At 38.4% G+C, this 288,358-nt stretch overlaps 1 protein-coding gene and 2 long non-coding RNA genes across 11 annotated transcripts; 2 read left to right on the top strand and 1 right to left on the bottom strand.

Annotated features, from left to right (window-relative positions):
- The first annotated feature begins 58,642 nt into the window (after positions 1 to 58,642).
- GRIA4 (glutamate ionotropic receptor AMPA type subunit 4) lies at positions 58,643 to 282,677 on the top strand. Of its 9 annotated transcripts, none has more exons than XM_013178129.3 (17): positions 58,643 to 58,878; positions 60,026 to 60,184; positions 133,878 to 134,117; positions 191,238 to 191,422; positions 207,087 to 207,140; positions 209,119 to 209,277; positions 210,662 to 210,829; positions 212,410 to 212,514; positions 218,082 to 218,192; positions 226,748 to 226,954; positions 233,504 to 233,874; positions 235,220 to 235,418; positions 239,518 to 239,765; positions 272,133 to 272,247; positions 274,435 to 274,569; positions 275,839 to 276,021; positions 280,877 to 281,013. In XM_013178129.3, exons 1-16 carry the CDS (start codon positions 58,791 to 58,793, stop codon positions 275,971 to 275,973), a joined length of 2,679 nt encoding a protein of 892 aa, XP_013033583.1. In that variant the 5' UTR covers positions 58,643 to 58,790; the 3' UTR covers positions 275,974 to 276,021; positions 280,877 to 281,013. The 9 variants fall into 9 exon arrangements, 8 of the variants coding, with proteins under 8 accessions (XP_013033583.1, XP_066845942.1, XP_013033579.1 ...); XM_066989841.1 differs by lacking the exon at positions 272,133 to 272,247 and adding an exon at positions 265,289 to 265,403; XR_007168812.2 differs by lacking the exons at positions 275,839 to 276,021; positions 280,877 to 281,013 and adding an exon at positions 265,289 to 265,403.
- Positions 109,235 to 117,141, top strand: LOC136789612 (uncharacterized). The gene is made up of 3 exons (XR_010828398.1): positions 109,235 to 110,095; positions 110,934 to 111,149; positions 117,031 to 117,141. It is a non-coding gene; the product is annotated as an uncharacterized lncRNA (long non-coding RNA).
- LOC136789613 (uncharacterized) lies at positions 281,326 to 283,012 on the bottom strand. Its single transcript, XR_010828400.1, has 2 exons — positions 282,708 to 283,012; positions 281,326 to 281,839 (listed from the first exon to the last, which is right to left on the bottom strand). It is a non-coding gene; the product is annotated as an uncharacterized lncRNA (long non-coding RNA).
- Between the last annotated feature and the right edge of the window lie 5,346 nt (positions 283,013 to 288,358).

The raw sequence follows: 288,358 nt of genomic DNA, 5'->3' as shown, positions 1-288,358 counted from the left end.
ATTCCCCCTAGTCCTATCACTAGTTAACTGTGAGAAGAGGCCGACCCCCAGCTCCCCACACCTAGTCCTTTCAGGTAGTTGCAGAGAGCAATAAGGTCTCCCATGAGCCTCCTTTTCTCCAGACTAAGCAACCCCAGTTCCCTCAGCCGCTCCTCATAAGACTTGTGTTCCAGGCCCTTCACCAGCTTCATAGCACTTCTCTGGACATGTTCCAGGGCCTTGATGTCCTTCTTGTACTGGTGAATCCTTCTTTTTCATGTACTCCTTGTTGTAACTACCATTACTCACTCCAGATATATTCTACTTGTGCCCAGATGTTCTGCTGGCTGGGCATCATTTCAGTAGTCTTGACTGGTAGATCTAACTGGATGTTGCTAAAATCAGTTAAGTACCTGATGACACCTGATGTAGTGGGTTTATGGGCAAGGTTTTGGTATCAGGGGGCCATAGGGGTGACTTCTGTAAGAAGGATCTAGAAGCTGCCCCATATTTGGTAAGGGCCCCACTGCTGACCAGAGCTGAGCCAATAAGTGATGTTGTTTTGCACCTCTGTGAGAGCATATCTAAGACAGGGAAAAAAAAATGCTGCACCACACAGCAGCGGGGAGAGTGAGGGGAGTGAGGAACAGCCTTGTAGACACCAATGTCAGTGAAGAAGGAGGGGGAGAGGTGCTCCAGGTGCCGGAGCAGAAGTCCCGTGCGGCCTGTGGTGAGGACCATGGTGAAGCAGGCTGTCCCCCTGCAGCCCATGGAGTACCACGGTGGAGCAGGGTTCTACGCTGCAGCCCGTGGAGGAGACCATGGTGGAGCAGGTGGACCTGCACTGACAGAGGCTGCGGCCTGTGGAAGACCCCTGCCAGAGCAGATTCCGGGCCGGACCTGTAGCCTGTGGAGAGGAGACCACGCAGGAGCAGGTGACCTGGCAGGAGCTGCTGCCTGTGGGGGACCCAGGTTGGAGCAGTTTACTCCTGAGGGATGGACCCCGTGGTACGGACCCATATCTGGAGCAGTTCTTGAAGAGCTGCTGCCTGTGGGCAGCCCACGCCAGATCAGTTCAGCAAGGACTGCATCCCGTGGGAGGGACCCCACAGCACAGGGGACGAGAGTGACCAAGAAGGAGCGGCAGGGAAGAAGCACTATAGACTGACCATAACCCCCATTCCCCTGCGCCGCTCGGGGGGAGGAGGTGGAAGAGGGTGGATGGGGGAAGGTGCTTTTGGTTTCTTTCCTTTGTTTCTCACTTCTCTAGCTTGTTAGTAATAGGTAATAAACCTTATTATCTCCCTATGCTGAGTCTGTTTTGCCCGTCACGATAATTACTGTGCGAATTCCTCATCCTTACCTCAACCCTTGAGCCCTTTTCATCGTATTTTCTCCCCGTTTCTCTTTGAGGAGGGGGAGTGAGAGAGCGATTGTGGTGGAGCTCGGCTGCCCACCTGAGTAAAACCACCACACCTGTCTGTCAAATACATAGTTTACACACCTGATACACATTCATAGAATCATAGAATGGCTTGGGTTGGAACGGACATTAAAGATCATCTAATTCCAATTCCCCTTCTACTAGACCAGGTTGCTCAAAACCCATCCAACTTGGCCATGAATACTTCCAGGGATGGGGCATCCACAATTTCCTTGGGCAATTAATATTCCTGATTATTTGTGTGTAAACACCCAACACTAATACTATCCTCTCCCCCAACTCTTGCCTTTTTTTTTTTTCCTCCTAAAAATTATTCTAAATAGTCAGTTGCAGAGCAAACACTTAGGCCTGAGGAATTGCCTAAAGTAAATTGAGTCTGTTTAGGGAATAGTTCTCCAATCATCCAATGAAATGTACATTCTGATTCATCCCAGCCAAAAGTAAACAAAATACTAGATCTCTAAATTAGGTCACATGAACTGTACTTAAAGTGCTTATTTCTCTTCAGCACCATACGGAAGCAAAGGTTGTGTATTGGTTACATTCCAAACATCCAATGTGTAGAAATCAAGAACTAGCTGAAATAAATCCTACCTTGGGCAGTAGGGAGTTTGATTTAAGTGCTATAGTAAAAATTGGATGTGTAAAATTTTATTTGGTTTTCTCTACTGACAAAACCAACAAAATGGTCAGGTTTGCCATTCAGAGGGGAATGCAGTTCCCTATTTCTCTACACAAAGCAGGTTTTCTAATAAATCAGGGCGAAAAAGACTCTTTCAGCAAGCATTGTCCTATAACTTGTTTGGGCAGCTTTGTGACAAAGCCTAGGAACAAACTTAAAGCAAACAGCAATGGGGCCTCTGAATCATAAACAAGAAGGGAAAATAAAACTTCTTGAATCAGCATGATGTTTCATGTGATTTTTTTTGTTTGTTTGTTTGTTTTTCTGAGTGCTTTACAACTTTCAGTGACATTAACAATATATTAGTTTTCCCATGTGGAATTCTACTTTCAGGTCAACTTAAAACTGATGAATTTTGTCAAGGTAATGGGTTCCTAATGTATTATACAAATGTATATTAACTACTCTTTGTAAGAATTAAATAAGAAAAGAACAGAAAATCAAGGAGAGTATCTGTGGTTAAATTAGTTAAGTACAAACTTATCCAGATTCATAATTATTCTATTTTTTTCTATATTATAATCGTTAGAACATTGCAGAGAATAAATAAAAGCCTCTGTGAGAAGAGCCAAGTATCTGGTCTATAAATACATTGCTTCAGCACAATCTCTCAAGTTATTTTCATATTGCATTCAGCTACTGCCATGACAATTTCCCCTGCTCTGTTAATGCCTTTGCATTTAAAACTGAAATAAGGCTAAGAAAAAGCTTGGATGAGAGAACACTGGATGAGAGAAAATTCAACAACTTGATTTGAAGAATCTGGTGAGGCAATGAGAAATGGGGATTTTTTCTTACTTCCGTTGGACATTAGCTGCCACAGAGAGGAGTAGATCACCTAGACAGATTTCATGTATAACACAGGTTATAACCTCTCCATTCAGAGATTCAATTTAAACCAATGTCAGAGAACCATCACAATCTCTCTGCCACACACGCCTGAATAATCTCTTTGTTTATGAGCAAAGAAAGTAGAGGAAGACTTGCAATTCCATAAATAAGCTACCTTTAGTTTCAAAATCATCTGAAAACTGGTACGCACTTGGTCCTTACATTACTTACAGTAGATACTTATAGTCAGTCCTTAAAGTAGATCAGCCTTGTAGTTCAGCAGCAGGGAAATATTTAGTTAATTCAGTAACGAAAGGGCACTCCTTAGAAATTTCTCAATTGCCATCTCATTGAAGGTCACAGCTTTCCTACTGCTAATATAAATTATTGGCAGACCTATACAAGAAAACTACCACACTGGTTCAAGTTCAAGTTGTAGTTTGAGGTTTATTTTCATTTCCAATCATGAGTTTTCTGAGGAAGAAAAGCATACAGGACCAATAGTTTTGATAAGGCAACCTGCTAGATACATTAAAAGCAAACAAGATACAGATAAACCAAATATATATATATATATATATTAGTATGTGATTCTTAAACAAACTTGCAAAATATGACTTGGGTCATAATGGCAGAATTATATTTTGGACCCTCAATAAAACTACAAGTACAAAATGATGATGTTAATATAAACCATGAGCAGGCTGGCACATGGTGAAAATTCTGGCTGAATGCATACTGAAGTGGCTAGCCACTTCCCATCGCCTCTTCTCACTGATACAGATTTTCAAATCTAGTGAACATAAAGTGTAAAACCAAGGCTTGGTTGTGGAGCTCTTTGAGATGTTTATGTCTGATTGTCATAACAGGTATAGAGAAAGTGTCTATTCATATCTGTACAATAATTTTTTAGCAAATGGTAAGTAGACCTGAATTTCACTTGGAAAGAATAAAACACCATGATCTGTCCTAACTCTTTTCTTCTAAGAACCATAATTGTGGCTTTTCTAACCACTACTGATAGTAATTCTAGCAGTCAGAGAGCAATCATAAACAACGTTGAAACAAGATACCGAGAAAAATTTCACTATCTCAGAGAAGGTAAATTTCAGTTGTATTTTATGGACACAAAGACTTACGCATTTCACTGTAAATGGTAAAAGCTAATGACATTGAAAACTAATAGTGAAGTAAACTGTTCTTGTTGAAAATGCACTGTAAGCTGAGATATGATCATTTTGAAAGAACCAATTAATACAATGCTTCTCAAAGATGACTAGAACAAAACAGTGAGGAAAGCAGACGAACAAATAGCAGGAGACTAGAAGGTAATTCAAGGGCAGAGGAAGAAGAATGCAAACACTGATCTGTGTTTCTGCTGTGTCTGAGTGGCATCAGTCAGGAAAAACAGGTCAGCTCGCCAGGTGGTAGACTGTGCAACTGTTTGATGCTAAACCCTCCAGGGGATGCTCTATGTAACATGCATGTTCAGAGCACAGTACAATCTGTAAAGAGCTATAGCATCACAGAAGATTCCTATCTTAAAAGGGGACGGCAAATTCAGCCATCCTTTCTGGAACATTTTCTCAAAATTCTAATTCCTGTGATGTAGCAGAACACCACTAGCTGACCCCATCCCTGGACACCTCTTCCTGTGAACTTCTCCACTCCATTTTCACTGGAAGCATGAATGACTTCCCTCAACACTTCACGCCCACCTCAGTCCTTTCCATATAGCACATACAACACCATCTTCTGATCCTCTGAAGGCTCTCCACATGTTTTTCCTCCATCAGTTAGTTTTATGCTATAACTGCTAAGTTTTCCCTCTTGTCATTTAAATTCCTATAACTCACTAACTCCCTGTTTCAATGCCATACTACGGTTCCATACCATTGCACAATTCTTTTGGCCATTTCTCCCCCAAAATGACCACCTGCACTCCCACATTACCTTCTATGCAGGCTGCATCATTCCTAGGCTGGAATAAAAGACTTCTATGCCCTCTTCCCCTTAAATCCATTTCCTCATGAAAAGTTTCTCCTATGGAGAAGGAAAAATACAAAAAAAAAAAAAAAAAAAAAAACAGCAAATCAGAGGCTGAGTTTTTTTCTTTCCTTTGTAGAACAAAATCAGATTATGGTACTAACCTTGCTTTTTATCAGTGTATTGCATCATTTCCATCAATTTTAATCTCTTTTTATGTGTTTTGGCCAAGCCAGCAAAATTGGTTTGAGCATGGGAAAAGAGTGTGAACAGCTCCACCCACAATTTTATCTAAATATTAAAAGTATGATGTACTGAAATATTTTTCCTAAAGTACAATTTATTTTTTTCAGGGAGGTAGGTATATTTATTCTTCAAAACCCTGGACTTCAACTAATTGTATAAATACATAGAGGTGGCCTTTTGCATCTGTGTTTAAATAATCCCAAGTGAGCTACAGTTTTACTGCAAATTAAATATTTATACATGCAGGCATTCACGCATTCATAGAAAGTAACAGATGAACAGGGAACTGGAACAGACAGAATTCCTATGACATCCTTAGAGCAGGTAACCATATCATACAATAAGCTAGAATATAAGATAATGTTATACAGTATAATACATTTCCTAAAATTGCTTTTCTGAAAAAAAAAAAAAAACAGGAAAAAAAAAAAAACAGTATTTTACTCTCATTTCCTTTCCAGCCTAAATTTATTCCTGGACAGTTTGTTCCCACTTGTTCCTGAGCCAACACTATTCTTACACTTAAATAGTTCCTTCCTGTCTCTGGCTTTACCATCCTGATGCATTTAAAGACAGCATCTTATCCCTTCTCTGCTTTTGTTCTGCTAAAAGTCTAAGCTCTTTCAGTGTCCTTTCATGAAATAGACTCTTCCTTCCCCTAAGAATCATAAGAGCCTGTCTTTTGCACTTTTTCAAATTCATCTCTCCTGACTATGAATGAGGAATTGAACACAATATTCCAGATGAGGTCTCATCCAAGCCTGCTACAGTGGCATTAATATTCTCCCCCCCTCCACTGGAAACGTCTCCCCTGACACATCCCAGTCTTTCATTAGCTTTTTTCACTGCCACATTACAATGGTAGCACACAAATTATGCTGTGATTGATGAATGCACTCAGATACACTTCCTTCCCATTGGCACACCATTGATAAGCCCTAAGATTATTACAAGGGCTTTATTTGTTTGATTTCATTTCATTTATTAGTCCCTAATAATTAAAGTCATTTGTACTTTATAATACTGCATGCTATTCAATTTACATTATATAAATCTTAACATCAAATAACTGTCTCTGAATAACATCCTTTTACTAGTCCATATTAGCAATACCTGCCATTTCCAAATCATCAACACAATTCATTAGGACACTCCTATTTTTTGAGTGAATTTCATTAATTATAATATCAAATGAACTGAATTTTGAAAATGATTATTTAATGCTTTCACTCCTAATGTCTAGCTTAAGACTTCCCGTTTGCATTATCAATTTCTTTTTTTCGTTAGCTGATTTTTCACTCACTTAAAGCTTTTTATGCTTAGCTCATTTTTTACTAGCAATTCTCCATGTAGAAATATTGTTTGCTTTATTAAAATGGGAGTTGTAATGATCCAGATTGATTAGATCTTCTAAGATCCCCCTGGTTCAAAACCTAATTATCTTATGAAAGAAAAACGTCATTTTAGTCTAGCATAATCTGTTTTCTCTAGACCTGTTCATTATCACATTTCACTTTTTTTTTTTTGTCTTTTTCTTCAGAGCTTCCAGTTCTAAGAATCAGCCCAAGTTACCTTTCTGCAATCCTAACAGGTATTCACTTATCACCAGTAAAATATTTCTCTCCTGCCCTCTACAACTCTACTCCTCCACCTTTGTCTTTATAGTTTCCAATAAAAGAAATCCGAAATCCTTACCACCAGATCCATGACTTGAAGTGCCTTTTTTTTTCCAGACATCCCCAAGACAACTTTATCTCTTTTTTTTGAATTCAGTGGCAACCTCAGTTACAATGATTTCCATTTCTACTACTTTACCTCATTTCCCACAACATGTATTCAGCATTAGCATTGCAACTAAAAATTGTGACTAGCCATTAACTTAGTCTTGAGACCTATTGAATTTGTGATATCTCTTCCCCATCCTTATCACCACAACACTGCTTTTTCAACCTTCATTCTTTTCCACTTTTTTTTTTCTTCTGCAGAGGTTCATTAAAGCCTTTATGTTCCAACTTAAAAAAAAAAAAAAATAATAATAATAATAATGAAAAGAGTAACTGCCACAGCACATGGTGGAATAAATAGCACCTCCTCAGATGTGCAGCCAAAATAAACTTGCCTATCTACATGTATTTTCCACTTCTTGTTGCTGATCAAATTACCAGGGATAAATCCAACACTCAGAGTTTACATCAGAGGTATTGCCCAGAAATTAAATTCATGTCCTCTTTCAGATGTTGAGAATGCTAGTGTCATAAACATTTGTATTTGCTGAACAGTGTAATCCATATGGTATTTTCAAGGTAATTTTCACATGAGTTGTTCAGACCAAGTTGTATCCCACTCACTACCCAAAGTAGTATGGGGATCAGCTCACGAATACATTCAAGGGGACTTTGAATCCCTAAAGCACTGAAGAAGAAAAAAAATCTTGTTGGCTAGAAGCTCTATTAGTATTTGGATAGTCAGTTTAAATTCACTCAGTCTTGGTTGGCTTCTTAAACTTCCTAACTCAAGGTAAGGGAGGATGAGGAGAAGGCCGAAAGGGGATATTGCCTTGATGTGATTTTTTCATTTCTGAGTTAACACTGTCTCCAGGGATCATCAGCAGATAGATGGTTGATGCTAGTCTGGCTGCTTGGTTTCTTATAAAAGGTGTGAGCATGTACTGAATGAGCCTAAGCACAACAAATTAATAGAAAAGTCTCCTGTGCCATTCAAATGGAGAATACTGTTCAAATACTGCAGTCCTCTGACACAAACTTTATTTACAGAAGAAGTCTGCATAACTGCTGAGAGTGTCACTATTTAAAAATTTATACCTTCCAACACTCACACCTCAGCAAATCCACATTTTAGAAATGAACTAAAAAAAAAAAAATAACGTGGGCTCAAGTTTTCCTAGGTTAGCCTTGAGGGCCTATTGTATATAGATAGCTGCTATACTTTTTTTTTTTTTTTCAGTGAGATGTTGAATTATTTGGACATCCCATAAAGCTATCTTGCACTGTGTGACCTAATAGAAAAGCAAGCCTCCTTAGGAATTTATTATCAAACAGTAACCTGGAGAGATAAATACTCTGCAGAGAGGGAAGGAAGTGTAACTGTAGAAAATTAATAACAATCATTTCTCCATGAAAGAAGAGTGACCTACTCCTAGCTAATATTTATTTCTTTCTTGTCTAACATTTCATGGTCTCTCTTACCTCCTCCTGGCATAGGGCCAAACTTAATTTTCCCAGCTTGCACTTACGGGCCTTTAGCCCTTTAAATATGCAGACCTAAACAGACCAGAAAGGGTTGTTTTGGAAAAGTTGACATCTTTCTTAGACAGTAGATCAAAGTGTGTCTTGCTTTTTCACCTGTTCCATTACTCTACTGATCTTAAAGTTGACATATATCTGTATATCTGTTTGAGTGTATCTGTAGGTAGGATGGGTGAAAAAAAATTCATTGGGGTATATGCATATATGTAGGATAAGATATTGATAGACGTGGAATACAACAAAAGAAGTAGAGGAAAAATGAAGAATAAGAAAATACTTGACTGCATTTAGTGCTTTTTCTGTATCAACAATTGGGTTTGGGACATCACTTACAACTTTTGTGTCCTGGATAAGTCAGTCAATGTGTAAAACTGTCGTTTATGTTATGAGCACTTTTTTTTCTTTTTTCTTTCTTTTTTCTTTCCAACAGAAATGCTTAATTCTTTATCTGCATTCACAGAGAGGTTGCTAGACAGTCACAACCATCATGTGCTCAATGTGCAGCAGGATAACTGAAAGTAAGATATTTTCAGAATATCTCAGGGAAGGAGGGAGGGAGGAAGGGAAGGAAGGGGAAACGAAGGAAGGAAGGAAGGAAGGAAGGAAGGAAGGAAGGAAGGAAGGAAGGAAGGAAGGAAGGAAGGAAGGAAGGCAGGCAGGCAGGCAGGCGTATCAATCAATCTTTCTTTCTCATGTTCTTATTTCTCCAGTTGATATTTTCCTTTCAATATCCCATCTCTCAGTCTTGGATCCCTTGCAGTACTGTTTTCATACAAGTGCTAAGCAAAGCTGGTAGTGATACCACAAGGGAAAGGCAGTGAAGGACACAACAACGATAGAAGTCCATTTTGGGGGTATCTGCTTTTGCCTTTTCACAACAATGTCAGCCTAACACAAAGCCTGAAGTAAGGAGACAAGCAGTGTCTCTAGTCCCAGCTAGTTTCCTTCCTTCCCTTTATTTGTGTCTCACTGGCTGAGGACTGGTGTCTGTGGAAACACTGGAGATGGCTTCTGATCTCTGAAAGCACAATGTGTTGAATGCAATGCAATATGATTAGCATGCAATAATGTAGACACAGATATCAAAGAGATGTGGAACTGCCTGTTAAACAGAACCCAGATGGTAAAGTCATCTTGTGAGTGAACCCATTTAGACAGTCTCTAGGAACAATAAGCTTCATACGTGGTTCACTTGCATCTTCAGGAGCAGTCCTGTGATCTTGGTGATAAGCTTGGATTACTGAGAACTGACTTCTTGCTCTTGCTTGGCTATAGTTCTTTAATATCATCTAGGGCAACTTGCTTAGATTGTGTATTTCTTATTCCCTTTTCCAGCAAAGTGAGTACAGTTCTTCAGTTTAGGACTGCAGCATAGGGAAACTAAGAGCTCTGAAGATCTGAAGTTTGGGGGTACTACTACTATGATATCTACCTTATGAAGGAACTTAGGATACAATTCTAGAAAGATGGATGTAGCAGTTAACATGCAAATATGATAGAATCATAGAATATCCTGAGCTGGAAGGGACCCACAAGGATCATCGAGTCCAGCTCTTGGGTTTGCACAGGACCACCCAAAAATCAAACCCCATGTCCAAGAGTGCTGTCCAAGCACTTCTTGAATTCTGGCAGGCTCAGTGCTGTGACAAATTCCCTGGGGAGCCTGTCCTAGTGCCTGCCCACCCTCTTGGTGAAGAACCTTTTCCTAACATCTAGCCTGAAAAAAATATTGAAAGGTTTGCAAGCGTATCAGTAGAATAGCACATGAAAAATGGAGCTGTGTTCGCATTCAGAAAGAATACTATGTTAGAGTGTGAGGCAATGACAGCCTATCTTCAACCACTCTTTTTGGAAGGTGTGGGAAAAGGATATGTACATATGGACATTTCACTAAGAAGATAATTCTTAAAAATTTTAGAAAAGCTTTTTTTTTTTTTAACTTCTATACAAGGTCAAATGTCATCATTGCAGACAATAAGGAAAGCTTTATTTATAATGAAAAACAACAGGAACAAAACCTTCTGGATTACAGTTATAATGTGAATATCTATTATTTCCACTAACATACACACATGCAATTCTGTTGCTTCAGGTTTAAAATTGATGTTTAAAAGTTATATGTATGATTAACCTACTTCAAATATAAGTAAGAAGTATTTCTTCTTTAAGAAACATAAAGAATGCTTTGGAAGATCATGTGAAAGGAGTCACACAAATAATGGACAAGCCAGAGAGTTAAAACAAATATCATAATGCCCAGATGTATTTTCTTTCTTGTGCTAATTGAGATCCTGAAATAATTATACTGGGTTCCAGAGAAAATAGAAATATTGTCATTTGGGTCAGTAGCTATATTTCTACCTTTCATTCTGAATGTCACAGAATTTATAAATCAGCATCTGTGAGTTCTTCCTCACATGGAAATGTGAGATAATGCAGTTATTAAAAAATGGATAAGAAATTGTGGAGGATTAGACTCTTTGCATGGGACAGTCTTATAATTTCTACTTTCATGTTAGCAAGTAGAGACTTCTGGCACTTAAAGAGAAGAAATTACTACATCTGAATTGCACTAGTGAGAATTTACTAATATGTGGAATTGTCATTCACCCTAGATATTTTGGCAGCCTTCATGAAAGCTAAGACCCATGGAGATCTGAGTACATATTTGTTCATTGAATGGCAGGTGTGCTCACAACACAAACATGCTTACAAAGGTACTTCTTAGAAAGAAAAGTTGCTTCAGACAAATGTTTTTACAATCTTACATAAAGCAAGAAGAACAGGAGTATAGCTGTGAATGGATCCTCAGTGGATGATTTGGTTTTGAATTAACTCTGCTTTTCTCTCAATATTCAGCCAGTCACAGCAGCTGGAGGCTGATTTCCTTTGTTTAGTTCATAACTGAAAACCTAGATTTCTTTTTTTTTTTTTTTTCCTCTAGGATATTTTGCTGCAGAGAAGCTTGCATTGGTTAGTAATAAAACTTCAAGAGGGAGGGTGGAATACCACTGTGTAAGATCTATAAAGGCATGCTGGGTTTTTATATATATATCATAAATGAAATTAGAATAGGAAGTGCCGTGCTACTGTTATCTTCATGAAACAAGCATTTTTGAAAATTTCTGTGATGTATACACTATCAGATGCCGTAGCACTATTTTCTCAATGTATGAAACTGGCTTTAACAGGTGTTACAATCCCTCTTTACTTTTCTGAGAAAAGTCCTTATGTACAACTCCAGTTTGCAGTGGTTCCTGTTGAAAATGAAATGAATCCTTCCAGGGAGGACAGATGAGCTGTTCTTGATGTGAAAAGCTGTGGAAAAAAAAAAAAAAATCTCTTTTGAACAACTTCTATAACATAACCTACTCCAGATTTAAAAGAATACAGATAGTATTTTATTCCCGATGTTCCTTACAGTTCTTCTGTGTCTGTACACCTCTGGTTTCTGTTTTATTCTTTGGATAATGATTCAAATAATGAATAATGATGGAACAGAGTGCACTCTCAGCAAGTTTGCTGATGACACGAAGCTGGGAGGAGTGGCTGATAGCACAGAGGGCTGTGCTGCCTAACAGAGAGAACTCAACAGGCTGGAGGGTTGCGCTGAGAGGAACCTCATGAAGTTCAATAAAGGCAAGTGCAGTGTCCTGCACCTAGGGAGGAATAACCCCAAGCACCAGTACAGGTGCTGCAGAGAGGGACATTGGGGTCCTGGTGGACAGCAGGCTATGAGCCAGCAATGGGCCCTTGTGGCCAAGAAGGCCAACTGTATCCTGGGGTGCATTCGGAAGAGTGCTGCCAGCAGGTCGAGGGATGTGATCCTCCCCCTCTACTCAGCCCTGGTGAGGCCACGTCTGGAGTCTTGTGTCCAGTTCTGGGCTCTCCAGTACAAGAGGGACATGGAGCTACTGGAGCGAGTTCAGAGGAGGGCTACAGAGATGATTAGAGGACTGGAGCACCTGTTTTAGGAGGACAGGCTGAGAGAACTGGGCCTGTTTAGCCTGGAAAAGAGAAGACTGAGGGAAGACCTCATCAATGTGTATAAATATCTGAGGGGAGGGTGTCAAGAGGATGGAGCCAGTCTTTTCAGTTGTGCCGAGTGACAGGACGAGAGGCAATGGGCACAAACTGAAGCACAGGAAGTTCCGGCTGAATATGAGAGGGCATTTCTTTACTGTGAGGGTGACAGAGCACTGGGATTGCCCAGAGAGGTTGTGGGAGTCTCCTTCTCTGGAGATATTCAAAACTAACCTGGATGCCATCCTGTGCAACGTGCTCTAGGTGATCCTGCTTGTAAGGGGGGTTGGACTAGATGATCTTCAGAGGTATCTTCCAACCTCAGCCATTCTGTGACTCTGTGATTCTGTGAATAATCAGTTTTTGATAACTCGCTTTTGAAACACAGCCATCATGTTACACAATGTCATATATAAGATATAAACTTTTGATCTACTTTTAGCAGGTTGATCTGCAAGAATCCATCCCAGCCACCTCTGTGCATGACTTGCCGAATTGTAATCATAAGTCTGAAAACAAACATCCTTCACTGCATTAAATAATCCCTAAGAATATATTGAAAATAACATATAAAAGTGTTTAAATTGCATATGGAATATACCAAGACCTCAGTGTTCCAAATTAATTGAACTGAATTGAATTATTGTAAAAGGAGAATAAAATCTTAGTTTCCCAAGGCTAAAATAGAAGTGCCAGGATCAAACTGTTACAGCAATAGTTGGAAATAGTATACAAATATGGGATCAAAGATAGACTGCCCAAACCGTCCATGGAGTTCTGCATCTAAAGACATAGAGCACAGAATGGCTTTATTTTATTCCAATACAGAGAATCAAAAAGACAAAGAAAAATAAAGCAAAATATAATATCTACCAAAAATAGGCTGTTAAAGACAAGGGACAACTTCTCTGAGGGCAAAAATATTTCCCTTGCAATTCAACTTCTGAAAACCTGTACTTATTGATCTGGGTAGGAATCAGTTATGGCGTCCATAACCCCTATAACCTGGGATTTTACAAGAATTTGAAGCTGCTCCTAACTCTGATTCTTTTGAATTGAGTAGTAAAATTAACTCTGATGTTACCAAAAGTAGAATTAAGACAGTATTATGCAGAATTTATCTTTTAACTTTTTTTTTTTGCTTTAGTTTGCATACTTTTTGTTTCAGAATCTACCATTTTTAGCTTATAAATTCTTTGACTAATAGACAAACAGATTGATTAAGAGACATATGGGTATAGAAAAGAAAAATAACACAGTTATTTAGGAAAATATAGAACATAAAATTTCCACATAATGAGTAGTTTCTCTTATTCAAGGCTGCTTTCTGTGTAGCCAAATATCCAGTAGTGAGACACGTCATAGATAAAATCTTTTTGTGACAATTTTGGTGCATTGCTTTCTGCTCCTAAATGAGGTCTCACCACAGAACATGTATAGCTAAAATTCTTTTCTTCAGTGGCTGTCACAGTCCTTAGAAATATTGTTTTTCATGCTGGCCGTAGACTAAATACTCCACTTTCAGGTGGACAATATCAGCTACTTGAGGGCAACATTTATTCCTTTTTGGCTTAAAAGAAAAAATATGTAAAATTCACAGTTATTTAAATCTCCCTCTTTGGGGACAGGGTAAGCAGCAAAACTGGTCCAAATCCCAAATGCGTAGTAACTGAAGGAATCTCTGTTACAATGAATATCTGTACAGCTTGTAGAAAGCCTGAGAACATCAGCCCAGAGTTGAAAATAATCCCATGATGAGGGTTTTTGATTAAAGAGGTAAAAGAATGGCAAGATCTACTTGGATTTCTGACACTAAAGGCAAATAATCTCTCCTCTTGCATTGTGTCTGGCTGGGATGGAGTTAACTTTCATCACTGCAACCCCTACAGTGCTGTGCTTTGCACTTGTAGCTAGAACAGCACTGGTATCACACCAGTGTTGTGGTTGTTGCTGAGCAGTGCTGGCACAGCATCAAGGCCATCTCCTCGACTTGCCCCACCTCAATCCCCCCAAAAGCTGGGGGGCGGAGTAGGGGGGATGAAAAAGGGGACTCTCTTTATGAAAGTGTTTGTCTTCCTGAGCAACCACTACAATTATGTGCATAATAATGTCTTCTCCACTTGAAATATTATAAGCACCTCTTCAAGAACTGTAGTTTTATTAATGAGATAAGAGTTTTACAATATATTGTCTGTTGTCCAAGGGACTCCTTAAAGCTAAGTCAACATTCCAGGCTTGATCTCAGTGACCAATGAAGCTGTATTGTGAGCAAGACTCCATAAGCACATTAGTGAACTTTGGCACGATGAGCCTCACCATGAATGGGATCTGTGCAGCGTGCCATGCCTTAAACAGAGATCCATCTGATGCTGTATCATCTCAGATACCCACCATGAGAAAGGAATGTGAGATTTTATAACTTATAACTTTATAACATTTTGTGGTCATTTAATAAATTTATCTCACCTGCAAGCATCTGTACCTTTCTTCCTTTCTTAATGGGATCTAGATGAACCAGCACCTCCCTGGTGCAAAATAGTCGTTTTTACTGTGAAAGTAGGCTGCATGAAGTTCTGCTTTTAGGTATTAGTGTCTAAGGCACATATAACAATACATATGTATATATATATATATGTTTAAAGCATGGAACAAGTATTTGCTCTGTGCTCTTTCAGACTGATTGGTCTAAGATATGGCAGGTACCACTACCTGGAAAACATACAGGGACAATTCCCCAAGGAACAGCTCTCTGAGCCCTTTTTCTCATTACATAAGCTTTCATTTAATATCTAGCATACGCCCATAGTAAGAAATTCCTTCTCATACAATTCTTTGGAAAAAAGAATCTGTAATTTCTTCATTCAGTCTGTCACAGTCACAACTATTCTGTATGTACAAGAGGTATCTTAAGGTACCACCTCTCCTATGAAGACAAGCTGAGGGCGTTGGTGTTGTTCAGCCTGGAGAAGAGAAAGCTCAAAGTGACCTTCCGATACCTAAAGGGGGCCTACAGGAAAGCTTGTGAGGACCTTTTTGTCAGGGAGTGGAGTGACAAGACAAGAGGGGATGGTTTTAAACTAAAAGAGGGGAGATTTAGACTAGATATTGGGAAGAAATTCTTTGCTGTGAGGGTGGTGAGGCACTGGAACAGGTTGCCCAGAGAAGCTGTGTATGCCCCATCCCTGGAAGTGTTCAAGGCCAGGCTGGGTTGGGCCTTTGAGCAACCTGGTCTGGTGGAAGGTGTCCCTGCCCATGGCAGAGGGGTTGGAATTAGATGATCGTTAAGGTCCCTTCCATCCCAAACCACTCTATGATTCTATAATTTTAATCATAGCACTATTGTAATACCAAAACCAAAAACAAACAAACAAACAAACAAACATAGGTCTCTATAATTATACTTAAAATATCTTTTTCACCACTGCATGCAAGACTCCCTATTTTAAAGTTTTTTTAGAAGAAGTTTTGGTTCAAGAGCTTGGAAGGTAATTGCTGCTTGAAAATACTTTTCTAACTTAAAGTGTCCTTTATGATTAAAACTGAAGGATATAAAAGAAAGTATCAATAAATATTAGATGGGAGCAAGCAAAAACCCTGTACATGAAAACAAACCAGTAGTTTTTATTACCAAAAATATATTTTGGATTTTCGTGTTTCAGAATGAACATTTAAAGAACATTTCTTTCACCTAAAACTGCTTTATTGGAGAAGACAATGAGCAGTTTGAATGAATGTGGCCCAAGGAGCAACAGATATGAACAGACAGCAATACACAAGGGTAATGAAGAAAGAGATTTAATTCAAACATAAAGCTACTGAAATTTTGTCTGATATAGCAATACATATTTTAAAACACAAAATATTCTGTGTATTTGACCTCATCAACATTTCAGCACCTTGGCCAGTAACACAATCTATTCCAAACTGAGGTTTCCTGCTGGGCTCTTGGGAGCAGGTTAACAAATCTACTTACCATAGGCCAGCAGTGTTGTGTACATGCACACCTGGGTGAGGATTAGAACAAGAAGAACTGCTTCAGCAGCACTTGGTGCATTTAGCGCTCCAGAAATCAGCTGTAATTTGAGGACCCAAATATTTGAAGAAAAAAAAGAAAATCAATGGTTACTTTAAAAATTTAGTACTTTAAAAAAAATAAGTATGCTGATATTATTGCTTGTCAAACAGGTAGTATTGATAAGTGCTTCAAAGAACAATATGAATTTTAAAATTATTTACTAATCTTTCACTGTATTTTCATACTCTTGCTTCTACTATGTCTCACAGGCTCAAATTCCTAAATCATTGTTTTTAAAAACAAACAAACAACAACAACAAACACACACACACACACAAAAAAAAAAAAAAGACAACAAAAAATGGGTATTCAGCAAGTTTTAAACCTTTATGGGGACTTAAATTCATAGAGGTCTATCAAGGTCAATCAAGGCATAAAGACTTAACTGTTAGCTCAGCATACTGAAAAAATACCAACCAAAAGCAAGTTTTGCATGTCTTCTTACTGTGCATCAAAAGAAAGCAAAAATGCACCTGCTTAATGTGCTAGAACTAAAACTCTTCTCCAGCAACAATCCAAAACACCAAAGAGGCAGGAAATTTTATAGTCATAAGAGAGGTGTCCTACAAAATTTGATCTGGAATATTTTTGCCTTGCAAGAATATTTACTATCCTGTCAGAGTCATAGTACTGAAAAAAATCTCTGCAACTCGGATTTTTATATTGTTCATATGATTTATGGTTTCCCTGATGTATATTTTCTGTTGAAATGACTTCTGCTTCTCAAACCCTTGCTTTGCTTGTCCTTCTATTCTGTTTTGGATATTGAATGTATGTATACATGGAGTCATGCTAATTCTCACATGAAAACACTATTAAAAACTCAGTTTTATCACCAAATGACACAAGTTTCCTAACTATTTACTATCATAAAATATGAACTAGGAATACTTTTATGGAGGCAAACAGCTGGACCTATATGTTTAGCTGCTTCTTTCCATGTGTTTTGCATAGTTTCATACTGCTGCTATAAAATGGAGGATGCATTCATCCCTGCTGGGCATTCACCACCCTGCTGTAATGCACCCAGGTTTACAATCTTACATTCTCTTGCTCACTGGGGCTAACACAACTATGCACTGCATCCTTCACTCTGGACATCCATGAAAGTGTCCAGCAGTTCAGTCTACGGCTAATGACGCCAAATGTTCTTTGGCATAGAACAGAACAGACTAAACTAGCCTAGACTAGACTAGACTAAACTAGAATAGACTAGACTACGATAGAATAGTTCAATTGGAAGGTGCCTACAAAGATTATTATGTTCAACTGCCTGACCACTTCAGGGCTAACCAAAAGTTAAGTCGTGATAATGAGGGCAGTATCTAAATGCCTCTTGAACACTGACAGTTGTGGGTCAACCACTTCTCTAGAAAGCTTGTTCCAGGGTTTGACCATCCTCAAGGTAAAGAAATGCTTCCTAATATCTAGTCTGAACCTCACCTAGCACAGATTTGTGCTGTTCCCTGTTATTGGCATTTTTAACATTGTTTCTGAAATTTAGCAAGCAGACTTGGTATGCATTTATACACCTGCAAGTACGGCTCCCTTGATAAGAAAGCCATAAAGTGATCTATCTAAAGGCTTTTATCAGACAAAAAGTGTGAATGTATTCACCACTGAAAACTCTAGATCTCTTCGTTATTGCTAACAATGCATTATAATTTTTGTTGTTTATCTTAGAGGGAGATTTTTTTCCAGCATTTTTAGTAACATTTCAACCATCATACAAGACAGACTACTTCATGGTTCTGAGATATTTTCCCTAATATCATAATACCACAAGCCCAACCTCCTAGAGGTTATAGGAAACATTTGACAGTGCTTTGCTGCACTCCTGTTTCTGTAAACTTTGAAAATCCACAATGTCTGAATAAAATGTTAAAGCAGTCTTTGTGATGATGCATCCACACACCCCATCACCCTTTCATAAATGTGAGAGACAAATTATTCCATAAACTGTAAAAAAATCTCACACTTGCTTATAAATTTTCACCAAACATTTTTCATTCTTAAGAAAATGGATAGAGCTACTATGGCAAACAACCAAAAAAGAAATTCCAGGTGTTGTGGAAAGGTGTAGAAAGATAAGACGATTTCTTCCTCCTAACATGTCTCTTCCTTAACCCATGGTTATTTTCAAATGTTTACTTTGTACTACCGTATGTATTCATTTTTAGCTTGCCTGTTTTCAGGAGACAGAATATTTGTATATATACATTTTCTGAAGTTTTCCAACTCCACTATAGGCCCACATTTCTGATATAAATAGATATAATACTCTGCAGATGTTTCAACATTTATGACATTTCAAGTGAAAATATTTTGTTTCTGCAATCAATACCATCTTTTTTAAAAGTTAAATTAGGCAAAATCATCCCTTTATTTCAGAGAAAAAGGCTCGTAGTTCTCTAAGCTGGATCCAAATTTCTACTTGAAGTCTTATAAATCTAAAATAACTCAAATGGATTCTGTTTTTACCAGCTTTACATCCTAAAATAGAATTAGGTTTTATTAGTTTACCATAGCAGCATAGTCCCTGAACCCTCTCTTATTCTTCCTGATACCTTGTGTATCGCTTCTCATTCTTCATTGTTTCTTGCAATCTGGTGACCAGCACTGTGTACAGCATCCTTTCTTTGTTTTTATTTTGAAACATGCTGATATATATCACAAGTACTCACATGAATTACATTACAGGAACATGAAGTTGTGAAGTTAAACAACACTGCAGAATGAGGAAATAGCAAACATATGATCCAAAGATGAAATGCTACCTGTTGAAGGACTAAGTAAGAAGAGGTTCTGCTTTTCTATTGTAGCTTTTTCTATCCTGCTTCAATTTCTGTGCCCATTGTCAGAGAGATTGTTAGGTTTTTGTGTCATGTTCTAACCCTTGGGAAATTACACTGAAGCAGTAACTTCACTGGATCTATTCAGTGATATAAAGTCTAAGATCTAGGTTGGATCTATCTCTTCATATGAAGGATTTTGTGAATCCCTTCTGGAAGAGAGAAGAAATGGGTCATTTGGTCAATCCTTGTGCTCCTGGAGCAAGCTTACACTCTTTTCCTATATTGTGTCATCTTTCACTTCTGCTGTTCTTGTACGGCAGCAATGTATGTGTGGTGTGAGTTTCTCCTCACAATCTCCATTAATTTGGATAGACTACCAAAATTATACTATCTAAATCAGAACAGAAAGTCACAAGGCAAATGAAAGGTGTTCCTGAAATTCAGTGCAGGGAGTTCTCCTGCGAAATAACAAAGGCCTGTGACAAATAATGAGTGGCTGAAAGCTTAAGAAAAAAAAAATTAAAGGAGCAATTTAAAATAAAAAAATGCATTGTACCTCAGAACTGTTCAATACAGCTCTTCTTCTTTTCAGTCTGTATTCACTTACTGCTATAACCTTGGTAGCTAAGTTAAATTTTATGAAAAAAAAAAAAAAAAAAAAAATCACTGTTGGTAATGTATTTACTAACCTCATATACTATCCTTTCACACACAACAGTATGAAAAGACTCCTTCGTGTCCACATAGATTATATCTCTTCCTTGATTTTTGTCATCTCTCGTTGTGATCTACTCAAAGAAGTTAATCAGGTTTCTTGAAACAGCCCTCCTTTTCATAAACTCATCCTAACAATTTGCCTGGCATCTGCCTCTTTTTATTAAATGGATCCATGGCTCAAATATATACATATTATATATAAAAGAGAGGGAGAACATCCACATGCCCACATCAGAAAACAAACAAATAAAACAAAACAAACAGACAATTACAGGAGAAATAGGAAGGGTTAGGAACATGTATTTAATCAGTACAGCTAACTCTGTTGAAGGCGCTAGAGCCCCTTAACTACTAGACTGTGCATGCTGGAAAATTCATCTTTAGCTAGTAAGAAGGCTACAGCAATGTCCTTGAGCACCATCCAACTTCAAAATTTTAGGCTGCAGCCATTGCCAGCATATTAATAAGGATGTGTTTTTCTCAACATCTGTTACCTAATATTTTGAGAAATCTTAAAGGAAATGTCTGTATACAAATTATATTCAGGCTGTATTTAAATCTTACCTATTTTTTCACACCATATTTGGGGTCTGGATTCTCTTTTTCTATTTTCATGAAAATCTCCAGTTCTGGTATTTGTTACCATTTAAGCATTTGACTTCACAAATAATATCTTTCCAAACAAACCCCACATGTATATTTATTTGTAGTATATATTCTACAGAATGAAGATGCATCTATAACTTTCTATACTATATACGTAGTCTTAATTTACCTCCTTCTTGTGTATACTCTAGCTATAGTCCTGATATAGGTTTCTTCGTTTTTTTCACAGAACCCTTCTTCATAAATAAGTACCTTCTCAATAACTAATTTGATCACCCAATCCAATGTGTTCATATGCCTGCTTAAACAAGTACTTCTCAAAATTTGTATTAAAAACAATGATTTTCTTCCTGTTCATTCCAGTATGTAAGCATTTTAAAGGCATTAACACAGAACACCTGTGAACTTAGATTGTAGGGTTTTATAGCTGGAAACAAAACTGCCAACAGTGTATGCTAAAATGATCATGTTTTCACACATTTTGAATGTTTTGCTTGTGAAAGCAGTTCTCAAGGTCTTGCTTTTTCAGCTACTTGATCGATTCACTCAGTTCAATAGAAGTGCGAGTGTATTGCACCCATGGAATTCAGACTAGGATGTCTCTGAGTAGCTTCTAAAGAGATCATTCAATGAGTAAACTTTTCTAAACTCCATATGCTAGTGACACAAGCCTCTAAACTCAGCTCTACAGACCATTGCTCAGTATATTGCAGTCAACGTTTTCTTTACCAGGCTCTGAGCTCTACAAGCACATCTTTGAAATAGTGTTATGTCCAGAACTGCTGTCCAGAGCTGTCAACTGCTGTTTCCTTGCTGCACTTGATCTCAAGTTCTCTGGTTTAGTTCTCATCAATCATTTCCTATGACATTAGGCTATGAAGCACAATAAAATGTTGGTGTATTTATGAAGGCTTTAGACAAAGATTCAAACAGGAATGTTTATTAGTTTTGAAAATAAAGAAGTTACAGGTAAAATTGAAATGTAATTCCAATAAATCTTTTGACATCTTATGCCAGATGCTCTTCTTAGGTTATGTTCAGTCTGAAAGCTTCTGAATACATATTCAAGTGGCATTCTCACAATGAACACTGTATCAGTACTGGAATTCTTTGTTTCCATTGCTCCCAGCTCAAGCATAGCTGTAGTTCTTGCTTTTATTCAGTGTAAAGGCAACTCAGATGACTCTTCTGTGAAATTAACATCTAATATTCAGAGGCCTTTCCAAATTGCACCTAGTGTCGCTCTTCAGAAAGCAAATATTGCTACTTCATTTTCAGTTTCTTCTTCCCTGTTGTAATTAACACACAATTTTAAAATCTTTTAAGGTACATACATAATGAACAGTATTGCTTTTGCATCAGCTCATTTAAATCTGAAGCCACCAACATATCCTTTGATTCTTAGCAAAACCAGCTTCAGATACAGAAATAATGTGGGTTATTACCTGTGGGTTTATTAAGTTGTACTTAAAGGTGCTTATTTCATCCTATTGACTGGAGGCACCCCGGTCATTATTATGGGTCCAGCTCAAGGAAGGAAGGAAATCTCAAAATGAGCATTCACAATGGGTGAGCAGGTGGAAATTTTAGCCTAAATCCTTATGTAACTGTGTTCTAAAGTTGTCCATTGAAGTTAGCCCTGCAGTCTAAGCACCCAGATATGAAGCCTGTGAATCTAACCTTGTGTAACCAAAACTTCTCATTTAGCATGTCCAAAAATGTGTGGCTGAAGAAGTGAGAGGAAGGCACCAGGAAAGAGGAGGTCTTCAGAAGCATGTCTGTATACATTTTTTATTTCTGTATCTGAGGCTGGATTAACCTTCAGGTTAATAACTGAATTAGTTATTAACTAATTCAGGTTAATAACTGAAATAATTTTAGTTTATAATTGATAGTTTAAAGTGTGTTGGTTCTTTTTGTTTTTTGTTTGTTTGTTTGTTTGTTTGTTTGTTTTTGATCTCATTGTTGTCCATTTGGAAATCTAATGAATCACAGATTCTATGGTGACTGATAACCTACACTTGGCTCAGCCTTAATCCTACAGAAGAAAGCAATCAGTAGATGATTCTTTCACTGCCAGACAGCCTGCCAATAATTATTTACTAAGTTGATTTCTGAGAGTTTATCAGTTTCTATGCATAATAATTAATTTAGATGCCAGTATTGTGATCTCATTTTATGACATTTCTTTCATTCTTTGGTGACATATATACCAGTTAAATTGTTATTCCTTCTATCCAATTTTTTATTCAAAAAGCCAACTAACATCATGTTGAAGATAAAAACTGTCTTTTACATAGTGCTTGTTTAGATAAACTTCATGTATGTGCAAGTTGTATCAAAGTCAGAATACAATATAATAAAATATTTAGTATTTTTGCAGAACTTATGACAAGTATTAGAGAAAAAATTACGTGGATTTTTTCAGCCAGATAATTTTCTACCATTTCAATAGCACCAAAGTTCCGGTGTCAATGTCATGAAGAACTGAAGAGAGTTATGTTTTCAAGACTATATCTCTGGCTACATAGTTTAAAGTCTCTCTGGCCATTAATTCATATATATAAACACAATGCAAATGTTATCAATCAGCCTTAACCTTCTTTACTAGTTAAATTTTCCCTTAACCAATCACATGAATTGCATTAATAAAACATACCTCATCCCGTTTTGAACCTTCAGAGTTTTGAAAGCTGAATGCATAGATATTACACATTCAACTTTCTCTTACATTTCATCTTTGCAGCACATTCATATTGTATAGGACTTTTTACAAAGCTTGCCTCATACAAAGATTTGTGTTTGCTACCTCTGAATATTTTTGCCAGATATGTTATCTAACCCCTGTTTCTGTCCAGTCAGTTATTATTTGTCTGGCTGAGCTGAATTCTATTATATGCAGTTCTCATGGACTGTGGGGAAAAAAAAAAAAAGGGGGGGGGGGGTGTCTTTTCTGCAATTAGCACGTTTTACATATATTGCTCACTTGACTTGAAAAGTTAAATATTTCTCCTCCTGTCAGAAATATTTTCTCCCTTTTTAATATTTCCAGTCAAAATCCTTTTTACAAAATATTACATCAGTTAGTAGTGTCTGTCTACTGTCAAGGCTTCCTTGGCAGCAGGTCTTGTAATTGTTATAGTCTGAATCATTGCCTGATTTAATGTGTATTCAGAGATACCAGTACTCTGGAAATGACTTCAGGAATGAACATTATGGTGGTCAGCTTCCGAAGCCATTTGAGGCAGTTCACATGTTGAAATTGCATGTGGAATAGCTACTAGCATTCAGAAGCCTTAAAAACATTTCACTTGTAAAACAACTTGTTGAGATGGTTATGAATTTGCTGCCATCATAAATCAGACTTGTCAATAGAAAAATTTAGCAACTTGGGAAAATGTTACCCCCATTTTCTACAAATGAACTGAAGTGCAGTGATGAAGAATCAGCTTGCAGAAAAAAATCACTGTAGTGTCAGAAACTAGTATTTTATCTCATGTCACACCTGTTTGTTTCTGTTATAATATGGCATGTAAAAATTGAATTTGTATTTTACACCTAAATGTATATTCAATATTATAGACAGACCTAGAATAATGTCCTGGTTTCAGCTAGGATAGAGTTAATTTTCCTCCTAGTAGCTGGTAGAGTGCTGTGTTTTGGATTTAGGATGACAATAATGTTGATAGCACACTGATGTTTTAATTGTTGCAGAGCAGTGCTTACACTAGGCCAAGGGCTTTTCAGCTTCTCACACCACCCTGTCGGTGAGGAGGCTAGGGGTGCATCAGGAGCTGGGAGGGGAAAGACCCAGGACAGCTGACCCCAACTGGACAAAGGGATGTCCCATACCATATGGCATCATGCTGCAAAATTAAAATTGGGTGGCTGACCGGGATGGGGGGGGACTGCTGCTCGGGGATGGACTGGGCATTGGTCAGCAGGTGGTGAGCAATTGCATTGTGTATCATTTGCTTTGTACTTTATTATTATTAATAATTATTTCTTTTCTGTCCTAATAAACTGTCTTTATCTCAACCTACAGACATTTACTTTCTGTTTTTAATTCTCTCCCCCATCCCACTGGGGTGGAGGGTGAGAAAATGGTTACTTGTTGCTGAGCTTCCTTCAGGGCTAAACCATAACAAATAAGAAAAGTGCCTGAGCTCGTGCAAGGCCATATGCATCCTAATGAGTTTGAGTTTGAGAAGTTGAAGCTTCCTTCCCATGTGATGTGTTGATTGTGTTGCTGTTCCATACAAAACCCAATTACATCACATTCCAGTCACAGAATCACAGAATCACAGAATCGTCTAGGTTGGAAGAGACCTCCAAGATCACCCAGTCCAACCTCTGACCTAACACTAACAAGTCCTACACTAAACCATATCACTAAGTTCAACATCTAAACATCTCTTAAAGACCTCCAGGGATGGTGACTCAACCACTTCCCTGGGCAGCCCGTTCCAATGCCTAACAACCCTTTCAGTAAAGAAGTTCTTCCTAATATCCAACCTAAACCTCCCCTGGCACAACTTTAGCCCGTTCCCCCTCATCCTGTCACCAGGCACGTGGGAGAATAGACCAACCCCTACCTTGCTACAGCCTCCTTTAAGGTACCTGTAGAGAGCGATAAGTTGCCCCTGAGCCTCCTCTTCTCCAGGCTGAACAATCCCAGCTCCCTCAGCCGCTCCTCGTAAGACTTGTTCTCCAGACCCCTCACCAGCTTCGTTGCCCTTCTCTGGACTCTCTCAAGCACCTCCATGTCCTTCTTGTAGCGAGGGGCCCAAAACTGAACACAGTACTCGAGGTGCAATTGATCTAACAGCAAACCCAATTCACATATGCTCTAGCGTTATCAAGTCCAGGAGCTGCTGCACAAATACAGCAGAACCAGGCATGAACCCAGGCAAGTGGACTCAAGCGGAATTTCCCTGAACTGGAATTGTCTGTAGAAATCTCTTTATTCTGATAACTCAATAAAATCAGACCAAATGTGAATCCAGATTTTTCAAATCAGACTCTACACTGGATATACAGCAGCCAAAGCCATTATTTCCCCAAATAGCAGGATGCAATCAAGCAATATATTGCAGAAGATTTTGATTTGGTTTGTGGTTAGATAATTCTTGTTCAGCTAATCTATGGAATTATTTAGTTGTATATATATTTTTTTTCCAGGTCACTCAGACATTCACTGGAATATTATTTAATCACAGCTCTAAATTTTGAATGTGGACACCTGAATAAAATATTAAGATGATGACCCCAGATCACTGTAGCAATGAATGAAACTATCAGATGTATGCCAAAGTAATTGGCGTTTAAATATATTTTTGTTGAACATGTATCTCCTTTTTCAGCTATTCAATAATTAAATTGTTACTTTTTTCTCCTTCCTTCCTCTCAATCAATTCCTTAAAAACATAAGACTTTCTTTAAAGACATATGGTTTAAAAGGCAATCATATGCTTGTTGAAAAACGGCAAAAGATGAGTAGAAAATAGTATTTTCTGTGAATTTACCTCTAGTCCATGCTATAATCTAGGCTATTTATGTACTTCTTTAGGGAACCTTCTCTGCTATGCATTATACAAAACCAAACAAAAAGGTAGTTTGCCCAAGACTGCTTTTTAATCTACTTCTAAGATGAAAAAGTGATACATGAATAATAAATGAATCAGAAGTTTCATTCAACATTGTTACTGTAGTAATCATTTATCTGTGGCCATAAGATTTCTTTTTTCATTCTTATGTGTTTTAAGAATGTCAATAAACAGTCACATTTTTACCAAGAAGGAACTTGAATATGGAAAATCTAACGACTGATATTTGCATCATTCCAATTGCAAGTCTCACCAGACACATTTTTTAAAAGTTGACAGCTTTAAATTACTTTCCATGGAGTACAGGGTCACTGCATAAAGACTTCATTAACAGAAGACATCAAAAATCATGTGCAGTGATTACTGAGGAACACTAAACAGCCCATAACCATTGCTCAGTTCTACTGCCTTAAAATGGCAAGGAGTGCATTAACATGAGTTGCACCATCCAGTTCTGATCTTCAATGTACCCAGTTCCCTTAAAATGACACCCCTGGTTTACTAGGGTTAGCACAGTGTAGAACTGTAGAAACAGTGATGATGTTTCTAGATCAAATGCTAAATTTATTATTAGATTTTCAGAGTGATTCCTTTTCAAGTTACATAAATGTAATCTTTGTACACAGTACACATTAAGTATACTTAGAAATGCAGTATACAACTTACAAACATTAAATTAAACTGCCACTGCTGTATAAAATGAAATTTTTGTAGTTACATGTCTCAATCTTGCAATAGTTTGAATATAAAGTCCTAAGAACACAATTTAGTAGTAAAGTGCAGTAAAGTCTATTTTATTGTATCAGTATGTCTAGGTAGGTTTTGACTTACTTCCCTGTATATTGCTGTTTTCCTCTTTGTATAGTGTTGTAGTCTATATAGTCTGTAACAACATATATACACACACATTTTTCATTTTGAGTCACAGAGTAAATGAAATTACACTGGGTCTAATAAATACATTGTCATCTAAATAGCAGCTTCATTAGAGTTCATTATAAACATTACTTTTATTATTTAGAATTTACTGTAATGCTGACTACTGTTTATTTAGTACCAGTAAAAAATCTGCACACATTATTATGTGCAGACTGAACCTTACAATTATATTACACCAAGATCTGAATATGCAAGACTAAGATTTGTAAACTGTTTTGCATTTCCTAAAGGGTAGCCGCAGTACTGAAGTAAAATTGCTAGAATATATACATGCAAACTCCTTGTCAATGAAAAATAAATGAACTGAAAATACAGTGATAAATAAGGTAACCAGGGATTAATAAAACATATCTCCAACATCCTGCAATAATCAGAGATGCATTTCACCAACGCTTCTATTAAAACTTATTACAATAAGGCCTGAGCTCCAATCCAGGACTAGCACCCACTGAACTGGGCATAACACAGAATTACAGTGTGGTGTTACAATCTCTTTCACCCAAGGCATATACAATTAAATATAAAAAATAAAAAATAAAAAATAAAAAATAAAAAATAAAAAATAAAAAATAAAAAATAAAAAATAAAAAATAATAAAAAATAAAAAATAAAAAAATAAAAAATAAAAAATAAAAAATAAATAAAAAATAAAATTGTACAGCAGTTGAGTGTATCAAAAAAAAAAAAGTATTTGCAGAGACTCCGGAAATATTAATGCCATTGTATAATGTACTCATGAAGCTTCATTTGGACTATCCATAAAGTTCTAGATATCCTTAGTCAAAAAAGATAAGTTAAAATCGTAAAAGAAGCAAGTGAAGTCTCTTAGCTTGAACAGGGAAATAAGAAAGGTTGTCTTTATGGACAATACTTTAAAAACATGAATGCTTATTTTGTCAAAATGAAGGCTGAGATGTGGAGAGGAATTATGACTTATTTTTTTACATAATGAAGAGATGGTGTAGGCAGATGAGGTAGGATGGTGTCAGAAAGAAAGAGAATCAGCAGGGAGGTTAAAAAAAATACATAAACTGAAAGATACACTGAAACAAGAAAAAAATGATCTAAACTAGATAGAAATAAATGCAGGTTGAAAATCAGATGAAGGACTCTGACATGAGAGTAGTGAGGTTCTGGAACAAGTTTCTGGCTGGTGTGGTGAAGACAGGGGGACCATATCTAATTTTCAAATGGTCTTGACCAGGATGTCACCCTGACAGCAGGGAGCATGAGTTAAACTCCGGAGCTTTATCGCAGTTGTCACACTTCACATTGGTTCAGGGAGTTCATTGATTTTCAGAGCAATGAGTCCTGATGAAAGAACAGATCAGACACATGGGGAAAAGTAACCTTTAATCCCCATCACTACACTATAAACCCTTCAGAAATTAGCATGGCCTTGTTGAAGGCTCTGTTCAGCTCAGGATCTCTACATTCAAATTCCAGTGATAATGAAAACAGCTTATATGATGGAGTGAATTCTGTCTCACAAAGTTGCAGCAGTCATGTGTTGTAGTATTTTTTTTTAATTTTTTTTTGTTAATTGATCTTCCTCATAAAATGCATTGCAGAGTGTGTTTGCTGCTTATCTCTGAAATTTGGCAGGATATAAATTTTTATAGACAATCACCATGGTATCCCAACTCTTTCTATATTGGGAAATTTCAACACTTGGCTTGATTGGAACCACTCTTATAATGGGTTTCCAGAACAGCAGCAATATTCTTACTATAAGAATATTCTTACTTACATTTTACTGTGCAAAAATGAATATACAAATTCTCAGACAAACAAAAAAAAATCATATTATAATAATATACTTGGTAATGTTCACGTGTCACATATCTTCCACACTCTCTCTGTTGCTGGAATTAAAAGATTTGACCCAGAGAAGACCCTCAACTCTATATTACAGAACATCTACAATAATGTTAAATACAAACTCAAAGGAAAATACAGTCTGTGGTTTCCACTTGCTTTTTTTCCTTTTTGCTAAGACTGAATAAAAATAGTCTAAGGTCAAAAATTGTTCCCAATACAAAGCAAAAGCTGTTGAAGATAAATCTAAACTGGAGAAAATAATCTCATCAACTACGCTAAATATGTTAGTTGTGCTCCTTAATCTTAAAGAAAAGGTCATCAGCTAGATTTTGTTCTGTTAATAGAATAGCTGCAGGATGACTCAGAATAAACTGGAAAAAGCTAAAGCACCACACGTAGTAGATCCGAGAGCTATGTATATAGAACACCACACAGGAAGATATTTGCAGTTCACAACACAAATATGTATGGTTCAACTTTTTCTTGAATACTGCAGCATCTAATTAATGGTGCTGCAGGTATGGACATACATCAGGTAACAGTGGAGCAATATGGCTGCATGTAAGACCAGTACTTACGTCTGTGTGCACTGCCTTACAAGCTGGGAAAATTGGTTGAATCTTGTGAAATGATTGTGAAATGATTTATTTCCTTCCCTTGGAGGTCTCTATGATGCCAAGGTTTTACCGACAGTGACGAATGGTCAGGAATATTTTGAAATATATACCATGAACACAAAAGGCCATATCATATTATCTGGATGTACAGACTTTCTTAATGGGACAATCTTTCTTTACAAGACATAGGCCAGGTGTTAATTTCTTGGAAGTTTCTAAGGAGTCCCCAAGAGTTCAGATCAGGAAAAAAAATAAAATTGAATTAAATTAAATAAATAAAAATCCTGCCAATCTCTTAATTATTTTTACACATTTCCCCAGGAAAGAGATTAATTAGCATCTTTACTGCAAACAGAGCTATTCATGCAAGTCTTTGTCTCGGTAAATGTCTGGTCTAATTCAAAAATATTTTACTGAAAGGTCAGCTACAGGCGTGTTACGTAAACCTCTATTTCACACAACATGATGCTTCTATGGAAAAGTAGGCCATATTCTTAAACCATTTTCTTTCATCCTTGTTGCAGCAGAGTAGTACTTTACTGCATAAATAGCCCATGTTTGCATGCCATTTGCATTTATTTATTTATTTATTGTGAAAGCAAACTATGTTTCGTCTCCAAGTCATACTTTCTATTGAATATTGTTTTCCAGAGTCTACTGTATGGTTTGCATAGGAGTTGCAAAGTCTGACCTAGTGCGATGGCTAAAATTGGAAAAAGTGTTAACTAGTACCTGTATTACTCATGCACCGAGTTCCCTTCTTCGACACCTAAAGTAACAGCAACCTAGTACTACAGAAGTTAAAGAAGTTCTTGATATTATGTAAATGGATAACCAAACTATTGTGAAGATGACTGCTGCACCGATGGTGGACAAAATGTTAGATAGTTTAAAATGAATAAAATGTTTACAAAAGGAAATATAGGAATTGAGAGAAAAATAAAGATCTGTAATTGCTATGAGAACAGAAGAATCTGTTCAAACCTTCTACTTCACTATGTGAAATCAATGTCTTTAGAAAAAAAGGAAACAACACAATTGGGTATTTACAGATAAGAGAATTTTCAGAGATGCAATTTATAATGTAACCTTGTAATTCATCATGAAATAAATCTCAGCAGTGTGCTTCAAAGCATCAGTCACAGATGAAAAAGGAGACAAAATTAAGAGCAGGGTATGAAAAGCCCCCCCACTCCAACAGAACATTGTATGTTTCTTTATCTTTTTTCAAAGCTTTTCAGTATGCAAAGACTAGATGAGTGTAATCAGGGAAGGCAGTATACTAGTTACAGAACTGCTACAAGCAAAACGAAGCATGGGCACTCTGCCGATTTGAAGGGAAGACATATTCTTCATGAAATGTTCAAAAACTAAAAAATAAAAACACAATTTAAGCCATCCTGTGGCCAGCATACTAAATATACACAAAAATGGATGAAGTATCTCTGTAACCTCATGCATAAGGTTCTGACCAGTAAATAGCAGGAGACTTTTTTTCCAGCCAGCAAGAATGAATGTGAGCAAAGATCGTCCTCTTACCGTGCAAACAACCTGTTCAGAGAGATGTAAAATTAATCTTTTTTTTTTTTTTTTCCCCTCAAAGAACAGATAAGCTTCCTATTCAACTACTTGCATTGACGGCAGAGACAGGGCAAATGAAAAAACTTGTCTTTAAATGTATTAGAGGGTCACCCTGATCATATGGTATAAATATCATTGGTTTCTGACTCACCAGAGCCAGAGATCTCCAGGAAAAGTACCAATTATTTCATTCATACTTCCTACCCACTTTTCTAGATTTCTTAGGAGCAAGTTCTTGACATTAAGTTATGGGGCAAAAGAGAAAATAACTTCTTGTCTTGTCAAATGCAGATATTATTCAAAAATATTCCTATTTTATTATGAGAAATTCCATTCTGATTTTTAAAATTTAAAAAATGTAATTTAGTTTTTTGTTTTTTTCTCCCCTGCTGAACAAGCTAAAAATGTCAACCATTTATAACCTCTTGCTACAGACCTACTTCTTTAAACTGAAGAGCTTGTTCAGTTGTACCTGATCCTGAAAGCTTAAAATGCACAGGAAAATATAAATGGAAACAGTTTTCAGTACAGAAGGTAATTCTATCAAGGTTAATCCTTTATGAAAACATTTTTCCTTTTTTTTTTTTTTTTTTTTGAGGGGTCAAAAATGAGTGGAAGAAAATCTGACCGAGCAAGAACATGAATTAAATCTTCTCCTTTATTCCTTCATTGTTTCAGGCAGTTAATCTTTTTGTAAACAATTGCGGTGGTCAAATTCAAATACAAGCTCTTTTTTCCTGCTATTTAAAGGAAACAATCACACTTTGTAATGGCCCTTTACAGCACTGAGAAGTCAGGGCTCCATAGATTTGTGAAAACAAACAAGATTACATGGGAATTTAAGGATCTCCAGTGTAAACTGCTGTGAAAAACTCTTAGTCTCTTCTTTTCTAAGTTAGTCTCTTCTTTTCCAAGCCAGGGATTTTGTGGAAGTTTGTGGATATTCTTGCCCCAGTGTAATTATTCCTGAAAAGGACACCTCAAAACAATTATTTTCCAAAACTGCACTGCCCTGTGACAGCTGCTGACCTAGTCACAGTTACTGACAATGGATTCAGCATGAAAGTATCACTGCAAAGTAGTAATCGTTTGAAAAGTCATCATATGTCATTTATTTTTTTCCAGCTACGAGTATTTTTTTGTTGTTATCTTCTGGTTAGCAGAACCCAGTGACCAAGTGATAAAATGGCAGTTGAAAGTCAATAGCAAACTGAGAAGTAGTGCAAGTAGGAAAAAATAACATTATTGATAGATGCTGAGGACTCCAATTCAACCATCAAGAAAAACCTCTGAGAACTATTGTGGATGGTACTCTCAAAATGTCAAGAAAATATTCAACCAGTAGTTCAGCCAGTAGCTGGATGTTGGGGGTCTAGCCCAAAAGAATTGAGGACAATCTGCAAGAAATCATTATGTCACCATTTAAACCCACACAGTTTCTGTACAGGAATATTTCAAAAAGGTCTAGTCGACCACTGGATAAAAAAGGTATACTAGGAGATGAGCAGAACTACAGAGTATTTTACACATGACAGGAAACTAAATAGACTTCAGCTGGGAAAAGAAATATGATGTTTTTACAGGCAAACACGTCTAAAATCACTATCGACACAGAAAAGGAAGAAAGATTATCCTTTATGTTTCATAACAGAATAATGAGGGAACATACTAGGAAATTATCAGGCAGTATACAAACATGAAATGAAACTGAAATGAAATTAAATGAAATGCAACTATGAAATTCATGACTGCAGGATGTCATGAAATCTTAAAATACATGGAAGGTTCCAGTTAGGTGAGGCATATTCATAAGATGTATCTCTGTTGCTAGGTACTACGTATGGCTGGTTATCAATGTCAGCTGGAGACCTTATGCTATACAAAACATATTCAGTAGTTCTTCCAACAGACAGTCATGCATTTCAGCAGCATGAACCACATGGTCTTGCAATCTTAATCTTACATCTCAGCTCAGAGAACTGTAAAAGTAATTGCTAGTCCACAGTTAATAAAACTAGCCACTTAAGGCAAACTTGAACTTGGTAGACAAGGAGACAGCTCTAGGTGTTATCTATCTTGACCTCAGTAAGGCCTTTAAAACTGTCTCCCATAACATCTTCACAGAGAAGGTAGTGAGATAGTGAGGTGGGTTCAAAACAGGCTGATTGGCCAGGCAGAGCAGGTGGTGATCAGTGACACAATGTCTAATTGGAGGCCAGTATCTAGTGGTGTGCCCCTGGGGTCAATAACGGGTCCGATCCTGTTTTGCATCTTCAGTAATGATGTGGATGATAAGGCAAAGCATACCCTCAGGAATTTAGCAGATGACATAAAATTAGAAGGAGTAGCTGATACACAGGAGGGTCATGCTGCTGTCCATAGGGACCTCACCAAGAACTTCATGAAGTTCAACAAGGATAAGTTGTGAAGTCCTGAATCTGAGGAGGAACAACCCCAGGCACCAGGACATTCTGGATGCCAACCATCTGGAAAGCAGCTTTGTGGAAACAGACATGAGGATCCTGTGGATAAGAAGTTGACCAGGAGCCACCAATGTTCCCTTGCAGCAAAGAAGACTAACAGAGAGGTTAATTTCAAATGTACTTTTACAACTTCAGTTCCTTGGACATACAGACAAAACATTCAGATGTGATTATGATTATCAGATAAACAGCAAGTCTACTGCTGCTTTGGCTGACTTCTTCCTTCTTACAGTCCAGCAGAATTTCTCAGTCTTCTTGGTACTGTTTTACAAGATATTTAGAGTCCTTGGCCACAGTGCCGATCACCATGTACTTTCTAACACATCAGAAGTAAATGCACAGGATTTGCCCATAGAATATATCATTTTTAAGCCACTGTGGTACACTGGCCAAAACGTGTATCAAGGTAACTCTATAAACATACCTTGACACATATATGTCATTCATTTCCTTCCGCTGGAGGCTACATAACTATATGAGAGAGAGTTGTTCAAATGCTTTACTGTCTTAAAAGAAATTATACTGATCTCTTAAAATTAGAAGTTAATCAAAGAATCACAGAATAGCTAAGGTTGAAAGCGATTGTGCAGAACAGGTTGTTTACAATGTCATTATTTTTATGACGTAATCTTACATATACATACTGTGAGAAAAAGTACTACTCTATGGTTTGTTTTTCTCTTTGATGGATATTTTGCAAACCATATACTTAATTCATGTCTTCAGACAAACTTTACTGCAGAACACCAATTATGACACAGATATTACTAGGCTAACAGCTGTATTAGTTGCCATCCCCCAGGGGAAGGTAGAAATGACCACCTGACTCTCCCGCTCTTACAGGCTGCTTGGGAAACACCAAAGTGAATAGCATTCCTAAGAACAGAATAATTTAATCTTGAGGCTAGTACTAATTTCAGATTTCAGAAAAAACTGCCAAGTAACTTTACAATTCTACATTAGCTTCTAAAATCCAAGGAAGCACAGAGAGAGAGAGAGAGAAGGAAGTGGGCTGTCCTTGTATTTCCAAAGCAGGGTTCTCTTAAAGATTTCAATTGCCTTTTTACCTCAGAAATGTCAGTATCTTGCATTTTGACTTAAGAATTCCAGAGATATTAGAACTTTTCTGGATATCTGATTATTTAACTAAAGTGATATGACACAGATGTAGAGATCTTGATAGATATGTTTATCAAAGCAGCAGCAACCTAGCCCTCTTTAAAAGGCCTGGTAATTAGGAAATACTGAACATACAGCAGTAACCTTATCTACTGAAGGTGTAACAGCAAGATCAGTTCACAAATGCAAAAGTTTTAAAGACCAAGTGTTTGTAACTGTATCTGCTTGAAAGAAAAATGCATGTTTATCATTCTTCAGAGTGCTGCTCACGCAACTTGGCCAATCTAGAAGGAAAATGAAGTTGTTTAGGTAAAACGTAAGGGAAGGGAAGGGAAGGGAAGGGAAGGGAAGGGAAGGGAAGGGAAGGGAAGGGAAGGGAAGGGAAGGGAAGGGAAGGGAAGGGAAGGGAAGGGAAGGGAAGGGAAGGGAAGGGAAGGGAAGGGAAGGGAAGGGAAGGGAAGGGAAGGGAAGGGAAGGGAAGGGAAGGGAAGGGAAGGGAAGGGAAGGGAAGGGAAGGGAAGGGAAGGGAAGGGAAGGGAAGGGAAGGGAAGGGAAGGGAAGGGAAGGGAAGGGAAGGGAAGGGAAGGGAAGGGAAGGGAAGGGAAGGGAAGGGAAGGGAAGGGAAGGGAAGGGAAGGGAAGGGAAGGGAAGGGAAGGGAAAAGTAGCCCATCCATTCATGCAGCACTGCCTGACAAGAGAAGTATTTGGGCCGTAGGAACAAACCCAATTCTTTGTTTTAGAGCAACTTTCATGATAGTTTAATGTAAATGTGCTGGATTTGGAACAGCCTGAAAATGGACTGGAAGTCTATCTCACAAGGAACAATAGGGCATATCTGAGCCACTGCAAGAACTGGTACCTGGTCATGTCTTATTTTCACTAGGGTACAGGAAGAAAAGTGAATATTCTTTCACTTTCTAGAGCTTTAATGTGGCTCTAAGCTGGTCAAGTTGTCCTCGAGCTGGCTTGAGCCTGGAGCTGTCTGTCCAAAGAGGTTGTGCAGTGTCCCTCTTTGAAGATCTTCAAAAGTTTTCTGGACATGGTCTTGTCCTAGGCAACATGTTCTAGGTTGCCTCTGCTTGAGCAGAAGGGTTGGACCAGATGACCTCCAGAGGTCCCTTCCAACCTCAATGACTCTGTGATGTTGTGACTGACAACACCAGAAAATTCCTAAACAGTAACACAGTCATAAGCAGAAGCATGGAACAAAAACAAAAGAATAGGTAAAAATAGGTTAAGATGCTTGTTAATGAATTTGAAAAGCCATAATCTAAAGTATTTACTGAAATACAGAAAGGAGAAAGATACTCCTTGGTTCATAAGAAATGAGATTTAAGTTTGAAATCAAATAAGAACAAATAAAAAACTTGTCCAATCTAAGGCTGCTCTGAAATATGAAGACACCGTCTGCAATATGAGGGATAAGACTTACTGGAGGGGTCTTACACGGACTGCCTTGATTCACATGCGTCATATAAGGAATATGCTGGAATGTAGCTGGCCTTCCATTGAGACTACAGAAAATAACAAGGACCATTTCCTTAGGACATGAAAATAAAAAGGATGTAGCAAGTTCACCTTCTCCATTAGGTCCTTTCTCCTCTGGATGAACATAAACAGAATTAGGAACAGGATGGAAATGTGGAGAACAAGAAAACGACAGTAGTTTATTTTTTGTTTTTCCCCCAAATAAATATTGAGTAGCATGATTCCATCTTCCAGACGATTATTTTAATTGCCATACTAGGAATAACTCAACTGGATCCCTGTCTTTGACCTACTAAATAAATAATCAAATATTTATACAAAGGAGTGCTGCCATCAGGAGACATTAGTACCCCATACCAATGAATCGAGCATGTATTAGAACATTTTCCTATGTTGTGAAAAATACAGAAACAAATCCCATCAGCTTGCAGAAGGCAATTCTGTCCATCTCCCACACTATGAAGGAAGGGGTAGGATTTTGTAATCACCACGACAGGATTTAAACATCTCAGTCACTCCACTCCTTTCTGCCAAGATGAAATTATTCAGCATGTTCACCAATGCTTCTGAAGCTTTATATCCTTTCCTATGCTCCCAAATCTCTCTATGATTTAGCAACATGACTACTGCAGATTACCTGGTGTCCATTAAACAGAGGCTGACAACCACAAATGCCTGGCTAGCAATACATTTTCTGTGCTAGCATAAACAGCAGAATTTGAAAACATGTAAAAATCCATGTGCATGTAGGGAATTTTATGCAGGAAGCTCTCTGGACAGGTTTTCAAAATACTGCACCGAGTGAGAACTTCTTGGCTGCTTGTCATAAGCCACACTTTGCTATTGCCAACTGTAAAGGGTTCAAGCAATAGGGGTGTCTATTTAAAGCAGGGAGATTGGAGCTGGATTGATCCTCCCAGTCACCAGAAAGATCTGCATAGTCTTTATGTTCAGGAACAGAGATGCTCCAAAAGGTAAGAGTCAGTGATACTCTGGTATCACCATGTATTTAATGGGATGGTGTGAAGGGTACTTGGTGTGAGGGCTGCTCCTAGGGTGAGGCAAGCTGGGGGCCATGCTGGGCACTGCCTGCACCCAGAGGCTGTGATGCTTCTGACCCAGAGGCAGGTGAGCAGGACAGGAAGTTAACAACACCAGGTCCCATCAACGGGCCACCGATCCTCAGGTGGAACATCAGGGCAAAGGTCCATCCAGTAAATCCAAGCAGTAACCCAGGAACAGGACTAGGGGGGAGACACCCCTACAGCAGGACTCAGGCAGGCACCAGTAGCCCAGGACTGGGCTTAAATGGAGCCCTCAGTCAGAGGGTGTGAGGAGGTCCCAGGTGAGGTTGGCCAGTGAAATCAAGGACTATGTGTGCCCTCAGGGCCCCTACATCTGTCTGTATGCTGAACCCTTCTGCACTTACACAATCATGTGCAAAAATATTTGTCATTCACACTGAAGTGCGAGTCTCAGGAATTGAAAATGGAAAGTACTGGGCTGTAAAATAATAGCATGCTGCCCTTTGCAAGCTTAGCTCACTGTAAAAGTGTTGTTTTCACATTTCCCAATGAAACTGTGACATAGCTAAATTGATTTACAAAAGCTTTTAAAACAGAAATGCGTTGGATTTAAAAAACTGCTCATTTTGTAGTACCCTTGCAAAACAGAGGTTGTATGCACCCTTATTAGGACAATAAGCAATTGATCAAAACAGTGGTGCTTCTATAATGTGAGCTGTTGGCAGCAGAACATAAAAAGCATAGGGCAGGAACAGGTGCCTGAGCCTTAAGGAAAATTCAACAATAATACTGTTCTGTTTTTGAATTTCCAGAACATATGAAATTACCTCATTAACTACTGCTAGCTGCAGTGGTAGCACAGGTGAGACAGTGATGCTGTCTCTGACTTATAACTCACCCACCCAGCCTGTACTGGGAACTTGTGTCAGCGCCCACCTCCTTTCCTGCTTCTCTCACTGTTTTTGTCTGTTTTCAGCACCCAGTTATCTCATTTCCTACAGCATTGCTAAATAATCCATTTCCTAAAAGGACTAGGAAGTCCTGGTATTTTACTCACATCTGGAGGCATCATCACACTGTGATATTAAAACAGTGCTATGGAGGATACATACATGACCCAGCTCCAGAAGCAGCCTGATACTTGCCACCAAGACCTGCCTGGGTTACTTACAGCTTCTGATGTCTAGTGCTAGTTGTTTTGTTTGTGAATCAGGACACATACAAAACCAAGAAAAAAAAAAAAGGAAAAAGAAAAAGTGGAAAACCTTACATTCTTTGCCAGTCAGTGCAAAGGTTTTTCTTTCCTTTTTTCAAATGATGGGGACAATCTTGCATGAGTCGATTTTGGTCTCCTGAAATAATCAAAACCTCTTTAAAAAACAATAAGCTTGCTTGAAATTTATCTGTTTACTAATAGAATTTGCTGATAGTGACTGCCTGTTCATAGCTTTTATTACTTTCTTCCTATATTTTCTAATAAAATTTACATCTGCAATATATCAATAGGTACATGATCAAGTTTGTTTATAAAAAGAATATGTACTAGACTGAAAAAAATCAATACACTAACTTTGCATCCTAACAGCTAATTTATAGTAGCATTTGACATTAACTTCCTACAGTTGCTCCATCATTTCTGGGCAGTGTTCATACAAGCAAATAAAGCTTCTCAGGTATAAAAACAACAACTATACAGAAAAAACTTCTGAAACCAGAATGTGTTGTTAAAAAAATCTACTAACCTGAATTTCTACCAAGAATTACCCCGAGAATTACTATGTTCTTGAATCAACCTGTAAGTCTTAGCATAGATGAATAAACAATCAAACATTATTTTCAAGCCTAAAGACAGACTAACATATGGGCAACATTACACTTTTTAAGAACTATCATTCAGCAGACATTTTCCAATATCATTCTAGAAAATAGTTGTGTGGTTTTTTTTCCTCACTGTAAAAGGTTTTTTCCATTAATTTCATACACCTCACTTCCTCAGATATTTTCCAAACAACAGCAGCCCTGTTCTACATTATTCATGTACCGCAACAACAAAATATGTTTTAATGATTTAAAAAAACCCTAACCCACAATATTTCTGAATTTTTAATAACCCTACTACTTAGTATCATGGTTGCTTTCTAAAATCCTTTGACTTTGAAACTGTTTCAATGAGTAGATTAGTTTGCCTTTATACTAAAAGGTCCACTAATACAGTGAAAAAGAAGAGCAGTGAAAAAGACACGCCAGATTATGTGACACTTATTTCAGTTGGAGACCCAAGAATTAGTTGCCTTCTGCTCCAATTTCTTTTTTTTTTTTTTTGTGTTGTTAAGCATAGCACTAGCAGTGTAGAAACAGTACAATCAACACTTAATCTACCACAAAAGACAAGCTTACATTTATAAACTATTGTAATGTATCCAGATTTTCCTGGGAATACCTATATGTAAATCATAAATCTGATTGTTGAATTTTGTATCTGTATCTCCTTTGTATAGCATCTCTTTTTCTATATATCTGACAAGTTTCACAGAAACTTCAACAAGTCATTTATAGGTAAAATAGATATTTGTAGCAGAAAATAATAATAATAATAATTTTCCAAATATGTCTTTTTCTCTTAAAAAATCTGTTTGCTTTTTAAGGATCTTCCCTTTGGTTTGAACACTGAAGCTTCTGAAAAACTGGTAACATGGCAGCAAATGTTCAGTGGAGAATTCCATTCCATTTTAAACTCATTCATTTCTTATAAACATCACATTTTGAGTAAGAGGCTGGAATTCCATTGCTAGAAGTATAAGTTATGACCCAAAATCTACAGGACAGCCCAGTCCACAAGGCAAAAATTAGATATGAAATATATTGTTGGGCTTCATGAAATGAGGCCTTTAAATAATATAAAATAAATACAAATGTAATCCTCTTCTAGAGCCTAGTTTTACAGACTTGCTCAAAAAGCATGAACTACGAATCACATGACGAATGTGTGTAAATGTTCCCTGAACTTAGAGTAAAGGTCAAAGTATATAATATCAGTCAGTCAATCAGCTGCTTCCATTGATTTTCAGAGACTTCTTTTTGGATGCACAGATGTAGTATTCAAATTATTTGCTGCTGTAAGTTATAGTTCATTCCAAAGGTCCTTCCCCATACTTAAGATTTGTAATTCACATGTGTTCTTAGTACTTCATTCTGGAAATACTTAGGAATCATTCTTCACTATAATGGAATATATATGGAGTATAATATACTGGAGTATAATATATAATGGATATATAATGGAGTAGTTCTTCAGAGCTAGTAGGATTACTTTTATTCAGAGTTATATATGTGAATATTTTAGGACCAAGATAGTGTAAGTATTTGGGACAGGCATTATGTCTAAGGTATATTTCATAGAATCATAGAATCATAGAATATCCCGAGTTGGAAGAGACCCATAAGGATCATCAAGTCCAACTCCTGGCACCACACAGGTCTGCCCAAAAGTTTAGACCATGTGACTAAGTGCACAGTCCAATCGCTTCTTAAATTCAGACAGGCTTGGTGCAGTGACTACTTCACTGGGGAGCCTGTTCCAGTGTGCAACCACCCTCTTGGTGAAGAACCTCTTCCTGATGTCCAGCATAAACTTCCCCTGCCTCAGCTTAACACCGTTCCCGTGGGTCCTATCACTGGTGTTTAGAGAGAATAGGTCCCCTGCCCCTCCACTCCCCCTCGCAAGGAAGTTGTAGACTGCGATGAGGTCCCCCCCAGCCTCCTCTTCTCCAGGCTGAACAGGCCCAGTGACCTGAGCCGCTCCTCATATGTCTAAATTTAAATATTTATTTATTTATTTATTTATTTAAATATTTATAATCGTATGGTTGAAATTGGTCCTCATTTTAGAGCATAATGCACAAAGAGTCAAACTTTTCAAATTTAAATATTATCAGTTGTTTCTTAAACTCCTATTAATGCTGACTGGTTACTTTGATGTGCTGACACTTTGAGATTCATCTTGTGTTGAGAAGGAAATCCTAAAGCAATTGCAGTAAGCACTGACCATCTGGAAAGCATTCAAGCACATCTAAATCTATCTCAACTATCACTGCTTTTACTATTACCTGTCTCAGCCAGCTCCCACTTCTCTATTTTTCTGGTTTTTTTTTCCTATCATAAACTTTTTTTCTGTGGACCATCCAAGGCAGAAAAACTTGTTTCCTTTGTGTGTACAGTACCTAAAGAAATTTCAGATCTCTTTAATGCTAATACCTTCTAATATCCTGGAATTCAGACCATGGAATCTCTACAAGATTTCCTTCTTCCTCTGCCTGAGGTCTAACCTCTTCAAGAACAGCCTTTTGCTAAGAAGTTCAACCAGCTATGTAGCAGTTGAAGAGCAAATGAAGAACTCTGAAAACTAACCCTGTTTAAGAAAAACTCCCACCACCAATTTCCTTGAAATTTTAACTGAATTGAATTCCGCTTTTCAGTTTGCTATAGTTTTTGGTACTTCAGCATGTGAAGATGTGTAGATGCCAACATTTCTTTCTTCTCTGTCATTACTAAACATTTCTAGAGCTAACAAGGGAAAAATACAGAAATTTAGTTTTCATGCAAAAAAGATGAAGAATGAAATTTGTACCTATCTGGGACATATATTTTGTTTTTATGGTAAGTTTGACACACAGCAAGACTTCTTATTTCACAACTTGACTGTATCTTTAGGTTCAGAATTAGCTCAATATATTTGTTCCCTCATTCTAGCCACAATAGGTGTCAGTATTTTTACTTGCATGGATCGAGTTCTCTCAAACTGTGAGGTTATCTTTCCTGATGAGACTTTGATCTTTTTCAGAGCAAGACCACCCATGCCTAGAGAAAACAACAAAAACAGCATTCATTTTTTCTTATTTTTCTCCATTTGGAAGACAACAAGCCCGGGATTTTCTCATTTATGATGAACAGAAAAAAATGGTTCTGTTTTTGCTAACAGTAAGCTGGCAAAGCAAGAAACTGTTGCAGACTCTTTAAGGATGTTTTCTTTGGAGCACAAGGACTCTCCATCCCCCTCTGTAAGAAAGCAGGCAGGGAAGGCAGAAAACTGGTATGGCTGAGCAAGGACCTGCTGGTCGGACTGAGGCACAGGAAGGAAATGCACAGGCAGTGGAAGCAGGGACATGTGGCCTGGGAGGAGCACAGAGATGCAGTCCAGATGTGCAGGGACAGGATCAGGAGAGCCAAGGCACAGATGGAACTGAGCTTGGCAAGGTATGCAAAGAATAACAGGAAGGGATTCTATAGGTACCTTGGCTAGAAAAGAAAGGCCAATGAGAGTGTACTCTCTCTGATAAATGAGAAGGGTGAACCAGTAACAGACATGGAGAAAGCTGAGGTACTCAACAACTTCTTTGCTTCAGTCTTCACTGACAGTCAGGCTTATCATGTCTCTCATTTCACTGAACCATAGTTGGGGGAGTTGGGGTTGGGGGAGCAAAGTGCCTCCCACTGTAAACAAAGAGCAGGTTCAAGACCACCTGATGAAACTGAACAGGTACGAGTCTATGAGGCCTGATGACATGCATGCCAGGGTCCTGAGGGAAATGGCTGACAGAGTTGCCAAGCCTCTCTCCATCATATTTGAAAAGTCACAGCAGTCAAGCGAAGTCACTGGTGACTGGAAAAAAGGAAACATCACTCCCATTTTTAAAGATGGTAGAAAGAAGAACCCGGGGAATGATAAACTGGTGAGCCTTTTCTCTGTGCCTAGCCAGATCATGGAAAAGATCCTACTGGAAGGAATGTCAAGGCACATGCAAGAAAAGGAGGGGATCCAAGACAGCCAGAATGGCTCCTCCAATGGAAAATTGTGCCTGACCAATCTGGTGGCCTTCTACAATGGAGTGACTGCATCAGTCGTCAAGGGAAGACTGACAGATGTCATCTACCTGGACTTCTGTAAGGTCTTGGCCGTGGTCTCACATGACATCCTGGTCTTTCCACAAATCCATTCTGGATTTCATAGATCGACCATTCAGTGGATAAGAAGTTGTCTTGAAGGTCACACCCAGAGAGTGGTGGGCAATGGCTCTATGTCCAAGTAGAGGCCAGTGACAAGTGGTGTCCCTCAGGGGTCTGTCCTGGGACCAGTACTGTTTAATATCTTTATCAATGACATAGACACTGGGATCGAGTACAACCTCAGCAAATTTACAGATGACACCAAGCTGAGTGGTGCAGTTGATACAATAGAAGGATGCTATCCAAAGGGACGTGGACAAGCTTGAGAAGTGGGCCCACGTGAACCTAATGAGGTTCACCAAGTCCAAGTGCAAGGTGCTGCACCTGGGTCGGGGCAATCCCGGACATGAATACAGACTGGGAGAAGAACTCATTGAGAGCAGCCCTGTGGAGAAGGACTTGGGGGTTCTGAAGGATAAAAAGCTTGACATGAACCAGCAATGCATGCTTGCAGCCCAGAAGGTCAACTGCATCCTGGGCTGCATCAACAGAGGAGTGACCAGCAGGTCAAGGGAGGTGATTGTCCCCCTCTGCTCTGCCTTTGTGAGGCCCCACTTGGAGTGCTGCAGCCAGGTCTAGAGCCCCCAGCACAAGAAGGATATGGAGCTGTTAGAGCAGGTGCAGAGGAGGGCCACAAAGATGATCAAGGGGCTGGAGCACCTCTCCTGTGAAGAAAGGCTGAGAGAGCTGGGGCTGTTCAGCCTACAGAAGAAAAGGCTCTGGGGTGACCTCATTGCAACCTTTCAGTAGTTGACGGGGACTTATAAAAAAGATGGAGAGCAACTCTTTGCTCAATCAGATAATGACCAGATGAAGGGGAATGATTTTAAACTAAAAGAAGGGAGATTTAGATTAAAGGTTAGGAGGAATTTTTTCACGGTAAGGGTGGTGAGGCACTGGAACAGGTTGCCCAGAGAGTTTGTGGAAGTCCCATCCCTGGAGGTGTTCAAGACCAGGTTGGATGAGGCCCTGGGCAACCTGATCTAGTGGGTGACATCCCTGCCTATGGCAGGGGGGTTGGAACTAGATGACCTTTGAGGTCCCTTCCAACCCAAGCCATTCTACGATTCTATGATTTTATGAGAAGAAGCATACATTGCCAATGTGTTATTTCCCATTCTTAAATATAAACCTGATTTAAATTTCAATTCCGAAGTTTGAAGTTCCCTGGCTCCTTCAGAGCTCAAGAAATATTTTGTTCTCTCTCTCTCTTTTTTTTTTTTTTTATCTAAGCTTTAATCATATTAATGGTTTTAGATAACAGTAAAAGATTGGTATTTCTATATAAATGGATATAAATGTGTTCAAAAGGCACTGATCATTATGACATAAATATAAGGCAAGTACAATTTATAATAAAATTCTGAAGTAAGCAATAATGAAGCTTGAGAAACAACTTTTTCTCAGTTTGATAGTAAACAGTTACCCTGTTGGGAGCAACTCTACTTTTTTTCTAAGTATTCGGTTACACAAGAATGGAAGCCCTATGTTATATGCTGTTAAGACTAAAATCAAGCACTTACAAGTGTGAAAATCATGGAATTGGAGCTGCATTTGTGATTTTAAATCTGCTCCTTTTTTCACATACATTATTTATCATAAACTGTCATTACACAATTACTTTGAATAATTTTCACATAATTTTGACTCCATGTGTAGTCATTACACAAGGGAGTCAATATTTAGTGGCAAATTTCAACCGATCTTTACCTACACAAACCTTTATGGAAATGAAAAAATGTGATGAATATAGTACAAAGATACATTTGCTAACAACATTAGGAAACACTGAATTTTAAACATTCTCCCACATTAAGTGCTCTTGAATATATATAAAATTTATTTATATGACCAATCAAGCATCTTTTCCCTGAGGTTGCTGTCTCTGTCTGGGAGTATATTATAACATTAATTCCAAAATTGTTTGAAAATGCTGAAATTGGAAATTTGCACTGCGTGGTGCTCTCTGTAGCCCTCACTACCATGAGACATTCTGTAACGAATGAAAATGAATGAGGAATTTCAATTTGTGTAGACGGAATAGCAGTAACCTTTCATAATAAATGCAAAGACATTTTCCTTTAGGATCAGTTTCCTTCAAAAACAATTTGTTATATATAATCTCATAAAATCTACAAGAGAATTAAAAAGGGGTAGAAAGACTACTGAATTTTATCATGAAGATATGAAGAGGGATTCGGACATTTTACTGGCTGGAGAGTCACCATAATGGACATATGTACATACAGAATCCCCCAAATTCACAAGTATACACACAGACGCAGGAATTTCCTACATCTGACTGTATTTGGCACTGTGGTACCATCACTGACCAGGCTTGGTCTCCCTGTACCTGTCGGGTATTGTTGAAAAGGCCCTGGCAGTGAGGCTGCAGGGGCCTCCGTGAGGAGAGGCTGGCACTGCCTCATGCCAGTCTCATCTGGTCCCAGCCAGATTCATTAGCCCTAATGTAGAGCATGGCTGGGCCCAGCAGCCATGCTGTTGGCGCCTTGGGGAAAACACATTTAAGAATCATATGATCATTAAGGTTGGAAAAGACCTCCAAGATCATCTGGTCCAACCATTGCCCTACTACCAAAGTAACCCACTAAACCGTGTCCCTAAGCACCAGGTCCAGCCTTTCCTTAAACACACCCAGGAAGAGTGACTCCACCACTACTGTCACAAGTCCATAGGGCCAGATGGGATCCACCCAAAGGTACAGAGGGAGCTGGTAGATGTGACTGCTGGGCCACTTACCATCATCTATCAGCAGTCACGGACATCCAGAGAGGTCCAAGATAACTGGAGACTTGCTAATGTGACGCCCATGTATAAGAATAAGGAGGACCCAGGGAACAACAGGCATGTCAGCCTGACCTCGGTGCCAGGAAATGTTATGGAACAGGTTATCTTGAATGTAATCACACAGCATATGCGGGACAGCTGGGGGATCAGGTCCAGTCAGCATGGGTTCATGACAGGCAAGTCCAGCCTGACCAACCTCATCTCCTTCTATGACCGGGTGACCCACCTGGTAGATGAGGGAAAGGCTGTTGATGTAGTCTACCTAGACTTCAGCAAGGCCTTTAACACAGTAAGATGCCACACAACAGGGTGAGGAACAACTGTATGAACAGCAGGGACAGAGAAGGGAGGGAAGGGGGTGCTCCAGGCACCTGAGCTGAGGTTGAGAGCCCACACCAGAGCAGGACAAAGGCACGAGGAGGGAGTGGCAGAGAGGAGTTGCCATGGACAGAACACAACACCTAAACCACTTGCTCCACAGTAGTAACATTTTAAGAAGCCTCTATGAACAGGTTTCATTCATTCTCAAGCTAATTAGACCATTACTTTTTAAATTACATTTGATAAAAATACATATATAAGTATATACTTCAAACCAACCTTTCCAAGAAAATTTAATTTTTTATCAGGTGTACCAAATAAAAGTCTAAAGTCTAATTTTTCATCTGTGAGGCCTGCTAGACATCTCATGGGAAGAAGATTCTCAGATATTTAATACAGTATATATTTGTCATGCATTAGCAGAAGGTTTTTGGTTTTGCTGTTGTATTTTTTAAAAAATTAATAGATTTTTATTATACCTTTCCAGAAACATCTGGTTATAGATCAAATCGTAATTTCAGAAAGTTAAAAATTTGAGAAAGTTCCAAATTTTCAGCTGTCTGAAAGCAAATACTTGACAGAGAAATCAAAGGAAATCATTTACACTTGCAACTTCTTGGCACTTTTCAGTGTTTCTTGAGTGTCTCTTAAGACACTATTACAAAGAAAGCCACATATGACTAGATTTGTCTACACGGCTACCCTAGGGGCTTCTGGCCCAGGGTGCTGTCATGAACTGCTTTTGGTAGTTGTGATTCAGCAAACCCTGGTTTCCTTAACCTGTAAGATGGATATCAGAGCCTTCTGTGAGCTTCATTCCCCCACAAGGATCCTGTGACTTACATTTCAAGTGGGTATTTTAACCTGGAATCTCCAACCTTCACAAGCATTGCAGAAATAACCACCCCCTAAACCGACTCACAGGCAATTGTATTGGATATGACATGACAGCTGCTGTTGATTCTATATTAACTTCATTAACCTATGAAAATACATTCAACATAACCATAGCCTGCCACGCTGAACTTCATAAAGTAGTTCAAATCATTGTTTGCTGCAGGTCATTAAGAAACTAGTAAACAGACTATTTAACAATGATGCTAATGTAAATTTTCTATGACAGCAGTCACTGGTATCCTGCTGACAAATGATAATGTCATTGCAATGTGTCCTTAGAGCTCAGTAATTACTTCTGTATTCATGAGTGTGTATGGCTGGAAGTTTACCTGATCTGAGTGTAAAAATTCTCAGCAAACTTCATACATGGTTACTCATCAGGCGCATGTATGGCATAAAAAACGTTCAAAATACCCCTAAAGAAATAAGTTGTTCACCTGGGGCATTACACTCTGTGCTCTTCCCACTACAAAAGATTCTTCCTGAAACATTGCATTCAATTATTGCTTTAGCTCCTTACCTTACAAGACTTCTCGTCAGTGTTCAACAGGCATTTAAATAATGCCCTTAACAATATACTTTAACTTTTGGTTAGCCTTGAAGTAGTCAGGTGGGTGGACTCAATGATCTTTGTTGGTTCCTTCCAACTGAATTATTCTAAATGTAATTCTAGGTTTCAAGGAACAAAATGTGAAATACTTTCAAACAAAGGCAATAAACTAGCTTTGAAAGTGTCCTGCCTACCTGCGTGAAATAGGCTTTTGTTATTTCAGACACCACTAGACCTGAGTATTGTTGATGTTGTGGGGAAATTTACTGGGAGTTGAAGCATAGTTTTAGGATAGTGATTCTTTCAAGATGCTTTTAAACCTTCTAAAGTATTGGGAAGGACAACATCTGAGTTTTAGTAGTTCAGAAACAATACCTTATATTTCTAAATGATATTTATATACTAAAATGTCCAGGGCCAGATCAAATTTACCTCCAAGTGCATAAAGAAATAAACAACATTGGACTCGATGCACTAGTGGTTGCATGTGAGAAGTCATATTAGATGGAGATAGTCTCAGAAAAACAAGAAAATATATATCTTTAAAAGAGAGGTAATAGGGGATTCAAGGAAAGCAGAATAGTTCACTTAACTATGGACTACAGGGAAAAAAATGGAATAAATGTCTAAATGGTGAACTTACAAGCACCTGCAGAATAATGAAAATAGCCAATATGCATTTTTCAAGAACACACTGTGTCAAACTTAGTTAATTTCCTTTTTGGACAGGATAACTGGAACACTGGATAAAGAAGAAGAACAAATTTGTTGTATCTTGAGCTCTGTAAGTCTTTTGATATTCTTCCATATTAAATTCTCACAGGAAAATGAAGGAAATGTCATCTGGATGAGAAAACAAACAAACAAACAAACAAAATCATAAAGACAGTGTGTGGCTTAAAAAGCCTTTCTCAAAGAATAGTTCCCAATACCAAACGGGGATTTTCTTTCAGGCTGGTTCCTTCAGAGATTCCAGGCCCAACTCTCTTCAACATTTTCATTAAATATATGCATTAGAAAGTAAATTGATAAAATTTTTAGATTTGTAGAAACCAGGATGTGCTGAGGTTACGGAAGTCTGGATAATAACTTCAGAATGAAATATATATATATATATATACAGAGCATAGTAACTAGTAAGGAGAAATGACAATTTAGTGCGAAATGAGGAAAAAGGACCTGCAAGTTGTAATGTATTAGAAAGGACCTGTGAGTCAACATGCAATATTACTGAAAAGGAAGGAAAGAGAAAATCTCATGTTGTCAAGATTTTTGCAGGTAAGATGTGGCTGAGGATCATTCTGTCCTCCTTGTTTCCAGAAAAAGTGCAGCTGAAGCAGCATGAACAGTCTTCAGCGCCATACTCCAAAACACAGGTAGTCACTCTGGAAAGCATACAACAGAAAACAGCAAGAAAGTAGAGGACTCAGTATGTATTATCCATGAAGGAAGACTGCAGAAATAGGGTTTCTTTAAGTCTAGGCAGGTAAGACTTGATAAATCTGCCAGTATATAGAAGGCTGTTAATAAGAAAGACAATGATAAATTGGTAGCAATTGTTCACTAGAAAGAAAGACAAAAAGAACCAAGTTTAACTTGCTGTAAAGGCTATATAGGTCAAATATTAAAGTAAAATTGAGAGGAAAAATCTCGAACAGGACACCCTCAAAAAGTCTTTCAGCAGAAATTCCAAAAAAAAAAAAAAAAAAAAAAACCTGTTCCAGATAAAATCTCTGTGGGAAGCTTTAGTGTGTTTGATCCTTCCCCAGCACCAGGGGACTGGACAATGTAACCTTTGGAAATCTATTCCATCCCTGCATTTTTAATTCAATGACCACATGATGTGCTTTAGCAAGGACCGCTTATGGATTTTTTAAAAGGGTGCTCTGACATAAGGTTAGATAATTTCACCCTTTTGCATAGTATCATTTTCCTCCCCAAAAGGCACCCCTCCTTCTTTTGCACTTACATATTACAGTACTATTCAGCACAGCTAAAGACAGAGGAAGTTGTCCTAAAATATATTTTGGAAAATTTTTATAAATATGTCTACAAACAAAATCTGACCTGTTGTAAATGATGCTCCACTAATATACATTCCATGAATAATCCCTATCCTAAAAAAGTATGAATCACTGTTTATTAAATAATAAATAAATCAACAGCTTCAAAATTAATTGTTTTTAAAGAATTTTAGTGCTAGATGAGACCATTCCAGCACTGATTTTCTTCATGTAACTTCACCTAATAATGTAAGAGACATACCTACCTTGATACTGGTTAGAATAACTCATCTTCATTATACATTTATTAAAGAAAACTTAACTGCATAAAAACAGACATGTATTGACTATCAGAATACTTGTATGAACATACACTTTTGAATAAATACCAGATATGCTTGCAGCATTTATGGCCATGAAAACTGATCAGATTTTCTAGGAAAACAGATTCTAGTTGTATAAATACATAGCACATGGCTACAGCTGAATGGCAGCAATTATCTAAGCTGCAGCTTTTGCTGTGTGGGGGAAGGTTGCTGGAAGCTGGCTACAGTTAAGGCAAACAGATTTATTTGAGATAAACTTCAACCCTACCATAGAATAAGACAAGTATGAATGCAGAAGAGCCCAAACTGTGGGCTGAAAATGCATTTTCTAATGCAGGCAATATTGTATGAGCCCTAATTAACAAGAAAATTAAGTAAAAAATAGAATCTGTATGTGTTAAGAAAAGCATTAGATGTCTTGATCTTTTTTTTTTCCCCTGAAGCTGGGAAATAGTTTCACATAAATAACTAATACGATATAGAAGTATAGACAGAATGATTGTAGTGTATTTTTCTCTCAGACTTGCAGATATGGGTCAGTTAGGAACTGAAAAAGATAAGACTAAATAACAGGACATAATCAGGTGAAAAGTATCATCGTTATTGGCAATAAACGTAGTGAAAGCTACTTTTTTATGAGCAATTTAGTGTATCATATTGCAGTTACATTCTAGAAGTATGATTTTGTAGAAACAACATTGAAGTTTTCCTGGTTATTATGCTTGAAAGATTTTTCTATCAAATCAACTTAATTTCATGAGTCAAAAAGATAGGGTGGAGGCTTCTTCACTGCTAGCTTGGCAATTTCCCCATCCCCTTTCTTTCCCCAGATCTGGAATTCAGACTTCATCCTCTTTGCTCATCCAGCATCACCGATATGATATTGAGGCTTCTGCAACTGGAGCTGATGTCGTGAGACTGTGATAATGGTGCATGAGCCATGGAGGATCCAGTTCACCCTTTCACGTGAGTGGCAGCACTGGGGAGAACAAGAGAAATGAGCTAAAAAGCTACCGCCCTCAGATAAAGATGAAGGTGTGTCATTTAATTTTTACAGGAAATGCTAATTTAGTCAATAGATTGAGGGAGCTGCTCTGTGTAATCTGAGCAGATGCCATTCTTTGTAGTGTTCTGACTTCTTCCTCACTCAGCTGCTTAGATTCAGTCACGGAAGTTAAGGCAAGATATTTTAATGAGAACTGGTAAGAATGTGAAAAGTATTTTCAATCACCATTTTTCATGGAAACAGTGTGATGTTATTTTTTTTTTCCTTACCAGAACCCAAATAAAGTGTCTTTTTCATTTGAGAAATAAATATGTATGGAAAAATATTTTTTATTCATAATAATTCACATTCCAAATATTTGTGATTATCTAACTTCAATTTCTGTCTCTGATGATTTTCTCCTGGTTTCTTCCCATCTTATTCCACGCTGAATTCATTTTCATTGGAAAGTTTTCAACTGCAGGGGTCTTTCATTGCTGTTGCATTTGTTTCCTTAGACAATGTAGAATCAACATCATACTCACAGTTAAAAACAAAAACAACAACAAAAAAAGGCAATATTTAAATACTGCATGATTCAGGAGGGCCATATACATACCTCTGATCTGCAGTAAAGGAACAGCCTTTTTTACCTACACCCTTCCTCTCAGGTAATGAGCACATTGGCCATACCCTGCAGTGTGGGTGACCACCAGCCGGACACCTCAAGCAGAGCCAAGGGAACCCTTATTTTGCTACCTTAGGTGAGTACTCAGCTAAGGTAAGTACAAAAACTGGAACAAAATACATTTATTTTAAACAGTATTTCATGTAACTTAGTCTACGTTGGTCTGACTCGTACAGCACCAAGAAGACTAACGATAACCCATGCATCTTTTACACTTGGGATCCAAGTATTATTAAAAATGATGGGCACAAACAAGCATTAGCAAATAAATAAATAAATAAATAAATAAATATTTTTTTCACTATATAGACAGGGCCAGATGGGCTCAGGTGGAAGGCATTTAACTTGGTGCGTTTTTCCACATACATACTCCTTTAATTGATGAGGAAATTGCCCCATCCCTCAGAACTGCCTGGCAGTCTCTATTGCAATAAACTGTACTTAGGAAAGAACCATTGCTTCAAACATTCGTACTCTCTCAGGTACATCCCATGATGCAGCCCAGGTTATAAATCTGGCCGGAAGAAACATATTACACCATTAAGAATGTAACAAAGATGAGATCAAATTTAAAGGGCATAGATTCCAATTTTGCTCTTGTATCAAATTTTCAGGGACTTAAGCTGTCTGGGAAGTATTGCAGAAGAATCTCACAATACTAATTGACTGAGCAATAAAATGGCAGATGAAATTCAGTATCAAAAAATGCAAAGCAACGCACATGGGAAAAATAACCTTAACTATACATATACAATGATAGACTCTAAATTAGCTATTACCACTCAGGAAAGAGATCTTGAAATCTTTGAGGGTAGTTTCCTAAAAACATTTTCTGCATGCTCAAAGGGAAATGGCATTTTAGGAAAGATTAGAAAAGAAAATTAGTAAAACAGAAACTAGTTTTATACCTGAAAATGAGTGTCCTATTCTTTGTGTCCTATTTTTCAAAAAGTCGTAGAAGATGTAGAGAGAATAGTGGCAAGGGGTGCCAGTATATAGTATGGAATATAGGATATAGGAGGACAAAAAAAATGTAATAGGTTTCTTCACCTTGGAAGAGATGTGACTGAAGGGTGATATTACAAGGCATACAAAACTATGGATGATATGGTACGGTAAATGATTTTTACCTCTTTTTTCTTATAGTGGTGCCAAGAAATGGTCAATATAAAAACAGTTTTAAAACAAACTGAATAAACTAATTTCTTAGAATGGGATGTAGAGCTTATTTGCATAGGATGCAGTGGACACTGAAAGTGTAAGATATGCCCCAAATAAACTGGATAAATACAATTAATTACCATAGGCAACTCTTCAACACAATGATCTTTACGAAATCTTCAGTTTAAAAACATTAAAGCCCTGACTGTCAGGAGCTGAGAGCTTTCAGCAAGGAAAGATCTTTCCAAAGTTCCTTCAAGTTTAAACAAACGACTGCTCAGCTCCTCATACTTGTCCCTAATAACTCACTCTCAGTTAATTTTGGACATAGGATGCTCTTCTAAATGGACATTAGGTCTAACTTAGTATGGCAGTTCTTAATTCTATCAACAGTTTTTCCAAACTGAAATAATCCTGATTCATTGTGATTAAAAGGATAATCAGACTTTTTAGCTTCTTGGAAGATAATCACAATAACCTCTCCTTTCATGGTCAAGGTCTCTTAGCATATCACTTTAATTTCTTAAGGTCGATAAGGTTGCAAAGAATTATGTTAGCATACAGTGTGGTGGAAAGGAATGGAAGCAGTGGATGAACACATTCAAAGCCAAATGCTTTGTACTACATGTGCCTCAGTATCAACATAACACTGTTAATGAGAAGCACTATTAAAAATAATTACCTGTTCTGTCTACCCTAGCATTTAGATGGATGAAAAATAAGTCAATAAGAACGAAAATGCGAGAAAACACTGTAAAGCAATTTCCTGAAAATGAGTTCTGCTACTGAAAGGAACCTATCTGGTTAACTACCTTGATCTGGTGCACTGCTAATCTATTCAGTGCTGCTGGTATCACTTCAAAAGGTGATGTTAGACCATGCCAAAGGGTGGGGTGTAAAAAAATCTAGATGGATGATTTGTTTTTTATTTACTTTTTATTGCCCAGAAGTGCTAAGCACTTCACAGAAGACATATCTTTGTCCCAGAGTTTACAGTCTAATGGATCTATTTGACAGATATGTGAGCTACAACATATCATAAGGCAAGAAAGGACTAAGAAAGGACAGGGTGCTGAGTGAATTGTTTTCTTCATCATTTTTTATTGCTGAAGCATTTGCACTGACCACATAGTGAAAGCTGCAATGAGAATTGCATTTGAAGCAAGACTAATCTAAATGACTGAATTTCCGGATTGAACTCTGCCCAGATGGTTGTGCCATGGGGAGCCTTTGTGGCATAGACATTGCCTACTCTGAAGGAGCTCATTCAGCAGCACTGGTACAACAGCCAGAGTGAAGATGCTGTCTGTTTTCACGCTGACACTGCCTCAGTGCACCTGGAACCTGGTAGGGAGGGATGGTGATAGATCTTTATTTCTGTGTCTCTTGCTAGTAAAATCACCCTTCTCTTCCACTCTCCGTATGCCTAATTGTCTCAACCTATCCTTGATAATTAGCACAACTTCTTTCCCCCTTTCTCAGTCAAGTCCTCTTCTCCCTCATGAAGTTACATGTCTCCAGAATCATACTGACATGCCTTTTTAACAGATTGTGTAGCTGGGATCTGTGTTTTAGATGAAAGAACATATAAATGCAAACTGAAGTTAATACTTCAGCATGTAAGTGTTTATCAGTACATATGTATTACAAGTTCTGCCCATACTGTAAAGTGTCTACATCTCCTTTGAATCCTGCTTTTCTTCTGGGATCCCCATAAGGTGAATGCCTCTGGTTTCTTCTCTGCAGTTTTATTCCTCCTAGCTAACGTGCAGCCTTCATTTCTTCTGTAGCACAAATCTTCTCATATTCTTCCTCTTCCTGCAGGGTATCTTCATAAATGTATTTAGTCCAAGCACATGTCTGTCTGATGAAAACAGCCAAAGGTTTCCAATCCTTGCCAGAGGGAAACTATATCATATTCATGCACCTTCTGCAGCAGGATTCACTCAGGTGCTGCAGCAGATAGTCAGACTCTCAGCTGATGCTCTAAAGTATGAGTCCTCTCTAGTGGTGGCCTCCAGGCAAGGCCAACATGAGCTGTTACGGGCCCCGAGGCAAAGCAAGCATTCACTACCAACAATGAGCAGTCTCTCCCTAGATCCCCTATAGTCTATCCCCTCCTTAAACACTCCTTAAACATTCAGTTAAACATTTTTCAATCATTCCGTAATTTCTCTGATATTTCTGGACCCCTTATCATTGTCCAGCTCAGAGCTCTGGCCGTCTTTCCTTTTATCACCTACCACAACCTTCACAGTCTACAGCAGCTGGGAGAGAGGGGTGAGAGCTGAGAGAGAAGCAGCCCTGCAGCCCCCAAGGTGAGTGCAGCAGGAGGGCAGGAAGTGCTCCAGGCACGCAGCACAAGTTCCCCTGCGGCCCGTGGAGAGGCCCCTGGTGGAGCAGGCTGTCCCCCTGCAGCCCACGGGTCCCACACGGAGCAGATCTCCACGCTGCAGCCCGTGGAGGAGCCCCTGGTGGAGCAGGTGGATGTGGCCTGGAGGAAGCAGCAACCCGTGGAGAGGAGCCCACAGGGGGAAAGTGTTTTTTGTTTGTTTGGTTGGTTTTTTGTTGTCCTTTCTCTCCATCCTAATTCATTTTTAATTGGCAATAAATTAGTTTTCCCCAGGTCAAGTCTGTTTTGCTTTTGACAGTATGTGTAAGTGATCTCCCTGTCTTTGTCTTGACCCATGAGCTTTTAATCTCATTTTCTCTCCCTGTCCTGTTGGGGACAGGGAGTGAGAGAGCAGCTGGATAGGCATCTGAAAGTCAGACAAGGTTAACCCCCCACAGCAGCAGTCAAAAACCCTACCTCCCCATTCTTCCCTTCCTGCCTTAACCTTGATTATATCCCCATTGCTTGTCCTGTCCCAGTTTTTCTGTAACATAACACTGTGATCTATTCACTTCTCCAAACTTTGTTGAAATGAGATTTTTCCCTTTTGACACTGCAACTTGTCTCTTCTTTTTCCCTTGTGTCCCTTAAACTAAACAGCTAGAGTGGTCTCTCTCCCTTTCTTTTCTCTGTTATCTAGACCTAAAAAAATTACCCTGAGATGTGTAAACAGGGAAGTACCAAGTACAGGATGGGAATATCTCCAGAACACCACCAGCAGAGTGATACTGCTAACTGGAGTACTGGTTTCATCTCTGATACCCAACATTAGAAACCAAAACTAGACAAATGTTGGCTTTAACAAATGAGAGTAGGTAACAACTGGAACAACTGACCCAGGAAAGTGATGGATTTCCTGTCTCTTGAAGCCTTTAAATCAAGATTGGATGTTTCACTAAAATATATGTTTCAACTCCGATAGAAATTACAGACTTGATATAGGAACTGCTGGGTTAGACTCTTGGTCAGCTCAAGTTAGACCAATGCATGAAATGGTCCCCTGCAGATTCTTGAATTAAATTTAAGTTAACATGTTACCATTATATTTGAAAAAGACTAAAAGCATAGCATTCTCCTTAGTTTAGTTGATAGGCAGTAACTTGCTGTGCCAATATAATGGACATATGTCTAAAACCTGATCTTTTTTACATACATTTGGCATGAGTTCATATGACCATGTGTCAAATTAACTAAATGCTTTATGCGTTTCCATGTTTACTTGCTTCTACCGGTGGTGAAGAATCATCCAGCCATTACGGAATGGAAATACTATTGCATTTCATTACTTTTTACTTTGATTTCCAAAGTCAAGAAGTGAAATTCTAAAGGACGGAAGAAAGGAATTACCGAATTTTGGGGAGAATTTAGGGAGACAAAGAATCTCTTGGCAGAGAGGAGGAAGAAAAAGAGAAGCAAGAGCAAAAGCAGAGGTCACGAAAAGCCATCAGTAAGTAATGTGAAGCACAGGTCTGCAGATTCAGAGGAAGAATAGGAATACGTGGAGGGAAAGTAAAGGAAAAGAGAAGACTTGCTGAAAAATAAAGGAGTATCCTAAAATGCAGGTGAAGTCTGTTTGCCATTGATCTGCAAAGAAATCTCTCAGAGAAATGTATTTACAGGAACTCCACACTCCACCAACCACACGCAGAGTTGCACACACTTGCACTTGCTCATGCAAACAGCTTTATGTCTGTTGTTTTCAGTGCTCTTTGCTTGCTCTTCAGAGTACATGGTTAATGCTGAGGAACTCAGTATCATTCTTCAGAAATCACTGTCACCCTCTGCAGTAATTAAAGGGGATGTCTTTCACCCCCAAAATGGGACAGCCTGAAGATGCAGGATATAGTGTTATGGTAAGAAAGCAAGCCTGGCTGAAAATAGGCAAAATTCTGGTGTTGGAGCAAATGTGTTTGAATACAGAACAACAAAGTTCACCTTAAAAATCAATATTCTTCCATATTGCCAATTAACATTTTAAAATTAATTTATTGAAGCACCAGTCATCCCCTAGGACTGACAGAAATCTCTCTGCAAAGCCACAGGTAAAACTAGAAGCTCTTGTCTCTGACATAAAGCTATTTTTGGATGATTTCATTACCTACCATTTATTATATGTATCTTTTAATTATTAACTGCAATATCCCCAGACCTCTGGCAGCCGCTTTTGCGGGACTTCCAAGGCTCAGAAAGAAAAAAACCCGAAGCCACCAAAAATTAAGTGTCTAGACATGAAAAGCTCCATTATTTTTCCCACCTAAAATACATACATAAAATAAATAAATAAATAAATAAATAAAAGGATAAATAAATAAATAAGAGAGGAGGCGGCATAGGAGTGGGGAAGTTTCCCTTTCATTCTGTCTCCCTTCTTTTGCCACGAGTGCCCACAAGCGCTGAGCGCTTCCCCCCCCCACCGGGCTCCATCCTCTGCCGCAAACCCCGGCGGCGAGGAGGGTCCCGCTGCTCCGCGGAGCCCCCCCTCGCTCCGCAGCTGCTCAGCACACGCGGATACGCCCTGAACCCTTCATTAATAATAATTAGCCCTTAATTACAGCGGCCTCAGCCGCGTCCCCAGCACAGCCCGGGGCAGTCACCTTGTCCTCTCGCCCCGCGGTACAAACTTCCGCGCTGCTGCGCGCCCGCGGATGGGCGAGGGACAAAAAGAGGATTTTTGGGGGGTGTAGGGGGGATGGATGGGTTAAAACCCGAAAAGTCTCCGGCCGCCGGCGCTGCAATGCACGCAAGGAGCCAGGGGCGGCTCCGCGGGGCGGCGCGGAAGATGCTCGGCGGTGCGGGCAGGCTGCGGGAGGGGGGGTAAAATAAAAAAAAAAAAAAAAAGGGGGGGGGGGACACGAGGAGGGGAGGGATGGAAAGGGAAGGGGGGGGGCACACGGCGCATGTCCGCCCGCACCGCGCCGCGCCGCGCCGCCACTAGACGCTCCCCCCCGCCGCCAAACTCCCCACCATCTTCTGCATGTGCAAGCATCGCAGCCGGACACAAACCGCTCCCCGACGATGGAGACTGCGGGAAAAAGCCGGTGCGGCGGGATGGCTTGCTGAAACGGCGGGGAGAGAGGCTGAGAGCGAGCGGCGGAGGATAGCGAGCAAATACTAAGACAAAACAAACGAAAAAAAAATCCGAAAAAAAAAAAAAAAAAAGAAAAAAGAAAAAGAAAGGAGGAAAGCTCTCTTTTTCTCCCCCTTTCCTTTTTTTTTTTATTTTAAATTCTTGGTTTTGTTTGTAGCCGCCTCGTCCTCAATGCCTCTCTGAGCAGCATCTAGCGAGCGAGCGGGAGAAGGCGAGAGAGAGAGAGGCAAAAGAGAAGATGAGGATAATTTGCAGACAGCTTGTCTTGTTGTTTTCTGGCTTTTGGGGACTAGCAATGGGAGCTTTTCCTAGCAGTGTGCAAATAGGTAAGCGCTGCATTGGGCTGTGTGCGTGTCCAGGGGTTCAAGCCTTTGCAAAGTGAGTTGGAAAGGCGGCTCTGAAGGCAGCTTGCAGATTTCTCCTCTGCCACCATCCCATTTCCCTGCCTTCACGGAAAGCCCGCGTGTATTTGTGTATGTGTGCTCGTGTGTGTGTGTGTGTGTGTGTGTGTGTACGTGTCCGTGTGTGTGTTCCCCTGCTGTAGGGGGATGCTCATCTTCTGCGAAACTCATTCCTGCTCCTGGGTGTGTGGGGTCGGTAGGAGAGGAAGGGGCTTGGGGCAGATGCCCCTGGGCTGCCTCGGCCCCCGCCAGCACCCGTTCCTTTCGCCTGGCTAGCAGAGGGATGGCGAGTTACGTGCACTGGAGGTTGCAGTAGCTGGCAGGGGTGGGGGGTAAAAGGCAACCCTGCCCTTCTTTCCCTTTCCACAGTTGGAAAGTTTGGGATTTTGCAAGCCTCTCCGTGTAGTCCTGTGCCCCCTCCCCACCCTTTTCCTGTCGCCTCCTGCTTCCCTCCTTTCGGCCGTGTTTCAGATGGGACGCAGCTAGCTGAATTCTTTCCAGCCCAGCTCCATCACTGCATCATTTCTCATGGACTTGTAAAGATGCTGCTAATAAGGCTGAGCTGCTCCCTGCCTGCACATGGCTGCAGAGGAGCAAAGTTCATTATATTCCTGTTTAGCGCAGATTCTCCTGCACTGAGTTGGTATTTTATTTTAAACCAGAAAGCATCGTTCTCCTTAATTAGCCCGCCACTTAATGTAAGAGGCTGTTGAGTAGCTGATTTACCAGTGTGTTCGGTAGCAGGGAGATGGAGGCAAAACACTTTCAAAGGTCACTGTAATCATGGCAAATCTGGGTATTTATATATGAAAGGCTGGAAACTGAGAAGTCAGAAAAGAAGCATGAATGCATCAGGGAGGTTAAAATCGATTGAGGACAGTGATTTAAAGGCAGCGGTTGTGATTATGAATATGATTAGTTCCTTACCCATTAAAGTCTTAGGACTTGCCTTACTGTGCAGCTTTGGGAGAGATAGTTGCTTGCTGTTGCAAGATAGTAAGTAGCTTGCCAATTATTCAACCTGCTTCCTCTGCTTTTTGCTTTTTTTTTCTTTTTTTTTTCTTTTTTGTAGGTGGTCTCTTCATCAGGAACACAGATCAGGAATATACTGCTTTTCGATTAGCAATTTTTCTTCATAACACCAGCCCCAATGCATCTGAAGCACCTTTTAATTTGGTTCCTCATGTAGACAACATTGAAACAGCTAACAGCTTCGCTGTAACAAATGCCTGTAAGTAAACGTGCCATTGATCTGACCACCTTACGGGTAAATTGCAGTGAAAATAACAGGAAACCACATCATTATCTTGCATGGGAAATACATCAGTAAGTCTGTCTTCAGTGTAGATTCCTGTAGCAGAAGAGGAAAAGGGGCAGCAGTCCTTGTTAGTTCTAAGTGGAGCAAAATCCCCTCTCCTGCTTTGTGCTGACTAACCTGATGTGACATTTACTTTAGTGTTATTACTGTAGTTTCTTGCTTTCTGGTTTCTATGGAGATGAATTTTGTTGTTGTAAAGAAAAATTATGAATGTCTCGATCTGTCCATAAACCCCACAGTTACTCTTGTTCGCTTTCGGGTGTGGTGTGCCTTGCATGTATTTCAAAATATATGACAATGTTTGTGCTCACAAATGCTTTTCTAATGCTTGGAAGGGAGACAGGGAAGCAGTGGTGTGCAGGATAATATATCTGAGTTGGTTGATGCTGCAGTTGATCTGGTGATGTCACTTGAGGCAGCCCTGCTCTTATATTCTAGGTTGTAAATGTCTCTTATGATCTCGTAATGCATACATCCTGTGGATATGTCTCTATGCATCCATACATTGGTGCCAAATCAAGTTAGTATCTGATCTACTTGATTTCACAGACCACCTCAACTGGAACAAATATTCTCTTCCTACTATATATTTTATACACACACGCGCGCGCACAGATGCACATACACCATGAAAGGAAAATAGAAAATGAAATGCCCTTACCAAATACAATAACATCATTTTCTCTGTTTTTTTTAAGCAGAATATAATTAGGTGAACTTCTACATTTAGATCACCTCGGGGTCTTTAGCAGTAGCTACAACACATGCTGGATACTGCTCAGTCTCGGAAAGTGGCAAAGCATCATTTCTATTTATCTTCATGTTTATAAGAAGGTATTCTTTTTATTATGTAAGACAGTGGGATACAGTGTGGCAAAGCTGAAGACTGTAGTAGCATTGCTACTTGGATGTTCATATTTCAGGATTTGATTCTAAAGGTTTTGCTCTGTGGCCTTTAAGTTTTCGAATCCCTTCTCTTTGTTCAGGAGTGAGTTGCCTCTGGAAGTAGATGCCCTAAGCAACATTGCCTAGTGAGTTTAAAATAGAAACATTCTGGAGAAGGTCTTACTGTCCATTATGCCTTTTAAATATGTCCTATGTCTGTCTCCAGTTTCTCACAGCCATCTCTGTGTCACTTTTTAATGTGTAAACATACAATGTACTGTGCAGTTCTCATATATTATTTACTGAAAGATCGCTGAATTTATTTATATGAGACTTTGGTACTATAAGTTTCAGATGACCTTGCCACCTTATTTAACAGGAAAAGCTTCTGAGCTGTCAAAATGGCTCCATTCATTTTATGCAGGAGAGATTGATGTCTTATTAAGTCTGAATTCTATATTAAGCAACGTATTAGTTGTGTTTAGCGTGAAAATCAATATCAGATTCCATAAGGAGAAAGCATTTCAGGAGGTGCTTTGAAACTGGAAGGCATCAGATCTGTGCATGTGTAGCTCATTGAGAAAATACTACAATGCACGTCAACTTTTGCAGGCACTGATTATATAGTCCATGAAGACAAATGACACAGTAGCTTTTTTAAACTTTAATTTTTAGTGAAGGAGGAGGGAACTAAAATTTTTCTATATTGAAATCAGTAATTTTAGATAAAGTCAATTATCTGAGATTCTGCCTACACAGCCACTTCTACCAAATAATTTCAGAGGCTATTGTTACTTTTTGGATTAGGGGTATTGTTGAGAGTATTTCTGTTGGAATCTTAGTGAATTAATTCTGATTTGCATATATTTGAGATTATCTGAAGTTGAACCACTTCTTTGTGTAAGACTTTAATGCCTTAGATTCAAAAAAGGGTTTGTCCAAAACTTTCCCTCATTATGATCCACAGTAGATTCTTCTCTCTCATTTTGAACCACCTTAGGTTACGTTTAGCTTGCACAGTTTTAACTGGGGAAAACCTGTCCCTTGTACTTGCTATCATTTATAGAAATAGTGATTCATAACCTGGTACTTTTTTCTTTTTTTCTTTTTTTTTCTTTTTTTTATTTTTTTAAACTGAACCTATTTTCAGTTCCAAGGAGTTTAATGACTCAGAGACAATGAATCTGTACAATATGGGGGGAGGTAGAGAAAGAGGAAAAGTAAATGTATATGTTTGTTGTGTATGCTAATATAATTCTGTACCTATCTGTATTAAATAGACATAATCCTACAGGCCTTCTTTAGGTCTGTACTTCCCACTTAAACCAACATGTATTTTTAGCCCAAGCTTGTATTTATTTGACATTTTGCAGTATTGTGCTAATAATCTGACTTTTTTTAAAAAAAAAAAAACAAAAACATTTTAATACCATAGAATATCTTTTAAACAACAAATGTTCTCCTAATGAAATGTAGGCAAACTGACTGACAACTAAATGAACATATCACATGTCCCTTAAGCTAAATATGAGCAGAATCCTGCAAAAATCAATTGTCTGATGGCTGGAGGACACCGGCTTCCATGTGATTGAATTTGCTGGCTTGACAGAGGCTTCTAAAGCGCAGATGTGTGAGAGATTTTCTAACCTAATTAAAGAACCCCCACCATCAGATCTGAATTATGTGATTTCATGCCAATATGAAATGATAACTCTTTCTCAAACCCCTGTGAAACAGTGGCTTTGGATCTTGCTATTTGTATAGAAAAATTCCTCAGTGCACACAGGTCTCCAGATACACAGTACAAAAGCATTAGAGCTGCTGGACTGAACTGAATATGCATGTGAGCTTAAGCATGAAGATCTAAGACATGACCAGTTACCTCTAGTTCTGTTTCCATTTGCTGCAGAGGTTATTTGTGAAGATTCAGGGCCTGCTCTGAATGGGCATGTGTTAGGGACAGTAAACAGACGATTTCAAAGGATTATGAAGGGCGTATTGGTAGGTAACTCAGTGCAATCTTGGAAAAAAGTGGATTATTTTTTCTTTTCACTAGATAAAAACATAGAGACAAATGTTCATCCAGGAGTAGCTTTGGAGTTGGAGTGATTTTGTATATCCTATTAATATCTATCTCATAATGATTGTCATGCATGTTTTAGTTTTCTTCAAAAAGGCCCAGACATTATTATTTTTGTTCTTAAGTGTGAATGCATACGAAACAGGTTGTTTAAGCACACAGACTCTGTTGTAAGCCAGCAAAAGGGATCTGATCTGTATCAGTTTGGAGATAGTCTTTTTTCTTCTTTCGCCTTCCCACTTGCGTGTTTTATTTAAACTCTGTTCGTTTCTTTTGCACTGCATACATTATTCAGAGAATCTCTCTTACTGACAGAGAGAGCTGAAATTATTGCAAAACATGAATAGTACAAGATTCTTACTCATCAGAACACAATACACCAAAGCTGAAACATTCAACTATTGGCATACATTGGTTTGCACGTTACAAGCAGGAGATTTTGCTCATGATTGGAAATCCAGCTTCGGCTTGATTTCAGATGTAGGAATTATGCATTGATTTCTGGAGAGCATTGTACATATTTATTCTTCAACTGAACACAGAAAAATTATCTCCATTCCATGCACCTTCTACATTGCATTAGTGTATCTCAGCAAAGCAGTCAACATTAAACCTGCTTGCATACTTTTGAGAGGAAGCTGTACTATTTTACAGAGAACCATCTACCTTCCAACTCTTGTGTTTGTGAATTTTTCTGTTGAAGTTTCAGAAATCCTTAGTGTATAACCAGCCTTACAGTTCTGCAGGATTAGGCTAAATGGGTGAGAAAAGATATTGGTTTGAGTGTTTCATCAGTGTTTCCTATTAAAACTAAAACTTTTCCCTTTGAGTCAGTTCAACTTCATGTGTATTCTGAGATGAATATGTTCCTAATATGTGTAATTTGGGACAAACCAGACACTCCTCATGTTTCATCTTCCACACAATTCACTTCTTACCAAATTTTAATCCCAGTAGATACTATTGAACAACGGATTTAATGTTGTTAACATGTCACATGGATCAGAAAAAAAAAAAAAAAAGGCCTACTGGAATTACTGGAATTAAAAAAAAATGTGTCTTGGAATAACTTTACTTTTTTTTCCAGCAGTTTGTCTCTTTGACTTTTACACCCACTGTTCTAAGGCAGGGTTGATGATCTGACCTTAGTGGGCCTGATTCTGCATCACCAGAATGCAGTTTCTCTTTGAGCTTCACTAAGTTCAGAGTCAGTCCCAAGGACAGGCAGGAGCCTCCCTCCTCATCCTGGCCTCTCCATGGATCCTCCTCTGGCCTTGTGATGCGTGGTAGTGAGGGCAGAGGTGGTGTCATTGGGAAGTTAATTTTTCTACTGTGCTATTCAGGAAGCTGAGGAAACAGACTCAGATATAGTACTGCTTTCGTATCAGGACTATGTGTCATTTCACTTAAAGCATTTTCAGCTTTGATTTGCGAAGATTTTCATTAAATTTGATTGCTAATTCTGCTTTAATAATTACAACTCAGTTTAGTAATTGGAGTGTAACCTTAGCTTAATAATCCATGTCTTTTTAAACTGTGGTGTTCTTTATTTAGAAATTGAGGTGTCATAGAGATAAATGATATTTTCACAGAATCACAGAGTGGGTGAGGTGGGAAGGGACCTCTGGAGGTCTCATCCAACCCCTACTCAAGCAGGAACACCCAGAAAAGGCTGCTTAGGACCAAGTCCAGGCAGCTTTTGAAGATCTCTAAGGAAGAGACTCCATAACTTCTCTGAGCAACCTGTCCCGGTGCTCTGTCACCCACCCAGCACAGAAGTGCTGCCTGGTGCTCAGAGGGAGCTTCCTGTGTGTCTCTTGTCTTGACATTGGGCACCACTGAAAGGAGCCTGGCTCCATCCTCTTTGCACCCTTCCTTCAGTTATTTATAGCTTTTGATGAGATCGCCCCTGATCCTTTTCTTCTCCAGGCTGAGCAGTCCCAAAACTGCTCTTTTACTGCCAAGAGCAGTACAGTATTCCCAAAGATGCAGTTTGGAGTATACTGAGAGTTACCATAAAAGCATACCATACGGTAAGATTTGAACTGCAAAAGCAAATAGTGTACCAGTTGCCGAGAGAAACATAACTGGATTATATCTTACTGTTCTCAGATAGGAGTGATTACAAAAAACAATTTGAATTGAGTGTTTCGCTTTCATATATGGAGTTTATCTCAAAGTAGACTCCAGTTCTTGAAAACGATTTCTCTAAAAATTTCTATTATTAGAACTTGCTGATGGAATCAAAGAATACATGTGTACTTAGGTGCCATTTGCTATATATGGAGGATTTTGTATATGTGTACCTAGGAGAAGATCTGCATTTAGAGTTTCATAGCTCTAAATGTGATCCTTGTAGGATAGCTGTACAGCAAAGAGAAAATCAACCATCAATAGCTCCAATCCATCAGAGTCTGGATTTAAATTTCAAGGTCATTGTTGGGAAAATAAATGATGGGCCTTTGCTGAAATATAGTCAGATTTCTTCAGTGCATTTTTTCATGCATTCATGCATTTTTCTGGCATGAAATAAGGCTTTTTTTCCTAACATGTTACTGGACTGGCTAAAACTGTAAACTCGAAAGCTTTATTAGAGGCTACAAAAATAATTTCATCTTCTTTTCATGGGATTAATAATGAAGATTGTGGCACTTCATTCCTCCTGCAGAAGTCAACGCAGTGCAGTGCAGTGCTTCTTGTATAGGACAAAACACTTTAACAAGTGAATTATATTGATTAACTTCAGCTTTATCATTGCAATCTAAGTTTGAATGCTAGTCAAAATAGCTCATGCATTTCATTTTTAGGTCTTGATTTTTTTGAGACTTGCTTGTTCCTGAGAGAGGAAGCCATCTGCTTTGATTTCTTAACCATTTTACATCCTACTATGAATTGTGCAAATTCAGGCTGGGAGCAGGTGAAGCTCTTTGGATTTAAACACATAGGGCCAAATAATCTTTTCTCAGGTCTTACTCCTTAGTACACGACTGGTTTAAACAGGATGAATTTTGTGCTAATGCCAACGTGAAGAATTCCATATGATTGGACCAGTGTAATTAAAAGGAAAAAATGGCCTCCTCTTTGGATTTCCATTCCTCTGTATAGTTGGCTTGAGGCAATGATGTTGGACTAGCACTGCACAAAATCCTCTGGATTGGCCTGGGAAGGAGTTCCTGCAACTTACGTGGGGATAGTTATATCTAAGTTATGTGATGGGACACAAAGTCAAACTAGACAATTCATTCCTGTTTAGATCAAGAATTCTCTTTTTGAGTTTGGGAAATTAAATTTATTCAATTTGTTTTGAAAATTTGGTGCTTCTTTACTTTTAACCATTTTCTCAGAAGTTCCATTTTCTTCTTCTGTCTAGTGTGGGTTCTTACATAACTTTTATGTTTTGTTTTGGTTTTTAGTTCAAAGATCTCACTGGATTTTAACAATACTGATATGGATTAAATTGTGGTATTGGTTGAATACTCTTAAAAATGCTATATTTGAAGTATATGTTCTCAGGCACCTAAGTTTAAAAAGAGAAGTCACCTTACATTTCGGCATTCAGAGCATGTTCTAGTAATTTCCAGAGTACTCAGCAGCAGCTGTCTTTCCAATGGGAACTGCTTATTGCTGAGCACTCTAGAAGATCTGTCCTTATCTGTGTGATAAAGTATGGGTCAGCCGCCTCATCTCAGTAGTGTCACTCCTTTGTGAGGATTTGGGTTCTTCCCTGTTCTTTTTCCCATAGTCCTGCCTGAAGCATCTGCCTGGTTTGTTCAGACAACTGCAGAAGTTTGTTATATTTCTGGTTCCTTATGGTAAGAAGGTGGAACAAGGGTGACACATACATGTCATCTTTGTATTGGCCATACAGTGCAAAGACCCGAGCTATCCTTCCTCTTCACAACATTCTTCAGAAGCCGATTATAGACAAGCTTTCTGTGGGACTCAAAGGGGAAGACCTGTACACACATTTACAAGCTGCTGCTCTTGCTGGGTGCTGGCCAGATATGCTAACATTAACAAAGTCCAGTTCAAATATTGGCCCTTGTCCTGCAGTTCTTTCCACAGGCAGAGCTGTCAGTGATTTAAATAGGGGCTTTACCTGTGCAGGGATTGTGGTTTGAAGGAAATAGGAATCAGCTTCTTTGCAAGATTAACAGGTTATCATTCTTTTCTCTCATTGTTCAATTCTTAAAACATATTAAATTGCTTAACTCATATGTTGTGGTTTTTTGTTTTTGTTTGTTTTTTAAATATTTATGTTTAGAAATTGGACCTCTGGTCTGTAATTGCCTACTTAAAAAGAATGACATTTGAGTGATTTTCTTGAGTTCCACAGGCCATTTCAGTGTTGTATTTATCTGTAAACATTACTCCTGAAAAATTCAGTCTTGTGCAGTACTTTTCTATATTCTGAAGTCATGGACGACATGAGTGTGACTGCAGGGTTTTTTCTGTAAATACAAATAGAGCACAAGAGAAACAAAAAACACTTACACTTTTCACCTGCTCGTTTATTAGATTCTTTGTAAGGAAAGGCTTTAACACATTTTGAAGACATATTAAAATACATCAGCTTTTGACAGTTTATAGCAGTTCCTCAGTTTCTCACTTGCAGACTTTCTCTGGGGTAGATTCTGTGCCATTTCTGCATGCACATCTTCTGGTTGATTTTATAGTATATTTGCATAGTACTCTCTTAAGCCCATAAAATTTGAACTTCATTTTTATGTGCATGTCACCTGTTCCTACAATTCAGGATTTCCCAATGAATATCCATCAAATAGATATTTTAAAAAAGCTCACAGGTAGTGCAAGTTAATTGCTGAAAAGAATTGGGACCTCTACTCTTTCTTTGTCTCAGTTTTCAAATCTCCTAAACAGACATAGAATTTTAATTTCCACATTTTGCTGTAAAAGGCAATGCATGTGTTAAAATTATTATACAAAATAATTAGGAATTATGGTGCAAAATAGTCTGTTCTTATTAATTTATTTCACAGCCTAGTGTTACGCTTCATTTCATTTTGTTAAACATTTCATGTGGCCTTTTTTTCAGTGTCAGGGTCATCCCTGTTTCCTCAGTGGATGAAATGATTCGTGTAATACATATTCAAGGTAGAAGCAGGGGAAAGAAAGGAAATTCTTCTAGAACAAAGAGAGTACAAAATGTAAAGTATTACTGGTCCTCAAAAGATTCTTGTTCTGATTAAATATTCGTGATGTACAAAACCAATATTTCACACTACTAGTTAATGTGAGATAGGGGTCTGGATGGTGCTGTGTGCAGGTCTGGAAAATAGCATCGAGTATAAGCGAAAAGCACTTTGTCAAGCACAGATAAATTCATGTAAAATTCAGAAGTAAAAACCTATAATATTAAAAGCACATATGCATCAGTACACTTAGCACTTTTTTTAAAGTCCTTTAAGCTGATGAGGAGAAAGAAACAAAGATTTACAGAGCCACAGTCTCAGCAGAGTCAATGCAGGGCCTTTTATTAGCGATGTCCTCCAGGTTTTCTTCCTCCAGGTTTGGTCATTTCTATCCGTTTAAACTGAGAAGCGTGTTTAAGAAAGGACTTTTCAAAAACACTGCAGCTGGGAGGATAATTTCCTTCGAAAATCAATAGTCATGTGCTTTTGACTGACTCTGAAAATTTTCCTAATCTATCCCTTCTACTCTAGTAGAAAACCCAAGCCAGATAGGAAGCTGGCTTTTGGGGCTGCTTACACACCCAGGTAGTGTTGCCTCTCTATCTAGCTCTTGTGGGGCGTCCAGTGGAGAGCTGGTCAGGGTGTTTTCTTTCTCAAGTCCTTTTTATCTGCTTGGTATCCTTGTTTAACGCTTCTGTTGGGTAGTAAAAGCAACAAGGTAAGACTTCAAGTGATACATTATTATGGAGAGGTGAAGAATGGGAGCTGATGTGTGGAGGCACAAGCAAAAGTCCAAGGAAAAGAGTGTAAGAAGACATTGGTGTATTGGGAGGACATACAACTGCATCTGTTGCAGGATTACATATGCATCATGAAAGTGTGTGACTGACAGATCAGGAGTGGTGCCATATGGAAGTGATCCACATTACAAGTTCTTACAGATGATACAGTAAAGATATGAAAGCAGTCTGGGGGATGAACTGTTGTCTGGCATCAGTGCCTCGAAGAAAAAGAAGGTCATCAAAATAAATGTGAGAGCAGGTAGCATGTAGTAATGTTCACATTTTATTGTGTTTTAAGGCTAAATGGGACCATTTTGATCACCCAGTCTGGCCAACAAGATGCTAGTCAGCCATCCTCAAGTAATTTCTTTATCAAACCCATAATTCTTTTCTGGCTGGGTACCCACCTTCTCCAAAGAAATCCAATTTTGAATTAAAGACTAGAAGAAGCAGGGTAAATTGTCATGCCATCAACACATCATTTATACATATTGCCCACTGTCTTTATCTTTGTGTGGAGTATAGAAGCTATACAGAGTAGGCAAGCAGGAGAAGAGAAAAAAAAAAAAAAAGTAAAAAAAAAAAAGTTGCCTGCTGGGTTTGTTGTTGGTCTCTGTTTTAGAGAGAGACCTCAATCAGCACAGTTTGTACCCACTCGTCCCAGCTGCGCAGCCCCCACAGCCCCTGGAGGTTTCTTCTGGCTGGCTGGTGCTGCATCTTGCCTGAGGAGAAGGGCAATGTGGGGCACCCTTGGTAGCAAGACCCATGTCCCAGCAAGAAATTTAGGGAATTGCTGCAGCCATTTGCAAGTTCCCTTGAAAAAAAGGCTTCCACTAGACACAAAGGATGTGATTTTTATCCCTCTCCTAACAAACAGTACATTCCAACCCCACAGCAGAGAGGCTTGAAGCACAAGTAGGATAAAATTGGTACATAGGTTCAAAGACCATTAAGTATGTTTTTGCTAATAAATGCATGCTAATCCTCATCATTTGTATTCACAGGTTTGTCTACCAAAAAATACAACTTAATGGTCATGTATGTTCCACATTTTTCACTTTCTAGGAGCCACAGAGGATGTGAATATATTACAGCTTTCACCTGGAGGGTTCAGGCTGTTAGCTTAAGATACTAAGACTTATGAATTTAGCTTTGGAAGTCCCTGGTTTCATCTGCTTTGTGTGTCAGAGGAGATGGCAGGCTGAACACAAACATGATGATGAATGAGATTTAATGTACAAGAATATTTGCAGAAAGCAAAAGCCCGAGTAAAGGAATACAAGAACTGTTCCCATAGCTGTCTTTGATGATCTGTTGCACTATTCTGAATAGCAAATACAGATAGAAAGAGGAAAAAAGGACAAATGTTTTGTTTCCTTTACCATAAGTCATTAAAACAGGGAGAAATGGTAACATAAGACCTCAGCAATTAATTATGTTGTACTAATAGCTGTACTTGCAGCATCCTGTTTACTACCACTCCATCCATAAAATGGTTTGCTAAAGTGATTTATTATACAGTTATTACTAAAATCAGCTGGAAATATGGCAAGGTGTTTTTAAATCCCTAATGCAGAGAAGAACGGGCACAGTTAATGCAAATGTGTGTAAGGCCGTACACCTGAAGTTTCTGTTCACCGTCAGTTTCTGCAGTGGGTGAAAGAGTTCAAGATGCAGCAGGGGCCATGTATTTACGAAGCAGCATTATTCCAGGGTGGGGGAAGAGGGTTCTGGTGCTTGTGACCTAGGGATTGAAACTGGTGTGGGCTGACAAGACTTTGAAACACTTTAAGCTGGACAGGTGTTTGTGAAAAAGTAGTATGGGGAGGATGTAACAACTCGTCCAGCATGCCCAGTGGAGTACAACAGGAATTAATAGATATGGAAGAGCATAAGGCTAAGAGGACTGTTGAAAGAGAGATAATTGTGTGGGTTTGCATCCGCTGCCCTCTCTTCCTGCCCGCTGGTTCCTGCAAGGTGCCCCAGCATTTTGTGCTGAGAGGAGCAGTCTGCAAGAGGAGGCTCTGCCAGCAGATGTGGACACGGTGCTTCCCGAGCTGTGCACAGCCAGAGCAGTGCCACTGCCCTGCAGGTGGCTGGTGTCCTGTGAGCTGGGCCACCCTCCTCCTTGCTGCCCCATGCCCGGGGACATGCCGCTGCAGATTCTGGCTCCAGCACGTTGTGTCAGCACTGGTGCCATATTGATTACAGAGAGCCATCAGCTTAACCACTGCAGGGAAAGCAAGGAAGGGACAGAGCATGAAGAGCTGGTGTCTGGGTTGCAAACAGGAAAGAAATTTCATCCTGATAAAACCTCAGAGAAATTGTGCCTGCTTCCATCTCTGTCCTGCTCGTCCCAGCCTGCCTCAGACTCCGTCATGGTCGATACTTTAATATTTTAAGGGAGTGAATGGAAGGAGGGAGTGGCAGAGTTGTACCGCAAAAGACAGTTTATACAGATGAATTGGATTGCTTTCCCCCATTCTTCTCTGGGTTTGTGACAGATGTTGAAGGACTCGTGTATTTTTATTTCCTGATGAAAGCCCCAGAAAGCCCATCATTCTTTCAGTTACTGTTTATGATGGGAATCTTTTGCACTTCAGTACAGCTGGCAGGCACTAGAGCTTCACACCTTAATCACATTTCCTTTGTCTGCCTTTCACATACTATGCTAAATGGGAGACTAGCAGAAAATCCTTTGAGCAATTACAATAATAGGATAATAATAATAATTGTGGTTCCTTGCACATATATAGAGTCTGTGAGACAAAAATGAGATCCAGCATAATATTACACCTTTGAAAAGGTGTGGATATCCCCTGTCAGCATCATCCCCTTGACAAACTTCTCTCCAGTGCCTCAGCTTCTTGCTCCCTTCGCTTTGGTGTGGCCAAGCAGGGCTGTACTGCCACCTTTCCCTTCACATCTGTGAGCTATTGATTGCACAAGTTATTGAGGGGATTGTGAATGAGAGGAATCAGCAGCAGGGGGATGGGCTTTCCTGTGTGTTGCTATAATGGACCGGAGAGCGGTAAAGGGTAAAGTGTCTCTTCAGTCCAGAGGGAGCATGCCTACATGAGGCATTTTCCTTTCTTGACTGCACAGCATGTAGATCTTGATAGCATTAGTGAGATTTAAATGTGTGCAACCAGAATTGCAGCACGCAAGTGTAGCTTTAAGCCTGTTGCTTTCTTAAACTGTGCATTAAGGTAATGCACTTACCTTCCTTTCCAGTCCTGTCTGTGAAAGTATTGTCTGCACACTGTTGGAGCTAAGTGAACAGCTTCCATCTACTGTAATAAAATCATTTGGGGCCTTTTCTTGGCCCCCAGAAAGTGTTCCGTACTTAATTAAAATTACGAAGTTCAATGTGAATCTTTCAAAAAGCTGTACCTATTGTTAGTGCTGTGATGATGATAAGTTCCTTAAGGATGTGTGTGACCATAATAAGCTAGTAGCATAGTTTTTTCCACTGAGACAAAAATAGCAAAGTAATTAAAAATCCTAGTTGATTTTTATTTATTTATTTATTTATTTATTTTTTATTTATTTTGGTGGTGCAGCTTGTAGCTTTCCATGTTTAGCTTAAGAATACAGAAAAACTACAGCTTTTAGTGGGAGCCTGTCCCTTTTTCTCATCTTTCTCAGGAGGTCCAAACAGAGATGGAAGCATCCAAAACCTGTCAGAAGAAAATAATATAGCAGGCTATCTCCTGCATCCATGCCAGGGGTGACTGAATAAGTTGCATTTGTCACCTGAGTTAACTGATGTAGCTACCTCAATGCTCGACATCAAGAAAACAAAGAATTTCTCAGACTTCCTAAAAGCCAGAATATGCCACACTTCTGTCTCTTTGTACAGCCAGTTGCAACCCAAAGTAGCCCAAAGTAGTAGTGTCTGCCAGGACAACCTGAATGTGGTTGTTCCCAGCTTTGCACTGCCACTCCCTGTGTGAAGTTGGCAGCCAGCTGTTCTACAAGAAGCCATATGTCAGAAGTTATCCTATAATAATTCTGACCCTTTAGAATTTAGAATTTTAGGATAGTGTCTTAGGCTGAGCTACAGAGGTAGAAAGGAATAGGTTTCTTAGTAGTTTTCTTCCACATGTAAGCATAGATAATTTACAGAAGACTTGAACACTTTTAAAACTCTCTGTTTGGACTTCATGGAACATGCAAAGACAAGGAGGTTTTCTGAGACAACCAACACGACTTCAGCAAGTGCAAATCGTGCCTGACCAATCTGGTGGCCTTCTACAATGGAGTGACTACATCAGTTGACAAGGGAAGACCGACCGGTGTCATCTACCTGAACTTCTGTGAGGCCTTTGACGTGATCCCACACAACATCCTGATCTCTAAATTGGAGAGAGATGGATTTGAAGGGTGCACCGTTCAACAAATAAGGAATCGGCTGGATGGCTGCACCAAGAAAGTCACCGTCAATGGCTCTATGTCCAGCTGGAGGCCAGTGATGAGTGGTGTCCCTCAGGGGTCTTTCTTGGGATCAGTGCTATTTAATATCTTTGTAAATGGCATAGGTGGTGGGAGATCGAGTACAACCTCAGCAAGTTTGCAGATGACACCAAGCTGAGTGGTGCATAAGAGAAGGAAGGGATGCCACCCAAAGGGACCTGGACGAGCTTGAGAAGTGGGCCCACGTGAACCTAATGAGGTTCACCAAGTCCAAGTGCAAGGTGCTGCACCTGGGCCAGGGCAATCCCAGACATTGGTGGGAGGTGATTGTCCCCCTCTGCTCTGTCCTTGTGAGGCCCCACTTGGAGTGCTGCATCCAGGTCTGGGGCCCCCAGCACAAGAAAGATGTGGACTTGTTAGAGCGGGTCCAGAGGAGGGTCACAAGGAATATCAGAGGGCTGGAGCACCTCTCCTATGAAGAAAGGCTGAGAGAGCTGGGGCTGTCCAGCCTGGAGAAGAGAAAGCTCTGGGGTGCCTTCACTGCAGCCTTTCAGTTCTTAAGGGGGGCTCATAAAAACAATAGAGAGCAACTTTTTACATGGACAGATAATGATCGGACAAAGGGGAACGCTTTTGAACTAAAAGAGAGGAGATTTAGATTCCTCCCTAATATCTTTTAGATATTAGGAAGAAGTTCTTTACTCAAGAGAATGGTGAAGCACTGGAAAATTTGCCTGGAGAAGCTGTGGGTGTCCCATCCCTGGAAGTGTTCAAGGACAGGTTGAGCAACCTGGTCTAGTGTGAGGTGTCCCTGCCCATGGCAGGAGCGGGTGGAACTAGGTTGTCTTTAAGGTCCCTTCCAACCCAAACCATTCTGTGATTCTATGATTATATGATTTACACTGGAAATTGTAAACATTTAGGAGACACTTTCCGGGAAGAGGCTTAAAGAGGCTTATGCATCACACACCCTGGCATGGAAAATCTGATAGCACATTGGAAACATGGATGGGATTTAATTTGCTTGGACAGAGTTATTGTTCATTTCTGCTTGAAACTGTTGCCCAAAAGTCTGGGTAAATGTGTATGTGTATTGCTAACAGAGAGCTGTTTCTCTCTGCATGCCTTTTTATACTTCATTCAGCTAATTCAGTGATCCAAATACTAAATCTAGCACTCAGACAGTTTTTGGATTTATGGCAGTCCCTGAAGGACTTTGACTTACAGTTATTCATATAGGTAGTTTTTAAAATTTATGACAGAAATAATAACTCTGTGATGGTATTTTTCCTTTTGCTTATTTAGAGAACCGTGTGTGAGAACAAAAAAAAAAAAAAGAAGCAACTGGAAATTCCTGGGGCAGAGCTCTAACTTAGGGCTTTGCTTCCTCTCAGAGTGCATGGAAGCCAAAGAAATTTCAGAGACTTCAGAAAATTTCCAGAATTTTCAGATATAAAACTGAAGTTAAATTTCACCCAGAGCAGGTAGTAGTATACGCAGCTGTATTTTAGAGGCTCTACTTAACTCTTTCCTCTTAATTATTGTTTTCTGCTGTTCAGTGTAGAAGCATTTCCTGAGTTACCCCTGCCCCGTCCTGCATCCTTGCAGGATGAGGGTGATTTTGAGCAGTTTGTTCTGCCTTATCTGCTGTACATCCCAGGAGGTCAGAGCGGGTCTCTTGGGGCAGAGGCAGCAGTCCTGAAAAAAGAGGATGGGGAGCTGGAGGCAAGTGGAGCCATGTCTTAGTGAAACACTGCCGTTGTGTTGCAAGAATGAACTTCCCAACAGCACTGTTCAATCATAATTGATACCAGGGATTAATTTTATATATATATATATATATGTATATATATATTCACACCTCCCATTGGTGTTTTCCATGCTCCTGTGAATACTTGGTGGAAGTGTAATGTTTTTCTGGTACCCAGGGATCCGGATGAGGACATGGACCAGAAGAGGGCAAGGAGATACTATATTTCCTGGGCAGGAATGGGAAGTGAAAACTGGGTTTATTCTGTACTCTTCCATACAGAGAACAGAAATAAGAGCCTTTCCTCAGACTGAGTTCATGTTTTAACCGAAACTACATGAAAGTTAAGTGTTTTTATCCTAAGGACTAAGAAAACTTTAGGCATAAACCTATGATATCAAAAGGCTTTCTCATAAGAGGAAAGGGTACTGTATACAATCGCTGTTGTTTTAATTTGTGACTAAGGTAATCTTTATTCAAATAGAGAAGCTGTGACACGAAGGAAAGAGCTTCCTGGGGGAGCAGAAAAAGTCGTTAAATTATTCTCCTTCTAATATGCATGCCTTTGTAAGAAGAGAGCTAGGTGATATAATTGTGTGTTAACAGGATGAATGGTCTGCAGGTATACTTGGGATGGTGTCTTTGCTGTGGTTCGGTTTGGCTTGGTTTAGTTTAGTTTTGTTTTATTTTATTTTATTTTACTTTATTTTACTTTTTTATTTTATTTTATTTTATTTTATTTTACTTTATTTTACTTTTTTATTTTATTTTATTTTATTTTATTTTACTTTATTTTACTTTTTTATTTTATTTTATTTTATTTTATTTTATTTTATTTTATTTTATTTTATTTTATTTTATTTTATTTTATTTTATTTTTCTCCTTACGTTCAAAACCAAGAACCAAGAAGCTCCTGTATATATCTTTTTTAAAAAGACAGAAATAAAAAATGAATGAATGTGGGCAAAGCTGCCAGGGGCTTGGGGCCAGGAAGAAGTAGTGCCTGGTGCCTCCCACCCTCTTGCGGGCATCCTTGCAGGGGAAGAAGCTGGGCAACAATGCTGTGGACATCAGCTGTTCCCAAACAGAGGTGGTAGCCTGCAGACACTGGTTATCAACCTCAGTCTTGCTGCAGCGAGCACTGTCATTAATAGCACAGTAACCACCAAGGTGAATAATCAGTGACTCCAAAAATAGGTGATTTCAGAGGGAAACTCTCAGGTGTTTTAATAGGCCAAATAGCTAGTGCTTCTTTGAATGTCTTGAAATTATGTGTGTGGTTTTTTTTTCTTTTCTTTTCTTTTCTTTTCTTTTCTTTTCTTTTCTTTTCTTTTCTTTTCTTTTCTTTTCTTTTCTTTTCTTTTCTTTTCTTTTCTTTTCTTTTCTTTTCTTTTCTTTTCTTTTCTTTTCTTTTCTTTTCTTTTCTTTTCTTTTCTTTTCTTTTCTTTTCTTCTCTTCTCTTCTCTTCTCTTCTCTTCTCTTCTCTTCTCTTCTCTTCTCTTCTCTTCTCTTCTCTTCTCTTCTCTTCTCTTCTCTTCTCTTCTCTTCTCACTCTTTAGGGTTAATACATTATGATCATGTCTTTAAGAGCATGTCTGCTAAGCATATCTAGCAAGACTTCTTGAAATGCTGCCAGAAGACCTGGAGAGCTGCATACCTTGCTTTTAACACAGAGCAACAGCTTTGCATCACACATTGTGCCACTGCTTAGCGAGGAATGTAAATACCAGGGTGTAATTATCAAGTATATTTATAATTCATTAATAGGAGGCAGACAAATAGACTAGGCTAGCTTTGCAGTAAAAAAAAAAAAAAAAAAAAAAAAAGCTGGCACGCAGATAATAGATACTGGAGCAGAATGTGTGGAATTTTTCTTTCCTCCATTTTGCTTTGCTGCAGCTATTTGTGTGAACTCTCAAAGTTGTTCCAGGAAGAAGGGACACAAATAGGACAAATGTACATCCATCACCAGTGTGATGTGAATTCTGAAAGTGAGCTTTAAATGCAAGGTGAACTGCTGAACACAAAACATCGAGGAGCAGCCCTAATATCTTGGTATATTCTATGGTAAATATTTCTCATTATTTAACAGCCCCCATTCAAACTTTGCATATATTGAATAAAATATTTTTAAAAATATTTTTAAAGTGCGTCCTTTCCAGTTGTTCTTGAATATATAATAAGTTTAATTGACTTCTTTATAAATACTCCAGGCAGTGTTTATCAATTTGGGTGATACAGATGATATGTCATTGATTTAATGACATAAAGCCATATTTAGATTGTGAACTTTGCAGTTAGTCTTCCTCTTATAAACATGTAATCACCTACTCTAACAATTATTTTTTAGGGTAAATTAAAAGCAGCATGTGACAAAGGTAATGTATACACCACATATCACATACTCAACTGTAACTTGAGTCTAGATAGCAGAATGCACTGTTGCCTAACCGTCAGGCTGTCTTTAGAGGAGTAATCAGCTATAAGAAAATGATGAGTACCTAATTTTATATCATTAGAGATAATTATTATAACTGGGAATGCTTTTAAACTCAAGGTGAATAAATGGCACCTGTGCAATACATATGTCCACATTTTGAAATAGTAATTTAAATGAAAGATGTAGTGGGAGATAGAAAACGGGAATTCTCAGTTTGTACGTAACATCCTGTTGTCTTATGCAGGTGTCTTAGGACACTTGCAATGAAATATCATTTAATACAATGTGCTAATTGTGCACAGGCTTCTTGGTTGATATGTGTTACGGTGCTCCTCAGTGTGGTGGTCTTTGACCATCTGGATCAGGGCTTTGCCAAGAGGCTGCCTGATGCCTCCAGCCACCGTGTCAATGCCCTGGCATTGCAGGGGTCTCGGAGAGCTCAAGAAGCCTCCCAGGTCCACTGGGTTACTCACTTTTTGTTTGGCAGGGAACATAATCTGTGTGTGGAAAGGGGTCTTTTTAAGTGAAAAAGACATATTTTAAAAAGTCCAAAAACTCACAGGAGGCTGTTTCACACTGGAAGCTGGACACCCCATTGCCTGATATGAAAAAAAAAAAAAACATGCTTATAAAATTATGTTCATAAACATTGTTTATTTTTTGCTTCAGAGCTGATATTTTTCCCAAATAGGGAAGAAGAAAAAAAAAAAATAAAAACAGAGCTTGTGTCCTCCACTGTGTGTGGCTAACACAGGGACAGGGGAAAGAGATTGCTTATTCTTGCCACCGGGCAAAGCTCAGCAGCTGGAGGCCACAAGGAGAGCTCCCCATTGTCACTGCCATAGGAAACGGCAGCAATCTGGGCTATTTTCTACTGACCAGGCATTTGGGACCTGACTTTCAGCAGTGGTGTGCTGAAGACACCTGCTGTGGCAGCAGCAGGAAAGCTAATGGGAGATGTGGTTGCTCACTTCACTGAGAAGGGCTCCATTTGTCTCACGATTGTGTCAGCGTCTGTAAAGGCAGTTTATTCTGTCTGGAGAAAAAAGCCAGAAAGGTTTCTGCTAGAGCCCCTACGTGGGCTCTGCCAATTATGGAATCAATAATTATGTGAAGTGACTTTAACCATCAACTTCTGTTTCAATATCAATTTGTCAAATGAAAAGAATCAGCTAAAGCCACTGCCTTTTATAGTTTCTAAGACAGCTGGAAACTTCAGAAAGATTCAGTGCCCCGCTATATATGCCGTATGTTCAAAAGCATCTCCTAGGTGCATAAGTGTGGCAGAGTGAAAGTATTAAATCTGCGTTCGGTTACCAACAGTTTGGTCAAAGACAGAAATTTCATTTTCTCTCGATGTTCTCGCCAGCAACAATCTGTTATTTTAATAACTGTTAATACACAAAAAATTGAAGAAATCAATGGTGTAAACTGCTCAGTGGAAAGAATTATTTCATGGCACGTTTATATTCTCTGCTTCCAGTTGTTTAAGGGGGCACTTTTGTACTTCAGAAATGAATTATTCAGTATCAATGAAAAGTAAGTGTACTGGACAGTCAAGCTGCAAGTGAAAATAAGTATTACTTTATGATCCATCCAATGTGCATTTCGTGATTCTGCTTTTAAAATAAGGTACGGACAATACTGTTCTTTGAGGTCCATCTCAGGGAATGTTTCAATGTTTGTTTGGTTGTTTGTTTTGTTTTGTTTTTCACAAAAAACAGTAACTCAAATTTATTGCAGTTATGTGTATCTGTAGAGTTAAGCATACTTTTAAATGCTTAGCTGAACAAGACATTCAAAGCATTTCAGTGTTCTTTGGGAAGAAGCAGAAATATTTTACAAATGGGGAAGGAAAAGTGAAGTATTTGCTTGAGGCCAAGGAATGAGTTACCAGCAGGATTAGAAAGAACTAAATTCTCTGATGAGCTTCTTGTCAGGGAGAGCACAACTTCAGAGCCATTTACATATCTAGATATCATTTACATGTATCTAGATATAGGTGTAAGAAACGCATGATTTTTTTTTTATGGTTGTCTTTATTCTCCAAAAGTGCTCTGTCAGAAAAATAGGAGGGTTTTTTTGTTTGTTTGTTTGTTTTTAAAGAGCAAATAAAGTATTACAGGACAATGCATAAAAATAGCATAAAAATAAACAGCAATTTATGCATATTTTCTTGTTTGTGTCTTATAGTGTTGTCATGAGTAAGTTTATAGCCTTAGCAATATGTTTCATTTTCCCTGGTACTATTAAAGCCACCGTTTAATTTTAGTGTGTGATGTACAATTGCTTGTTGGTTTATCATCAACTTTAAGATAATATTTCCTGCAGCATACAGTACACTTTTTCCCAGCAAAAAATAATTCCCTGATTGTAAAGGACAAGAACAGATGCTGAGCTATTGTTCTATTATTCTACTTTTAATTTTAGTTTTAATAATTTATTAAATGTGTAGTGTAAACATCTCACACATTACTCTTTGCCTGAAAAGACTTTCTGAAAGAAAAAAAAAAACAAAAAAACCTCTGTTAACCTTCCCATTCATTTCTATGGGTGCTCCACTGTAGTGTTAATTATGTCTCCACCAATCTCCTTGTTTCTTTGCAGAGATAAACTGGATTAGATGACCTTTTAAGGGATCCTTGAAAGGACTCTTGTGACACTAGTTTGTATAATAATAATAAGGAAGCATGTTAAGGAAAAATTATATGCATGTTGACTTTTTAGTAACAATAAAATATGGAAACAATTATCTTTTCCAGAGGGTGGGATAAACTTTCAAAGTTTTGGAAATACTGGTGTAAATTAAAGACACTTATTCCAAGATCTTATTTTTTGTATATTTTTGCCATGTTTCCCCAACAGTGCTTGTATGTAACAAGTTTAAAACAAGCAGATAGGTTTGTTACACAGTGAGTGGTGGATCTATGGGACTCTGCTGAAGACAACTGTGAACACAAAAAGTTTGCACAGATTCAAGCAGAGATTAGCTGTGTTCTTAGGAAAGAGATCCATGAGGGCAAACCACATCAGACTCAGAATGACCCATAAGCTCTGAATATCTGGGTGCTGGGAATTCAGGGGAAATACCTCAGGCAACTGCTGGAGATCAGTGGACCTTTTTCTGGAGCCACTATTGCCATTGCCATTGCTGTTGTAGAGGTGTATCCAGTCCCCTTATGATTATAGACTCCTTATGCAATCCTGTGCAAACAGAACAGGCTAGTTGTGTTAGCAATCCAACATCCTTGGAGATGTGTGATTAGAGAGCCTGATCCCTGAGCATGGTTTCCTGGAAGCAGGGAAGACCAGGAGAGCACCACTGGTGGTGGTCAGTGTGGGCCTTATGCAAGTGTGAATGATGGTGCAAGGCACAAAGATGGGAGAGGCTCAGGCTCTGTGGGGCAATTATTTGTTCAGTGAATGTGCCAGAGCTAATGAAAGCCTCACAGGTATATCCAGAGAAGAATGTACCCTCTCTACGCATAAACATCAAAGGATCTGTAGGGTTACTGATTAGGAACTGCAGCTTCTTTTACTTAAGGAAGGCATGGATAATTAATGATTTTGCGTTCTGATTAGAAAATTAACATTGCTAATGCTGCTACTAGATAACTGAATTTTGGTATTATAAAAGCCTTTTGAAATGCAATTTGACAGAGCATATATCAGATTAAATTGGATTGATTATGGGAGTTTTGAAGTTGTTGATTTCTTTGAGAGCTCTGTTAACGAAGCATTATATTGTAACAGAACCCATTAATAGCACTGGTCTACTTAGCTAACAGCCCATTAGCTTCAACAGGTAATAAGTACATATGCAAGCTGCCACAGGAGGCAAGGTGGGGCAAGGTGTTCCACCAGGTCCACCACAGATCTTACAGAACAGTGACAATATCATGGTGCTGGGGTGATCAATTTTCAGTATAAACATGGGCTGGTTATCTTGTGTCCCACAGACTGCTGTCAGGAAACAAAACCACAGTTTTGCTCTCAAACCTGCACTATTAGCACCAGTGGACTGTTGCAAAAATACCATGGGGCAAGATGGCACAGCGACAATATTCTGTCTATTCGAGGAACTAGTGAAAAGGATTGGTGCTCTGCCCTTCCCAAAATGGCAGTGAGATATTTGTCCACACATAGTTTTCCTCAGTTTCTTTTGGCTGAGGTGCTTTTTTCACTAATAGCCAAAGCAGCTTCACTGTACTCAGGGGTACCATGAAAGAAATAAAAATGTGCCTTAAATTACACTCAAAACTAGGAGTAACTAGAGGCTTCAGCTACACACCCAACGTTCTTTTCAATTCTTTTACAAACTTCCCTGCTTTGAATCTTGGCCAAAACCCTATCATCCTATATATTCAAACTTTGGAGAGAAAAAGCCTTGGTGTCCCATTTCTGAATGTTAGCGCAGCATCTGTGGAGTTAACTTTGCCACCTTCCTGTACATTACTCTAAGGGTCCCATTGAAGTCGATGGGCAATGCTGAGGTACAACTCAAGAATATTGTCCAAAGTCCAACAGTGCACAGATACTACCAAGAGTTTTTCATCTTCTGAGCTTTTGATTCTAGTGATGATGAAGGCAAAGATATTTGCTCAGCTGGCAGCTGAAAACTGCACTTTTTAAGGTCAGGAAGATAGGAGGTCAAAGAATAATAAAACCCATACTGCTATCTTTTGTTCCTTTTTGCAGTAAAATTGCCCCTTAATTCTGATTTTTCCAAGTCTATGGTTACCTACCATGGTGTTCTAGAGCTCCAAAAAAAAAAAGCAGTCTGCAGAAGAAACTACTAATATGGGAAATACATGATACCACAGTTCTTTTGCTATTGCATGCATGGTGTGCTTTGTTATGCCTAAAAGATAAAACACAATTTTTTTTTTATTATGTAAGATTTTTGGAGGTGGCAGGAAGATTGGGAATGTGAAAAAATATGTGCTTTCGTGAGATTTCTTGTTAGTTGCCTAAGCATTGCTGCTTGATCTTGTCTGTAGAAGGCAAAATCTGGGCTCTGTGAGGTTAATAGGTCTGAGAGCAATAACCCAAGTAAACCTAAATGCACCTGTCAAAGACTGATAAGAGCATGGGTCTGCAAGCTGCTTTTATTGAAAGAATCTGCATTTCTGTAGTTCCGGAATTGTGTCAGCCCAATTTCCTCTCTATTTTATTACTTTTCAGTAACAAAAAATTCCTAGGAAGGTCTGATGCCTTGCATCCCCAGAACATAATTCAAATTATTGGCCACCGGAACTGCACTTACAGTCCTGGAACATTAAAATTCCAGCTGCATTGCAGGAGCCAGGGTACTCAATAGTGAATATTAAAGAAAAAAAAAAAACAGCAAAAAAGCCTAGCTGGTCTTTTATTTTAGAATCCTCTGTTGTAGACCATTTTTTTTAATTATTTGTTTTGTTTTGTTTTGTTTTTTTCTCAAGGAAAATAGGTTTACATGGGTGGAATTATATTGAGTTCATTGGCCTTCATCAGAATTTACATTGAGTCTTGTCCTTTCTTTTAGCAAGAGTTCATTTTCAGTAGTTTGTTTTTTGTTTTGAAATGTATTCTCCACACCCAAAGTTTGTCTTGTGGAGCAGGACATGGAAACAAGTAACATTATAATTCCTCTTAAAGGAAAATACTTCAAAACCAAAATCAAAACAGGTTTCTCAGTTGGAAAGCTGATTATTTTGCTTTTTTTTATTTTTGTGGGGAAAAAAAAAAAAAAAAAAAAGAAGCCTGTACGGGGGTTATCATTCCTTGGCAAACTTTGGAATTTCTGGCAGGGTGTAGTGGTTTCTGGAGCCAATATTTATGTCTATGCTATAGTATCTTATTCCACCAGTTTATCAATCTTTCATGACTTCACCTAATTCTTTTATGAATTTACGCATCCTGAAATCCATAGCATCCTGTGGGGAAATGTCCCATTTGTTCCCTACAGTGTACTTGCTTCTTTGAGCTATCAGATCAGTGGGAAGGAAACAATTCTTCAGGTACTGGCAGTTGCTTTTCCAAAATATATACAGAAAGCTGCATCGAGCTGACTAATTAAAATAGAAAAAAAAATCTTCAAAATATCATTTAGCCAAACATAGAGATTTGTTGATGCTGAAACATTTTGTTAATCCCGTTAGGCTTTGTGAATATGTTTGGCAGCTTGTTCTCTCTCTGTCTCTCTTTCCCTCTTTCCTTAGGACTCATTATAGTCAAATATATGTGCTTAAGTTGATATACTTCAATACCAACTTCCAGTTTTAGTATTTGATATTTTTGTTTTCAAACCTACTTTAAATTCAGTGTAAAACTCCAAACTTCCAAAAATGACTGAAACCCAAAAGGAGATTTTATTTTTTTACATTCAGATATGTTTCTATTTCATTGTCCAAAAGCAAAAAGAAAACGATTTCATCTCCATCAACAGCAGATGTTAATTTTATTTTCAGAATCACAAGAAAACTAAAAAATAAGTTATTCAGAGAGTTCTCTTCCTACATCTTCAGAAAAGGCATATAAAGTTTAATTTTCTTTCAGAAGTCTCAAATTACAACTTTATATCACAGTACCCATTGTTATACTCTACTCTTACAAATAATTTAAAAATATGTAAAACTGCCTTCAGTATATTGAATAATTCAAGCAGTAGCGTTACAAGACTGGGTCATAATGAATTACTAAAAATATAGAGGTAACTGTTAACAATTACCCAGCTATGGACTTGTTAAAGCAGTCTCTGCTTATGACTGCTGTGTCAATGAAAATCCAAACAGAAATGTAGCCCTTAAGGACATTCTAGATTTGTCGGAGTCCTTTGAAGAGGTGGGTTTTGATTATAAAGAAGATCAAGATGACAAAGTAAAATCACGTGAAATATCTGTGACTTCTTTTCCTGGAACTACCAGACTACAGTTTTGAAACGTAGGAACTGTTTGCAGACCTCCTTTTGGAAACTGTACTTTTACAATAAGTAAGCCCAGACCAATTTAAAAGGAAAATACAATGTCTGTGTGAATGATCAAAAATGCAAATGATTTAGTAAGTGGCCATGGTATTTTATGCTATGTCAATGAAGCAAGACAACAGTGAGCGGGGCAGCACTGAAATGTCAAAGTCTTACTCAGGAATGCTACAGGTAGTTGTTTTCTACCAGAGTCATTAAGACTGCTTTACTTGAAAAAGAGTGGAAATCCCTTTGCTTACTTTAACCTCAACTTTATAGAACACTCAGTAGAGAGCAAGAAAGAATCCTGATGATGGACAGTGTAATTAGATCATTTGGATTTTATTTTCCCTATAGTTTATTCCACTCTGTATTTTATCACCATCTGCCTAATTAGGAAGATACCCGTGGTAGGTGAGAAAATTGCTTGGATACTGGGGGCTTCTTACTGGCTTTTAGAAGCAGCAGAAAACAAGTGGAATGAACTAAAGTTCATATTCAGTGCTAAATAGCAACCTAATTAATGTTTGACAGTAATCCTTTATGTTGTAAAAGCCATTAAAAAAAAAAAAAAAGAAATGTGCCAGACTAAATGATAAACCAGGGGAGAGAACTTGTGTTAACATATATTAGTACAAAGCCAGGGCTCAGTCTTAATTTTTTAAAGTGGCATAAGAAAATTTACTAGAATGTGCAATTTTAAATCTTTTTTTTTTTTTTCCTCTTTTATTCTTATCCTTTCCTCATTACCATACAGGATGCTTCAAAAGAAAAAGCAAGTTGTTTGGGTTTTTTTTGTTTGTTTGTTTGTTTTTTTCCTATTGGACTGGCTTCTGGATGTACAGACAGGGTCTGAGCATGATTTTACATCAATATTCTCAGTAAAATTAGACAGATGTATTAGTAATCTTGCTCCAGTCTTTGTGCTGACAAGCAGTGCATGAGTAATGAAGAGGTCTTTCCTCAATGTGACCCCACTGCGGAGCACTAATGAACATGGATGTGCATTATTAGTTGATAATACATACCAGCATTAAAACAAAGAAATGTAATTTAAGGTGCTGCTTATATATATAATGTTCTAGCTAGTTTACTTTAGGAACAGTAAAGAAACAGGGCTTCTGTGCTGTGTCTGCCTAGCTAACATTTTCCTTGTTTTTTTAAGGAGTTAATGCCTTTTCAAGAAAAATGTAGAAAACTTCAAGAAATTATTGTTCCTAGCCTTTCAGTCAAAAAGGCAGACACATGACCTGTAAAAATATTTCCATTTAAATTAGAGTTTGGATGAACAGATAAATGCTTAAAAAGTGAATTGTCATGCTCTGTTAAAGGTAATGAACATTTCACCTAGAAATGCAAATCCATTTACATTTTAGGTTTTGCTATTCACTGCTACCTTAGAAATAACAATCAAACAAATAAACTGCTTTCTCACTTCTTTTCTAACACACACCAGCAGACCTTATATTTTGCTTCCTTTTTTTGCAATTTGGTGATAATGCATATGTGATGGTATCCATTTTTGCGTGCCTTAGACCACAAATTAACCCTTCTACTTTGAAATCGCAATCAGTTCCACAGCAACAGAGAAGAAAAGAAATTATGGGGTAAAATTTCAGCTTAGGGACACTGCAATCCATAGGCGGTCATTCTAGTAAGATGAGTCATGGAAGTTGTCACAGACCCGTGGATTCAAATCATAATGGCACATCTTTCCAGTTTAGCAGTACCAACATGGACGTTTAGGTCAGCATTGCTACCATCCACAACACAGCCGTGCATCAGGACAGAGGCAGATGGGATCATAGAACCATCTACGTTGGAAATGACCTTCAAGATCATCAAGTTCAACCATCAACCTCCCCTACCAAGTCCCATCACTAAACCATGTCCTGTAAGGCCATGTCCACGCATCTCTTAAATACCTTCAGGGATGGGGACTCCACCACTTCCCTGGGCAGCCTCCTGTTCCAATGCTTGATTGACCACCTTCTCTGTGAATAAATTCTTCCTAATATCCAATCTCAACCTCATCTGGTGCAACTTGATACTATTGATACTCACCACCCACTAAAGACACAATCTTCTCTGGGGATATAGTGGCTAGCGGGATGAATTTTTTGTTACTGCATACTTTCAGCTGTGTGTGCACAGCTTTTAACTAGATGTTCATAGGGAGAGTAAGTGAGAAAAGAGAGGTGTGATGAGCTGCATGCTGGATGTGATGTGTGTCAGGGTGAATAGTTGGTGCCATGTTTGCCCAAGCAGTCTTTGTCCCTTGAACCAAAGATATCTAATGAGGCTGCCAAGTATTTCATAAGCCATGCTGTTGTGGACAAAAATTCTTCCCTCTTAACATTTATTTAAAGATAGATGAGAATCAGTCTAAACAATGGTTCTCACTGCTCTTTTGCACTGTCATATTTATTCTAAACCCTTCTTTGCCTCAAAACAACTGGAAGTTTTGGGGCAGTTTAGTTAACTTTTCTGGCTTAAATACCCAATGTTTATCATTTTCTATTTCAAAAAAATCTCTTTAAGAGCTTATTGCTTTCAGTAAATGCTGGCTTGGTAATTCATTTAATCACTAAAATAAAGCTTTCCATCTTACTATTTTATTGTTTTAGAGTTTTATTATTTTCCACATAAGTTAAAATGTTTCATTAAGTCTTACAAAAAAAAATATTAAAAATTACTTCATAAAATGAAATGCTTTTTCATTCTAACAGAACCATGTATGTGTAGGATAAGGAACACCTAGTTATTAACCAAGCGTGAAATCATCAATCAGTTTCAGTTGACCAGCTAATCTGAGGAAACATCTGGTCCATGGTCTGCATGTCCCTCTGGAAGCCAAGAAAAGCTGTTTGGAAGACAAGCCATCTTCCAAGTCCAATACAATGTGATTTGTTTCATTGAAAATGATAGCAGCATGGTCCATTGGATTGTCTCGGAAGTGGTTATTCTCAGGCTACACAGTTGTATGCAGAAGTAGGATGCTTGGTAGCACAGCAGGTTCAGCTCTCATGCTCCCATTAAAAGAAGCCCATCAAAATGTCATTGCTTTCATTAAAAGTTAGCCCCTAATCTGTATCCTGACTCCAGGACAGCTGTGGAAATGATGGAAGAGGGAAGTAATTTGTTGTTGCTGTTCTGTTCAATTAGTTTAGTTTAGTTTCAATGAGATTCTTTTTGCATATTTGCTGTTATATTCTGGTGAGATTAGTGCTGACGAGAGGATCATTTTTGAGTATGTTGAAGTTGTTACATTTATGGGAGGGTTTATCTCATGTTGTTGCCAGTATTTTTAGGGGGTTGATTTGATGGTGTGAGAATTCACTTTTAGACAGATATTTCTGTGCAAATTTATCATGTACTCAAGTGTGGTGAAGAGAATGGGCAACATGTGGAAAAGTCACCTAGCCCAGACAGACTGGTTACCTTTTTTACCAGTTCTTCAGTGACTTTTCTGGGTTACATACCTCTCCATATACTGGAGATCAGTTAAATCAGTGTCCTGAGTGGTGCACCTCTATTTCCAGAAGTACTGCTACAGGATTTTGCAAAGTGAATACATAAATTTTAGAGCAGGCAAATTTATTTCTTGACAACTACTTTTGTTGGGTTTACATGGCAAGGTTTTGGTAGCTGGGAGGGTGCAGGGGTGGCCTCTGTGAGCAGAGCCCAGGGGCTGCCCCATGTCAGATAACAGAGTTATCAACAGAGTCACAGTGGTGGCACACTGAGGTTTTTGTCATGCTTGATAAATCTTAGAAGGTTTTTGTAGACCGGGACCAGTACCCACCAGTACACTCCAAATTAAGCCATGAAGGGCAAATCTTGATCACATTCGTTACATGATTATAGAGATGCAGAAGAAGAATTATGAGTGGAGTAAGCCTCGTAGGAAAAAAAAAGAACCAAAGAAGCATTGTGCTGAACTGCAAACATCCTACCTGACAGCTCATCTGATCCCTGTGCAAGGGGGAGGCAGGAGCAAGGCATGCAATGCCTGCATCCCATGACCCAGCCCAGGGCTGGACCCAGCAGCATGGTGACTGTGGCTGCAGGGGGCTCCTGCGTCTGTGCTGGCATCAGCGCTAAGCAGCCCGAGAAATCCAGAAAATTGTTTTGTGCCTCATTTGGGGCCTCTCTAGAAGGTGGTTGTCACACTGTATGAAAGCTTGCGTCTCTTTGTGTCCTGTTGACTAAAAATTATAATTTAAACCTTCAAAATATACATCACAGTGTCCTTAGAGTATAACACTAACAAGCTTCTACTGTGTCAGGTTGAGTGACAAGATAATATATATTTGAATAAAAAATGACAGTGGGGCTCCACCAGACTTCCCTGGAATTCAAGCGGCAATTACACATTACTCTGTAGTCCTTGTACCACAAATTAATGAAGAGATAGACTATTATCAAGGAAACCCACAGTCAGAAAATAACATTTATGTAAAGCAGTCATTAATAGGAAGTCAATACTTACCACACTGTAAATATTCAAAGTCTTTTTTTTTAAAAAGTCAAACACGGGGACATGATAAATGTCATTTCTCTACAGTGATGGCTACTGTAACTGCGAACAGCTATCAAATAAATATACTGCCAAATGCTATTAGCAGTTGTGCTTGCCACAGAAATTAGAAAAGCTTGCATACAGTTCTTAAATGAGGGCAGCATAAGTAGCTCTGGGCAATAATTCAGACCGCCCGATCATGTCAGTTTTACAGGAGAACGTAACTAACAATAGCTTTCCAGTACCAGGAATAGTGAGAGCAGCAGCTTGCTATGAGATGAAGGATGTAGAAATTCAGGTTATGGTTTATCTCTGTGCTGCCACCTCAAGCGGAAGCATCTTGCTATTTGTTGTTTTAAATGTAGATAAAGGAAGCCATTGGAGGCAGCTAAGCCTAGGCAACTTGGTCAGTATAATAGTTAAGAATAAGGGGAATGAATAAGTATACAAAAATTTTGTGCATGTACTGATATATTTGCAACAGCTTAGACCTTGGAGACTTTTGAAAGGGTTTGTTCCTTCAAGATGTGGGGTTAGATTTGCAATATGAGTTAAAGACCATATGTGACAACGTTAACCTGTGCAGGTGGCAGGAAGCATGGTATCACCACTGAGTAATGCCAGGAGTTCACTGGTGAAGAAAAGTCTTACCACAAAATTAAAAAAGACGAGGGATTTAAAAAACAGAAAAATTGCTGAAGTGAATAAAATAATACCTTACTTGACGGTATTTAAGGAAAAAAAAAATCACAGGTGTTCCTATCAGTATACTAGAACAGGGACAAAACCTCACTAGCACACATTATAACAAATTGTTTTTATTCAGTGCTAAGTCAGAACTGCTTGACTAAAAATATTTGTTTCCTCAGTTCACTAAAACACATGGTGGACTTGACAATAAAAACAATAAAAATGATAAAAATAAATAACTGGATAATCAAAATAAATCAGTCTAAACGTAAATTCATTATAGTACTGGAATGACAAACCTTCACTTAAGGTTGCCCTGCCAGTTTCAGTCTCACAAAATATTACTACAGCCAAGTAATAATACTGAAATGTCAGTCATGTTTTTATTCAGGCGATATACATTGTAATAAACAGACAGATTCACTTAACTTAATATTACAATTAATTAATTTAAAATGTTCTGTGATTTGAAATGTCTTAGCATTTGCCCTAACTGGAGCTTACTTGGAAATTAGAATAAACTCTGAACAACCCTGAGTTTCCAGAGTGTGGAAATAAGTGTTGTTTGTGTGGTTGGTTTTTGTTTGTTGTTGTTGTTGTTGTGTTTGTTTGTTTTGTCCATAATAGACACTTTTTTCTCCATGTAGTTAAAAGACAGCTTAACTTCCAGTCCTTATATTTCATATGCATAGTGTATTCTTGAATGAAGAAATACATGCTCTGTCTTGCTCAAAGATCATTTTAATTAATACAAGTACTGTTTAAAACAGATAGAAAACAGAATGTGATCTGTAAATTCAGTGTGATAGTGAGGGTGCTAGTGTGGTTGCAAGAAGTAAGAAGTGTGTGTGTTTCAAAAGTAATGGATTTGCATTTTACACAATTAGCTTTCAGGTATAGTTTATAAAGTACTATAATGCATATATATGTCATATGAGCCAATCGTAGTTTTTTGTATTGTGGTTTTCTAGAAAAGGGAAATATTTTTCCAGGTACTTGATTTTTTATGAGACATTTGAAACAAAATGCAGATTTTTTCAAATGATTTCTGTGGATTGCTTTGAAAAAATGAGCAAGGTGAAAATCTTCAACTAAAATTGCTTGATGATCTTTACTTTGGATTGAGGTATTTCTGTGCTTTTACTTTCATACTTAGGAGACAAAACTTTGAAATTTGTACTGTAACCTGTTTTAAAATTGTAGTAAAAAAATAAGTAGGAAAAGGAAATGAATGGTTTTCCATTGAACAAAGCAAAACTTTCTTATAAAAAAATTTGCAAATATACGTGCCATTTCTAGCATTGTATGGTTTGTAGTGAGAGAGGCGCATAAAGATAGCACAGATAGACTCTAACACCTTTCTCAGCATTGGTCTCAAGGATGAATATTTTCTTGTGGCAAGGGAAGAGGGAATGGAATCACATTTACAATTTTAAAAAAATGTTCAGTCTTGAGAAAAAAATACAGTATCAGACAAAATGCATGTATGAATTGGGTGAAACAAAGATGCTATTAAAGTTGCTTTGCCTTTTGAAATTTCTGTTATATGTACTCTATAGACAGATGTCTCACGTACCTGAGCACATTATTCAACAATATGACTCGGCTCTTCAGTGTCTTTTGTCCTCCTTGGTATTTTGAATAGACATGAGGGTGTATTATTTGGTGTTAGGAAACCATCATTATTTAATTACAGAAACTCTAATAATAATATTACAAATGGAATATAATCTGCCTAGGATAATATATTATAAATATAACATCAGGCTGTAGTTTTGGGAGAATTATACCAACCAGATGACCTTTGTGTCTACTATTGATATAATTTAATCCAATTAAAAGCCAAATGAAATGGTCTCCGCTGAAATGCAGATGAGCAAGAACTCAAAATTTTGGCTTCATGGCTCTTTGCCAGCAATGGCTTGCTTAGCAGTTACAGAGCATTAGGAGTGTTAGAAAATCTCTTTAATACCCAGCATGCTCCCTGGTTCCCTGCTAGGAGCCCCTTGGAGGTCTGGTTGCAGGCACCACACCTGAGATGTCTGGCTGTAGTGTGAGCCAGCAATATGCATTCCCAGTTGTATTCCTAAAATATCCCAATGCACCATCTTGGCCTGTCACCTTGGATCCTCATAAGTCCATAATGGTTTTTATTGACATCCATACACATGAAGGATGAGCTTTTGCACTGTTTTGTACAGGGTCAGTATTAAAGAATTGTCAGATCCACATCAAAGTAGCATGCAATCCATTCTAACAGCTTTTTTTTTTTTTTTTTTTTTTTTTTTTTGGCACAGCATGAGTGCCTGTAGAAAGTTCAAAGCATGGAAGAATCAGGTTGAGTTTCTAGTTTGGAAACTGTACGATGGGAGCTTGGGGTCTTGCATTGGTTTTGACATGGAAAAAATGAGCTGGTGTTGGCTAGAAGTATCTGAGTGAGCTCTCATAATTCAAACCATTAGATAGCAATTTCTATGATTACCTGTTACCTTTTTTGCAATAGTAGCCACATGCCATTAACCCTTACTTTTTTTACCCGCACATTTTAAGTGGACTTGGTAACTATTTTGTATACCTGAAACAGTCTGTAAATCTCTGAATATTATTCATGCATAAAATCTGTTTTGAAAGCATATTTACCATGCATTCAACTTTGCAGTCAAACAGAAGTGTAATATTAATATAAGGATTGCTTTAGTGTAAAAAAATAATATTGAGTATATAAAAATATTGAATTTAGAATATGAAGTATAAAGAAAAATAGGTAGCAAAGAGCTGCTTATATGAGTCATCAAATAAGATTTAGACTGTGAGGTGTCTTATCATGAATGTGTCACACTCTGATTTTCTAGTTCAGTTGCTCACTACCAGAAAGTCAGTCTGAGGCAAGCATTTCACTTCAACAAGTCACAGACTGTGGTCACCACGTGTACAGCATATTATTATTGTTTGTGTCTATAATTTGAAGGTAGTAACAGCTAAGATACTATGCATAAGGAAGCTTGTCTGTGCCCAAAGAAACTTGTAATCTAAGAGATGAGGTGTTTGATGGCGAGTCCAAACAAGAAATAGATCACATTGCTCATAGGGGCAGGTATTCGTAAGGTAGTAGTGGTACCAAATGGTACAACCTTGTGGATGCAACGGTCATACTGACATGAAAAAGGAAGAAAATAGATAATTTATCCTAAATTTTCAATTGCAGGTGTGTTTCTTAGCAGTTTGCATCCAGCAGTTTCTTGTAAAGGTTATACACCATAAAGAGTTTTAAAATTTTCTCATGTTTCAAAGAGTATAGCAGGAAGGCAGAGCAGAATGAACAAAACTGTGGAGAATATCCAGAAATAGAAGTTAAGCAGCTCAGTTTTACAGAAGCTTGATTATGTAAACCCTACATAACATTCTGCAACACACAGTGTATTTATCTTCCCATTTTAGGAGAAAAGACTGGCTTCTAGGAACTGAGCTCAGGAGGGACTTTCTGACATTTCTGATGTAGCAGTTTTTGGGGCTTGATACTTACAAGAATAAAAACTCTGAGGCTGTCCATTCTTCTAAAAGATGCATTTGGGATTGTCCTTAGGAATGTGTTGGTTTTACCCTGCTGGGCAGCTAAATTCCACCACACTGTCTCGATCTCCCTCCTGAAAGGAAGAGGTGGAGAAAATATGATGAAAAAGGGCTGAAGGGTTAAGGTATGGACAGGGAGAACTCATCAATTATCGTCACAGGCAAAACAGACTCAGTGTAGGAACATCAACATAATCTATCGCCTATCATTAGCAGACGAGCAGTAGAACTCAAAGCAAACTAAAAACACCTTCGGACATCCACCCTCTTCCACCTTCTCCCCCTGAGTGGTGCCAGGGAACAGGGAATGGGGGCTGCAGTCAGCCCATGGCGCTTCGTCTCCGCCGCTCCTTCATGGTCACTCTTTGCCCCTGCTCCCCGTGGGGTCCCTCCCACGGGATGCCGTCCTTCCCGAACTGAGCCTGGGGGGCTGCCCACAGGCCGCAGCTCTTCCAGAACTGCTCCCACACGGCTCCGTCCCACGGGGTCCATCCCCCAGGAGCAAACTGCTCCAGCACGGGTCCCCCACGGGCGGCAGCTCCCCCCAGACCCCCTGCTCCTGCGTGGGCTCCTCTCCACGGGCTGCAGCTCCGGCCCGGGGCCTGCTCCTGCGGGGGCTCTCCATGGGCCGCAGCCTCCTCCAGGCCACATCCACCTGCTCCACCGGGGGCTCCTCCACGGGCTGCAGCGTGGAGATCTGCTCCGTGTGGGACCCGTGGGCTGCAGGGGGACAGCCTGCTCCACCAGGGGCCTCTCCACGGGCCGCAGGGGAACTTGTGCTGCGTGCCTGGAGCACCTCCTGCCCTCCTGCTGCACTCACCTTGGGGGCTGCAGGGCTGCTTCTCTCTCAGCTCTCACCCCTCTCTCCCAGCTGCTGTAGCACAGCAGATTTCCCCTTCCTTCAATCTGCTCTCCCAGAGGCCCAACCAGCGTCGCTCATGCCTTGGCTCTGGCCAGCGGCAAGTCCCTTTTGGATCTGTCTGGAGCTGGCTCTGATCTGACCTGGGGCAGCTGCTGGGCTCTGCTCACAGAGGCCACCCCTGCAGTCCACCTGCTACCAAAACCTTTCCACGTAAACACAATAAAAGTACTTGTCAAGAAAGAAAATCAAGACAGACAGAAGTATTCGTGGTTATAAATGACTTTCAGTAGTGTTAGCAAAGCTGCACCCTTCCTGTTATATTCTCTGTGTCCCTTCTGCCTCTCCATGCAGCTCTCTTTCATGCATTCAGTAGTAATTAGATGATAATGTACTCAATTATATTACAGGAAACATTTCTGTGATTTTATGCTTTAGTTTTGCAAAATCAGTAAATAAATACATTAAAGCACTAGTACAGATGTAGTGTAGTTATATTCACTTCTGCCATGCCTGTGTACTATGTTTGTCTCATTGTCATAAAACCTCTAAAAAAAATGACATTTTTGCATAAATGCAATAATAAACACTAGAATCACAACAAAATGGAAATACTTATTCTTTCTGTTTCTTACTTTCACCTTTGGAAGGTATAAAATGTCTTAGTAATTGAAAGATAAATGTAACAGAATAAAATTATACAAATACTGTCTCAAGGTCAAGTATATGCTTGCAAATCTAAACTAGCCACCTTTTGTGCCCCTCTGTGCTCTGCAGCAGTTGAGAAGGGTGCCATATGCCCAAAATTAATTTGTGAAGGCAGAAAGGTGTCACAGAGATTCAATTTGCAATAGTTGTTTTACCTTTGTTTTTGTGACCAGCCCTCTGGAAAGAGAAGGTTTAGCAAATCTTCATTGTAACTTGCTGAAAAGCAAGAAGAAGTACCTCATTTACAAAGGAGCTTTATGGATAGCATGTGTTGATGATGACTACATTGCAGCTTTGATCTGGAAGCTCCTTAGGTGGTTTCCTACATTGTGATGTTTTGGCTGCAGTTTGTGCAAGCTGCAATGACCATGTATCATTTGTCGGATATAGAGGTATTTCCACCTTCTATGGTCTGGCTGTATATCCCACCTGTGCCCCAAATCTATAGTCCAACACAAATTTATTTGTAAGATTGTATGTTTACTTGTATGTCCCTGGATTTATTTTATTACTAAACATAACTAGATAGAATAAAAGTCAAATAGGTAAAACTCACTCAGGATAATCCACACTGAATGGTGTAGACATGCTGAAAATTTTTCATATGCTTTAGCAAGTCTTTGCTAACATCAGCATATTGCAAGATAAATCTTCTGGTTGATAGCTCAATGGAAACAAGACTTTGAAGACTTGGAATTCGGTAGAGAATAGGAACAGTCACTCTTCTGGACTACAGTCTGTGCTGTACCACCATACTTTTTCCCAAACCAGTGCCCTGAAGTCACCTCACTGTCTTGTCTCATCTCTGGATTATATGCTTCCTTGGGTTATTCTCCTCACAGAACAATCCTCCCTCTGTATTTCCTCACTTGGCACTTTGAAAATGTTGAGTTATTTGCACAAGTATTTCACTTCTCATCTCTGCTATGCTGTCATGTCCTTCTCTGAGCTCCGCCATCCTCTTGTCCTGTATTGCTAATATTGGATCCTCACCTTCATAAGTAGTGTTATGCAGCACTTGTGGCATAAAGAGATTCTGGTATACCTCACTCTTGCAGGTTTGGCATCCTGTCAGTTTTATGACCAGAGTGTTAAGATATTTCTATGAAGGCAGCTGCGAGACTATCCCCAATACTCAGACAGTTCACAGCTTCTTTCGGAGAATGCCCTCAAAAAATAATAGGCTTTACAGCTTACATTCCATGTGGCACTGTTAATGTTTTATCTATTGTTAATTTAGAAGATATTTACCATGTAACCTATGGTTGTTTGAAACATAAGTGCATATTATTTGCTTGAACAATTACAATATCCCTTCTGTCATATATACAGGTTGCTCAAAACGTTCAGTTTTTCATTACTTATTCTTTGTGCAGATGCTAATATAAAAGCTTTGTCATAATGCAGCCTACACAAGTTTCTGACATAGAAGAGAGTTAGTAACAGGTATCATTAGAATGCTGTCCTGGTTTCAGCTGGGATAGAGTTAATTTTCCTCCTAGTAACTGGTATGGTGCTGTGTTCTGGATTTAGGATGAGAATAATGCTGATAACATGCTGATATTTTAGTTGTTGCAGAGCAGTGCTCACACAGAGCCAAGGACTGTTCAGTTCCTGGTGCTGTCCTGCCATTGATGTACCTCGGGGTACACCAGGAGCTGGGAGGGGACACAGTCATGAGCTGACCCGGGCTGGTCAAAGGGAAGTCCCATAACATATGGCATCATGCTGCACAATTATATGGTGTGTCTGGCTTGGGGGGGGAGGGGGACTACTGCCTGGGGATGGGATGAGCATCAGTCAGTGGGAGGTGAGCATTTGCATTGTGCATCACTTGCTTTGTACATTTTATTATCATCATTATCATCATCATTATTTCTCTTCCTTTTCTGTCTTATTAAACTGTCTTTATCTCAACCCACAGGCTTTTACTTTTTTTCCTCCTGATTCTCTCCCCTGTCCCACTGCAGTGAAGGGGTGGGGTGGGCAGGGAACAAGCAAATGGCTGTGTGGTGTTCAGCTGTCTACCGGGTTAAACCACAACAGATGCTGAAAAACATCCAGTGTCCATTTTGGACTGTGTTAATTGTAAGCTCTAAATCCTGAACATGGACCCGACTTCATGAACTCAATTCCATAGCCTTCCATGAAGGCATTTTCTCTTGTAGACCACTTTTTTTTTTTTGCTTATTTTTAGCATTACTATAATGTGTGTGCAATCTAAAAGAAAAAAAAAATGACATTCAGCACTCATAAACTGAACATTATACAGAATCAGGGAGCAATAGTTTTGCAACAGACAGATATACTATCGAGTTGCATTATATCCTATGTGGCATTAGTGAGCATATGAATTGATCTGATACTACTTTTTCTCGTGGTTGTCACCAGATGGATCACCACATTTATATAGCACCAGTCATTTGTCTTATTTCTACTTTATATTATCCAGTGGGAAGTAAACAGCACTAAGTAAACAACAGAATGGTTCAATACCCTCTGCTGATTTATGAACACATGCAACACAGGAATGAAGTCAAGAAGCGACTGCGGTGCAAAAGAAAAAAAAATGTCATTTTTGTGTACACCAGGAGACCTGAAATTGTATTCCTAGTTTGGAGTAGATGCGCATTGAAGCCCTTTCTCAGGAGAGAATTTTAGATCTAATTAATGGTGCCAATTCTTGCTCTGATTCAGGCTCCTAACCTGAACAAAATGATCGGTGTGCTACATACTTGCTTGAGGGAGAGAAAGCTGGCATAGTCACCATGACCTTTTTGGTCCATGACCAGGACCTCTACGTTTCCCTGTGTGGGCATATGGGGTACGTTTTCTTTGCTGCTTTCCATAAGAAGGGAGATGTGGAATATCTTCTGCTTAAGATGCACGCACTTAACTCCTGTTAATCCTTGTGGAGTTATACTGTGGTATCAAAGTAAGTATATACTTTTAATCTCTAAAGCAGCCCTCTAAGAAGTAGCTGGAATTTATAGGTCTTACCAATTTGCAGCAGTGTAGGTGAATAAAAAGAGCATTTAAAATAAAGCAACTGCTGACTCAGCCTAGATAAAGGCTTGGGAGTAAAACTGAAAATTCAGCAGTGCTAGTCCCTCCTCATCTATCAGTTGTATGAAAGTATTGCCCTTTTCCTGCTAATCCGCTGAGACTGGTGTAATGTAAAGAACTGGAGATATGGGTGTCTAAATAACAGGAGATTGCTAGTGTTTAGAGACCCTTTAAAGGGTAGCTCCTCAGGGTATCCTCCCACAGCTGACAGAAAGAATTTTGGAATATTAAGGTTTACTTTACATCTGAAAAGCTAACAAAACTGTTCAGGCAAATTCAGCAGAGCTAACTAATGTGGAGACAGTTCAGCTAGATTTCCTTAGCCATCAAAAATGGTAGGAGCATTTATGAATCTGCATCTGAACACTTCTGTATCTTGATTACTTGAGTCAAATAAGGTTTCATAGTCATCCTAATTTGAATAACAGCTATCCAAACAGCTCATTGCTGATATAGGTTAAATGAGAGCATCATCACAGAACATCAGATTTCTATATGTTATTGTCATATGACACAATAGAAATGCAAGTTTGTTGTATGGTACTGAGTCACATTTGGAGTCCACATTCTAGGACCAAACTTATTGTATGAAAAATTGCTTCAATCCACAGATAATTATTTTATGCTTCCAGTTGTTCAAATGGCAGAAATGTCTGCTTAATATTTGTAAATATATTGAAAAATTGATACTAACCTACAGCTTAGGAATGAACAACATGGTCAGTGATGCTTCTCATAACTGAAAATTAACTTCCTTTCAGACTGTTATGTTTATTTCCTTCGGTACTGATGATATAATGAGTAATAGGGAAAAGTACAGAGGAAAAAGAATGTTGATATGTGGAAAATAAATATTATTTCATAGAGTTAATAAAAAGGTGGTGTCCGGAAAAGACAAGCATGTTCCACAGGTCTTCTCTTGTCAACTCATTTCTAATATCTGATGTTTGATTATTTATTTCTAGAAAATAGCCTTGTCGTTGTGCAACTTTTTTTTTTTTCCTGCTAGTTATCAAAACCCATTCTGAGCTTTAGACATTTCTCAGGGTGCTGTAAGAACAACCTAATGGTCAGGCAAGGTCTTTCAGATAAAAGTTACAACGCTTATTTCATGGAAGAAACCATATTGCAGCTAACTTTTTAGTTTTGAAATGATAAAGAACATTGAATGTTTTATTTGAAGCATGCAGAACTTCTGATATTTCTGGGTTTTATCCTCATAACCTATTACACATTGATTTTGAAAGAAATATACAACTACCTACTATAAGCCTATATTGTCAAGTAGAACACAAGAAACAAGTACTATGAACAAAATTCCATAAAGAAAATATTGCCTGTAACTGGAGGCATTTTGAAATTGCAAATGCAATGAAAAAATGCAAATAAAAATACTCTGTGCTTACAGATATTTATGGCGAAACTTCCTGGATCATTAAATGCCTCATTTCATTCATAATATGGGAAAGCAGCAAGATGCACCTGTTTTATCAGATGAAAGAAATCACACTCAATTATTTTCAACTTCCTGAAGTTCAACATACTCATGATGTAAATAACAGCTTTTACAACAAAATGCTGTATGGGTTTATTCTGCAGGCTGATAACATGAGACAAAATTTCAGAACAATTATGTGTATGCAGAAATCCAGATAACAGCAAAAAAAAAAAAAAAGTCTTTAAAAACCTTGATGAAACTGGGACATGTTTGATTACTGTTACATAGAGAGAGAATACTTTTTTTTTTTATATAAGAACTCATGATATCAGTAGTTAAATATTACAAAGAAGACTACATTACACAGAATGAAGAAAGGTAAACCTGGAATTTGTGTTCATGACTTCAAAGTCTAGCCATCTATATTTCGTCTCCAAGTGAAACAAAAGCTGAATCCTAAATCAGTGCTATTTTCCTAAGATATATATATATATATATGCATGTAATTAGAAGTAAGTGTAGTATAGTTGAGTATAGTAGATTCAGCACAAGAAAGTGTAGTAGAGAAGAGAGTAGTAGAAAAATATAATATCCTTTCTTTTCTTAATCGTCTGCACGCTTTTCATGTCTTGACTGGTAGTCAATATCCTTCAAGGACTAGAAATTGGAAAGAAACTCCTGGCATAAGTCAGGAGACTCAGGCACAGCTTTATGCATGTGTAGCACTGAGGAGCTTTGGCCCCAGATGGCTGTGAAGTGAATTCCCCTGGCAATGACAGATGTTCTTTTCTGGAGCTAGCTGCTGATGTTTTTAATACTGGTAACCCAACTCCATGTTACAGCCTAAGACTGCTGTCAAATAAGTCTGTGTGTGGGTGACTGCTGCCTTCCCTGTTCCCCTGACCTTTCCCTTGTTTAAGTGTGGAGTCAGCCATGTTAGACTGAAATGTCTTCACTGTTGACTTAAGATAAAAAAAACAGGGTTTGCATTGAGGCATTGAGTTTAGGAAGCACTTGTGGGCTCCATTTAGTTCGCTTTGCTGTTGTCATGGTGATCTCCAACATGGAGGTGGTAAAAAAATGGCCTGAGGTAATAACATTTGCAGCTATTTCAGCTGTCTGCAAAGTAAATGCATGTCTGTGACCTTAGATTCTAGGATGCAGTATTCTAATTAGTCATGAATTTCAGTCCTTAAAATAAATGTAAATTTTAAAAATTAACCCTTTAAAATGTGTGTTTATTTGATTCCATAGGACCGTATTTTAATTCCAGCATCGTAAATAGCATTAAATATAACTGCATGTCATGTTTTGAGAATGTGTATCTCAATTCTTAACCTTCCTGAGGCAGAGTCTAGCGTCCCCTAATCCTCCCAGGTCCAGCAGCAGAGAGAGTCTTGTAAACATTAGCTTTCTCCATAAAACTGTCCTCGAAAAATAAATCTATGCACTTAGCCTCCTATCACTCTGTTCAGTACTTCTGCAAATACAGTGTTTTATTATTCAGTAGGTCTAATTAAGTGTGTAGATCATGGCTGTAATTTCTCTGTCTGTTTACACCTGTGATACTATGTAAAGAAGTCATGTTATTGACCTAAATCATAATTTACCAGTCTTTTTGTTGGTGGTGGTGGTGGTGGTGGTTTTGGTCCAATAAGGATTGATAAGGCTATTTGATTACCAGATTAGTGGAGTAGAGTGAAAAAAGTGCATTGTTGGAGGGGCTGGAGAGCTTTTCTCAATCTTTGCATTTTCTGAGATGCTGCATGAGGAAACTACAAAGGATAAAGGAATCATACAGTGTGTCCAAGGACTCCAGGTTATTTTGCAACTCCTTAAGTGTGAAAAAATTTACTTTCCCAAGATTTCTTCTCTCTGAGAGCCATGCTCAAAGGCTCTGTGAAGAATGTTATGATGGTAGTCAGGTCCTAGAATCATAGGAGACTTGCCAGATTTCCTTTGAGCTCAATTATGTTGCGAGTCAGGCCAGTGAAGAGACCTGAGAATAGGCATAGCCAACAAGATGACTTGTGGCAGTGTCCATCAGGATCTGGGGCCACATCTGTCACTGTACATTGCACAATGTTATTCGTCTGCATCTGAGAAAAGTCCCTTCTTGCAACTCAGAATATTCCTTCCTTTAGGTGGTGTTTCTATCTTTATCTAGCCCTTCTTACATGACTTCACTTTTGCTAAACTATGAAATATTTTCCTTCAGCACTGGAAGAAGACCTGCAAATGTATCCATTGGTGGCCCCAGCAGCAGGCTGGTTGTAGAACTGTCCCAGCAGAATTAAATTAGTATCTGTCAAAGTGCTGTTTCATTTCTCTATACATTGTCTCCAAACTTGGAAGCCGAGTCTTCCAGTCATGAGAGTCTGTGATCACAGCTTTGGACCTGAGGTTTAGGACAATTCTTGGCTTTCATTTTGCACAAGCTGTGTTAAAGTCCTAGCCTGCATGGTTGAGTGTGGTTCCTATAATGCCTTGCACTGCCAGCAAAGCTGAAACAAATTCTAGTTAATGATCACTGAGAAGGACATTTATGTATAGTACTTAGTGTACAGTCAAGATTAAGCAGGTTTTAGCTACATTCATGCATATTTGTGAGTGATCAAGTGATTTTATCACTTGATGTATGAACTGAGCCAACTTAAATCAATGAAAGAAGAAATTATACGTGAGGATACAACATAGCTGTTACCAGTGGATTTGAATGTAAGACCAAGTCCCACAGCTTGCATACTGTTTGTCTGGGAAAGATGGAGGTTTGGCAAGAGCAATGTATGGGGTTTCATGGCAGGCAATGTTCCTGAGTTTCTACTGAAAGATTTCCCACAGCACACTTAAGTGCAGAGTTGTCCTGTGAGCCAGTGTTGGTGTGTGTAGCTCAAGGATGTAAAAAGATAATGGAAGTACATTAGGATAATGCAAAGGGAAATAGGGGCATTAAGACATATAGCTCTGGATGGCTTTTAAATATCTGAATTTCTTCCTGAAAACACCACTAGGCAGAGTTTTTGGAATTTCTCCAATTTGATTGAAGAAGCCATAACAGTGCCTGTGGAATACCATTCTTGAACTCACACAGGAGAACTAGAGGATGGCATCAGACACTTAGTTGGTATGCATTAACAGGCTCAGTTTCAAACTGATATTAAAATAAAGTTGTAGCTACATGCTCCTAACCATGTATCAGTGTCTCTAAGGGTAATAAATGGAATGGCAGAGGTCTGTCATTTAACAAAATCTATATCTATATCTGTTCTGCAGACACTTGCTGTGTAAAGGACAGTATTTAAATAGACTACTGTCATTTCATGCATTTTTACTTCTCCCAAATAAAACTGAAGCATTAGCCAAGTTAACCACTTATCTCATAACTGTAACTGATGAGAATGTATAAGAAGTCAATGCTTTTTTTTTTCTTCTTCTTCTTTTTTCCCATTATTTTATGTAATTTGGAACGATAAAAAGTATTGATGATGACTTTAGATCAGGAATGCATAGTAGTCACTCTTTTTTTTTTTTTTTTTAGGATGCCTTAAGCTACCAGGAAAATTATTTACTATGTCACAAAAATTCCTGCCTTATTAGTTAAATGAAAATATTTCCCTACAGATATTTTCACATGTAATGCTATTTCCCATATTTCACAAGCTGTTTGCAGTTTAAACTTAATCATATTTGCCTCTCTGTCATTGAGGCTTTTTAGCATTACCTTAGAGATCTAGATTTTATTGGGATATTTATGGCATAATTAGATTTGACATATCGTACTTTGTTTATCTCAGTTAATGCCTAAAGGCTTGATTCTAATCTCAGATCTGCAGAGGCACAGCACTAAATTTGGAATAAAATCTGTATCTGAGAGTCTAATACCAGCCTTTGTCCAAGACAGTTACTCTGCTCTCGTCTTGTCTCCTAAAATGTGTTAGGTTGGAAAGATGTATTTGTACTTTGTCTAAAAGGAGATAATGGCAGAAAGTGGAGCCAGTCTGCAGGATTCTAGTCTCTTGTACTGTTGCTTCCTCTCTACATCCTTGTAAAGCTAGCATATGAACATATTTTATTTACTGGAATAAGTATGGCTTTTGAACCTTCAAAACTACTCTGCCACAAAAAGACCTGATCACCTCTACTTTCACTTTTTATCTTTTCTCTCTATTTTTAATAAAGCAGAAATCTAATTATAAAATTCAGCTTTCCTAGAAAGTCAGTCTGGACTGATAATGTTCCCCAAAGAACTTTATTCTCATAAATCAATGAATTAATCATCATTGACAATTTGTATTTCATCCCCACTATATAAAAAATATTTTTGGTTATCTTTCTTCATGTGCATTCTGTGAGGATAACCAGGCATGTGACTGCAATGAATTCACATCCTTCTCTGCTTTAAAAAGTTTTGGAATACCGTTGATGTATATAGTCATACCATGCTGTAGATCCTCCCCACAGCACTCTAGTGCAGCTGTAGTTCTAGAAAGGATATTGCAATATGTATGGGCTGGGGATGAATCAATTTTTACTGCTGTGCTTTTTGTGTTTGGAGCACACTGAATTACAATATGGAAATATATATTTACAATATACATATTACAATATGGAAAGTGTTACATTTCCTTGTCTTGTATGTGTTGGCAAAGCTCTTTCATTTTCCTCTTCAAAGACACATGCTTTGATCAAGGGATTTGGTAACATGTTAGAATTTGCCACCATGCTGGTTTGTCATGTTGGTAGTGAAGGCTGGCCATATTTGAAAACAAAAATGCTTAGCTGGTGTACATTAATGAGTCAGCTGGCATGGGGAACCTTCCTGTGTTCAGCTGTAAGAAAACAGTGTAGGTCAGGAAAACCGTGGCTTAAATAGGTTCACTGCTTTTGACTGAAACCCTAAAATACATTTACCAGAAAATCAGAGTTGCTTCTCCGTCTCAGAGCTGGGTCCCTTTGTACTCTAGCCAGGATAGCTTTGCTCACCCCTAATTTAGGTGTGGTGTAATGCAACCTAAGGATTTCTGTTGTTAGGAAATATATTTCAACATAATCAGCTATTTATGGCATTTGAACACTAAACAGAGTAAATTAAACTGTGTCCATATTCAGTCTTTCTGGATGCTATTTTGTAAAAGGGACCCTTTTAAAAATGTAGTCAACTCCCAGAATATTTATTTATAGGTGGTTTCTTTGAACACTTGTAATGCATTTGTGGGTTTCCTGAATGAGCTATAAAGTATGGGAGAGGTATGTTTGAATTATCTGCTGTAACAGTTTGAAAATATGCAATTTTATTTTGAAGGTTACTTATAATGTTATACTTTTATGGAAAAACAATATGTGAAATCAAAGTTTGCTGACATGCACTGCCTTTTACAACTTAGTGAACAAAATATGCTACAAGTTTGGGCTACACTTAAACAGAACAGCACACATAACAGTGTCTAAAATTCTTATAAAAATACAGTTATCTAGACTAATTTTTCTGGTATAATCTTTAGATGCAGAATACTACTTTTGTATTCATAAGGTGGAGGGTAGTGTCTTGCTTTTGGAGTTTGGGTACACAGTAGAAAAAAAAAATTGATAGTGCTGAAAATTAATGTTCCTAAGGAATTTAATTTCTTATTGGACTGTTTGTGTTGCTTTGGAGAAAATATGGCTTTATTAAGGAAAAAAAAAAAAAAAAAGAATATTCTTTACTCATTATTCAGAGGTTCTGCATACAATAATTAGCCCTATGTTTTTTCTCTGATTTTCAAATTATAGAGTACAAATAAATTTTAATTGCTAATGGTTTACAAAAAAAATTATTAATTTCATTATAATGGAACGTTGATACAGTGGAAAATTATGAATGCAGTAAGCATTTTAGACAAGAGTAGGGCAATAATTATTGTTACTATTAGTATTCCAGTATTATCCAAAATTTACTGAGCTCTTAGAAACTCAGAGGACAGCACAGCCTGCATCTTAAAAAATGCATAAAGCAGCAAGAACTGATGTAATATGCAGGGAGTCAGATTGATGCTAGGCAAATGTCTCATTATTTACAGGTTTGCTTCTGTCTGAGTCTAAATTTAACACATTTGCAGTATTTAAGCTGTTGCTGTCTGCACTAATCCATCTAAGTCAGGAGTGACCAACCTGTGGCTCTTGAGTATCCTGTTCCCTGCCAGGGTGTTATGCAGGATTACGGTGTGGCGTCGCTAGATAAATGAAATCCACAGTTGTGGGAGCTATAGGATGCTCTCAAGGCCAGTGTGGCACCCTAGGACCATGCCCCAGTCTGGGACAGGGAAAGCTCGCACGTCATCCATTGGGTATGAACTGCTCCAGGGCTTTGCACCTACTTCTCTGCTCCACTGCCTTGTGGCTTCATAATCCCTCATGGGAACATGCTGTCTTCTATTTTAACCCTCACAAAGTTCCTGACACTTTGCACGTAGCGTCAGGATACTGGGCCACTTCTAGTCTTTTTTCTCCAACATTTCCCAGCTAGAGTGATGTGGGGTTTGTACCTGTGCCCATACCATGCACTTCTGAAAGCAGGGGGACAAAGAGTACTTCCAGAAGAGACCCAGCAGGGAGTGGGAGAGCTATTCCAAACATTTCAGAGAGGGTGAACTTGTTGCAGTCAAAACATGGAGGAAAAGGAGGGCTTATCTGGGAGAAATGCAATGAATGAGGCATAAACAATGGTGTCATGACTATTTGCTTTTAATTTGTTGCAGCTGGAGAATTCAAAGGTGAGGCTGTGATGAGAAGAAGCCAGGGAGACCCTGGCAGAGATAACAGTTACACATACCAGAAGGGAACGAGTGTAATCTCTGGGAGGCCAGCATGCAGGCATCTCTGTGAATCGGGGTCTGAGAAGGCACAATATGAGATAAAGAAAAGATGACTTAGATACAATGAAGTAGTAAGTATTAGGCACGACCCGTGTGGGTATGTTAGGTGAGGGAAAGGACCTGGGGGTCCTGGTGGACATCAAGCTGAATGCAAGCCAGAAATGTGCCCTTTCTGCAAAGAAGACTAATGGTATGCTGGGAGGCATTAGGAAACTATTGCAGCAGGTCAAGAGAGGTGATCCTTCCCTTCTATTCAGCACTGGGGAGACCAAACGTGGAATACTGTGTCCCTCAGTACAAGAGAGACACGGACATACCGGAAAGCATCTTAATGAAAAGCTACCAAGATGATGAAGGGACTGGAGCATCTTCTTTACAAGGAGAGCATGTGAGAGGTGCGACTGTTCAGTCTGGAGAAGAGGAGGCTCAGGGGCAATCTATCCATAAATGTCTATAAATACATGAAGGGAGGGTACAAATAGGATGGAGCCAGACTTTTCAGTGGTGTCCAGTGCCAGGAAAAGAGGCAATGGGCGCAAACGGGAACACAAGAGGTTCTGTCTAAACATCAGCAAGCACTTCTTTTTTTGTGTGTTGGTGACAGAGCACTAGCACAGTTTTCCCAGAGAGGCCATGGAGGCTCCTCCTTGGAAATCCTCAAAAGCCACCTGGACATAGTCTTGGGCAATTTTCTCTAGGTGTCCGTGTTTAAGCAGGGTGGTTGGACCAGACCTCCAGTGGTACTCTTCCAACGTCATTCTGGGATTGTTTAATTCTGTGAAAATTCTGTTGAGCTATGTCAGAACTGTATAGGGAAGCATAAGTGATTCTGGAGAAAACCAAAGTTCCCTTTTTTGGTCATGGTGAGTTTAAACAGATGTAAGATTATGTGAGGTTGATTTATGGAGTTGAGTAAATGGACACAGGGCATCATTTAAGAATTAGTAAATGAATATTACCTGACAGTGTTCAAGCAAGCAAATTCACAATAAGAATGAGGAGAAAGACAACTTCAAGAGGAGCAATTAAAGGAGAAAGACATGAAAGGCTTAGGTGTTGTGGAAGATGGGCAATCAGTGTATATGGGTAGACAATTACATTTGAGCTGAAAAAAAAAAAAAAACAGAACTACCATTTACTGTTTTCCAGTTTCCCAACTGGTGGTAAATTAACATATGTCAACTAGTTTAAATTTACAACAGCTGAAAATCAGATCATCAGTACTGAAATGGTGGCATATATAAAATGGACAAAGAGACCCGATAAATAACTTGCTCGACCTTTATATATTATTTATAAAGGGCTATGCATGCAAAGTGCTAAGCACTTTTCATTTTCATTGACTTCAATATTCAACCTGCATTGCTTCAGTCTACCAACGAGGGAAGCTAAATTAATTGCAGGATTTACCCCAGTCAGTAGAATATGCTCTATTCTGCTGCCCTAGTAATGTGAACCAGCTTTGTAGTCATACCCAACAGAAGATTTTAAATAGATCAGTGCAAAAAGTAACCATGCCTTTATGGTACTGGTGGAAAAAAAAAAAAAAAAACTCTACTATGGATTCATTTAAATATGATTTATATTTAAGAAGTTGCTCTGTACAACAATTTAAAAAAAATACATAAGGCAGATTAAGCTCTGTTTAATGCAGGGGTGTTAAATGGGACTGGACCATCTAAGAAACTTATTGCAGGTCAAGTAGTTATTTATATAAGGTGCCATATTCACATCAAAGAGCAAGAGCAAATGGAAACCATTGCAGCTGTATAACTGCTCACAGGAGATGGGTTGACAGTCACAGTCAGGATTTGCAGTTTTCTGCACTGGGTCATTTATGCACAGGTTCCCCAAAGCCTATGGGCTGAGTGCTTCAGGCTGTGCTGTGCATCAGTAAAAGTGTCTGCTACCAGAAGCTATGACTCTAGCACGTGTTATTTTAAATTCAGCTTTGGAAACAAGAAAGACCTTCATAGATTTATAGCCCATTCTTTCTCTGAAAGAACAATCCTTTCATTGCAAATATACCTTTTGCCATTCTCAGATTTGATTAGATGGACCATTTGGTACAATTAAAAAAAAAAAAAAACTGTTATTAAAAAAATCTTTGAAAATTTCTTTTTTTTTTTTTTTTCTAAATCAATTTAGATAGGGCAAGTAAAATACTTTAGCCTACATCATGAGGGTGCTTAGACAAGAACCTACTTCTGTTTCTTCTGACCTAAAAATCTGTTTGTCTAGTACATCACGGTAGATTGGCAGCAAGGGCTCTCAAAGGTCTCTTACTTTCTTCTAAATATATGTGGCATAGGGTGGACTAACAGTAGCTCATCCCTTAGATAGGCAGAAGTGAGTTTCTTCTGGTGGAAGAAGGCAGTGTTCAGGTATAAACAGCTTTTGGCCTTGAGAGTAGCAAAGTGTTAATCACTCTAACTGTAAGCTTTACAAATGAAGAAAATTGTGTAGGGATTATCTGGATTTCCTCTCAGATTTGTGTTTCTTGTACAAGTGACTGAAAGGTATGCTTTTTATTCTCTCAAACATTAAACATTTTTTTGTCTTCATGAATTCTGTGTCTACCAAAATAACTCAGTTTAACTGCCCTACAAATCAGTTTGTTTTTTTTTACAGAGTAGAGAATATCTGTCATGGTACCTTAAGAGCTTTTCAGCCTCGGTGCTGTTGGATGGGATCAGACAGATTTCATCACTCAGTGTATTTTCATGTCAATGTAATTCTTCCCCCACCTCACATAACAACATTGCTTGTAAGGTGTTTGCAGGTCTAGTTGTCCGAGACATTAGTGTTTCTCTCTCTGCTTATGGGGCTTATGGGGTTATGCTATACATTTCAGTGACAGGGTAAGTCCTTTATATTGAGGTTAAATTATACCTTAGTTTCACTCTGCCCCAGTTCATTGTACAATTTGTGCAAGCTTAAGTATCTTTTTTCTATCCTTCTATGATTTAAGTATATGCAGACTAGCAGCTACTACTACTAGCAGCCACTTTTCCATCCTTCATAAATGTTTTTCTGATAGCATATGCTTTAGGGAAGCAAATTTAAAATTAAATTGTCTTTGGAATTTTCTTTATTCCCTTCCTTTCTTTATCCCCTTATTTTTGCACTGTTTTTTTCTTAAAAAAAAAAAAAAAAAAAAAAAAAGCTAAAATAGAGTCTCATAGAGAGCGTGATGAGTTAGCCTTGGCAAAGGTCCCAAGTCCCGAGTCCCACCCAGCTGCTCTCTCATTCACCCCTCAGCAGGACAAGGGGAGAAAACGGGATGAAAAAAAGCTCATGAGTTGAGGTGAGGACAGGGAACAAACAAACACAGGACTTACTCTCACACTTTTTCTCTTCACCCCACCATGTGGCATTTTGCCCTTTCTTAAACATGTTTTCCCCGAGAAGCCACCAACATGGCTGCTGGGCCTACCCATGCCCTGAGGCAGGGTTGTTGGGGCCAACTGGAACTGGCTGGAACAAGATGGAACTGGGTGGAACTGGATGGAACTGGATGGAATTGGCTGTGCCTGGCATGGGGCAACCCTGGCCTCTCCTCATGGAGGCCCCTGCAATCCCACCACCAACAGTTTCACACCTGCACCTGATATAAAGATACACAACCCAATGTAAACATCTGAAGGAATATTTTTCTTCCCAACCCCAGGTACATTTTCTTCATTCTGTCTTCCAGCAGTTCTGGACTAAAGGTTTTTTTTCTGTGTTAATGTGTGGGTGTGTGTATGAAAGCTCACTCTCTTTGTATAAATAGAGTTGATATTTTTCAAATTATGATACTCGATTCCTAAAACGTTGCTTCTTGTTGCTCAGGTTTCTCTTTTCTCTCTGATTCTTCCCCCCATGTTTTTTCCACAATCTACTCTTGAGTAAGCTTTACTGCTCTGTATTTATCAACATTCCCCTGCCTTGTGGTGGACTGTTAGAGATTCCCCATATTTGTTGCTGCTGTTATGGATTAAGTTTAAATTAATCCCTGTCACTAGGCCCGATCACTTCTTCCTGGTCTCATGTGGTAATGAACGGGGTTCATGCCCAAATCCTTGGCCAAACTTTGTCGATGCCTCTTCTGCTCTTCTGGACGGTATTAGCAATTTCACTTTTCTTCTTGCTCTGCTCCATTGCCTTCAGGAATAAATTGCATTTCTTCTTGGGCATCTTTTTGTGTTTTCCGTGGGCATAATTGTTTTCTTCACCCTCCAACATTTATTTGGGCGCTGCTATAGCTACTATACCTTCTTCACATTTGCACTACTTTTAGATGAATTTTTGTATCTTACAGTTTTTGGCAAATATATATACATATTATTTATATATAAATATTAACATTTCCTCTCATTATACTTTAGCTACAGTTATAAGTGGTTTAACAGCATAAAATGTCTTTCCCAGATGCTGGCACTATATTCCTTATTGAAAATTATATTTTTTCTTTCTCCATGAGATCATGTTTATTCTGATTGTTTCAATCTATTTCTCTTTCTCAGCCACAAATCATTTAAATATTAATGGACTCTTCTGTCACTAGGACAACTGAGACTCACAGGCATTACAAATGGGAATATTTAGACTTGGAAGCTGAGTATTTGGAAGGTGCTGACTAGGCTTCCCTGAAGAAGTTCCTTGTTGTGAAGAAAGCTTAACAATATGAATTATTATTTATTGAGTCTCTGGACAGTTTCTGAGCAAAACATACACTTGAGGTGAGAACATCCAGTTTCATCTTCCAAAGTCTAAAACTGTGATCAGTGCTGTTTTTAACAAGTTGTTCAAAACTCGAGTCACTCAATCTTAACTTCAGAACAATTGGTATTTTGTGAAATCCAAGTCAACTGTTCTTGTCTTAAAAAAATTTGGCTTCATATTGCCATTCTTTTAAAACTACTGTATATTCTGATGTGCTTATTTAAACTTTTGAAAGTGATAAAAATAATATATATTATTTGTGATCATTGAATGTCAGGTATATTTTAAGTTACATAGCTTTTAGATTTAGACTGCCCAATTCATGCTAGCGTTTTCAGTAATACTAGTGTCAGTTATGGACAAGCTACATGTTCAAAAATCCTGTTTCTGCTATGTTCATAGAGATTTGTTTCATATTTAAGCAGCATTCTGTGAATACACTAATAATTGTAGATATAATGAAAATCAAATAATCATATTAGATGGCATATGTTTAAATCACTTATGAATATCCTGAGCTGGAAAATGAAATGACCAATTCCACCGTTCCTCCTCCCCTCAACCCAGACTGTAACTCTGGTCAAGTGGCCATCATGGAACATGCAGTCTGACGGGAGAGCTCTGTGCCAGGACAGGATGAAAAATTGACCTCAGAAGGAAGTGAATAAGGATAGATAGTTCTGAAAGAAAATCTTCTGGTTCACATAATAAATAAATAAATAAACAAAGGAAAAAGAAATGACAGAGAGAAAGAGAGAAAGAGAGAGAGAGAGAGAAAGAAAGAGAAAGAAAAAAGAAAAGAGAAAGAAAGAAAGAGAAAGAGAGAGAGAGAAAGAAAGAGAGGAAAGAAAGAAAGAAAGAAAAAAGAAAGAAAGAAAGAAGAAAGAAAGAAAGAAAGAGAAAGAAGGAAACATGATTATACTTGAAAGGTTAAAAAATATTTTGATTATATTGATAAAAATGTGGTAGTTTTCTGGTAGTTAAAATGGCAGAGAATTCTAATTTTATAGATATTGTCAAGTAGTAGAATCCCCATCCCTGGAGGTAATTAAGAGACTTGTGGATGTGGCACTAAGGACATTGTTCTGTATGGCCAGCTGTATCAGTTTATATTTTGTCAATATTATATATATAAAAAATTCAGATATGGTAACAAATGTAATTTAAAGAATGTAGCCTTGGAAAAAGAGAGGTTATGTATAAAAGAGGGTATGTATAAGGGACCTTATATAATAACCTTCCAATACCAGAGGGGGCCTACAGGAAATCTGGAGAGGGACTCTTTGTCACGGAATATAGTGATAGGACAAGGGGTGATGGCTTTAAACTACAAGAGGGTAGATTTAGATTATATATAAGGAGGAAATTCTTTACTATGAGGGTGGTGAGGCACTGGCACAGGTTGCCCAGAGAAGCTGCGGATGTCCCATTCCTGGAGGTGCTCAGGACCAGGTTGGATGGGGCTTTGAGCAACCTGGTCTGGTGGAAGGTGTCCCTGCCCGTGGCAGGGGGGTGGAACTGGATGATTTGTGAGGTCCCTTCCAACCCAAAACATTCTATGATTCTCTGATTCTGTGTTGTCTTTGAATGTGTTATATAGTACATACAATAACACAATCAGAAAAATTGGCAGCATTCTGGATAAGAGAGGGCACTCAGTATCGAAGACTGCTTAAGGCATATCTCACTAGCTGCTTGATTTCCTGATTGCTCAGCATTTTGCAGAAGATTGGAATTACACTAAAAGTAAACTTATGTGTTTTGTACAAATTATTCACTAGTTCTTTGCTGCAGGGCTTTTACAAAAACAACTTGCACTTCTCTGTTTTGTTTTGTTTTGTTTTGTTTTTGCAGAGGACCTTTTATTATCAAAGACAGTGATAACCTTGCCTCCCCAAATCAGATGAGTGTAAATCAAAACACAGTACTCAGTGCTAAACACCCAGTGTCAGACAAAACAGAAAATATCAGAAGGAGTCTGAAGTGCTGGTGTTTTCTTCTGAAACAGTCTGTTCCTTCATTTCTCCATTTCTAAGCAGAAGCCTTCCTAGCCATCACAGACCTCATGGTGAAGAACTGGTCAAGTCTTCAAGTCTTATCTGGTCAAGTCTTATCTCTCATGGAAAAAATCATTTCAGAGGTTAAAAAAAAAAAATCTAGTCCCTGTTTCCTCTATTGGTAAACCTAAACTTCTCTAACACACAACATATGTTGTGTGGTATTCCTTGAATGCTAAATTGAAGAAGTTTATTTCAAAGACCTCCATCGTTCCTTTTCACGATCTCCCCATAAACTTAAGTGCACAGACTGTTTATAGAAGTGAGCTCTGTGCCTACATAATGTCCTAATTTTCTTGATGAAAAGTTCTGCTACACATGTCCAGGAACTGATTTCCACAAGTATTCTGTTACAGCTGTGTTTCACCATTTACTTTCTTGAGGTAATGCGAAGATGTGACAATAAATAGACAATAGTGCGACAAGATGAAGCTTCTATATGTATATATATGAAATATATCAGGCCAATAGCCTTATTCTGACATGTCTAGACATGTGCCCTGGGCTGCATACAGTACCAGATAATCCAATAATGTTGTTTAAAATTCTCATTGATATATGTTTTATTTTCTGATGCTGAAGGATGACTTCAGGCTAGATTCTGGCCTTGCGTGAGCACAGGCAAATCCCACTTGCTTTGAAGAAAGGTGACCTCACACAGGAGCGTGACATTGTCCCTCAGCCTATATGGCAATACAATTATTTAATCAATTTGAGTTGTGTTTTTGTGACACCTCATAGTGTACGCCGTCAATAATAAATGATCAGTCACCACTTCTGTTTTTTTTTTAGTGATTGGAAATAAAACATGTTCCTCATTGTATTAACAATATTATATCATAGGATCAGCTGTGCAACCATCACTTTCTTTTTCTTTTTCTGTTTGCCTTATTCCTGGTCCAAATTTGGCGTGATGGAAAAGAATATGACTGCCAAGCACAAATGTGATGTACTTTTAGTCCCATATTTTCAGAATTATATGTATATTTGTGTTCATTGGTATTGCCATTGATAGCCTAGGCTTTTAAGTTTTTTTGTTTTGGTTTGGTTTTAATAGTAATGCAGACTTTGTTCAAGACAGTTAACTGCTGCTTACAGTGGACAATGAAAGTTGTGATGTCTTGGAGAAAAGTGCTTTTTAACTGATAATAAGTACAGAACAGTGCTTATCAACCAATGCTTGATTATTTGCCCGCAGTATCCTTGGCTGTATGAACAGGAGCATAACCAGCAGATCAAGGGATGTTATTGCCCTTCTTGAGCAGCCACCCTGCGAGGAGAGGCTGGGGGAGCTGGGTGCTTTCAGCTTGAAGCAGAGACAGCTCCAGGGCAACGTGAGAGCAGCCCTCAGTGCCTATGGGGAGATCTATGAGATGGAGATGGTCTGCCTGAAGTGGGGCCGGGTGGGAAGATGAAAGGCAATGAAAATAAACTGAAACAAGAGTGGTTCAGACTGGATATAAGAAAAAAGAATGCCCCCATGAGGACAGTCAGGCAGTGGCACAGGCTGCCTAGAGGTCGTGCAGTCTCCGTCCCTGGAGGTTTTCATCTCTGACCAGGTGAAGCCCTGGTCTGACCTCAGAGCTGAGCCTGCTGTGAGCAGAAAACTGCACCAGAGACCTCCTGAGCTCCTTCCAAGCCTGTGACCCTCCTTCTATAATCCTGCCCTGCAACCAGGTCACTTGAGATTTGTTTGTTTGTTTGTTTTTCTGAATTTTGATCTTAATTAAATCCAGGAACAAAAAGTAGCATTATAAGGAAGTCCTGTGGGGTTGTGCTGAGTTTGTCAGCACTAAGGTTAAAGCATTATGACAAGGAACAGAGATTCCTTTAAGCCAAGGGCAGTCTTACCTATTTTCACAGTCCACCAGTTGATAAGCCCTCCCTCTTTTCTCCAGCCTAGAGGAAGTGAGACTAGCAAACTAAGTAGCTAGGTTTTTTTTAATTATTTGTTGGTAGTATTGTACATAGAGGAGGAATCATCCAGCAAAAAAATAACATGTGAAACAGATCATCTAAACATTAAAAATCAAGAAAATACAAAAAGTACATTACTAGAACTCCTAGACTAGAACATTACTAGTAGCTCCTCAGTGTGATTTCAGTGAGACAAATGTTAAAACTAGTAAAACCTAGACAGAAGTAAAATAACCCTACCTGGATTATATTTGATCCCTGGCAAAAGAAGAGTTGGTGCCAGGCTGCATCTCTTTCTTTCCTGAGCTGTGTTGCTATAGAAGCACAAGTATTGTGGAAACATCACAAAAATAGACTAAGAAAGGAACCACAAAAAAAAAAAAGAAAGATGTTTTTATAAAAAGACGAGTTTTCTATGCTTCTATGCATTTTTTCTTTTCTGCAGCAATTTTTTCCACTTCAAATCAAGCTGTGAAAAATATTTTATTCTGTAGCTTTAATAGCATCTATGTCCCTTCGTGTGCCTATAAACAAAACAAATCAATCAGACTAGGGGTAGTCAGTTTAATTCTACATAGCTGTGTAGAAGAGAAAAATGTTTTTTTTCCATACATTCTTTCTGACTGAGTCTAGGTGTATGATGTCAATGTTTCATTAAACATTTGACTGGCTGAAAAGGCCTTTACACTGTAAAATCAGCGTTCTCTAAAGCTGAAGAATGACTATTTACCAAAGTTTATTTTTTGTCAGTAATTATGTTTTTGTATAATAAAATCATTGTGGTACCTAATTACCACTGAGTTTTCTGTACGTTGGACATGAAAAGATAATAAAACCTTTTTAAGATAAATTTAACATGACTTTTTTTTACAAAAGCAAGTGTTCTGCTAGCCTGGGGCAACCAAAGACTACTAGGTTTTAACAGCAGAGGTACTTTTGATAAATATTCTACGATATATGTATAAAAAATGCTATGTTGCAATCCGTATTCAGAAAAAAAAAAATCCCTTTCTGCTAATGATTTTTTTTTCTGAAACAGAATATAGAGTAAGAAAGGCAGAGTCTCAGAGTGAAAGGAAGAACTTGCTCTATAACAGCTTTTTTGAGTATGTCTTGCAAGAATCATCAAAACTGGAATAGTGGTTTTAATATTATTTTATCTAATTTTGTAACTAAAAAGACTAACTAAACAGTTTTCTTAAAATCTCTACCTACAGTGATCTGCCTTCTTCCACTAAGCCTGTAAGTAATACCAATCCATTATCCTAAGACAGTCAGACTGATCCTGCAGAGCACTGCAGAGAAAAGCAACATGTACAGAAGCTGTTCAGCACTTCCATGTTTCGTCTGACTGATTTGATTTGGGTGCACATTACCACAATCACATTTCATCCACCCACTCTTAAGCCAGTATTACTCATTTTCATTTATTTATTTATTTATTTATTAATATATAGCAGCAGACTGTCTGGGAATTATGAATGAATATATGCTAATTAAGACAATAAAGTATTTTAAAGATACACAAATGTTAATAGGATTTGAAATAAGAGGTAGCTTGAGGCCACTGCTGTAACTAACAGGCTATTTGAAAATTATTAGCATCAGGCCCAGTGGACCAGTAGTAAAGTACAGCTGTCTTGTACAATATCTGAGTGGCTCCTAGACCCTGAGTTTTACTCCAGTGATCACAGCTGTGGACTGTGCTGAACTGATTTTGCTTATTTCTGCAAATGCCAGCATAGAAGCTACTAGCCTTACATAATGCCTGGGGTGATAGATACAATATTTTGTTACTTGTAAAGCCATCTATACAGCAAATTAATTGAAGTACATCTGAGTGGACCAGCAAAGACATGTTCTTGCATTATTTACATCAAGCTGTTAAATATGTTATTAATTTTCTGTGGTCTTTTTTTTGCAGACCAAGAGTGACAGAGAAAGGAAAACAGAGTGTATTGCTCATTTTGTTGATCGAACTATTCAATGAAGTGAAGGGTTCTGCTTTGGTCAGCCCTACAGTGTAAAAATAAAATGAAAAACAAGCATTTCATTTGAGAAGTGTACTATTTGAACATAAGATGACAGCTATTTTAAATCTGTTGTGATAACCACGATAAAGAAAAATATTTTGTAATGGCAAATTCTTTTTGACAATCTGCCTCCTTTTCCCCCAGACCCCACCGTACACCCTACTTTGGTCTGTTCATAGAGATAACAGGGTGCCAGCTAACCAATCTCAGCTCCCTTCTTATCTGTCTTCTTTTTTAAAACCATCATCAGCACATTTCTCAGCTCAGTGGAAATACCAATTATAGATAGTCCATTTCAAACTGCCATATGGATGAGGCCCAATTCCTGCCCAAGATATGACAGAAAGGAAAGAGAGGGCTTGTGCTCCTGTTTTAAATTGTGAAGTTATGGAAATGCTTGCTTAAGATGGGGGCATAGAGAAACTTGAAAACTTGGCATAGAGAAAACAGATTAGCTGAAAAATCAGGAATAATTGAAGATAACTTAAAAATACATTTTTGTTACTGCTTTCTTTTCGTTAGTGAATTTCCAAATGCAAAAATCATAATCACTACCTCGAGAAGGTAAATTTTTAAAGATAGGTAAATTTTTATAGAAATGAAGAAAACTCATCACCTGCTGAAAGATTTGAAGCAGCACATAAACCTAACAATAACAGGTGTTTTAGGATTTCACCAGCGATTTTTGGGAAGCAGTTTTATTTCTTTGTGTTAAAGATTTAAGCCAGTAGGCTGTACTGCCATCTTTTTGTGTATTGGGAAATAATGTGAAAGAGAGCTGTGACTGAAAGAAAGGTTCTGACATTACTGTAGTCAACAATGTAATAATGCAATTTAGTGACGTCCTAGTGCAAATCGATTGATTTTAATGCAAGATAGCAATTTTGCACTCAGAGGAGAATATGCCATATGCTAGGCAATTTCAGTCTTTTTATTGAAAGGTTGTGTTATTTTACAGAATGGATACTTGAGTCAAGGGAGGATAGGTCATGCCAAACATTCAGAACCTTACCTGCGTTCTACAGGCTATCATTAGTGTGGTAGCCATTAGGAGTTCTTGTTGTGGATAAAGACACCATTTTGTCAAATATTTTACAAATACAGAGATATAAAAGAGATGATAATTCATCACAGAACTTGCAATGTAATTATATCACTTGAAGCAGTATTTTGTGGGTGGTAAATATGCTTTATGTGACAAGATAAGCATTCTCCTCTTCTGTTAGATGTTAAACTATCAGACAACAGCACATTCATTTCTATAAGTATCTTTTGCCCAGAACTGAAATGAGATAAGCTTTTCTTGCTAAACTAAACATGGAGAAGTATGTAAGTAAGGCAAATATATTAGCTACAGTTTCAAAACTGTATTTTTATTTGACTTATCTGCCTATCACTTTTAAAGACACCTAAGCTAATGTCTATCCCATTTTACAGTAGATATTTATATGTACTTAAAATTGAAAAAATGTTAGCTGTACAGTTCGCATTATAATAACAGAATTTGTGATCCACAGAAATAGAAAGTGTGTGCATATTCTTATGATATATATACAGATATATTTATGTATGTATTAAACCTTTTCTTAAATCATATCTGAAATGAAGAGAATTATTTAGGAAACATACTCCATTCATGGCATTTGACTCTGAAACCTGCTTTTCATATTGAGCGGTTAGAGCCTGAAGTCATGAAACACAGGGACATGGCCAGAATCCATCTTGCACTCAGATCTGATGAGGCTGGTCTTCCATTTAAGAGTTGAATGGCGTTCACTTTAAATAACCTTGGTTGAGCAGTTCATTTATATTTTATTTTTGAAAGATAATTCCTTTTTCTCATTATTTTAAGTATTATGTGAGACCTACATCCATTTAGGAATGCATTTTATACATAAAAAAGTTGATAGATTAATGTTTCAATGGAAGAAGAAACAGTTTGGTGGAAAAATATAAAAAAAGAAAGACAGTGGAGGATGCATTTCCAGTAATCCATTTGATTTTAAAACCACCCAGCTATAATGTTGTTGATTCCCAACAGCATAATTGTGGAAGGCTGAGAAGAAGCTGTCTCTTAAAATGAAGAGAGAACACAGAGAACAAACTACAAGGTGCACAGAAAGGGGGGGGGGGGGGGGGGGGGGGGGGGGGGCGGGGCGGGGAAGAGGAGAGATGGCTCAGGGTTTCTTAAGCCTTGGACTTTTGGCCCTCCACACACAGTAATCCCTAATGTCATTTTGACATGGCATGTCCACGGTAAGCAGAATCTACATCTGAAAAATCCCTTAACTACGACCACTACATTAGCTGGGGAAAACAGGCAAACTATAAGATGCTGAAAAAACTTCAGAGCACCAAAACAAGGCTACACAAAAGAACAAGTACAAGTAGTGAAACCACAATCTGTTTGAGATGTTGGGGTGAGATGTCTTAAGTAACCATAATTCCAAAATACAGAGTCAACCAAAGAGGCTAAGACACAAATTTCTAGGAAGAGCAAGAGAAAAACTCTCTTGATATGGTTTTGTTTCTGTGGAGTTAAGAGTAATAATGCCTAGGGTGTTTGAGGGAGGGCTGAAGTATGAAGAATGATGCATGAAATCTCAAAGAACTCTTGCTGAACAAGCCAATGATGGATAATAAGTGTATTTACATTCATCTTAGTGATTCTTTGAAAGTATTTTATTCATTACCACAACTGTGTGAAGTACTGAAGTATTACCATCTTTGATTTTCAGATTGGGAAACTCAGAATAGCTGAAGGTGACATGTCTGTAGCTAGTCAAAATTAAAATAGGAGTTAAAATAAAAATACACCAATGCATTTCCTTTCACATAGACCACCATCTCTGTGGTACCATTTGCCGGTTCATCAGATCAAGGCTAGAAAAAAACAGTAAAAACAATGAGATCACACCATTTATGGAGTAATTCTAGGCTAAATCAGAAGCGTCTAAGTGTTCTGGGAATGCTACTGTTACCAGTAGTGATGTATGAGAAGAAACAATCCAGCATAACTCCATATATCCAAAAAGTACATTTTGGATGCAAATAAAAAAGTAAAGTTCACTTGTTTTTTTTTTTATTGACTCAGTGGAACACACTTTCATTGTAACATAGAAGAAAAATCACAGAAGCTTTGAAATCTCATATCTACTAGAAATAAAGACAAAGTCCTCTAATGTGAGAAAACTAACAGAAAAATAGGCACTTTGTGTATTTTGATAGCTCAGAAGATGCCTCTGATTTGGGAGTAGCTTCAACAGAGCCCTGTGCACTTTGTGAACTACTGCTATGCTGTCAAAATACAGTCACAGACTGTGGAAGGCAGCAGAAGAACTTTGTTTCTAGGTCTTGGTAGGAAGTTTCTCTATCTGATGTATATAATCTCATGTGGTATTGTGTTCATTTTACGTGAGAATGATACTGGCTTCAAATTCTGCTTTATGCCATGAAAGGGAAGGAAGGAAACTGAAAGACAAACAACAGATTCTATCAAAAGTATATGGAAACTCTTCTTATTAAAGTCACAGTTGTGACAAAAGAATGCCTGAAAAGTTTTTCTCAAGGTAGGGACTGTATAATTAGATTGTAGCTCTATTAACCCATAGGAAAGGGGGGGAAATAGATGAGTGTTTTGTCACATATATCCTCTTAATATTAAAATTGTTTTCAAAAATGAACAATCATTTTCTGGCTCTTTAAAAGATACTTTTAAACACCATAAGAATGACCAAGAAAGCAAAGTTGTGCTTAAAGTTTTTATTTAACTTTATGTGATGAATGTCTGTTGATTTCACTAAGGCCAATAGGAATCTATGACTACGTTCATTCTTCAGGTGAACTAATGTATTTCAGAAAAGGAATGCGCATTTTTTTCCAAAGTCAAACTCAGTTGCGAGAGACAGCTTGTTTCTATCTTGTACATCTTCCCTCAAAAACTCTAGGGAAAAGTAATGGCAGGAATGGTTTCAGCACAGTCTTTCCTTGATAGGTCAGTAGGACACAGTTGAGATACAAGCTCTAGTAGGAAATCCAAGAGAATTATTCGGTCCACCAGTTTACAGATAGGCAGAATGAATCAGAAGCAAGGAGTTAAATATCCAAAGGTAAACAGATAAGTAGGAGTTATTTTCAATGATAACCTTTGGCAGTTGCATGAATAAAAACGAACAGTGATTTAGGTTATTAGTGAGGGGACTCATGATAATGTGAAATCTGTTACTGGGGGAAGAAGGTAGCCAAAATCACAGTCAGCTCCACCGACATTCAGAATCCTGGACTGGACCAAACAGCGCTGCACTTCAGTGAGCAATCTGCTTTAGCTGGGTGATTATGGCAAAAGAATAAGAAATTGGCACATAGATTCAGCAGTGAAAGAAAAACAGAGTTCCCAGTGATGGATCAAGTGACATCACTGCCCTCAGGACAAGCTTTAATTCTAAATATAAAGCTATGAACCAGACAAAAATCTGCATTCACGTTTCAACAACAAACACCTAAGGATCTTCCATCTAAATGCAGGACCGAGTTACTCTTATCTTTCATGATTTCCTGCCTTCCTTTCCCTCCTTTCCCCAGATGTTTCAGAGATCTGGGGAGAGATTTTCCAAGTCAGAGGGAGCAGTTAGGTGACTACTCCTCTTTTAAAGTCACGTGGAAAGCTTAGTAACAAGCTTACCTCAATACTCCAAAAATTACTTGATTTCAGCTTCTTCTAATTACAGTAGAGTCCAGTCCATGTTTTATTTTAGCTCAGTTACATTAGAACACAAGGTTTGACTTAAAGAAGCACCATTGGTTCAAACTGTGAGGTATAAATGATAATAACCCTGATATTTCATCCAACCGTATAGGTCAGGAGCCTTAATATATTGCTTCACATCTCAAATTTCCAATTAAATTCAGTAAATTCCATCCAATGATGGTATCACTGGCAAAAGTACTGTAAAATTAGCATGTTTCTCCAAAAGGAAGAAAAAATTAGTTGATTTTTTTTTTTGAAAACTTACAAATAGTTGTTCTTTTGCATAACAGGAATCTGTGACTAAGTAGCTGTGTTTAAAGAGATATTTTTATCTAATCAACTACACATTTTATAAGATGCCCTCCTATTTAAAATAGTACTGATTTTTTTCTTCAGTTCTTCTGGAAAGAAAAATGTCTGTTTAAATATGCTGATTTTTTCCCTTTTCAAGATAAAAAGAAACAAAAAAGCTATATATTGTAGAAAATTGGGCCATCAAAGGATTAATTCTTAAAAAAAATTAAGACTTCTTTATTTTCTGTTTCATTAAAATTGGATGTGGGGGAAGGTTTTATAAAATCTTACATTTTGGGGGGAATTTAATTTTTATTTTTTTCTCTACAAACAAATGTTTGGGTGAACTTCAAACTTGAACTGAAAGAAATAATATGTCTTATAAGAAAAAGTATCCAAGAAAAGCAAAAAGTACTTAATCACAAAGGCAATCCAAATAAATTATAAACCACGATTTCTGTAGATAGTCATCTATGATCAGGATGAACTTTCCCTCAGCTAAAAAACTGAAGTGGTGGTAAGATTTTTCACAAAGATCTCTATCCACCACGAGTATCTGAGTTGAAATGTTGACCTCACTTAAGCAACTGGGAATTTTATCATTGTCCACAGTGTTTTTCTGTTAGTCCAGTTTAATTTCCATGTATTCTGTTATGCATCTTTAAGTTTCTGTCCCGAAGGAAATAAAAAAGATGATCACAGACATTTTGTCCTTGAGAAAACCTGCCAGCTACATGGGAACTTTTTGTCCAAACCAATGGGCTTAGCTTTTTTTAAAAAAACTTCTCTGAATTTGAAAAAAAATGGCAGCCTCACATGGTGCTAATATTTTTATCTTTTATCTTTCTTTTTTTTTTTTTTTTAATAGCCAAAAAATAACTTCTGTACCAATGTGGATTCTCATTCACATGGCTATGAAAGGTAAATGCTGCATGTGGATTCTCTGTGGGAGAGTGTTCAAAGAGGAAGTTTTGGATGAGTGAGGGAAATGCACGTGGATGTGCATTGCCAGACAGCTATAAATACCAGATCCGTGGAGTGCACGGGACTGGAGGACAAAGGCACAAATACTGGGTAATTTATTGCAGAGAGAGCTGTAAAGTACTTTTAAAAATGAGAAAAGATTTGTTAGCATTCAGCAAATGTGAAATTCATGAGAGGAGTTCTATCAAATAGATTAGCCAAGGCACAGCGGAAAGAGAAATTTTATAAATAAACCCAGTGGAAAATGTTTTCTTGTTGTAAAAAAGTGTTCCATTGGATTTAAATTATTTGGAATTACATATTAATGAAAGTAAAATACTTTAGTGGTGCAGAAGTTTTCAGATGGAAAGTACTTAAAGATTAAAGTGGTTTTCCTCATAGAAATTTATGAAAGGCCAAGTTACTCTTTGTTCTCCATCAAGAAATGAGAGTTTGTCAGAGATACATGGTCTGTATCTGAGAAATACTTGCATCCCCTGGTTGAAAAGAATGTGTGCCCACTGCGTGAGGAGGACCTCAGAGAAACGCAGCTCCAAATCACACTGAATCTAGTGATGGACAGAGAATAAAAATATATAAAAAATACTAAAATAAAATTAAAAAAAATAAAACACAAAAAAGGTAGCTATCTAAATGTAGGTGTCAAGACTTTTCTAGTTTCAGTCTCCTTTTACAGCCAAAAGTAAGAGATAGGTACCGCTAGTGAGTGAATACATTTTCAGCTGGGATGATCTGTCTTTCAAACATACCTTCTTCTGCTTTAGAGACAGGCAAAAAAAAAAAATATCTATCTTTTTGGTGGTAGGAATCAAATGAGATGGTCCTCTCATCTCTCCCTGGGTGCACATGTACTTACAAAGACATACAGTATCCCTTCATGGATTCGTTTTGAATTAGCTTGGAGGAAGCTTTAATCAGTGGATTAATTTGAGAAGAACAAAGCTTGCTCCATACGAAGCAATGAGTTCAACAGTTCAGTCTACGAGTCAGTCTTGCCTGGCCTCTGTGGCCTTCTCTTTTTTCTTATTTTGGATATCTCTCAGAATAACCTTCTAAAGTTAATGTTTTGTAGCTCAGTGATCTGTTGCAAGACATTGCACAAAAAATACTATATCAGAGTGTTCAAACTGATTTTAAAAGAAGAAAATACTGTGCAAGTTAATTAAGCTAATTTAATTTTATTTTCCATCCCATAGACAAGAAATGCACTATCACTTTCTGCTATTATTTCAGGAATTGACTTTGAGTAGTAAAAGTCTTTTAGAGAAGAATTGGTACTGGAAAGTTAATTATTAATTAAAAAATGTAACAAGTTTGTAGCTTGCTTTGCAGTATGTTCTCACATTTGCAGCTGCACAAACAAAACTGCACTTCCCAAATTACTGTATGATCTAGTAAACCAAGATTTTCATTGTTCCTAGGAGAGCATTTTTAAATGAGCTGGCAAGTCACTTACAGATATTGGTAGTAACCTATTGCTGTGGGTTAAATGTAAAAGATATTCATGAATTTTCTGTCTCAAATTTGATGGATCCATCTGTTGATCTCCAAATAAGTACTTCTGCACACTCTTTGCTATGTGCTTAATTTTGTGCATGCAACTAAACACGCTGACCTCTAGGACAAATGCTTACATGTTTTCAGGGTTTACTATACGGAATTTACTATAGAATTACAAGGTGCAGGTCCATTAGATAAAACATAATTATTCACATTAGGTAGCACTCAGAGACCACAGGTGAGACAGTTGGACTATTGTGCTAAACTTTTTACAAACATCTAGCAGAAGTCTGGCCTTTCTGTCAGCTGTTCATAATCTAAAATAGACCAGGCAGTCAAGACACTGAGAATTGAGGCTTGGGAATGTGAAGTGATTTGCTCTGGAGTATGAATTTAGTTTCAGAGGTTCAGTGTCCAACATACTGGACTTCTCATTATACAGTTATATTATAGGAGGACAAACATATGAGAGAAACTAATATTTGAGAGTATCATATTTGTGATTCAGGGTTGTTTGGTTGTTTTGTTTTATCTTGACCATAAAGATCTTAGTCTCTTTTTGTTCACCTTCACATTCAAACTGATTTTAATTGAAGTATCAATGTAATATTTCTAGTTATAGTGCTTTAGGTGTGATGATACCTAAAATGTGATGTGTGCCTTCTAAATGCAGGAGATTTTTTTATTTTTTTTTTCCCAGAAGAAATTTACAATGAAAGGGCAAAAGCAGGTGATGATTTTGAAGGTGCAGGGTCTACAAAAAGAAAATCATCAAAGTTACGATAGGTACTTCTTTCATTAAACACAAATAACATAAATGCATAATTTTTAAGAAACTCTTTCCTTTTCCCCTTTTTTGAATAGCAGTATTTATATATATCCTTTTTTTTTTTTTTTTTTTTTTATTCAAGGCTGTTCTTAAGATAGCAGTAGACTGGTCCTAATACAACTATAATGTTTTTCATCTGTCCACTTTATATAACGCTGTTTTCTCTTCTATAATCCTATCTATCAGCTCACATCAGTGACTTAACTGATGAAGGTACCTCATTAAAATGGTCGTAGTACTGGGACTTTTTCTAAATGCAAGAGCATAATTTAGCATAAAATCAGCAGTCTCAAACATAAACTCATGGAAGAGCATATTTGTATCAATTTGTACTTAATTTGCAGGCAAGATGTTTGAAAACTACATGGGGATTAATTTGGATCACTTCCCTTGTGATCTAGAGCTCTGGCTGACTTTGCATCCTCTTCCAGGAGATGGAGGTCAGTGGAGATCAGAAAATGTGGGTTAGGGAGGACAGAGGAGAAAGAGATGTTGGGATGTCCTGTGCAAACGGAACAAGCAGTTGTTTTGACATTTGAACAGGAATCTCTCATCTCAAAGCTGTTCTAGGAATTGTACTTAATCACTTCTCAAGTCTTGAAGCATATAGATTGCATATGCATATAGGTTGATAAATCATTTAACCTTGGGAGATAGGTCCTTATTTAGATTAAATGATTCTCCCTTCTGTACTGCATCTCACTTGTAGAGCTGGCATCTTCATATAGCTAGGCTGTTCCTCTTTGATGGAGTTCTTTAGGGTAAGAAAATTTTTCCAGTATTTTTACATCAGTGCTGTCCAAGGATGGTACATAGTAGCAGAACAAAACAGAGAGCATATAAGTGTGATCCACATGGCTTCACAATACTGCAGTCACTCATCAAATGAAAGCCTTCATACGCTCCTGTGGTGGCAGGGAAATATAATTCCTTACATGTGTTTTATAGATGTATTTCTATCTGGGGTTGAGCAAGTGTATTGGGTTTCTGTGGCAAGGTTTCAGTAGTGGGGTGTGTGTCAGGGGTGTCTTCTGTGAGAAAAGACCAGGAGCTACCCCATGTTGGACACAGCCAGTTGCAGAATTCCAAAATAGTCTCACCACTGGTCAAAGGTGAGTTCACCAGAGAAGCTGGTGGCACCTCTAGAATAAAATATTTAAGAAAGGATAAGAAACACTGTACACCAGCTGTGAGAGAGGAGTGAGAAAATGTGAGAGAAACATCCTGCAGACGACAAGGTCAGTGAAGAAGGAGGGGGAGGAGGTGCTCCAGGCATTGGAGCACAGATTTCCCTTCAACCCTTGGAGAGGACCATGGTGGTGCAGGTTACCTCCACAGAGGACCATGGTGAAACACATAGTCCCAGCAGCCCATGGAGAGCCCATGCAGGAACAGGCTCCTGGCAGGAGTTGTGGCTCAGGGAGAAAACCCTATGCTGGAGCAGGTTTTTTTGACAGGAACTGTGTCCAGTGGGGGACCCATGCTGAAGCAATCCGTGCCTGAAGGACTGCACCCTGTATAAAGGACCTGTGCTGGAGTAGTTCTTTAAGAACTTCAACCCATGGGAAGGCCCCACATTGGAGTGTTTGAAGGATTATATCCTGTGGAAGGGACCCCATGCTGGAGCAGGGGAAAAGAATGAGATGAAAGAAGCAGCAGAGACGAAGTATTAAGAAGAGACTGCTACCCCCACTCTCCGTTTGGATGTCCAAAGCATTGGAGGAAGTGAAGAGACAACAATGAAAAAAATCCCATCTGGAGAAATTTGGTAAAGCAAACTGCTTTGATTCATGTGGTTTTGGTGCTTCCACAGTTCATAAATGTATGGCAGATCTGTGGGCCTGTCATTGTATTTAATAACAGCTTGCTTCTGCCTGAAAGAGCTTCTAGTGCTTTCAGACCTAGAAGCCTGACACTTAGGGAAAAGCATTTGAAAAGGTAGGTCAATGCTTTGTTTCAGAGCTTGTGTCCTGGAACACCAATAATGAAACAAGACCAATATCATGTAAATATGTGTTTGGGTATGTCTCTGTAATTATATTTGTACATACAAACAAATCTCACAAACTTTCCCTCATTTGTGCTATTTTCATGGTAATGATTACACCCATATTTGGACTCTGTCTTTCCCTTCTCTGCTTGGAGGTTTTAAATTTTATGGGTGTAACTTCTGGAAATCAGTGAATAATAAGAAATTGTCACTTTGTTTTGTTTTGTTTCTAAGGATTTTTTTTGTCTTTAAAGTGTGGAACTTGACTTTTCAACAATAACAGGAACTTTGGGAAGTCTTTCACAGAAAAAGAAGACCACATGTGGCTTGACTGCATGTCTCAGTAAACCCTGCAGAGTACACATTTTGCTATTATGGCATTATGATTTCTTGTTTTCATCTGAAGGTTCCATGTGTCACACATTCTTTTAAAGTGAGAGTACTAAAACATAATTCAAACTGCTAGAATAGAATATAACTAATTCATATTATAGCTACTGTAGTAACATTTTCTTGGCTTTTTAGTGTGCCACATACAGCTTATTTTTGATAATCATAGAATCACAGAATCATAGAATATCCTGAGTTGGAAGGGACCCATAAGGATCATCAAGTCCAACTCCTGGCACCGCACAGGTCTACCCAAAAGTTTAGACCATGTGACTAAGTGCACAGTCCAATCGCTTCTTAAATTCAGACAGGCTTGGTGCAGTGACTACACTGGGGAGCCTGTTCCAGTGTGCAACCACCCTCTCGGTGAAGAACCTCTTCCTGATGTCCAGCATAAACTTCCCCTGCCTCAGCTTAACACCATTCCCACAAGTCCGATCACTGGTGATAACGGAGAATAGGTCACCTGCCTCTCCACTCCCCCTCGCGAGGAAGTTGGAGACTGCAATGAGTTCCCCCCTCAGCCTCCTCTTCTCCAGGCTGAACAGGCCCAGTGACCTCAGCCGCTCCTCATACGTCTTCCCCTCTAGGCCCTTCACCATCTTTTGTCGCCCTCCTCTGGACACTCTCCAACAGTAGACCAATGGCATTGCTAAATTTGTAGGTGAAAGTCATATGTGTAATACTGAAATCAAGTTGTCAGCTCTGAAGAGATGTCTTGTTTAAAGACAAATTATTATTCTATATATTTTAAAGTATGCTCATGAAATTCTATTTGTCACTGCTTTATATTTATGGGGGGAAATCTTGAACAAGATTATCGTAGAATGCTAATATGAGACTGTTTAACGAAGCATAATTTACTCCATTTATAATAAGTAAAATGCCTTTAGAAATGTAAGAAAAATAGATAAAGAATTGGGGAATCCAGGTAGTCATGTCTGCCTGGAAGCATTTTCTGAGAACAGTAGTGAGTCAGAATGCAAATCCTCGTGGCGTTGCTGATTTTTGTGGTCGCTGCTGATTACTGTAAAATTGATTCAGGAGCTTTGCAGCATCTCTGCATATGTTTAAGCCTAATCTCCATAGTGTCATAGGCATTTTTTCTCTCTCTGGGTATTGTACTGAGTAAGAAAAGTTCTAATAACCTTCATCTTAGTATTTTTTCTTATCAAGGAGCAAAGAAGGACACTATTCAGTAAATTCTCAGTCTTGATCTCAAGTATAGCAGCATACGTTTTCTTGGATCTGTTATTTCACGACTTTAATGATAGTCAGGTAATGTATTATTGCATTTGGATGTAGGCAGTGACAAGGATGGTTTGCTTGAAAAATGCAAAGAATTATTCTTCTGTTATTTTTAGTGAAAAATTTTTCTTCATATCAGGTTCATAACATGTAATTTAATGAAATTTCTAGTTTGGCTTTTTTCTGTTGTTGATTTGTTTGTTTGCTTGCTTGCTTGTTTGTTTGTTTTTAATTTGAGCTTTAACTCATTTCAAAGCTTGATATTGATTTCTTGAAATTTTCATCATGTAAAATCCTGCTGTATGGACTGTGTGTTAAGAAAAGTACATTTTGCCCACATAAACCTGGAAAGAAGTAAGGCAATGCAGAGCTTATCAAAGGTTTTCTCTAAACTGAAAATATGTCAGTAAACTACTACCTATGTGCACAAGATGTAGATTCAGCTGTTTCAGTTGGTAAAGTCAACTGAACTGTGCTTGCAAATAGAGGAGGACTGACATTTCACAGAATGACAGAATACTTGAGGTTGAACCAGACCTCTGGAGGTCATCTGGTCCAACCCCCCTGCCAAGCAGGATCATCTACAGCACAGGATGGCATCCAGGTGGGTTTTGAATCTCTCCAGAGAAGGAGACTTCACAGCCTGTCTGGGCAAGCTTTCCCAGTGCTCTGTCACCACCAAAGTAAAGAAGTGCTCTTTCATACGCAGATGGAACTTCCTGTGTTTCAGTTTGTACCCATTGCTGCTTGGCCTGGCACTGGGCACCACTGAAGAAAGAGTCAGGCTTCATCCTCTTCACACCCTCCCTTAAGATATTTTTATCATTGATAAGATCCCTTCTCAGTCTTCTCTTTTCCAGGCTAAATAGGCCCAGCTCTCTCAGCCTTTCCTTATAAGAGAGATGCTCCAGTTCTCTAATCATCTTAGCAGCCCTCCACTGGGCTCTGTTCAGTACATCCATGTCTCTCTTGCACAGAACTGGACACAATACTCCAGATGTGGTCTCATCAGGGCAGAGCAGAGGGGGAGGATCACCTCCCTTAACCCTCTGGCAACACTCTTCCTAATGCAACCCAGGATCCCGATGGCCTTCTTGGTCACAAGGACCCATTGCTGGCTAGTGGTTAACCCGCTGTCCACCAGGATTCCCAGGTCCTTCTCCACAGAGCTGCTTTCCAGCTGGTCAGCCCCCAGCCTGTACTGGTGCTTGTACTGGGGTTATTCCTCCCTCGCTGAAGGACCCTGCACTTGCCTTTGTTGAACTTCATGAACTTCACCCCACGCTCCAGCCTGTCCAGGTCTCTCTGAATGGCAGCACGTCTCCAACTAGCTCTTCTTTGTTTGTTGGTGCTATGTCCAGCAGCACACCTGTCCTCATTGGCTCATCTACCACCTTTGTTAAAAAGTTATTGTCAATGCTCTGCAGCAACCGCTTGGACTGTTTGTGCCTAGCTGTGTTGTCTTTCTAGCAGTTGTCAGGGTGGTTGAAGACCACCAGCAGAACCAGGGTGTGTGACTGTGAAGCTACTTCCAGCTGTCTATAGAAGGTCTCATCAACTTCCTCTTCCTGATCAGGTGGCCTGTAGTAAACATCCACAGCAGTGTCACCCATGTTAGCCTGCCCTTTTATCCTTACTCATAAGCTCTCCACTCACTCATCATCCACCCCTAGGCAGAGCTCCATACATTCCAGGTGCTCTCTCACATAAAGAGCAACTTTACTACATCGACTTTCTGGCCTGTCTTTCCTAAAAAAGCATGTAGCCGCCCATGACATCATCCTGTCATGCAAGCTATCCCACGATCTGTAATTGCAATGAGATCAAAGCCCTGCAACCCCACACAGATATCAGATTTCCTCACAGAAAGAGTTGTAAAACACTGAAAAATCCTTTCGCAGGGGAAAGTAACATGCATGATGTGACAACAGAACTGAATGAATGATTATACAAGAAAGACAGAAGAAACAAATATTTTAAAAGGTATACAATAAGAAATCAGGAGATATACAGGACATTTACTGCAGAAATCAAACCTTATGTTAGTGCTGTCAATGAAAACTGAGACTTGCAAAGGGTGTTAAAACAACTACAGAATGTCATTTTTATCTATAAATTCAAAGGCAGGAAATAGGAAAATAATTGAGTCTGTTACATATTGATAATGGATTGGAAAATCATGAAAATCTGGATATGGACTTAAAACTAATAGATACTGATTTTCAGTCAGGAAGGATGCTGACCTTAAAAGAAGAGTCGTGATGGCTAATGGGAATAGGGAAACCACCTCACATAAACATATTTATTTTTAAAAGTGGACATAGAACCCATCAGCCATGGACCTAGCAGCTAACATCAATAGTCTGCGAAGCAATGGAACAAATTTCGATAGAAAGAAAACTTTAAAGTACAGCTATAAACAAAAACTGGGATAAAATGCAACCAGAAATTACTACGATAGAAAGTATGGGATTAATCAATATCTTCCTTTTGCCGAGAGAATGAAGTAAAAGAAGCGTGCTCCTAAGGGAAGTGATTTATGAAAATAGAGGCAAAAAGAAGAGTTTAGAGAGGTAGGCATGAAACCAGGTAAGGGGAAGTTTGCAACAAATGCAGTTAGAAGAGGAGGTAATAGGCTGGAGAAGCTTGGTGGTGGAAAGGTATTATGAAACTGATTTTATAACAGACATGGGGTTAAAAAGTCATAGTACCCTGATACAATTTGCTGGTGAGGAAAATACAGAAATCTCTAGAAATTCAGAGCAGACTGAGAAAATAACTGTGGAAGTAAATAATTTTGAGTAGTACAGTAATAGACGTGACATACTGGAAAGTTGTACATTGGTGACTAATAAAAATATTATACTATAAGCAGAAAGTCATCTTTTGGAAATGACCCAGGAGGAAGAGAGAGCAGAATTTTGATTCTGAGATGATTGTCAGCCATCACTGAGAATGTAAATTTAGAAAAAAAGAAAAAAAAATGTGATCTTAGGATATGTCAGCAAAAGTATTTTACAGTAGAGACGGGTAAGTAATGTAGAAAGAAGTAGAAAGCCTTCAATTGAAATTCTAAGCAGGTTGGTCAACTGAGTTCAAGACAGACAAGATGAAACTGAGAAAACACAGAACAGCACTTCAGGGAATGATTAGGGGAATGGAGAGACAGTCATCTGATGGGTCTGGGAGAATGTATGGAGAATGTATGCAGTGTGGTCCAGCAAAGCAAACACTAAGAGGGTTTTAAGAGCTGTACATCAACATATTGAAGGGGAACTTAGGAGAAGGAAGAAAGCTTTTTAACCTTTAAAATTACTTATATATAACCTGTCTATGAAAATCTTTAGGTTGAGGGCTGAAACACTGGGACAGCACATAAAATCCCAGAACTGCCCTCCAGTGACTTGTTCCAGTTCTGGCATCAGAACTGGATGAATTGTCCAAGTCTAAGGAGAAAAATGTACAAGTTCTATGTTTGCTTTTTATGATGTAACATGAAACAATTAAAGATGAACTGTTTTTGAATACTTCCATTTGCTAAGTGTGTACGTGGTTCCATGACTGTGATGATCTTGCAGGGTAACTGTGACCTTCAGACCAGAAGAGAGGAGGCCTCTTATAGAATCATAGAAGCATTAAGGTTGGAAAAGACCTCCAAGATCATCTGGTCCAACTGTATTCTTCATAGATGTCATCTAGTTAAAAGGGCATGACTTAGGTTTTCCCTGGTTCTGTGCATATGTAGGAACAAGTAGGCAGGAGGGAGGGATGTGGAACAGGAGAGCATAGGAAATACATGCTTAGGAAAAGTATATGATGACCACTGAAATGACTTTTGCTTTCTTCATTTACCATGATTATGGGGTAGGTACTACTGTTAATTATCACAGAGTTTCTAGTAAGTTGTTTTGTGCTTTCAAATAAACGGGATGCTTTTCACCGGGCCATTTATGAGTTGCTAGAAAGGCAGTATTTACTCAGGAAAATACCCTCGTGTCTGTTTTTATGTGCATAGATAAGTAAAGCCCTTATCCAATCTGCTGAAATCAATAGAAGTCTTTCTCTACGTCTTAAATGAGCCCAAGAGCAAATCAAAACTCAGAATATATATTCAGGTCATTTGTTTTCTGGTTCTGAGGTTGACACAGAGTAGAAATAAAGGGTTTGGGGCAGTAGCCTGGTCACATTGACTTACTACATTTTCCTTCAGCTGTTCTCTTAAAAGTCAAGGAAATTATTCATGAAATAGGTTGTTATTCAGTGTGTGTAGTAGTCTTAATGCAGCACAAGGGCTTTGTGCTTAAATGGGAATGAAAGATCCATATTGCCAGAATTCAAAATGTCCAGATTTCACTCGTGAGGTCAATTACTTATTTTGAAATGTGAACAATTTTCTGCTTGAAATAATGGAAATGATCAAGCCCTATTAATGTACAGAGCTATGGCTAAAACAGCATACACTGACTTTTCACTGGCATGCAAAAATACATGATATTTAGTTTGTATTTTATTTTAGAATTAAATATATATAGATAGATAATGTAATGTTCTGTGAATAGGACCCAGAAGTGACAAAATGTTATTTAGCTATTTATTGGTTTCCAGAATGAAACACATGTAAATACTGAAGTTAACTATACAGGCAGAAATGGAAATATTCAATTTATGGAGTTGGGGATGTTGAAATGTGTAAGTATGTATTTACAGATTTTGTCACTAGGTGAACTCTGTTTTTTTTTTGTTTTTTTCCTTCCAGTTTGCTCCCAGTATTCTAGAGGAGTTTTTGCCATTTTTGGACTATATGATAAGAGATCAGTACATACCTTGACCTCATTCTGCAGCGCCTTGCACATCTCCCTCATCACGCCAAGTTTCCCCACCGAAGGTGAGAGTCAGTTTGTGCTGCAGCTGCGGCCATCTCTGCGAGGAGCCCTCTTGAGCTTGCTGGATCACTATGAATGGAATCGCTTTGTCTTCCTGTATGACACAGATCGAGGTGAGTTGCAACCCAGCTTTATTATCTTTTTAGTTCAATTGATTTTTGCAAAAACTGTACATTTTTATATGGTATTGAGAGACTGAGGAGTCAAATTTTAAAGAGCCTTTGAGTTGAAATACCTTCGACTGAGTAGCTCTGTGGCTGAAGGAAGAATTTGTTAGCCTGCAAATACTGGAAATACTGGAATATACTGCAAATACTACAAATATTGGATGCAAATAGGATGCAATTGACCAGCAGAAGCCTGCATTTTAAGTCATGAATGCTAAAACATTTTAATTAATGTTAGTGAAACAAACAGATCAATAAGCAGATTTGTACAGATCAGTTCACTTTTCAGCTCACTTCTTAAGTGACAGCAGTACAAAGGAGTTGAGAGGACCAGCCACGTTTTTGCTGCACCTGCACTTGTATAAGCTGAGATGTGAGCTCATTCGGTCTTTCAAGCTTTGGGAGGTCAAGGTAGAGGCTCACTGAATGTGAGGCCCTCAGGCTGCAGCAGAGAATTGAAGGTAGGAGATGTATCTACATGGCAGCAGCAGGAGAGGATGACGCAGTAGCCATCTCTGTCCACTGCTCCTTTCACGTGGAGTTACCTCTGCAATCGACCTTGCTTTTATAAAATTCATGGTGCATTACAAAAGGCCACATTTCCTGTTCATATCTTCCATTCCACATCCCAGAGCATCTCAGAACCTTTTAAGTGGTAGAAAACTGCAAGTGCATCACTGCACCTCACCACTTACTGTAGGATTGTGAAGTAAAATCTCACGTTCTCCATGTTGTGCATTCATTCTGTTGGCAAAGCATTTTGAGTATGGAAGAGTATTTAGCCAACACGGCTGAGCTTCTGTGAAAGAGGAAAGATTTTTACGTCGATGGCTTATTTTCAGGGGAAAAGTGAGTGGCATAGCTGTAGTCAAATAATTATTTTACTACAGCTGTTTCAATATAGCTCCCCATGTGGACAGGCTATTCTAAATTGAAGTGGCTTTATTCCAGTGTAATTATTCTGCAGTAGAAATAGGGAATTTTACTGACCTAACTAAATCTGTTTATTTATTTGATTATGGCTGTAGAAGTCAATTTTATTGTATATACAAGCACTACATTTTAGTGAGAATTTTGCTTGATAAACTGCCTAAATACCTGAATTTAAATAAAAATGATTAATGTGCCAAAATGAAAGGGCTTGCATTGTTCCATAATTGTTGGTGTTTTTTTGTTTGTTTGTTTGTTTAAAAAAAAAAAAAGATATATTTTTTTATGTTTGCTGGACCAACAAGGGAGCTCTGGGAAGCATTATAGAACACACTAGGTAACATACTAGAACAAGTCCAGAGAAGGGCCGCGAGGATGATCAAAGAGATGGATGGAGCACCTCTCCTGTGAAGACAAGATGAGGGAGTTGGGGTTGTTCATCCTGGAGAAGAGAAGGTTCCGGGGAGACCTTACAGTGGCCTGCCAGTACCTAAAGGGGGCCTACAGGAAAGCTGGGGAGGGACTCTGTGAGGAAGTGATAGGACAAGGAGTAACAACTTTAAACTACAAGAGGGGAGATTTAGATTAGATATGAGGAATAAATTCTTTATTATGAGGGTGGTGAGGCACTGGAACAGGTTGCCCAGAGAAATTGTGGATGCCCCATCCCTGGAGGTGTTGAAGGCCAGGCTGGATGGGGCTTTGAGCAACCTGGTCTGGTGGAAGGTGTCCCTGCCCATGGCAGGGGGGTTGGAATCAGATAATCTTTAAGGTCCCTTCCAACCCAAACCATAATGTGATTCTGTGATTCTATAACTGAGAAGAGAAAAACACAGTGAATTTAAAAGCGTTCTTACTCAAAACAGTAATGAGGAGCAAGAAAACAAGCACGCAATTACAGATGTGATACTACAACTTCAACAATTTGTCAGGAGAAGAAGTGCACAACCTGCAGTCACCTTTCTCATCTAAATTCACATGCTTAATTAGATTGAGACATCATTTTTAAGCATGCAATATCACACCAAGGGCAGTTACAGAACATCATCTATAACAGTATGGTTAATAAATGATTCCTATGGCACTGAACTCAGCAACTCTGAACACATTGGTGTGTCTTTGATAAAGAGATGACACTTGCCAGCTGGATGCAAGGAGTGCTACACTGGATCATCTCTTAAAATCTGAATAGGTCTTGTGACTCTACTTAATGCAGGAGAAAATAAGATTTGATGTATCTTTAAGTAGTAGGATGACTGTAAAGATATATCCTTGATGAATAATTTTCACTACCATTGCACAACAGAAATTTTGAATGCAGAGCTCAGATATGATAAGAAAAAAAAATAAAAAAAATAAATAAAAATAAAGGAAAAAATATCATCTTTTGATCCAGTGTAATCAGAAATATATATATATTTATATATATATTGATGTTGAGTTACATAGGATCTCTGTCAGTGAGGCTGGAACTTAGTCATGTCTAGATTTTTGCTAAAGATACTTCCAGTCCATGCCAGACACTTCCCTATCTCTCTGAGAAGCTCCATCCAACCAAACTGTAGGAACAGGAATCACTTTGCCTTTTGTTTTTGACACCGGGCCTGCAAATTGTTCTTTGCAGCTTAACCAGAAAACTATAAATAAATTCTTATGCAGGAAGGTAAACAATAAGTATAAATTCCAGCCAGACATAGTAGCTGTTTAGGAAGAGGACAGCATTTAGAGGTGTTGTTCTCAGACCTGCTTCCCCAGCGTTTTCATCCGACTTGCTTCTTGCTTCTCTTGCATGCAGCTCAGTTGCTGCTTGCTCTTAAGGGGTGAACATTTAATTTCAGGTATTAAGGTGGGTTCTCTGCTGTATCACTCTGTTTATCTCTGGACAGACACTCAACTCCCTGTAGAACCCCAGTCTTTTTCCTACCGGGGGTGTCTATGTTAAGCATTTTAGTTCAGGTCAGGAATGCACTTCTGCTGCAGCTCTCCAAGTCATTGCCGCATACCACACCTGGGTTTATGCCGTGGAGTTGTCTTGGTGCTCACAAACTCCAGTGAGATGGTGGCTTCAGCCAGTGTGTTAAATCTCCTTTTCTGCCATTCTTTCAGTCTTGTCGTCCGGAAAATCACTGTCCTGTGACAGAATGCAGATAGTGGGAAGAATGACAAGGCTACAAAATGAATTGTAACTAGCAGGGGACATTACAGGCTTTGCAAAAAACATCAGACCTGATGACAGAAAATGCAACTCGTTACTTAACAGGGAAGGTGAGCAAGTAAGGAGGAGGTTAAAACCTCAAAGGCCCTTTGGTTTCAATACATCCTTCTTTCTCCTACCCTCCTTCCATAAAAAGATTTAATTATGACCTGGTGCTTAATACAATTAATGTAAACAGCAATTACTATTAACAGCAAGGTGCCAGGAACACAGACAGAACAGGGAAAGAGCAGGCTGAAGAACACTCACACAAATTACACAACACATAGCAAGGAAGGCCCAAAATGAAAGCCGTGCCTTCCTGAGATACCCAGAGGAAAAGGGAAGTCCCACAGAGGTAAAGTGCTCGGTTGATACTTGATGTCATCATAAAGGAAGATAAATGAAAGGACCAAATGGGCAGACCAGTAGAACATTTGGTTTATATATGTTCTTTCATTGTGATTGAGAGGTATTTGTTTTATAAAGAGGCAGACAATCAAGTGGGAATGTGCATCTGTAAATCACTGTGGCATTTTTGACGGGGCAGAGGTGTGCCTAGAGTGGTGTTTTGCTAGTTGTTGACAATAATTTCTAGCATCAGAAAGCAAAAGTTGGAGCCTAAAGCCACAGAAGAAAGTTGGAGAAGTTTGTGTGAGGTGTGAGAAGCTGTTTAAGCTTGTGTTAGCTGTCCATGCTTTATGCAGCTGAGAGCTGGGATGGCAGCAGTTGCTGATAAAATTGCAGGTGTTACCCAGAGCTAAGGGAGCCCGTGGTGGAGACAGTCAGAGGGGCTGTGGGGCTGCAGGGGACACCAGGGAGGACTACAGTTGTTGAGCTGGGAGGTGCTTTCACCAAGTAAAGCAGCCATTTGAATCCAGCCCTGTTTCCCAGCAAGAGTTGTCAGTCCCTGACTGTGACTAAAGAGCAGAAGGGGGAGAGCCACCAGCTGGCCTAGCAGTTGGCTCAGCAGAGGCAAGGACTGTAAAATATAGTTCTCCTCTGGAAATTAGGCATTGCATGTGAGCTGTTTATGTACCGTGTTGTGTTGTTTTATTTTTTTCTTTGTTCCTTTTAATTACATAGTGTTCATTAAACCAACTCAGTCATGTTTGCAGGTGAGAAAAATCAGCTCACTGTGCACAAGATAAATTTAATTTCCCTACATTTCTGGATAGTGTTTTTATAGGAACTCCTTTAAAGTTGAAACCATTTGATTTTATGAAAATCTAAACCTGGCAGAAGAGTTACACAAGTGCTGATGGCCTGTTCAAATTAATCCTATGCTACTTAGAGTAGCAAAATGCAAGCTTTTATCTTTTGAGCACTTGTGGACGATTGGTGAGGTCTCAGATGTCTGGAGAAGGTAAAGAAAGGTATAGGAAATGTATAGCTCTCCCTCTTTACTTTGAGAGAGATTTTGGAATTGGTTATTAATAATCAGTTTATCAGGCTAATCTAATTTTCTCCCTTGGCAGAGTAGCTGTCACAGCAGTAAGTGGTAGGTCTGGTGTAACTTTGTACCTCCTGTGATGATGCCTCATGCCTGAAACAGAAAACAGAAAGGCAACTATAGCCTGGTGTCTGGAAAATTAAGAAACCATACCCTCAAATAGTTGCTAATGACATATGTTAAAACTAAGAGTAGTTCTCAGATGAGGTGCGAGGAATTTGTCTTTGCTCTAGTCTAGTGAACGTCCAGTGTGAAGTTGAGGAGAACAGCTTTTGTGGATGCCCAGCCTCAGTGAGTTAAACAGAGTGATGCAAGATAAGTTGAAAGTGATCTTGCTAGATCAAGGAGGTGAAGTATGATAAAGGCTGTGCAAAGGTTAAATTTAGGAGGGAAGAACCGAAGGTACAAAGTGCAGAATAACTAGCTAGGCACTAGTATGAGAAATATTTCAGGAGTGGTGGAGAGCCTTAAAAATAATGCAATTCAATACTGTTGTACTGTTTCCAAGAAAGTCGATATTATATTGAGATTTGGGGAAAAAAAAATTGCATATGGGAAATGGAAGCTGGATGTTGCTCCCTCTCAGCTGGCTGAGGTGTTGGGTTTCACACTTCAACAGCAAAGATAAAAAATATCTGCTAGCTGAGGAAGTGGAATGGAATCGAGTGAATAAGGCACACAGAGGATGTGATGCTGGCAGTACTGTGTCCCACCATTTTTCCTTGGCATCTGAAAACACTAGGTACTGTTCCTGGCTGCATCAAAGGCATTTGGTATGAGCATGGAGCAAGGATCAGGCATCCGTTGCTGGAATGACACTGTTGTTACTGTTGACCACATATAGATATCACATACATAAATTTCAAGAGTCCAGAGGAGAGGAGTAATATGAAAAAAAAAAAAATAAGAAATTAAAAGCATGACCTGTGGGGGGGAAAAAAAAAATAATCTTAAAGAACTGAGATCATTCTCGGAGACAGGCTCTGTTGAGGAGCAAAGACCAGTTCTTTTTTGTACCCACTGAGATCAAGGAAAGAATTAGAATTATTTTGCAGGAAGGCAGATTTAGGGTGTTAATAAGAAAAGTGTTTCAGCAAGGTCAGATAAGCACTATAATATACCGAGGAGATTGTGGGAATTCTTACCATTGGAGGTTTTAAGGAAGAGATTAAAAAATATCTGCAATGGTGATCTGCTTTACTACATCCTGCGTCAGATGATCTCTTAGGTCCCCTCAGGATTTATATTTATGTAATTTTCACGATTTCTTCAGGAAACTGGGAATGGTTTCTTCACAGTACTTGAAATTAAGTACTGTGAAAAATTAAGATAACTTAATTTTTTACTATGGAGCAACTTTCAATAATATATTATTGCTATTCAATTATATATATAACCTTTGTTAAACATTTAGTATGTTCCGTTATTCAAAAATCAGATCAAAAACATTCTAAGTGACTTAAGATAAAAACACTGTAAAATCAGGTCGAAGGACTATAATTATAATATGGCACTCAATAAGTTGAGTTATTGTTCGCTGAGCATTCAGAAACTGCAAGAATTGGCCCTACATCAAGCATTACTTGATATTTTTACTGTGCTTCTGAACAAATTTGTCAATGTCTTAATAATGAAAAAGAGAAATAATATTATAGCAAGCTGGAAAGTTATTTCAATATTTAGCTCAATTGAAAGAGCTAGACTGCTGAAGCCAGTAACAATCTAGAAATACAACCTGTGTATTTATCCGCATAAAAATACTGAATAGAGATTCTTATTAGTGAAATAAGTTCAAAAGACCAAGTGCTGCTAATAAACAACAAATTGAAGATGAACATGCAACACAGTACTGCCAAGAAAAAGGTTTTGCCACTAAGTGCTGTTTAATTACTGATTGTGTTCTGCATAACACTGTTGAGCCTAGACCTATAGCATTCTTGCCTTAAACTGGTAGAATGTCAGGGTGTTTAGGTAAGCCTGAGAAACAGCAATGACATACTGGTTCATAGGGAAGATTAAGTTAGCAACCTGACTTTCTTCACTTGCAGTGGTCTGCTTGGTTTTGGGTCCTTTCTTTCATGATGTTCACCAAGAAGAGTTTGCAAGGTTTCCCACAACAGGCGTTTTTCATTCTGCCAACCTTTGACAAAATGTCCAAGAATAAAAGAGAAACAGAAGCTCATGACTGTGTCCACTACCTGAAAATAAAAGTTTCTTATCTGCAGTGTGCAATTATTTACCAAACTTTTGTGAAACAAAGAGCAGAGATGTCATGGCATTGAAAAAATATTGAAATGATGTCTTTTAGAAAACAAACAGCATTAGATAACTGGTCTCATTGCTTTTATTACTACTTGTATTTTACCGACATTTTATTGACTACTCTGACATCTGGTCTGTAGGTTTAAAATTTTGGGTATTTTATGTCTTTACAGTTGCTGAGATCAAGATCATCAGTGTTCTCAGCATGTCAGCTTTTTACATATTTCAGAGTAATTTCATCAAATCAGGTCCAATGGTCAAACTGGTTTGGAGATTTCAGTAGCCCTAATACATGCCAGGGAATAAGTTTTCACTTATGCTGTAGGTGAACAGAAAAAGAATCCTCACCAGATGTGTTAAAGAAGCCATTTGTCATCATCAAAATGGGCATCTAGATGGGCAGTGGATCGTGTCATACGTATTAGGATCCAAGTACCACTGTGTTTGTTGCTTACCAAAGTCATGTTGTAATTTTGTGCAGGCTGATCTGAAATGATACATGGAATGTAGAGAAAAAGTTTATAAAATATCAGTGAATAAAGAACACTGCAGTAAGTTTGTCAGCCCCTTCATATGATCTGCATCTGTCTATACTCAGTAATACCATGTTTCTAATGGAATAGACCAATCTGCCTCATGCACTGATAACTGGTTTGTAAATATTTAGTTTTGCCAGTGTTAGCTCATTCGTAATTATACCAGCAACATGCCAGCTTGTCGTTATCTTCTCAGCAGCTGATAACAACTTGAAAATATAGGTAGTAAGTGTACACATGAAACAGAGATGCATCTGCATCAGTAAAAATACTATGACTTTCCATCTTTCCCTTGTCTTACCACCAAAGAGAAGCAATAATGATAAAACAGCATTGAAATCTAGTAATGAACTCAGAATTTAATACATAGGAAAATCTTCCAAGGGCTTCATTAAATAAAAGTACTCCTCTTGTTGATTAAAGTTCTTGAACATTCAGCAAAGGTGGTAATACAGAAAATAAATATATAGAAATAAATAAAAAAAAAAAGATCATTAGGTGTACAGATGAGTACCCTGACTTTGCTATTCCATATAAGATGTGGATCAAACTTAGCTGCATCAGCGTGCTTTGGTCATCTAGCTAAACACTCAGAATATGCAGTATAACCTAATGTGAAAACACCATAGAAATATATCAGTCAGGAAACATTAAATAAAGGGCTGCCCATTATCTTCCTGATAGAAAGAATTTGCTTTGTGTCTTGTGTCCACAGCTATATGTCTCTGGCTTCTGTACGCTTTCCTATTCCAACATCCTAAAGTAAATAGCATTTCTATTTCCAATGGGTTGTTCTAATAATTTCAGAGCAATTGCATCTCCAGAACCTGGCACAAACAGTTAATTTGTTGTTACCTGTTAATGTAACACTTTCATTTACATGGAAACATGTCATTTTCAGCTGTTTGTTACACACACATTCTGTATTTTACTTGAAAGCAGAACAATGTAATTCTGAATATATGCTTCCACTTATTCTCTGAAAAGAAAAGTTAACTTCAGATGCTCCTACGACTTATGAGTACTGTTGTGGCTCAGCACATTTCTGAGTACATGCTGTACCTGAATATATTAGTAGACATTGTTCTGAGAAGCATTTTTTTTCACTTGCTCCATATAGATAAGTCATAAATAAAAGCACTGCAAACCATATGTTGGGATCTGTATGCTGTAAAAATTAATTCTGTGATTATTTCATACTATATAAGAATGGGTAATTTATATGCGTACTAATAGGATTTTTATTTACTTTTTCCATAGATTAAATAAACTCCCTCCAGAAAACAATGCCTTAAGTAGAAATTAATGTTGTGATTTACTGATTATTTAGCTTTCTTGCTACTCTGCCTTTTGTTACATAGATATATATCAGTGATATCACCATTGTCAAAAATCTGCAAAAAAACTGTCTTTAGTGAAGGGCCTGCAGCAACCTTACATCAGCATAGCCAAGAGCATCATTTCTAAGTATGAGGCTGTCCTATGTTTCCACTACACATTGGTCAGTATTAGTAGTGCAGACAGTTGATAGATACGACAACCAGCAATGCAGACCTCTAAAGAAGACCTTGAAAAGACTCAGACGAGGAAGCCAGCTACACATCCAAATGCTTATGCTTCAGAAATTTACTTCAGTGCGGACATCTGAGTCCCGCAGCTGCTGTACATAGCCTTTTATATGGCCACAGGTGTTGGCTTCAGTGCTGGAGCACAGAGTGGTAGCAAACAAAGGGGAGTATAGTCGATGCTGCCAGAGACCAGACATAGTGCCAATTTAATACTGAATGTAAAACAAATACTCGTGCCAATTTGTTTCTAAATGCATTTTTAGTTAGAAAAATTAGCTTGTTTTTTGAGAACATTATCTATGTGTGGATGAATGTTCCAAGTTTTAATACAGTATAAAGCAGGCCTTTAAAAAAAATAATAAATGAACAAAATATATATTTACAAATAGCCCTACAGCATAGACTTACAAATACCAAAACATATGATTCTATTACTTTTTGCTGTTATTTTTTAAAAAAATAATTAAATTGTATTAGACCAGTTCTTAATGATCTCTCCCTCCATGGCATATTTTGTGATACAGTTATCCCTTATGTAGTACAAGTGACTTCTAGGGCACTGCAGGAGGAAGCAAAGGTAATTCAGCATTAGAGTATATTGTGAAGTAAATCTGTATGTTTATATCTGGACCTGGACATTCTTAATTCAGCTGATTAATCTGTTATTGTATCATCTATGCAGTCTGTAATTTTAGAATTACATTATCTGCTCCTGTGAAGAATGTATATTCCAGTGCATTCAGATTTTCACTATTTTGAGATACATTTTGCCTGTAAAAAGGCATTTCCCTCATTAATTGCAGCTGAATCCTATCTACATACATATTTTTACAAATAATTTGTCTTTGCTCAGTTCCGAAAGGAGAGGCGGAAGTGTAGAGATCCTTTTAAGATTGACTACTTATCACAGTACTACAGATGCTATTTCTGCCTCTGCACAGGGAATTTCCTGCACTAGTATTTACAGATAATAGCATTAACAGATGCTTCTGTTACCAAAACTGCAGTGAATGTTTGAGATGTTTAGCATTTTGCAATTAAAAAGAGAGTTACCAAAGGGTCCTTCAGTTGTAAGGACTCAAAATCTTTCTTTGTACCACCGCCTTGTTGGGTTTTAATATTAATGCACACCTGGATGCTGCAGGAAGTTTTCCTGTGGACAAAGGACATGTATTTTCTTCCAGTTTGACTTGGATTGCAAATGGCCAACATTTAGGGTAGTTTTGAAGATCTGGGCATAATAAATGACAAAAGTGCCAGGAAAGAGAAGTTGGGAATACAAAACTGTGGTTGCTAGTCTAGATCCCTGGAACAAATAGGCATCTTATGTCAATCTGTCATTTGGTAAAAAGAAACTATCTGGGGAGTAAGGGCCTGTATCCTAGATCTTCCGTCTCCTAATGGAGAGCCTTGCTCAACATGGGACAGCTGTTACTCTGGAAGGTCCTGTATAGACACTTATTTCACAAAAACTATTGGAGCTAATTTTTCTCTGTAGACAGTTCAGAGTAAGAAAACTAAATAAAAAATAGCCAGTGTAGTTACACTTTACAAAAGCTGGACATGTAAAGATAATAAGCAGTACTTTTAAGTGAGTTTATTCAAATAAGTTCATCCTAACAGAAATGTAGATTTCTGTTATGAAATCATTTGATTTGTACTAACGAAATCAAGTGGAAAAGACAGTTTGCTTTCTAAGTAAATTTGATAAAACAAAGGCTTAATATATTTGTGTATTCCCATATTTTCTTCATGTCAAAAACAAAATACCCTATTTAATGGGATAGGTAGTTTCAAATAGATCTGATTACTCAAAATACTCTTAACAAACTTCAGCTACTGGAGTTACATATGCCTACTTTGCCAAACTATAGAGTTTAGATTCGGCAATATAAAGGAGGTCATGAACCTGACCCTCAAACACAAATGACTATTCCAAGCACAGACCTATCAGTTACTGTTGGTTGTCTTCTTTTTGTGTGTGTTGATGAGATAGATGGCATTTTATAAGTTTGTATATGTGCAAACAAGTATGTGTGTGCTTATATATGCACAATAATAGTTATATTTCCTGGCTTTGTCTGGATGCAGAATATTTAAAATCATTTAAGTCTCGAAAAGCTTCCTGTCTTAGAAGCGCAGCTCATACTACTGAAAAGTCTTCTAGCAGTAATTTTAATTTTTCTTTTCTTTTTTTTTTTGTCTAATTTGTATTTTCATTTTCATTAAGCATTGCTTTGAAACCAAACTTCTTTTACAATGTTTAGCTAGTATGTCTCAACATCCTCCATGTTTTATTTCAAAAACTGTTTCGAACAGGAAATTCATCTATACCAGTTTTCTCCTATGACAAGTATTCTGAAGTTTACTTTTCAAAGAAATCATGTCTGGGGAAAAATCTCATAGCTAATTCTCTAAAATAGTTGTTTTACTGGGAAAAGAACTGCCTTTCTCTGAAGTGTTTATTTCAAAAAACTTTTAGAAGATCAGTACGGTGTTGTATATATCTTTTAGGTTGTGCCTTGCACGAGAATGGTTTCATACCAAGTTGTGAGAAGATGAACTTTCTTTCTCCTCTGGACCAGAATTAGGGTTAGACCAGTTTTGGGTCCCTAATCCCATGTTGGAGTCATGGGCTGTGTATAGTGCTGCACCAACTTTATCTTCTTTAACTTCATAAACTCTGCTTGATAGGGCCTCCCAAAACTCAGTTTATCTATTTTGTTCCTCACATTTCCACTGGTGCAGGGAGGTTTAATTACCTTCAGCTGTGTTATCTCATGAATCACCTTAGTATCTGCTTCATTGCTTCATTCATCTGCTTCATTCTGTATTTTAAACTTTCACATATTTTCCCAGATTTATTTGCTTGATTCCTCATTTCTTTTTGTCTTTGATCACTTTGCATTGGGTTTCTTTTCTACATCTTCTACTTCATTTCCCAGTAAGCCTGATTCATTTTCAGCACTGGTGCATTATTTGAGCATCCTAGAGCATCCTATTGGCTTCTATTTCTGTTTCTACTGTTCACAATTGTCACAGGCTAAGGTTTTTAGCTTGAAATATTTTTTTTAAAAGTGTAACAGGAGACTTAAAATAAGTGTCTGTCTTTGCCTGCCATGGAGGAAAAACTGCAGCTCTGTTTCCAGGATAAACAAATAGCTATCGGTATATCTCAAAGGGCTAGCACTCCAATTTGAATGAAATGAAAAAGAAAAAAAAAATATATGGACTTGTTTTTATTTTAAATCAGTTTAGAAAAAGAATTAATTCAAGTTTTGCTTTACTTTCATTATTGCCGCTAAAAATGTGGATGGAATTCACATGCATGTATCACCAAACAGCAAAAAGAGAGGTTCACGAACTGCATTATCTCTTGTATCCTCAAATGCACTTCCAAGCTACCAGACAAGAGTGGTAATAGGAAATGCATAGAGGTGCAGTATTTTGTCTGTGCTAAGAGCTGAATTCACAAGTAGTTTAAAAGCCAAATTACATAATTTCTCCTCCCGCAAGTCAGGCACGTTGCGGTAGCCACCGCACAGCTGCTGGCCTGGGTGGCATCCAGGCAGACACAGTCACAATTGTCTCTTTTCATCTGGGTCATTCTGAATTCCTTCAACAGGAAATTGAATACAAGCAGAAAACTTTTAAAAACATCCCAGACATGAATCAACAAAAACCCGGAACATCTGCTCATCAAAGCTCATCAGAAAACAGTGTATTTTATTTACACTACTCTTCTGGATGTACTTAGAATGCCTAATGAGATTAGGGATCACTGGAAAATATTGCTGGTATGAAGTGTCCATTTCACTTTGCAGATTACAGGCATAATCTACACAAAGTATCTGAAACAATAAATCATATCCACAGGCACTGTTATTTTATGTATTTATTTATTTTAGTGGAAAGTGATGCAGTTTTGTTAAATCCACAGTTGGCACCAAATCCAAGCTGGCCAAAACTAGGTACAATATTTTAATCAATATTTCAATTTCTTTTGAAGATAAAATAGTGCTAGGAAATGAGAGTAGAAAGTGCATTTAAATAAGTGGATTCACCAAAAACAGTGAGGAGCAGTTTGTAGGGTCAGATACTCAGGTAGACAAGATTAGCATAACCTACTGACTGCATCCTGAACTACCAGGGAATCAGGCTACTGTATTTAAACATTTATCACTATATAACTTTTCTGATCCATAATCAGTCCTCATTCAGGATTTATGAATCCTCACATCCTTGTGAGAGGTCTTAATACTGGGGCAGGTCTAATTTCAGCTATTAGTTCACTTGTCCAGAATAAGAGCTCAGATACATACCCTTATTTTCAGCAGTTTGTATTTTTGTAGAGTTACATGCTATTACACAGGGAAGTGTTTAGCTCAAAGCTGAGTACTGAGTTATCTGAGCTACTTTAATTATTTCGGGGAGAGGTTGACCTCAGCCATGGTGAGGAAATGTTGGCTTACAGTGACTGTGCTAGTTTGTGCCCTTGTCTTTGTGGACTCCCTTACTTCTCTGTGTATCAGAAGGAAAATAAATGCTTCTTTTGCAAGAGTAAGATTGCTGGGGAGGGAAGAGGCTATTTTCATTTTACTTGTCCACTGACTCCTGTCTTTTTCAAGCATCGTAAATGGTGCCTATCACTTCAGCATAGCATTTCCTCAGAGGCTTTTCTGTTTATGATCGTAGCAAAGCATCTTCCATAGCGATGAGTGCTTTTAAAGGAAGCCAGCATAGCACCCTGGTCACTCTTTAAAAGTCAACTTGGAAATTATGCAGTTTTCTTCAGAAGCAACACTGTCATAGTGTTGGTTTGGAGAAAAAGGACAACAGCATTGATGAATGACTAGAGCAGCTGTAAGTCACATAAGGGGTAATTATTTTTTGCAAGTGTGGAAAGGAATTTTATTCTGTATGTCTGCTGTGTAGCTACAAAATATTGCTGTCAATGCCAAAAAGGATAAACACCTGCTAAAGGAACTGTGGAGAGGATTATCTCTCTTTCTTATGCATGCACTTATGAAATATGTACTACACATTGGACTGTCTCCAGCTTTTTCCTCTTTCTCTCAGCGTATTTCTAGCCATTGAATCAATTGTTCATCCTCTCTGCCCGACCTGTGAAAAATACATCTGCTATGCAGAGAGGCCAAATATCAACATATGACATGCTTCAGTTCCCCTGTGCCAACCTGCTAGGAGAGAACACTTGTTTGTTTTTTGACCGATCTGCTTGTGAGTTCTGCTGTGTGGTTTTGCTGATGGGGTGTGGGGCCCGTACACTCTCCTGCTCCTTATCCCTCTTTGCCAGGCTGGAAAGAGCTACTTGCTCATTTCTTTCCACCTGTGCAGCTGTAGCGATGCTCTGCCAGCAATGCTAATGCTCCCTTGCCAGCTTTTAAACATTCTGCCAAGTAGAGAGAATTAATAACAAGATCTGAATCATCTCTAAAGTAACCCAAATGCCCCTGTGTCCTATTCCTTCAGTATTATGTCATTTCTCAGCTCCTGTCCAGGATAATAAAAAGGATCTCTCATACCCTCACAGCTGAGAAGTGTGTCAGGGCAGGCCACGCCATTTATTCAGGCTACCCTTTTGCCTTTGTGGCTCTAAACATTAAAAAACCTTTAGGCCAGATTTTCCAGTCCATGTCGCGCTGCTCAGCTGGTGCAAAGTGGATGGACCCCAGCCAAGGCTGGCGAGTGGCCACAGCCTTCCCCTCGTGCCGGTGCAAGCAGCCAGGAAAGGGCAGAGTGGTTCGTGTCCTCGCGGCCCTTCCGCAGTGCGGCGAGCGGGGCAGCCTGGGATGGGCTCAGCCCCGTGTATGTGTGTGCCATCGGCACACCAGCATGTAGCTGACATCGCTTCCTCTAAGGGCATCCACATTTCGAGCAGAGCTTTTGGTGTTTATCCTGGAAAGTGGAAGAGTTAGAGCAATGGAAGGGTTTGTGTGGGATGAAGATTAAACCAACGGGAAGAAAGCATTAGAACTGAATCAGAGGTGGTAATGTCTGCAATATACGTGCCTACTATGAACTTCAGCATCAGTTTCCCATTGTGATGTGAACCTAACTCATTTGATGCTTTCTTTCATTTTGTTTCATCATTTTTACTCCATTTCTAAGCGGAATCAAAGACCTTAAAGTACCAGAATGAACTGTCAAGAGCGAATACTAGAAGATACTTTGGGATGGCCATGCTCAGTTAGTACTGTATCTTCCAGAAGTGCTGCCAAGTATTCCTTTCAGGTTTAAAAAAAAAAAAAAAAAAAAAAGTTTTCCTTTTGTTTTAATAAGAAAATATGGCCTTTAGTGTCCAGAGACCTCTGCAAAGTGCTATGCAGAGCAGAGGCAAAGGAGTGGATCTTGCTCCACCAGCTGTGGCTCCTGTTTCTCCTCCTAGAATTTTTCATTCCTGTTGCAGTTATAGGTGTCTTTCTTTGGCTGGGTGTCATGCTTTCCTTCCCTGGGGCTCTGGGGAACTTCTACACAGCTGCAATCATAATCTGGTACACTTTCCCCTCCCTTTTTCTCCCCTCTCTACCACACATATTACTCATAAGCTTTACTTCCTATTCAGATGACATCCTTGCTTATCTCCAGCTGTACCCCTCTCTGTGGTGCATTTGGTTTTCCCCTGGGCCCAAAGGCTTTTAGAAAACAGTTCTGCAGCTCTCTTTCTTATTCTGCAGCCTACATTTTCCGTCTGATGTTCAGAAAAAGGCACAACGCTAACTGCCTGCAATGGCACCCCTAAATACCAGTGTGGAGATACTGAGATGGCCTGTACTATTAATGCGTAGAAAGGCAAACCTGTTTGTAGAGATGAAAACACACTCTAATGCTTGACCACCTACCTCTTGGTGGCCATGCTTTGTCCTTTTCCTGCTCTGTGCTTGTGGGTTACGTATATCATATCAGGTAGCCTTTATCCCCATCATTACCCACTGCTTTTATTGATAAGGAGTTATTCTGTGGTGTCTGTGATGGCAATGGAGTGGTCAGTGGTAATGAACTCTCCCCAGTGCTGCTTAGAGCCCCAGTGCAGTGTGAGAGAAGGGAGACAAGTTTTTAGGTCAAGTATTACCTGCTGCCTCTGTCCTGGCAAAAAGAAGTCACCCAGCTTGATGAACCTGTTGGCCAAATCTTGGTTTGTTTGGTTTTTTTTTGTTTTTTTTTTTTTTTTTTTTTCTCAAGCGATATTCCATCTGTTTCAATGCATCTGTTTGCATTTGAAAAAGGTGTTAGCACTTTTAATATGACAAATTAGTAGGCCTGGAAGAGTCACCTGGTACTAGCCACTAAACTCCTTTTGTTTCTCTGCTCAGTTTATACTAAAAAAGCAGTTTCTGAAGGCCTAGAAGTTATCTGGCTTGTAAAGAAATATCCAGTCTCTGCCAGAGACTGGAGGTATAAAATTTGACCTACTTAGCAAAAAAAATCCTATTAGATGGATTTACACATGGCTCCCCATGATCAGACTGTCCAATAAGAATAGGACCTGGAGCCTTTTTCTGTTTAATGCTGTCAGGTATTTTTTCCAGGTTACTTTTCCTTGCTTCATTCAGATTCTGATGCTAAAAACAATGCAAAATGTGCTCTGATTCATATAGAACTTATAATTTTGAATGCCATCATATTAAACCACTAAATCTGTTACATTGCATTTTGATAAATATCATTACTGTAAACAAGAAAAAAAGCCTTTAATCTTGATTTGCCATAACTAGTTACATGGTGTGGCAAGACAAGTCTCCTCAGAGACTATTCTGAGCTCTGAAATAATCAGTTCTCACTCTAGTTTGCTGCAGTTAAAAACCATTTTTTCCTGACTTCATACTGCTGCATCTCACCCCATGCTGCAAAAACATGTGACTTTATTGCAATGCTAACAGTATTGAATGTTTTTTGCTTGAGTCTCTTGCTTCAAGAGCCAGGTGTTTTTGTGAAGCTCTCAGCACTCCTTTCTGTCCAAAGAGAAAATACACGCACACACACAAAAATAAAATAAAATAAAATAAAATAAAATAAAATAAAATAAAATAAAATAAAATAAAATAAATAAAATAAATAAAATAAAATAAATAAAATAAAATAAAATAAAATAAAATAAAATAAAATAAAATAAAATAAAATAAAATAAAATAAAATAAAATAAAATAAAATAAAATAAAATAAAATCTTCCCCCTTGGTTGTAGAAAAGAGCTTGTGACCCCAGTGACACTGCAGTGGCTAAGCAACTAGGGAACAAACCAAAAATCCGAGTATGTATTGTTATCTTTAAATCTTTTTGTATTAGTCTTGTAATTTTGTTTCAAGCAATGATATTGAAAGTTTTTTTGTTTAGCCAAAACAGTAGAAACAAATGAAAAACAAAGTGAAGCAGGAGAAAGTGAGATTGTTTTGTAAAGCTGCATTTGTTTTTGAGATACGTATTGGAAATATTTCTATATTACATCTATTGCAAAAGTTTTATGCACATCTTCTTTAAAAAAAAAAATAAATATCAAAATGGTAATCAAGATCTTACCAAAATAATAATAATAATCCCTGCCAAAGATCCTGTAAGGCCACAATTCCTCATGGTTTGATTCATCGGGATCCTCCCCCGCTCCCTTGTTTTCTTTGACTTCTTCCTGTCTTTTAGATAATAATGTTCCTGCAAATGGGAGATATGTTTGCCAGAATACCAGTACCTCCTTTATATAGCTGTCACCGGTCCCATAGCCTAGCCAGAAGGAAATGCAGGAAACAAATGCCCTTGCTAACTAGTGCATTTGCTTGCTGCACTCCCAGCAGGAGTCATTCAGAGTCACCCTTTGGCAAAACTTGGAAAGATGCTTTCTCCATAAAATGTGAGGTACAACATTTCTGGCCCCTAAGCAAACACCTTCTTCATCCTGCACTCTTAAGCACTAGGAGCAGACATTACTGTCTTGGGCATGCTGGGCTCTTTCTGGTTAAGAATGCTATTGGTACAGTTTGTATTGCAAAGCAGAATAGATTGCTTTCTAGGTAATAAACTAAGGATTTCAGTTCAGCATTGTCATTTCCTATGTTCTTTGTATTAGAGCTTATGGGGAGTCTTACACATAGAAGATACATTCATAATACTAAAAATCTGTAGTAATAAATAGGTACTGACCATAGCAATAAATTTTCTCTGTGCTTTAGCTTTTAAAAATTGTTGTGAATAACCCTGTAAGAGGGCTAGATTCCCAGCTGTCATCAAAAACAACAGAAGAGCCATTTATGCATTTATCCTCTGAAGACTGGTTCCCAAGGCTCCCTTCTGACATGACTATTGTGCCAGGAGCTTGTAGCTTTTGCAAACCTTAAGCTAGGGAATCCGTATTGAGGGACAATGGTTTCATAGACTCAAATACAGCCCAGGGACTCTCATTTACCGTTAAAAAAGTGTGCATGCTGTGTGTGTGTGTGCATGTGTATGTGTCTGTGCCTGAGAGTTTATTTTGCTCTGTATCTGCAAACAGAAATACTCCTAGAATTTCACCTCATCTTAGTCTGACTTGGCTAACTGAAGTTGAGAGCATACCTTTTCCATATGTTTCCTTCCAGTATGTTTAGTCTCCATAGACTTTGACAATCATTATATTAGAACAAGTGCAAATGAAAGGTGAGATACTATTAGTCTGAATTAAAACAGTTTACACTGATTTGCATTTAGTTGTCATAACTGATCATGAAAATACAAGGTCTTAGATGTTGATTTCCTCATTGTGGTTCAACAGTGTATTTGACAAGCTGGTATTGACCATGATATGATGTTGGTCAACGTTATCTCTTAAAAATTAAAATCTTAGTCTCATCTAAACAGAAGTGGATATCTGATTATTTTCTATCCTTTTTCTGCATTAATTATTATATTTCACATTACAATATGACAATTTAGTTTGGCTTTACTTTGAATTGTACATATACTTGAATTTTCAAATAATGTATTTGAAATGAAAATAATGTATTAAAGATCTCTGGTGAGATGTAATGGGTTTATGAAAATAGAAAACTGCAAGTACAAACATAAATACGTATGTATGGTGAATTTTTGTATACCTTTTTATATTCTACGTAGTATAAAATATCTGTCATAGGATTAGGTTTGGTCTGCCACTGTTTTTTGTGAAAGGAAATTTAGAGCAGCTCATATCAATCAACATGAAGTGTATGCAAGTAGTTAATATCAGTGCTACAGACGTGGAAGTTTTTAATACATGACTGATATATGTGCATGTCTTGTCGTTCTGAATTAAAGTGGCCATTTGGGGCTGAAAAGTAAATCCTAGCTGAATTGTTTTTCAATTAATAAAGTAAGAGGAACAAAGCTTTTAAAAAACTTTGTGATTCATATATACACTTCATAGAGAGCACATGGTAGTGGCTGTTCCTTCAGCCTGATTCTGCTTTCACTGGCAGTGGTGAAAATTAGGAGTAACTCCGGTGAAGTCAGCAGAGCTACCTGGTGTAAGATGAGAAAAAAAAATGAGGAATGTATTGTCACAACTGTGGAGCAAATATATATCAGTAATGAATTTTATCTTTGTGGACTATGACACAGCTTGAACAAAGAAAAAATATTAATGGCCTATAAGCAACTGATTATTTCTTTTTCCATGCTGAGTGCAGGTAGAACCATTGTTTGTCACTGTTCTTACACAGCAACTGGAAAAGTGAAAAGAAATTGTACTGGATGTGAAGACAAAAATATTTTCAGTTTGATGATTGGAACGCAGTAGTTTTCCATTTTATAAAGGAAAGTATATCCCTAAAACTGCCAATAAAGTCTGCCTCATAGAAAACAAATTGGAGAAATGTATGCCAGAGACTATCTGAAATATTCTTTATATGCAGTTAGTGATCTTTGAGAATAAATTCAGACTCCTTCAGATTAAGATATTTTATTGGATGTCAGTTTGAATTATTGCATTTCAATGACGAGTAACATTTTTCATTTCTTGGTTAATAAATGATGAATGACTTTGGGTTAAAGAGCTCAATCTAGACTTTAATTTCTGATGTTTCTCTCAAACTGCTGCTAACTCCCCCCACAAATCTCAGCTTTACATTCATACAGGTTAGTACAATGGTTATATTTGATTCATAGTGAACATTGGAAGTTACTGTCTGGCGCTAGTAACATTTAATAACCCATTTAATTAATCTTTTCCTTGCTGTTCCATGTCCTCTGCAAATTATCTAACACTTGGTTGTGAACCTTAGGGGAAAAAAAAAAAAAGCTACTACATTTCTCTTCTAAAAGATCAGATAATACAAATTAGAAACTGACACTTAATTCTATCTGCTTAAAGTGCAGAGGGCAGAAGTTTTACTCAAGGATAGAACTTTAATAGCCAACAGGACTTCAATAAATTTAGTGAAAGAAAAATAACAGAAGGATGCCAAACTATTAATTTTATTTGGTAAGAAGATTAAAGAAAAAAACTCAACATGGAAGGCCCCAGGCTAAGAAAATGTCTGGTGGGATGAATCCAGAAACTGGCAAGAATAAAATATTGTAAGTGTGGGACTATCGAGGTTTCATTAGATGGAAAGGAACTACCTAAGGATTTTGTTCAGTTTCTTTGAAATGTTTCAGATGAAATATAGGATCTATCTAGGAAGCTAGTAAATAAAGCTGTTGTTACAAGAGGCCAAGTGTTCTCCATCTGACTGCATATAAAAAAAGAGTTAGTAGAACACTTGGAAAATTGGCCGTTCCAAAACTGATGAAGAATTTTTGTATACAGTTTTGAAATTATACCATGAAAATGACACATACAGGATATTGCTGAGCATATCCTGTAATACAGGATATTGCAAATACAGCATGCGTCAATTATCACTTGGAGAATGTTATGAGTAACAACATCTTGAGTAATACCAGTAAAGCCAAATGAGAACGATTAGAAGACAACAAATTGTGTCAGATTTTAAGCTGGTATCTAAACACTAGAGAGTATGATAAAACTGATACAGAGTGTATTACATAGCAATTGGCTTTTGGCCTTTTTGTGAAGCAGTTGGTATTGCATATGGTATGAGGTAGGATACTATACTAAATGGATTGGACTTTGTTTTATTCAGTGTCAAAAATGATATGTTGTAAAATAAAATTTATGGAAATGACTCTCAAATAAAACGATAAAAAGCCTGTCTCTCAAAATTCTGTGGCCAATATTTCTCTTGGATAGTTTGTCCAATTGTATTCACTCTGGTAGGACTGTGGTAATTTATCCCAGCTAATAGTAGACCTTAGAGCTTTCAGATAAGCTATAAAAAAGAAGAGATTTTAACAAAACAAACACTGAAAAGTAATCAATCTTTAATTCCAGAGTGAAAAATTATCATAATGCTAATAAATTGTTTTTAAAATTAATGAGAACATAAAGGGAAATTCTAGTTTTTGTGAAGCTACACTTCATTCTTAATCTCAAGTTGAGTCACATAAAGTTTCCTTGCAGGGATGAGCTCCTGTGTTTCCTGCTGTTAGCTTGCAAGAGTCACCTGTGGGTGATTCTACAACTGAGCTAGCAAGGGTAATATTTGTGTGGAAAACTTAAAATTATCTGGTTTTTGATAAAATTAGAAACATAAATGATGGAATGGTAGAAAGAAAATTCATGTTGCCTAAGCACTAATGGTGCTTTGTGAAAGAGACTGGTATATTTGATGCTATTTGATGCTGTTGAAGACTAACTTTGCATATGATAGACTGGACATTTCTTCATCTCCTACCAATATGGAAAGCAAATAATTTTCAGTTCAGAATTCTGCAAAACATGTATTAACTGTGCTCACATTTATTTGCAGTGCATATCTGGTGGAATGTAAAGTTATTGGCCACAGTTCTGAAAATGTACTTGTGATTTAGTACCCTTCCATTTTTAATGCAAATTTGACTACTGATTTATTACCTTGCAAACTTAATTTTTGTAGGGCTTAGTGTTGCCTTTTTGCAAAGAAGAAAGAATCCAGGCAGATGTTTCAGAGTGGGCACTAGAAACTATTTTATGCTTTAAAATATTTAGGCAATCTCAACATGTCTTGATTATCAGTAGTTTATTCACAATAATACTGAGTTGCTGATAGTTTTAGGAATAAAAGTTTATACAGCAAAGACATCATAGCAAGCAAACAAAACCTTGTCTATCAGAAAGAAAAGACAACCTCAGGAAAGAAATATTTCCTACAGACATGACTAGACAAATAAGTTACTGCAGGATGAACTAGTGTATGCAGTTATAGTAGATTAATTGTTCCACAGTAACTATGTGACGATGGGGAAGGTAGACTAAGTGATCTGACAGGGGCTGCAAGCTAAGAGCCTGCATTTCTTTGCCTGATGGTGACCTTTTAATTTATTCACATAATAAATATTTTTCAATATTTAGTAACATAGCATGACATTTAGAGACAGAGCACATCAAACTGTCACTCTAATTCAATATTCTTAATTGGCAAAAATGTTTGTGAGTCCAAATCCAAGTATGAAATTGAAATTTGGACTTCAGTGGAGGGCTTAGTAAACTAAAATGAATAAAGTAAGTAAAACCTGATCTACTATAGGTAGCAATGATTAAACCTCAAAATCTGGGGGAATTTAACTAAATTCAGTGCTTACCTTCTTGATTTTCTTTGATGTGCCTAGGATGCAAAGCTGCCAAATTTGTCTTGTGCACTGTTAACTTTACAGAGCAAAATTGCTGGTGCAGCATTCTTGGACTTTCTAATACTCTTGGTATATTCAAGCACAGATGGTACACTTTATAAGTGATATTTTATAACGACACTGTTATATTTATAGCAACAGTGTTCCTCTTTTTTATCTTTTGATATATTGACCTGGCTTATCTGGAGATTTTAATACCATTTTTGTTATGATTTCTTCATGTTATTGCTTTGTTCCACTTCTTTCAACTCCAGAAACATTTGTATTATGGCCCTCTCAAATAAGGGACAGGAAAGGTTTTGCTGTAAGTGTTGGACTTCAGGCAATTTTGCAGAGGTACCTGGCATTGCACCAGTGCATGTCCAGCCCCAGTCTGAAGTACTTGCAAAACCAGTATGTGGAGAAATGGGAGATTCCCATGAGCAGGCATTGTGAGAAAGAAATCATCAAAGCCAGATGCAAGGAAATATGGATTGGAGCAAAATTATGCACTCCCTGAATGTTTAACTGGGGAGGCATCTCTTCAATGGTGACAGACTTCCTTTTGGAATGTTGTGTGGATGAGGGAGCCCTGGCACAGGCTGCCCAGAGAGGCTGTGGAGTCTCCTCCTTCGAGGTCTTCAATAACTTCCTGGGCATGGTCCTGGGCAGCCTACTCTGGGTGTCCCTGCTTAAGCAGGGGTTGAGCAGGGGTTGCACCAGATGGCCTCCAGGGGTCCCTTCCTACATCAACCATTCTGTGATTCTGTGAATTAGTCATGTAATTTTTTCCTTTCGACAACCCTCCCAAAATAGTCATCTCTTTTTTTCTTTTTTTTCTCTTTTTTTCCTTAAAATATGTCTGGGCTGGAAGAGAAGGTGCTATCTTGGATTTTGGTACCTATTTTCCATTAAGATGTTACAGTAAAAATCTTGTAAGGGCAAAAAGAGAACATACCTGGTACGTGAAGGTGGGAATTTAATATTTGTGTAATTTAAGTCCTGACAGTCTAATCAAAATATAATTTACTGTTCATCCTATTACGAGTCATGCTGCCCTTATAGTTAATAATACCATTAACATTGACACACACAAGCTGTCTAGTCTCTATCCTCCATCCTTGCTGTGCCCTAAGGCTGACCTTATGCTTTCTGCATAAGGTAGGGGTGAGAGGATCTGGACCATCAGAGATATGAGGATTTTACTAGGCTGACTATCACATTGGTGAGGATTTCTTCCCTGTGGTCTGCTTGAGGGTCTTCTTATGTCTTGCAGTGCAGTATCCGTACTTGCTCTTTCTTTATTGGTTCACAATTCCACCTTATCTGTTTTTTTCTGTTCTCTTTATTATCCTTGAAAACAATTTTACCTGACTGAGTGACCAGGCACTGACCACTGTGATTTGTGATTACAGTCCCAGGCCTCTGCTCTCTCCCTATGCCCATACAATTCTACCTTATACTTTTATTTGAGTTTAGGGACCATCACTCCATGCAGAACATCTTCTTGTCATCATTATCTGTTAATTATGAATAGGTGCTGTACCACATAGTTGCACACAGCTGAACAGAAGCTAACACATTTTAGGCAAATATCTGATTACTAAATGTTTGATAAAACAAGCTAAAATCAGCTCAGGACAAGATAAGACCATGCAAGACCAGAGGTCCACACTGTTAGGTCAAGAAAAAGCCTTTGTTCTCTTCTTAGCAATGGTAAAATTCTGTTTAATAGTGTGTGAATGGGATACTTCAAGATACTATCTACACCTATTCTGAGGTACAGGTATTTGTTTAATTAATGGCTCAGGTTTGTTTGATATGTGCTAAAAAAAAAAAAAAAAGTTTTCAGTGGAAGGACATTTCTGTTGGCTTCCCCTCTGAGTTTATCCTTATCATGTCAGGAGTGAGGCTGGTTTGCACAGATCAGGAGATCCTGGGACCAGTGCCAACAGCAGAACTACACAGACCACAGAGGAGGCAGAAAGACTAAAATAGTCACAAAGGAGATGGTGAATGCTGCCTTTTCTAGACAAATGCTGACAACCAATACCTTAGGAAACCATGTGATTTCAAGAGAAAATCAAGGCCAGGAGTTAGGACACTCTGGAATGTTACCTATTAGGAGATGATGGGTCTTTACAATAAAATTGGAACAACCCCTACACAAATTCCCAGTAGCATATATGCATTTGTAGAATTTTGATACCACAACAAAGTGCTTTGGAGAAATGAACTGTTAATGAATAATGCAATAATGATAAATAATCAGAACATCCAAAGCAGTAGTTCACATCAAAGGCCTTTAAAAAATTGCTGTTTATTGCTAATGAGTAGAAGGATATTAACTAGAAAGCTGCTGCTAGAATATGTTCCCAGCTACTTTTTATTTCCCTGATTAGAAACAGACATTCATTTGAGAATACACTCATGTACAAATTACATTGTGAGAGTTAACCAAGAACCAACAGTATCTAAGTTAAAGGAACTAAATCTCACCTTTTGGTGATTCTTAACTTGACAGAGATCTGCCGCATTTGTAGCTTTAAAATGAGAAACTGGGATATCTGATTTCATGGATAAATTTGTCTGCTAAACAACAACAGCAAAAACCCAACACTAATGAACAAACAAAAAGCCCTGTTTAGTTGCTAACAGAGGTGAGTTCCTTTTAAGATTTCAGTTAGTTTGCAAGACAAATGTTTATGTTCTTCATTAACAAAATAACATAGCTCCTGTAGTTTTGATCAACACCCCTGCTGAGTCTTGGATTGTTTGTTCATCTTGGATTCCATTTACATATTCTGACTTCATTTATACATATTTCTTTATTTTTTCAGGCTTGATGTAGTTTTAAAATGAGACCACAGATGAAAAGGGAAGGAGAGACTAGTTGGCCTCTTCTTTTTTCTTTGAATTAGCATTGTAAAACAGCATGTTTCTGATAGCATGAAAACGGTGAAGAAATGAAGTACCTCTTGCCATTCCCATCAATCTGACTCTATGAGAACTCAAGGATCAAAGTCTGATGGGCTGACTGTGTTCATCTACCTCTGCATTCTGACATACACAGGATGTAGATTTCCTGGTTTTTGCATGTAACCAAGTGTAATGCTAGTTAAGAATTTCTTGCCAGTTATGTGGGGCTTTCATACTGAACAAATGCATCGTTTACCAGGAACAGAACACAAAACTATATTAAAGAAATAAATACAGAAGAAATTTTCTCCAACAGGTTACTGTTTGATAGAAAGTTCACAAAGCTGAACATGAGCCGGCAATGTGCCCTTGCTGCTTAGAAGCTAATTGAGCCCTTGTATGCATGTGGTGAACTGTTGCCAGAAGGTCAAGGGAGGTGATCCTTCTCCTCTGCTCAGTGTCGCTGAGGCCACACCTGGAGTACTGTGCCCAGTTCTGGGGCCCCCAGTACCAGAGAGACCTGGATGTACTGGAGAGAGTCCAGCACAGTGCCACCAAGACGACAAAGGGACTGGAGCACCTCTCCTATGAGGAGAGGCTGAGAGAGCTGGGATGTTTCAGCCTGAAGAAGTGGAGGCTCAGGGGTCAACTTCAGCGTTAGAGCAGATTGCTTAAACTCTTGTCTAGTCAGATTTTGAATATTTTCAAGAATGGAGATCCCAGATCATCTCTGTGAAATCTCTTCCTTTGACCACCTTAACTGTGAAAAATTGGGAATTCTGTTATTGGAACTTTTGTCTTTTGTGATTTTATTATGCACCATCAAAAGAGTTTGGCTCCATCTTCTTTAGACCCTCCTATTATGCAGTTGAAGAGAGCAATAAGATACCCCTTAGCCTTCCCTTCTGTTGCTTCTTGCTGTCTCATATGAGGGCTGTACAGGTGAAGAATGTAGTTCTCCCAATTTAAATTGAACTTTCTGAAGCAGGAAAGGCCTTGGCCCAGTATATTTAGCCTCAGGTAGGCAAAGTAATTATTCCTCAAAGAGTTAATATCCTTCTGATACTACATTTCAAGTAACAATTTGAAAAGAGTAAGAAACCTTATTTGGAGTCATTTACGCCAGTAATAACAGTTTTCAATCTTAGTTATAGTGTCACTAGTATAATATTATAATAAGATGATTCTTTTCCTCTGCCTTAAGGTAAAACTAGCCACAGAGACAGAAAATGCATGTTGTAGGTTAGACTCTGCTAGTTATATGCCTTCTTACCAAGGGGGAGAAACAAGCTGTGACATTGCTCCATTATGTATTCTGTAGATTATTATCTCCCCTCCTTCTCAGCCCATCCTTTTCTGGCACACTCAATGCAGAAACAGTCCTTGAAAACCAATGAGTGTCAGGACTGAAACTGTTCCTGACTTCAATGTGTAGCACATGAGGAATTGGTCACACAAGGAGTAGGGATAATCTAATTGCATGGAAATATTCTCCTTCTTCTTAGATATGCAAACACACAATGCCTAGGGCTGAATTTTTTTGCTTCAGTGCCTCTGAAGATGGGGGCGCAGCATACGACTGATTGCGTTGTCAGGTCTGCTAGCCACAGGAAAAAAAAAGGAGCAGCCACCTTTCAGGTACTATTTCCCCAGTCTGCTGCACCTATGTGAGGTGACAGAAGAAGGCTGGAGGAGACAGAGAAAAGAGGCCACTGTGGTCCTGACCCCCAACACTCTCCTCGCAGCAGCTGGGCTGTCAGGAGGGCATATAAGTACACCTGGTGTGTGCCTGGCTCCTGCTGCTCCCGTTGCAAGGAGGAAGCAAGGGACTGAAATGTGACTTTCTGGGTCACAATGCATACCTGACTCTGCCCCTGAGCTATGCAATTATACATTTTCCGTATGCAGGGCTCATGCTGACTATGTGATCTAAATAAATTTCAAAGCTTCTGTTCATGTAACTTTGATTAGATAAGGTGGAACAATGGCTGTTTTTAAACAACTGCAGTGCACTCTGTGCATGTAGGGTCTAGTTAAATGCTGAAAAGAAGATGCTTAAATAATACTTTCTTGAACTGAAATTTAGTTTTCAAGTTATAAATGAGGAGTGTTTTGAAAGGGCTTTAACTGGATATTTTTCCCTCCTGGGAGATGCATGTAAAGCTCTCTATGCCATTGATAAGGCTGTGACAAAGCTAAATTTGATGGAATAAATGTTATACTTCTAAGTTTTCTGGTGGGCATACATTGTAATGGTGTTTACAACGTGAATCAGCATAATCATTCCTGACGGGCTGCTTGTATCATTTTACCTTTCCTCCAACAGAGACAGCCCTTTACTTCTCTTCTTTGAAACGCTGAGCATCTCTTATACAATATAAGGCTTCATAACTGAATATGATGTTATTATAAACTCCAACAGAAATGCATTTTATTTTATTTATTCTTGATGGAAATATTATCTTACTATAGCTCTTCTGAACTATAAATATGTTAATGCAAAACGTCCAACATCAGATGATGATAGATGTACAAACGTCAGAAAATTTGAAGTTATTGTTCCCACACAGATTGTAATTTCTTTTTGCTGGGTATCTGCAGTATTTTATATTTCTCAAGAATGCTTTACTTAGTTTTTATTTCATAGCCACCTTACACATGATTTATGATTACTTCAGGAGTTGTTAATTCAGATTTTCAAGGTTTTATTGTTCACACTAAATTTTTTCAATGTGTTGTATATAGAAGGGTGTTTGTGGGCCTTTCTTTTTTTTGGGGGGGGGGGGGGCAGGGAATCAGAGCAAAGTAAGGAAAGAAGGAAATATAATTAGATATAAAGCTGAACCTTCTTGAAAGATACTACTAGCTGTGTCAGAAGTGTCTCTCTGTATTTATGCTTCCTTCAGGCCTTGTACTGTAACTTAGTCACCATCTGATTTGGATATATTTGTATTGTGACTGCAAAAATGCGTGTTATGATGGGGTGGTGTAATGAGCAGAAGCACCTGTAGCCACTAAAGTCATTCCTTGCCACTGCTTGCATGCAGCTCTTTATGTAGAGACCGACAATTCTGTGAACTCAGGATGAAAGCAAGAGAGGGAAAGGAAAACATTGACGTATACTCACTGATATATTGTCAGCAACAGCCAAGCTACAGTTCTGAAATGGATATATTTATTCTAGATCTGATTTAGAGTCATTCTGCCAGGGCAAAGTTAAAAACTAAAGGTGAGGGAGTATGAGAAGTAATAGCATCATCCTGACTCCTTTTTGGAAATAGGCTAACTAAAGTGTATAATGAACTGTGTCAGCCTGGTCAATCACAATAACTCTCCCATATGCATTTCTGGAAATGCAGACAGTGCTGCTTTATCCTATGATATGTCAAATCACATAACCAAGGGAGTTTTGTTTATGGAGAGAATGAAATCAATATGTGATAGGTCACATTTTGTGGAGCAGGCAGCAATACCTCAAAAACAGGCACCTCTTTTTCCCTTCTTGAACTAATCACTATACTATGAGAGTCCACAGTTTTATTAAAAATAATAATAATAATTAATAAGGTGATGAGAGACACATGTAAAAGAGCAAATGACCAACTGCTGATGATTACTCTTCAATATCTGACAAGAATAATTTTCTAAAGCATGGAAAAGGCAACTTGCTCAATAACTCTCCACCTCCTCTTTGGAAATATAGTTAGCAAATGACATGAAAAATTATGTAGAGAGAAGAAGACAGGGGCATCCTACTTTGGTTTTCTTTGCAATAAATATTCATAAATTTAGCTTCTCTTGCACCTAGAAGTACAACAACTAATAACACAAAATATCATTGTTGCATGGAAAACATTTTCACTAGTGCTGTGTGTTACAAAATACACAACAGTGGGTTTATTTCTGTTTCCTTTTTCCAACTTTTCCTTCTGCTTCTCATTGTTCTTCAGCATACAGCATGATCTGTCTTACCTCCTAGTGATTGCAATGATGTCTGAGAAAGTCCTGGCAAGATTTTGAGAAGAAGGCCCAGATACAAAATGATTGAGGACTGTTGCACAGTGCTCTGATTCTTCTGTTCTATAGAAAAGCCTTCAATCCTCCAAATGGAATTAACTTACAAAATGGCAGTACTGGTGAAAAGAAATCATGTGGGAGTATGACATAGTCATGACTATTTTTTGCCTCCAGTAGGATGGAAGAGCTGCTAATAAAATGTCCAGGTGATCATTTCAGCTGGGATTATTCAAAACCTTTGGCTTTCAGCTTCCAACTTTTAAGATATAGTATTCTCAGTTCAAATAGCTATCTGAAAGGTGATTCATTAAACATAATTAGAAATGAGTCAAGACAAAGTGGGCTATGCCTATACTTCATGTTATGCTCTGATTGGGAACCTTGCGTTTTGGGCTTCTTGATCTCCAGTTTCCTGGACGAAATTACCATTTTCAATTTATCGCATATCAGTTTCCTGACTGCTCAAGAAACACTCCAAAAATATGTATTCTTAAACATCCTTAATAGCTGAATAGCATGAAAATTTTAGAACAGAATTAGCAGCAGAATTACCCAAGGGCAAACTGCACAACTGAAATGGAAGCAGTATGTATATTTGAATGTTATTTGTTGGTGTTAGCACAGCACTTTAGAGTTGTAGTCAGAAAATATGACTTACACATAGAAGTACCATCATTTCCTAAAGCGATTTTATCTACGTATAGAAGTAAAAACAGAACAAAAGATGAGAGAATTCAGTCATATAGGGAAAAATGAAAAATATTAACATAGCGGCAGTCTAATCGTCAAGCTTTCTTGCAGGTGTAGCAGTATTTTAGGGAGTATAATGAGGTGACTAAGCAAATGCTCACAGGGAGCCTCTACTCAGCCTGCAGAACCACAAAGGAGAAGGCAGAGTGATGAATGCTGGAAAATCTAGAAAGCGGGCATGAGATTAGCATCACTGACCATCAACATCTCTTAAATACTTGAAAATAAGGTGAAGTTAGGGCAGAGAGGACCTTGAAAGTGGGTAGAAATATTTTTATTTTTTTTTACAGTGGGTAAAGAAGAGCAGGATGAGGGAATACAAAGAAAGGGACAGAACAGTGAGCTAAGAAACATTGGGTGAGTAACATTATGGTTGGATATGAGTGAGGAAGAATTAAATCTGTCAAAAATAAATAAAATAATATTGAAAAAAAAATGGGAAAAAGGATGGATGCCATGGTGAGTTTTCACTGTGAGATGGATACAGTACACTAAATATTGAGAAAGTTGAACTGCAAAAATAACATAGAACTTTAGCATGTTTAATGTGATAACTTACTGGAGAGTTCTGATGTGTAGGTTAAGAGCCTGCTTTACAGATAAGATGTAGTCTTTGCATTATTACAGCATTAAGAAAGTAAACAGGCAGTTCAAAGAGGAAACTTACTCATCTTGATCCTGAGCTAATGAGGAAACACTAGAAAGACAAGTTTCAGTCTGTAAAGAAGACAAGCTGGAATAGCATATGGATAGGATATACATAGCGACAAGGATGGCAAAAGAAACTTTATCTGATACAGACAAGTAGGTGGGAGGCAAGGGAAAGCAAATGAGATGATCTGAGATGGACTTGGTGAAGAAGTATGCGCAAAGGAGTTATAAGCACTTAATTCAGAAAAGAGAGTTGAGTAGTAATTGTAAAGGCAAATGAAACTAGGATTGGTACAAATTCAAGCTCTGATTGAGAGGAAAGGATGATAACTAATATGTGTGCCTGTATATACATATTTATAAGACTAGAAAATAAAGGCTATACTGCAAAGGGAAGCACTTAGACTTTTTTTTCACTATAGCTGCATTGCTACATTATAAGAAGTGTATAGGTTGTTTTTAGAATTTAGTAATTCCTTTAGAGTAAGAGGGTCATAACATTGGCTTAATTTATTAAGGGGCTGCATTAAATTTTTCTATTAAGAGCTTTGTTCCACTAATTGTATAGGTAAGTGCTAATATAACTGGTTTATATTACATTTAGATTATAATATGCAAGAGAAAGGATGTTGCTTTTCTAACCCTCCTTTGTTGCAGGAAAAGATAATGAAAGCTATATAAAGTCCTGAAATCATAGCCAATTTATCAGGCCCACTATGTGAGTTAATGCAAGACTACAGACACACTGCATTGACTGCTGATCATTTTATACCACTTTTAATACCTTGAAATGAAAAGGGAGAAATTAATGGGGAAATAAAGAGAGAAAATGGAATATAAATAATGTATTTTTTGACATTTTGAATCTTACCCTATTATTACTCTTTTTGCATGGGAAAAAATGCATTCCAATGAAATGAGTATTCAGATTCTTTGCTTTGATTCTTTTTGCTTTAATTTTATTTATCCATGTGCAGAGATTAGAGGATACTCAAAGATATGTCAGAAAATGATATTTTTGTTAAGGATTTAAAGCAAACGATGAATGGCGACTGACATAAATGTGGTTTACCTAGCCCTGATGCTCCAAAAGACCATAATCACCTGTTGTTTATACTACAGTAGTTAATATTTTATGACCATGTACTTTATAATACAATTTTTAAAAGTCTAAAACTTGCTCCTGAGGCCTTGCTTTACTCTAAGAATTGACATCCAAAGTGTGAACTAAATTACCTCATCTTATTTTAAGTAAAGGAAGAGGAAGAAAGAAAAAAAATGTAATTTGGATCCTAATCTCAACTGTTGCATTTGGCCTAAAAATATAAAACTGTCTGGATATTTTTATTTAAGGCGGCATCAGAGTGCTTGACTGTGGGGAGTAGAGAGGCCATGAGGAAGTGCCTGGGGAACAGCATCACGGGAGAGGATCATATGCTTTTACCTGGAGAAAGTGTACTCCACTGTGGAGCAACTAGGTTCCATCTCAGGTGTCTGTGCACAAAGTAAGGATGGGCTGGGAAGGTGAGGGGCAGGAGCTGTGCTCTGTTCAATGGGCAGTTGCCTTTGGACAGCGCAAGCTGGCCTAGAGTGTGGGGTTTGGGAGAAGAGGACAGATGACAGGGGTGGTGTGGTGATACATCCCTCCTACATACCACCTAATCAAGAAATGAGAGGAAGTCTTTAGAAAGACTTGAAATTGCAGGCCCTCATTCTCATGGGGGACCTCAGCTGTTCTGATGACAGGCCAAAAGGCAACATGCCTGGGTGCAGGCAATGGAGGAGATTTCTGGGAGCATCATGGATGATTTCTTCAAACAGGTGATGATTTCTAACTAGGGTAGACCTGTTGGACCTGCAGTTGTGAATAAGGAAGAGAAATACTGGAGGTGTGCAGGGTGAAAGCAGCCTTGCTAGCAGTAAATACAAGATTCTGAAGTTTAAAATGGTAAGAGAACTGAGCAAGACAAATAGCAAAACAGCCCGGGGCTTAAGGAGAGCAGATTGCAGCTTGTTTAGGGATCTTCTTTGTGTGATCCAACAGACTCTTACCCTGGAGAGAAAGGGGTCCAAGAAGCCAGCTGACCTTCAAGGGCAGTTTTCTCAAAGCACCAAGATAATCCAGAAAGTCAAGCAAGCATAGAGAAAGATCATGGGGAACTCCTGACTGAGTTCAAATGCAAGCAGTTCCACTGAAGGTGGAAGCAGAGACAGGGTACCTGGAGGATTACAGAAATGTGGCTAAAGCATTGCAGCTATGCAGGGGAGTGAAAAACAGCAAGGGCTATGAGGAACTTCTAAAAGGGTATTGGCTAAGGCTGTTCTCTGTGGTCTTCAAAAGATCTTGTTTTTCAGAGGATGCCTACAATGACTGGAAAAAGCAAAACATCATACACATTTTCTAGCAGGGGAAGTCCATGCTGGTCAGCTTCATCTCAGTCTACACAAAGATTATGGAGCAAGTCTCTTGGGAGCCATTTATATGAAAGACAAGGAGGTGATTGGGAACAGCCAGCATGGATTTATTAGGGGAAAGCTCTGCCTGACCAACTTGATGGCTTTTTATGATCAGAAGACTGGCTCTGCAGGCAAAGGAAAAAAAAAAAAAAAGAGTACATGTTGGTTGGTTTGACTTTAGCAAGTCTTTCAGCCTCTTCTCCCGTACTATTGACTGTCAATATACAGTTTCGGTGTGACAGTTATAAAGTGGGTGTAATATTGGTAGCATTGTCATGCTGAATGGATTGTGATCAGCTGTACAAAACCCAACTTGCAAGCAGGTATTAGTGGTGTTCCTCAGGGGTCAGTAAAGAAATTAATAATGTCTATCTCCTCTATTAATGACTTGAATGAATCAGTGAGTCACCTCTATTAATGATTTCCCAGAGTGAATGCCCAGCACCTTTGCAGATGATACCGAGCCTGGGGCAATGACTGATATGCTTGAAGGTAGGAGTACTTTTCAGTGAAACATCAACAGGCTGTAGAAATAGGTTGACAGAAATAAAGTTCAATGAACACACTTAGAAGAGTTGCACTTGGGACAGAATAACCTCAACAGGAAGTTCTGGAGGCTGACTGGGTAGGAATTAGCTTTGCAGAAAACGACTGGAGGTCCTGATGAGGTCCAGAACATGAGTCAGCAATGAGTTTGTTCAGCCATAAGATGAGAATGCTTCAGGGGAGTGTTGTTGCAGTCTTCAACTGCCTAATGGAAAGGTGTAGATGGAACCAGACTATATCTTTAAGATAATAAGTAGGAGGAGAGGAGACACTGTTTAAAAGTTGCACAAATGGATTTTCTCGTTTGATATTAGGACAACTTCTTCATGGTGAAGGTGGTGAAGCACTAGAACAGATTGCCCGAAGAGTTTCTAGAATATCCATCAAAACTTAGATGTTCAAAGTTCAGCTGGACATACCTTGAGCAAACTGCTGCAGTTGGCCATGCTTTGAGCAGCAAATGGAAACAGATGACCTCCAGAGGTCCTTTCCAGCCCAAATTATTCTGTCATTCTCTGACTCTATGACAAAAACAAATATGCACAAAATTATTCGTAACAGTTCTGAAGATAAGCTAAAGGCCAAGATCTGATGTGAACTCAGTTTGTTAGCATATATCTAGTTTTAATTTCACCAGTACTTCTGAATATTGATGAATGGTGCCATGGAACACACAGTGAAGGATCTGGGATGCCACAGGAGAAGGAGGTTGAAGATGTTTTATATGTTATTTCCCTAAAGATTCTTTCCACAAGAAGAGCAACATATTTTTCTAGCTCCCCACTAGGAAAAATGTGTGTGTGATTTTGTTCAGCATGAAAGACCAGGTTTGCAAAAGCACTTCAACGCATTCCTATCATTTTACATGGAATTTTTTGATGTTTTGTGATTCTGGTCCTTACATTCTAAGAGATCTTTTTCAGAAGTAAATATTCAATGTCTAGTCAGTCTCGTTGCCTATAATTTAAATGCTTCTTTAATAATAAATACAATCTTTTGAGCATTTAGAATTTGAGAAATAGACAAGGAGACACATTAAGTACTAGTAATGAGACTGTGTATCATAAACATTACTGTTTTCTTTCTTCTCCTTCCCCAGAAACCGTGTTAGAAAGATTGGAGTAGTTTGTAGTAAGTCCATTAAATCTTTTTGCTGTGTATTAAATAACCTCTTAATTTAAAAATGAGCACATTTTTCTTTTAAGTTTTTTTTTTTACAAGTATAATTGCTGGTTGTTTCTTTGTTATGTTTTGTTGGCTTTGTTTGTTTGTTTGTTTACATTTTAATCTCTTTTCCATGCCTTTTGCTATTTTTTTTCTCAAATCTTGAACCAAGGGGCTTGCTATTTGTCAACAGTTCGTTTATTATGATATTGTATGAAATCTTGCCAGATTCATTCCCTAAATAAGACGGAGTTCTGTGGTGTGGAAAAGGGACAGAAATATTCAAGTTTGTATTACATTTGTATTACATTAATAAAATGAAAACTGTGTTATTTACTCATCTTTAGTGTTTATAGTAGGTATCGTAATGGTTTCTAAAGTAAGAATATTGAAGATCTGACAGGCATAAGAAATTATTTCTCATGGATGATTCTTGCTTTACCCCACCAAAAATGTTGTCCAAATGGATTTTTTTATCCATTTGTCATTATTATGAAACATTTTAAAGAGTGGCAAATTAGTGTGCATAATTTATCATGTTCATTGGTTCTTTTGGAAACTACTGCTCTGCTTTCTGAGCTCCATATTTCATTTTCATCATTTTTCCCCCCATATTTGTTAATATTAGTTGTTTTGTTTTGTTTTGTTTTGTTTTGTTTTGTTTTTCCAGACAGCACTGAGACAAGTCTTAGAGAACTGTGGTTCTCATGAGGTTAATCAAACCTCTGGAGAACTGAATTTACTTGGCTACCACTCTTGGTTCAAGGTGCTGTAGGATATGATTATCTCATGAGATTTCATGCTCAGTTAAGTTAAACAGCTTACGCATTTCATAACACTTTCTAATGATTTTATATATTTTTTTCAAACTCACCACAAATAGTTTGTGCTTTAAAGATGGTTTTTTTTGGTGTTCCTATAAATAATGCTAATCATGATAAATTAAGCTTTTTTGATTTGGAGCATGAGTTGTACAAAAAAACTTTCAGCTACATAGTGTAGTTTCAAAAGGAAAGCTATTAACTCTGCCCTTGTGAGGCCCCTTGGAATCCTGCATCCAGGTCTGGGCACCCCAGCACAAGAAGGTAGTAGGACCTGTTACAACCGGTCCAGAGGATGGCCACGAAGTTGATCAGAGGGTTGGAGCACCTCTTCTATGAAGAAAGGCTGACAGAGTTGGAGATATTCATCCTGGAGAAGAAAAGGCTTCAGGGTGACCTTATTGCAGCTTTTCAATACTTAAAGGGGGCTTATAAAAAAGATGAAGAGCAGCTTTTTGCTTGGATAGACAATGACAGGACAAGGGGGAATGGCTTTAAACTAAAAGAGGGGAGATTTAGATTAGATGTTTGGAGGAAATTCTTCAATCATAGCATGGTGAGGCACTGGAACAGGTTACCCAGAGAGGTTATGGATGCCCCATCCCTGAAGGTGTTCAAGACCAGGTTGGATGAGGCCCTGGGCAACCTGATCTAGTGGGTGGCATCCCTGCCCATGACAGAAGGGTTGGAACTAGGTGATGTTTAAGGTCCTTTCCAATCCAAGCCATTCTATGATTCTATGATCAATAACAGATTCTAATTACTGATTCATAAATGCATTAATGCATTAGGGGAATTTCAGTTTGTCAGTTATTGCCTCCTATTCTGAGCTTTGCCTGTTGCCATTTTTGTGTATATTCCTGCTGTAGTTTTACCAGAGAGCATTATAGGACCACACTGTGAACAAGCATTCTAATCCTACTAATTCCAAAATAAAACTCAGATTAACATCAACAAAGACAGAAAAGTGATCTCTTCTGGCAGAATATCTTCACTTCATTCCAGACTGTACACAGAGCACAATTCTTTCTTCTCTTGCTCTCTTTTTTTTTTTTTTTTTTTTTTTCCTCTTGCAGGGGTGGGGTGGGAGGGCAGGATGGATTAAACATATTGAACACACACAGAACCTGAGGAGTTATTAGGTGGGTGAAGGATTCTATTCTCCTAATGTGAAGTTTGAGATCAAATTACCACAATTTCTTTGAATTTTCCTGTGCCTTCCTGAAAATCATCATAGTCATAAGAACTAATTACAAAATTACAGAATAGTCAAGGTGAGAAGGTATCTCTGGAGATTGACTAATCTGATCCACCTGCTCAAAGGAGGATCACCTAGAACAGGTTGCCCAAAACTGTCCAGGAATATTTCACATCCCTCTAAGAATGGAAACTCAACCAACTCTCTGGCCAACTTTTGACGACCCTCACTGGAAATACTTTTTCTCATGTTTAAGTGGAATTTCCTGTGTTTTAATTTCTCTCTGTTGCCTTTGGTCTCCTAAGGGCAGTCTGTTTCCATCTTCTTTACTTTCCCTGTCAGATGTTTAAACACATTGATAAGATCCCCAGGCTGAACAGTCACAGCTCTCTCAGCATGTCCTCATATGATAGATGACCCAGTCCCTTAATCACCTTTGTGGCCCTTCTCTGAACTTGCCAGTATGTTCATGTGTCCCTTGTACTGGGATCCCAGCACTGAATGCAGAGCTCCAGATGTGGCTCAGCAATGCTGAGCAGAGGAGAACGATCATCTCCCTCAACCTGCTGGCAATGCTCTGCCTGAAGTGGCCCGGGAGACCTTCTGCTTTAAGGGCACATTGCTGGTTTGTGGTCAGCTGCTTGCCAGTCAGTTGCCACACAGCATTCCCAGAGACCGGGTTTGTTCTTCCCCAGGGACAAGGCTTGGTGTTTCATGAGGTTCCTGTTGGCATGTTTCTTCACCTGTCAAGGTCCCTCTGAATGGCAGCATATCCATCTGGTGTATCAGCTACACCTCCCAGTTTTGTATCATCTGTTAGCTTGCTGTGGATGCACTTTGTCCCACCATCCAGCCTGTTCAAGATTAAGTGGGGAAGTGATTTCAAACATTAAACTAATTCAAAAACTCTTACAGTATGGAAACAATTCAGAAATTGGCCTCTGTGAAATGTCCACCTGTTGGCTTTATAGAATGTAAGTGGTAAAAAGGATCAGCGTATGTTCAAAATCTGTTATCCTAAGAGAGAGGAAGGAGAATTTAAGGCATTCTGCATGGTCATAAAAATTTTTGAACCATGGCAATTCTTGTAGCTTCTTCTCAAAATCGGGTTCTGAGAAGGTCTGCTAGCGTGATCATCACTATGCATATCCCCTGTCATGTGAGGAAAGTAAGAAGGCTCATCTGTAGATGGAGAGTGATTGGTTTCCTTAAATATATTAAGAGAATAAAAGTAATGGAGGAAACGGAATTGTTCAAGCTAAAGGACAGTATTGATTCAAACACGAAGCAGCATAGCAAGAGCTGAAGAAGTTTGTGAATTTTTATGGGAAATCAGAAGATTATTAAGCAAAAACAGATGGTTATGGAACAGCCACCAAGTGAGTTTTTATGAAGGAAAGACTGAAGCACCTATGAGAGGGAAGTTGATGATTCTTATCTTATTCTTATATTTTGTGCAGGTGTTTCATCAGGGACTGAATTTAACTTTTCAGTGTTTCAAAAAGGAAATTTGAGTTATTCTAATGCCGTGTGCTTCCTAGTATAGTGTTTCCATAATGACTTTTAAAAATTATGTATATATCCTTTGGGGAGGATACCATATCCAGAAGTGCATAGATAGGGGACAAAGATGTTTGGTAATTTGTAAAATAATAAATTATGGGTTTTATTCAGATGAAAAACACTTTTTAGCTTCAAATCTATAATAATGATAAATACTACAGAGTGCTTTAGAAAGACTATAGGATATAAATCAACCATTTTCAATTAGCAGATAATAAAATTTATACTACTAATATAAAATAGTAACTTTAGCTTTTTTATAGTTACCAAATATTTTTTTTCTCAGTCCCAGGCTTTAAGTTGCCTTGTTTTTGTAGATATTAATTCAATTAATAAAAAAAAAAAAAAAAACATAATCTGTATAGTCCAAGAGGAGTCCAAAGTAAACACACAAGTGATCCTGTTCAAATTTTCCATGAACATCTAGGATTTGTCTGTAAACTGGTGGTCAATAATATTGTCTGTCAAGAAAGACCACTAAGGTAAAGCAAAGACCAGACTGTTGAGGAGATAAAAAATAAGAACTGTCAGGATTTATGTACTTGCAGAGAAAAATAAGATTCTCGAAATGAGTTGTCTCACCCTTTCATACAGTTTGCCTCTCTTTTTCTTATTATGTCTGACTGTCTGGAGGGGAACTGTTACCTGCTGGGGTTAAATAATTCAGCTTCTTTATTAGATACAGTAGTCTTTGACAGGGCTTTTAGGAAATAAGTTAATTTCCCTTTGGATTTTACCCCATCCCCAATACCTAACCAGTAGGAAAACCTTCTCTTGCTGTTCCTTTGGGCTGTTATGTTTCATTTGTTGGACAGAAAAAAGAAAAAAAAAAAAAAACTGTCTTTTTAACCAGCAAAATGAACTTGAATAAAATCTTGAATAAAAAAATAAACTTGATCAGCAAAATCCCCCTTCAAACGCATGTTCTACCTCGCTGACTGTATATTTTACTTGGATTGCCATATAATTGACTGGATTCCCTCTGTACATTATTGCAAGTGCTTCAAGTTTCACTGGGAACATGCATACCAAAAAAAATCTGGTTTTAGGTTCACATTTCTTAGTTCATAGTATGTACACAAAATCCACATGTCCTAATGGGATCCACATGTCCTAATGGGATGGTGTGAAGGACTTCTTATGGGAAAATTATGGAGATCATGCAGCAGACATCCAGGAAGGCTTGGGCCATGAGATTGGACTCAACTGCACATAGATGTCAGAAGCAAACCCTCTGTGTTTATCAGATTGCAAGCAGAAGCACCAAATGAAATTCTCTATTGAATTGTTACAGATGATGTGGGACTAAATAGGATAAAAAGGCTTAATTCCCTTTTAATAATTTGGCATATTTGAGTATGGGGAAGAACAACAATAATAGCTCTCCAGAGAATTGGAGGAGGTTTTAACTCAAGGTGATAAACCTGTGCCACATAATGAGGAACAGTCGCAGTTTGTATATGATTATCATCAGCATCTTTGAACTTGATTACTTCAATCTTTTGCTAATTCTTAATCTCATTCTTGGAGTGGCTAGGCACTTGGAGTGGCTTGGCACTCTTTTCTGAGAAACAAGGAGGAAATTACTGAGTGTGCTTTTGAGTGTCTTTAACTGTATTGTGCAGAATTTGAATGTAGCGTTATTTCCCAATCTATTGGGCACTTTCAACATTACTTTTACCTTTTGACATGGACACTTTGCATTAGTGGTTTAAGTTTTTGTTTTTGCTAAAAACGTTAAAAAAAATAAATAAAACAGATAAGCAGATATTCTGTTAAGTGTATGGATCTGGATTCCTGTAATTTCACTGAGACGCCTATTAATCCTTGTAAATGCTATGAAGTGTTCTAATGCTGCATAAATTTGTTGTTCAAGGAGAGTCCAACATGAAGATATCTTGTAAATCCTGAAAAGATAAAAGGAGTAATATCAGGAAAAGAACATCTGATAATGCTTATTTGTAGGATGTGCCCATATTATCTCCTGCTCTTCTGAGTGCCTCATTTCCTGCTAAATTTTCCTTTCCGTTTTATTGGCAAATCCAGGCATTTTGCAAACACACAAAGTGCCAATCTAGTATACAATTTAATTTCTAAGTGTATTCAAGTATCCCAAGTGGCCAACAGTACCTTATAAATTTACAGTTTATTCTTTTTAAATTCTACTTTATCGGTTTATTCCATATGTGTAGCTTGTACTGCAAGTTATATAGTTCTGGAATTTGTGACTTTTATGGGAACTAACATTTGGATATTTCTCTGCTGCCATTATGTTACTGTCCACAAGCTGATTCTCAGGTCCCTTCCAGGATATAGATGGAAGTTCCCAAGGATGACAATAGGCATTGATAACACGCCTTCTTAATGTAGGAATGTTAGGTGTTTTCCACATTTTAATTATACATTGTAAATGTATCAGGGCAGGATATCAGGAGCTGACTGCATAAAATTTTCATTGTAATCTGTGTGTAGGACAGAAAACTTTTGTAGTGCCAAAGATACAGTGTAATGGAAAAGTGTGGCTTTTAGGTAACAATGTGCAATAAGAGATTTAAAGAGCAGTGTAGCTTTCAGATATGTGTATTGCAGCATAAAGACCTTTTTTAGTACCAGTTTTGAGTGGCATGAGACCACAAGTTCAATTCCTTGGGGTTTCAGTAGACATGCAAGCCTGGAGCATGCCTGGAGCAAGTTACTGTACCAACAAAGAAAGTTGCCTATTCAAACTGAATGTTTAAATGTCAGTTTGCTGCAAGTTATCCTTAACAAATTCTCACATCTCCCTGTAAAATGTTTTGTAGTGTTTATCAGCATGATAGTGTTTTTTAAAGTTTATTTCCTACCCAAATATTCACTATCTTAGATATTAAGCGACTGAGATTGTTCCAGGGTGGGAAAGAGATTTTGCTATTGCAGTCCATTGGTATGTGATATACTTCATCCATGTAATTCTCTTGTGCTAGGAAATAACAAATATTGACAGGCAGGCTGACAATAAACTGTCCAAAATGTCATGAATATTAAAGAGAAAAAAAACTATGTTTAAAATATGGCAAACGTTTTAAGTGCTCAGTTTGCAAATAAGGCATGGCATTTAAAAATCAGAATCTGCTGCTTCATATCTGTTGATCAAGAAAACATATGCAGTAACTTTTCAGACCGTACTGTTGACATGCCAAAACTGTGCCAAACCTTGTGACCACCCTGAAGCTGTGAAACTAAGTCTATATGAAAGATACACTAGGGAAAGTTGCACAGAAGAGGTGAACGTTCAGTCTTTAATTTATAACAACAACAAAACCTTTTTCCTGGAAAATAAATATATATATATATAATATATATATATATATATATATGAGAACAAGATTTAACTTAAGGATAAAACATCAGCTCTGGTCTTGACTGCAATTTACAATATTTGTTACCCAAGTTCAACTACAATTTTTAATGTGCTTTGTGACAGGACAATAGTTCTAATGTTGACCCCATCTGGCCTGCACCTGCTTTCCACCTGTAAAATTTTTTGCCTTCATCCTGGGACTCATATTCCTAGCTGCTTCTTTGTTAGTTTATACTTCTCTTTGTCAATTAAATTTTCACCTGGCACAGAATTAGGTGTACTCTTAAAATCCAGTGAATGCACTAAATGGGATTTGGAATTAAATGCTCTCAAATTTTAATTACATCAGATTTCAAATATTGGAACAATTTCTTCTCCCCTGAGTAGTTCCAACTAAAGTCAATACCAATATTTTATGAGTTATGCAACAGGATTTGCCCTATCTTTCATAAGTAATCCTAACAGAAAAAAAAAAAACAGCATTTATAGTATTCTTCTAGTTCTTATTCTGTGAAAATGCAACTCAGAATATGGATCATGTAGTGATTCATCTGTAAAGCTGCAAAAGAATGACAGGAAAGAAAATGTCAAGGAAATTAGCTAGACTCCTAAACACATAATTAAGTGTATAACAAATTTTTATATTAAGATTTGCATAAATGCAACTAAAAATATATACACAAATTAAAAGATTTGTGTGATTTGTGTAATTTTTGTTTTATTGGATGCTGTTTTTCCATCATATTTGAATATTTGTAAAAGAATTAATGAATATTCAGGTGAAAGCAATTCTTTTTTTTTTTTTTTAATTCTCAAACTGGTAGGTGTGAAAAATGCTTTCATATGTCTTTTGACCTAAGTAAAACAAAAAGGGGTAAAAAACTTACTCTTCCTCATAGTACAAATTTGGAGTACAAAGTCTTCTTTTCTGAGACTTGATCTCCAGATACCTTAGACAATGAGGCCTCTGAGCACAACATTATTGATGTAAATGCAAACAATTATTCCTAGCAGGGTGCCTAAAATTTTATCAACATTCTCTGTCATGGGGTATATTGTACAAGCCTATCTCATATTTCATGATAGTTGTCTCAGGATCAGAATAACATTTTAATCATAAAAATGAATGAACACTAGACTCTTGCTGAAAGAGGAGTTGTTTGTTTAAACTATCAAGGAGATGAAAGCTAAACAGTGAATACTAACATTTTCATACAGAGATAAAACCTTAAAGATATATCTATCAAGCAATTACAACCCTTTTGCATTCACAAATACATTCTTAAGCTAAGCCACTAAGATTTTTTTAAGTGTTCATTCAGTGATACACAAGGCAAGATTATGGGTGACCCGTTCGGTGACAAACTGGAGCTGATTGATACGGCGGTGCACTAAGGGTTAAAAAGAAGGTTACTCAGAGGCATAGAGTGGTAACCAGGCTAGAATAAGTGGGAACCAATAAGAAGGAGTTGTTAGGCTCGGATGGGCCTATAGAGGGTTACGCGTGATCAAAAGGAATACATCAGAAGTCTGTAACTATGTTTGCGAGCCACGTGCAGCGCGTGTAGCGGGCTCAGAAAAACTATATAAGATCTGGCATTGGAACAATAAAGGGTCTCCATTTCTTGACTATCTTGGAGTCTGTGTCGTCATTCCCTTCACAAGATACCATCATAAATAGAGTACTAGACTGGTATCTTGTAGAATATTTTTCCATGAATAGATGTTTTAATGTTTACTTTATTAAATTAAGGAAAAAATCTCTTCATTTTGGCTATCATGAACAGCCGTCGGGAGACACACAACATGGTGTTTCAGAGTAGCTCCAGCCCCAGGGATGGAGGCAGCCTAGTCCCGGGGCAGAAGTCTCTGTGGGGGAAGACATCACACAAGCACTTTGCAAATTCACAGCCTTTATCCATCTACAGCAACATCTACATGCAGCTTCTCATAAGGTGTTGTGGTGTAAACATCTTGCAGTGCATAAATATTGTGACTGTCATCCATGTATCTTCTCCAGCATTAACAGCTCAGCAGGGACACTCCTGCTGCCACTTACATCTGTGCAAAATGTCCCTTGTGAAATCATCTCATAAGAGACACAGGCAAGTGTCCAGTTTTTGCAGTGGTGTTGCTTGTTTATTTTTAATTAATTAGCCTGAGATCTGGCTCAATGACTTTCAACCTGATTTAGCAGGTAACTTCCGTAAGGGGAAAGAGTGCACCCTGTCTCTTGTACCTTGGGAGATAATGCTGGCTACTTCCCAGCCTGGATTCCCCCTGAAGCTGCCGTGTGAGCTTTCCTTCAAGATGTTAGTAGGCACAATTTCAGTAAAACAACCAAAACCCAATGTGGTTAAGGAATTACATGCAATTTTACAGCTGCAGCCTGATCTCCTGGAGATGCTCGAGGATCCCTAGTAAAGGAGCTGGGTGTGGTGTCTGGTCCTTTCCATACTGCTTCCAGTAAAAATGCCCTCCAGGATTAATTGTGGCCCACTGACCTTTCAGGAATAAGGTTTCAGCCCTCAGGTAGAAAAGGCTGGACATTCCTGCATTAAGCAGACTGGAAAATTCAAATCTACATTATACCTCTTGAGTAAAATGAGACATTTGAGGTAATTTATAGCATTTAAGATGCTCTGTTATGAAATGGTATCTTGTCAGTCTCATTGAAAAGGGCAGTGGAAGCAGAGGCCAAAACATACAGAAAATATTACTAGGCAGCAGTTTTTTCATAACAGTTTTTGAGCATTACGACTAGAGAGAGCTGTTCCAGACAGAAGTTTGTAAAAAAATTCAAGATAAACTAAATTACACTGTATACCTAGATGATTATAATCTCCCACAGCTTTTTCAAAAATAGATACTAATATCCAAGTACAGCAGTGGGAACCTCAAAGTTTGGGGAGTGTGATTTTTCTGTTTTTACACTAGTACAGCTGAAATCATACCTTATTTGCTATTTTATTTTCAACCTAAGTTTTACAGTCTAAAATGCCAAATAAATGCTCTAGAACTTGCTTTTACTTGGGCAGAAAATGATACAACAAGGGGGAAGAGTTTTAAACTAAAAGAGGAGAGATTTAGACCAGATGTTAGGAAGAAAATCTTCACAATGAGGGTGGTGAGGCACTGGAACAGGTTGCCCAGAGAAGCTGTGGATGCTCCATCCCTGGAAGTGTTCAAGGCCAGGGTGGATGGGGCTTTGGGCAACCTGATGTAGTGGGAGGTGTCCCTGCCCATGGCAGGGGGGTTGGAACTGGGTGATCTTTAAGGTCCCTTCCAACCCAAATCATTCTATGATTCTATTTTATGACTTATGAAGTATTTTATATCTGAGCGTTACTAGATTCTCACTTCTCATTCCTTCACGTACAGGAAGTCCCTCTGTTATGTTTTTATTTTTCACCTCTTTAACATTTTTCAGCCAGTTCACAAATCCTCTGCAGATTTTTTGGATATTCTTTTATAAAATGCTTAGCAACTGAAGCAAAGATTGCAATAAAAGTTTCCCACGTCTTTGATGAATATTCTTGGTACCACACTGAAGAGCAATTTTCTCTGTTCTTCTCTGCCTTAGTGAATATTTTAGCATTGTTTTTATGCAGCAGAGCTGCTCCAGATGGAGAGATGAAGACTAAACCACCCAGGACAATCTCAGTTCTGATGATCAGAGCACAGTGGACTCTGGCGTCTAGTGGCACATGCAGAGCCCGGTGCATTCTAGAAAGAAAGAGAGTATATTGCTACTAGTGCTCTGCTGAGTAACAGCTATGCAGGTACCTTTTGTTTCTATTCACAGAGATGCCCTAAACTGAAATAATTAAGAAATGTTGATTGTTATTAGGTGCTCTTTCCACTCCTGAAACCTTCTTCATTTTTTCTTTTGGCTAGTCCTATGCAGAAAGCTTATTCATTTTTATTGAGACTTGGGATGTCACCAGAGTGCACTTTACTAACAAACAGCTGTTCAGGGAAAGAAAAATATCCATCTTTAAAGTGAACAAAATTCTTAAGACTATTTGCTTTCAGAATGGTCAATGCAAGTGCCATTGTATAATGAAATATCATAGGCACTTAACTTTTATGGAGCAGTTACGGACTGGTCACTGTGTTCATTTTCAAACATTAATGCCAAGGCCAGTTAAAGCTAACCAAAGTCCAGATCAACAAATATTTAATATGAGAAACTTGTCAGGATTGTATTACAGTTTTCTATCCTGGTTTGTTTTCAGACAGTCCATTCATAGCTTTTAATATCGGTATTCTTTTACCTGTTATCTTTGTCATTATACCTTGCCTATTTCCATGTTTCCCACTAAATGTCAGCTCTTACAGCTGAAATTTAATTTGAATCGTTAAATATATTCATTCTACCAAAGCTTTGAACATGAGTTTATGATTACTTCGTGGAATATAGCTTGCCTCAGTGGGACGTAATAAATTAGTCTAATCATATGGTGAGCACTTACTTCATCCTGTGTTTGTTCCTGCTAGGAACTGAAATTGTCTCTGTAATTGTATGCAAATCCCTTCACCAGAATAATCAAAGGAAACCTATGTGTAGCTGCCCATCCTCCATAAGAGGAGTATAAGTAACCTAACTTTTAATTCTACTGAAATGAAAAGTTGTGTCTTCATACGTAAAATTCAGGTACAAAATAGAACTTAAAAGATATGTGCGTAGCAGACGTAGCTCCCTTCCTTCTTTAGCCATATTTACTTTCATCATAAAAGTTTCACAATCTGCTGCCTAATAATGTGCCCTAGAATAAAACATATATTTCAGAAAATCACCCAGGCATCAAGGGACGGAGAATCTGAAACAACTGTTGTATAATGTGCTGTGATTAGGTATCTTTTTCACTGTTAATAGTTTGTATTTTATTTCCAATATTGTTTATGCACATATTGAATCTGCTATTTCAGTTCAAGGATTACAGAGATATGAATGAAACATCTTTTTTTTTTTTTTTCTTTGCTTTTGGAAGTGCATAAACATCCTCACCACCCCTATGTAACTTTCCTCTGAGGAAGTTAAAACTATGAGGGTGAGGTTCATCAACAGTAATGTAGATACTCATGAGTTAAACATCTAAGTTTGAGTTAATCCCTGTAAACTCCCTCGATAGTCAATAGAAAGAAAAGGGGAATTTCTTCTCCCCTGAATATACATGCGATAGATGATAAAATCTTTATGAATTGCCTTCAGAAAGTGCTTGTTTCTCCCCAGTGCTGGCAAAGGGAGACTGGAGTAACTGGCATAGGCTCAGCCATCTAACTTTTAGGTGAAATAAATCCTCCTGTAAGTCTCTTACCCCAAGTCATGTTTTATATACTGGCTTCAAATCATTCTGATTTGCTTCTCTGAACTCTGTCAAATATTTTAGCATTAATTTTTAAAATGTGGACACAAAAAGAGATTTAGTCATGTAGCAGTAGTCCAATGTCCAGTGTGAAGACTGTGTCATTCTTGCCTTCCTCTTCTCAATTTCTGTATATAAGAATCTCAATGTTACCTTAACTGTTTTATAGCATAAAAGGAAAAGGTCAGGTCTGCATATCTGTGACTGTAATAGCAAGAATTGTGAAGACATTCAAATTAAACGAGGTTAAGTGCATTTTGCCCCTTTGGTTCTTCTCAGAGGAGGGGGAGAAGATGGTAGAAGGAGCAGAAACAATCTCAATTTGTTCATATATCTCATTTAAAAATTCTCTCATTTGGGCCAAAGATATGTTTGTATCTTGATAATTTCTTAAAATATTTTCTTACATTTATTTTTTTCTTGTAAGATTTTGTTCTTTTTGAGGAACTCAGACAACAAGCTGTTTTCAGGATTTACAAGAGAATGATACTTGCAGTCCCTCCTCAGCTGAAGTGCCTGGGAGGTGCAATGATTTTTCAATGTTATTACACTTCAGTAAAAGCCACTATATGAAATCTTTGGAGGTTTCGTGAATTGTTGCTCAAGTCCAAAAAGAAAGAATCACATCTTAATTCTGGGCTATATCAGATGAGCAAGGAGTTCGTTCTAGGAACTGGAAGAAAATCATAGATCATCAGTTTTATCTCCAAATTGTTAGTTGTTTGTTTGATTGGTTTTTTTTTGTTGCCAACTTTTGATTAATTTGTGGTTGATCTTTTTAAAAGAAATCATAAGAGAGACTTATTCCAGACTAATTTCAATCAAGAGATAACTATACTAGAATCATAGCATACAGATTTTAATGCCTCTCTTCCAAGGATGTTACATTTTTTTGAAAAATTAGATACTTGAGAATACAGATTTCAAAGAGATCTTAACTGAAATTTAAAATCAGAAATAATGTCTCTATCATCTACAAGTAACACTTACAGTACGAGTAATATCCTATTAATTTCCTGTGGTATAGTCACCAATAAATACAGATTGTTGTATAGTGGTAGAATTAAGGTTGCCTCTGTCTTTAAACAAATACTTCTTAGTGTGAAGACTTGTTGTTCAGGCAGTCGGAAATTGTTCTTGCATTTTTCTGTCATGTATGTATTAGAAATGGGATTGCATTAATAACTGTAATCAGAGATTGTTAGATATTTTATTTAAAAAGTTTAGTTTTCTAACAAATTCCTGTAGAAAGGAGGCAAAAGTTCTGACATCAAGACCCTCATTTAGTGCTCACCGTCAGTTCTGTCTTAGGACATGGGTATCTTATGGATCAACTGAGGCAGACGACTTGTGGGAAAAAATTGTACGTGACAAAGTAATTAAAGACAGCACCATAATACATGTTACAGACTGTAGATTTTAGTGAAATGTAGAATTTTGGCTTTAGGTATTGCACTATAGAAAAGAAATTTAAGCTAATATTTATAAGAAAGAAATGTTTACAACTAAGGTGAGTGTTTGACAAATTAATAGCAGGAATAAGAACAAATAAAAAAGGTAATAAGCTAAAGATTTGAACATACTGTCTTTTCTTCATATATATATATATATATATAAAATACTAATGATGGAACCAAGATGACACATCAGATGACCGGATATTCCGAGAGACCATGTCGTCTGTACAGTATTTGAAAATGTTGGTCTTTGACAGAGAGTAAACCTAGCAACCTCTTTTTTTTTCTTTTTTTTTCCTGCTCAGTGTTCACAAGGCTTAATTGCTATTTTTTAATGTAACAGTTTGTGCAGTTCATCATTTTCTGATAATGCTGTAATTATTATACACAGATTCTAATTTAGCATTCAAAGGTATGTAGTTATAATTTGCTAATATTTGATTCTTTGCTGCTGCAAGCAACTTCTGAAGAGCTTCTCCATCTGAGCCAGTTCTAGTTGAGCCCTTTGGCATAGCTAAATAAAAGCAAGGAAAATATAAAATGGTACCAATATTTATAAATGCAGTTGGTGTACATTTGTAATTATGCTCAGATGTATTCATCAAGAAAGCACATAACCTACACATAACCATTGTTTCACTTAATTATTATTTCTTTTCTTTCTTTCTTTCTTTCTTTCTTTCTTTCTTTCTTTCTTTCTTTCTTTCTTTCTTTCTTTCTTTCTTTCTTTCTTTCTTTCTTTTTTTTTTTAAGGCTCTGGTTGCAACACATTGACATCATTTTCTTGTAGCTTTATGTCCTCCTCAGGAAAAAAGGGTTATTAAATACTTTGGGTGAAGTTATACATGCACTACTCTGCAAGATTAAGGGAGAAAAGGACAGAAAGTCTGTGTGTAGACCACTGCTAGAGCTTATCTCAGAGGTGTCTCACAACCTTGAGAAATTATTGAAGGTCATAGACCTCAGGGAGATGAGAAGTATAAATTCAGATCATAAGGGTAATTCCCTTTATTGTCATACTTTCTGAAATCTCTGAATGAAAATAGCAATAGAGGATGGCTAAACTGATCCATTATTTCCTCAGTTTTGTTTCTGATCTATCAGTAATAAAATTTTCCTGGTCACTGACTGTAATAGTGGCTTAGTTCACACACTACATCATAACAGAAAAAATTGAAAGTACATAGAGTTTGAAAAGCAATATAAACCCTAACTTGGATTTTTTAGGAGCAAATCATGCCAGACAAAGCAAATTTCCTTTGTTTTATAGAAATTGGAAAAAAAGAAAAAAAAGGTGTCTCTTTCTAGTAGGATTTTTTACATGGTTTGAACAAAAGTTTACTAAAAGAGCTAAGAAAATTTTGTCGTTGTGAAATTTCTAGAATATGGTAAAACTTGTCACACAGGGACTCAAAAATAAAAGTAGATGAGATTCACTGTCAAATAAGGAGGTATTAAGCAGTGATCCATTCTGGCTGTAGTTTTATTGCAGTATTTTTGTTAATGACATAGATGAAGAAATACAGAATACATTTATTGAACTTGCAGATGATGAAAAATTGAAAGGACTGTGTGTATTTTTGAATGAATTTTCAAAATATATTACATTGTCAGCACTGCACTTCAGGAAAGATGTGGATCAATTGCAGCATACCCAGAGGAAAGCAAGGAAAATTGTCAGAATTTAGACTAAAACATGTTCCACAAGAAAAAAAATGAGAACCTGTTTCAACAAGAGAAGAGCAGACAAGAAAAGAGAAAAAGAGAGGAAAGGAAAAGAGAAAAGAGAAGGGAAGAGAAGGGAAGGGAAGGGAAGGGAAGGGAAGGGAAGGGAAGGGAAGGGAAGGGAAGGGAAGGGAAGGGAAGGGAAGGGAAGGGAAGGGAAGGGAAGGGAAGGGAAGGGAAGGGAAGGGAAGGGAAGGGAAGGGGGGAAGGGAAGGGAAGGGGGGAAGGGGAAGGGGAAGGGAAGGGAAGGGAAGGGAAGGGAAGGGGAAGGGAAGGGAAGGGAAGGGGGGAAGGGAAGGGAAGGGAAGGGAAGGGAAGGGGAAGGGGAAGGGGAAGGGGGAAAAAAAAGAAGAAAAGAAAAAGTCTTCAGTTATGTAAAGGATTGCTTTAAAGAAGAAGGAAACAAACTGTTCTTTAGGTCTACTCAGATAGGACAGGAATGAGAGGCTTTAAATTGTGCCAGGGGAGATATAGGTTTGACTTTAGGAAACATCTCCTAATGATAAGGATAATTAAGCAATGAATATATTACCTAGGAAGTTACAGAATCCTCTGTAGAGATTTTTAAGGACAAACAAAGATATCTGTCTAGGCTGATTTAAATATAATTTATCTGTCTTTGGGGATGGAGGGATAGAGAGGAATAGACGGGATTTTTCTTGAGCTCCCTGTCTTATTTTCCAATCTTTCTGTCATTTTTGTGAATTAGACATGAGAATGACTCAGAACACACCTGTAGTTATAGCTTTCACTCTGTCGTCTGAATTATGCGGTTTGTATATACTTTGTATTGAATGATCTGGCTCCAGCTCCAAATGCAGAGAAGGTCAGGCATGTTAATGAGTTATCATGGGCCAAAATTTATATGGTTGAGTTTATAAATCTTACTAATTGTGTTTGAGTTCTGGAAGCAGTATACTGACCAAAAACTTAAACAAAAACATGTTAATAAAAAGGTATTAATCGTAATAAGGAAAACTCAAATGCATTCGAGTTGTGTTTTTTTGTATTTACTGGATGAACACATCTAATACAATCATGCATCATTCCTACTGTATATTTCTTGTATGGTTTTCCTCGCTGTAGTGTCTGGATTAATCTCACCAAGGTTTGCCTAGATAAATGGCAGGTGTTTTCACTAAGCTTCATGTCTAGACTCTTTCTGTAGTCATTGGAGAAACAGAAAAACACCTCTGAGATAAATATCTAAGTCAAAAAAGAAATCTTTTTAATAGGATATCCATCTCTCTTGTGGAAGCCTGGATGATTAACTCAGACAACTTCTGAGACACCTAGAGTTAAGTGACAGGAATCCAATCCTGATGGTCAAGTATATTGTCTTATCCATACCAAATGATTTGATCATTTATTCTCCACTTCTGCTGTTCTTTGGATTTATAACAAATGTATTTTTTTATTGATCCTAATATGAATTCCAATAGACTGAAGCAGCTTTCATAAAACACCTCCAGCATTTCAGTCTCTGTGGCTATAGGGACCATAGCTAATTTGGGGAATGGAATCTATTCCTGCTAGAAAGTTACTTGGACCAGAAAGAGAAGAAAATAAATTTGCATTTCTGTGATATGCAGGATAAGATGCCTGTCTTTGGAGAAGATCTGTATTCATCAAGGGTATCTTCTATTCTTTGGCCCATAGCAGAAATATATTGCATATGTTTTTTCCAGGTACATTAACCTGTTAACTTGTGTCAGTCAATATTGTCAGTCTACTAGCCAGAGTAAAGAACAGTAATAATATACAAATAATGTACTCTGTGCGTCATAGAAAATTAATACTAAGTAATTTTCTGCCTAGTAGTTCATAAGCACGAATTATTACTAGGGTGCTGTTGTTTGGAGCAAGCAGCCACTTTGCTAGCTCTCTTCTGGCAAAACCATCTGGAACGACTGCACACACTTGGAGGGGCAGAGGAAAAGGTTTCCCAGAATGAAAAGGTTTCTGGAAGATGAAAGTTATTGGAATTCTAATTATAACTCTGTAATTGATCACTGAAATATTTCTGGTGAAAGCAAACAAGGAAGCAAGAAGTAAGAAAAGGAAAGAAAATAAAGGAAAGAAAAAAAGCCAACCATGTGCCTTCCAGCAGAAAAATGAGTCAAGAAAATGCTTCTCTGATTGCTTCAGTTTATTCTGAATACATTGAAGAGATTTAGATATCAGATTATCCTTTTCATTTAAATGGAAATAAATGACGTTAAGTCATTGACTACTGAAATGAAATTGAATGGGGGCAAGCTTAGCTGGTACAGCAGAAGACACAAAAAAAAGACCTGAAGGGCCACTGAATTTTAAAATCAAAAAAGATCACTCATGATTTCAGCTACTTGGAGGGAAATTGCGAGGGGGATAGAGTCCCCTATCATGGCAGTGTATCAGCAGCAAGGAAGAATCCTGGACCTCCAAATTCATGCACTTATAATGTGCCTTAAACACTTTGGTCTCCAGCAGATACTTCTCAGTCTCTCTGAAGAACTACTAATCTCTGTCAGAACAGGTATAAGACCAGGTACACATCTAGCATTGTTTCTCGGTAGCTGACCCATTTTGCAATGGAAAACATACCTATGCGATGAAGAATGAGGAAAGCAAGGTTAAAAAACATCTGAGATTTTGTTTGTAAGGTATTTTGCTGCAGAATCAATCCCAATAAGTAGATATTTTGGGATAGGCATCTTCAGGTCTGAATTTACAGGAAAAGAGAAGAATAGCTTAATTAATTAATTAATTTATTTATTTTCAACATGATGATTGTGTAGTAACCTTTTGGAAAATAATAGCAGTTTGTTAGGTCACCGCAATCCCATGTGACAATAAAACAGAATAGGAAGAAGGCAAGGAATCAACAAAATAAAATCTTTTCATACTTTCCCTGTCTCAAGGTTGGTTCCAGGGTATTGAAGTGGAATTGCTATTACTGAACATTAAGCAGTTGTCAATAGAATCTGCATTTGAGCAGTGATCTGGGCTTCTTATCACAAGCAGTTCACGGACTTCTTATCACAGGTCATATGAGGAGAATGCCACGGGTTCATAGCCTCATAGAAAGGAAGGAGAAGGAATTCTCGCATATAGCATCCTTGTATTTATGAAGGACTTCACCTACGTTTCCAGGCAATTGCAGTGGTATTTTATCTTGCTCATAGATTTGCTAATTAAAAAAATAATAATAATAAAATTCTCCTGGAAGGACCAGTAGTTTGTTGAAGACTTCAAGGCTTCAACCAGTTATGCTTGGGCCCAGTAATTTATTTTTTCTGCTAAACAATTTATCTGCATTTCAAGGTTGAATTAGTTGGTGAGGAAGGGTTACCATATATACCTCCGAGAACTTTTTTTATTTATTGGCATATGCCTAAGCATTTTGTAAAATAATGTTTTAGTGAAAAACATTGATTGTGTAGCTCAGCTGATAGGAGTTAGCCTTTTTTTTAATTTGCTTTTATGCAAGCAGTAATATTTCACAATACATGGGATGGAATGTATTCATATCACTAAACCTCCAGAAAAATGAATCACTCATCTGTCTGCAGCATAACTGAGGATAAACAGCAGATAACCAGAAAATAAATACTTTTTAGGCCACAGCTGTAAGATTAATGTCTGCTGTCTTTACTTGGGCAAACATCTCTTTGAAGTTTAAAAATTTTGTCTAAACAGAGACACTGCACTGAGTTTCTGTATTGATAGAATTACCCCAGGTTAATTTTTTTTTTCCATATAAAATGTTTCCAGCACTGCATACAACTCATTTTTTCTCTGCTAGCTGTAGCCAATTATTTTGGACAAATAGGCATTCTCCTCTGCATATGTAATTTTTATACCAACTGAGCCTGTGAATGTCTTTATTCATTCTGTGTAAACTCCACCCTTGTCAGTCTGTTGTATTAAAAAATGTTCCTGCACAATGAATAGATGAGTGCACCACGGATTACCTGCACAGGGATTCTGAACTCCTCTCATGGAGATGTTGCACCATATCCAGTTACTACAGTTTAGATGTATTATGCTGTATGTAAAAGATTTACTAACATGAAAACTATGCCTGAGTGCCAGCTACTGACAAGAAGCTACAGAAGCTTGAAATGCCTAAAAGAAGGTAGTTGCTAATGAAATATGGCAAGTCAAACCTTGATCCAAGGTAGAAAAGCTTTTCTATGTGTTTGTCTGATATTTGTCATGCTTTATGCTGGGATAAACTCCCACTTTGATCAAAACACATCTTAGTAAAGTTGTCAAAATGAAATAAGAAAAGAATGAGGGGATGTCAATTGCTGTTTCAAACACCATTCATTCTGAATCAAAGAAAATGTTAATTTGTGTCAGGAAGCTGAATTATGTAAATGTTGACTGTGTTTGTAGCAAAGACCAAGTCAAAGCTACAGTGTAAATGAAGCAGGAACCCCTTTAACACTGGAGTAGTTTTAATGTACATCTATATATGGAAATGAATAGGAAATGAAGCAAGAAATACAATGTTTGGGAAAGAATCTTGTCATGATTTGCAGAGATAATTACAGGCAAAAAGGAGATTGAATATAGCAACAGGAAAAGCAGAATAATTATGCAGCAATTAACAGGAAAGCTGTATGGTTCTTTGAAAAAAATAGCAGTCATCAGGTTAAAAATATATGCTGAGTACAGAAATGCTTTAATAGTCAATACATCAAGTATTCGAATTCATTTCCTAAGATAAAATACTGTTTCATAAAATAGATCTCATCTATAAGATGAAATATATTTTGCAGTTTATATATTCATTATGTTTGTATTTTTATCTTAAATATGTCATTTGAATTGGAGGAAAAATAAAATGTTAATTTCAGATTGTGGATACATAGTGTAATAATAAGAAGATGCAGATTTAAAGTTAATGTTTCAAGGACTGCCAGGAGCCAGTAGAAAAATAACTACTCCTAGATTTGCAATGGAATTAGTTTCTTATGTCCTAAAATCTTCATATTCTGATAAAAACTATTACTTGCTTTTATTTTACTGGAGGCAACCCTGGTTTTTGGTGTTTTTGTAGGTCTTCTACTTTATTAGTTAGCAATAGCACAGTCAAAAGTACTCTTTCTGAAATGTAACATACAAGGATTTCTCCTGCAATTTAGGGAATCTCAGGTGGTACCTTTTATGGGGAGCCTGTCATGCAGTGGCATCTTCAAGTGCATTAAAATGACAACTGGGGCTCACTGTGCTCAGGCACGGGACCATCTTGGTGAAAAGAGAAAGGAGACACCACTGTGTATCCACGTCAGTATAGGATAGTTTTCAAGAGTTGAAATCTTTATTTTAAAGCTAGTGGGAACAATTTATCCAGATAACAATTAAAAAGACAAGGTGTTTTGCGTTGTGGTTCTGGACAGAGGGACATCCTCTGAATTGTATCATTTATATCAACATGTCAAAAAACGTCTATCCCTGTCCTTCTTAAACATTGAATCTGGATCTGAGGTGTGTAATCTTCATTGCTTTATGCAAATTCACTATTTACTATAGATACAAGATGGAAGAAGACATGCTTCCCACTTCAGCAATTGTCTGGGCAAGTCAAGATTAGGTGTGCAAGCTGTCCTGAGATAGATCACAGGCTCCTCTCCTGTCTCTGCACTGCACATCCCCAGTGAGAAAAAATTAGGAGAGGGAACAAGGTGAGGGGTACACTGAGGCTGCAGGTAGTGAGCCTGCACTGTGGGTTTGGTGGGGATGCTGCCTTTCCCTTCTATGAATAGGCTCAAATATGACAATGAGGACATCAAATAATGATAAAGAGCAGTAATCCTGACAGTAGTAATAATTAATGCCTCTGTGGTGCCCTTCATTCATTGACCTCTAATCACTTTGCATGCATTGATTAAAGCTGTATGGGTTCTCTGAAATAGATCAATATCATTTTTATTTATATGTCTTTACTGCCATAAACATATATATATATAAAAGTATAAACATATGAAACAATAAATTCTTATCAAGAAGCATTAAAAATCACTTGGCTTAAGCGTTTTCAAAAAACCCACCACCAACAACAAAGAAACAACAAAGCATCTGAATGTCTAATATACTGGGTTTTAGGATACAGATCCTCCTGGTGAATGAGGGGACTCAGGCATTTTCTTTGCTGTTTCATGAGAAATGTCCAGATATAGAAATGTGTATGAAACCAACCTGAGAAGCCGAATGGTTGACTGGATGAGACCATGTGTATAAAGCATATGTAGCTTTTCCATAATGCTGAGAATCATTCCAAGGATTCTGATCATAGCAATTGTAGTTTTCATTGCTTACATAACGTGCACTGACCATGGCTAGCAACTTAGGTAGGGATATAAACTGTCTTATTCCCTTCCCTGCAGGAGCAGATATTAAGAGTCATAATATTGATTAAGAACAATTCCTATTTAAAAAATACAATAATTGTGTTACTAGTGTATTGTGTCCTTTTCTTTTAGGTTATTCAATACTTCAAGCAATTATGGAAAAAGCGGGACAAAATAGCTGGCAAGTCAGTGCCATCTGTGTGGAGAATTTTAATGATGCCAGCTACAGGCGGCTTTTAGAAGATCTGGACCGAAGACAAGAGAAGAAATTTGTAATAGACTGTGAAATAGAGAGGCTTCAGAATCTCTTAGAGCAGGTAACATTCTTTTTAATGTCGCTGTAAGCACATTACTGAAATTCCAGATGAGATACCAGTGTGCATTGCCTTTTGTTTATTTTCTCAATGGAAATGAGATTGCCTACTCTTTCCTTTTGTTTTTCGCCATGGGCTGACATGTGTACATCCACTTGCTGACTGTTTGCCTTCCTATAAAATTCTTGTCATACCAGCCAGTGCATCAGCACAGTGAGCCCTCCCTTCCCCAGCTGGCAGGTCTCCGGGCAGTTGGGGCAGCTGCACACTTGGCTTCCCAGCACCTCCCTGCCTGATACAGCTTGCATCGGGCTCTTAGGGCTGGTGGAACAACACAACACCACAGTGTTGGTGCATTACCATGATGCCCTCAGTCTGTACCTTCACAGGGGAAAGAAACCAGTCTTGTTTGAGAAAAGGAAAAAAAAAATTATTTGAATCCAGTATTGCATATTACTTGCAATTCACAAAACTATGCATTTCTAGCTATAAAGTCTTTAAACTCATTATTGCATGTATTTCCAGCTACAAAATACTTCAAACTTATTATTACACATATTTGAACTGATAGTTTTATTACCTTAGCAGAGTGTTTATGAACACGAAGAAAAGTAGAATAAAAGTGCTGTTTTGCTGGGAAAGAAGGTCAGGTTCTTCCATTCATGGAAAGCTGCTCTTGTGCAAAGAAAATACTGGTCCAGACAGATGGGTTTGCACTGTATGGTACCTTTACTGGTGTAGGAACCTATTGCTATATAGTGCTCATAAATGTTGGAAAAATAAATAAAATAATGCTTTGAAAAGAGCATTTTGCCAAGTGACGGGAAAGTAACTTAGGGTTAACTCGCTGCTTCTCGCATGATCCCACACATGAGGTTGCAAGTGCAGCGTTCAGCACCCGGTGCTGCTGCAGGGAATGGGTGCCATCTGCTGGTGGTGGATCCTCCCCCGCCACCCTGCTTATCCTGGCTAGCGCATTAGGGACTTCTGAAATTTTTGTTGTAAAAACGTTCACAATGCGTCTGCTACCGAAGTCATAGAAATATAAAATGCAGTTTGTGATGCAGAAGTACATAAAATAATCCTCACAGACATATACACGTCACATTTGCTTTCACTGACAGAAGCTAGAGAGAAACTGAGCATTAATGGTATGGCTGCAATAACAAGGACTTTTTCTACGACTGTTGCCAAGAGAAGAATAGATAATGCTGTATCACTATAGGCATTCATTTGGCTATTTTTTTATTGTGAAAGCCATTATGTTTTAACACATGCTTTCTATAGTTTATGATGAAGTCATCAAGTTCAGCCTATGTTGTAGTAAAACAGAACACCCATTTGGGCATCTTTTAAAATATATTTAGAAAAATAATATTCCCCTCAGTTTTGTGTGTGTGTGTGTGTGTGTGTGTGTGTGTAGTTTCTTCTACACAGTGTGTAAATGTGAATTAGAAAAAGTATGCTATATTATGCCATAAATTCTGCATACACCCACCATCCTACATAGGTGTATGTGCAGAGTATCCACTCAGTTGCACAGTAAAATGAAGTCACCCAGCATTCAGCTCTCGCTGATCTCAGCCGTACATTTTATTTCCTTCCAGGAGCTGCTACTCATTTTTTTTCTGGATAGGCCTCTACATAGTCAGTTCTTTTTGAGCATAACCTGTGCTCTTTGTTCAGATCATACAGAATTGAATTGGATATTGATTTTAATGGGATTATGTTTTGACCTCGTCTGACTTCATAAAGGTCTGGATTTTGCCTGCCTAAAATAGGTACTTAACATGGCAAGTAATAAAAATGCAGTGCCTGGCCTCAATAGGGTGAGTCAGATACTGTGAATTTGGCTGATGGCTCTATAGGACAAGCCCGAAAGCTGCTTGAGTCCTCTTTCCATTGACTGAACTGTGGGAAAATCAAGGGTAGGAGTTACATCCAACTTACAGCATGCCTGTATCTTAGCCATTCACACAAACACTTTTAGGAAGTGATTCATCTGGCTACTGTTTAATTTTGGATGGGATTAATTTTACCTAAGAAATTAGCTATTTGGTATTTGTGCTGATGTTTTTTCAAACCTAAGTGTAAAGCCTTTGCCCTTAAATCCACACTAATGAAGGGAGAGAAACTGGTATGTGGGCTATTGGACTTCTTCTCTTCTCAGTAGTGACTACTGATATAAATAAATTTACACTAGATCTAATTAAATTGGAACATAGATAATTCAGAATATTTTTTTAATTTGTCCAGGTCATGTGAATTTTCTTCTTCTGCTCCAACACCCCTGGAGCCTCGTCTTCATCCTCCCAAGGGAAGGTCACTGTATGGGCAGGAATGATATTGTAGCCAGGCTAGGTGACGTATGCGGTGACCTGTAGCTTTACTCTCTAGTGTGGAGGTCCTGGTCTTCCTAGACCAGCTCACCTGTGGGTAGGCCTGGGGTGCTGTGCTTAGCCACTCTTTTGGGGCTCCAAAATGGAAGCAGTTTGCCTTCAGAGGTCAAGTGCTGCTTAAGGATGAGCAGTCAGAAACCTTCTTGGAGATAAAAACATTTGCAATCTCCCAAAGACAGGAGTGAGGCAAAAAGAGTCTGGCCCAATGTAGAAAATGCAAAATAAAAACAGTTTTAAAATATCAGCCTCTGACTTTTTCATTGTGTATGAGGGCTTTTATAACCTGTAGCAGACAGGGTAACCTCACAAATGGACTGAAAGTTGGAGTGCTCTTCCCTGCATACACAGAGGAATTGATTAAGCTTCAGTGACTCTAATTAACTCAACTTTTTTACTGCCTAGTTCTCCCGTAATTGAGAGTCTAAGTTGTGACTATTGTAATACTTTGCAATGTACAAGTAAATGTTCTGCAGAACATTTAGGAAAAGTAATTAAATCTCAGTAATGAGACGGTAACTCAGAGTACTTTGCCCTTAAATCTATGCTAATGAAGGGAGAGAAACTGGCTTGTGGGCTTGTGGGTTTCTTCTCAAGTGACTGCCCATACATACACACATTCATACTTCTCATGACTCTGGACCTCAAGAAATGAAGACTGGAGACTTTTTCACTGGCTGTGTTCAAAGAGCACTGCTCCCCTCTCCATATCTGGTGCTCACTTATATGACCTGGAGTCTTCTGCTCATTTTCCTCTCCCAGCTGCCCATCTCAGAAAAATAGCCCCTTGCTATTTCTTCATTTCTTCTGCAACTTTAATCTCACCATTTTCTATTTTTCTTTTGCCTCTTGTATTTTTCTTAGTTCATTATTTTTTCTCATTATGTGTATGTAGAAGCTGCCTTCACACTCCAAATTTGTAGCTTGTCTTCAGGGAAAACTTGTTCTCCTGGAATCCAGTGATGTATCTGAAATCCAGACTGTGCACACACCAGGGTGTGCATTTTCCATTACATGGTCTTCCTTTCAGGTTTATACACTGCTGCAGTGAGGCTGATGTTTTGGGCAAGGGCCAAACCTATACTCACTTTAAGGGTGAAGTATGGACAGAGGGAGTTTCATTGTCAGATTTCCATTCTAGAAAGAGGTAACAGGGCCAGCATTAAATACAGGAGATGTGTTCAACCTTCCTGCAAGTACTTACATCTGATTTACTTGGATTGCCCACAACAAAGGGTTTCAGATCCATCCTAATAAAATCACACAATGGTTTTCTCAATAAAGCTATACTGTGCTTTGGTCATGCTCAACCATACTTGATACTGGAAATATTTGGGGGCGGTGGAAACATTTTGTTTGGTTTCTTTATTATTGCCAGTTGCAGTGGCTCAGCTCAAAATGCTGTTTAAACACACCATTAGAGCAAGGCATCACTTTTAGCAGGGTCACAGGGTTACTTTGCTTCATCAGTAAGACAGAGTCTTCAGCCTATGTGAGTCAGCACATCTCCACCTACTCTCAAGAATCTACTGTAACTTAAGTGAACCAGGATAATATTAGCTCCTTTTCAGACTTTCTTGTAGGGGTAGTGAAAGAACACCCTACCTCCTTAGTATCTTACAACAGCCATAAGAAAACCTTTTTGTTGTCTCTGAGTGAGACTCCTCCTATGTACTCCTATGTCAGACCTCATCATTCTGCAACCTCAGGCTATAAAAGACAATCCACAAACATCAAGATCTTTACCATAAGTTTTTCTTTACTTACCCATTTCCATTCTACTAGAAAAGACTACACAGATGAGAAGGCAGAACTTTAACTTCTCAATCTTACTCTTTCTAATGCACAAGTTTGACAGTTACGAAAATCTAGAAGTTAATGCAAATGCAGTGCAGAAGGGTCTTAAGTTTTTGTTCCGCAAAGCAGAAAACGTCATATTTTCTAACAACTAGGTTCATGAGTACTGTAATTATCACCATATGAGAGGCTTGTGTTTACCACCATTTAGATTATTACCTTTACAGTTTTGTACTCGTGCTCCTCATGCAAGTTCTTCACGCTCCAGAAAGGAAGAATATTGCTCATACAATGAGAAATTGCAGACTCTGTGGGATATCTTCCCTTAGAGATTCCTAATTAACCCTTTCTTTTATATGTTTTCCAGAGACCACTTTTCCATCCAATACCACAATACAGAGAAGCTATGATCAGTGGTTCCAATACCATTGCATTGTTTATATACGCAAGAACCTCAGAAGAGGAGACTAATTCAATAAGCGAGAGTTACCTGACCGTCCCCACATTTTAGTTCATTTGTGGTCAGGCTTGTAGTATCTGTGAAAGAATATTTGGAAGTTGAGAGCAGCTTTAACTTGTGTTCTTTCATATACTATGAGGCATGAGCTCTTGAGTAAAGGTGTGCATTTTTAGCAACATAATAAGTACCATTACTGTAGGAAAGTGTGGAGGATACAGTGCTAGGGCTGAATTTAGTATCCTCTTGCCCACTGCACCTATCTTGTTTCTTTCTAAATTTTTCTGGCAGAAGATAGCATCTCTTCCACCAGTGTTAATGGATTGGTGTTGTATGGCTTTTCTTCAGAGAAAAGATAATTTATAGGAATTATGTTTTAATACCAAAAAAGGACAAACATCTTCTACAAGTTCCAGTTTAGGATGAATGCTCCATCCTCTAGTAAAGTCTGGCCAAGTGATTCTGGCTTGTAGATCAGGGACTCCAAAGTCTCTGCCTCTCTTGCAAATGCAGTTTCAAGTTCACTTTCCATTATTTCACAACTTGGACACTGGCTTGCATCACTGGAGCAATTTTGCTTTTTACCTTGAAGAACATTTTCCTCTTTAGCAGAGAGAAAATGGTGTACATGCACTAGTTGTGTAGATAATGTTCTTAAAGTTAATTTTAACAGCTTCTCTTTCCCTGTTACAACTTTTGGTCCCACCATGTCTACTGAAAAAATAACTGTCTTTCCCTAGAAGGAATGTATGTATATATATTCTGTATTTCTCTTTGTGAATTTTATCTAAAGTGTGTTATACCCTTGTTGATTTCTAGTGCTGAAGGAAAAGACATGCAAAGAGAATATAATTAATTATAAAGTTGAATAGTGCTATTTCTCATGAAATGGGGACCATTTCAAAGTTTCATATTAGTGTTTATTCATTGTTTGATTTGTATCTTTACAATCCAAAAATAGGAGAATGAAGCAATGGTTGGAATTATCAGAACAGTAAAAAGTGAAGGGTGATACCCCTCTGTTTTTTGTTTGTTTGTTTGTTTGTTTGTTTTGTTTGTTTGTTTTGTTTTTCTCTTAGACCATCATTACCACCAGCACCATAAAAACAAAATTTTTCTCCAAAAAATGTACTGAACAAGCAGGAAATAGCACTTAGTATAGCTAATTAAGAAATATGTGAAATTTGGCTGGCCAGGTAGTATGCATGTGCTGACTGGTGACCTGTCAGACAAGAGAGATAGTACCTTGGCATTTCTTATCCCTTTGGTGGCAAAAAACAAATGGATCTCTGTTTTCCACCTAGCTGCCAGTATTAATAAGCACTGTACAGGCTAAATTTGTTAGATGTCTTAGATGATGTCTTAGAGGCATTAACTTCCTTTCAAATATAGCTGAAATTGCCCAATGTGTTAGAAGATATTTTACTGGAAAACTGATAGGCAGATTCACAGACAGCTCAGTTGCATAAATATAACTTCTGTAGGAAACAGGACTAAAAATGTGTAGCAAAATGAACACATTCAAGAAAATGTCCTGTCACTTTCTTCTAAGATGTACTTATATTAGTTAACTGGATTAATTTACCTTTAGTAAATATGTGTCCTAGATTTCTTTTGTTATTTATTCATTTGCTAACTTTCAAGCAAGAGTGAAATGTAATAAAGAGATGAAATTGTGGTCTGATTTAGAGAATAACATAGAAAATCATTTTGAAGATTTCAGTGAAAACTTATGTTATTTGTTCAACCATTGTATTTGTTCTTTTTACTTTTTCAGACACTAATAACACATATTACTTACTAGAGAAACATACTGTCATTTGGTCACCCATAGCTGATCGCACTACTATTACTTACAGTTTATACAGTGCTCAAAAAAGTGGTCAGATATACAATGAAGTCAATACTCCAAATGGATTTTACAGTTAAGTTGAAAAGTGTAATAGAAGAATCATTTAAATAGTGATAGATAGTTTTGTTAACTATAAATACTTCAGTCTATTTTTGTTGGCCTTCCATTGCTTTTTCTTTTTGTTTTTAATCCAATTTAAAAAATTAAAACATAAATTATATGAGGAAATTTTCAAAAACACAAATACTGAAGTTGAAATTTATGGTCCCCCATTTATTTTTCTGCCAGACTTCTCTCTGTCAGCACATATTAAACACCACAGAGCAAATAAAGTACCGGGAACAAGACTGGAGTCTTACAGCTCTGAGATGTGTTTTTAGGCAGATTTAGGACCTGTTTTTGCAATACAGACTGTGAAGTACCGATGTGAAGAGACTTATTTTATGAACAGTCATAGAATAACAGAATGATTGGGGATGGAAGAGACCTCTGAAGGTCATATGGACCAACCTTTTTCTCAAAGGGGCTTAGATCAGTTACTCAGGGCCCCACCTTGTCAAATTTTGAACACTTCCAGGGATAGAGATCTCAGCTTCTCTATGCCTTGTTCCAGTGTTTGACTACTTCATGGTGAAGATAAAGAACTAGGAACTGAATTTAACCATGTCTGTAGGATGACCTTCATGCAGAGCCTAGCAAAGTAAAGGGAAGAGCACATGCTAACTGTAATTGCATTTGCTTAACACTTCTGTTTTTAATCCAAAAAAAAAAAAAAAAATGTTCCCACACCTACTCTGTGTTTTCCCAGGCTTTTTTCATGTTCACTAGTATTTCCAGTGTTTCTGTATCTGTTTACATTACAGGCACATACATAAACATGTGCACATAGCCATATACAGGACTTGATTCAACACAAGAAAAAAAAATAAAAATAAAAATAAAAATAAAAATAAAAATAAAAATAAAAATAAATAAAAATAAAAATAAAAATAAAAATAAAAATAAAAATAAAAATAAAAATAAAAATAAAAATAAAAATAAAAATAAAAATAAAAATAAAAATAAAAATAAAAATAAAAATAAAAATAAAAATAAAAATAAAAATAAAAAAAGACTCTTCTTTCTGCAACAACAGCAAGGAATTTCCTTTTCCTTTCTTCTGTTTATCTCAGCTTCATCCTTTTCCACCAGTCTCCATCCCACAAAGTTCACACCTCAGCACTCCATGTGTTAAAAGTCTTCCAAGGTGTCCACTGTGAGCAGCATCTTCTGAATTTTGCATAGTGATTCAGTTTTGCTGTCAGAGACCATCAGTCTGGCTCCTGCTCTGCCAGACAGCCTGATTCCAGTCTTTTTTTTCTGCTCTGCCTCACCCCATAAAAACTAAATGGGATGTTTCCCAGTAGATGGGCACCACTTCTCTCTGCTCTGTCAGCACTCTGTATCAGCAAGATCAAGCCTCTCTGCTCATCCAGGGCTGTATTCGCCTTTAAACGCAGAGGAGAAAACTCCTTTGCAGCATCTGGCATGTGTTTAATGCTTCAATGTACACAGCTGAATTTATACGTAGTAATAAAAAGAAAGTTTATTGTGTTTCGTAATATTAAAAATTAAAAACAGGTGTAAAGTTGTCACATAGCAAAGTATTGGTATTGTTAGCCTTGTGAGAATTACAAGTCAATAAACTCTAATTAATAGCATCTAATAGCACAGTATTAACAAGCATGACAGGGAAGTAGCTGCACAGTATCTTGGACTCTGTTCATAGCTGTCTAACTAACTCTGTTTTTCAATGTATTGTTTGACATCACTGATCCTCAGCTTACCCTGCCTTAAAGAGCCTTGAGATATGCAGCCAAAAAGTACTGTGTAAGTGTTAGCACTCAAAAACAAATCTCTCTGATGAGTAAAATAGAGCAGGCTGTCACTGCAACAACTGATGATTATTATTACTGGCAAAATGAAAGTAAATAAATATGTGAGTGGAGAGAAATACAGAAGCTGACATATTCTACTCCTTGGTCTGATTGTAATATTTTGCCACTGGCATGTTAAATCTGAAAAAGCAATGTTTGACTGCTGAAGGTCTCTATATTGATCAAGTTTTCAATTTTTCAATCGAGTTTTCTGTTTTGCTGTTTTTAAAAATCTATTTTTTCTTATTTCCAGTGTTTCTGCTAACTGAAGATAGCAACTGACATTTTTACAAATGATATTTAGAAAATTGTCATAAATTAATAAAAAATAAATTAAAACATGATACTTACAGAAAGGCAGAAATTTTCCACGCACATGAATTCAGCAGAATATTAGCTCAGTTATTCCTCTACAACTTCCTCTGCTTTTTCTGGTTTTCATGATCACAGCAGCACATGAGCACAGAGGATCACTAGCACAACACATGCACATAGTTATCAAGAGATCTGTATTGCTTTTACACGCAGTTTACTTTCATAATGAGGATTTCTTTATTCTTTGAGTTAGAAATACCATGGACTTGTCTAGTCTCTTACCATCTCCACACTTCCTGTTTATCCTTTTGATTTACCTGAACAAAATATAGGCTTAGTTCTGCTCACACAGGACCACGGAAGCAGACCATTGGCCAAAGACCTTGGTACATGCACAGCACAGTGCAATTTGGGCCAGTAGCAGCAGCATTGGACTGAGGCTGCTTCAGGGCCATAGTAGCTGCACTCTGCGTATGTCTCCTTAGTCCAAAGGGATTGGACTTTATGAATTTCGGAGATTCATAAAGTGCTTTTTCCTCACCATTCCTGTCCCTCTCTGTTTGCTTTTTTCCCTAGAGGTCTATAGAGCTGCTTGTAAGCAACACTGTGATGTCAGTGCAAACTGATAGCTCTTCTCCTCGAGGCAGCCAGCTGCCAGCACCGCCACCAGTGTCTTCCTCACCCCATGCAGTCAGCAGGGGCTCCCTGAAGACATTCATTTTCTATGAAGCAGCTGAGATCTCGCACAGTAATAGTCCCACACTGCACAGTAATACAAACATATTTTGTCACTGCACTGCAAACTGATGAGGTTTGGACCCAAGAAATAGCTTATTTCAGTTACTGAAAGAACAAATAGGCAGTAGAAGACAAAGGATGAATACAAATGGTTAGGGGGATTCATAAAGTGACCTTCTTCTTACACCGTTCCTCTCTCTCCCCGCCTTCTTCATCCCTGCAAGCCTGCATATCCCATGTACCTCTGGGAGAGCCTGTTGCAGGAATAGGCTTTGAATGGAAGCAACTTCAGCAGCAGAAAAAACAAGCAACTGTATTCCAGGCACTGGCTAGCAGCCCCTGAGCCACCTCTCCAGGTTTTCTTCCCCGGAGGCTGCCTGTGCTGCACAGGGCTCGTGCTGATGCACAGCGCAGAAGGGGACATGACAATTTGTAAGGAGACACTTCTGCTATGTAAGCTGCCTTCTTTTACATCCTATCTTTTGATTTTAGGCTGTTAACAGTCCACGCTCTTCCCAACACTAGCAGCCTTTTGTGAGCACTAGCTGTTAAAATTAAGCTTATTTTTCAATTGCTTTTTTATGGCTTTGTAAAAAGTTTATCCTTGGTTCAGATATCGTATAAAATCCCATTGCAGTCGTGGTTTATATCTTCACCATTTCTGCCACAGTATTTCAGGTCAAGTCTCAATCTTCTGTCTTTAACAAGTCCCCACACTTTTTATATTGTGTTAGACAGACTTCATTTTATTGCATATGTTCTTTTTCTTAAGGCAGCAGATTGTGAGACAAAACCAAAGAGGAAAACCTTTGTTAAAGTCCCATTGGTAATGGGCAGCTATCATCCTTTGAAGAGATTTAACTGAAATTAAGTTCTTTTCACTTCAGCTTTACTGACCTTCATCTGATGGAAATCATAATGAGGGACATTTCATGCTACAGAAGTTAAGCATTCTTTTAAAATAAGTTATATACAACATCAATTTCATAGCAGTAAAGAGACGAGGATGACTTGGGGCCTGATTCGCTGCTTAGACACTGATGTAAGTCTGGAAATTGTTTTATGAAAATTCATGGACTTGCCAGTCGTGGGGAGAAGAGAGAGAGAGAATCAAAGCAGACATTGGTAGCTCTTATTTTTGATAATAGAATAGTTCCTGAATTTCCTAGACCAGGCCATTGTTCAGCTAAACAGAAAGAATGGTGTTGTCTAATAAAGTCTGAAAGTTCATAGTTGTGTGTAAAGACTGAGTTTGATTCAGATCTCCCTGGTTCTGCTTTTATGGCACTTTAAAGTCAACAGTATAATTCTAGCTACTTTTGATTAGCACTGGCTATCGATGACGTGAGAATAAGGCTTTTTCTTAATTGCAGTATAATAGATCAGCAACTAAAAATTCTCCTAATGTCCTGTTCCTTATAGGTTCTTATGCGTAAATGCATTTAATGTGAATGCTTTTCAATAGAGCCTATTGTGATTCATATATTTTATTAAATATAAATATTTATAAATATACATATCTAAATATAAAGTCCACCTTTTTTTGTGGATTTACATACACACACACACAATAATCTTTGTGGAAAAAAAAAAAAGTTGCATTAGATTCTTAAACAACCACGATAGGCTTATGGCCTGAGTATTTCACTTTGATTCTGTGCTGCCGCATTTACCGAAACAAAGGACTCAATAATAGCATGAGTGTTGGTTAGTACATTCAATTACTTTCGTTGTTTTTTGTGTTAACGATAATTTGGGGAGCAGATTGTGTTTTCTTATTCATTCTTCTTCAGAACAGTGTTGATTATTTAATGATTTCTTCAGTTCTACAAATGAGTTTAAAAGAGCTCCAATTCTATGTGCTGCCACCTTCGTCATTGAATTAAAACATGCAAATCAGTATGCAAAAGTCAGTGCATCATCCTGCTTTTCCCCGCACTCATCCTTTCCCAAAGGCGTCACAATTCAGTTCACCATTCCCAATGCTTTCTTCCCCAAATCACCCTGGAGGAAGCTGAGGTCACCTTAAACTCTCACCACAACAAAAGCCAGGAGTAATGTGTGTGTGTGTTGTGTTAAGGACAAGTCAGGGTGGGAATATAGAGCAAAAGTGAGTATTTAGAAGATTTAAGTGAAGTATTATATGATGGGAAAAATGGATCTAGTCCCAGTTGCTCGGGTTTCCAGCACTTGTACACTTTTGGATCAAAGCATCCTAAGGCAATGTAAAGGCCATGCATAAGGTCCCCCTTTATTTGCAACATTAGCACTTTTATGGAGTATCACTGCTTCTGTGACCCGTCTTCGGTGCCTGGCCCTGTTGCGGGTTCTGTGGCCGGTTGGGGTGGAGAGCTGAGCCAAACCTCCTGCTCCCTTGGCAGGGCCACCACAAGTGCCTGTGGCAGTGTCACCCTCTCTTCAGGACCTCTCTTTTGAAACGAAGATGGTTCTCGCAGCTCAGCCTCATGCTGTATGTGCATCTGCCACCCGCCCACGAGTGCTCGGGGCTTCTCTAGGAGGGTGGCACCCACAGGCACACTGAGCATCTTAGTTTGCATGAGGAACATGCTTGTTGAAGTTAATCTCCTAATTGTGGCCATTTACTGTACTGTGTATCACATCAAGGGTGGCCTCTAAATATATGAATTTGGTTTTTTTTTGGGTGATGCCAAAGGAGAAGGTGCCCGGAAGCACCCTGGTTGTACAACAGTTCCCATTGTGAGTTCAGTCCAGGGAGCAGGTTGGAGAGCCCAGAGTAAAACCGTGAACTGTGCTTGCTATGGAGGCCAGCTCCTTAGCGCAAACTCTTCTGCTGTACACATCCTGTCCTATGGACTTTGCTTCTTGCTAATGGAGATGTTAGACAATGTAGCTCTGCCCTTTCTCTGTATTGTTACTGAGCTTGGCCTTTCAGTTCTGAATTCAGAAGTGTATGAGGAGGCACGTGGTGTTTTAAGGTGTCCCCAGAGTTAGTGAACTTCCGTAGCACAAGATTTATGGAACACGCTATAATCTGTCAAAATCCCAGTCCTCTTTTTCCCTTTCAAAGCAGATTCTCTGGTTCTTTTACATCACTTCTCTTCTCTGCCATAGAAGAAAAATATTCTTGACGTGTATGGGATGGTTGAGGTCTCATCTCAATAAAAGACTCCAGTCACTGCTAGTAAAGAATAGAAAAGGAAAATGTTAGAGGTTGGGGAGCTCTTCTAGAAGCAGCTTTTCATGTTATGAAGGACTTAAGTTCATTGTCTGAATTTATCTCCGTGCAGTGGCACATCAGAAAGAAAGGTAGTTCATCAGGTAGTGAGGATTCACATCCTGTTTTATAGATCATAAGCTGCACCTTTAAGTATTCAAGAGAAAAAGGTGACTACATAAATTTTGGATATTCAAAACTATAAGATGCTCACAGAAAGCTGTTTTCACTAAACAGGCACTTTTCCCCTAAATCATTAGCAATTCCTGGTTTGCAAATTATATGTGCTCAATAACCATAAACATTTTCAGATTCAAAATCAGAACTGTATTTAATCTTTGTAGAAAATGCAAGCCATATAACATCATTTCTCTTCTCTATCTGCGTGATCAACATTCTTAGGGTAAAATTTGTCTCAGTTAACATTAGGGATATAAAATGTAGGTGTCTACATCAGAGTTAATCATCATCAACTCTTCTTCTAGTCAGTGGAGAAAAATAAGCACTTTCAGGGCACAAGCTGTCTAATTAATTTTAGACATGTACTTTAGGATAAGATGAATCATTTCCTCAAAGTGCCTGCTTTTTCTACTGACTTTAAAGGAAGTGCAGACAACTAGATGATACGTAGATGTGTACTTTTATTACCTACCCTTAGAGACAAGTATTGAGAGAATACACTGAAAAAATATATAATGTTTTTTCACAAATATTCTGTATTGTTCACATTAAATCTGTGAATTCTGCAGTCATTTCTATATGCATTTGCTAGGAACAAGCACAGAAGCAAACCCATTTAATGATGTGCAGTATTTAATCATTTTGACTATGTGACAACTACGGATATGTATCTGATGTACCTCAACAGTTGCAGGTTGATCTTGTGCTTGCTTATTTGACTGAAACACTGCAATTATCATCACAATTTTTGTTACGAAACCAAACCAGGGAACAGATCACAACGGGTGTTAATTGCCAAAGCAACGTCAACTCCCAAGAGCTCAAAGGGAGCTGCAGTGATTTGTGCAAGCTGAGGATCAGGCCCACAGTTATCATATCACGTTCATTTTAAATCATGTCAGCCCACTTATGTTCAAACTGTGATGCTGTAGGTGTTCAAAATGTGAGTTTTTAATCTCTATCATTTTCCCTGTAGTAGGAATGCAAATGCGTTTTCATTACCATAGATAGTGGAAGCAGTACAGATGTAAAAGCATTATTGGTGTCAGAGATTCCATCTCTGTGGAAGCCATTCATATCCCTCCTCGTGCCAGCAGGGATTTGAACTCTGTATAATGGGGGGGGGGGGGGGGGGGGGGAGAGAGAAATTTTGACAGCACCCACCTCACATGTCTTGAGTATACAATATGGAGAGGTGTGGTATCTCCTTCTTCTCCCCTTCCCCGATAAACTGGTAGCAATGGTATTTAGTTACAGATCTTAATGGGAATCTGACTGGGTCCAAAATGAACATTGTTTTGATATGAAGGACTGACAATCTGGACGATCTGGGGAGGTGTTTTTTTGTTGTTGTTGTTGTGTTTGTTTGTTTCTGTTATGTTTTGCTTTTTTAAAACTGATCATTTTAGCTACAGACTGAAAAAAAGAAAGTGATTGAGGTTGGGAAGCAAGAAGAACAAAAATGATAACAGACATCGCTTATTCACTTTACTGCTTTAAAATAATAAAATTAACACAGTTCTGACAAGATGCTTATGCCACTTCACTTGGAATTTCCCTTCCACTCTCTGCAGAAGCAGATTGACTTACTGGAACCACAACAGAGTTGGAAATCAAGCATTTCCAAGTGTTAATACAGGTCCTGGATCCCTGGGTGTCTTTGGCCAAATCATTTAGTCTTTCAGCAAGTCATGTCTCATCTCCAAACTCTGATGCTATCTATTTCACACTGCACTGGTGAAAGGGTCTGCCAGTCTTCGTGAATGTTCTGTCTTTCAAACATGGGACATGGTCCATGAAGGCAAGAAGCTGCCAACTCTTCAGAACAGTCTAGAGTTAGGATTTTCAAAGCAGGAAAGGAGACAGATCCATAGTTTCCCTATTATTTATTAAGTAGCCATCATCACATGGAAAACTTTTGCCTGTATATTGTTTATTCATTTGGAGGGAAGTTAAAATGCTTTGTGGGGATGAATGCATGAGAAGAAAAAAAAAAATCATATCTTTGGGCTGCAAGCAGACTTTTTTAAAGTGAGTGGTTAACCACTGAAAACCCTTGAATTCACTGTGGGTTGGCATAGTTTTTGTCTAACCCCTGTTCTTGATCTTGCCATATCAGGACTGCGGCACTTGCACATCAGGAGTGTTCCCTTTTTGCATAACTTGATGTTATATGTTGGTTAAATGCTCAAGGGCAGCGTGTGGCTTCCTCCTGGGAGCAAATGCCGAGGTTGCCCTCTCACCTCCGTGTGTCACCAGAAGCCCCTTGCAGTTAGAAACAAGGAGCTTTCACAGCAGGGAGCCTGGCTGCCTGTTCTTGCTCTGTCCTTGCTCATGCCAAGCCCCAAAGTCTTTAGCATATCGCTAAGAACTAAATAACACTTGTAGTACTTGACCACCTCAAGGGCAGACAGCTTTAATCCCAAGAGGTGAAAACCTAGTTTGATTCACAAACACTGCACTCATTTGAAATGAAAAAGTACATTAGCAGTTAGGCTTTCTAGTTAATGTGTGACCTCCTGCTTCTGAATTTGTATCCCATAGGTAATTGCCATACTTGATGAAATAGTATACAACAGTAACATTTTCAATCATGTGGAAGGCACTCAGATTACCAGTTCATTACTTTATTCACTTTCATTTTGACTTTTTCCCATGATTAAGCACCTGGAAAGTTATAGCTACGTTATTGGAGAAAGACTCTCAACATTATATTGCTGATTTTATATATTTCAAAATTTACATCTATCTGGCTGAGAAAATGCGTTTCTAGAGAAAACAGTATGACTTTTTTTTTTCTTTTTTTTTTCTCTACTGCAGATTGTGAGTGTGGGAAAGCATGTTAAAGGATACCATTACATTGTTGCCAACCTGGTAAGATCCTTTTCTAGAATTATACCCCTGCTCAGTAAGTGAAACACTTAGTTTTGCTTTGGAGTTACAGCATTTCACACAATATCTGCCATTTGTCACTAATATACAGTTGTGTATAATTCATTCTTTACAGTGCGTTAAAGAACTTGGTCCTGTTGTTTCTGACATCTATACAAGAAAGACTCAATATTATCCTCTTAAATCTTATCAAAATCAGTGTAGCATAAAGGACTGCTAAGTGTATCTTGTGGCTGAATTAGATGCCTTTACAGAACTATTCTATCATTCTAGACTCATCTTTTTAATATTACTAGGATAACAATTCTTGAAGTAACTTTTCTATATTCTCTGGGGGAAATTCATTTTGTTGTAAAATCAGCTACTTCCAGTCAAATTACCAATTCATATTTTCACTCTAAGTCTAAACAGCACATTTACACAAATAATGTTTAGCAGAGGGCAAAGGAAGAGTAAGTGCAATATTTTATTTTTTAAATAGCCCATTTTTCAAGCTGAAATACCTTCCTGGTCAAGCACATTGAATGTAGAGCAGAGTCTAATGTATACTTTGAATTGTTTTCTTTTTTCTTTCCCTCAAGGAATTTTAGTTGACTTGAAATATGTTATTTTGTTTTGCTGTACTAGTACCTTAACTTAAGATACTTTCAGAATATTTTTAAGACCTCAGGCTTTTGAAATGAGAATGACCTTATTCTCTTAGGGTCTAACAAATAAGGTTTTCAACATTCAAAATTTATAATTCCCCAAGTAACCTTTTCCATGCAAAGTGACTGCTGTAGGCAGTAGGGTATATGGTGGAGACAGTCACATCTACTTCAGCATTGACACGTGTTGCTGTCTACTGGCTGTTCAATAATGTGTGTAATAGGATTTCCTGATGTGTCACCTTTCATATTCACTGTCAGTTTCCTTTAGGACATGAATCAAATCTGTCTTGGACATTTTTTATTTTTTTTCTTTTCCTGGGTCATTGGGTCAGTACCTCACTTTTTTTTTTCCTCAGTTTTCTACTTTAAATCAAGTATAATAATACACTTCTGTTTCCGCTGCTAAATACTTATCACAGGAATTTAAGAAAACAAAAAGATTATTTTGAGATACCATTAAGTCTAGCAAATAGAAAAGGAGCAGAAAGATTCATGTTTTTTTCTTAGCATCTTTAGCAGTTTTCCTTATGCAGTTACTTGAAGTTCAGATATGTCTCTAAAGGCAAATTTTACTAAAGGATTTGTCTGTACACTGGGACAAATTAGCCTTAAAACCAGTAAGTCAGGAAGTCTATGTACTTTATTTTTTTTGTTCAATGTTGGCGGTCACTCCAGACTTTAAATGTGTATCAGATCTGAGAGCTACCACCACCATGTTTCACAAAAAGGTGATTCTGATGCTATGTTTTCCATGTTCTAATGATGAGAGCTTCATGTGCTCTCTCTACATCCTAATATCTATTATATTATCTCATAACTTGTGTAACTCAGGTAATTTCAGCCTAACCAATAAATCCTGGAATAAATATATTTACACAATAGTGTTTTTCACTTTGCAAACATGCAAAGTAGCAGGATGGATCAAGCACTAATACAGTGCTCATTAAAATCTGCCAACTTCAGTGTAAATTGGATTAAGGATTTAATATTCTGTAGGCACTTTTCAGTTGATTCGCCAAATGTACTTCTTCCAAAACTGTGTCATACCCAGCGATGTGTTGTTTAGCTGTTGAGACCACACTAGCAATAATGTGAGAATTTAATTTCTTGGTTTTGTTTCATTCTTTATAACACAAATGGAAAGTATGATCAAAGTTTCAGCATTTTTCTCCGATTTTAAGTCTTAACTTCTAACAGAAACCTGCTGTTGCCACCTTCTTTGAACACCTTTATGCCACCTTGCTGATCTAGAACAGATTGGACCCACAGAGGTGTATGAGAGCAAACAAATTCTTAAATTGATTTTCTAGGGATTCAAAGATATTTCTCTGGAGAGGTTTATGCATGGAGGAGCTAATGTGACTGGATTTCAGCTGGTAGATTTCAGTACACCAATGGTAACTAAACTGATGCAGCGCTGGAAGAAGCTGGACCAGAGAGAATACCCAGGATCCGAGACCCCACCAAAGGTACTGGATGGTCTGAAGCACTACCAATGATATCACTCAAGTGTTTTTAATTTCTGATTAACATTGCTGAATAAATGAGTAAAGACCTTAATATTTAGGCACGGGAGAAGGCAGCTGATCATACTGTTACTGGCAACTAATTATGCCTGTCCTTGTGACTGTATGATAGAAACACAAGCTGCAACACATTTCGCTGATGTACTTTAATATCTTTTGTCAGTTATTCTCCAAATCACCTCTTTACTGACAGGAACTAAAGGTCAAACACTTAACTGACAACTTAATTTCAACCAATTTTACATGAATTAGTCTAATTATCTGGATTCAGAGTGCAGAGCTTTCCGACAGATGAATTCTTCTGTATATGAGATGTAACCACAATTGTAAATTTACTACCCTTAAATTTTAATTTGGAATTTCCTGTAGAAATTCTATCCACCTCAAAACCTAGCGTAGTAATCATTTTCAGTCATGATCTTACAGTCCAATTACATCCCAGTGTTCATCTATCCTAATCCCTCACAGATGGATAACAAAATATTTCTGTCACCTATAATTTTCTTGGCAGGCAAATCAAAGCATAGTTATAAATATGACTTCATCAAAATAGCTCTGTTATTATATGTGCTAATACATATCAGACCTAGCTGAGACTGAGCTACACGGTATATCAGTAGCAGCCTTGGGGTTGCTATTGATAATCCACATCTCCTGATGCAGTAAATTCATCAGCGGACCAGGCTAAGAAAATGTCCCTTTGTTTATGTGGCTCCAACCTAACATCTGCTAAAGACTTGCTCTACACATTTAATTTGTCATGCTCTCTACCTAAAGTAGTTACAGTAGTGTAGAAACACAAACTGTCTTAGATGACCTTCTGAGCCCCATTTATTCTTCAGTACCCTGTGTTATTCAGAGGGCCAACACAGGTTTGAAGAACATACTCTTGATCATTCTTAACAATTACAATAGCTTTGATTTCTGCTCATTTATCTTTTTCAGTGAGTTACTTTTTTTTTTCTTTTTTTTCTCTTTTGAGTAAGTTAGGTGGGTGCATGAGGCTATTTCCCAATGGATAAGACAACTGGAAAAAAAAGTTTGAGAAGTGACTATCTTCAATTTAATTTGCTTCTTCTGATAATACTTCAGAGGCATATTTCTCTGCCCTTATGAAATACAGTCCTAAAATTGGAACTACTGCAATGTACTCTTCTCAATCCTACATTCATTCCTTAGACAAAATTGCTTTTGGTTCTGAGAAGAGTTTCTTTCTGAATGAAAGTGTAGAAACTGCTGTGTAATGCCTAGCTAGAAATAACTGGGAACAGCTGATTTTTGTAAAGATCTACCAACTCTAAAGCAGTGTGTTTGTCCATCCATTTAGTATACATCTGCATTAACATACGATGGAGTACTTGTGATGGCTGAAACTTTCCGTAATCTTAGAAGACAGAAAATTGATATTTCAAGAAGAGGAAATGCTGGTGATTGTCTTGCTAACCCTGCTGCCCCATGGGGTCAAGGAATTGATATGGAGAGGACATTAAAACAGGTAAGGGTAGGCTTTATTCTAGTATTTTTTTTGTGAATATTAGATACTAGTTGTACACTATATGATTCGGAAGATGTTATACTCAAGGATATGGGAGAGGGGGAATTTACATGTAAGTTGCCATTTAGAAACAGCTAGGACTGTTCTGGATGTTTTGCTTTATAATTTGGAATGAAGGCAGAGGGTAACTACTATTATTGGAAACTGTTAGTACCTCTATTAAAACAGCTGGGACTTCCGCCACTGAGATGTTGAGCTCATCTGTTGCTCTTTGCATATAACCTGGGTATGCAGATACTGTCATTTGAGGAAAAATGTTTTTCTACCTAATATAAACTTTCTAATATTCTTCTGACACCTTGAATAAATGTAGAGTTCTTCCAGGAAAATCATATAGGTAGTGTTTTTTTCTTTAAAAAGACATCACCCAGAGCCATTGTTCACTGATGTCAAGATTTTGAATTCCTGATGAATATGGATGCCTAGAAAGTTCCAGATCTCTGTCAAGATGATTAGACTTTCGTTTGAATGGGACAGTAAGAAAATAAAAATCCTGCAGTTGAATTTAAATCATTGCAAATGAGCAGGCTCTGCTCAGGAGAAACTGCTGAGGAGAAGTGACTGCTGACAGAGACGGCAGGTCTGTGCCTGGAAGCCAAGGTTTCAGTCCTGGAGAAAAATAAGCACAGATACAAATGGTCAAAGGAAAAGAGTAAGTGGTTTAAATCCACATCCTAATTGTTAGGAAGATAAATAAGGCATTTTTTATGCTTTGCATATTCTGTGCAGATGCACAGATCTGTAACAATTGTGAGAAGCATGAAGTCAGGCTTCTGTACTAGGTTGGACAACATGACCCTCCAAGTCTGGCCAAAGATACTTCTTGCATGGCTGGATCCTGATACAACTGAAGCTAACAGCAATATGGCCATGGCTTCTTTGGGATGAGGGCCCCAGTCTGGGTATCCTCCAGTGAAGCAGAAAGGAGCTGAAAGAAAATACAAGTTCTGGTTTCAGCTCTGAGACAGGTGATGGAAAAGTGCCACAGCCGTCTTATGGCTTTGTGTCTGTCCTTCGTCACTGTGAGGCTTTGGAAACACTTCTTTCAAGCCCTGTGCATCTCACCCATCTTCTGTGATAGTGAATTGCTTTGCTGCGACCAAGGTTGTTTTCACGGTTACCTTGATGAGCAGCACATACTAAAGTTATACATTTAATCCACCACCAGAGTGTGAGTTAAAAAAGGTATATAAGTTCAGGCCAAAGATCTTTTATGTTTATTTTACATGATCCAGAATATTTTTCAGTGGTGATGAGAATGGTAAAAAATAACCTTCTCCTTAGAACCTGCAGCTGAAAAGTGTTGAAAACATCGTGGAAGAAGAGAAGGTCCACAGTGTGTCTTTGTTATCACGTAGACACTGGCATACCTAAGCCTATTTTGAGCATGGTTCATCAGTAAAAGAGAGTACAAAGGAAAAGTAGCCAACGTTTTGGCTTTATAATGCCTCATTCTACTGTAGTAGTGTTGTTATGGTAATAAATCTTGATATTCATGATGCTTTTTCTTCCATTTTTAGGTTCGAATACAAGGATTGACAGGAAATGTTCAGTTTGACCACTATGGTCGCAGAGTCAACTATACGATGGATGTCTTTGAGCTGAAAAACACAGGCCCCCGGAAGGTAAGTGTTGACAATGTTTACTATCATATAGTTTACTATGATTAAATAATTAAGGTTACAATAAACTGGATTCTGTATAATTTTAAAAATATATCAAATATATGGTAAAAATGTCTGGTGTAAGCAGATTTAATCTCTGTTTTCTGCTAGATACTATTATTCCGTGCAACAAATGGGGAAACAGAAACAACTATGCATCTTGGAGAGGTGGAATGTCAGACAGGCAGGCAGGCAGGCAGGCATACTAATAGTGTGTGTCCAAGCACATCCTTTATGTCTGAATGCACATAGATTATCACTCAGCTCAGTCACTGTGAAAAGATAAGCCTTATGCTTTGTTAGCCCTTCCTCTTTTGTGTTGGAATTTGTCCATTTACCATAGTGTAAAATAAATAAAGAGCAGGAAATGTACTCAGGCTCAAGTGTTTTATTTCCTTTGGAGGTACTGTGGGCTGTTTTGTTTGCTAAAACATCAGAAGAAGAGAAAGTGAGAAGCTGGAGGTGAATAGGAGGATCATGGCTGCTTGAGAAGGGCTGAAGCAATCAGAATCGAATTAAGTAGTCCTCCACTGTCAGGCCAGAGGTGACAAGCCCAGTAAATAGTACCCCAGGTGAATTGTGTGTCCCCAAACATATGCTGCAGTGATGAGGAAACAAAGTGTTAAATTACAGATCCAGAGCAGAATTACACATCAGGATGCACTAACCTCATATCCCTCTATAGAGCTGTAGACCAAAGCAAAGCACATGCCTGCTATCAGGTGTATTAGTGAAGTTGTCTTTTGAACGTATGACAGATGGCTGAAAAATACATTGGGAAAGGTGAATCTGTCTTTCTTCCCTCTTGGGAAGCCCTGTGCCTCCTGCCAGAGAATGTGTCTGACCTTGTTGTCTGCCTGGCTGCGAGCTGCGCTGCCAGCAGCTCAGAGGGTGTACGGGTGGCTGGGGCACATCGAAGGCAAGTGGAGAAGTATGACCCCTCCGTCCCCAACACCCAGTTGTACTGGAGGGAAGGCAAAGTGGAAAAGGTGTAGTTCATTAGGTCACAACTTCAGTAACTCATTAGGGAGCTTGCTTAGCAGCAAGCTAACTGTCAAAATCAGCCTTTTGGTCCAATTTCAACATTTCTCATCCATTTTGAGAATGGTGGTTTTGGCTGGCACCACTGCAGGGATGTTTCCACCCCATCTTCTTGCCTGTGATTTGAGAGAGAGGATGGTAGCAAAAAGAGTTACACCTGTGCTGTGCTACCATTCCAAGGTGATTTTCTTATCTTTTCAGGCATGCTCTCCCTTTTCCTCTCTGCCATTCTCAAGCCATTAGCTGTCTTTGATATAATAAGCCATAACAATTTTGACAGATCTCTCTACTGACAAGAATTTCTTTCTTATGTATTACTTACATATTTCTTATGTATTACTTATTACATAATATTTATGCATTACTATGCGATCATTGGACCAAGTCTGTGCTCCATCCAGCCTGAAAATCCTCTGTAATATATGAGAAATAACTGTACTTAATTGAACTAAGAAGCTTTCACCTTTAATGTCTTCTTCTCGTATCCTACGTAACATGACTTATGAATCACCCAGCAGTATCTTTTCAGGACTAGCCTTTCCAGTCAGAGTAACACATGCCTCTAATCTTTAGAAGAGTGATTTTTGTTGCCCACAATTTTAGGGATGTGAAAAGAGTACTACAAAACTGCACAGCCAGTGAGAAGCAGACTTCCATATACTGCAGTCAAATGGGATACAATAACCCATGCTCCTATTAGTTTCATTTATGCTAAATTTTGTATTTGGTTCTTGTCTACAGAATGATACCATCAAGATTAAAAACAAAACAAAAAAGTAAACAAAGCATATATGTATACATGTACCTGCACAAGACATTCTGATTTGGCTCCTTAGTCCCAACTCAGGCAAACAAAATGAAAACTGATTATCAAAATTTAAAGTATTCTGTCTTTACTGGCTTGCGGACTTCAGCAGAAGCACCTCAGTGGTTGCTACAAGGTGCACGAACCTTCAGAAATTACACTATTAATTTTTAAAAAAAAAAAAAAGTTTGACAAATTTACTTTGAGGCAGATATTTTTGCAATATGATTTTCTAAAAGATAAATGCAGCTTCTCTATAAGTGGGTGCAACTGCTAGAAAGTCCAATGGAAATCCATATTGAATTGGATTTACTTATATAATCACTGACTTCAATCTTATCCTTTTAGGAGTTTTATTCCTGAGCATCTGAGATTTTATAGACGAGCATATTGTATTTTAGTGTTCTCAGAGTCACTGTGAACCTATATACTCATGCATGTATCATATATTTCTTGTATATTTATTTAGTAATCCAGTTCCAGAGTTACTTTAGTGCAAATTTGAGATGCACACGTGCACACTCACACCCATGCTCACAGGCTAACGTTCCTTTAAAAATGCCTGCCATCCCTCAGAAATATCCTTTATCTCTGGCCGTATTTTGATATGGTACTTAGTTTTATAACACACTGCATCATTCATTTTCTGCTTTCCTTCTGAACTTCCCAGCAGTGAGGAGCTGTATGGTAAACAATCACTCACAGTTATAATGAGCTTCCCAAACTGCCAGGTTTCAGTGTACATGTTCTGCCTTTAGCTGGTCACAGTTCTTGACAGAAACTTGACATTTTCAGTTATCAATTGTATCTGCGAATCTACGGTTGTCTGAATGAAAAAGAATATTTGTTAGCAGTGCATCCTACTAGGAAGAAAACCTGCCTCTCCACTGTATTAGCAATGCTGAAACTTCTGTTAGATACAGACACCTAAATCAAGGCTTGTATGTTGTTATAGCAATTGCAAAGAGAAAAGGAACAAGCCAGCTAAATGTACCAAAAGTTTGGCATTGAAAGGGTTTGTGCCTATTTGCTTCACTAATAGAAAACAAAAGTCACTCATACTCTCATACTTACTCACTCATATCCAGTTACCCTATGCATTTGGAATTCTCACAAATGCATATTCACTGCTGTGATAAGTGTGTCTGCACACTGCCCTAGGGACTTCTAAAATGACTTGCCCCTCCATAAATTAATTTTAAAAAGGAAATGAATGAAATATTAAAGATAAGGAATGGTTTAAGAATACACAGGATTCTTTAATGCATGTGAAACCAGGAACTAAAACCACTCCCCAGCACTTCTAGACTCTTACTGCATCACTGCATTGCTTTGAACAAGATTAGCCACATTTCATGGAGGCATAATCCTATGTGAAAGTGAAGTTTAGTCTGGATTCTGCAAAAATGTTAAAAAATATATTGGCTACATAATTGATCTGATCATTCAGCCAGTTTGCATCACGCTGAAGTCTTTTCATCCAAGGCACAGACTGTTCTTTGGCATTGACAGTTACACTGGAGCTTTAGCCAGACTCCACTTTCCTCTACAATTCCCTTTCCTCTTCTAGTAAGATGGACAAGGAATTCCTTTCTCCCAGTTCTTGATCTCATGAACTCCAGTTAATCAAGGCAGGAAGGGAGAGTCACTGCTGACTAGTCCCCAGGTGCCTCTAAAAAGTGAGCTATGCCAGCTTGAATTGCACAACTTTGATAGGAACCCTTTAAAATCACTGCCACTGCCTGCAACTTTCCTGGGAAAAAGGATCAGTTGCTTCATTCATTAGGGTCTCAGCAACCTGGAGAGCCCCTTTGGGTGGGACTAGAGTTCTACTGCCACTTTTGCTCTCATGACTGCTCTTAGAGCTGACTCAGAGGAACAGCACTGAGCTGTTCCCAGCAGCCTTGTCAGAAGGTCCACAGGCAGCCATGATCTAGGTGCAAAAAAAGAGTCTGGAAAGAAGGTGGCTGCTAGTGAGCCACAGGCTGGATGTGGGACAGCAGCTTCAGCAAAGGAGTGGCCAAGAAGGCCAACAGCATCCTGGCCTGTATAAGAAGCAGTGTGGCCAGCAGGGCTAGGGAGGTGGTTGTCCTGCTGTACTCAGCTCTGGTGAAGTCGCACCTCAAGTACTGTGTTCAGTTTTGGGCCCCTCACTACAAGAAGGACATCGAGGTGCTCGAGAGAGTCCAGAGAAGGGCAACGAAGCTGGTGAGGGGTCTGGAGAACAAGTCTTACGAGGAGCGGCTGAGGGAGCTGGGCTTGTTCAGCCTGGAGAAGAGGAGGCTCAGGGGCGACCTTATCGCTCTCTACAGGTACCTTAAAGGAGGCTGTAGTGAGGTGGGGGTTGGTCTGTTCTCCTACGTGCCTGGTGACAGGACGAGGGGGAATGGGCTAAAGTTGCACCAGGGGAGGTTTAGGTTGGATATTAGGAAGAACTTCTTTACCGAAAGGGTTGTTAGGCATTGGAATGGGCTGCCCAGGGAAGTGGTTGAGTCCCCATCCCTGGAGGTCTTTAAGAGACGTTTAGATGTAGAGCTTAGTGATATGGTTTAGTGGAGGACTAGTTAGTGTTAGGTCAGAGGTTGGACTGGGTGATCTTGGAGGTCTCTTCCAACCTAGATGATTCTGTGATTCTGTGACCTGTGTCTGGCATACTGAAAGGCCAGGTGGGAAGGTGGAATTAGGTAACTCCAAGTAAGAGCGAGACATGGGACCACCATCACGAACTGCTTACCATTTCAGAGACTGCTCCCTTGTACAGACGCTGAAGATAGTGTCACCACATGTAGTGAGGAGCTGGGTGTGTTCTGAGATTCAGACTGGGCAGGAGTTACAAAAGTAGTGAAGTATTTTCAGGTTAAGGTCTCAAATCTTTTAGCTACCCAAAGACATAGTACATAGACTGTGGGATTTTTTTTTTTTTTTTTTTTTTTTGGAGGGGCAGAGGTGTTAAGTTTTAATTGAGTAGCTCCCAAGCACATCAATGAAGGTTTGAGGGGGAATCACCTTTTTTCAGGCTGCCTTCATCCTATCTGCTCTTACAGCAAGCAAACAGCCCCGGGACCTCCCAGGAAAGGATGCTGGCTCATGTCTTGTGCCCAACAGCATCACTACCAGTGCAGAGGGCACAGCCAAAGGCTGTACTGAATTCCAGAGGTGTGCACTGCAAAGAGCAGTGTGTGTATGTATGTAGGGGGAGGGCTTCTGATTGCAGGCATACCTTTTTTTTTTTTTTTTTCCCTCCTTGGGAATGCAAGAATGAGTGAACCAAACCTAGCTCCAGAGTATTTCAGCACCAGCAATGAACAAAGGCAGGCATTTCCCCTAAAGGCTGCTCTGGGAAGGGTTGTGGCACTCTAAATGTAGCCAGGGAGACTAAAACATTGTTTGTTTCACCTCTCTTGGCACTTAGCAGAGAACCTTTCAGACTGCAGTCATGTTCATCATGCTTTAGTGTGGGGAAAAAACAAGCACTTTTCTAGGTGGGATGCATATCCTGCATAGGCTGTCACTCTCTGGTGGTGACATCTCTCCAATGAGTATAAAGAAAGGTTTAACAGCTGGACTTGCAGGTGCCAAAGGTCAGTGCCAGTGGAATAAGCCTGGTGTAATCCCTGTAATATTTGCAATTATACAGGACGTAGGGTTACCTGCTGTAAATTATATTCATTTCATTTTGCAGGTTGGTTACTGGAATGACATGGATAAATTAGTTCTGATTCAGCATGAACCTACGCTTGGAAATGACACTTCAGCCATTGAGAATAGAACAGTAGTTGTCACTACAATTTTGGTAAGGTATTTTTGCTCTGTTCTGTTTTTTTTTTTTTTTTATATTGGTGTGTGACACAACCTCCTTTCTAGTTATAGTGTTATTTAGTCTGCCATTTCCTAGGCTAGTGGGAGGGTGAGAGCCATGTATCTTAGTTATCTTGATTGTCATGTCTGTTCAGAGGTTTTTTGGTATACATTTAAAATCACGAATCACTTATCAGGTTTTAAAAAATAAGTTACAGTTAATTTTTTTGCTTAATTTAGTCTTTTCATTTTTTTTTACTATAGTAATTCTCAGAAATATACTTGAGTTCTTTCAACCTCTGATTGATAAATCTTGACTCATAAGAAACTGGAAGAAAAAACTAAAACTTCTAAATGACAGAATTGAGCAGAAGGCATAAAATGAGATGTCTGTAATGCCAGTATCCCTTTTGTTGATACTTTATAAATTCAAAGTTGGCTGTAGTAGGAACTAACATTCCAAGCATCTATCAGCTAATCAAAACTGGTTTATCTGCTTTTACTTGTGAATGGAAAAGAGGAATTTAGTAGAAACATTTGAACATATTTCTAAATATATTTATTAAGTATTTTGGTACAATTTTCCATTTTAATAAAATCTAAATAAATTTGGGGTTTGATTTTTCAGTGTTATGTACATAATTGGTGTTTTTAAAGAGTGGTTGCAGACAAAGAAGAATGCAGTTGTTTCATTAATTTACATTTTTAATACACAGTTTTTCAAAATACTTTTTCTTCCAAAACTGTATTTAAAAAAAATATATTTAACAATTTTGACTCTGAAGTCAGACATGCCCTTTTAAGCTGAAGTTTGTCAAAGCTAACTGGCAAAGGCTGACCTTTACCTGACCGCTTTTAAGATTTTACATCTCGGTTCACTGCCCTTTTCACCCGCTTCATTTAGACAAGACATTTTAACCCTTTAGGATAAGCTGTTTCGCAGATGGGAAGGAGTATTCTGTATGTGTGGTTAAGCAATGATTTTCTAATTTAATACAGAGTTGAAAATAATCCAAAAGAAAGTGTCAAGACATTTTCTTACTCAAAAATATGGTTAGTTACCAGATTTTCAGCAGTGTGTATCAGCATTTATACATTAAATATGTCTTAACAAGTCTCCTGTTGAAGATTATCATTCCGGGACACAAACCAACCAAACTATTCCTACTGTACAGGAATTCAGAGTGTAACTCCTAACCAAATTGTGTAACTTTTTTTTTTTATTACTATTTGCATGGGACATTTTAAATATATGTATCTTTTTCCTAAAAAAAAAGACTTGGTGATGGAAAAAAAAATGTACTTCAGTACAGTCCTCCTCTTTTCAGCCTCTGATGAAGAATCCTATTTTAAGAAATTGATCAAGGAAGAAAAGAGTCCCAAGATGCTGCGAACATTCCTAACTAAGGCTCAAGTATTAACCACCAGTCTAGTAGCATTGAGCTAATTTTTCCATATGGATTACTGTTCCTCTGACTGGATGACCAGGCACTGAACCACCAAGAAAAGTTCTGTGACTAATCTGAAATGTCTAGAACAGATGACGTTACCCTTCAACTTTGCCAAGCTGAGAAGAGAACGATGTGAATAACAAGCTTTCAGTCGAAATTTTCCTCTCTTACCAATCCTGATACCCTTGACTGAAGCTACCATACATGAGTACTGTAATTTCCATAAATAGCTCCAAGCTTAGGAGAAACGAGTGAAAAATAACAATGAAAAGTAATATAAAAGGTTCCTGTTTGCCAGAAAGGAAGAAAAAAAAAAAAAAAAGAAAACAAGAAAGCTTTTAAAATGTGTTATCTTGCCTGTCCTGTTTGCATTGAAGCATTTTGATGTGCATAATAAACATTATCTTCAAAAGAACTTTTCAGTCCCTGTATTGAAAGGACTGGTGGGATCATTTTCAAAACCAAAAAGCTGAATTAATATTCCAAAGCATGGCCTATGTTTATGCAGCATGTCATTTTGGGATAAATACAATTATTTGAAAGCAGCACTGCTTCTTGACCAAAAGTGTCCCCTTCCAATGTTTTGAAATCACAGTGCAAGAGATATATATCAGAATTTGGTTTGAATAAGAATATATGGTGAATTCTGCCTTAAGGTAGTCATGCATATCTCCCATTGTCCAAACTGGGAGCTGCCCACATGATTCTGAAGGCAGATTACAGCCATGATTCTTAATATTGGCCTGCCAGGGCAATGGATTTAGCATTCAGAAGCACATGATCTCACACACACACACGCATGCGCGCACACACACACACACACACAGAGATATATTTAACTAGTGTAACTTTGGAACACTGCTATTTTGCTCTTCTCCGTATTATAGTCATGTTGCAAATGCCAGACAAAGAGTTTTTGACCTCTTCACTGCCCTCTTCACATTGAAGGGAAGTTGAACCTTTTTAAATGACATGTAATTTTGGTTGCATGCATATTTTCCAACATCAAACTGAAAAGCTTCTGCAGCCAGTGCTGTCAGGCTTTTCAGTCTTCAAAGACAGGTGTCAAGACAGAGTAAGAAAACTTCACAAGTTTTCAGCATGGCTCACTTTAATTTTTGCCTGAAGCCAAATAGCACAAGTTGGTTTGCCTGCTCTTTCTTCAGTTTTTACGTATATATGCTTAATTTGCTGTAATGTGGCTGTATGGCTATTGCATTACAAAGAATTAGCTCTGCACTCAAAGAACCTAATACAGTGTTTTCTACTTGGTAAAATGTTATCTTCATTTGTAAAGTAGTGAGAGCATGTAGAATATATTTTACAGCTTTGGTTTAGCATGTAGGCATTCATCCTACCTCCAGCTAGCAAGTGGTGAAGGAGCAGCTCAGTGAAAGGAGGCAGCATGGGCAGCTGTCATGCATTAATATACCAGCTGCCACATAGACCTGGCTTTTATAGCTCCTGGGAGAGCCCTGTGTCCTGCACTTCATGTGATGTGCATCCTTCTGCACGTCTGGGCCTCTCAGAAAGGGCAGATGCTCTACCTATGTGCAGAAGTGTTCCTCCCAGAGGCCCCAGCTTGGTGCACTGTAGGCTCATATATGACTGGAGAAGGGACACTGTGTGCAACCCTCCTCTAACAGTAAGGCAAATAGTGGGCTACCCATCTGAGAAAAGTGATCATTGCTTTTTAGCAAGTTGAGAAATACAGTGGCAAGATGTTGAATATAGGGGAGTAGGCTGAGATGACTCCTCCAAACTCTCTAATCCATTTCATGATACAGACAACTCTGTACCTACTCTCAGACTGCAAAACCTAAAGTTCATAAAAATCCTTTAGAACCAAAGCTTTGATATACAGTGTGCTGTGTCTGCATTGTGGCTTCCAGCTTAGTATTTTAATAAGATATTCTTGGTGTTTGTTGGCAGACTAAGCTTCAAAGGCAGAATCCCATTCAAGACTGTGCCACCTAAAAGTAGATTTCTTTACAGAGGGTGTTGATCCAGTTGCCCACTTAAAAGTACCCGGTGACATTTATGATGCTCTAGGATATACTGCATACCCATTGCTAACACCAGCAGGATGACACTTTCCTGCCTGTCTTATGCTATATATGACCAATCCATGTGGATGTCTCAGCTATTGTATGTTGTTTCACAACATACAGTTATTCCCTAAGTGTGTAAGCTTTCACCAAAGTCAAAGATTTAGAAATTGATTCAGTTATCCATAGTTAGATGGATAGCACTGAGGATATCAGAGCCATCCAGAAAGAGGTAGCAGAAAGGACCTGCAGAATGCCACTTAGAGGTGAAGCAGGCTACCTTAGGGCACCTAAGATAACAGACACCTCCATTAGATGACTAAGTATCACACTTTTGTTTTGACTGATATACACTTGCCCGAGTCTTACCACAAAAATTTTAACTTTGACTTTCTTTTTCATAATAGAAAAAATATTTTCTTTCAGTAAAAAATGTATTGATTAAATTCTTTAGTAGACTGGAGGAAAAAAAAAAAAGTTTGTTGCATGACAATAATAAAGATTTCAAACCGAATCCTGGACACTTTATTCAGAAAAAAAAAAAAAAAAAAAAGACAAAACAAAGCCAAAAACCTATTCCATTGATTCATTGACTTCCAGAGATTTTTTTTTTCAGAATAAAGTGTAATAATGTGTGCCACCCATGTTTTAGAAATGAGACACTTTCTTGTACAAATATTTGTCACTTTTACAAATTATTTTTACAGTGCTTAAAGATTTCGAAATTGACTTCTTTACAGTAGGCAAGCCATTCATAGATCTGTTTGATATTTGGATTAGTTACTTTCTCCAGCTTCCCTTATAGTATGAATCATCAGTTGTGAGCATTTTACTGTACACATGAATTTGTGAGAATGTGGTGGAATGATTTGTTTACATCTATAAAGGTAATTGTTGCAGACAACAACTTGTATTTACAAATGTTAAGTATTGTTATAAAATTGTGAATTATTTAAGTAAAGCTTTCACCATTTCAAATATCTGTTCCGTGCTAGTCATTGATCATTTCAATGTGGACTTTTCTTTGATTCACTACCCCATAGAATATTATTAAACAGCTAAAATCTTGCAAGTATTGTGGTGTTAAGCCTCACTCAGCAGTAAGTCAAATCTGTGTTTTCCATCAGTAGGTTAAGAGTTTATAGCTCAAAAATGTAGTAAATAAAATTTTGGTGGTAAGAAGTAATATTTTTAGTAGAGAATAGGCTATAACTGGAAACGGTGAAAAACCCTGCTACTGTTTTCAGCTATTTCAGCTGATCTAATAAATAATAATAGCTCTCCATAGATATCTTGCATCTCTCTTATCTTTACACTACCATTACCACTAGTTTAGAAAATGCTATTGTGATAGACTATACAGAAAATAAAACATCTTTTTTTCAGTGACACAGATAGAAAGTAACATCAAGATATGGCTGAGTACATACTATTGATCTATTCAGATGTTTCATAACTTTGCAATATGACCTTGCAAGTTCATCCATATAAGTTGCTTGTTAGCAAACCAGTAAAACTTGCCTTTCAGTGTCCTGATGTCATTGTAATGACTTCTGCACACTTCATTAGTTTGAAACACTCCCAAAGTCTGAAATGGTCAGAACTGAAATTAGTGTTGCTATCTGAATTTTCTTGTAAACAATCTTTATCAGAAATCCACATTCAGTCCCATCCACATTCCCCCATCAAATTCTACTTGAAGAATACATCACTCATTATGTGGCACAACAATTAAATAAACTGTTATTTATTCTTTATAAAGTAGGCAGGAGGGAAAGGACAGCGCAGTAAGCAGGAAGTAATATGTGTTCCCACAATTTTAATTGGATTGCTTCACACTGGCAGATTACATTCAATTGCAGCTTCATTTAAAGCAGCCCCAGCAAGAAGCACTACCTCAGTCTGTAATAGATTCACATTGTAAACGATGTTCTTTGCTGTATTTTGCTCTAAATCAATGATATCGGGGTGGGTAGAAAGAGAAATGGGAGGGGAGAGAACCACTGTGGTTCCTCCAAGTCTCTCAAACAATCCCTGCCAGAACCCAGGTTTTCTCAGTCCTCTGTCACTGGTCCCTCCACTGGATGGGGTTGCCCCTACTAGCACCCATGGGGAATGGTGCTGGACCCTGCTGTTACCCTTCTCAGTGTTCCCTCAAAGAACTTGGGGTGAGGCAGGATGAAGTTTATTTATCCATTAACAGGAAAAATAAGGCATCTGTCACTTCGCTTTGTTCTGCAGAGGCAATTGGAGTGCTTTTTTGTAGAAGCTCTATCGATGAGGTGCAGGCAGCAGCACAGTGTGGGTTTTGGGACAAGGAGCAGGTTGACCTGGCCTCCTCTGAACCTGACTGTTTCCAGTTGCTCTCCAGAATTATTTTTTGACATGACTTTAATCAAATGCCTTTGGCCTGGGACTTAGAAGAAACGCTGAATCAGAACAGCTTGCAGTTGCTAACTCTGGTCATTGGAAAATAAAATGACTTTTGAGGTGCAGCAAGCAAACATAGCTGAAGCTTGTAAGGAGAGTCCACAGATTCAGAATATTGGACAGGACATGGCTGTACTTCTAGCTAGTGCTTGGCTGGATCACAGAACATACTATTTTCCTCCTCTATTTTTAACCATTTTTGTGGAATAGCGTATGTAGAAAGACACAGATTTTGCTTTTCCTCTCACGGGAACAACAACCCTATGTGAGTGAGGACCATTTCATAGACGTGCCCAAAACACTTCCCAAAATCAAGATCTACTGCAAAGAGAGGGCAGGACATGTTATCCTTGCTCTTCTCCCTCCCTTACCTGGAACACAGATAGTTAAGATTGAGCTCATTTGACTGGGGATAGGAATACAAAGTGGTGTGGGCTATTGTTAATATTCAGCAGTTTTCTTTAGAAGATACAAACTCGGCATGGCCAAAGTCGCTGCACTGCATCACTGCAGTGATTACAGTGTGCAGTTAATGCTGCTGTAGCTCAGTGGTCTCCCCAGCGCCCAGGTCACACGCGTCAGGATGGTAACAGATTGTTTTGTGATTGCCCCAGTTTTAGAGGTCTGTGGTGATCCATGGCCATGCAGTGATCAAGAAATGGAGCAATCTGCTGTTATGGCCTTCAAATTTCTCTGGGCTTTTACCTATGTATATATAGGGCAAGGAACCAGGTACCCAGGCAGGGTTTAGAAGTGACCACTGTGGATGTTTTTCTATGCTGCATGGTTCCTTAGCTGAATTAATGGTGGCAACACGTAAACAGCCTCCAACACTGAATTTCTGCTAAGGGTTTGTGGCCCACAAAGACATTTCCATAGTAGAAAGTATCATAAGAAGGAGATGATGGAAGGAGAGGTTTTCTGAGGCTACACCTGACAGTGAAACATTCCTGCAATACTCCAGAACCTGCCTCGACGTTTAAGGAAAAAATACTGCTTCCTGCCTCCCAAACTGTTTAATTCAATCTAGGATATTTCTATCACACTAAAGCAAACGAACTATGTAACTTTCTCCATTCGCATTACACAAAGTCCCATTTTTCTGCCCTTATACTGAGGTGTATCCTGGACCCAGTTGCTACAGGGAGTAAATTTTCTTAAGTAAAGGGAATAGTGCCTCTCACATACAATCTCTCTCTTTTCTAGTTTTCTGCCTTTTCGCACTTCAATAGTAGATTGAATATACCATTCAGACTTGCCTATGAAGTTCTTCTCTTGGGTGGATTCAGATCCAGCTAATAGGAACTACATTTTGGTGTCTGAAAGGAGGAATATACCTGGCATACTGAAAATATTTGAAATCGGTTTGTGCAGTCATCACATTGCTCATGTAATACCACATATCTTTGCTTATTAAACACCCAGTATGTCACAAAATTGCTGCTGCTTACCACTGATGTTCATGTAATATTGATGAAAAACAAATTCCTAAGCTACACATTTACTGTTATTTTATTAGTGTATCAATTAGGTATGTAGGCAAGATATGACTAGGGCAGAGGACTACCAAGGTCAATGTCCAAAAAAAAACATTTGCCAAGAGCTAGCACAGCTATAGCCTAAGAGAAAATTGAAGTTGCTAGTATTTTATGATGTAAATTCAAACAAAGGGTGACATTAGTGACAAGCATTTTATCTGGAACTGACTATTAATATGGATTATGTGAAGGCATTTAAAATACCACCAGGAACTATAGTTTTACATAATGATTGCTAAAGTCTGAATCCACACAGAGCCAAATAGAAAAATGTGACCTTAATTTCCCAATCACATAATGTTCACTATTATCGTGATAATATGGTTTACACAGGGAATGTAAGATCCACTTTCAAGACAGTTTTTCATTCTTTTCAATGACATTCACCAACCAAAATGGTATTTTGGTATTTTTCTTGCAGTGTGTAAAGTCAGTATCAGCTTAATATGGTGCTTATTCATGCATAATGCTTGGTTCATGCTTAGGTTCATGCTGAAAGACCATGCAGAATATGCGCTGTTTATTCAAAGGGCAAGATATGTGTTTCCTCTGGAACGTATTTCCATATTCTCACTAAAATGTATATAGCCTCTGAGTAACTATGCATTCTTAACACAGAGAAAACAAATAATTCAGGCTGTGCACCTGAAATTGCATATAAAGTAACCACACTATGTTAGAGGATATATTTATTTATGGAAGTCAAAAGCATAGTTTATACCTTGCATTATCCCACAGTCATTTGCATTGTACAGGTTCAACTTTTGTTCACACTTTTATTTTAATATACACTGCAATAAGGTCTTTCATTTAGCACAAAGTAGAATTTATATATATTTTTGGGTATTTTTATATTTATAATTTGTAAAGGTTGATAAATCTTGTGAAATGTGTAAGTCAAATTACAGTATAAATAGAATGCATCTCCAGAAGGATTTCTGCTCATATATTTAAATTTAAATGTGCTAATACTATTTATGTATTTTTGATAAAAAATGTGTTGTTCCATCATTAGATTACATGTTGTTTTTCAGAGTATATTCTGTATACTTCTCCTTTACAGTTCTACTTCTTTCATTATAGGAAGCCCCATATGTTATGTTCAAGAAAAACCATGATACGTTTGAAGGGAATGACAAGTTTGAAGGATACTGTGTAGATCTGGCGTCAGAAATTGCAAAACATATTGGTATCAAGTACAAAATTGCCATTGTTCCTGATGGAAAATATGGAGCAAGGGATCCAGAGACAAAAATCTGGAATGGGATGGTGGGAGAACTTGTTTATGGGGTAAGCATATCAATTTTTGAAGCAGGTTTTAATTTATTGTAGCATTAGTCATAAAGTAGGAAGTATATGTGATTTTATTAAACCTTGGAGTCACAGAAAAGAAACAGAATTCTGTTTCATATCTCTGTGCTCTCATTTATTTTCAAGAGAAAATCAAATATCTTCATGCAAATTCTGCAGTTTACTCAACTAATACCTTGTGACATTAGAACATCCAGAGTTTCCACATCCTTTAAAAATTTGTTATCATTAGAAATAATAGAGGACCATTGAGACCATCTATTCCTGATACATTGTAAAAGTTAGTTGGGAAGAATATCAGTCATTTGTTCATTTTCGTGGAGTGGGGACAGATCTTTGAGAAAATATAGACTTTTAGACTAGTCTGAAAAATGGAGAAAATGGAAAATCCATCATGATATTAAGATATATAATAAACAGAGAAGCATATAAGCAAGGAAACCTGACACTTCAGCAACTAAAACCATATATTATACAGTGATCTGGAGAAGGATTCTTCAGAAGAGGATAATAATTAAGAATTCTGTTGACAAAGTTGTAATAGTGAGAATAGTTCCAAAAAGCCCAAAGAAATACTTGTAGTGTTTGGTGTCACCAAAAGTAGCAAAAGCTCAGAGCTGTGCTTGCTCATTACTTCAGCTGCTGATACCTGTACTGAGAACAGATCAGAATTTTTAGAGAAACTTTTGGTGATGGACTAAAAAATTTTTTGAAATTGTTTAGGCGAGAATATTTCCACCAATAAACGTCACATGCTTCAACCTATATGAAAAACAACAGCATACCATTTGGTCCGCCCACAGTTACAGTTTTGGTTAGAGCCTTACAATTCCAGTGGTGGATAGGGCCATGTGTGGCAAAAGCCTGGTGGTTTTCCTAGCAACATCTTTTCTGTTCCTTTCTGTCAAGTAAAACTGATAAATTTGGTCAAAGTCATCTCTGTTAGCATCAGTTCAGGGATCTCATCAACGTGAAATAGACTGTGCTGTAAGAGTATGGGAACAATGCCCCAGAGTTTGTTGATTCCCTTCCACATGGGAATGGGAAGGTTATACCAGCCTCACAAAACCTTATGTGTCCTTGGAAGTTCTTGAAGGAGCCAACCTCACAAGAGAAAAACTGAGTAATCACTAAGCATGTTTATCTGCTTTAGTGGCTTAGATACCAGCTCAACTCTCAGAATGTTAAAAATCAAGGGATATTTTTCTGTTTGTTTTGTTTTGGTTTCTGACATTTTATCAAAATGTTGGCAACTTCTTATCTGGCTTTTAATTCCAGTAGCCATCACATATATGTGATGGCTATGCAGGTTTACATCAGTAGCTTCTTTTAAATAGTGAGAAATTTTACAAATTGTGAGAAAATTCCCTTGCCCAAATACCATAGAGTTTTAAAAGCAGAGTTTTGTTGGCCTATCATCTGGTTAAAAATTATATAGGAAACTTGAAATTACACTTTAGTTTTATGTTTGTTTTTGGAAGGGTTGTTGTTGTTGTTATTTCTTTCTTTTACTTGTCTTTAAAAATTTACCTCATGAAACCCAAACATCCCTAGTACTAGAGTGAAATACAAAGTGCAGCTGGAAAGCTCACACAGAGGTTCTTGCCAGTACTGACTGGAATGTGACCTGCTGATGTTGACATAGACGAAAGCAAGGAAGCTCACGGTTATAAGCAACTTGTTGCAAATGAAATTCCCAAAAAGGACATCCCACTATACATGATCAACACTTCATTTTTTGTAATGGAAAAGAATGAGGCTCTTTAGAGGCTTGATGGCCAAGTAACAAGCTCCTGCACAACTGTCTGTTTAGGAAGGCTGCAGTCTGATTTTGGTTTTGGAGTTGAGCTCTGGGAATGAGCCACGGCAAAACTCTCAGGGATGCTTTTTTATTAAAAGAACTAAGAGCACTCTGCATCCAGTATATTTGCTGTACCATCCAAAAGCTTATTTAGGCTACGTCTATCCTAGTATATCAGTGGTACCAGGGAATTCCTCCGGGCACTGGAACTCTTGCCTCATCTGCTAAATTATTACAATGGTCCCTTGTGTATTTTTGGCCCATAATTACTCTCCAAAAAAATTTCTGGGACCAGCTGGACACTATCATGGGGCAAAGACTATAAGCAGCTTGAATGCAGACACCTTAGTTTGGAAGTTAATGAAATTTCTTGGTGGAGATGCAGCCTGTCCCATGCCAGTTGGCCCTAGGGCCAGGAGCTCCCTCAGTCATGTTTACCTCACTTTTACAGGTGTAGCTTTAAAGCAAATCATTCTTCAGGTTAACAAAGAAAAGTTTGTGACTTAAGGTTTCCACAGGGAAATCAAGAAGACCGTCCTCCCTGCAACTTTCTTGAGTCCTTGCCAGATGATTTACACAGCAGCAGGTCTCCTGGACTGTTACACTTAGAAAAAGCAGAAAAATCTGCCCTTCATTCCTTGAAGCTCTGCCGTAAGGGAATGTTCATCTTCTCTGTTAGATCCCCAAAGCATAATCACAAATAGTCTGAGTAGTTGGCTGTGCTTCAAGCAAGGCTTTTTATAAGCAGCCAGGATTGAGAGAATTTGCAACCGAATTAGCAAGGTATTGAGACAACCTGTTTGGGAAACATTTTGCAGATACTAATTCCCAACCAAATTAAAGGATATATAGACGGTTTCAGGCCAGCCAGTGAGAGCAGACCTTTCCTGCACCACACAAGACACTCCCTTCCTCTCCTGCTCTTTCCACTATGCCACAATGCCTTGGTGCCACTAATGCCATGTAGCCCTACTTGTGTTACTGAGGGTGGACGCATGTGCCAATTTAATCCCATGTTACCTCGACACCCATATGCACATAAGGTTGTGGCAGGGATTATTTTATTTATTTATTACTATTTTTTTCCCAACACTATATTAAAAGCTATCAGTAAATCTTGTTCATTTGTCCCTGATGTATCTGAATGACATCCATAGTCCCCTGTGGGACTATGTAGCCCTTGATAACTAGCTTACTCAGAAAGAAATGCTGGCTGGGGTTGAAATGCCATTAACCATGTGTAACAGGTGTTTCCAAATGCACTAACAGTCAGCCCCAATTAAATATTCATTTTCCTGACACAAAATGCTACTCTTTCACTGCTTAACACAAAAGGTCAGAATTCAGTTCTGTTTAAAATCTGAGAAGCTACGTGCTTTTGAAGTTGAAATTACTTGCTGCTTTTCTCAGACAGCTTTGCTACCTTCATACAGCTTGTACCAAGCAGATTTTATTCACAAGGTTGCAGTAATGTGTTCTGGAAAAGTGAAAATCTCTACCATCAAACTTAGTCTAGTCCCATTGTATAGAATCGAAAGGGTGCAGAATCCATCTGTACTTGTAGTGGTGTAGCCTTGATTGAAATGCTATTACAGATGCAGTTGTTTCAAGTGTGAAGTATCATTAGTCTTTGTCAAAACAAATTTCACTGGGAACCAAATCATGAATAGTTTGCACAACTATTATATTGTTAATCACTTAAATCTGTAATTATATGGTGTACATTAACTGGGCAAAGCAGAAACACTGATATTTGTAATGCACGGCTATTGTCACTATTTAACTTTCAACAAGGGGTTTATGCAAACCTTAACATGTTGCACAGTAGTCCTACAAAACAGTAAATAGTATGATCAGATTGAGTAGGCTGCATTTTTTCCAAGTATTAGGCATCTAATTGTGATCTATCTGCATACTGTCCCCTTACATTCACTGACATGAAAATGGTTTATCTACATTATGAACAATCTGACATTAGACTGCTACTGTAGTGAAATGGAATAAGTTCCTATTTCTTCTCTTTAACTCCTTAGGGTTGCATAGATGGCTTGTTCCGATGTAGTTCTAGTTCTGCATGTGCTCTGCAGGCATTTTAATTTGGTAAGATGGAGCTCATCCAATGTTTTGCATACAACATGCAGAGTGCTAATTAGGTCTTTAAATTAATCTCCACAGCTACCACCAAAATGGTGCCATCACTTTTCCACCTTACATCGTAAAAACTAATGACCTTCAGGAATCCCTGTTTTAAGGCCAGTCACAATCTGCAGACATACACACACGTACACAAAATCAATTCTTAGCCAACACTTTTGAAGCCCAGTAACCAAGATGAACATTTACACCAAGCATTAATAAAGACATCACTATGTGACAAATACAGCAAAGATTAGCAGTTGTAGATCCCAGTTTCCCTGAGCCATTTCATTTCAAGGACTCCACATTAGGCATTCACAACAACTAAAATTTAGGGATATAAAATAACTGACTCTTAAGGACAGAAACCATCATTCTAGAAAAAGGGAGTGATGAGTGAGATGAAATACAAAAATATGCTGCAGTGCCAGTAAACCAAACCATCATACAGTCCTTAGACTACAGGCACCATAATCTACTTACAATTGTCAGAACATTTTAAAATATATTTTAGAAGTTATTTCTTTTTCATACTTTTTACTGATAACATATAATCTATTTCAGTCAGACTCATGAAATTATAAGACATCAAGAAGTAAGATTTTTTAAAATGCCCTATATTACAAAATTTACATTAAAATTCAGAGAATTAGCATTATTATTATAATGTTTACCCATTATTATAATGTTTAGCATCAGAAATGTCTGATATGCTTGCAAAATTATGATTTTAATTGTATTGCTTAAATTGTGATATGTTTACATAATATTATGATAAGTGTTTGCATCACAACTATTTCAGAATGAGAGATATAACCTGATGATTAATATATAATAATTTAAATATAAATTTGCATTTGGGGGCTATTGCATTGGAATGAGTCACTTCTTTTGAATTATTCAAAATTATACAGCTACCAATACAGATTTTTAAAAACTACATTACATTAGTTTTAAATTAAATTCCATAAAATATATATACCTCTGTATAACTTAGTATATAAAATAACAAGAACATATTACTTTAAGTGCATTTATCTGTTTTAAAGTTTTTAGATGACAAAAATCCTATATTGCAGTTTCTCTTTTTCTTTATCACGCAAGCTATTTATGTAACACTTGGATTAGACAAACTATTTAAGCACATCCTTAATTTTCAGCATGTTTTAATCTTACTGAAATTGATGGGATTTAAATATATCCTTGTGTATTTTACTGAGTATGAATGCCCTTAAGAACTTACTAAAAGGCAAACATGCTTAAATGCTTTGATAAACTATGGAATATGTATTGTATCTGAAGATGCTACTCAGTAAGATGAATTTGGGCCAACTGACTATTTAGAAAAGAAAATGAAGACAGTTATACTATGAAGATTTATGAATAGCTTCCGTGTGCCTGTGAAGACAACTGGGCCTGGGATGGGGGGATATACAGGCAGATTATCTCATATATTAAGGCCTGAAGGCAGGTTTTGAGTCCACCTTATTTACAACAAAAACAAAGTATTTAAAATATACTCAGTTACCCTCTTTAGCCCATCAGCTAAGATGTCCAGGGTAGCCAGAGAGACAGGGCTCTGCTTTGAGAGTCCGCCTGGGATAATGAACAGGAAAAAGGTTTCAGCAGCTTCTGCATCTCTGCTCCCCTCCTACCAGTGCATATTCTGTCCCAGTTGCTCTTACAATTCCCAGCTTATGTACTGCTATAATGACAGCTTTAGCTTGCAGGGCAAGGCAAGGCAAGGAGCAAACCTTGGTGTCATATGAAGTGCCTGAGCAAAAAATGACACATTAGCACAGCTGCAATACCTTTATAGTTAATGTAGACATCATTATTAGCAGCCCTAATCACCATCATCATCGGTAATGATTCATTCAAGACTGGCATTTCATTATAAACATGTTTAGAAACAATTTTTTTCTCTCTCTCTGATGGAAATTGATTCAATACAATTTCCATCCTTTACCTGCATAATTTTGCACATCTATTTTCCGTATACTTGCCTTTTTGCACTGTTTAAAACTTGATTCATTCTTACAGAACTATCTTTCCCCCAAGATATTTTGTGTAGTTTTATGGCATTGTGGTATTAATTAATCACCTTTGCTGCTTCACGGAATTTCAAATTTACTTGAGACTACGAGCTGGTTTGCCCATAAAAAATGATTGTACCTTATGAAAATACAGTAATAAATAACTTTTTCTGGGATTTTATAAAATAATCCCTATACATTCATTGACAATAAGGCCATTCTTATTTTGCATTCTTACTTTAATTCCTTTATATTATATTTAAATGAATACCTAAAATGATCTACCTACACTGCTGCTCTCCTCTGCAAGATCTCAGAGTCTTCCCCTTAGCAGGAAAACTAAGTATTTCTATAATTTTGTAAAATAGAACTCTGCAATGTGTATATGTCTTACTAAAAGCGTATTGACTGTAATAGAAAGAAACAGAAACATGGTGTGAAGAACATAAGCCACAGTGTCCTGATGTTGATAACATATTTTTGGAATTAGCTGCTTAGCTGAGTATAAGTCAACTCCAATTAATATATACATCTATATTTCTTTTTTCTTTATAGAAAGCAGAGATTGCTGTTGCGCCTCTGACCATCACTTTGGTACGAGAAGAGGTCATTGATTTTTCTAAGCCTTTTATGAGTTTGGGGATATCCATTATGATCAAAAAGCCCCAGAAATCTAAACCAGGAGTGTTTTCCTTCTTGGACCCTTTGGCGTATGAGATCTGGATGTGCATAGTCTTTGCCTACATTGGTGTCAGTGTGGTCCTGTTCCTAGTTAGCAGGTTTAGCCCATACGAGTGGCACACAGAAGAACCAGAGGATGGGAAAGAAGGACCCAGTGACCAACCTCCCAATGAGTTTGGCATATTCAACAGCCTCTGGTTTTCCCTGGGTGCCTTTATGCAACAAGGATGTGATATTTCCCCAAGGTTTGTGTCAAATCTTTTTACATTTGCATTTTATCTTCAACACTGAAGCATAAAATCTTCCTTTTTATTTTCCTGGCAGTGTTTTGAGGTTCATTCTTTAGGAAGTCTTTTCATTTTTCTTTTTTTTTTTAATAGCTGTGATAAGGGCAACAGAGAATCTGTTTTGAATTTCAGACATTATTATTTTACATATGTCAATGTGCATAAATCACAAACAGCTCTCAGAAACAGCAGGTACGCACAGGGGCAATTCCACTGAGTCGACTTCAGAGGAATTATGTTGTTGCTAAATTAGTTCCATTGTATTGCAATTATGAAATGCACACTATTATGCTGAGTATTTGCCTTGCATGAATGAATGTCCCATTTCTGTTCCCTATTAAGTTCTGCAGCACTGCTTCCAGGATATCACTGTCTACGAGAGAGACTATATTTGGTCGTCTGTTTCTGAGAAACCACGTTGTATTGCCAAGCTAGACCTTACAGAGTGGGTTACCTCAGATGTAATATGTGACCCCAGTCCTGAATTTCTCAACCTTTTTAGATGTTCTGGAACTTTAGTGTGCAGTAACTACAACTTCTTATTTTGACATGATGACCCAATCTTTCAAACTTGTATTAACAGTGAGATTTTGACAGCATTCAGCATTGGCCTAACTCTGCTGTTATTGAAGTTAGCAATAAAATTGCTGATGATTGATACTAGATTAATATGTTACTCTTCAACAGCCTTCTCATCAAATTACCAGTGTTAAAATGGAAAATATACTTTTTACTTAACTTAAATATGTTTCCACTAAATACTTGCTTCTTAAATAACAAAAAAAGTGAAAAAGTCAATTTTTTATAGTAGCTTGTAGGACGTTTGATAAGTTTGTGATAACTGAACATATGCTGTATGGGTGACAGGAACATTTTAATCCTAGAGCCAATATAACCCATGTGCTAAGGCTTTTTTTTTTTTTTTTTTTTTTTTTAACGAGGAAACAGAAAGCTACTGATTTGCAACTGCCATGCTTTACTTTTGTCTCCCAAAAGTGATTATCTACCCAGGATTTTTGACAAAATTTTTGACGTTAATAATTTCCTGAAATAATAAGAACATTGGGATTACTGTTCAACAGAATTCATACTTCTGTATATGTGTGATGTGTTAGTACAGTGGACTCTGTACCATAGGCATTAAGATTCAAGAGAAAACGCATATATTAGAATTCAAAAAGCAAATAATCTCCCTCCCACTGACTGTTACATAATGACATGTTCTGTAATAACATTGTCTTCTCTCTTTCTCTCTTTGTGGCTTAAGAGACAGGAAAATGTGCATTATCTTATTCATGTTTAGATCCCTCTCAGGTCGCATTGTTGGAGGTGTCTGGTGGTTCTTCACGCTCATCATTATTTCATCCTATACTGCTAACCTCGCTGCTTTCTTGACTGTTGAGCGAATGGTCTCGCCCATAGAAAGTGCAGAAGACCTTGCCAAACAAACTGAAATTGCTTACGGGACACTGGACTCAGGGTCAACCAAAGAGTTCTTCAGAGTAAGTTGACATGTCCATTAGAACAGCTCTCCCTACTGACCACTCTGATAGATGCTCGCAAGGGTGAAATGTTATTTTGCAATTATATATAATATGCTTTGTAACTCCTGCAATACTTTACCTACATTTTTACCCCCTGACACCATTTGTTGGAGTTTCCAGTTATTTTAATTTGTGGAAAGCTTATTGATCCTGTCACAAAGGGGAGAAGAGCTGCCCCAAGGGATACTGGAGCCAGTGATAATTAAAGCAGCATTGCACTATTGATTCATTTGAAGCTACAGCACTGAAATGATGTGCAGCATTGAAACTCTATGATGATAACATGCAGTCTTGCAGGTTTTGCTTCTACTTATGGATTTGGCTGTGTGCATTTTGCTTTAGGGTCTTGAGTGGTGGACAGGACATGCATTTTTTAATTTGCTGACTTTCAGATGAATAATAAAGAGAAAATATATCTTGGGGGAATGTGGTTGTAACATTAGGAAATAGCCTAAATAACCACTTATATGTCTGTGCTGTCTCTATTGATTACTTCATTTTCATTTGCTTTCCTGTGCTTGTGTGGTTGTATGTAATCCTCTTCCTTTGCCAGCTGGAAAAAAAGGAGCCTGGTCATCACAAAGAGTACATCATAAACAACCGGTCCTGCTTTATTTCATGTCTCTAGCAGATGAAAGTTAAGATTAGGTGACTGAAGGTGTGTGAGTTTACTGTTTGAACATGGCTCTGAATAAATGCTGTAAGCCAGTAATTCTTCCTTGGAAATTAAATTGTTTGTTATTATTATTTATCTGAAAGCTACAGGTTAAGGCATTTTTAGAGGAAAGGAAGATGGGGTGATAATTTCTTCTTATTGTCTTATTGAAAGGGAACTGTTCTGTGTCCCACATAGCTTGAATGTTTTCAGCTTGGCCAAACTGAAGTCACTCATTTATTAACCAAATTATGAATGGGATTTGTGAACTACAGATAGTACCAATTCCAGGGCAGCTGCTGAGTGTCCCCCAAAAGGTCTGTAGTGAAATAACTGTTTTATTGCAAGTGATAGCCCCAGAGGGAACTTGAAGACGTTTTCTTGCATGCTTTTAGCTATAAAATGAGGATGCCTTATAAGACACAAATGGCACTTAATGAACACACAATAGTTCAGCCTTCACATAATGAAGCTGTCCAGGGAGTTTAATCTAAGTTAGTTTTCTAGATTTTCTAAGTTAGTTTTCTAGATTAAGAGAAAAAGTAAAATCGATGTTTATATTTTTGCCTTTTTTTCAAAATATAAAAGGAAACATTAAAAGTAACCCCAAACACTTCCAAGTTGCAGATGCAGAATTTGATGCTTAATCAAGATTTAGATTTATGATCTTTTTTTTTTTTTTAATGGCATAGCTGAAGCCCTGTCATCAATTGGTTTCTAATCTCTGCAGAAGTACAGTGATTGCTAATGCTATTGTATGCAGTATTTCTAAAAATTATTTTGTACAAAAAAGGGACAAAGATAAAATATCACTGATGGATGATACTGTTTGCATAATGTATACATTCAGACCTCGCCTCAAACAATAGTACAAGAAGGCTTGTTTCCCAATTCTTAACAGGTTTCCCAATTCTAACAGATTTTTTTTTTTTTGGTGTGTTTGGAAGCAAACATCATCAGTTTTAGAATTAGAGTCATGAGTAACGTTTCCATCAGTGATTACTCTCTGGATGAGTCTGATCCTTCAGGACATTTTCTTATCATTTGATCATTTCTGATCAAAATGTCAGAAAATCAGAACAGCTATTCATTCAGCTTTAAATCCAGACTGAAAACAGAAAAAGAAAAAGTCATTTTAAAGACATCATTAAGAAAAATAAGACTGATTCTACTGGCTATTTACTCTATGTTTTGGAAACAGCAAGAGTTGAAAAAAGCAGCTTGAACAAGAGGAAAAAGCTTAGCTTTAGCAATCTTACTCAGAAAAAGCCCTAAAAGAAAATCATTCTGGCCTGATTGACTGCAGGGGAAAGCTACAAAGCTTTCTTAGTATGATAATAAGGAATATCTGTTGGTTCGCTCTTCAGTTTTCACTCTGGGTTGACATGTATACATTGAATGTTAACAAATGAAAGCTTGGGAGAAGAACGTTCTCACAGAGCAGATGACTTGTCAGACTTTCCATATTTTTTGTCTCTTGATAAGCAAAGGAAACTAAATCCTGAAAAAATGAATTTAAATGCAACTTTTTAATTGGTTTAGGGTGTAATTTCTTATTCCTAATAGTGCTATTTTATGTGTTACGTGGTTTTAGTTTTGAAGGATAGTGACCTATTATATGTTTATCTCATTATAAGAATTTTAAGATGTAAGTGATTGAAAGTGAAGGTAGACAAAGGCAAGTAAATACTCTGAAAGTAAGCCTGATTCATTACTGTTCTCTTCCATTTTTTTCTTTCTGTAAGTTTAAATCCATGAAATTATATTAGTATAGAGCAAAAGGAACACATGGGTGTCTTGGCTTAGGCTCTGCTCTTAGTCACTATTATGTAAATGAAGAGTAGATGTGTCTGCAGTGGAAAGAAAGGGTGACAAGTCAGGATGTGATTATGGACATACACAACCGTTATTCATTTAAGTTTTATTGTGTTTGACAGATTAAATGATGCATACAGACAAGCTATAAAAAAGAAAGGATAATTTGTGTGGTATTTTTATTGAACAATTCTGTTTAAATGTCTCTTACTTTCAAGTTGGACGTACTTCACTAACAAACCAGTTTCTAAGTAATAATACAATCAGTCAGTAATTGCTAAAAGGCAGTGCCTCAGGGAAATTACTCTTACCTATGCAAAGGTTTGGTTCCAGGCTTTTTTAAGCCACTCTAAATTGAAATAACACCTAGATGATAGGATTTTATATTTGTTTAAATATTCCAAGATCCTTTGTTTTGGGGCCTTATAATAAAAAATAATATTTTCCTGAAGTGCTCAGCGTAGCATAGGAATGAGCTCACAGACCAGTTCTTATTTTGCTTGAAACTCGTGTTGACTCAGAGAAAAGCTGACTTGAGTCATGGGTAAAAACAGTCTTTTTTACACCATGTGTAAGAGAACACAAGTGCCATCTCTCATTAAATAAAAACTCTGGATAACATTCAGCTGACACACTGCTGCTTTGCATATCACTGTTGCTGGATGAAGCAAAGGAGTTGCTGAATGAACATAACTAGCATGGGAAGTTTCTCATCTTGACAGTAGTCTCACCACTGAGGTTTCCCATTTTGAATTCTTCCCTTCCTAATTATTTTTTTTATTTGTTTTTATTTTTGCTTAAGTTTTATTTTCGCTAAAGCCTTTATTTGTGACTCCACCACACATTCCAAGTCAGGAAAACCTTCAACTAAGCCATGAATTCTTGCACATTTCTTACCCAATCTTGCATATTTCTTACCCAATTACTTTCAAGATCAGTCTTTGAAATAAACCCACTGATACTGCTGTTCTAAAAACATACCTAATATTTCTTTAAGATAAAATACTCCCAGCATATGTTTCCTTTAATACCATATTTCATCCAGTTTGATGTTTATATCTTTTATTGTGACCCATGTCTTGAAATGTTGTACAGACTTTCTGAATGTAAGTTGAATCAATTCTGGACTCTGAATTACCGAATAAGTAGAAATCTTATTTAAGCTATTGTAGTTTTAATGGTGTAAGAAGCAAGTGTTAGAGCTAAGAATTGTCTCAAGATTTATCTCAGTGTTTATGGGGGATTATTTTATTTTTTCTCTTTCCCAAATCTGTTATGGATTTCTATTTTGTGTATAATTCCCTAAAACACACTTTATAACACTGACTGTGTGAACTCTGACTGTGTGAACTGCCTTAATCTGTAACTGATAGAGGCTAACTGGGCCTAAATGTGATATGTGATTTTATAGTATTTATATATATTTTTTTCAATAATCATGAAATTAAAAAAAAAATCCTTATCCAAGTCAGATTTTCCCAACCCCACTTGTTTGAAAAATTAAATGCTATTGATTTTATTTTGAATAGTGCCACTCTGAAATGTTGCAACATTATTTTGTTCTAACTTCTTTTTGATTTTCTCCAGAGATCAAAAATAGCAGTGTATGAAAAGATGTGGACCTACATGAAATCAGCAGAGCCGTCAGTGTTCACTAGGACTACTGCAGAGGGAGTAGCTCGTGTCCGCAAATCCAAGGGCAAGTTTGCCTTCCTGCTGGAGTCCACCATGAATGAATACATTGAGCAACGAAAGCCTTGTGACACCATGAAAGTGGGAGGAAATCTGGATTCGAAAGGCTATGGCGTAGCCACACCGAAGGGTTCTCCATTAAGGTGGGTGGAATAGTATAACAATATAAAATGTGTTGTTATAGTATTCCACCTTCCCTGATGTCCCTGATATAGCTCTTTTTGTTTTGTGTGTGAACATGGTATGTTATTTTTCTTTTCTTCCATTTCATATTTTGTTGATCAACAAAGGTAACAGTTTCTAATTGCAATATGGATTAAGCAGCTATAGTTGGCATATCTTTCAAGGCCATATAAAAACCAAACTGGTTGAACACTAGCTACTTGAAGTCAGCCTCAATAGAATTAACATCACCTATTCTATTTCATCAGCTTTTTTCACCAAATTCAACTCTTTATAGCAGTATTATGCATACATTATCCACATCAGTATCTGCCTACATTTTATGTTTTTTTTATTGATTCTGGCTGCTGATTTCTGAATAAGAAGTTGCTTGTAATATCTTTTTTTCAAACATCGTCACTTAAAGGCAATTATTCCTTCATTAAAGCAGCTTCATTAAAGTACTTTTACTAAAGCGCCTTCTTATTTAGAAAAAAAGAAAAAAAAGTTTGTGTTTCTAGCATTATGCATTTCAGTACTGCCTTCAAACTTACCAGTATTTTTGTTTTCTTGGTATCAGACACACTCAGTCAAGTAGGAGAGTTTTTGGTTACCAGAGAGAACATTTGCTTTTCATTCAAATTTTGAAGGAAATAGAGGTATAGGCACTAGTTCTGTGTTAAAATTGGCAATATTTGCCATTGTGGTGTCTTCAAAGACAAACAGAATTGTCTTTTTCCTATGGTAGACTTGCCAATTTTATTCAAAGTATAAGAATAACTCAAAAACTGTGGGGCTGTGGTCCGTGGTGTCTTACAGCGGTAGGGTGGATGTGAGCTGGGGAGAGGAAATGAGCATGGAGCAACCAGCACTCCACTGCACAGATTTCACACATGTTCTCACAAATAAGGGTTGAAACGGGCTCTGATGAAATAGTCACAAGGGAGATGAGGTGCATTGAGGGGAGGAGCTGCAAGTGCAGATGGAGACAGTTATGTGCAGGAAACAACCAGAGATACCTGTCTACGTCCATGACTGCAGAGAAGGCATCTTAGCCACTATGCAGATAACTAGATTCACTCTTAACTCACTGATTTAACCTGCACATGATACCACAAACCTCAGCAGCCTTAGCTGTCCTGCTGTGATGGGGATGGGAGTATCACCAGACTCATTTCCATCTGCAACAGAAGAAGGTTTGTATGTGCAGGGTTAGAAAATCAAGTCAATTATTTTGGTGACCGAGTGAATTTTTGGTCCTTAACATTCAGTATCTCACAGATTTAAAAACTGTCATATTCATGACTGAACAGAGCGGTAAGAGAATATACAGAGACGAGAGAGGGGAAATGTCAACAATAAAAATATTAATTGTAAAGAAAACCATCTCCTGAGCTCACTGGGTTCTTCAAGTAGAAGGCAGCAGATAATAGGAAAGTGTGATTATCATCTAGATATATTTTCAAAGCACACAGACACTTATTTTTTTATTATATATTTCTAATATATTGCTATTTCCTTCTCAGTGCTTCAGACAACCTAGAAGTGGAAGGAAGCACTGCAGTTGAGTGGAGCTGCTTTTACTGCAGCTCAGCTATTAAAGAAGTGCCCATTGCTGACACATTCATGCTTTACTGGCCAAAGCCAGGCCAAACTTTTTAGGAATCATTTTAGCTGCTCACATATATATCCTAGCAGTGGGCTGTTTGCTCTAAGCATGCTTTGTGGTGCTCTTTATTCCCTCTCATTATTTTCTGCAGGGTATTTAACACCACCAATAACAGATAGCCTGTTATACTAAGCATTAGCAGCCAGTGGTTTTGTGTCACATTTAGGTTTATTTCAGGTTTGTTTAGCTGGCGAGATAAAAATACGTAGGAATAACAGGTCCTAGACATCTAAACAAGCAGTTAGATTTAGAAGGAAGAGGGCCTAGTAAGACAGTTTAATAAGAACAAAATAAAGAAAATAAAAGCCATTATTGTAAGGATCAAGTATGAAATCCTGGTTCCATCCCAGCTGAAGACGAAGATCCCATAGGTTTCAGTGAGGCCACAGTGTGGTCTAAGTTGGGGTCAGCAACTAACACGAGGCCAATGTGATTAACAGCATTTAGTTTTCACCTTCTACCTTCAAACATATTTCAAAAAGGGTGAATCTTACCCAACCTGAAAATCGGACCAAATCTTCTTTCAAGCTGTCTCGACTGGCTGTCAATATCCATGCCTTTCCCGAGCCTTTCTTTCACATGTGCTAAGCTGCTTGTTCTCCTGCTGCACCCAATTCCCTCTCCAGCCCCAGTGACAAACCTCAAGCAACACGTTGGTGCTGCTCACCCATTAAAAAACATTAAGCAACAAACTTAATGTTCTGGACAAAAAGAAAGAATAAGCAACACCTCACATTCCTACCACCTCATCCATGTATGTCAATAGACTCTAGTGCTCAGTGAAGAAGGGACAAGCTTCCTACCCATGTGCTTTTGAAGGGAAAAGATTCAGCTGTAATTTTTAACTGCATGCTTCAGTATTTTCTGAACTCTTTGAAACTGTACAGTGTGCTGGTTTTTCTATGTTGACTGCATCTCACATGGTGGTGTGACTGCTACTGGTCAGATGACTTATGTAACTGCTGCCTGCACAGATAATTGCAAATATTGAACATGCAGTTTGAAATTCATGAAGGGCAGACTAGCTAAGATCATTACATAAATTAGTCAAAAGACGTAATTTGCTGTGGGAGTTGTAAATTTTATGTTTTATTTAATAATCATAATTTCCTATTTGAATTATGTGTAAACCACAAGTTACTTGATGTAGTTCACAAATAATTGCAAGTAACATATAAATGTTAAACATTCACACTCTATTCTTGGTCTCTTCAGGACTAGGGGAAAATATCAATTTATTTCAAATGAATTATTCATATCAAATTATTTACTAAGCTCTTTGAATACCTATTTCACTTGAGGTATTCTGTTCTTAATCATCCTCCTACCTACAATCATTATAAATCAGGAGTTTCTTCACTGAAAATGCAGTAACACCTGCATAAAATTAATGTGAGTATATGGAGAATCAAACTGTATGTTTTCACAGATGTAGCACAGACAGAAAGTGGGGGAGACTTAGTCAGATTCTTTTTCTGTAGCACAGGACTGGTGATGGTACCCTGCCATCACATCACTGTTCCCATGTTCATTACAGAGCACACACCCATCACTTCGCTCATGCAGATGAAATCCACCTGTCAGAGTGATCCAGGGATGGGTCTCTCTGTTGCTCATGACCCTACACATGAGCACGATAGTGGATTTTAATTTGAAACTCTTCCTTATCGGGTTCCATGCCACACTCCTGCAGTGTTCAACCAGTAGCTATTGGCTAATTTGGTTTTTTCTCAGTGCTGGTGGAGTAGTAGGATTCATGCATATCACTGGATGGAAGAGAATGGGAAATGCCTGATGTGTGTTTCTTTTATGCCCGCTGGGCAGTACCACTCTACACATCAGGTGTGTCTCCTTCCTTCCCTCCTTTTCAGTGATATCCATTTCTAGATAATTTGATAAAGGACTAACATTTAAAAAGGAATGTGTGATTGAGGGCAAAGACTCTGGTCACAACAAAAATTGAGTTTCTCTCATAGCACTACCCAGCTGTCCCTACTGTTTTCTCTTCCCACCACGGTAGGTATCTGTCCAAAACTACTGTGTAGTAATCAGCGTGAAATAATGAGTTTTTTTCTTCAAAGGTTGTGTATTGAAAGGCGATTAAGAGAGTGCCACTTCTCTGCTTAGCAAGACCTGTCTTTGTAAATGTGGTGTCATTGGAAGACGGCCTCATGGCCATTGTGGACCACCCCTGGCTTGTCTGCCTTGCCACTTGCAGTAGTCTTTGTTTCTAGAGGACAGTACCTGGAGATCTTGTACTATGCAAATGCTGCGCCTTGCATGCCTGTGCATTTCTGTTTTGGATACGTAGGCATCATAGACAAGTCTGAATAGTGATGGACACAAAAGTTCTTCACTCTTAAGAGGTAATGAAAAATGAATTAGGGGCAATATTGTCTTAAAGGTACACTGAAAGCTTTTTCTACTTTTTTGTACCATGAAGCTGTTTGATGCAAAGATGACAGGTTAAGCTAAAACATCAGGAGTTGTCATTGTTGCCACGACTGTTTTAACTGAGGGCATTGTGCTGGCCTGGCCTGCAGCCCACAGTGTGCAGTGTGAATAAATGAAAGCTGATCGGGTTTTGAGTGTCTGCTGAGACACTTTGAGTCCTGTTACATGAGAGTGGCATAATTAAAAACTGTCGTGTGAATAAATGTGCTGATATATTTTAGAGATTGGTGGTGGTCCTTCACCAACCTGATGAAATCCAGAGCGGCATTAAGTTCCTGCTTTTGCAATTACAGGGAGTGATTATAGAAATGAATATAGGATTCTATATTTCATTATTCAAGTCCTTATTCTTTTAATGTAGCAAAAGAATAATTCCACTTTGACTTTAGAAGGAATTGTTCATGTTCTAGCGAGGAAGGAGAAAAAGGCCACACAGTGATAGATGATGACATGAGCTGACTCCTTACACCAGCTAAAGTGCCAGTTCTTCCTCCACTGAAGCAGGTGATGTGGATGTAATTTTCTGTTTGTTCTAGCAACTGGTGTGAAGTGCAGAAGTGCAATGTGAGTTAAGCTGTGGACTTTGGTTTCTATCCCTCACAAGGAAGGAGCTCCCTGGAGAGAGCTTGGAGTGCAAAAGGCATCCTCAGGGTGCCCTGTCAATATATTATGCAGTTACCTATTTGATACAATTGTGCAGTACTTGAAAGAGCTTTAAGAGAAGGCTCTGTGATGGAGGGACCTTTTTCTTGAAGAAGCCCGCAAGTTTATGTGAATAAGGTAAAAAAGATCTGTTGTGATGGGGGTATCTGTGGGCTTTACAACCTACTGTCTTGATCTCAGTGACTTTAGCTAGTCCTATTTTTTTCAGGTAAATCTCTAAAATTGCAGTTCTTAGTTTCCATGTGGTACTAAAGCTGACAGTGTCGTCCTTTGCTTTTCACATATATATCCAGTCTGGTCCCTTGGTTAGAAATTTGTGTTTCAAGGAAAACTTTGGTAATGCATGCACATTAATATGAAATACTGATAGACCTTGCATAGGATGGGATATTCCTTATTCTTTGTTTTGGACATTTTTCATTGACGTGAAACAATCTTAGGAAAATAAGAATAAATCTGATAGTATAATATCTTCTGATGGGAGCGTTAAACTTTTTATCAAATTCTGACCTTGATGTTTTCAGAGACTGGAGTATAAGGATCTTATTGTAGAAAGATTTCCCAGATCATCATTCACTGTCAAAGCTGTTTTTTGTTAATACGCTATGAAGAGATAGAGCCCAGTTCTCTTTCACTAGAGTTTTTCAGAGGTTTTGTACTGTGGAATCCATGAATCTTGACAAAACATAGAGTTTTCCCAGGAGTGGAGCTTCCGTGTGCAAGTTGTGTTGTAAGCAAATGCTTATTTTATGTCCACTCTTTGATGCACCCTATATTGTTCAAAGGACTTCATAAATTTATTTTTAAACTAGTATTAGTGATGGAGCTATTCTACCATGTGTCTTTCTACATATCTCTGTTCCTGTTCCTAGAAAGATACAGAAATAGGCAGAGGTAACATACACTTGGGTCACTGATGTCAGGTCTGTGCCCTGCGTGCATTTGAATTGTTCTGGTGATTCAGAGAGGAAAACAGGTATTTCTTCTTCTGGCTAGCCATCCATCCAGCTGGCAACACTGGTGTCCAAGCACCTACCCAGGTCATACTGGAGACATATGTCTGTTACAGTGACGAGAGATACAGAAGAAGCAAGTTCAATTCTTTTTCATTTGTTTCTCTTATTCTGCCAGAATGCCTAGTCTTGCCCATAAGCAGCACCATCATAATACAGGCAATTGTTTCAGAAGAGCACTGAAGGAGCTAGAAACTGTTGTTGGTTTTGTTAGATGTAGAGAAGATATAGAGACAACTGGTGAACAATGGAGACGATGAAAAATTGTGTTAGTAACATGAAATAAATGAGTTTGACCTCTATTTTTGTAAAGCAAGGGGCACTGGAGAAAACAGGAATCCCTGCATAGTTACAAGGCAATCTGTTGGTATTTACAAGAACAGGATTTTACTCAGGTATTCAACTTACTGAGATTATATAAGGTTATTCATTTCCGTGATGCAAAATGATTTGAAGACTAGAATGTGTTCTGTAACATCTTATGCATATTGCAAACATTATCCCATTTTGACTGATGGTGTAGATCATACTGTATAACTTCACATAATATTCTTCCCTTTACTTTAGGCATAACAAGGCATGAAATAACACCCCACTACCCCACTACTACTGTGTCAGAGCTTACAGTAGATTTGTTTTTTTTCTCAAGTGGGTCAAATCCTTCAGAGATTATTAGGTGTTCTGTCAACTAAAAATAATATTTACTAGGTAAAAAGGCAGAGAGTGGGCCACTGTTTAGCAAGGAATGTAAAAGTCAGGGGTCAAAATAAGATCAGTGAATATATAAAGTCTGGCAATGAATGTTAGCAAGTTGTTCCTTCAGCTGAGTCCAGGAGGCATACTTAGTTTCTATTACCTGGATCATCTCTGATTATATCTGTTTGAAGACAGAATGTCTGTTTTAAAGGTAAAAATAAAGCCCTTGAGAACAGAGATCAGAATCCGAGTTTGCTCTCTTCCCTTGGGATGATTCATGTATTAATTTTCTCATTTTTAATTAAGGTAAGGGTCTCCTCCATAAGGAAAGAGTCCAGTAAAAAAGAGGAAAAAATTATAAATGCACTAGACATTTGGCTAATGAGCTCCACTGCAGGATGTACAAGCAAATATATTTAAGCAAAATCTTCTATTTGGGAGATTTTTGTTCCATCTTGCATTTTTTACAAATAGAGACAAAGTAGAAAGGTAGAAACAATCTTGACTTAAGTCACCAAATTGCAAAGAAGAGCACTGTTATTGAGAGTTTCTGATATTTGTATCTCTAGAAAAAAATATCTCTTTAGTGTCCATGATGCTGCCCTCACTGCACTTTCTCTGTCCTTGGGGAGGGGGGGTTGGGAGGAGGGAACAGCAGGAAAAAAAAAAAAAAAAATGTATATATCTTTGAAGTACTTCAGAGAGACATCCCTGATCTACCTGGCTCCACAGAGCCTATTTCTGCATTGCCACTTTCAGGAAGTTTTCACCCTCAGACTTCAGGGGGGTTTCATAATTGAACAAAGCTCTCTGGTCTGGAGCAGAAATCAAAGGTCACAGGAATTTGTTCTGTTGCCCTTTCTGTTTTCCCATACTGAGAATGATGATACAAGGCAACTAACAGCAGGTGAAGCTCTTCCAAGAAACTCAGTTCCCAGTTTGGTGGCACAAAATCACATTATAGTACCTCTGCTCATGTCACCCTGTTCCTTATGCCAGGAAAGATCCCTGGGAGCTCAGTAAGACCAGTTGTGAAACAAACTTTCTGAGCAGGACGGAGACAGCTGGAGATATTGCAGTGATGAGTGCAATGATGCAGGCTATGGAAACAGCAATGAAACTACTGCCTAGAAAAGTAATTTTTATCTAAACATTGCAATGGCAGTACGTATTCTTAAATTTGCAGTGGATCTCAGTACAAGAGGTTAAACTATCATTCCATCTTTTTTTCTTCTTCGACATTAGCTTAACAGCACAATGAGATCTTCTTTTTTTCCTTTGTTTTCCTTTTTTACAAGATATTTTTACAGGAGCTTTGTCCTTCTGATATTTAGTGATTCCTAAAGGTGCAATTTCTGTGCTACCTTATAGAAATATTGTTGGGGTCAGTCTGTGGTACTCAGGACCATAACATGTTTTATAGCAGGCTCATTTTCTACAATCAAAAAGAAATCAAGGCATTGAAAAAAAAATATTTCTTCTTTTGTTTGTCTGCTCCAGGTTTATTTGAAATCAAACAGAATAGGTTCTTCATGTTATCAAATTTGACCAAATGAAATCTGTCAGGTTATTCACTTCTGTGTCAGGAAAAAAAGGGACATTATATATTTAAACATAATCAATGAACTTCCCTAAAACTGTGTGTGAAAACCAAAATCTCTCAAAAATACTGATACCATTACTGTATACATGTCTTACTGACTTTCTGGAAGTTTTCCAGGGCTTGATAAGAATTAATCCCCAGAGTATGCCAGTGGGATACAAAAGGGTTATCATTGTTTCCGATCTGCAGATGCTTGGAGGAAAAAAATCTGTTTCTTGGCACCTCAGAAATAAATTTCTCCTGCCCTTTTCCCTGCCATTTCCTCTGTCCTTTGTAAAGTAGCTCAGCAGAGGGCAAGATGCAGCCTATTATATTTTAACAATGCAGCTCGTTATTATTTCTGTCTTTTCGTTTTATTACAACTCTCTGGCTGTTTAGGTGTCAATTCCCAGAAAACTGCCAGGCTTCAGAATATGTATTCGTTAAGGGCACAAGCCAGCTATGCTTTGAAGTTGATGGTACAGTTCCCATCAAGTAAAAGGCCTATCCCACTAAGATAATAATTGTCCAGGTAAATTGTAGGTAGGCTAAAGCAAGGGAGCAGGGCACTGAATGGCATCTCAGCGGCTCGTAACAATAACTCTCCGTGGAACTGACATTTGAGAAACAAATAATACCTTCAAAACAGTTTGCAATTAATCTGTGTGGTAGTTGCAAAACTGCCCACTTCCAATTGGCAGTAAGTACCAGATGGACTCCCAAGAGACACAAAATGACCATTTAGTCTTCTATATGCAGCCTTGGCTTTGTGAGAAATCAAAAAGGAGGAAGGAAAAAAAAAAAAAAAAAAAGAAAAAAGAAAAAAAAAGTTTATTTTCTTTTTCATGGAGTTTCTTTGAGCTGAGAACAGTATTTTAGACTGGCACACTGAGCAAAAGAGTAGGCAATATGGAGAGAGTGAACGTCCCAAAAGGCAAGGTGAAAAGATGTTCCCAATGAAGAAAGTGCAGAACAAGATTCAGCTCTAAAATGCAGCTATCCCCACATCAACAAGCTGTTCCCAAGGTGCTCAGGTTCCAGATAAAAATGACCATGTATGTATCTCACAAACCAACACAAGTTTAAAAGATTGCATGATAGAACAAATACTTATGGCTGATCAATAGTCATTTCTCTGAACTGGTCTACCTTGTTTGTGGTAGGGAGTCAAAACTTGTGCTCTTTTTCTCAGTTAGCTGTCTCTAGATATCCTTTCTGCAAGTCTGCGTGTATTTTTATAGCCAGAAGCTTTACTTACATCTTCTGCCTTCATTCCTCTGCTACCCTTTTCAATTAAGTCACTCAGAAAGAGTTTAAATCAACACTGAAACAGGATTTAGATCCTGTTTAACTGTATCTTAGCAAATCACACATGTTAAACAATGCCATGTGTTCTTTTGTTGAGTGGGACTGTCTTTTAACAGCTTTCAGCAGGATTGACAGTTTTCTGTAGTCAGCGTTTGACTACAATTTTCCCTGCACTTCTTAAAAGCCAAAGGTCAACTGGATGAAAGGGGAGCTATAGGTCCAAGCCTGACCTTACACAGAGACCTGTTTTATTGTTATACTTCAGTTATTTCTTTCCACTCTGAAAAGATATATGAAAAGAATAATCTGCCTCCTGGACCCAGAGAAGACAGGGTTTCTTCTTCCTTCCTTCCTTCCTTCCTTCCTTCCTTCCTTCCTTCCTTCCTTCCTTCCTTCCTTCCTTCCTTCCTTCCTTCTTCATTCCTTTCTTTCTTCATTCCTTTCTTTCTTCATTCCTTTCTTCCTTCCTTTCTTTCTTCCTTCCTTTCTTCCTTCCTTCCTTCTTTTTTTTTTTTCATGTAGCTAGGAATAGCATATGTGCAGGAAGATCCATCTCCCTTGCACCTTCCATTATGAGCAGCAGGGATGAGCAGGGGCTGCAGGTGAGAGCATCCCCAACACCTGGCAGCCCATCTGTTACCTCCAGGATAGGCTTCCTGTGTACATAATTACACATTAGGCTCGTTTTGATCTATTGCTTATATGGTTCAATCTAGTGAAGCCAAAATTTGCAACCATGTGTACCTTAAGAGAATGAGGCTCTCTTACATTTAGAGTGAGACTTTGGCTTTCTTGTTATGGATGCAGGCAACTGATTTTGCACACAGCAGTGTGGAAATTCTTTCAATAGCATTTTAGGCTGTGTCATGTGTGTGATTCAGATCAATTTTGGATCTTAAAATTGAGTCTACAGAAAAGCTCATTGGATGTGGTTGGAGTTCTGGAAGTTATTTCCTACATAATATCTCAGTTTTGTGTGGGTAAGTGAAAACACCCACATTTCAGGTGCCAAAATGCAAATGCTACCAGGCAATTACCTAGGTTCTTACATTTTCAACAAAAATTTTGAATTTGTGCTGCATTTCCAAAAATGCGTTTTACTGGTTACAGCACAAAGCAGTAAGAATGAGGATGTAGTTTGACGCTCATTTCTTTATTAGTTGTAATTAAAAATATTATTTCCTTCTGTGGATAAAGCTCAGGGACTAGCCTACATTCATATGCGCCATGCTAAGATCCACCTCCTCAGGTTTCAATCAGTGTATGTTATTATTTTAATTGTATTCTAACATTACCTGCTAATAAGGTTTGTTGTTGTTTATTGTGTTTGCTTTTTTTTTTCTCCTTTAAATCTACATGAACACATGACAATTAGTTCTAGTTGTGCAGAGTTTAAACACTGTGAACGCAGGCTATGAAAGTGCAGTTGAAAGTGAACAGAAAGTCATCACAGTTTCTTGAGGACTTCAGAATTTTTCCTACCACAGTTAAATAAACAGGCTGCTACTTTTGGCATCTCTTTTAGATGTGGGCAATTATCCAGGGTAGTTTCCAATTAGAGTGCTTTTAGTTCATCCAATTTGTAGACCACAAGAGAAGATATTATGGCATCAAATAAAATAACTGCAAACATTCAGACCACATCTAGAATACCACATCCTTTTTTGGCTTCCTAATTCAAGAAAAACATCAATAAATTGAAGCAATTTCAGCAGAAGCTCATCAAGATGGTCAGGAGCTGGAGCACCTGCTCTGTGAGGAGAAGCTGGGGGAGCTGGGCTTGTTCAGCCTGGAGCAGAGATGACTTTGTGGAGGATCTGATGGCAGCCTCCAGAGCCTATGGGGAGGTCACTGAGGAGATGGAGCTGGGCTCTTCGCGGCAGTGTAGGTCAGGAAGATAAAAGACATTGGACATAAGCTGAAACAGAAGTGGATAAGAAGGAGAAATTTTTTTCCCCGTGAGGATTGTCAGGCAGTGGCACTGTTTGCCCAGAGAGGTTTTGCACTGTCCATCCTCAGAGGTTTTCAGACCACAACTGGACAAAGCCCTGAGCAGCCTGGTCTGACCTCAGGGCTGAGCCTGCTGTGAGCAGGAGCAGAGACCTCCTGAGCTCTCTTCCAGCTTGTGCTATCCTGTGATCCTTTTGTGACATTACAGGTTGGACATCTCCAGCCATCACATTTAATCTCCTGGAACTCCAGGAGCATTCAGAAAGTGGCAGGAGCTTATGGAGGGGGTTGTGTAAGTTTCCTTCCTAGTAAAAGTCTTTCCCCAGCTTGTACAAAAGTTGCTCCTAACCACCAGCCTGCAGTTACGATTTCTGTGAATTAAAAGTCAGTCAGTTGATCTCATCTAAATCCCAGCCTCATGCTGGAAATGCAAAATAGAGTAAGGGTATGTGAACTCAGTGAGGTGGCAGTGCTGAGTATCTCTGCTTTACCAGGGCACAGGGAGCCCTTAAGTTTCTAAGTGACCCTACAGAACTGCTGAGCGGTTGAGAGCAAGCACATCTGTGGAAACCCTAACAGCAGGGTCAAAAAGTGGAAAAGTTTTTTTATTTGGGGAGTCAGAGAACTCAGGTTGGCTCTCTCTCACTTTTGGCAGGGTTTTTTTCCAGAAAAGTCAGGAAAATCTCATGGGTAAAGACTGAATTGAGAGCATGTGCACAGCCTATCTAGTCTATCTGTAGTAAGTAAGTGACTTTCACTGGGAGGCCAGAAGGCAAAATTCTGCAAATTCTTGCCTGAGAAGGCCCAAAGATTTCTGAGAGGCAGTGAAGTGTGGTTGACTGAGCGAGAGGTTGGAAGTCATGCCATACTGATGAGCATAATTATGATCCTGCCCCCCATTTCCTGGGAGTCTTGGCAGAGGTCAGCTCACCTTCTGGCTTCAATTTTACCTCTGCAAATTGAGGGTAATGACAATTGCCCATCAGTCTTAGAAGAATAGTGAAGATTAATAGCATAGTGTTTACTGTGCTGTGAATATATAAAGTCCATTCCTACATGAGATGTTTGTATTCTTATCTCAAGTCCATGGAAGTGTGTGCTTCAGAATGAACCCCTCAGTAGGTTTATCCGTGCCTTTGATCACAGAGACTGTTTTAGAGGCAAAACAACAGACAAAAAGTAACTTCAGCTAATGGTTTATGAACAGTGCTCTATGAACATGTGTTGTTCTGTCTTCGCTTTAGATAGCAACGGCAGAAATCTCCATCAACAGTGTACCCTCTTTCCTCCTGCTTTTTTATTAAAAATACATGGCAAGTGGGCAAGTATTCAGGGTGACAACAATTGCAATAGCTGGATCTCCCTGTTCACTGTAGAGATCTGTCAGTAATTTGTGTGCTTTGTAGTCTCTATAGCCTGGCTGCTTGTGTTTGAAATGTCACAAGTTTATTACAGTATTACCTGTGAGTGTGTTTAGTCTACCTGGTTATGAGTGCTGGTGCATGTGCATTTCCTGCTGTGTGCATGTCTGTACCAGTGGTGGCAACAGCTGGTTGCCAAAGGGATTGGATTGCCCTTGTGTGATAATTTCAGCTGATCTTCAACTGATGTTTCACTGGCTTCAGGGCATTTTAATTATCAGCAGACTGGCTATTGGGCCGACCATCTTCTCTGGTTGCTGGCACTGTTGATGCTTGTCTCAGCCTATCAGATCTTCCTCATTAACTTCTGCGATAATATTCAGACAGAAAGTCCTAGGAACTCTTCCAACTAATCCCCATTTTGGCTGCTGACCAAACAAGGCTTTATATGACACAACTGTAATTGCTTCATTTGTATGGTATTGATCTGCCATTAGGCAAAACACAATCCAGCACTTCACTAAGGCTCAAGTTATGCAGTATTATTTATTGCTTGCATTGCAGTTGCAGGTAGAGTTCCCACCTGGGGAATGGACCCCTATGTTTCTCTCAGTCCCCACTTCTAATTAAAATAATGAACTTCAAAGTGCATTGTAATTAGACCAAAGCTTAGGAAACCATCTCTTAGCAGGGATCTTTCCATGTATTTCCTTCTTTGTAATCCTTCTTTCTGAAGAACGTCAGAAAGAAGTCACAAAGAAGCATGTAATGATACAGAAAATTCTCATGCCTCTTCTCAGTCTAATTTTAGATCTCATCACAGTGCCCCAGCCATGCAGATCTTATGAGTTAGTGGTCTGCTTCTGGCAACAGCAAAAATCAGCCGATTCCTCAGTGTTACCAATGGCTACTGACATAGTGGCCATGTCAGGTTAATACCTTTGTGGACACTGATGTCAGTGAATGAATTCCCTCAGAAGCAAACTGCATTTTGCCTTATAGCTTTCCCACGTCAGGTTACTGTCCTCACAAGGAAAAAAATACTGAACAAGCAGACTGCTTGTATTACAGCATTTTCAGTACTGTACAGTATGCCAATGGTATTTGGCTTTGCTGTCACTTCATACTTTTCTTATTGAGGTGAGACTAGGATGGCTGAAAGTCCAACCAGATTGGTGTTCATTGGAAACAGAAACCTAAAATAGTTTGATTTCTAAAATAAAAATAAATAAATTCAGCTGAATCTGGCTACTCTTCAAAAACCTGGGAACAGTAACAGTAATAAGTTGTGTTGTGTTTTTTTTTTTTTCAGTTGCAGCTTCTGAGAGGATGCCAGCAGGCTTTTTCTCTCACTGTGGCTCTTGCCACAGATGCTTACGTTTTCTGTCACCCTAAAAGTGATTAAATGCAAGTCATTTTGTAGGAATCTTCTCCTGAGGACATCCCAGAAATGTTAGCTAGGACAGAGGACTTCTGTCACCGTTTATGGAGCATCTTAAGCTGACAGTGAGGTAGCTTGTGAAAAAGGTGTGCACAGATTCTCAGTCAAGCATCTTTACGTGTAAAAGTCACTCTATTCCTGTTGTGAAGAAAGCAAAGTATGCCACATGCAGGTGCAATTCTCTATTTTTTGTTAATAGCAGTTCTATTTAAGAGAAAGCCTACGTTAAGCTAGTAAATAATTCTAAAACCTTCTAATTTAATGTGACTTAGATAATGCCAGTCAATACTAGTGACACACCAGTCACTAGTGTAAAGGATTTAAAGTGCCTTAATTTCCGCATAGAGAAAACAATGATAAATAATTTAGCAGTAGGAATAGTAATTATTGCCTATCTAAATCAAGTTACTAAAGACAACCAAATTTTATTGGCCTAAGCATTCATAAAAATTAAATATTAACATTGCAAAGCCAACTGCCCTGGCTGTGTCCCCTCCCAGTTCCCTGTGCACCCCCAGGCACCTCGCTGGCAGGGCAGCACCAGGAGCTGAACAGCTCTTGGGGCTGAGTAAGCGGTGCTCTGCAACAACTAAAACATTGGTGTGTTATCAACATTATTTTCATCCTAAATTCAACACAAGGCACCATGTGACCCTCTACAAAGAAAATTAACTCTATCCTAGCCAAACCCATGACGCTTATAATTTATCTTATTAATACAGTTGAAATTCTATATGCTGTCATTTAAATGATAGATACATGGAAAGGGAGACAGCATTCCACAAGTGAAAAAGGGCTCATTTAATCATCTTTTGCTTCTCCTAGATATTGTCCTACTGAAGTAAACAATATTATCTTAATTTGTTAGTTCTCAAGCTACTAATTTCCTTTGTGGTTTGTTATTGAAAAGTCCTTGGTATTTGCTTGACAAAGGTTAATTTGCACATTATTTAATTGTAAAAACACTCCTACATATCAAGGTAGACAGCAGATTACCTTTTCTTAATCTTAAACATCTCTAACATCTTAAAATAATCAGTTGCTGTTATGCAGTCTTGCTGCTTATGGGAAAGGAAATGCAGCTACATGTCTTAAGGACTAGAATAACAGGACAAGGTCATGTAAAATTAAGAGTAGTTCCTCTTATCCATCCTGCCATTCTGTGTTCATAAGGAATGACAAGCAGCCTGGCATGAGTGAAAAGTTGCAGAAGCCTGATTGTGAAATCCTTGCAAACATTTTCAGATTTGAAACTATCCAAAAATGCCAGAGAAACTCAGTGTTGTATTTAGAAAGATCTTAGTTTTTTTATATTACCTACACTGCTACCCAGAGAACATATGATTATAAAGCATGTTGAGAAATGTGGCTAGTTAGGAATCAGAAAAACTAATTTTTGCAGTGAGTCCAACAGTTTATTTCACTCTTCATGATTTGTACTGCGAGTCCTGCCTTTCTGGAGGTCACAGTACCATTTCTTCCAAGGACAGGTGATTCCTGTTCTTGGTCTTCCTGCGGATGAAAGATGTGTAATGCCCAGTCCAAGGCACAGTGTTTCTGCTGCTGCTGGGACATGTGGAATGGAGTGAAAAATTAGAAGCTGCTGAAACAGCTGCCACCCGCTTTGTGCTGGAAGGTTTTGATGTACCCAAACCTTCCTTTTTGTCAGGTGGCCAGAGCGTGCAATACTAATAGGCTGTAGAGCAGTCCACCACTGGTATCTAACCTATTGAGGTGGATGTAAAGAAGGAACCATTTTCTAGGTTGTAAGGAGCTACGCCTTATTTCTATTCAATAAGTACCGAATTGCATCCAAAAGAGACACATTTTTCCTAGCCTCCTCCCGGATGAAAACAGTCAGTCTGGGTCATTCAGAAGCATAAACTTAGAATCTTTTACAAATAGAGCTAAGATATGTAAAACACATTTAAATATGCTGGCCAGCATCAGTAGTAATGAATAATGTTTTTGATCCTGCTGAAAACAAGCCATCCATTAAAAAAAAAAAAAAAAAAAAGATCATTTGTGCAGACAGTAAACTGCAGCATTCCTGGTAGGGCATGAGATGTGGTATAGCTCCATTGCTGTGGCCCCCATCACAAGCCAGTGCTCCCTGGCACTGCCCCACGTCCTGTGCCCTGGCCACAAACCTTGCCAAAGCTACCATTTTCTCTCAGCTGGGTGCCCCTAAATTTAGGAATTACTGGAGAGACAGGAGAAACAGCATCCAAACCCTGCTACGACAAGGCCGTGAGTGGAGAACTGCTTCACCTACGGTGTGAAAAGTCAAAAAGCTTTGTGCTGACCATGCCAGAGATGAGTGTTACCCTGTCTGAAGGAGTTAGGTATATTTGGGGTGTGTATTTGAAAATGCTCATTTTAAACATTTCCCATTTTTAAATATTTTAAATGCTTTTAGCACTATAAAATGTATAAACAAAGTAAAGGGCTCAGGATTCCAAAATTTCAAAGGTGAGAGAGAGTTTCAAGCAGTCATCAGTGGGCTAAACCCATCCTCAATGCAATTCCAACTTTGTGGAAACAGTTATACCAGTGCTAAGACACTTTTGAAAAATCCCACTTGAGTCTTTAAAACATATTTTCAGTTGCAGGTGTTGGGCTGCAGCAGCTTATTCGCATAATCCTGTTTATGCTGAAACCAGCAAGAAAAACTGCACTTTGAAAAGTGGCATTGTTCCACAAGAACAGGATTAGGTAGTTGTTAGCCAAAATTAAAATAGCTCAGAGTTGAGAGAAGCTAGTTTTTCTGCTTCTGCTAAAGACTGTCTGACGAACCAATATGAGGAATTACCCCAGGGACAATTTTACGTGTTTTTTATTTACAGCAAAACTTTGCATAAAACTGAAAAGCAAGCTGAGTTGCCTTCCCAGGTCAACTGCTGTTGTTTTTACCCAGGCAAAATACATATTTAATTGTTTGTGCCAAGAAACGTTTGCATACTGTAATTGGAGTATCTTCCTGCAAAACAGCTTTCAATTTATATAAATATTTTAAACTACCGTAATCAGACTTCTAGCTGGTGTAAATTGTCAGAACTTCTTTGAATTCAAAGTAGCTATAGCAATTTTTAACAGCAGTGGGTCTCCCATTAATTGGAACTCCTGCTGATCCTCAAGGTGTCAGAGTTTGGCTCATATTTGTTTACAAAGCTCAGTTCAAGTAACTGAGCTGCGTACGTAGGATATACATAGAAGCTGTAAATACTCGGTGCTGCTGGAAATTAACCATCTTATTTGGATGGCTAAATGAGGAGGGATGTGATTATTTTAATTAGCCACAGTCGAAAAGTATTTGAACTTTGCTTAAAATTTCTCATCTCTAAACAAACAATATATATGTACTCTTATTTATTCTTAATTTTTGTAAAATATTTGGAGATATTATTCTGTAAGAGGTGATTTCAATGCAATTTAACAGGGGATTTTTAAATAACATGTATAAGTGATAGCTTCTAAAAAAAAAATGATGCAAGGGACACAGCCTGCCCATGGGTTTTCTGCAAGAGTTAGCTTCCTACAGGTCACTCAGTTTTGCGAGATGGAATTGAAAAGACACCTTCTCTCCTGGTGGGTCCTCTGCTGGGCCTGGACACTCACCTGAGGTGGTGGGTCATGTCCTTTCTCTGAAAAGCATGTGCATAGCAGTGGAAGATTTTAGCAGGAAATCCTGAGAGATCTACTGTAGTAGAGCTAATATCATCGTGAAAGCTTACAACGTGAATACTAGTAGTTCTTTATTGAATATAAATGATGGGTGAGCTATCTGAGCAGGTTCCAAAGACTCTATGTTGTTTGCGCTACTAGATACACATGAAAATATTTTGATATGTACAGTGTTTTGTTTTTTCAATTAAATAGCATTAGAGCATGCAAACCTTCATAAATCCAGTACAAAAATTATTCCCATAAATTTTTGAATGTGTTTAAAAAAACATGATTTCAAAGTTGGCCCTTAGTATTTTAAATTTGGGTTGTTTTTCTTGTAAAAATGCTCTTGCAGTTAGCTCCCATTTTTAATATTTGCATTATTGATCGATCCTTCAAGCCTTCTGAGTATGGAATGATGTAAGCTTTGGCTACATCTTCCTCATTAACAGAGTGCTTGTTTCATTCCTAATTTATTAAATACATTCAGCCAGTGCCATGAAGCTTTACACTTAATTTCTCTTGATGAATTGTCAAACACCCTTAAACTGTGCTGCATTTGTATAGTGTTACAATCTGCCATCAGCACTTTTTCAAAACACAGTTAAAATAAATAGCTCAGAAGACAGGCAGGTTTTCATTATTTTTTTTTTGCTTCGTAAGGTTGCATTTTAATTCCCTCCCATTTAAAATGGTTTGAACAGATAATAAAAACAAGCCATACAAATGCGCCCGCTTGTGTTTCACTAAATAGGTCTAAGCCAGATCCTCAGCTGCATCCAGGAAGCACTCGATTGCGTGGCGAGGGGAGGCAGCTGTGGCCTCTGCTTCATGAGCCACCTGAGCTGGATGCAGATCAGATCATAAGGGAATAACTGCAGCTCACATCACTGAAGTAAGGTCACTCGGCTTCACCAGCTGCCCTCTGCTGTGTCCCAAGGGGACCCTCCAGACCAAGCCAGGAGCATCGAGTGGCTTGGCTTTGTCGGCAGGTAGCTGCAGGGAGAGCCACCCAAAGTGCAAAGGAGAGGATGATCGTTGTGTTGCTTGAGAGGCATCATCATCTGCCAGCGTGTCTCTGGCTTTGATATGGTGGACTCAGGGAAAACTTGTTCTTTTGGTGAATTTCTCACCACCGCGCTCATGGCTTCACTTCCCTTTGTGCAGCACCTCATTGGTCAGTCCCTCTTTCAAGCCACTCACCACTAGGATATATTTATATATATGTATAACAAACATATATGACAACCCAGTCAGGAATTTTACTGAAATAGAAAACAAAACCCTGTATTTTTCCATTTAGTCCATACCTTGCTTCTCGTGCTCCTGTGGTGATTTACTTGTTTAAATTTCTGCTGCTGTTTGAGGTTTGAAGGATCTAAGGCTAAAGAGAGGTGGCATCCCTCTGCACAATGTCACTTCTTAGCAGCTAAATGATTTCTGAGGCTTTCCAATCCCTGTGAGAAGGATTTGAGAAAAGCCTTTTAGATGGTCGGGGTCTGTGCTTCTGCCTCAGTGAGCTGCAGCAGTGGCACCAAGAGTGGTGGGATGATATGACATGCAGCACAGCTGCAGTTTAAGCAGAGTTGTCTGTGTGTGTGTAGAGTCTCCTTAGTGAGTCATGGCATTTTTACACTTCCTGCTTGTTAATTATTGTGAACAACATCCCCAAAAGAATTCAGTGACAGAGCGGTGCTGCAGTCAGTGAAGGCAAAGGCAGAATTTCTCCAGGAGTCGGCCCAGCATTCAGTGAAGTATTTTGGCATCTAAAGTGCCCGTTACACAGGATTTATGAGTCTAAGTTCAGGAAAGAGATTCAGGAAAATGTCAAACCGGTTTAAATAGCTAAGACATTTAAGTTTCCCTGGCAAAACTCTACTGGTTGCTTAAAAAATGGCTATTAAATGCTCCCAGCAGAGATTCTGCCTTTGCTGTAATGAGTACCTGGGGACCTGTCTGTGACTTTAGGCCACTTAGTATTCAGAAATGGGTATTCTGTGACCTGGCTTCCTGGAGGAGATTTCCTTTGCTAAATGTGTTCAGGCCAAGGCTAACTCCTCCACGCAGCCTTCACAGGTAGTGCTGACTGTGGTGTTTTCTAGCCATCGCAGAACAACTGTGCATTGGGGAATTTGGGGAGCAGTTGTGTCTGAGACTGTGGATATGTGTTCGTGTCTAATCAGGCTGGGGAGAGCCTTTGCTATCTATTGCATGTGTTGGTGCTCTGAGCGTCAGACTGTTGAAAACGGGCCTGACCTTACCATGAAGGATGCTGTTCTCGTGTGTGTTTCTGGTTGCTTTAGATGCTCAGTCGCAGTGCTGAAATATGCACTTAAAACAGTGCATTGGGCACCATTTGGTGCTCCCTCCCATGCTGTTCCCCTGTGGCTGTCTCAGATTTTCAGCAGCACTACTGGTTCAGGGAGTGTAGTGATAGGACAAGGAGTAGTGGTTTTAGACCATAGATTTTGATTAGATAAAGGAAAAAAAATCCTGACTATGAGAGTGGTGAGGCACTGGAACAGGTTGCCCAGAGAAGCTGTGGATGCCCCATTCCTGGAAGGCCAGTTTGGATGGGGCTTTGAGCAACCTGGTCTGGTGGGAGGTGTCCCTGCCCATGGCAGGGGGGTTGGAACCAGATGGTCCCATCCTTTAAGGTCCCTTCCAACCCAAGCCATTCTGTGATTTTGTATGATTCTGTGCTGCCTGTTGTGGTCCCCAGCCTGGGCATCTGTCTCATTCCCTTGTGGTTTAGGGGCCTTTGTGTGTATCAGCCCCTCTTGCATTTCAGCGTGTAATTGCTAAATGCCATGGTGTTGTGTGCCATGGCATTTGGTCATTTGTTGAATGCCTGCCTCACTGCTTTGTACCGACTGAAGTCCAATAGATGGGCTGTCTGTCAACTGTTATTGTGACCCAAACTCATTGGAAGGCAAAGCAAACCTCTCTGCCTTCTTTTCTGGGCTTTGGGCAAGCATGCTGCTGCCATTCTTTTGGGTAGTAGACCAGTTATCCCTATCTGGTGTTGTAGATGTTGTTTTGGAAAGGGCTGTGTAGGTGCAGTCATCTGTCTGTGTAGTTTTATCTTCTGCTGACTATGAAAGGCTTATCTGCAGGTGGCACAAATAGGCTCTTGGAGGAGGAAAAAAAAAAAGTGACACTAGCATTTTGAACAGATTTAACTATTTATTTATTGGGAGATAGAAAGTGATTTTAATTGAGTGAGAATGATTTAATTCTCATTAAGTTTTGCACACTGCAGAACTAGAGGCAGCGTACAAAGAGCTGTGATCCATGCATTGGAATCACTGTCCATGCAGTCACATAATAGTGAAGTGAGGAATCATTGTAACACAGCGCTGCAGTTTTGGCTGAATTGGTGTGATAACTGCATACAAGGACTCCCTTTTCTTCTGGGTAATAGAAAATGCAGGATTGTGCAATGACAGCAAGGATTAAGAGTGAAATATTAAAGCACTTGCCTACTTTCTACTGTTAAGCCCTTACTCTTGCAAAGCTTTCAATTCCTTTAATGAGGAACAAATTGTTCTTCAATGGGAGTTTTGCCTAAATGTGGAATCAAGGATTCAGTCCTATTCTTTAATGATGAAAGATCATCATTTAAAGAACAACGTTTCTGCCACAGATTGCCAAATTTCAAAATGTCTTCCTCTGTGGCAGAATGAAGCACTGTCTAGGCTGAGTATGAACAATCTAGCATGACTGTAGATTCATACTGAGGTCTCTGGTACATAATTTTCAATGCAGTCACTGCTGCACCTATCAGGGTCTCAATTATGACATTTCTGTGTGAGATACAGCAGTGTTCTCTGTGTTTTGCTGACCAGAAGGAAATTGTTCCCACATGTTGAGGTGGACCTGGATAACAAAGCAACAGAGAAAGCGGTGTGAAACTAACCTGTTTTTACATGGCCTACTAGACATGATGAGGACAATAATGTGTTACATTTATAAACAATACAGTTTAATTTCAGAGCAATGATTGCAGCTTAAATCCACATTTACTTCGTCATCCTTTTTATTTCCATTTCTCTATTGTGCCGTGAAACTGTCGAATAACCCAGCTAAATAACCCTCTCATGAATGGGTTTCATTTATTTATTTATTATTCTAGGATTACTATCAACCAGCTGTAGCTTCTCTAAATGACCATGGAAAAAAATCTTTAATAATCTTTAATGTTTTGAAAGATAAATTCAAACTTTTGGAAGTAGGAAAGCTCTTCCCCTTCAAAATGGGCATTAAACATGAGAATTTATATTAATTGTCAAATAAATTTTCCTAGTAGTTTTTTATTCATCTTTGAATAGCCATATAAAAGGCCAAAGTAGACATTAATTTGAAAAGCTTGAAAAACTCTGAAGCCTAAAGGGATTTACAGTGCTGAGGGCAAAAAGTTGTAAGCTATCAGGCAACCCAAGGTATTATAATGATTGAATAAAAACTTTCAGAAGTTTTATGAAAGCAGAAGGACAGTGTCTAATTCAATGAGCTTTAGTGTTCATACTTGAAAAACTACAGCTTAGAGGAAATAATATGAAGATGCTTTTACAGATAAATTGATTGATAGGGCTTCCAATCTGCTTTAAAACAGGACTGTGCTTAAGTGGCTCATTGAATGGAGCATTACTGATATTCCTTGAGATATACTTCATCCTTCACTGGAATGAACACTTCTGCCTGCATCTGTAGCACTGTCAAGGCAGTTGTTTATGTTATTGCTTCCCAGCATGACAATTAGACACAGCAGCATTAAATTAGACCTTGGTTTGGTTCCTCTTGAAAGGAACAGGAATTTTGACATTGACTCTGCAGAGAGCAGGCTCAAGCTATGCACTGAATCCATTTTCTGAATAAGTAGTGTTGATCAGCATCAAAGAAACAGTGTTTCTAGGATAATTTTCATTTACGTCTCAGTCCCAAAGTCCTTACAAAGGTAAAATTTACATTTAGTATACTAGAAATATGTCTGCTAAGTGGCAGGGCTGGCCAAGCCATTATCTTTCTGAGTGGGGCAAAGAGGCAAAAAGCAGTGTTTGAAACTAAAAGCTGAGTAGGAAAAATCTGTAGTAAATATGACTGGTTCAAAAGCAATTGCTTCCAAGAACAAAAGGGACAAATGAACAATTTCATTCCTATTTTACAATTTCTCCTCTCCCTCTGGAGTGTGAACCGTAATTAGAGCACTTATACAAAATCACATTTGTCAGACTGGCTGCTAAATTCCCCTTAAAGCTTTATCCACAAAGAGCAGTCTGTTATCACTCCCACTACAGCCTACAGTTCTCGTTTGCACTTTCAGGGACAGACAAGCAATTATTCTATCCGTATTGAAAATCTCATGTAAATGTAACAACAGTGAAGCTAGGTGAGGCCAGTTCCACACAAAAGCTGTTTCCACATTTCCTGAGCAAAGACCTGTCTTGGTTCCAGCAGGAGCTATATGAAAAGCTGTTACCAGATAGTGGAGGTATGTCCTAAAGCCAACACTAGTCCCACAAACCGGGCGAGTGTTGCAAGGAAGGCTCCATGAGCTGTGAAATACTGCTGTCTGTACTTGTCTGCCAAGAATATCTCTCTCTTAATGAGTGAGAAAAAAACATCCATTCTAACACAAGAAGAGACCCTCATGGATGAGAGACCAGACTTCTCTAGAGAGGGTGAATCACGCCCTGGTAGCTTCTGGTGCTATAAGATCAGCTGGAGCCCTGTCACCAGAGGATCTCTCCTCCTCAACCCTTCTGCAAGAGCTCTTAAGGTGCTGTATCCTCTCATAATTGATGAGAGGAAGATGCCATTAACAGATACAGCTCTTGCCTGACTGACAGATCTTGACAGTATTAAACAGATTCAAAAAGAAGAACTCAATTTTTCTCAACTTCATGTTGTCCCTGAAGGGTAGTAGTTAAGCTACTGTGACAGATACTTCTCTCCCAGCAGAGGCATAGGATGCCTCAAGGATTTGACTCCATTGCTCCACATACCTCTGCACATCCACAGGCAAGCCTGGGCAGACACCCACCAGAAGCAATGTACGTGTCTGGCAGGTATGGGTGCGCTAGGGACCTTTGAACACGGAAAAATGAATTGATGAATTTAATGAATTTAAAATTTATTTATTAATTATATAATTGTTTATTTATTTATAAATATTGATGTAGTTGTTTACCATTAGGATATATGACTGTTGAGGCTGTTAGTAATAACAATAGGAAGTCATACACTTAAACAAGTGCAAACCTTCCTCAGCAAGTGATGAAGGCTGCATAAGTGCCTTAACAAATTATTTGTCGACTGCTTTTAAAATGTCATACAGGGATGTTAGCTCCTGTCATAAATCCGGGTGCCTTACTGGGTTTATATGGTGATCTCTAGTGTCTGCCCTCTGCTGTCCAATCTCAGTGCTCTGTGGATGCCTAAAGGAAAACCTCAGAGCACGGGCAGAAGCAGCCCCATCCCACAACCATCTGTGTCCCTTTCTTGCCTAAATTTCAGTGTGGTCCCAATAGCCTGGACTTCATATCATACAGAATTGGTGATTAGCCTTCATGGTGGTAAGGGTTCAAAACCTGGACAGACCCAAACTGGTGTTTCCCTCACCTGGAAGAAGAACACTAAACCCAATTTAGAGGACACCATGTGTCGTGGAGCCCCTTTCAGCCTGTTTTGCCTATACCACTGTGCTGCAGGATTCATCTTCCACCCAGTGACTGTGCAATGTGTGTAAACCCTGCAGGGAGCAGTCACCAGGATGGCCCAACCACCCGCTTGTATCTCAACACCCTTTCAATGGGCACTTGAGCTTCTGCTCGGCTGCACCATCCCCAGGTTTCCCCAGGGAGGATGTCCTCCATCTCCACCTTCCTGCCCACCGAGGGTGGTGAGGGACACCAGCTGCTCTCCCAGGACAGCAGGGGAGTCCCTAGAGTTGCAGGACTAAGCTAGACCCCAGGCCCTGCATTTCCTCCAAGCTTCTTCTGTGTGAAGGCAGTGGGACTCCTCTTGAGCCTGCATCCCAAATGCATGGATGTGACTAAAGCAGGCGGTGAAGCTTCAGGTGGGCAGGACTCCAGGCACCTTTTCGAGCAGCATTTTCAATCAACTGGCTGGAGGCTGCACCACACTATTAGCACTGCTCTTTGGCTGTGCCTCGCTCCCCACCACCCGCCCCTGGAGCCCCATCCCAGAGGTCCCCGAGGCTGTGCAGTATCACACTGCTACGCCGCAGAGCTGTACCTGGCACAGAGACGGGCAGGGCCAAGCCTAAGCTGGCTGCCTCTCTCCTCTGTAGGACATGGGAATGCATCTTCCCATTTAATTGAGAAATCAGCCTAGGCCCACGCTAAGTAGATTTTCTAAATATAGATTCAAATAAATCTGTGGAAATCATTTGTAATTCCAGACAGAGTTTTATCATAGTTTTTGCAAAAATTGTTTTGGTTGGTTGATAGAATTTTCTTGTTAAAATCCAAGCCGGTCTGAAAATCATTTCTATACGGGAAACACATTTTTCACATTTGAAGGTAACTACAATTATGTGTGCTGCCAAGGGCTTTGAAATATGGAAATGAGAGGTTTATTTAGTGTGTGGATCAAGCTTATAAACAGCTTAAGTCCTCATTCCTTCTAACATCTTAACAGCTGTGCAGTTTCTTACAAAATATGTTTTATCGTTTCAAGAAATGCTGTTAACCTCGCAGTTTTAAAACTGAATGAACAAGGCCTCTTGGACAAATTGAAAAACAAATGGTGGTACGACAAAGGAGAATGTGGCAGCGGGGGAGGTGACTCCAAGGTTAGCCTCAATGTCACCAAAAGCGGGTAAACAGTATGTAAAGTAATTGGTGCATCTGCTGGGGTTTTACCTGCAATGAAACAGCTTCTCCAGGATCACGGCATTGCCAGTACCTGCAGTTGAAATCTAGGTGTATGCAATTACTGTCAAAGCAAAAATATTTGCATTTGCTTAAGCATCCCAAAGGGAACTCATAAACACTCCCTGCTATTAAATCTATCACCAGTTTTCAGAAACCTGCACCTTCTAAATTTGTGATGAGCCTTTTCAGAGCTTACTCTTGTGAACAAGCAGTTTGAAACCTTCAGGAGCAAATATCAACTCGGATTTATTTTCTACAATATTGTATGACCCAAAATAATTTCTCAGTGACAGTAAAGAAAATCAGTGCAACTGCCTCCAAGCAGAAATCTAGTGCAGGGTCCAGGCTCAGAGATCCACTATTAACACAAACAGTACTGGTACAAATCATAATTTTCACAGGGGTATCCAAAACAGGAGGGCAAATTTCAGCTAAAATACCTTTGCATGGACATTTTATAATATCTTACCTGCAAACTCAAATCCATGGTGGTTTCCTAGGCAGAATTGCTCAGAATGTATCATGCAGAAAAGTCCCAGAACTTACATCCTTCTCAGCTGTGGCATTTGCAGCCTTTCACCACCTCTGAATTTTAGGCTGAGGTGGTAACAGCTTCTTATTATTCCTGCATTTCCAGATCCTCTACCTGGCGAGAGTCACTGCTTCCTGGCTTCATCACAGCTTCCTTTTGGGAAACTGCCTTGTGCTGAAAGGAGGCAAAGATGTCAAAGTGAAAGATGTGAAAGTGGGGAAGGATAAAGATATTAAAAATGCCCCTTCAGTGCTAGGCAGTGTGTATTAATATTTATTTATGTGCTTGTGCGTGAACAATATATAAGAGAATGCTGCACAGGTAACTGTGCAGGCACAGAGCTAGTCAGATACAGATGATTACTTTTGATGGATTTGTCATACACAGTTTATGTAGCTTTCTTTACAATTGCCTACATATATTTTTCTTACTATTTTCTTTCCCCCTTTAGTCCTCCTGCTTTTCATGCTGTGTCCTGGCCTCAGGGACCATCCCTTGGGCTATTCTGCACTCACCCAGAACTGCTGTCCTACTCCTCTTCACTTTGTCTTCAATCCTGCTGCTATACCTATTTTTCCCCACTCGCCAGCAGTCACAGTTTCAAAAAATGGTCTATATTTTCTGTTTCAAAGTGCATAGGCATATTAGACCTGATAGCACATATGTGCAAGTGGAGCGGACACCAACTTCTGTTAAGAAGGTTGATGTGTGAACCATAAATATCCCATGTTGATACTATTAAAGTAGTACCCAAGTCTGAACTTTTCCATTACTGTGGATGGAGAAGGCATTTAAGTTTTAAAAAGTCACGGGCAGGGAGTGACATAATTAAAATGCCTCCATTTTCTTAAAATACATTCCTCACAAGCCTACTGTTGCTGAAATATGAGATAAAAGTTAGGTAGCAAACCAAGGGTCCTTTAACTCACCATCCTCAATTACCAGCCACTGGTGGTCTGAGTCACAAAGCAGGACAAGGAGAGCAGCTCGTGGTAGAGGGAAGGGCAGGGCTGCACCAGGGAATAATATGTCTGGAAGGTGCTGAAGGAGCAAGTTTGGTGTGATGGCAAGTGACAGAAGAAAGGGTAGGGGGAAAAAATAGTGAATGCAGGAGGGAGGTAGGAACACATTGTCATTGAAGAACAGGTGTCAGGCAGGAGTTCATGGTGGAGCAGAAAATACAGTGAGTAAAGCATTGTTAGCAAAGGATGAGGAACATGATGTAGCTCAACCTGTGGTCCTAGGACTACATACAGCCTGCCAGCAGCATTTACCTGACCTCAGGCCTGTTTCTTGCCACAGTTTTTCATAGGCACAGGCAAGTGAGTAGCCATACCTATGCATAAGGACTGCACAGAGAGAGGAGAGGAAGCCCGGTGCTCCTAGAAGGCCCCAGGTCCATCATGTGCCTGTAGCGCCCATGCTGAGGAGGACCAGGCACATCATGGATATGAGTATGCATTATGTACTGCTCAAATTCTGCACTGTAGCAGCATATGGTCTTGTTGTTTGTTTTTTTTTAAACTACAGCTACTCTGACTCCTAAAGGTGTTAGTTAGCCCTTTGTCATCTCCAAAATCCATTCCCTTGTTCAGAAACAGACTAGCAGTATCTGTAAATTAAAGTCAGTAAGACTATTTTTACTGAATTAAGGGAGCTCTAAATATTTTAATTTTATATGCTATCATTTAATCATCAGTGGAATAAACAGGATACAGTGCACTGTTGTTGCAAACCTGACTACAACCAGCAGGTCCTGAACTAAGGTCTTAAGCATGTCTAACCAATGCTCCTTTTCATTGTGTAAATTTAAAAAGAACAAAACCCGAGCTCTGTTATCAGCTCTGGTCCAAATTACGGGGCTTCCTATTGTCATGAGCAAAAATAAGAACATCTATCTTGTACTGAAAGCAATGCAGCACCTAAGCCTTAACTGGTCAAATGTGCTATTACTATTTGAAATTCACCCATCAGCGAATGAGAGCCTAGACCCAGAATAAACTTCTTCATGGTATTAAAGAGGACTATAGAAATCAGGGAGTTTCACGAGAGCTCAGCAGTTCTCCAAGGTTTGTGTTACTCTATAAACTAAGATTTCTCCTACCCCCACTCTGTGTTCTGAAAAGCTAATTTGTAGCCTCCCCAGTTATTGTTCCCTTTAAGGAATGAGCTTCCAAAATTTGGAAAGACAGATCAGATTGTGATCCAGTTTCCAGTTTCCCCCATAAGACTGCGTTGTCAGCCCTGGGTAGCTGACACTGCCTTCCCCTGCAGCCTAGTGACCTCAGCAATTAAGTGATGTTTGGAGAGAAGGCCGAGGTCCCTCAGTCATTTAAGTGCTTCTGAAAATAGCGCCTCAGATCTCAGCTGTATGCCACAGTACAGCTCATGAGATGATTCTTGTGATGCACAGAGAGGTATTTAAACCCAATTTCTGCCATTATATTCCACAGTTGTGATAAACTTGTGGGCTGAAGGAAGTTGTGCTGGCGAAGCTCTGCTCCGTCTCTGCCGGCAGCCCCCAGGAGAGCACAGCATCCCTTGTTTTTCATTCAGCGGGTGAGGCTGACCTTACACTTAATTAATGGCTCAGCCCTGACTGGGTAATGAAAGTGCTCCTAGAGCATACTTGTGATTGCTTTTTTTAAATCCCTGTCTCTTAAAATTCCGCATTGGTTTCAGAATTGCTCAACATTGTAATTTAAATGCTGTAACTGCCCATTCATCGTCCTGTACACAAGGAGCTCAGAACTTCATTAATGCCACTTTAAGGCACTGCGATTTTGCTGAAGTTGCTGGCACCAAATCCAGCCTTGGGCTCTTGAAAAACAGCCCTTCCAACAGAAAGTGGTAAAGGATAGGATGGGAGGAAACAAGTAAGGAGCCAAGAGTGGCAGAAGGGCTGAGGACATGGTGAGAGGATGGAAAACCACTGTCCCTGCACCCAGTCAGGCTGTGCCTCTGCTGATTTCAGCACACAGAAGAACAGGGTCTCCTCTGCTCTGCCACGTGGAATTTTTGCAATGTGGCTACATGGGACAAATCCTTCTCCATTTATAAAGGGTAATTGTAGTTAACATTTTTCATACATTACCCTTACATGAATTTGGATCCTGTATTTATATAATAAGGGTGATTCTCAGCAGCTCTGCCAGCTTGCTCTCGTTATTAGTAATTACTAATTCAAGAATCACCAAACAACTTTAAAAAAAATCTATATTATCATTTTCTATTGTAATATACAAGACTGCACTAGATGGGAAATTTAATTTTAAATGCTGGATCTATCCTCTGTGTATGATTTAAGTACATTGTTCTTGCTCGTGTACAGTAGACTATATCGATTCTTAGTTCCTGCCCCTTTAATGTCACTGGGACTATTCAGCAACCAGTGGGTAAGCACTGTGGTAACACATTGTAGTCTCTGAACGTGTGACTGGCATGGTCAAAATGATTTTTATTTGGAGAGGAGATTTTTAAAGAGAGGAAAGATGCCTAGAAAGGCAACTTGCCCTGAAAGCCAAGGTGATGTGGGCATTCATTTCCCTTAAAAGCTGCTGAAAATCTCCTACTAAAATATAAAAACAAATAAAACAGCCTAAAATAAATTAAAAGTCACCATACCTGCAATCACTTCCTGTGACTGCAAGCAGGCATATATGCCAGTGTTCTTAAAAGTGTGAGCTAAAATGTTCCTTTTCAAATTTGCAGCCCTCCAGCTGGGCTTCTCTTACTGTTTTGAGTGTGTACTTTTCCCATCACACCTGCCTGATTTAAACTGTGATTCAGGAAGAGTTTCAGCAAAAATAGTGGAGGGGAGGAACAAGCAACTGGCCTCTGGTACATGACTGGCTGTATTTCAGGGAAGAGTAGGAACTGAATTGCCTCATCTATGTTTGCCATTGCCATTGCTATTGCATTCAGTTATATATTAAAGATAATATGGCAATTTTAAGTATGAAATTGATTGCTTCCCCCCCCCCCCCCCCGAAAAAAAATGAAAGCTGAGACAGTGCAGAAATGATGGTATTAAAAGGACTACAGCTGCAAAGAAGAAAAAATCCATGCCTATATCAGGCTTTGTATACCTGAACTGTTTGTGCTGGGAAGAAAAAATAAAAAATAAAAGCACAAAAGACTGGGAGGCAGGCTTTCTGACTTGTCCCAGCTTACTGCTGGTCTTAATAGTTCATACAGAGCCCTACTTATCACACCATTTTAATCAGTTTAATCTGCAACAGCTCCATAGGCTTCTGACTGTCCATGTGAGACCTGTACCTGGACATCCCCAGTCCTTGCCATAATCAGCCCCGTTACACTGCTGGGATTTGGGAACAGTGAAATTCGGCTTAGTGCCAGTGCATGGCATGCTGCAGATGAGGACTATCCAAATAATATTAACTATTTCACACGTGTACTAGAAGCAAACAGAGGATCATATTGACAGGCAACATGCCAGCAACCCAAACTGCTGCCCACTCCTTTCTCACCTGTGGGACTCTCGCATTCCACTTTCAATCTGCACGACCTGCTGCCACAGAGCCTGAAGGAAAAAATGCAAGTTTGAATACTGAAAAAAATGAGAAATTCATGCTAGCAGCATCATATTCCATATGAATTAAGTGTGGGGGATTTGAAAAGTGGATGAAGCATTTCCTTTATTTAAAGAGATCACTTGGGAGTACCTGAGAATCCTCTCACCCAGCTGTAGCTGTCAAAAATCGTCTTTTTGCTGTGACACTGAGGCTTCCTCAATAGCAAATTTTGGCAGTGTGCTTCATCCTTTCTTAAATATGAAATATATATATACGAATATATACACAAATATTTCTATACATAAGCATTTGAGGATTTCCTGTTAAATAAGTTACAGTGTAATTACAAATTCCCTTTCTCTTTTACAGTATCCATGTTGGCCAGCTCAGTTGCCCTGTACTAATTGCCATTTGCACTGCATTCTTTATTTTTATTTTAAGCCTTGAATTCATGAGTAGACGTTTTAGCAGGGCATGGACTATGGTGCAATATGAGAGATTAATGGTACCACAGGAATCCACTGGTGCACAAGATCAGTCTCTACACCATCCAGTGTCACCAGCAGCCCATCTATCATGTGCTGTTTCTGTTTATCTGCCTCCTTCTCTGATATATATTGTATTTTCATGCACACCTGCACATAAATAGATACATATATGCCTATCATGTTAAGAATTGGACAGTCAATGGTTCAAAGTGGAAAGCATAGAAAATAAGTCTTAATCATTTGATAGGCTTTTAGAAAACAAACTGCTGCAACTGCATGAGGTGGGGCATTATCATAACACTTTATATTATTCACTGAGTTTAAGTAACTTCAGTGTAAACTCATAGTGGTTCATGCTTTGAGGCATTAGAATATGTTTCATCTCAATGTTTAACTCCATTGCATCACCCATGGCAAACATCCCAAGGAAGATACTCTGAGTAGTAATTAATCACCAGCCTGGGACCCTGAAAGGCTTAGTTGAGTAAGCAAGATGGAAAGAAAAGCTTTGAATTTGGAAACAATGTGGAAACAGGATGTGAATATATATGAAATACTGGCTGTGGTGTTCCCAGCTGAGGTCCAGGACAGTGGCAGTCGGCACCCAGGGTGACAGCAGGTCTGTGCCAAAGGCTGTGGTGACAACCTGCAGAAGCAGCTCCTTCTCTTGCCAGCTTCATTTTGAGGGCAGTAAATGAAATAGCTATGGCCAAGTCATGTTTCTAGCTTGTATGCTTACAAACCAACAATGGATAGAAAACAAGGAAAACTATGTTTGTTAAGTCATATATGCAGTTGTATTGTATATATCTCTGAAAGCTATGTTGTTAATGTGTCTAAGCCAATAGTTTTGGGTTCACAGTAATTGCATACCATTTATTTACAAATCTTCCCCAGCAGTATGTGCCTGTTACCTAAAGCGATGGAGCAGGTCCCGGTCGTATGTCTGTCTCTAAACCTGGGCCAACAGTACATGACATAGCACCCACTGTGGCCTCTGCTCTGTCACTTTGCAATGCGATTCTATGTAGTTTTACTTGAATAACATAAAATAACATATATAATGTTATTTATGTTATTTTCCACGTGAAGAACTCCTGTAAACCTTGCCGTTTTGAAACTCAGTGAGGCAGGCGTCTTAGACAAGCTGAAAAACAAATGGTGGTACGATAAAGGTGAATGTGGACCCAAGGACTCTGGAAGTAAGGTCAGTCGCTGCAGTTCGGGACCTACTATCGTGTTCACAAAGCAGTAAAGGGAGTAATGACCAAAATGACTTAGAAGTAAAATAAGCAGCTGTAGACACTCACAGAGCAAATTGGCTTTGCCCCATCTTGATGGGGGTCACACTTTAATTTAAAGAAGCACTATTGCTTTCTGAAGTCTTCAGTGGTATAAATCACCATAAATCACCCAACGTCCTCCTACGAGTTGAAGGCAGCTGTTGAAGAGTTACAAGGCAGAGTTTTTGTCTGGGGGGAAGCAGGTTGGGTTGGTTGTTTCCATTGTGCCTACGGGGGATGTACCTTCCCTGTCTGCTACTTGAGCTTGGCTCCACTCATATCTTCTCCTTTCAGGGCTGGCTAGCCTTATGGTGTCTTTGGACGGGGAGAAGCACTAAGGGGAAGGATTTCCATTTCTTGCCCCCATTAGTGAGGTCTCTTGCTCCTCAAGCAGCCAAGGAAGCCCTAGCTTAAGCTTTGGAGTGAAAGGTTTCAATAATTCGTAGCTTTCTACAGCTACCCGTATTTACCCTAGTCCATTCCCAAACTAATCCTCGGAGCTTCAGGGAGCTCATGAGGACAAGCCCAGAAGGAGGTATTTTTCTGGTGCACCACAGTTAGTGCCAGCCCTGTGTTCTGGGAGTCTGAAACATCCCCGTGGTGCCTGTCTTGGTGCCAGCTTTTGGTGCCCAGAGCTGAGGGGACAGCATGAGGGCAGTGACTGCTAGCTCTCCCTGCCCTACACATTTTGCTTTTCTTGCAAGTGGTTTGGAGAAAGGAGTGACAATCGTCAAGGGGATGGCAGAACACCCATAAAGCACAGCTAAGAAAGCCTCAACCCACTGTGTCCATTAGATCCAGGTCCTTCCCAGTCCTGCCTGCTCCTTATTCCCAAGTTCCATGTTAGCAATTGCCACCAGAGGAACTGAGTCACCTTCAAGGTATTCAGTCCTCTTAGCCAGCTAAAAAGAGACAGACAAAGCAGAAGACTGTCTGTAAGCCCCAGACACCCCTGTACACCCATGGAAATTGTTACTGTGCTGATCTACTGACTGCACAATAAATAGTGCCTCTTTAAATTAAACCCTAACGTTGAGCATAAGCTAACATTTCATACAAATTACAATTGGAAGTTAAGTACTCTCCTTACTTTAGGTAAAGATTATATAGTCTGCTTAAGAATAAAGCTTTATAAGTATCTTAAGGCACAATGCAGTATATGGGAGTCAATCCTGAGAGAGTTCCTTGAGAACTGTGCTAAAATTGCACATGGATTTAAAATCCTAACATACATGATTCATAACTAAGCAGTGAAGTATAGAGAAATGTAGAACAATCATTTGAAGTCTAGAGAAATGTAGAATAATTATTTACAACAGTAAGTCCAAAAAGGTGATCATTTATCAGATGTTGTATATTTAGTAATTTGCTAAAGAAAGTTATCGTTGTTTTCTAAATTTTAAATAATGTGTAAGATTTAATAAATTACTGTTTAAAATTGTACTACTGCAGAGCCTTAGTCCATGGGCATGTTCCAGAACTGTATAATAAAACAAAAAAAAAAAAAAATTACAATAATCAGTAAGAGGCAAATATATGGTGATGTGTATGGTACAGTGTGCACTTTCAAAGAAGTGTTTGTTCCAATAACTTGAGCCTCACATGTTATTTTCACCTGTCACTTAAGTAGCAGAAAGTCAGTCTGGATCTTTTGAATTAACATCAATGCCTACTACAAGTGAAATTTGTCTTTTCGTGAACATCAAGCAAAATCTTGTCTGCTGTAAATGGATTTCTGGATTCCAAAGCTTTTAAAGAGCTTTGTGTAAATGCAGTTTCATGTCAGTGTTAAAATGTCCCTTAAAGAGGACTGGACGTGTCATCGTTCAATTCTCCAGCTAGTGGAAGTAATGCTTTGCAGTAAGTAAACAATGACATCTCAATATACTCGCAACATACTTATAATACTTTGATGTTGACCAGGAAAACTAGGTGCTTAAAATATATTTTATAGATCCAGATAGGTCAAATTTTGTGAGAGGCATGTAAATGACGGTAATTTAATTTCAGCTAAATGTTGTTATTTATATCTATTTCTGATGTTTTAATGTGTAGCTTGTGCTGCAGGGGTCTGGATGCCGGGGTTAACTGTGTCACTTCTGTTTCCCCAGGACAAGACGAGTGCCTTGAGTCTCAGCAACGTTGCTGGAGTCTTCTACATTCTGGTTGGAGGCTTGGGCTTGGCAATGCTGGTGGCTTTGATAGAGTTCTGTTACAAGTCCAGGGCAGAGGCGAAGCGAATGAAGGTGGCAAAGAGTGCACAGACTTTTAACCCAACTTCCTCGCAGAATACCCAGAATTTAGCAACTTATAGAGAAGGTTACAACGTATATGGAACCGAAAGTATTAAAATTTAGGGGTAGGACTTAGGGCCTACTACAGTGAGTGGGTGATGCATCTTGTACCGCAGTGTTGTGACATGTCTGTCTAGTGGTGCTTGCTTCTAAACAGAGCTTTATATTTTGGAAAACTTCAGTGCAAAGTGGTTCAGTTTTTTTGGCTGCAGATGTACAGCATACTATTCTATGTTGCTAATAGACATCTGCATTGCAAGAAAATTTTAACATAAAAACTACGTTTATAACAACTAAATGTTGTTCAATCAGTTGGGAAATAATTGGTATTTGAAATATCCAGAGGGCCAGTGTTTAATTACTTGATTGGCCAGTCTGTTCTCTTAAACATTTGCACTCTACCGATGACAAATTGCTGTAAGCTTTTATTATTCTCTGTTGGCCCTAACTGGGACTTCCGTACATTGAGGATTTAGGATAGGCAATGTCACTGAACCATAGTTAACCTAATGGAAGACAAGGCACTGTTACAAGAAGTCTAAATGTTGTTTTACCTTCTCCTCCTCCTCCCCACCCTGCTCCTCACCCTCCCTTCGATACATGTTTTATGCTAATTGTGTGGCTTTTTTTTTTTTTCCCCACACACAATATTCTGCTTCAGGTCAAGCTTTGTCCACCATAATAACAACCAAAAGTCACTAACTAGTGAACAGACTTTGATTATTGTCCTCAGCTTTCAGTAATGTGCTTGCTTGGCTCGGGACTCATAGACATTCACGCAGTGATTTCAGACCAAAATGCTGATATTGCTGAGCTGCATCCTGCGTAGTTCCCCTTAGTAGGTGTGTAGGGATGGTTTACCAATGCATTTGGTCTCATCCATGCAGTGAGCAGCTTACTAATCATTAGTCAAATCAACTCCCTGACCTTTGGAAATGGTATGTAGCAGCACACTAAGCTTCTAAACATAATTTTTCCATAGTTTCTAAGCTAAACTGGCTGCTTTGTAATAGAGGTGTGCCAGTCCCCTGCCCTCTCAGTGCTACCTCAAGCTCCCTCCCCTTGCCAACAGCAAGCCTCACCTCTCCTCTTCTAACAAAACAGAATTAACAAAAATTAGGTGAAAGGAGATGAATAGAAATGTTATGTTGCCACCTAGAAAAATTTTCAGAGGAAACAACTGGAGATGCAATTACTATTTTCTATTTATTATTTATATAGCGCTGGAGTACACGGCGCTGTACAATAGGTGAAGTGTGCCAAACACATAACAGGTCCCTGTCCCGAGGAGCTTACAGGCTAAAGGCACAGCCGGTACAATACCGAACCATACAGTACAGAGCAGACACAGAGTGAGCAGAGCATGGTGTTTGAGCATGGTAGCTGGAGCGCTGCAAGGAATAGGTGGGTCCTCGGGGGGCGAGGGAGGGGGCTTGGCGTGCGCTGGCTGGGGAGCTTCCCAGACGTGCTGTCGCGGTGTGGTTTTCTTTGGTTCCCTGTTGTACAAGAAGTCATGATCCTGGGTATACGTTAATTGTAATAGAGCCTGATTTCCCCACATAAAAAATGTCTCAGCTGTGCACTTAGTTCACTAGTGAAAATGTGAGGCATGGAAATAAGCAAGAAAAAGGCCAAACCTCCAGTGCACAGCAGGTGAACACCACTGAGAGCATCCCCAGCCTAGTATAAAAAACAATGCGTGCATATCAAAGCAGGGAGCTCCAGTGATAACACATCAGCAATCCATTTTTATAAGCAAACCCAAGGTATATTGACAATAGTAAAATATAGTTTTTTACTGTTCTCTCTTATCATGAGCAATGCACTGTTCAGCAGCAGAAGTCCCAGAAAGCATATTTCTTGTCAAGTTTACAAAGCAAAATGCATCCAAAATATAGTCCTAAAGAAAAATAAAAAATAAAAACCCAAAGCTTTTATTCAAATACTGACCTGGCCCAAACTGGCTTTCCAAACTAACCCTGGCATGACTTGAGTTCCCACCCAGTGCTATGATTACAGTACAACAAATGCTATTATTATACTTGCAGAATTTATTTTACCCTTACTGTCTTCTGCACATAAAAATTAGCGCTAATTCAGTTTTGTCTTCTAAGAAAAGAACCTAAGTACCTTTCTCTAAACTTTGAGTTTTTGTGTGATTTTTTAAAACAGAAAGTTGAATTCTTACAGGAGAAAATATATTTTAAAAGCCAACATTTTATTTAATTTAAAATTCATGTTTGGGCCAGTGGTAACTTCTGATAACATTTTAAAAACATCTCAGGGTGCAGGCATTTAAAAACTTAAAAAAAATACTTAGGAATTTTAAGCAGATATTTATAGAATTCAGAAATTCTTAATTTTCCTTATCTAGTTTGTTGTAATAGTTACCTGAGAAAATTTTGAACCTCACATAGAAGAGCTTATGCTTGTAGGTGGCAGACTGCTGAGGTCACCTCACACTCTCGGGCAGAGCAGGGCCACCTGTGGGGCTCATACCCACATGGGTCATAAACCTCTGCCAGCCGACAGCAGGACAGAGTTCACAGCAGTCTTTACACATACTTCTGCAGAAATATGCCTGCATTTAGCACTTCAAAACCTCTGATATGTTTATTTATCCAAGGAGTAAAGGGATCATATTAGGACTAAAACTCACTAATACGGAAAGACACTTGGCAGTCCTAACCTGCATGAGTAACCAACATGCTGATTTTTAAGCTGACACCAAAAAGTTTTAACAGTTTATGTTTTAAACTGATACAAAAAGGCTTAAATAACCCACTTGAAAATTAATATTCATTAACATATTTTCTTCTAATTTAGTCCTGTAGAAAGTAAGTTGCCTCAGGGAAATTAACCCACTGTGAGGCAGCAAAAAATGGAAAAGTAGGACTAGTACGCATGCATGTGATAAAGATGTTCAGATGGAGGGTTATTGAATCTGCCCTTGGCAGGGTAGGAGATGTGTTGTGAAGAGGGAGCAATCCCTTCCTCTTCTCCATTTTCCTGTATCAGCACTAAGCCCTTAGCACGCCAGTCAGCCTGATAGCCTGGGAACAGTGCGGAGCCCAGCTCCCCTCTCTGCAGCTGCCCCAGAGAAAAGCCCTGCTGAGTTCCTCCCATCAGACCTACAGGTGTGAAGGGGATTATCCCAGGGATGCCTTCCCAGCCACCACCACACGGCTTCTCCCTGGGCCGTGAGGCACACCAGCCAGCTTCCAGTTCCACTGCCTTCTCTTGCTCTCCCAACCCATGCTGTTCATAATTGACCAAATTAACTACAAAATTTACCAGAAAGACACACACAAAAAAAAAAAAAAAAAAAAGTTAACTGCTAACAAGGCCAAAGTCTAGAGGATGGCTCACTAAACGTGTAATCTATTTATTTTGACTTATATACTTCCAATTCAACATAGAAAAAAAAATGAAAGTTCATCTTCAATATCTGTGCCAAAGACATCCCCAGGTGACCCAGGTACTTAAGTCTGAACAACAAAGAACCCACACAACTGGGATACTTGTATTGTATAGACTGAGGAGGTCAGCTTCCTAAATTCCCATTTCCCAGTAGGAACAGGACAGTCAGTGTTTTCAAGTGTTTAAGTCAACAACTAGTTTAATCAAGATTAATGATATTAATCTGAAAACTAACACTATTGCTTAGTTTGGAAACTAACACAGTTAACTGTTTACACTTAATGCACAGAGACTTCCACAACTTTAGTAATATTCACAGTAGATATCAAGACTTTTCCCTCTCATCCCAGCCTCTCCTGAAACCATTTCTATAGCCGGGTCATAAATCTGAAATTGTAACAGCAATTAAACACGGTATTAGCCTGGCTCATTACCCATAGCTTAGTTTAAAATAAAACACAGAGACATATCTGATTACTTTGCTTTATGGCACCTTCCTGAGTACAAGTTTGACCTGCTCCTGCTGACTTTGTTGACTGTCTGGGTTGTTTCCTGCAGTGTGTTGCTGAGCTGTTGTTAATCTGTACCGTGAGAAGAGAGGAATTGCCTTATTGCAGCTTTTTCTGTTAGTCCATGGAAGGCTGCTGAGAAATTGTTCATTATTCTCTTTTTTTTCCTTTTTTATTTTTTGTTGGTAGATCCCTTTTTACTGTCTTTCTGTCCTAAGTGTGTTGTCAATGGCCAGAAAGCTTTATAGACTGAGCTAGAAAACCATCAAGCTTTGCATAACTCACTCATCTCATGTAAATTTCTTTCTTGGATTTCCCATTAGCAAACAGATAGCTGATCAAAGTGATGGAGAGATGTTGGTACACAGCGATGACTTGCTGGGAAATTTAACCAAATCGGCTGTCCCATTTCCAGCCCAGTCTGCATTGTGATCTGATCTGGTCTCTCATCCCTCCCCAAAACTCATGGCTAAAGATCTTTTCTTGCCATTGACCAAACCATGTTCTGTGCATTTCTGCAGGCAGCAGAACCTTGACATACATTTGCAATAGGACTGTGGACATGCACCATGTGGAGTTTCACCACATTGCATTGTGTCTGTGCTTTGCAAATGCAGTTTTTTATTTGCTGCTGGGTGTAGTTGAAGTTTTTGTTATTCAGCAGAACTCTGTATGGGCCCAGGTCCCCACTCACTCTTTATCTATTTCTCCCTTTTGATATCTAGCTGTTGCGTTAGTTCAAGATATGCTGGGTAACAGTCCCTGCCACAGATTACTGTGGCAGCAGGGAGACTTTTTAAAGGAATACTATGGACTTTGTAATTGACGATTAACGAAGTTTTTTTCAGCTGAAGGGGAATGCCATAATGCACTCTTTAAGCTGGGGTCTTATTCTGAAATTTTTACAGTAATTGATCAGGAATTTGCTCTTATATCCATATCCTGCTGTGTGATAAAGGCAGCTGTACTTTGGAGAATTTGTTTTTGAAGGAGCCAATAACAGCAATACAATATTAGACTGGTGCATTTCATAGAAGTGCACCCAGAAACTGTGGAAACATTTGGGAGTTTTAAGGAATCTCCCTCATCCCAGTTTAGGGCATACTGATACCTTGGAAGGAGAAACCGGGCTCAGAGGGACAAAGACCTAAATGCAGAGATCAGTAATAAGGCAAATAAAATGATTTCATAATGTTTCTCATCCCTTTGCTCCTATGTGAATGAACCCTCCTGCCTCTCTCTTTTCCAATCACTATTTCAGATTACATCCCTGCACACCAGTTACAAGCATTAGTTGAATAGACTATAGCTTCAGCTGGCTAGAAATCAGAATTCCTCCACTAATTAGTATCTTATCACAGTATCTTTGAAATCTGTTTCAACACAATGTAGTTTGGGTGCCTGATATTCCAGGTATCCTTTCTGCGTTGGTTGACCCTAGACACCTCCCCTGACTTCAACCATCTAGAAATCATTCAGTCTAAGCTATTTCTATTTTAATGGGAGAGCTCTTTTAGATTAGTTTGCTGATTTTTGGATGGCTGAAGTTAGATGAAATAACTATAAATATTTTTTTCTTCTGTTTGAGGCAACCAGTCTCTAAAGATAGTTTGTTTTGATTTACCTGAAGGTAAAGATTTTGAGGTAGCATTTCTTTAAACCATCATTTGGAAAGTTTAGACCTAATGTTAAGAACTATAGAAAATGTATTTTCTCTCTATAAACTACATTGCCTTTGAAAGTTCCCACCTTCCCTAATTATAGGAAAATATATATATGAAAAGAGATTTGAGAATGGATGCATTATGAGTAGAAGTAATAATTTATTTAGATTTGGTCCATGGAATTATCACAAAGACAGCTATAGCAATTTGTAAGCAATTTTCAGTAGTTTTATTTTATCTTGAAATACCTAGTTGAAGTTTTAAGACTACAAATGCCTGTGCATGACTTTATTCAAAGGTGCTAATGCTTTCAGGTTTATGAAAGGTCTTATTGAATGTAGTTTGAAGTAGTTTAGTTGAAGGTATTCCCTATTCTGTTAATTTCTTGCTCAAATCTGGAATTTATATTTAAATTGATAATGACTTATTGTAATAAAATTTACCCTCAGAGTTTCTAGCCTTTTTCCCCTAGTATGCATAAATGCTATGTATTTTACATATATGATTATTATTTTTAATGTTAATATGAAAAAATGCAGATGTCTAAAATTTAATATTTTGGTGTTTGTTGTGTCCTGGTTTCTTGAAGGGCAGAAATGTTCTAACACTTTTTTCTTTTCTCCTTTTTTGTTTTTTGTTTTTTTGGTTTTTTTTTGGGGGTGACAGCTTACCTTTTCTGAAGCCATAAGAAACAAAGCCAGATTATCCATCACGGGAAGTGTGGGTGAAAACGGCCGCGTATTGACTCCCGACTGCCCGAAGGCCGTGCATTCTGGAACTGCAATTAGACAAAGTTCAGGATTGGCTGTAATTGCATCGGACCTACCATAAAAACCAAAAAAATAATTGAGTGCCTTAATCAAACTGTGTTGGTGACTGATGGGAACACAGCACAGACTGTAACGACATGGGAGTGTCATTGATGAACTAATAATTTGGCTGAGAAAGGGAAGTACGTCCAAATGCGCCAGACATCATCAGCAACAATGTGTGCATGAGCTCAGCTCGGAAACCCAAACTCAGATTTTATATCAGGAAAATTCATAACTTAGTTTTGTTGGGGGGAGGGGGCTGGGAAGGGTGTATTAACAGCAACAAATTTCACTTGAGTGGACTTAAAACTAATAAGACTTGCCAACTTAGCGCATTAAACTGTGAAGAACATGCTCAGAAAGGACAACATTTTGGTCTTTGTCTTGACAAAGAGAGAAAAACAGCTATAGAAGTCAATGAACATGCTAACCTGTGTCTCCAGAACATCAATATATACAATGGAAGAATATTCAGCTGTTCAGCTGTAGAAATGAATCACTAAACTGTGATAAGAAAATAATAAATATGTAAATCCTGTGAAAAAAATAAAGAAATTATTTACATTTTCTTTGAAAAAAAAAAAAAGAGGAATATTGAAACATGCTTGCTTTTTAACTGATGTAAATTCGGTAGAGGACAACACAATTCTTTTTTCTAACCATCTTAGGGAACAATTCATTGCAATAATTGATATAAAATGCCATCACTGTAATAAAATTCAGAGACTTTTTTTTTATAAAAGTTGTTGGTCATCCTCTTGTTTGCTGTTACCTTCATTCTGTTCCATCATTCTGTGTTCCACAGATTTGCATCTGTCTAATACAAGAAAGAAAATGAAAAAAATGTTTAGAGTACATCATCAGTCTGCAGTGTAGAATCAAAAGAGACTACGGGTCACTCATGTTACAGATATTATTTATAATCTTGTTCTGTGTAAGAAACTGTGGTTTTTGTACCCACCAAAAAGAATAAAACAACAAACGTTCTTATAATATCGACAGAGCTTGAGTTGTTTTCTGATCATTAGGGACCATTAGTTATGTCATCTGGAGAACTGAACAGGATTACTCCAGGATGCAGGACCTTATCTTATACAGTCTGGGTGCCTGCACATTCATGAAGTGCTTTGAAGTCCTTAGAGAGGTGGGACTCTGAACTGCCAAAGTACCATCATGATTATTCTGTAGGTGTTTTGGTACTAGTCATTAAAGTTCTTTCTGATAGGTTAGGGAAGCATTTAGTAATAGTGTCTGTCCTCTGGGGGCTTCAAGGGATGTGGTACTAGGGAGCAGGAAAGTAAAGATGATGTTTTTTCAAAATGACTTGATACATACAGTGTTCATGGTACCCAGCAACCTCGGCTTTCATCATCCAGCCTTTCAGTGACAGGTGAGGGAAATGCTACCAGGCATCATTTGAATAAAATCCTAATGTCTACAGGAGTAGGCATGTCTGTGGGTGCAAAGTTGCAACAATTCTTTACTCGTGATGGCTATTCCCCTTGGCCATGCTAGACACTGGAGTGGTCTCCAAATCCAAGCCATTACCACCAATGTAACAGCTCCATTTCAAGGCCCAGACTGTAAATCAGACTGTAAATCAGATTCATACTCAGATTAATCATAGCTTCTAATGCCACTGTGATTTTTTCAGGCCCACAAATTTTCATGTTCAGATGGCTTACATTTCACTATCCTCTGTGGCTGGTTCTTCTCTCAGGTCCCAGGGCTTCAGGAATGGGGCCTAATGGTGCCAAGCGATGGCCAACACCCAACAGCTACAGCACAGAATAAACAAATAAAAAAGCTCTATGGACTTGAGATTCATCCTATCTAATATGGAAAAGTAAGAGGTAGCAAAGCAAGTGTTAGCTTCAGTTATCAATATAGGTATTAATTTATTTACTTCAAATACTCTAGATACCCTTTATAGTTACTAGAGATAGATAATCAATGAGACTCAATAACCTCATCTTAAAGCAGACATTAAAATATCAAACAACTGAATCACGGTGTAAAAAACATGTATCTTTCTGCTGACTATAGTCTAGTCTGAGTGTGACCAGTTCTTACACAGATCTCGGTAGTGCAAGCAAAGGTGAAGATGAGGTGATGCTTACCCCTAAGGCATAAATACTACTGAGTGTGCAAGGGTCTAGGAGGAAAACAACACGGTATATGATGAATTGCTGTGACTCAGCCTATTGTATAATCCATGTTTTACCAGCATGTTTAGCTCATTCATGAGTTACTGTGGACCATTTTTGTTTTGGTGGCCAGAATGGTGATTTTGCTGATTTTCCTGTTTGAGCAAAGCTGTGAGCTCCCTCTCAGACTTCTTTTTACATTTGAATTAAAAGAAAACAAAGTTGCAGGGCTTTTTGTTTGTTTGTTTGTTTGTTTTTGTTTTTAAAAAAAAATGGTTTGTCTTGATTTTTCCTAAAGTAACATATTAGAGGATGGACAGACTGGGAGACTGAATGTGAAGGATGCTGTCTATTCTGTTCTGCTGTGCCTGTCTATTTTTCCAGGAGTTTGTCTTCAGCCTTTCCTCATTCAGGATGTGAGCAATGCCAGTGCTGTCCAGGGATACATTACTGTCTTCCAGTGTTAATCCTCTTACATCCTGCCCTGTCTCTCTGATGTATTACATCTATTTACTTCAGCAGACAGCACATCGCTACAGTTTGGAATGTCCCCCATGGAGTTCATTCTCAGTGCCTAAGTTGGGTTTCCACTTGGAAACAAGACCTCACAGTCCTTTGGGATGTCCTACCCAGTGTCAGTAACTACCAAGGATCCCCGCAGAGAGGATTCACAATCAAGCAGCATGAGCAATGTGGCCACCGAGCAGCTTGGCCGTGGAGTGCCGTGACCCACCAAAGGGCGCAGGGCCAGCAGCCACAGGGGAGAATCGCTGCATCCTCTCACCACTTCCAAGCCTTGTCCTTGGCCAGGGAATGCTTTGTTCAGAGAAAGCTCGGTTAGATGAGGTGAAGAGGAGACTGTGATGTGTGTAATACAGTGCAATGGATATGAATTAAAAAAAAAAAAAAAAAAAAAAAAACTCGGTGGGAACATGAGAGAACTGACTAGAATTTGGGGGGCTGAGAAAGCAATCCCCAAGTATTAGTCTGCCACAGTGGCTTACTCAGTTGTCTTATTGAAATGGGTAACCTTTGCCTGACTGCTACAATCATCTTCACATATCTATCTCAGGTATCTCTCAGACTTTTTTCTCTTGCCATTCTCCTGAAACACACATTGCTCACTCCTCTATGTTTCTCCTCAACAGGACTTTTGAGGATCAGTGCCAGAAGGTAACCTCCTACCTTCTGGAGGCAGGAAATATGACCCGAAGGAGGAGGAAACACCCTCAGGTCAGGTTCAGGAATATTATGGTCTCCAGTCCAATAAGCATGAGGGTCTAAGGCTCTGTCACTAGATCAAGACTGTTTCAAGGTGTAAGAAATAGCAATGCAGCTCCTGGTGGCTGCTGGGCCGCATCCTATTCTCTTAGCACAATGGTCTCAGCTCTTTTCCATCCTTCTGCCTTGCTTTTTCTTCAGCCACCTCCATCAAGCAGCTTTCTGACAATCACTGTCTTGAAGGGGGAAAAATAAACAAGGGAGTCTACTGAGTAAAGGAGACTACTAATATCGAGGCAATGACTCAAATATCATTCACACTTTTTTCCAAGGTTTGTCCTCAGAAAGAACATGGGCAACAGTACTTGACCCATTTTCCTTCACATAGGCATCTGGTGCCACCTGGGGTGCCCCAGGCCATGCTGCCAGGCCTCCAGCTACAGGACCAGTAAGTGTCCCATCAACCCCAATTCATACCTGCCAGTCCCAAAGGTATCTCAATCACTATACAGAATCAGAAAAAAAAAATGCAGGATAGCCATATGTGGCCAAATTATTTAAGTCTCATCAAAATTGTGATTCTTATCAACAAAAGCCACATTTCTGCTACATATACCTAGGCATTTAGGGTCACCTGAGATGCCTTTGAGTATCCTACCTGGCCTCCTACTGGAAGTCCAGAAAAGTATGAGTCTGCTGTAGATCCTGGATCATCAGATCTAAGAGCCCTGTGCAGATGTCAGTGGGAGAGTAACTGAGTCGTGCCCAATAGTCTGTTCAGCTGAGTTATTTTTGCACCTCCATTAACTAGATCTCCACAGAATGTGAAAAGACTATAGTTTTCCTAAAGATGTCTACAATTATCTTAATCTTGAACAGAATGCTATATGCATTTATCTGTCTCGAAAATATTTTCAGCCTTGCTGTAACAAAGTGCAACTGATAACGTTAATACTTACAACAATATGACGCTTTTTTTCAAAATAAGTGTCCTCTGAGCTGGTGTCAATCACAGCAGGACAAGCCTAATTTGACATTCGTCGTTATATTTGTTGTTTTTCATTCTACGCCTTCAACTCTCCCACACTGGTAGTGTGTTGTATTAGACACCTACTGAATTCAAAATCAGTACAGACTTGCTGGGTTGTCTGAGGACCTCACAGGCAAAGTTAGTATTACACAACCAATTTTATTGCTGAATTTCACCAAGAGAGTATCCTGGGAGCTGAATGTACATGCCCTGAGTTGAATTTGCCTCAGTGTACTTAAGAACAGAGCCTGGGAAGAGGAGTATAACTTTATATTACTAGCTATAATCCTTGTGTATGGTGAAGGAGTGGTACCTGTCCCCTGCTGTCCCTTAGGGGTTCTGTTTTGGCTTCTGCCCTGGAATGACGTCAGAATGAAGAGCAAATATTCTTTAGTTTTGTGTAGAAGCTCCAGTGTTCTTCTGCCACCTCAATGTGCAGGCAGACCTTCACACATAATTAGACAATTACAGCAGAAGGGAGTTCCTGAAGCTCTCAACTGGCAGAATATACCTGCTACACTAATTCTAAAAGCAGGAAAAGAATGGCAGCCTGAAACAAGCTGCAGTCAGTTGTTGTAAACATGGATTAATTAACACCGTTACAACAAAACGTGTAATTGGCATGCAACAGGCAGTTAAACTTCAGCTGGAATGTCTAAGGGCAAGAAGTCACGAGCAGAATTATAAATAAAAATGTAGAATCGCTTCCTTTTCTAAATGAGATGAATGTTGCAGGTTCCAAATAACTTATTGATTTCATAACAGTTGTATCAAATGTAAGGCCAGGCAAGCTGAAACTAGTAAATAAGAATCATAGAATAATTTAGATTGGAAGGAACATCTGAAGGTCATCTGCTTCAAACCTCCATTTAAAGCAGGTCCAGCTTTGAAGTTAGATCCAACTTCAAAGTTAGAGAGGTTGCTCAGGGTTAGTCCTGTCAAACTTTGAGTATCCCAAATGCTGAGAAACCCTAACCTCTCTGGGAAACCTCTTCCAAGTTTCGGCACCCTCAATATAAAATAAATATAAAGTATATAGTATAAAAAATATTTTCCTAAGATCAAAATCTTCCTAATAATTTTTGTAGCTGTGCACTGACAGCGGATTCAAAAATGTAGCAACACATATTCCAGGTTGCTTTCCTAGAAGCAAATAGATATTATTATTTGTGTAGCCGAGCTCAGAACCTGGACCAATCTGTTAGGATAAAGAAAAGGCACCCTGTCATCATACTTCAGAGGAGCATGCACTACTGTCACCCTCTCCTTATGGCTAAAAAGAGGATTCACTCTCCCAGCTCACCAATCCATCATCTTACATTAGCATCAAACATTAAAAAGTTATAAAGGCCATGGCCTGAATGTCTTTTTAAAGTGACATATTTCTAATAACTTTAAAGATCTTTGGCATGATTAAACTGTTGAAGCGGACTTAAAAGTGCTTTCAAATGAATAATATATTTTTCTAAAACTGTAGAAAAAATCATGTTGCTTTTTCAGTTGTATATTTTAGCTGTTCCTGTGAGGATACAAGTACTAAGGTACAGATTCTACTCAGACTTATACCTGACAGTAATTGTTCAAATCCATGCAGAACTCGTATGAAATGCAACCAGTGGTGTGGATAGGGAGCTCTGATCTGGTGAGATTTATACACCTATTTTGGTCTTATTTTGTAGAAGTTTTGGGGAATATAAAAGGTACAAGACTGTAGAAGTTTAAATCCAGTAACTGATGAAGTGTCTTGTTACACATTAACAGTAGTCATCAAGTTCATAACGATGTAAAAGAGGAGGTGTCTTCCACCATACCAGGCTATGTGAGAGAATTTTCATATTTTGTTGAGCAGACCACACCACAAAACTACAAATTATTTTTTTTGCCTGTATTTTAAAAGGAACATTTTAATATTCTAATTACCTGTAATACTGTCAATTGGTAGATTTTCCCTAACTTTGATACTAAAGCAATAATAAGAAAAAAAAAAAAAAAAGTGTTTTCTGTGGCTAAAGAGGAGAATCAATATTGGGAAAAAAAAAAAAAACTTTAAAAACTTTTAATAGCTTCAACACAAAGATTAGGAAATAACTACTTGAAAGCCTAAAGAAAATTCAGTGGCATTCTGAGGACATCTGTTGATATTTGGGATGACATTAACTTCATTTTCAATGTAACTATCTAGGAACTTGTACAATGCAGCATATCTGACTGATTTTAGATGACTGTGGGGGAGATAATCATGCCTTACCAATCTTTCCTGCTTTTTGTTGGTGAAGGCAACCAACGATGACTAATTCAAATGTCGATGTTTACACTGCAGATGTCTACACTTGACCAAGCAACTCCTACTCGTGGAGACCTAAGTCCAACCACCAAAGTGTGAAAAAGAGTGAGACTAACTCTGATTGTAACATCAATCAGATAAGGAGACAAGGACACAGTTGCTACCATCACCTCCAAAGGCTATATTTATGACATTTGGTCTCACAGCATCTGAAGCCTGGAGGTGGCTTGTTTTCCACTTTATGTGTAAACAAGTTACTTAGGACTCTGCTTTTCTCATAGCAGCCATTAGATACCACCAGCACCTAGAGATAACCGTTTACCCTCAACTCCAAAAAATTATGTTGGATAGCACACATTTAATTAAAATTGCTGATGCCACTGGTGATCTGTCAGGAACCCTCATGTCAGTAGTGGGATGCCCTGAAAAGGGAGCTCTCAAAGTAGAGATGAGAGAAGGTGAGAATGCATCTCCCTGCTGGGGCCTGATGCTAAATGCATCTCCAGCACAGCTCAGGCATGACACTTTGGATCAAGAGTGCTGAAGGCAGATCAGTACAGACACCTTGAGGACCTGTGGTATCAGGCAGCTCTGTCTGTGCATTTAACCAGGTACATTTTGTTTACAGAAGGAACTTGAATCTGTGTCTCCTAT

The sequence above is a fragment of the Anser cygnoides genome, chromosome 1, assembly GCF_040182565.1.
Source record: "Anser cygnoides isolate HZ-2024a breed goose chromosome 1, Taihu_goose_T2T_genome, whole genome shotgun sequence".
Lineage (NCBI taxonomy): Eukaryota > Metazoa > Chordata > Aves > Anseriformes > Anatidae > Anser > Anser cygnoides.
The sequence above is the reverse complement of the archived record's forward strand: the minus strand, read 5'-3'. Positions and strand labels throughout refer to the sequence as shown.

Excerpts from the sequence above, each read along its gene's own strand:
- GRIA4 (XM_013178125.3), top strand. The coding sequence starts at position 58,791 with ATGAGGATAATTTGCAGACAGCTTGTCTTGTTGTTTTCTGGCTTTTGG. Across the intron at positions 191,423-207,086 it reads TTCAGAATCTCTTAGAGCAG|ATTGTGAGTGTGGGAAAGCA; the intron begins GTAACATTCTTT and ends TCTCTACTGCAG. Across the intron at positions 212,515-218,081 it reads AAAACACAGGCCCCCGGAAG|GTTGGTTACTGGAATGACAT; the intron begins GTAAGTGTTGAC and ends TTCATTTTGCAG.